The 288,358-nt window shown below is 38.1% G+C and overlaps 2 protein-coding genes across 10 annotated transcripts in view; both read left to right on the forward strand.

The window, feature by feature from the left end:
- The first annotated feature begins 28,213 nt into the window (after nt 1–28,213).
- On the forward strand, nt 28,214–158,527 carry DMXL1 (Dmx like 1). Of its 6 annotated transcripts, none has more exons than XM_059916926.1 (45): nt 28,214–28,776; nt 41,866–41,991; nt 44,852–44,923; nt 47,748–47,826; nt 52,315–52,447; nt 57,299–57,365; nt 58,652–58,830; nt 62,925–63,114; nt 64,409–64,577; nt 67,751–67,963; nt 69,833–70,086; nt 70,198–70,882; nt 70,973–71,094; nt 73,577–73,666; nt 73,748–73,850; nt 73,991–74,110; nt 74,401–74,622; nt 76,778–78,463; nt 79,684–79,791; nt 81,779–81,948; nt 82,464–82,561; nt 83,541–83,706; nt 84,517–84,778; nt 85,881–86,974; nt 87,432–87,623; nt 90,083–90,159; nt 92,348–92,475; nt 92,994–93,242; nt 93,581–93,694; nt 98,345–98,523; nt 102,979–103,109; nt 108,024–108,109; nt 109,524–109,725; nt 110,967–111,084; nt 114,297–114,359; nt 129,707–129,793; nt 132,372–132,493; nt 132,857–132,998; nt 137,388–137,448; nt 141,283–141,410; nt 145,297–145,389; nt 147,796–147,887; nt 153,124–153,176; nt 154,425–154,642; nt 156,334–158,527. In XM_059916926.1, the coding sequence occupies exons 1-45, from the start codon at nt 28,690–28,692 to the stop codon at nt 156,556–156,558; spliced, it is 9,255 nt and encodes a 3,084-aa protein (XP_059772909.1). In that variant the 5' UTR covers nt 28,214–28,689; the 3' UTR covers nt 156,559–158,527. The 6 variants fall into 6 exon arrangements, with proteins under 6 accessions (XP_059772909.1, XP_059772914.1, XP_059772910.1 ...); XM_059916931.1 differs by having other exon boundaries at nt 28,214–28,380; XM_059916927.1 differs by lacking the exon at nt 114,297–114,359.
- A 9,209-nt stretch (nt 158,528–167,736) lies between these two features.
- The window catches only part of TNFAIP8 (TNF alpha induced protein 8), a 123,254-nt gene continuing 2,632 nt past the window's right edge, over nt 167,737–288,358 (forward strand). Inside the window, exon 1 of one of the 4 annotated variants that reach the window (XM_059919428.1) lies at nt 167,737–167,859. In XM_059919428.1, coding sequence (XP_059775411.1) covers nt 167,859 — 1 coding nt within the window. In that variant the 5' untranslated portion in view covers nt 167,737–167,858. Of the gene's footprint in view, nt 167,860–252,685; nt 252,919–253,848; nt 253,869–265,904; nt 265,979–288,358 lie in introns of those variants that run through there. The other 3 variants (XM_059919427.1, XM_059919430.1, XM_059919429.1) reach the window with 3 other exon arrangements.

The following is a 288,358-nucleotide window of genomic DNA, read 5'->3' on the forward strand; positions in this document are numbered from 1 at the left end:
TTTTAGGAACTCAGGTCTGCTCAGTAGTCCTGGCTCTCATGAGCCCCGACAAGCTGTGTGGCAAGTTGAGGAGTTGCTACTGTGACATTAAAAGAAGGGGGAAAATGAGACTTCCCTGGTGGTACAGTGGTTAAGACTCCACGCTCCCAATGCAGTGGGTCCAGGTTTGATCCCTCATTAGGGAACTAGATCCCACATGCATGCCGCAACTAAGAGTTCACATGCCACGACTAAGGAGCCCGCCAGCTGCAACTAAGACCCGGCGTAACCAAATAAATAAATAAATATTTTAAAAAAATTTTTTTAATTTAAAAAAAAATAAAAGAAAGGGGAAAAAATATGGAGCAATTTTTGGTTTCTTCTTAGCCACTGAGGTGGGTAAATCAGGGTTCATAGGAAAGTACAAACAGAGATGAGAGACCATAGCTTAGCAAGTGAGTATAGAAAGATGTGCCAATAGCACAAGTAAATTCTGAATAAAAAATATATAATACTTTATAATCTTTATTTGCCTTCTGATTAAAACAGATCTTTAGTTAATCTTGGTTTGAAATGTGCAAGATAAACTGGAATTCTGGACAGAGAGGTATGAGATAAAACTGAATATCCACGTAGTTTTCAAGATCATTGTTATAAAAGATAACATGAGAAACATTTTTAAAAAGTGGTGAAGGCATGACACCTGCCTTGAAACAAATGAATAGAAACTATATGTGTCATTTTCAGGTTGAAGATTTTAAGAGTGAGTGTATAATTTATCATGCTCTCTTTTCTCTTATTCAGCAACCGGTGATGTCTAGATGGTGGAGGTTATGTTAAGCTGTGTATCTGAAAGAGGAAAATATGGAACAGAGCTGTAATTAAATTATAATAACCACATGTCACACAAACAATAAGTGAACCTGGGGTTGTTTATTACAGCAATATATCCTAACCTGTTCTAACTAAATTTTGAATGTTTAAAAGAAAAGGTCTATTTCCTTTAAACCACTTCAAATTATTTCTAACTGATGTATGTATGATGTGGTTAAAAAAAGGTAGACATATTCCTCCATTCACTATCTGAAAATACTGAAAATCAGAAAAGAAACCCGGGTAGGATACAATATGTTTGCTTTAATCTTCAGCCTTCTATTCCATCACTATAGGTAAATTGAACAAATTATTTTACTCTGTCCCTTTCTTTGTAAAAGAAAAGATGTCTACCAAAAAAAAAAAAAAAAGTAAAGGTGATTCTGGAGAGAGGAGGAAAATATCTTTCATACCTCCTTCCCTATTAACCATGAGACAAAGGAAATATCCCCAAAGGATATGGGGCCTACACAGGAGAATTGATGGAGAGAGAGTACCATTCTAATAGGCCCTCAGGAATCAAATAGGATTGTCACCTCAAATCCACTATATTTAACTGCTCCATAGGGTAGAAAATTGACTGGGATGAATTTTTGACTCAGAGAGAATCAGACCTAAAAGGACTCTTAGAAAAAGAAACTTTAATCCTCTTTGTTGTATAAATATTTTCTTTAAAAGATCATTTGCCTAAAGTCACAGAACTAAGACTGAACCCCAGCACTTGTAATTCTCAGACCAATGCACTTTGTCGGACATCTTATTGCCTCTCCATTTCAGAAAATCAAAATCCATGTGCGTTAATTCTACTTGCCTGAAGCTTTTTACTTCCAAATTAGAAATCAATTTCTTTTGCCTGAGGAAAAACAATCTCTTACTTCTTTTAGGAGCATTAAATGTGGCTGGTTGATGCTTTCATGTGACATTTGATTTAGTTATAATAAAAGTATAAAGAGAAATACTAATTATTACTATAATTAAAATTGCCAAAAATTCCACAAGAAAGATGAAGTATTTTAAAATCTTCAGCATCTATATAACATGTTTTACTTTTTAGATGTTTATGGTGTTTATATAACACATACAACTTATCTGGTCAGGCAAATGCAGGCTATCATACAGTTTTTCTAGTCATTCTAAAATATAACCTACTTTTTAAAAATTACTTTTGGGGGAATTCCCTAAAATAATATCCATGATATCATAAGCTTGAGGTGATATTTATATTTTTATATATTCAAATATTTAAAAAATATTAATCTGTGTACCACCTAAAATCACCTCATTGTGGGAAACACTGGTATAGTTCATGGAAAGAGCACTGAATTTGGAACAAAAAAAAACAGGGCTTCAAAATTCAGTTCTGATTTTTTTTCTGTTAAATTTCTTTACCACTCTGAGCCTCTCTCCTAATATGTAAAATGAAAGAAGATACCCATTCTGCTTTCCTTCTTGGGTTATTGTGAAGTTTAAATTGCGTAATGGCCGTAACACTTTGAACTGTGAAAAACATGTAGAAGATAAGAAGAATTTTATATAGGAAAATATATAATAAATATAAAACAGTAATACATAGGACAATAATAAAGTCAACTAGTTTTATGCTTACTGTATTTAAATAGTTACTTTTTAATCTGCAAGACTATACCTTTCTTTATGAAAGCAAAAATTGGGGTATAATATAGGGTTGCTATCTAACCCATCAACAAAAAAACTGAGGGGGGGCTTCCCTGGTGGTGCAGTGGTTAAGAATCTGCCTGCCAATGCAGGGGACACGGGTTCGAGCCCTGGTCTGGGAAGATCCCACATGCCGCGGAGCAACTAGGCCCGTGAGCCACAATTACTGAGCCTGCGCGTCTGGAGCCTGTGCTCCGCAACAAGAGAGGCCGCGATAGTGAGAGGGCCGCGCACCGCGATGAAGAGTGGCTCCCGCTTGCCGCAACTAGAGAAAGCCCTCGCACAGAAACGAAGACCCAACACAGCCATAAATAAATAAAATTTAAAAAAAAACAAAAAACAAAAAAAAACTAAGGGGGTGGGAAATCCTTGCCTTTTTCAGGAACAGAACCATTCTGTTCATTAGTTTGGTTTTAGCCACTGCAATCCCATAGGCTCTGAGGGCCATCTGCAAGGAACAGCCCAGAAGAAGGCAGAGCAGTGTGTGACTCTTAACAATGCACATATATTGACATGAGTGATCACTGCAGAGCCAATATAAGCCATGTTTTTTTTAATCCGTCAGTAAAACTTAAAGAGTGGATTCTTACACTCTCTTGCTATGAGGAGTCAGCAGAAGAACTGCTCTCAGGCTTCATTCAGGGTCACCTAGAGACACAGCAGCCTCTAGGAGTCACTGATATCTGAACATTGAACATCAAAGGGACCTTTGCAGGCCACATTCAGCCTTCTGAAGTCATGTTAGGTATCCTTGAGAAAATAGAACATATCTAGGCTAGCATGTGTCATAAGGCTTCATATTTATCTCTGGCGTGCCTTAGCCTGACTACTAAGGTTCAAACAAATGTGTCAGCACTATGCTATATACTTTTGCTTGTGTTAATACTTTTAATATCTATTAATCTTGCCATTTGTGAGAACTCTAATGTTAACTAATGTTATCTAACATGCCTTATAGCCTAACAAATGTTCGGATTTACCCACATGGTTAAAAACAAATTATTCAGCTTCCTTAGGTAAAATTCCAATTATCTGTGATGGTTGGACATACGACTGTTTTATATATGACATTTAAACTGTTAATTTTTAAAAAAAATTAGAATATAATAAACAGTATTAAACTTATACTTAATACATTTAAATCTTTTTATCTTAATCATCACTATAAATTCTATTATAATTGTAATGCTGTATTATGGCTATAAAATTATAGAAAACAAAATTGAATTCATATTAATCTCATGATTATTTCTTGCAATCTTAAATGCAGAAAAAATAGTTATTTGGATTCTCTGACAGTTTGGCTGAGAGATAAATAAGAATTTATTATAATTGTCAATTCTCCTAATTAGCAAGAAATTAGAATATAATTTTTTTAAGTTGTCAGCTATGCCCAGATAGGACCAGATCATCTCGTACTGCCAGAAAGTAAGGAAATGCTGAAACAAACAAACAAAAAACAATGGTGTAGTGTATCAAAGCAGCAACGGAGCCAACTGAAAGAACTCCCAATGGCAAAAAGCTGGAACAATTTGAGCCACAAAATAAAGTAGCGTGGGATTATAAACCAACATATAAAGTAAAAATCCATGAGTACGTACTAATATAAAAAATGATTGAATAAATAAATAAATGGGGGAGAAGAGGCTAATCTCCCATGCAAAAGAATTAAGAAATAATTTATGTAGATACTCTACCCTGAAGGATAGAGACCATAACTCCTGACTTACAGAGTTAAGGAAACTCCGTAAGTGTTGTCTGTGAATAGTGTTTTCCTTCCATAGAGTACAGTATGGGAAGGTGGGAAAAAGAATGAGAAACACTACATCAGCCAGTCAACATCAACAGTGATAAATCAAGTAGACATATGTAGCCTTAACATGATGTGATGAAAATGGCACTTCACCTCTGTGGTATTCTCCCAAAAACGCATAGTCGCAGTCTAATAATGAAGTAAAAATCAGACAAATCCCCATAGAGGAACATCTTACAAACTACTTGACTAGTAGTCCTCAAAACTTTCAAAGTCATCGAAAATTAGGAAATGTCTGAGAAAGTGTCACAGCCAAGAGGAGCCTAAGGACATAATGACTAAATGTAATGTGGTATCTTAATGGGATCTGAGACACAAGCAGGGCATTGGGTAAAACTAAGAAATCTGAGTAAACCACGGACTGTAGTTAATAATAATGTATCAATATCAGTTCATTAATTTTAGCAAGTATACCATAATAATGTAAAATGTTGAAAATAGGGGAAACTAGGTACGAGATATATGGTAACCCTCTAAACTATCTTCTCAATTTTTCTGTAAATCTAAAACTGTTCTAAAAAATGAAGCCTATTGTAAAAAGAAAAGTTTTCAGTTATTCTAATAAAAGCATATCATTTATATATTACATCGTACTTTCTGTTTAATGGTAAGAGTATTAGGAGAATGACATTTTTTAATCTTAAAAAAATTATGCTGCAGATAGGTTTAATTTTACTTAACCAAAGTGTAATAAGCAACTGATTTAATTAATTTAATTTATGGTAGGCTCTGAATATTGTGTGGATTTTTTAACTTAATTAGGAAAACTTTTACATTAAATCCAGTACTGAATGTTTGTTTCTTTCAATTTATTTATTTAACCTAATGACAGAAGCATGGAGAAGCTATAAAACTTCTAATGAGATATTTCATTTGGAGGGGAGGTGGGTTTTTTTTTTCCCCTACATAAATAAGTTATCCCAAAATTGATCTCCAACAAAACTAAAACCTCTGTTTCAAGTTTTATAAAACTATATTTAAAAATAAGACTCTCTAACATTGTAATTTGCCACCACATTTTATATGTGCATTCAAGTATTTCACAGCACCTTATGGTACATTTATAGTGACATTTCCTAAATGAGAGAAGCAGATGAGTCAAATGACTTATACCAGACTTCATGAGTCAGAGGTGGAACTGTTCCATTGAGTCATTAACTGTCAGTCCTAAAGTAATTTTCAGGATAATTATTTAAACATCAACCATCTGAAATCAAAGTAAGAAAATAAAATAAAAGCCATTTTCCTACTAGTTTTCAACAGTATGTTGTATGAGAACAAATTTGGGGGATTCAAATATCTAAAGATACCACTAAACTGAAATACAAAGACAGTGTTCCCACTTTTAAAAAAAATTTATACTAATATCTGTTGCATTTATGCTAACGTTAGGGACAAATAGCCTAAGCCACTTGGAGCTTAAATCCTACTCTAAGACCCTTTTTTTCTATTATTGTGCCTATATAGGAAGTACCTTAGACAAGTCAATAGCTGTCTATTAATTCTGTCATTACTCTCTCAGTATCCTAGCTTCTGAGAGAACCACCTTATAAGTAATGTAACAAACAATGTTGTATCAGAAAACATAATTCTGAAATTTTTGAATGCCGTGAACCAAGAGTATCTGACCGCAGAGTTTTCACTGCTCCTTCCTTTAGTGATGAAGATTCTTATGAGCATATATACCAGAAATAAAACATCAATGTTTTGTATACAATTCTGAATTCTTATTAAAATTAGTTCTCACTTAGACCTCAAAATATTCTGGGCCCAAGTAAGCTTCTTTTCAACCTACTGTGTGCAAGCCTGTGCATGTAAGAAACTGTATTTCAGGTAAAATCCATTTAAAGCCGTACGGTTTTTTAAATGAGTATTAAGCAGAAAAATACTCAACCTGAAGCACACTGGGAAAAACTATATTAACACAGATGATCCAGTAATTCTGGAACTGCTTGACATTGTCACAGGAGTCTCTAACCTTGTTGGTGGAAGCCTTGAGGGCAACGAGAATTGTTGACTCTAATCAAATTCCTGGTTGCCTAGTTACAGTACTCGATGATGAAAAAATAAAAACACTATTCCTATCAGTTAGTACATGTTCTGTTAGTATAAATTTACGGTGACATAACTAATAAAACGCTGGGACCTTACCCAAAGTGTGTATATAGTTTTGTATAATATAAGGCCTTGTTGAATCCTAGGGAAGTAGGAATAACACCAAGAAATACCCCAAAGCCCCCATTAGAAAGTCATCTTATCATGAACTCATAGGATGTATGCTGAGGAGAATACTTTGTCTTATGTCTTCATTATAACACTCTTCCCAGGGCCCCAAATTGAGGACTCCTTTATGGGTGGGACCACGCACCTTCCCTCACCATCACCTCATAAATAATTTCCTCTAGTGGAGTCCAACACAGACTTGTGTTATCAAGGAAAGTCCAATTTCACTAAATATCTGTTTAACTCAAGTTTCTGTTTAATGAACCAATTCCCATATCCAAGCAAATGACCCATTAATAGTAAGGCAGGGGATATAGTTCAATAAATTGCAATGAATGGAAAGCTCCATATAGAAATGTTGTTCCCAAACATGGGTATATCCAACCTGACTATTTTAGAATTAATTCTTTATGCTGTAACTGTTTTTACATGTTGGAACTTTGATGTTCTACAGAAGAGAGGAGAAGGACAGGGAAGAGAGGCAAACATGGAGAGACCCACTGGGGCAGCTCTAAAAAACTGCAAAACTCAAATGCTGACAGGATAGAGGAGGTAGGCTAAGGACAAATTTACTGCTAAAAACACTCAGAAAGAGGTAGAAATAAAACAGGGGCACTTCGGTATTGGATTTGAAGCCTAACTTGACATTCTCCCACATGATGAGATTCAATAACAACAACAACAAAGAATTCTCTAATATAAAAGTTATCCGCGTAACTGACAGACAAACCCAAGAAAAGACACTAGTTTACTATTTGTTTTAAAGATCCATCTAGACTCTGTTAACACTTGGTTTTCTTTAAAACATTCTTTAAATTAACCCCAGCAATTGTGACATTCTACCAAGTTCAGCAAGTGGCAGTTCAATTAAACTGAATGTTTTCATTTTGTGAATCAATTTATAGCAAATGGCCAGCAGGGAGAAACGACTGCTTGATGTTTAGAGGCTGAGCTGAACAGGTGCTTAGGTTAAATGAGATGTGTCAAAAATCAGTATGAGAATATGTCTGGAAGAGTACCCAAAACACAGTGGTTACCTCCAGGAACTGGGTGGCTGGGAGACGAGGGCAGGAGAGAAACATCTCACTATATACCCTTCTGTATCTTTTAAATTTTAAATCATGTGACTGTACTATCTATTCAAAGAAGGAAATACAGTATTTTAAAAGTCAAATTAATGTGTTTCCCTTAAAATATTAAGAAGACCAATGACAACATAATCTTTTAGGAAAACTGTATTCTTGAAACAGTAAAATATACAGCAAATGCCATTCTATCCCTCAGGTTAATGAGCTGTGTTATCTTGCAATCATAAAGAATGCACTCAGTCAAGTGTCTTCTGGTGTCAAAGAGCAGTACTCCTAAAAGCCATTTAAACAATTGTATGTGTCGTGTTACATTATTTAATATACCTTTAGGGCAAAAAATAAATGTGATTCCAAACTAATACTATTAGCTCCTACAGATAAAAGAGAAAGAGTATAGAGGGAAAGCAATGTTAGGTTTCTTTTTCTTTTTTCATCTCAGAAGCTTTTACTGATCCCAGGCTGACAGAAACATAAATCAAACTTTGAAGAAGGAGGATGGACAAGACCATAAATGATAGACCTGTGAATTATTCAGTGTAGATTATTTTAAATCCTATAATAAAAATATTTCTAATTAACTATATTATTACTGCTGATGGGTATTAAAATTACTGAATCCATTCATGACAATAAAGAAAAGCTCTTGGAATTACTTCTCTTTAAGGCTAGAATCATCAAGAAATTGGAGAGAGACAGAAAAGAGTAGCCAACAGGACGTTATACAGAAGATGGGAGAGCATAATGACAATAGTGTTTTCCTAGACCCACTTCTCTGACTCTAGCTCTATACTTGTACCCCTTCCTTCCTTCCCTCTCTCTTTCCCCCCTTCCCTCATTTCCTCCTTCCTCCCAACAAGACATTATCCCAGGCAACAGGAATTCTAAGAGGTATCTCTTCGATTTGTACACAAACAATCAAAAAAAATCACATATAGCCAATAAATGACAAATGCTGTAAACAGAGCTATGAACATACAGGAAGGCGCAGATTCTGGTGTATTCTGACCTGGCCACATTCTAGCGCCATGAGTCCCAGTGTTGCCACAACAACATTTTTGCAAATGAAGATAAAGTTTGGATTAAGAGCTGTGATAAGGGAAAGCGAATTTAATAAACCTACTGAAAGTATATGAATAGGTACACTCAGTTCTGCTTCCTCTTGGCAATTATAGGCAAATATATTTTTGCTGAAAGTTTTTGTTAATTTATTATTACAATTTTTTTAAAAGTGTTTATTTAAATGATCAATGGCAGTGCTTTGAATATTTGAGAGCAACTCATAATGTAAAACTACTATTTTGCATTGGAATGCATTTGAGGAAGAGTGGAGGTAAAGGTTTACCGTTCTTGTGACGTTCTGCTTGAGCTAATGTTAACATTAATTTTAGTCTGTTAGGACAGTAATGAGCTTTAAGCAGAGTAAACTAGATGAGGGAAAATGGTAACTAAAATTTTGCCAGAGTTAGTCCACAGAGAAGGTAATCCAAACTTCAATATACATGCAAGGCATTTAAATCCAAGGAAATACTGTCTGATTCTTTTCCTATTACTCTTTAAAAATGTTTCTCCAAACTCTTCATACATGCTTTTCAGCTAATGCCAACTGGCTATGGCTTCTTTTAGCTGCTTCTAACAGATTCAGTTCAAGACTAGATTAGATACTGCAAGGCTTAGTGATGGCATAAACAATCCCCCTCAGCTAAACTGACCTGAAATAGTAAGGTAAAAAAAGCAAAAAAGCAAAAAAAAAAAAAAAGCAAAAAAGACTGAGATGCGAGGTTCATAGAGGAAAGGAAAACATTCAGTGTACTCAGAGGGCATTCATTTAACAGTATTTATATACATGTCTACCCTGGCCCAGACATAGGATTGTTCTCAAATTGTTTCTATATGTCTAAATCTACAGTGAGAAGCCCCACTTCTGAACACATTTAAATTTGTGATAATCATGGTTAAAACTAGGAATATCAGAAGGGGCTTATATGCATTGTTATTTTACTTAAAACAGCAATAACCACCACGAACATTTATTATAAATCACATATTAAGTATTTACTGTTTGTCAAAACTATGCTGATCACTGCACTTTCATTTTCTCATCTAAACCTCACAACAACTCTGAAGAAGGTACTATTTTTAACCATTTTACAGATGGGAAAATCAAGGTAACTGACACCCAGTAAGTGTCATGACTGACTTAAAAGCCCACACACATCCTCTGTGCTATATTCACTTGGAATTTTAGCAATGAGGAGAAAAGAACTGGTGTTATTTATGTCACTACGAAGTGATTCACATCGGTATCTTGATGGCAACTGCTCATATAAATGATTTCAATTTAAGCCAACTTCATCCTCTAATTTTACCTTTAGGTGAACAACATTCCAGTTAGGCATACAGTTTTGGCTGTAAAACTAATTTGCCGATGTTAATAGAGCCTTTAGTATGGTCCAGGTGCTGGTCTGAGGTGGGTGTTATTTTTGTCAACCCTACTAAAGCCCTAAGGGGTTTAGTTTATACTGCTAGTGAGCATGAGAGCTGGGATTCAAACACAGGCAGTGTGACTCAAAGGCTCTATGTCACTGCTCTATACAGCCCTTCAATTAAAACAGGCTAATGAGCCAATAATGATCATGAATCTTGTGCCTTGAGATGTGAGGGTCAGAGCAGAGTGCCTTAGGGGGCCCAGGAGTTCCATCATTTTACAGCATAACATTTCCTCCTTTGGAGCTAAATATTATGTCAGAATTAGGCATCATAGAGGAGAGGAATGGCCATAGCTATTCAAGTGGCCTAGGGGCCCACAGTATCAGCTCCCACTTAGTGCCACCCACTTCCTAAAAGAGTAGCTGGTAAGGTTCACTGAGGGCTTGTTATTTACAGTTTGGGAATAAACATGAAAATCTTCAGAAAAGATAAATTTCTGATTGCCTGTCATTTACAGAATATCTGCTCCTCCTGTCTTACTGAGTCCATAACCTTAGGTAGGTTCAATGCTCTATGCTTGCTCATCTTTGAAATGTCTTATTAATGCCTGAGTGGAAGGCACACTACTAATACCAAATATTAATTATACTTATCTTCAGGATTATAAACATAACTACAGATTTTAATGAGGTGGCATAAATTATTAACATTTATTTAGTGCTTCAACTTTTCCCAATCTTATTTAGAAGGCACAATTTGCAACGTCCTTTCCATGTCTTAGTTGCAGAAACAAAGTAACACTTTGGCAAAGTGACTTGCTTAAAGTTATGCAGCATACTGATAGTGGATATTCCTAGCCTGGATAGCTCTTTGACCAAAAGTTCTTATGCCACTGGTGATATAATAACAGTAGCAAAAATGTAACGAGCACTTAACATGTACCAGATGCTGTGCTGAGCACTCTAAGCACATAATCCAATTCTCACAACAACCCCATGAGGAGGTTATTATTATTCCTATTTTACAGATGAGAAAATGGAGTCTCAGAGAGGTCAAATCATTTACCCAAGATTGCACGCTCATTAAGTGGCAAAGAATCAGGATCCAAACTCTAGTCTCTCTGACTCCTAAGACTTCCCTCTAAACCCTGCAGAATAAGAGTACATGTGTAAAATATTCCCCTTACCTAAAATTTTTTAAAAAGTGAGAGGATGGGAGGAAGGGTTGCACATCTGTGCCATGAACAAGGAAGTATGGTTATTAGCTTAACCCTCGAAACCTAAGGTTCAAAAAAAAGAAAAGAAAACAAAGATATGACATGTTCCTGTGTCTATCATTAGGTTTTACTCTGCTTATGTTCTAAATAAAAACCTACTGGGTTAAGGGCATTGAACTGTGGTTCAGCTGATTTAACTGTAATACTTCTCTCCATGTACAATGTCTACTAACAATGTTACATAGCAATAATAATTAGGAAACCATTAAGTGACAGCATGTAATGTTGGTTTTAGGTTGTAAAAGGATACTACAAAAATAGGAAATGATACTTGTGGGTACACGTATACAGATATATGCACATACACAGACACCCAAGTGTATATTTGTTATTCAGGTATAAGAATATTGGCCAAGTCTAAAAGTTGCTTTGTGCACTTGAATATCAGAATATGACTGCTTTTCAAATTGAATAACATCTGGTTAAAAGTAGGTATATTTGCACAAATTTATGCTTATCCGGAATGAGGTTTCAAAAATCTGCAGCAACTAGATTGTGGTAGGAGAAAGTATATCAATAGAATTGAACATGTGGCATAATTCTTTTCTTAAAGCTAAGTTTTAGGGCAGTTAAAAATATAAGTAAGACTATTTATCAGGATCAAGATATATCTATAATAGTAAAAACAGAAACTTTCAGGTAAAACACCCAATTTATTAATCAAGAATTATGCTTTTACCAAATTACTTCCTTTCCTTTAAATTGCTTTATTCGAGGCAGGGATCAGGGTACCCACATTTCCCATGATAAACGCATCTCTTATTTAGGTCAGCCAATTTTTCTAGCCACCCAAAATGCAAGTCCTTGTGTAACAGGGAAGAGCCAAATCTGACTACATGTTGGATCTGTTTCTCTTACTTTAACCTTCGCTTCCTGTTACTTTTGATCACTACAAGGATACTGTCTATACACCATGGCCTGCCTCAGGGAACCCTGCTCCTCTGCCTGAATGTTAAACCAGAGTGCCTTTGTTCAGGGAAACATCCTGACCCTGTCCACCTGTGGATGGCTGCAAGAAAGAAGAAATTAACACATCCCCTCACCCAGGCTGGCCATTCCAGGGAATATTTGCAAATCTTATGGCCTTTTTACTTTACTTCCTCATCTCCTGCCCTTCTCTGTTCTATAAAAGAAACTGGCATCCAAACCCCGATAAGATGGTTTTTCGGAGCCACTAGTCTACCACCTTCTTGGTCTGCCAGCTTTCCGAATAAAGTCGTACTACTTGCCTCAACACCTCACCTCCAATTTACTGGCCTGTCATGCCGCAAGCAGAGCAAGCTTGGACTCGGTAACAGAAGGAATGTAGCAGGATTTAAAGTATGTATTATAACAATGATCAGAAATATGTAACAGAAGATGTAATAGGATTTCACAGGAGGTAAGTTTATTTACGAAGAACTGTGGTGTGTTTTCAGTAAGAATCAAAGATTTTACAGTATGGAGGAACATCAGATTTAAAGGGGGTCCCCCTAACAAAGTGTCGATGTTTCTACTAGATTAGTTGCTGTGACTACTGTCGTTAGACAAAGCACAGTGGGAAGCTGATTATAAATCACAAAAGGCCCGTTCATGTTTAGGTTTCAAAAGAAGAGGTTTCCTTACCAAAGACTTAGTTCATAAAGCTGCTTTTAACAGACGCTATTCAAAGACGTCATTATTTCAGAAGAGTTGGGAATCCACTTTCTGAAAAAGTCAGTACCATCTAGGATTCTTCATAAGTGTCTTTGTTACTGGCCTGGCAAAGTTTTGAACAGCTATAGTCTGTCAGAAAGAAAGAGTTTATCTCCTCCGCATATATTATGTCCTAGCTAACGAACTTTGATAAAATTATAAATTCTTTTTTGGGAAACTTATGGCCTTTCTGAGCTAGAACAGTAAGTAGACAGAATCATTCTTAGGACTTAGATCATCTTTAGAACACAACAAAAGGTCATCCACATTTTGGTTACATGTAGAATCACTGAGAAATTTATAGTCTGTGAGGTCGTGGTTGTGGAATTGTGAAAAGCAAGAGTGTACCTCTGAAATTCTAAGCATTAACTGTCCAGGATAATTACTGATTTTCCCAGGAAAAGGTAAACAAGCATTAACTATTTGACCTAGAGGAAAAGGTCAAATGGTGGCATTTCCTGGGAGAATCATCAACTCATCAAGAGAAGGTATCGAACAACAGTTTACATCCCAAGACTTGCCCCAAAAGCCTCACCTTGCTGTGTCCACTCATTCTAAACTATAACATCCATGTAATTCATATAACGATCCATATGCAATTCTAATCAACACTCCTCTCCGCCTAAAGTTAAAAGACCTGCCTTGAACCAAACTTCAAAATCTCAATAAATATCCCAACTTTGTCCTTCTCTCTCTCAGACACCATTAAGACACTTTTGTGGTAGTGTTCTCTCTTACTGCAGTAAACAATAAACTCAGCTTTGTCTTATCCACAGGCTGTTTAGCTGATGTGGGGGAATGAGCATTTGACCGTCCCTGGAGATTAGGGATTATGTCTTATTTATTTTTGTTTTTTACAATACCTAATGAAACTTAAGATACCCAGTAAACACTTTAAAATGTTGCAAATCAATAATTGCTGAATAAATGAATGATTGCAATATTTTTGAATTCTTGAATGTTAGGCAAGTTGGCAAGGCTCTTTCTGAGAGGAGGTAGTTCTCATGAGTGGTGGTACCACCTCTCTAGGGAGACTTTGGGTTAGGATTGCCAGATTAAGCATTTAAAAATACAGGGAGGGCTTCCCTGGTGGCACAGTGGTTAAGGATCCGCCTGCCAATGCAAGGGACACGGGTTTGAGTCCTGGTCCGGGAAGATCCCACATGCTGCGGAGCAACTAAGCCCGTGCGCCACAGCTACAGAGCCTGCACTCTAGAGCCTGCGAGCCACAACTACTGAGCCCACGAGCCACAACTACTGAAGGCCACGCGCCTAGAGCCCATGCTCCACAGCAAAGAGAAGCCATGTCAATGAGAAGCCCGAGCACTGCAATGAAGAGTAGCCCCCGCTCACGGCAACTACAGAAAGCCCGCAAGCAGCAACGAAGACCCAACACAGCCAAAAATAAAGTAAATAAAATAAATAAATTTTTAAAAATAAATAAATAAATAAAAATTAAAAAAATACAGAGAGCTGGAGCACAGAGGATATTTTTATGGCAATGAAACTACTCTGTAAGATGTACGTACTACTCAATACATGTCATCATACATTTGTCCAAACCCATAAAATCTACAACACCAAGAGTGAATGGTAATGTAAACTATGGTCTTGAGGTGATAATGATGTGTCAATGGAGGTGCATCAATTGTAGGAAACGTAACTTTCTAGTAGGAGACGTTGATAATGGGGGAGGCTATGTATGTGTGGGGGACAAGTGTATATGGGAAATCTCTGTACTTTCCTCTTAATTTTGCTGTGTACCTAAAATTGCTCTACAAGAAAAAAATCTATTAAAAAAATACAGGAAGCCCAGTTAAATTTCAATTTCAGACAAACAATAAAGTATTTTTAGTATAAGTGTATCCCATATAATATTTGGAACATACTTACATAAAAATTATTCTGAAATGATATGAAATCCAAATGTTATCTGACAATCCTATTTAGGATATGTACAGGGTGTATTTGGTTGACACGTTTTGAGATGGGGGGCAGTGGGGTGTGTGAGCCCTGTTGGCAGAGGCCAGGAACACCTAATGTCCTGAAATTATGGGACAGTTCCATGCAACAAAAAACTGTCCCACCAAAAATGCCAATAGCACCATTTGTGAAAACTGGCAGACTTGCTGGGTAGGAACAAAACTTTTCCTCTCCCCTCTTCTGTATACTAATTGGGGGCCTGCAAATTAAAGTGACAAAAGACAAAAGACAGATTAACAGGAGAAAAACAGTTTATTTGTATGCATAAGGGAACTAACAAAGGAAGTAGCTAGCTCATTAAGTCTTTGAAGTTAGAGGTTTATATACCTGACTCAGTAAGAGAAAAGGAGAGAGGAGAAAAGACTTCTTTGGGAAGAATTATAAGTTTATTTAAGACAGACAAATGGGTTTTAGGAGAACAAAGGAGAGATAAAAGTTTGTGATAATGCTTGTCGAAGCTGGTACCAGTGGTCTTTCCTCTTCAAGGTTATAAATCTCACCAGAGAGGGGATTTATGATAGATTTACTCTTGGCTTCCTTCCTGGGAGTAAAAGCTGCCAGAAGAGGGAATTTATGGCAACTTCATTACCCAAAAGTTTCTGCTTTTAATAAAGGAAGCTCCAAGGCAGCTTCTTTCTTCATCTGCTGAATCTCAAATGTCTTTAGCTTAAAATAATCTTTTTACCAACCCTGGGGTTCTGAGTGGATCCCCACAGACTCTTTTGTTTGGGCCGTGCTGCGAGGCATGCGGGATCTCAGTTCCCTGACCAGGGATGGAACCTGCCCCCTGCAGTAGAAGCTTGGAGTCCCAACCACTGGACGGCTAGGGAAGTCCCTTCCATAGGTTCTTATTTGTGAATTTTCTTTCTTCTTTAATATTTTTTGTGTACAATCTTTGGAAAGAATATTCTTAATTATAAGCAGAATTTGGTAATAATTTTTCCTATTTATCTTTAGAGGAAGTCAGCTGTGATACACTGGAAAAGACAGAAATTGAAGCTTATGACTTGAATGTGTCTAAATAACTTCTTTTCTATACTATAGACTCTCATAATAGTGCATAGGGTACTCTTTTTAATCAGTCCTGTATTTCCTTTTTTAAAAGTAAAAATCCAAGGGTCAATGTACTCAAAGTTAGAATTATGAACAATTTCTTCATTCATTAATAACATTGAAAAACCAGTGTGGTTCTTTTTCTCAGTTTATATAATAAAAAGGTACTGTCAACTGAAAAATATTGCACAACCTAAAAGGAGTTTTTGCCAAAAAAAAAAAAAAAAGGTAGTTGGAACACGAAGAGATTACTGCTAATTAAAGAAAATCAGACATCTCAAATTAATGAATTTAGCACTTTTCTATATATGGGAAGATGCAAGAGTCTGGGCTTACTGAAATTGTTCCTTTGATATGCACCTTAACTATTTAGGGCCAGTATCCTGCTTTTCTCTATCCTGAATCCCCTCAGGGTGCACAGTCGGGGACAGCTGCAGTGGCTGATGGCTGGATGGCCTCAACATCTTTGTTTACTGATAGGGCAGGCCCTCAGCCACAGTACAATGAATATTCTTTGAGTTGGGAAGTTGCTACTTAGTAGTACTCCTTCACAACATATGACATGGTCACAGTCTGAATGAAAAACAGTTGTTTTGTTTTTCTAAGTTTTTGAGTTTTGCAGGGATCCAAGGTCTGAAAAATTAGGTTACACTTTCCCAAATATCAGCACTTTTTTAGTGTTTTACTTAAAACCTCATTGAGAAGTATAGAGATACTTAATGTGACCCAATTCAAAACCAAATGAAAAGAAAAACAAATACCATAATGAGGAGTAGTTGTTAGAAACACTTTCAGCTAACTTATTTGGGATAGAAACATCCATGCCTTTCGTTCCCCTAGGTATATATCTGGGGGTCATACAGGAGAATTCCAGGAAAAGTTAGCTGCTACTACAAGAAATCTGTAGTTCTCCCAAACTGACTGGAATCCAAAACACAAATCTACCTTAAACAGTTTTTATTTTCTGATTGTATTATACTTTTTCCCAGTGAATAATGTAGCAGACCGTTTGGTAGCCTACCTAAAAGCCATTTCCAGTCCCTTCCTTTCTTGTACTTCTTTATCTAAGGCTAAAAAGCCAGTTATTCATTCACTTCTCCAGCCTCCCTTGAAGCTAGGTGTTTGCAATGTGACCCAATTTTGGCCATGGAAATACAATAGGAAGTTTGCTTGTTAACTTCCCAGAAAGATTTTCCTCACTGGTAAAAGAAAAGTAGAAAGTGAGGACAATGCCTCTTCCTTCCCCATTCTTCCTGCTTTGTTTTCTGATGAGGAAAAATCTGGAGCTGCTATAGTCAACGTGTGCCCATCAGGAGAAATCCCACATTTTGTTGCTGCACCATCCTGGAACTATTTTTATTGTATGACACACTTATATGTCTTTATTATTTAAGCCACCACTGGCGGCCTAGTCTGTTATGTACAGCCTAAAACAGACTATATAAATATTATTTATGTATTAGAATATTTACTATATCTGTCATGTTTACATTTGTTGATTAGGAAACATATGGTTATGTTCCATTTGTCCCTCCCCTGGAATGACTGCCAGAAAGTTGAAAAGGTTCTGTGGAAACCTTTGGAGCAATCTAATATTTCAGTGAGAAAGGAAGAGGGGAACATATAGACAATTGCAATCGCTCTATATAGAAACATCATTAAAGGGATCCGTAACTAGGAACTGCCATGTTAATATGAATATGACTTTTAAAATTCAATACTTTTCTAATCCTATCCCATCTCTTACATGCACTCCTTTTTTAAATAGCTTTATTGAGACACAATTCACATATTATAAAATTCATACTCCCTCTTTGGAAAGGATTAGCATCCCACTTTGCAGAAAAGATGAAGACTATCAAGTTGAACATTTCTTGCCCCACCTCTATCCTCTCTAACCAAGGTCTCTATTTCTACACTTACCATTGACAAATCCAACCCCTCCACCCTGGATTTCTTATATCCTTGGTTTTTAACTCCATCAAGAATGTTTAATGTCTTTATATTTACATAAGGAGGTAGCTCTTAGATGGGCCTTTCCAAAGGAGCCATAAGCAATAGGGTGTGACCCAAATGGGGTTAGCTAAGCAGTGTGGTCAGACAGCAAGAGGCCTGGGCAGGGCAAGATTGCTGACTAGACTGAGGCAGCAGAGCTTGGCAAGTTTAGGAGACTCAACAAGCTTTAAGGCTTCTTCAAAAGGTAGCAATCAAGGCCTCTCCCATCTGCCTGACTATATTAGAGGAGCTGACCCCTGATTACTACTATTGGGTAGTCACTAAGCTTTAGTTTTTGGTTCTTCATTCCTTGCTTTCTTCACCCTCTCTCCTTAGAAACCACCTTTCTTCCTGAGGGTCAACTCCTGATACTTTTAATGGCTCTTTCTTGGTTTTATATTACTAGTTCGGTAATCATTCTTGAGCTCCAATCCCATTTCTCCAACTATCTTCCACCATGAATGTCCCATGATTACTTCAAACACTTAAGTTAGTCTTAGTCTTGCCTACCCAAAATGGCTTGTCCTGCTATAGTCTCCTTATTTTTCACACATTAGTAAAACGCCAATCATCTAATGCTGTCAATGAGCAGCCTGTCTCCATTCCTACTCTTCTATGAGAAACTTTCAAAATCTTATCTCCCTTCTTTTCCAAGATAAAAACTTTCTAGGAAGAATATTAAGCAAACAACTGTACCATGTTAGACACCATACGTCATTATCAACGAGAGAAATTTAGAAACAGGTAAAAAATAACATCCTATATATTTTTAAATTTCATTTTTGAAAATCACAAACTTGAGGATTTTTTTTTCAGAAATAAATACTGTTAAAGTGACCTTTTCATGTATAGCAAAAGGGCATTTCTTTTATCTACCTCTGGCTCTTAAGATTCAGAAAGAAAAAAGTCCTATTTACTAAAAATCCATTATTGGTTCAGATAGATGTGCTTTAATTGAAGCACTGTTTACAACCTGGAACTCTCTCTGTGGATGCTTTTGATCCAGAAACTATAATCAAAAGCCTCTGCACTGAGCATATGGCAATGTACTTCTAGAACACAGGAAAATTGTGGCCATCTGAATTCCTGGCAATTTCAGCTATAGAAAATAGTTTTTTTAAGAAAGCTGCTTACTGAATTTCCCTCTTAAAAAGCTTCTCTTTTTCTTTCCTCTGTTGTATGGAAAGGAAAAATCAGCAGGTAAAGTCAGAATAAGTAATTTATTCATTTTTCAACTTTGTTTTCTTTTACTTGCTCAGAGCTCTATTATACGTTTTCTGTGGAATTAATTTTCTACCTGGTGTCTATACTTTTATTTTTTAAAATCCTACAGGCAGGAATTGAACCAAGTTATGTTGAATTATGTAAAAAGCACCTTTCAGGAATGGTATTCTTGCCTTTCTCCCATATCTAATGCTGTTCCCTCTGCTACTTCACACGCTAATATTTCCCAAAGATTCAGGAAAATTGGAACTCTCGTGCTGGTTGGACTATAAGTTACCATGTATTAGCCTTGTGATCCAAAGTGACAGAAACAGGATTAAAACTCAAACTAATTTAAGGGGGTGGGGGAAGCAGGTAGGGAAGATTTTGGTCTTACATAATTGGGTAAGATGGGCACTACACAGGACTGGACCAAGGGTTCAAGTGAGATTGTCATGACATCCTCTTACTCCCAATCAAAAATGAACTTTACTTTTCTCTCTTTGTTCTTTCCTAAAACACTCAGACATCACTCTATGTTCAGAGATGGTGGTCCTTTCTTTCAAAAATGTAACCGTTCCCTGATAGCTACAGCAGAAAAATCCCAGAGAAGGGTTCTGATTGACCCAGGGGTCCATCCCTGAGTCAGTCACTGTGGCCAGGGAACCTAAAATGAGCAGTATAGCCTAGAGGTTAATAGCATGTACTCTGATGGAATTTTGTAGATTTATGTAATCTCCTTTTAATGTACTCTCTGATACTTGCCAGGCTCATTATCCCATTTTCATGGGAAGTCCCACTGCCATTTCCCCAGTTCAGTGTAGGGCCCTGGAGCCTAAGCGCTGACCAGTGAGAGGCAGCCCAGGTTATGGTTGTTCATTGCTCTTTTCATGCATCCCTATATAACAGCTATTTCCACTTCCCTAGGTAGAAGAGGAAAAAAATAAGGATATACTCTCAGTCCACTTCTCTCTAAATTTGGGATTATTTGTGAGAATTCTAATGATTTGATTTTAACTTTCAAGGATTGCTTCTGGTAAATACGAGTAGAGCCACACTAAGCTTCAGCAAAATCTTCCACTTGTATATTGGCTGTAACTTTTTCTGGTTTATCTCTGTTCCTTTCCTAAGGTAGCTGTTACTAAAAAAATTTTGCCGGTAAAAAAAAAAAAAAAAAAAATTATATATTGGGACTTCCCTGGTGGCGCAGTGGTTAGGAATCCTCCTGCCAATGCAGGGGACACAGGTTCGAGCCCTGATCCAGGAAGATCCCACATGCCCCGGAGCAACTAAGCCCGTGTGCCACAACTACTGAGCCTGCACTGTAGAGCCTGCGAGCCACAACTACTGAAGCCCGTGCTCCTAGAGCCCATGCTCTGCAACTGGAGAAGCCATCGCAATGAGAAACCCATGCACTGCAACGAACAGTAGCCCCTGCTTGCCGCAACTAGAGAAAGCCCATGTGCAGCAATGAAGACCCAACGCAGCCAAAAATAAATAAATAAATAAAAAATAATATATATTTATATATACTTTTATTTATATATACTTATTTATATATATAATTTATATATATATAAATAAATATATATGTATAATTTATAGAGAGAGTGTTAATTACATATTGGTGGACAGAGTGTGTGACTCAACTTCACTCCCCCATCTTCATGCAGAATTAGCCTCAGCTTATATTGCACAATTAAAGGAGCCACTCAAGTGACTCTCACCTAGACATAGATTGCTTCAAGGGTACTTGCTATGTTGTCCTAGGCAGAAAAGAGGCTGGCAGTTTCTTTTATTGGAAAAGTTTGTGTCCTGCCTCATCAGTTATTCTATAATACATACATGAGTGAGGGCAAGCATAGCTCTGATAAGCTTTTTTTGTAATCTAATTGGGTAAAAAACCTTTTTCCCCCTGCACACATCTTCTGTTTTCTTTGCTTTCAGAATATATGTCTTTTGTAATTATTCCTTCCCATGTTTGAGAAACATTCCCCAAGTTTCTGTTCATTGATTTACCTCCCTATCTCGTCTTACTGTTTCAGCTAGGAGGAAGTGGTAGACTCTGATCATTTACCGAATCATAATCCCCCTTCTTTTTTTTTTTTAAGACAGTTTTTTTTAGAGAAGTTTTAGGTTCACAACAAAATTAAGAGGAAGAAGCAGACATTTCCCAAATACCCCTGGCCTCACACATGCATAGCCTCCTCATTATCAACATCCCTAACCAGAGCGGTACATTTGTTACAACTGATGAACCTACACTGACACCGCATAATCACCAAAATTCATGGTTTGGACAAATGTAGAATGACATGTACCCATTTTGACAGTACAGAGTATTTTCAACACACTTTTAAAAAGCCTCCGTGCTCCATCTAGTCATCCCTTACCGCCAATCCCTGGCAATGACTCATCTCTTTACTGTCTCCATAGTTTTGTTTCTTTCAGAACGTCATATGGTTGGAAATCATACAGTATGCAGCCTTTTCAGGTTGACTTCTTTCACTTAATAATATGCATTTAAGGTTCCTCCATGACTCATCATGGTTTAACAGCTCATTTCTTTTCAGCACTGAATGATATTCCATAGTCTTGATGTACCACAGTTTATTTACCTGCTAACCTACTGAAAGACAGTTTACTTCTAAGTTTCAGCAAGTGTAAACAAAGCTGTTATAAACATCTGTGTGCAGGTTTTTGTGTGGAAATAGTTTTTAACTCCTTTGGGTAAATTCTGAGGGGCATGATTGCTGGATCGTATGGTAAGAGTACATTTAGTTTTGTAAGAAACTGCCAAACTATCTTCCAATGTGACCGTACAATTTTGTGTTCTCAGCAGCAATGCATGAGAGTTCCTGTTGCTCCACATCCTCTACAGCATTTGCTGTTGCCAGTGTTCCAGATTTTGGCCATTTTAATAGATATGTAGTAGTATCTCATTATTGTTTTATTCTGCATTCCCTCATGACATATGATGTGAAGCATTTTTCATATGCTTATTTGACATCTATATATCTTCTTTGGTGAGGTGTCTCTTAAGGTCTTTGGCCCATTTTTCAATCAGGCTGTTCGTTTTCTTATTGTTGAGTTTTTTTTTTTAAAGGATATTCTTTTTTTTTTTAATTTTTAATTTTTAATTTATTTATTTATGGCTGTGTTGGGTCTTCGTTTCTGTGCGAGGGCTTTCTCTAATTGCGGCAAGTGGGGGCCACTCTTCATTGCGGTGCGCGGGCCTCTCACTATCACGGCCTCTCTCGTTGTGGAGCACAGGTTCCAGACGCGCAGGCTCAGTAATTGTAGCTCATGGGCCTAGTTGCTCCGCGGCATGTGGGATCTTCCCAGACCAGGGCTCGAACCCGCGTCCCCTGCGTTGGCAGGCAGATTCTCAACCACTGCGCCACCAGGGAAGCCCTTATTGTTGAGTTTTAAGAGTTCTTTGTGTATTTGTGATAACAATTGTTTATTAGAAGTATCTTTTGCAAATATTTTTTTCCCAGTCTGTGATTTGTCTTCTCATTCTTCTGACATTGTCTTTCACAGACCAGAAGTTTTTTTATTTTACTGAAATTCAGCTTATCCATTGTTTCTTTCATGGATCATGCCTTTGGTATTGTATCTAAGAAGTCGTCATCAATCCAAAGGTCATCTAAGTTTCTCCTATGTTATCTGCTAGGAGTTTTATAGTTTTGTGTTTTAATTTTGGGTCTGTGATCCATTTTGAGTTAGATTTTGTGGAGGGTGTAAGGTCTGTGTCTAGACTAATTTTTTTGCACATAGTTGTCCAGTTTTTCCAGCACCATCTTTGCTCCATTGCATTGCCTTTGCTCCTTTGTCAAAGATCAGTTGACTATAGATCAGGGTCTATTTCTGCATTCTCTGTTCTGTTCCAGTGATCTATTTGTCTATTCTTTCCCCAAAACCACACTGTCTTGATTACTGTAGCTGTACAGTAAGTCTTGAAATCAGATAGCATCAGTCCTTCAGCTTTGTTTTTCTCCTTCAATACTGTTTTGGCTATTCTGGGTATTTTGCCTCCCATAAAAATTTAGAGTCAATTTGTCAATATCCACAGAATAACTTGCTGGGATTTTGATTAGAATAATCCCTCCACTTCATTACTGTCCCAGAGCCCAATGCTCTCAAGTTGCTCCCGGCTAAACAAAACTGCCTGCTGCTGTCTTCCACATGGCCTGTCCTTTGCCTTTCAAAATTACATCTCTTGACTTCTGCTTCCCCCTTAATGAAAACTCCAGTAGGTGTTAGAAGACCCACAATCTGATGTATGTGACTTATTGGTAGTTCCAAAACATTCCAAGAAGTATTTGCCTTTAACCAAGTGAATACCTATAACTGTCTGTGTATCAGGGAGTTTTCTGGTTGGAGATGTTTATTTTACCATTTAATAAAAGCTGCCCTTTATAGTCTGGGCGTGGGTCAAGGTAAGGAGGTGAGCTTTCCTTCCATCTTGAGGGAGGAGGAGAAAACTGTTTTGGGAAGATGGTTCTTTTTACCAGCTGATCACTGAAGACTCAACTTAAAGAAGTCCTGTATCTTCTCATCTTGCCAGCTAGGGAGTAAATAGTAGGTCCTGACTGAATTCACTTTGGGATTCAGGGGGGCTTTGGAGAACACGTAAAGGGCCTTTGCAGCCCAAGAGATCTGAGTTCAAATCTTTGGGTGGCAATATGACCTTGGGCAAGTTATTTCATTTCTTTGAGTTTAGGTTTCTTCATTTGTAAAACAGAGATATTACCCTTAGAGGGTTGTTGAGATTTAAATGAGATAAATAAAATACCTATTACAGTGCAGAGCAGGTGTTTAATAAACACTAGCTTTTATAAATAATTGCCCTTTAATTGTTTATGGGTGGAAAACCCTCCAGTTGAGCAAGTGAGGGTGAGCCAATAGTATTTAATGGCAATCTTCAAATATTAGAGGCATTGGAATTAATTTTTTTATAGTAACAGTACTATAAATAATGGCTAGGGTCCTATATCATTGTTCAAATATCTATTTAACCTATAATACTCCTGATGGATTTTTCTATAGTAAGGTTGCTGTTGGCAATACAGGCAGGTTTCTGGGGCAATCAATATCTTAGATGCACAGAGACCCTCATTATTTTTGTGAGATAAGGAGTTCAGAATGCTTACGTGAAATTCCAGCAACATAGTCCCCCTGATTCAGCCTTTGTTATAGGATTAGGAACTCTTTTCTTCTGACCTCCCTCATCTATTGGGTGTTGGCTGTGGGGATGGAAGCCCCTCTTGGTGGGTCCCTTGGCACAAGCCCTAGGAGGAAAGGGATTTATATTAATGAGTTTATGATGGCAGGGAGGAGGGTAATGACAGGGATGTCAGTATATAAGCTAGTGAGAAAGAGGCATGATTACTTCTCCATCTGAGCTGACTTCCTATATGCTCCTCCTCCCCCCCCCCAAAAAAAAATCTCAGAGTTTAGCCTGTTTGCTTTTCTTTACAGTGTAACCACCCCTCAAGTCTGATAAAAGTCCCCTTTCCCTTTAAGACCAGCACGAAGAGAGCGTATCTCTTTGTCCTGCCAGTCCCCAAACCCACAGTACTTTGGTTTTCTAAGAGATTTTGCTGCTAGCAATAAGGCAAAATAAGGCAAAATTTTATTTAGAAAAAGACTTCCTTTTTCAGAGCCATCCTTCCTCTTTTATTTCTTAGAAATAAAGCTGAAGAATAAAACTAAAGAAACTACAGGGAAAAAAAGAATGAAAGAAACTAAAGGGAAAAACCACAAAGGCACGTAGCCTTTGAGCATTCAAAGGACAGAATGACAAAATTCCATTACAGTTCAAGGAGTAGTTAGATTCAAGAATTCCCCTGGACGTTTTGTGTTAGGAGGTGGACTTGTGGCCTTTGGGCAGAGGGGACAGGGAAGGGAGGATGAAAGGCGTAATTTACCTCCATCTCTTCCATTTCCTTATCTTACTAATTTTGCTACAAGGTCAGAGTTATGCTCAAGTTGCATAAGAAGTCAGGACTGGATTTAGGATTGAATAGAACCTTATTAAGGGGAGGTGAGTGACATTACAGGGTGATCTATGAAGAACAGCAGTTTGAAAGTAAAGGGATTGTCTATGGCCACTTCTCCAAGGTAGTTCTTCAGGGACTCTTTTTATATATATGTAAGTCAGGTCCTGTCTATATTCAGGGTTCAACTATTAGTGAGGATCTACTCTGTGCTATGATAAGTATTGGGGAATCAGGGATACGATAGATGTATTTAAAGATGCTTGTGTAATCATCAACATGAAATGTTTCACTAATTAAGCTGAGTGGTCATGCAGTACAACAACCAGTCTGCACAGCAAAAGCTATTTCATAGATCATAGAGCAGTAGAGGATCCTTCCTATACATTAGGGGTCGGCAAACTTTTTCTCTAATGGGCCAAACAGTAAATATTTTGCTTTGCAGGATATATAGTCTCTGTTGAAACTACTCAACTCTGCAGTTGTAGTCTCAAAGCAGCCATAGACAATATCTAAATGCCTATGCATTGCTGTGTTCCAATAAATTTTACTAATGGACATGGGAATTTCATATAATTTTCATGTATCATGAGATATTTTTCTTCTATTGATTTTTTTCAACCATTTAAAAATGTAAAAAACATTCTCAGCTCAAGGACTATATAAAACCAGACAGCAGGCCGTAGTTGTAGTGGAATAAATAGATATAGTAGAAGGATTTAGTTGTTTCATTGAAACAGTTCATCTGCTAAACATCAAAGATAGGTTGTTGAATGGGCATTTTTTTCTGAATAAGAGTAAAAGGAATGTCCTCACTTCTCATTAGTTGTTGTATTGTAGTCCCATAGTTTTGGATACAGACTGGGAATGGCCTCAGAACATTTGTGGCATCTCAAACATCACTGGAAAATTTGATTTGGACTGAGGTTTGACACTATATGGAAAACTTTAGAAAGAATATGTCAAAAGGTTAGATTTAATTTAATAATAATAATAATGAGTAGCTAACACCTATTGAATTCTGACTATGTGCTAAACACTGTGCTCATTTAATCTTCATAATTGTATGACTAAAGTCTATTACTATCCCCACTTTATAGATAAGGAAAGTAAAGCACAAAGAGATTAAGCAACTTGTCTAAATGATTGATTAGGCCAGGAGTCAAACTCTGTTTATTTCAAGGATGAAGGAATTTAATAAAAACTAACAGATGTTTATCAGGAATAAAAATGCCAAGCAAAATGTTGTTGATAATCAGGTTAAACTTGTTAATTTTACAGATGAGGAAAACAAAGTTTACGAGACATTTTCCATGGTCACACAGCAAATGACAGATCAGGAGTAGATCTCAGATTTTCCAACTACTAGGTCCCTTAGTTTCTTTTATTCTGCTATACAGTATGCCCTTCAAAACCAAAAGATAGGCAGAATAGAATGAGTAAACATGTTAAACTTTGGGCTATATACAGAATTTATGTGGAATATAGAAAAATCTTGATTTAAGATCTAAAATATAAAATTAACTTAAAGTCATTTAAAATAAAATCTGAATTAATAATTAAAACACAAATTAAACTGTAAGTATGTTAGACCTCAATAAAAGTTTTTTTTTTTTAAAGACAAATTTTAAATCCCTCATTTTTATGAGACTAGGATAAATAATGGAATTCATTTACATCTTTCAAATTAAAAAAAGGGAGATGGCTCTTAAATTTATTTTTTAAAAAGCTTTTATTATAGTTGATTTACAATGTTGCATTAGTTTCTGCTGTACAGCAAGATGTATCTGTTATACATATACATATATCCACTAATTTTTAGATTCTTTTCTTAAACTTATTTTTTAAGTAACTTTTTTTAATTGCTAAACGAAGTATATGTACACTGCAAAAAACTTAGGGAAAGCAAAAGGAAATAAAATTACCAGTACTCCTCCTATCCAAGTAATAGTGTGAACTTTTTGGGGGGTTGTTTGTTTTGTTTTCTGTTTTTTGTTTTTTACCACAAGGGTATAAAATCAGAATCAGTTCAGCAATTTTTTTTAAAAACTACTTTTTTTTTTTTTGGTGGGGAGTTCCTATTTACATTCACTCTTAACATTTTCTGAACACCTAGGTTGGAAAGGGCACTGCTGCTAGACACTTGGGATACAGGACAGTTTGTCCCTAAGAGGGTACCTGGGAGGAGACATAAACAGATGTTTATCAATAATAGTACAAAACTTGTGTTAAAATACAATGAGAGTTGAATCTCACAGTTGAGACTGTGACACTAAACATTCTGGAATTCTTAGGTTTTTCCAAAACAGCTCAACGCAGGGCTGGTGCAGTACTGTTATCAGCACTACTTCAAAACGAATGTTAAGTTAAACATTGGTGAAAACCCTTCATTTTAGTACTTGTCAACTGTTTAAACCTTTCAAAATTTTCCTTTTTAGCGAACTGGAAACGCGCGTCCAGCCGGGGTAACCATTGCGCGGGGACAGAGACACTGCAGGGTTCACATTCACTTGGAGTATTCGCGGGCCGCCTAGGGGAGCGGTGCTTGTTGGGACTTGTAGTCTCTACCAGGACCGAAGACACCGCAACTGCATTTATAATGCACTTCTCCCTTTTAAGCTTTCTGGCCCAACAGTCAGATTAAGCCCTAACCTAAAGCATAATTTGACAACCCTTACCTCTTCCAAGGCTCTTTATGTTTTTACTAGGTTCCTTACGTTCAACATTCAAACACACACCGTCCCTCACAAGCCTCAAAGAGATTGGTCTGTCCTCAGCAGTGGGCGGAGCCTTAGGTGGACTGGATCTCTGGATTGGCCAACATCTCACTCGAAGAGGCGTTTTCCACTTGCCGTTCTGTACACTGTGGTAAAAAAGTAAATCGTTTACCGCAGTGTTCCTTTTCGCCGCGAGAATCTCGCGATATTTCCGCCAAAGGGACCTAGCGACGCGTAGAGAGCCGCCGAGGCCAGTGGGGGTGGCAGGCACCGGAGCGGGGAAGAGCCAGGTCAGGGGTGGGGAGGACGAGCGAGTGCTGCTTGCGCCACTTGGGTTCGGTCCGGGCCAGCCACCCAGAACCCAGAGGAAGTGTTGTGGACGGCGTGTCCCTCCTGGCCGGTGAGTCGGCCCGGGGTCGCGGCCGCTGGGTCGACCCCGAGTTTCACCTGGGCCCGCGCGGGTTGTGACAGGTGCGCGGACGAGCGCGGCGCTCCGCCCGCTCGCCGGTCCGCCCCCTCCGGGCCTCGCCCGCGTGGGCTCGGGATGAGCTGCGGGCCGCAGCTGAGCGGCTCCCGCTCCTGGCGCCTGTCGCTGCCGCCGTCTCCTCTCAAGAGTGGCCGCCGCCCGTGAGGGAAAGAGGGAGGGAAGCGGCCGCTGACCCCGGGCATGAGCCGGACGCGACATCCGTTGCTGGATTAAGGCGCCGACATGAACCTGCACCAGGTGCTGACTGGGGCTGTGAACCCCGGCGACCACTGCTTCTCCGTGGGCAGCGTCGGCGACCAGCGCTTCACGGTGAGTGAGTGAGGCTCCCGCGTCGCCCGTGGCGAGTCGGCGCCCCTGAGTCAGCCGGGCTCGGCCCAGAGTGACGGGCAGAGGCCAAGAAAGCCTCGTCGCCCTCGCGGGGCGTCCGCTACGGAGGTCCCAGCTCCTTAGGGCCGGCGGACCTGGCCTTTGAGAACGAAGGAGGCAATAATGCTTCGGTCATTGAGTTACTTAAGGTACAGAGGCTAAACTCGAAAGTTAGAATGTTTTGTAGGATTTTTAAAGTTTTTAATCTGACGTCCTCGGGATGGGGAGGTTTACTAAAGTCGTTTATCCGAGAATCGTTGGTGTGTAATGTGTGTGGGGGCTTTTTATTGCCCCACTCCATAGGCTCTAATTGTCAAGTTGAGGAATAGTTGGGATTGGTTTCATTTCTTCCTCTAAGTTTAGGTTAAGTGTCTTTGTAGTTAAAAAGAGTGGGTGTCTTAAAAACAGGTAGCTGTCAACAACTAGCCCTGGGTAAAAATATAGTGAAAACAGTGCTTTTCACTTATTTTTTTTTAAATTCACTGGGAATAACTTTGGAAAGAAAAAACTATTTTTCGTAAATGGTTCACTCCTGCCATCCTTTTAATTCCATATGTAACAGTTTAGTAGTCCTGGGAGGCTTATATTTATTTTAGATTGTTCACATTAATTACTAAAAGTTGCATTACTGTTTCTTAGGAAAACTCCTCTTTGGTGTGTAGTGGTAATTCCAGGTTAAAGTTTAAATGGAAGTGTCTTGTTTTTCATTTGTTTTCCCCAGATAGTGAAAGGAGGAGGGCCCCAAACTTCTGCTCCTTACCAGTATATTGACATTTTCTGCCTTAACCATAGCGGGTTTTTTTTAAAGAATTAAGTATAGTTTTTATAATAATTTCAAGCTATAAGTCAGTATTGCACATGATAGCCTATATCTGAATATATGTATAGTGCTCATGATTTTTGCTACAACTTGAATGGCTCTTAGTTGTGATTAAAACGTAATTTTGCATAAAAAAGTGAAACAAAATAAACACCTTAATAGATGCCCCAGGTTTTCTTCTCATCCGATTTTGACTTTTTTTGTCGTCTTTATCAGTCGGAATAAATAATAGGAAAAAAAAGTAGTTATTATTTAACATGGTGTAGGCATTTAATACCTGAATTGTGCTTTTAGATCTCTGCCAACCAAGTACTTTGCTTTCAGATAGAGTCTGTACCTCCCCTGTAGAGTGACTCATACACACCTTAACTTGCACTTGACACTAGCAGTTTTAGAGATTCTAATTCTAAAAGTTGACCTCGCCTCAGTGCTCAAGAGGAGAGTGAACTCTGAGGGTCTCAGTGGGCAACCATAGTCTCCCCGCAGTTGAACGTTGCTCACTGCTCTTGCTGTTTAGAAAATAAAGATCATCCTAAGAAGATTTTGCTAGTGGGAGATTATAGGATGGTAACATTACATTCTCTGCCATTGCCTAAAATTATATGAGTGCTTCCTCCAATGTAAATCCTAACAACTTTTTCTGAGAAGGCATTCAGAATCTATGTAAGCTGTGGTGTGAACTTCAAAGCATATACAATATGTTGGCCTATTTATACACCTAGATGACCCTTCTAAGTGTATATAAAATCTTGGTGAATGCTTCTGTTATTTTAAAGGAGAGACGAGTTAATGTGCCAAAGATAAGACTATCCTACGCCATCATGTAGCTTGTTGCACAGTTCTACTGAATTTTAGTCTGTTTCCATAGACCAGGCTTTAATCATCTCCCACCAAGCCTACTGCAGATTTCTTCCAGATCTCAGGAATAAGTCCAGTAAATAAGGTAAAAATAAACATTTTGTTGTTATTTAGTATAAAGAGATCCCAGGTCTCTATAATTTTGTTGGTAGTTTATTAACAATCATCTTTTTTCCTTTGCAGCTAATCCATCCCTGACTCTCTAACATTAAATTGATAGTTCCATTATAAGCCAAGTTTCTTGCCCTCAGTCTACTGGACACTATATACATCTTAAATTTATTTCTCTTGAAATTACTATCTTTGTTAAAATGTAAAATCTGTTGTTTACTCCTTGAATTTTGTTTTTAACCTCTTTTGATTTTGGCTTCTTTTTCTTTTCATAGAAAGAGAACAAACATTAATGGTAGATGGTATGTGCAGACTAAAAAACTCTCTCCAAATTCCAGTTTTACTTGAGCTAGGGACGTGAAATCTTCCTCTTGCAGGCCCACTTGAAGAATTACTATGTTTCTCCTGTTACATTATGCCTTCTCTAAAGACAGACTTTACATTAGTAATTCATCTCTTTGCATGTTTGCAGATAATTTATTTGTTCTTGTTTTGAAAGATTACAAGAGATGAGATCCTGTTTTCTGAATACAGTCTGACAGGTTTTAAATTGAAATGAAATTGAGTGCCATTTCTCATGGATTCTTGATTTTAAAATATGAAATTAATATAGTTAGTATATGTAAGTATTAGATACTTTTTTACTACTTAAACTGGCATCAAACAATTTTGACTTTTCTCTTAATAAGAAAGCTTCTAGTAGGCAGTGACCTTTTCTCTTATACTTTCAAAGCACTTTATTTGCACTTTCATTATATTAGTGACCTGTCTTGCCTTGTGTATGTCTTCCAGAGTTTCATTGTGAGTGCCTGGAACAATGATTGAAGTACTGGTGTCACCTAATAGTAGAGTCATTACCTGAATTTGATTTCCAACCTAGTCCTTATAGTTAGTTATGTATCCATGGGCAAGTTCTTTTACATTCTTTGAATTTCTTTTTTTCTTATCTGTAAAGTGGGGCTAAAGAAGAACTTATTCATAGGGTTGTTACATGAAAAAGTGCTAAGTTCATTGCTTAGTACCTATAAAACCCTTAAAAATGTCAGTTATTATAAAGGCTAAACTCATTATAATGCATAGCACATAAAAAGTGCTTGATAAATACTGGTTGAATTGATGACTAATTGATAAAGAAGGCTTATTGCTATATAATTAAAAATTGTGTTTTTTAAAAAATATTTTTAATAATTTAGATTTGAGTCCAAATAAAATACTTCAATTAAAGTTTAAAAAATTTTTTCCAAAGTCATTTATTACACATTTTGCCATAAATATCAGGTGAGTAATCAGGAGAGATTTCAGATATCCGAAGCAAAAATTCTTTAATTTTTCTTTATTTACATGAATTTTTCTCTCACTCCTTTTCCCTTGTTAATTTCATACTGTCTTTAGAGTGAAAGTATATGAGCAACCTGGTTCTGATCTGTTGACAACTTTTGTTTTTAGAATAAAAATTTTATTTGTAAAAGACAATAAGTTAAAAACAGGCATAGTTAGTTAGAATCTGGATTTTCTAATATTTCGGTGCATGCTAGTGACATGTGCTTTAATATACAATAGATTATCCATACTTAGTGTTGAAATTATGTTTTTACTGAAATGGAAAGGGAGATAATTTCCAAGAGACAGATTGTGTTAATATTTAGGACTTGCTGTCTCTAGTTTGGAATTTAAATGCCTTTGCTATACGAGGGATAACAAACATGTAATAACTCCAGACTCCCTTTTGTATTAGACAACTCTGTGTTCCCAGCCAAGGGGACCCAGATTAGAAGTCAAAAGACTGACTGCAGCTATCTGGGTGTTGGTAGAGAAATGGAGGCTGAATTAGCATTCTCCTTCTTTCTGTAATTGTAAGCATCCTTTAGTTTAACTTTTTGTTTTGTTCACTGTAGGGAAACCTTTATAGGAGGTTCTTGTTTTGGAGAAGCACGTTAATGTTTGTGGATGGAGAGATACAGGAGGGGAAAGTTTGATACTGTTTGTATCTGGAGAAAGAGAATGATTTTTGTGGTGCTCATATGCAATTACGAGTACAAATTGGACTTCTTTTTAAATATTTAGCCTATTTTAAAATTTTATGTTTTAAATACTATTAAGGTACCTTTAAAATTATTGAAGTAATATGAATTCTTAACGTTGTGTTTAAAAAAATGAGAATAATGTTAATTACAACATGCCAAACGTAACTCATTTAACCAGGAAGTATACCAGGAAGAAATTCTTTGGGATATTTACCTGGTGTGGTTGGTTAAAACAAAACAGTGAAAACAGGAAATCTAAGTGTTGTACAGAAATCACAGGATTTCCAAATTAGAATGCTGACTGTTGCAGCCTTGAGTAATTTTTGAATATTCGAGAAGGTTGTCTGCCAAATTTAAAGTTAAAAATCATGTTTCAATTGTATGCTTGAAAGCACACATATGAACTCAGTTCTTTCTTTGCACCTTGTTTAGTCTCAAAGTTAGTAAACCCAATATTACATATGCTTAATAAAAGGATTTTCATTTCTCAATTTAATTTTCATTGCTTAGTAATAGGTTATTCTGGTTACAGATCTTTTGACAGAAGTAGCTAGTGTACCAATTACAATATATACATATTAATTTTGAAGCTTAGGTAGCGTGGCAATTTATTTGATAAACCAGTGCTGTTCTTATTGTTTTGATAATAATAGGGTACCTTGAAATGAATTTTTCAGAACAATTTATTTTGGAAAAAATCTATAAAACTAGTTTTAGATTTTGGTTTAGAATGTTATGTATAGTATTACATCTTAGGTTTTTATTTAAAACCAGGTAGATGGGTTATTTTTATTTAAGAATTTAGTAAAGATAGATTATTTAAAAATCACACACAGCCCATTTTGTTTATTTTTTCTTCTTTATTTTGTTTATGTGTGAATTACATTGATTGACTTTAAAATTGAAGTACAGTTGATTGATAATACTGTGTTGGTTTCAGGTGTCCAGCAAAGTGATTTGGAGATATGTGTGTGTATATATATATACACACACACATATATGATTATTTTCTATTATAGGTTATTACAAGAATATTGTTCCCTGTATTATACAGTAAATCTTGTTGCTTATCTGTTTTATGTATAGTAGTTTGTATCTGTTAATTCCATACTCCTAATTTATTACTTGCCCCCCTCCCTTTTCCCTTTGGTAACCATAAGCTTGTTTTCTATGTCTGTGAGTCTGTTTCTGTTTTATATATGGATTTATTTGTATTATTTTTTAGATTATACATATAAGTAATATCATACAATATTTGTCTTTCTCTCTGTGACTTCACTTAGTATGATATTCTCTAGGTCCATTTATGTCACTGCAAATGGCAATATTTCATTCTTTTTTATGTCTCAGTAATATTCCATTGTATATATGTACCACATCTTCTTTATCCATTCATCTGTTGATGGACATTTAGGTTGCTTCCATGTCTTGGCTGTTGCAAATAGTGCTGCTATGAACTTTGGGTGCAGAGCCCATTTTGAATTAAAGTTTGTTTTCCTGGTTTGGTTTGGTGTACTTCCATGCTTATTAACTCATCATGTTGTATAAACTCTAGGGATTGAATTAATTTTAATAATCTATTAAAAATATCCATAAGAAGATATGTCTATTTCAAGTGATTTTTGCATGATATCCAGTTTGGATTTTCTGTACAGATTCATCTCTCTATTTTTTCCCCCCAAGCTTTATTGACATACAGTTTACATGAACATTGTGTAAGTTTAAGGTGTGCAATGTGATGATGTGATACACATATATAGTGTGAAATCTTTACCACAATAAGGTTAGTTAACATATCCTTTAACTCACATAATTACCATTTTGTTGTTACGATGAGAACATTAAAGCTTTATTCTAATAGCAGCTTGCAACTGTACAATACAATATTGTTAACTATAGTCACCATGGCATACATTAGATCCCTGGAACTTATTCATCTTATAACTGAAAGTTTGTATCCTTTGACCAACATCTTCCATTTCCCCCATCCATAGCCCCTGGCAACCACCATTCTATTCTGTTAGTACAATGTTTCTATTAGTACAGTGTTTTTAGATTCCACATATAACTGGAATACATATGTACATTATTTGTCTTTCTTTGTCTGACTTAGCGTAATGCCCACAAGGTTGTCACAAGTGGCAGAATTTTCTTCTTTTTTATGATTGAATAATATTCTTTTGTGTTTGTGTGTGTGTGTGTAAAACATATTTTCTTTATCCATTCATTCACTGATGGACACTTAGGTTGTTTCCATATCTTGGCTATTGTGAACAATGCTGAAATGAATATGGGAGTACAGATATCTCTTACAGTGATTTCATCATCTTTGGATATAATCCTAGAAGTTGGATTGGTGGAATATATGGTAGTTCTGCTTTTAATTTTTTCAGGACTCTTCCATACTGTTTTTTACAGTGGCTGTGCCAATCTGCATTCACACCAAGAGTGCACAAAGATTCCCTTTCTTCACATCTTCACCAACACTTATCTTTTATCTTTTTGTTGATAGCATCCTAATGGGTATGAAGTGATATCTCATCCAGTTTTGATTGGCATTTCCCTGATGATGAGTAGTGATGTTGAACATCTTTTCATGTACCTGTTGGCCATTTGTACATCTTCTTTGGAAAAATTTCTGTGTCTTCTGCCCATTTTTAATTGGATTGTTCATTTCTGGTATTGAGTTATATGAGTTCCTTATATATTTTAGATATTAACTTTTTATCAGATAAGGTTTGCAAAATTTTCTCCCATTTTTAGGTTGCCTTTTCATTTTGTTGGTGGTTTCTTTTGCTGTGCAGAAGCTTTTCAGTTTAATGTAGTCTTACTTATTTATTACTGCTTTTGTTGCTTGTGCTTTTGGTGTGCAAAAAATCATCACTAATTGTCAAGGGCCTTTTTCCCTATGTTTTCTTAGGAGTTTTGTGGTTTCAGGTTTTAGATTTAAGTTTTTAATCCATTTTTGAGTTGATTTCTGTGTGTGATGTAAGGCAAGGGTCCAATTTTATTCTTTTGTATGTGGATGTACAGTTTTCCCAGCATCAATTTATTGAAGAAACTATCTTTTCTCTGTTGTATATTCTTGGCACCTTTGTCAAAGATTAGTTGACCATATACGTGTAGGTTATGTCTGGGCTCATGATTCTGTTCCTTTGACCTATGTGTCTGTTTTTATGCCAATACCATACTGTTTTGATTTTTATAGCTTTGCAACATAGTTTGAAATAAGGAAATGTGATGGTTCCAGCTTAGTTTTTCCTTAAGATTGCTTTGGCTATTTGGGGTCTTCTGTGGTTCCATGTGAATTTTAGGATTTTTTTTTTCCCTATGTGAAAAATGCCGCTGGAACTTTGATAGAGATTACATTGACTCTATAGATGGTTTTGTGTAGTATGGACATTTCAACAATATTAATTCTTCCAGTCCAAGAACAGAAGATGTCTTTTCGTTTTTTTGTGTTGTCAGTTTCTTTAATCAATGTCTTATAGTTTTCTGTGTATAAGACTTTTCACCTTGGTTACATTTATTCTTAAGTATTTTATTCTTTTGATGCTGTTGTAAATTGGATTTTCTTAATTTCTTTTTTGAATAGTTTATTGTTAGCATATAGAAATGCAGTTGAGTTTTGTATGTTGATTTTGTATTCTGCAATTTTGCTGAGTTCATTTATTAGTTCTAACAGTTTTTTGGTGGAGTCTTTAGGGTTTCTATATGTTATATCTTGTCTTCTGCAAACAGACAATTTTACATCTTCCTTTTTGATTTGAATGCCTTTTATTTCTTTTTCTTGCCTAGTTGCTCTGGCTAGGACTTCCAATATTATGTTGAATAGAATCGGTGGGAGTGTGTGCATCCTTGTCTTTTTCCTGATCTTAGAGGAAAGCTTTTAGCTTTTTATCATTGAGTATATTAGCTATAAGCTTGTCATATATGGCCTTTATGGAACCATCCTTGCATCCCAGGGGTAAATACCACTTGATTATGGTGTAAGATCTTTTTAATGTGCTCTTGAAATCAGTTTGCTAGTATTTTGTTGAAGATTTTTGCATCTATATTCATCAGGGAAATTGGCCTGTAATTTTCTTTTCTTATAGTGCCTTGTGTAGCTTTGGTATCATGGTAATGTTGGCCTTGTTAAATGGCCTCTTCAGTTTTTTGGAAGGGTTTGAGAAGGATTGGTGTTAATTATTCTTTAAATGTTGGGTAGAATTCACTGGTAAAGCCAACTGGTCCTGGGCTTTTATTTGTTGGGAAGTTTTGATTACCTTATCAATTAGTGTATTATATTTTCTCAGTTTTCTAAAAGTAAATATTGATAGTGATAACCCACACAAACTAAAGCTCTTCGGGAGGGGGAAGCTAGGGTGGTTATCCTCAGTATTTTCTTAAGTGTACAAAGGATTACTGAAACCAGAGAGTTTGAGAACCATTGCTTTATAGTATTCCATTGTATGATTATACTGCAGTTTTTTTTTAAACTTTTTATTTTACATTGGAGAACAGTTGATTAGCAATGTTGTGTTAGTTTCAGGTGTACAACGAAGTGATCAGTTATAAGTATCTATTCTTTTTCAAATTGTTTTCCCAATTAGGTTGTTACAGAATATTGAGCAGTTCCCTGTGCTATACAGTAGGTCCTTGATGGCTATCCATTTAAAATACATATACTACAGTTTATTTATGCATTCTATTATATGTTTGAGTTGGTTCTACTTTGGAGCTTTTATGAATAACTATGAATGTTCTTGTACATGTCTCTTAGTGTACATATAGACACATTTCTGTTGGGTATAAACTTAGAGGTAGAATTGCTGGATCATTGAGTGTGCCTGTGTTTAGCTTTCCAAAGTAGTGGTACCATTTTATTTTACATTCGTATCAGCAGTTATGGGAATTCTGGTTGCTTTACATCCAAAGAAGTCATTTTTAATTATAGGAAGAAATTAGGGGACAATTATTAAATTCACATCATGTTTATTTATAAGGCATTGTATGGCAGCATAGCAGAAGGAGTAAGAGCATGTTCTTTCCCATTAGTTATAACTTGCTTTCAGTCTCATTTGTGTCTCATACTAGCTCTGAGACTTGAGCCAATTACTCAATCTAAGTTGACTTTCCTTATCAGTAAAATCGATTGATTATAGTAAATATCTCACAGGATATGTTGTGAGGATTAAATGAGATACCAGTGAAAAGCACTTAGCGTTTGGCCCTGTCAAAAACAACAAATAGGCTCAGATGACTACAGTGAATGAAAGATAGAGGAAAGCACAAAAAAGTGCCCCCCTCCCCGCCCCCATCTCTTTTTCTGGCTGTTTATCTGTATCCTTTATCACACTGGTAAACATAAGTGTTTCCCTGAGTTCTTCGCACTGTTGTGGCAAATAAATCCAAGGGGGAAGAGGTCATGGGAACCTTTGACTGGGACAGAAGTTGTGGGTAATCTGAGGACCTACTACTTGTGATTAGCATCTGAAGTGGAGGGCAGTCTCAGTTAAGGCTGAGCCTTTAACTTGTGGGATCTGATGCTATCTCCAGGTAGACAGGACTGAGTTAAATTGTAGGATACTCAGTTGGTGTCACAGAATTGCTTGCTTGGTGTGGTTAAAACCCCCACACATCTGTTGTCAGAAGTGTTGTGAATGTGGTAATAATGTGAGAGCAAAGGAGAACCACGGGAGGAAGACTAGTTTTTTCCTTCTCACTCTCCAAGGCTGCAAATATATAGTCAAATTCTGTGTTCATAAGTTACTTAGTTCCTGCCTGCCTTCTTTTTTTCAGTGTAGATATAGTATTTGTTTGAAATGTAGTTAGTTCCTTTGTTTCACCTCCCCTCCCATTCTGATTGATTTACATCAGTTTTTTGAATATGTATGATGTTAACGTGTTTCAAAAGTCATAACTAGTGTCCACTGGTAGATGAATGGATAAAGGTGTGTGTGTGTGTGTGTGTATACATGTATACACATACAGTAGAATATTACTCAGCCATAAAAAAAAGAATGAAATCTTGCCATTTCTGACAATATGTGTGGACCTGGAGGGTATTATGCTAAGTGAAGTAAGTCAGACAAAGACAAATACCGTATGATTTCACTTATATGTGGAATCTAAAAAACAAAACAAATGAACAAACAGCAGAACAGTAACAGACTCAAAGATACAGAGGACAAACGTGGTTGCCAGAGGGGAGGGAAGGGGGAGGTGGGAGGGATGAGTGAAATAGGTAAGGGAGATTAAGAAATAGAAACTTCCAGTTACAAAATAAATGAGTCATGGGCATTAAATGTACAGCATGGGGAATATAGTCAATAATACTGTAATACCTTTGTATGGTGACACATGCTAACTAGACTTAATGATGATCACTTTATAATGTATGGAAATGTAGAATCACGGTGTTGTGCACCTGGAACTAACAGAGTGCTGTAGGTCAATTATACTTCAATTTAAAAAGAAGTCGTAAGTATATAAAAAGTTATACTCAGAAGTGTTATTCTTTGCTTGCACTCCATCTTCTCCCCCTTTGTAAGTATCCAACTTCATTTTTCCCTAGTTTTATTCTCTCTTTGTTCCTTTTTGTAGCGAGCCAGGTACATGTGTTTTATTTTCCTTGTTCCTTACACACAAAAAATTGCCATATATGCTCTTTTCTCCTTTTTTTTTTTTTTCACTTTATAATCTCCCCTAGAAATCACTCCAAGTCAGTTCATAGATTTCTTCCTCATTCTTTTTATAGCTGTTTAATACTCCCATCGTGGCTGTGTACCACAGTTTATTCAGCCAGTATTCTGTGCACAGCAGGAGTTTTAAGGAGATGTTTACACATTCTTGAAAATGATTAAGAAATGGAACAAAACACAAATATAGTTTCAGTCTTTAATGCATTTTATATTTAATTAATTATACAGTCAAATAAACTATAAAAATTGAAGTTCTGTAGTCAAGAAAACCAGGAGGTTTTTTTATTATAAGCCCCAAGGATAGTAGTCAACTGATGAAGTGTGAACTGCAGTTGGTTATATTCTTTTTTTTTTTCCCATTTACCAGTTTATTGCCATCCATTAGTTATAACTCTGAAAGAAGAAAGTGAGGACTGAATGAGAGAGATATTCCAGATGAAGATCAATAATTTTTATTCAATTTAAAGTTTACCAAAACTAGGGATAGATAGCTTTGCACCTTCTAGTACCGTCACTAAGGAAAAATTAACTGACAGGCAGTGATAGTATGATAGCAGCAGCAAAAGAACAAGGGTAATCCAGAACTGGATAAGTCTTTGAATGATCAAGGTTTATTTGTATTATAAGTTGGCATCTTTCTATAGGGCTAGATGTTTATTTCTGAGGTAACTTTGCATTTATCAAGTTTATAAATGTTTAATACTTGTTGAATTAAACAGTAATTTTGTGAGGTACTTCAGGATTCATGTAGACGTAATTCAGGAAAACTTAGAGTCCTGATTGACAAAAATAGGTGCAACACAATATCTGTAAGTAGATAGATAATTGCAGGTAAACAAAAAGAAGGCAAAGTTATGAACACATTTTAAAATATATATATATATATTCTAGTTAATGGAAACTGAGAAAATTTTGTTTAGTGAGGAGGAAATCTAAATTGTAAATTCCAAATTTAATACAGTATTTTGGTAAACAGTGACAATCAGTATTTTATCAAAATTTAATATTCAGGAGAAAATCAGTTTCTAAAATATTAAGGTATTTTAGAGTATTGTTAATGAAATTTTTCATAAATTAGTTTTTGGAATTTATTCTGGCTGTTAGTCTTGTGACAAGCTTTATGATCCTATTGTGGATATTTACACCTAGGTGAGCAGACCATCATGAGGTTTTTTGTTTGTTTACTGAGCCAGTTTTTTCCACTGTGTGGCACTAGTAGAAATAGACTTGATTTCCCCTAATTCCTTTTAGGAAAATTCCAGACAAGCATGCTTAACTAGGGAAGTTCCTGTTCTGCCATCAAAATAGCACTAGATCAAAAATCAAGAGATCAGAGTTCTCAAGCTCACGCTGCCACTAAGAAGTTGTCGGCCAATTTAGGCCTCATTTTCTTGTTGGTAATGTGAGCAGATTTATTTGTATGTTCTTTCAAGTCCCTTTTCTAATATTTTTTGGTAGCTTGTACAGAACCATTTTGGCTTTGGTAGGAATTACGGTCATGAAGTATATATTAAGTATAATATTTTTTACATTAAGTAAGGTGTATGTATATGTGCAAAAGTGATGAGAAAGTAAAGAATTACTAAAATTTTAAGAACTTAGGTTGGAAAACAGTTTGTGATAGATATTTTATTTTCAGAATTATGCTGCATGTAAATTCTAGGATGACAGCCACGTACTCTTAAATGGAAGAAACTCCTGTGATCTAAGAGCAGAGAACAAGATAAACTTGAACCCTACCTTTTCGTCTTGGACCTTAACTTATAGTAATGGAAATGGATAACAAGCGAGATATTTACAAATCGTGGTATTTGCTATGAAGAAGAAAAAGAGTAGTGTGATGGAAAGTAATTAGGGGAGGGGGGGAAGAATATTGATCAATATGAGTATATTCAGGAACTGAGACATGAATGTTGAAAAGAAGCTTGTTAGACAAAGACCAGGCAGATAGAAGGAAGGTAAACCACCTTGAGGTGGAAAAAGATTGTTATGCCCAAGAAACAGAAAGAAGGGCAATGTAAGGGCAGGAGCCAATTGAGGGGATGAAAGAGTAGCTTGAGATGGATTTGGGGAATTAGGACAATCATTTAGGGCATTGACATTGGTAAGAAGTTGAGATTTTATTCCAAGTGCAATGAGGAAACTTTTGAAGGGAAAATTACTTGGTGTAATAAACATTTTTAAAAGATCACTCTTGTCTGTGTGTGGAAAGGAATTAGAGGGAAGCAAGAATGGAAGCAGTCAGAGTATAAACAGTAATGCAGGAGAGAGATTATGGTAGTTTAGATAAGGGCAGTAGCATTCAGTGGAGATGGAAAAAGTGAAAGGAATTGGTATATATTTTGCAGAAAGGACTGACTGATGGGACTATATATGGGAGGTAAGGGGAATATTCTCAAATAATAAAGATTTTTTAAAATATTTAAAATTAGTCTGTTAAAACATAATATTTAACGCCAGTGTTCTACATGATATTTTCTTGACAATTTTATCATTTTTATTTTACTTTGTTCTTTTTTTTGTTTGTTTTTAGGCTTATGCATCTGGATGTGACATTGTTATACTGGGAAGTGATTTTGAAAGACTGCAAATAATCCCAGGAGCTAAACATGGAAATATTCAAGTAGGATGTGTAGATTGTTCAATGCAACAAGGCAAGGTTTGTAATCTTGTGATATGAGATTTGTTTTGAATATGGTTTTTGTCAGTATAGTCTCTGAAGTATCTATTTCCTGTTGAATTAGAGCCTTGCTGTGTTTCCAAGACAATGTAGCTACAGATTTCTTTGGCTCTCAAAGATGCACTCTAGAGAACAAAATTCCTGACTCAGATGTATATTAGAGATTGTCAGGAATTCTGTTCTCGTATAATCTTGAAATATATCATAGTTTTCTCCATGAATTGACAAACAAATGTAATATTTATTACCTGTAGAATAGGTGTAAAGCTTACTTATTTAAAAATTGATTGGATTGAGGGAAAGGAATGACAATAAACTTCAGTCTATTTAGAAATAAACCCTGAAAAGAAATTATTGTTAGAGTCCTTTTTTGTCTGTAAACAGGTAGTTATCTCCTTTTAACTTCTAGATAAACTTTGTACAAAAATGAACATAAATTGTATAATTTTTTAAATAATTTATTCCAAGTCTATAAGAAAAATGAAAAATTTAATTTGAATTTCTGTTTACACATGGAAAGTATAAAGTTACCTTGAAAGTAAAAAAGCAACAAAAACAAAAGAAACAGTGCGTATGATTTAACATCAGGTTAAATACAGTTCTATATAGTACCAGAGTTGGGAGAGTTATAACTTACAGGCAGTATAGTATATAGCTTAATATAGCACCATATAGGCATAGATGACCAGGCCTAGGTACAGTTGTAGCTAGACTAGGCTGAACTTTGCAAATTTAATTTTTTTGCTAGATACTTAATTAATGTATATTGTTTGACACTATGATTCTACCAGAACATTTTGTGTGAGAAATCAAAATGGACCCAACCTTATTTTTTTAAATGTAATCATTCCTAATAAGCCTGCCATTCTGAAAAGTTACTTCTTGGGACCTAGTTTAAAGGTACTCATAACAAAGGAGTTTCAACTCTTGTAGTCTTTGCCTACTTTTTGGACTACTGTTCTTTTTGTTATTCCTATGTTCCTTCCTTTCAGTAGAGTTACAGGTATCTCATCTGTCTTTCTTTTGTTCATGCGTTTCATTCTCACTGTACTACAAAAGTGATTTTTATTATGGAATGCTAAAAATCCTTGAGACTTCTTTCCCTTTCTCTTCATGTTTGTTTGATCTCCTAGCTCTGTAGTTCTGTAATCTTTTGATTGTATATAAAAACTTACTTATACCATTTAGATTCACATAGAGCTTGTTAATGTTGGAAATCTAATTTTAGTAATTTTCAATATGAGTTATCTTTTAATAAGCTATATTACATGAAATCCAGGTTAGAATGAAGAGGTCATTTGGTTTTATAATTATTCTAATAAAGGGTAAATTTCCTTTGTTTCACAGGTATCAGTATACTCAAATGATTCCTTAAGGTATCAAGACAAAAATTTGTAGATTTTGGTACTTGGGATTTCTGTTTACCTTTTAGAAGGAAATGCTTCTTGATACCATAGGCATCAATATTTTATCATTACTGTTTTTTTATTTATAGTACTACCAGATTAATTTTCCTAAGAAAATTCATCTGCATTTGACTTGTTATTCATTTGCTTAAAACCATTCTTAGTTTCCCATGAACTTAGAAAAGTTCAAATTGTTCACCTTGGTTTGAGACCTTATTTAACCTACTGACACCTGCCTTTTTGGCCTCATGTCCATTATTTCTCTCTTCTACCTGGGCTGGTGGTCAGTCACCTCCCAACATACTTTACCTCTTTTAATATTTACACTTGTGGGGACTTCCCTGGTGGTCCAGTGGTTAAGACTCCACATGCCCAATGCAAGGGCCCCAGGTGCGATCCCTGGTCAGGGAACTAGATCCTGCATGTGGCAACGAAGATTTCATGTGCCGCAAGTACGACCCGGAGCAGCCAAATAAATAATATTAAAAAAAAAATTTACACTTGTGTTCATACTGTGCCCTATTTCTAAAATTGAACACTCACTGCAGTTTGAAATCCTATCCACATTTAAAGGCGCAAACTAAATACTCCCAGGTGAACTCAGAGCAGATGATTTCTACCTTCTAAGATCTCCTCAGAACACTTTAAAATATCCATTGAAAGTGTTTTTTTTCCATATGTATGTTACATCCTCATTTCTTACTCTGTCTTCACTAGATTATATGTTCTTATTTTTATCCCTGATCATTCATTCTATCTATATATCTATCTGATTTCTGATGTTTTAATATTCATTTGTGACTCACTCACGCTATAGTAGTAGCTACCTTATAAAACAGAGCCAGCAAGGGTTATGCTTCATTGATTTAAGAGTAAATATTTGAAAGGTACTCAAATAGAATATTGAAAAAATATACTCCTTAGAAAGTTTACAAAGGAATAGATCTAAGTTTTACTTCTAAAAAGTTAAATATACACTGACAGAATTCTGAACTTTGAAGACAGATAACCTAAAAACTTGATTTTTAAGTCATGTCAAATTCCATACTTGACAAGGAATACATCAATACATTTTCTTCTGTGAGGAAGGGAATTAACATTTACTATGCATCTTATATAGGTAATTCTTTACCAGATACTTTACAAATGTTATTTCAACCCTCAAAATAATCCTATTAGGAAGATAGTATTATACATATTATAAATATAGATAGAGAAACTAAGGTTCAGAGAGATTAAATTGCTGGTACACAGTGACAGTACTGGGATTCTGATCCAGATATGGTAGTCCCCAAAACTGACATTCTCAAGTATTGGTGAAAGAAATTTTGTGTTGGGTATTTTTTAAGTTATACTATTCATTTCTTTTGTTCTTTTGATTCATAAGTAAGTTAACATATCCGTAAGTTTTCTTTCTTTTTTCTTTTTAAAAGATTGCAGCATCCTATGGAAATGTTATGTCTGTTTTTGAACCAGTTAACCTACCGAAGCAAAAGAAAAATTTGGTTAGTAATTCATCTTTTTCTTTTAGAAATGAAAATGTGTTGTGTATTAAAAGATACCATTTTTAAGAGTACAAAATTAGAGTGATCATCACATAAATCAGTATAAATTATACACTGTAATTAAAGACAACATGTTAAATGCCACTTCCTTATTAAAGATGTATGTTTCATTGAAGTAGAATTAAACTAAATTGTGCTAATGAATTATCTTGAAATGCTTTTCTTTTTTTCCATCTATCATTTTTTTCTTTTATTAAATATTTGAAGAGTCAACAACTTGAAACCTGTCAGTTACTTTATTGCTAGTGGCAAACATCATTGTCCAGTCATATGTGGCACTTGTTCTTTGTTTCTGTGATCTACTTTTGTGTAGTTTTTCTGCTTTATATATTTTGTTCTTAAAGTGACATGTTTTAATTGCAAAGTCTTAACCTACCCCCTGAACTTACTTTCTTGCACTTATTGTATCATGTAATAATTGTTAGCGGGTCAGTGAATGTTTTTTTTAATAAAGAAACTATATTCAGAAATAGTTCCTGAAAGTTGGTTAAAACTTTACAATTTATAAATATTGAGGTTATGTAGTAGATTTCTTGGGTGTTTAGATGCTCTTAAAGATAACAGACAGCAGGCTATTTTATCCATCTCTACTGAAGGGTAAACTAGTGATTTGAACCATGTGGAAGAAGATCAGCATGGTGTGGTCTAAAGAGCATTGTAGTAGGAGTCATAGGACTGGTTTATTTCTCTGCTGTTCTGTAGCTATTGAAACTAAGCAGGTCAACCTTAAGAGGCTCTTTGCTCAATTCCGAAATTGGTTAATGTTTGTTTATTTTTGATGTCAAAGACTGTGGAAATGTGTTAAATGTAAAGAATTAAACAGTGTGTCAACAATAGATTTACCTTATAGATCTTTTAATAGCTTTCATTTCATTTTCACTTAGCTCATTAGTATCTTACAAATTCTCTCTGACTTAGTTGGGCAGCTGTTATTTCTTTTTTATAAATAAGGCAGCAGAGACCCAAAAATAAGTGACTTGAAGCAATGAAACAGCTATTGAGCCACAGAACTAAGAGTGAAACTAGTTGTCTTGATTCCTGGGTGTGAGCATTCTTTTTCCCTACCTTGTGTTAATGAAAAATATTTTCTCTGGGTTAATTGATATCCATTTAAAAATTTCATGGAAGGAGAGTCCACAGTTCTCTCCTCATTTCTATTTGTGTTTATATATTACCTAATGAATCCAATGTTAGAGGCTCTCACATCCTTATGAGTTAGTAACTGATAGCACTAAAAACAAATTTTAAAGGTGGTTGCTCCATCCAAAACACTGTATTTCAAATAATACTCAATAAGTATTTGTTGAATGAAATAGCTGACTTAAAAAAAAAAATCAGTTTGTTATGTTAAAATGCCTTTATTGATAAGGGTAGAATTGAGAATTTCAGGTTTTGCCCATTTTCTCTTGTACTAATTATAATTGTTTAATATAATAGTGTAAAAAATTCAATAAGAAGAGGCTTGTTTATTGGTAGGCAGCACTGACTTTGCAGAGAGGGTGAATAAAAAGCCTGATGAATAAAGGGAAAACTGGATCAAATGGAAAAATCATAAACTTGGAAGATGCACAAAATCTTGAATTCCAGGATATAGTCTCAGAGAATCCTTAGAGCCTCATAAAAAATATTATATTCTTTTATTTGTACATTCTGGAATATTCTTTTAAGATGGTGGTTCTTCACAAGAGGTGCACTTCAGAACCACTGGTTGATACGTGTGTCCAGATCCTGCCCTGGGGAATTCTAAATGTGTAGATGTGGGATTGTGCCTGTGTACTTGTACATCTAGATCTAGGGGGAGTTCTGATGTGTGCTGTGATTGAGAGCCATTCCTGCAGGATAGTGTTTCATAAAAAGCATATTCTGCAGGCCACCTGTATCAAAATCACCTGGAGATGTTGGTTTAAAGTACAGATTTCCTGTGCCCAGTTCTGGACCTTTTGAATCTGAACCTTTGGGCATGGGTCTTGAGCATTTGAATTTTTAATAAACATCTCAGGCTGTTTTCATACTGAAGTATGGGAACGACTACATTAAGATAGTGTTTATGGATCTCCATCTGTTAGAGGTTAGAGAAGTCAACTTAGTAGGCCACAACCTGAATTTAAAAGAAAATGAAATATAATAGAAAATGTTAAGAGTGCATCACATATAGTAAGGGTGAACTTAGATTGCATGTATGTGTGTATGTGTGTGTGTGTTCTGGGTTATAGTGCAACATGTATTTCTTACTGGTTTGCAGGTTTAAAAAGTTTGAAAAATACTGCTTTAAGGAATGAAAAGCCCTTAAATTATGTAATGTAAGGGAAGTGTTAACATCTCTTATTCTGAATTTTCACACATAACCATACGCCCTCAGGTGAAGATGAAACTTTATAGAGGAGGAATCCTCAAATAGCAGACACAGACACATTTAAAATTAAACCTTTGTAACTATAATAATAATAAAGTAATAATTATAACTTTAAAAGTCTGAGGTTAATATATATGTTGTCCTAGTTGGCAGATACTTATTGGTTGTTTAAATATACTAAAGACAGACTTTTGGACTTCTAGGAATGGATGTTCTCTCACTGATCTCCTCCATCACATATTCCTTATTTTTCTTGACTGACTGAACATTTTATTCTCTTTAAGTATGACTACATGGTCAATTATACCTAAAAAAATGAGTACATGTATTATTAAAAATAGTGTTAGTATATACATTTGACGGAAAAGATGCCAATAATTATTGACTAAATGACTTTTTTTTTAATTTTAGGAATTATATAGTCAGTGGCAGAAAAGTGGCCAATTTTTTCTGGACTCAATAGCACACAATATAACTTGGGATCCTGCAGGTAAGAATATAAGAAGAATTAACTGAAATGAAATAACACTTGTCTAGGCTATTGCTTTTTTTTCTTACTTTCATGTATTTCAGTTCTGCTTTGTGTGAAATGATGGGGAACACAAAAGTAAGTAAAACAGGTTGTGCTATTTTAGAGCTTATACTGAAATGAGGAAAATATGCACCATAATAGTGTCCAGCTATTGTAGGAATACCTGTTGTTTTGGGAAGGAGACACTAATTCTCTGTGGGGAATCAAAGTTTCATTGAAGAGGAGCCTTTTGCCATGAGAGTAGATAGATTTTGACAGTGAAGGTGGGGATAGGTTGAGGAAGGAAAAAAAAAGTGAATTCTAAGAAGAGATAATGTGTATATGTATCAGTTATCTATTTCTGCATTAAAAAATCATCCTAAAGTCATTTTTACCAATTTACCACAGTGAGCAAAGGAACAAAGAAAGAAAGCGTAAGATATATTCTAGTAATGGTTAGTACTTCCTTGAGGCTGGAGTGAGTCTGGTGATGAGATAAGAATACAGCATATATGGAAAGCCTTTACAGTCATGTAAAGAATTAAAGAATTTTAATTTAATTCTTTTTAATTGTATAAAATGTATAGGTTTTTGAAAATGGCTAGTGACAAGCTAAGATTTCTGGTTTTGCCAGATTTTTCTGGTAGCAGTAACTTAGAATGATCAGAGACAAGAGGAACAGGAAGATAAATACTGTATTATCTATAATTACCTTTGGAAAGTATGCATTCACAGTAGTGAATGAGAAATAAGAACTTATTTCAGTGCCTTTATCATAGTAGGTGCTCAATTAATATGGAGTGACTAATGAAAGGAATACATGGATATGAAATGCATTTAGGTAGTCGAATTGACATTACTTGACAACTGGATTTCAGATTACTTTGAGAGTATCTTTGATCACAAGAAGAGTGATATGTAGGAGTTAGAGATAGTGGAACATAAGTTTTATTTAGATGTATGGAATTTGAGGTGCTTCCATATCCTATAGCAGTATTCATTAGATCGTTAGAAATTTGAATCTAAATTTATGAAAGAAGTTATCTTTGGAACATAGAACTAGAAGTCATCAGTTAAGATAGATAAGTTAAATTTTAATATAGTAGATAAAATGGCTGAGAAAAAATGTTAATTTAGAATACGAAGTTCAGAACCTTGGGAAATTATTTTAGAAGGTAAAAGAGATTATTTTAGATTAAATAAAAATCACATAATGTTTTAAGATGTTTTCTCTCATGAGATTGATGCTTACTAGCTGGTAACCTACATGTATATTTTATGCACACAGTGAAAAGAGTGAAAATTTGACCTGGGTTCAAATTTGGCATTTAGTACAGCACTTTGTATATAACTCTACTCTGGATAGGGTCACTCATGTCCACTTTATGCCTGTTTCCTCATAAGATTATTAGCAGTGTCACCTTTACTTTCACACGTGTTCCTATTTGCATGATAAATTATATGGTTACTCTGTGATAGCACTACAATTTATTGTAATTATTTGTTTACCTTTTTTTTTATTAGGCAAGGGCTTAGATTCTATTTTATTCAGTATTTATCTTTAGGGGTCTATCATATATTAAGCTCTCAATAAATGTTTACGTACATGACTACAAGTTTTGTGATCATGAGCAGATTACTTAACATATCAAGAATGGTTAACTCACTTTAAATTAAGGTAATATCTATTTCACAAGATAGTTTTTTAATGATCAGATATGGTAGTATATATGAAAGTACTTGGCACTTTCTGTAAAAAGGTATTTATATGGGTACTTACCTATAAAAATATTGTTAGCAAGTGAACTGGCTACTTGAAGTCTCATGAATAGCTGTAATAAAAACATTATTTGAATTGAGTGATATTTCTTTAGTAATGACATAGTCGTTGCCTGGAATTTTTGTACCTGCGGTCTGTAAGTAGTAATTCTTCGGAAGGTAGTATTGATATTGTTATTGATATTGACAGTATTTTAGTTCTTCTAAAATCATCATTACAGAGTAGTATTAGAAGATAACTACTTATTTTCTTAACATATCTAGTAGTGACTTGCCAATATTTCATGACCATTATCTTTTAAATCATGATTTATTTAAAATTCACATTTCTTTTTATAATCAAAAAGTTTAAAATTTAAGTGGTTTGGTTGAGAAATGGGTTATTACTGTAATATATATTGGGGAGCTATTATTACTTTTGTAAATGAACTTTGTAATTATTTATATAAACAGATTTAGAATATATTAAGTGAAATACTAGTATTTTGGTTTTGATGAATATTTACTTATTAGTATATGCCAGGTATTGGGATATAAAGAATATTTTTCAGACGGTGCTAGTAAACTGACTATAGTGCCTTTGTGTTGTCTCCAAACCCACTATTGCATCTTGCTTAAATCATAAGACTTACTATTTTAGACTTAATGCTTTTGTTTCCTACTTTGGTATCTATACTTCTGCCTTTCTGTTCAAATCAATGTATTATGCCATACCTTACCTACTTTTGTTTCATTCCATAACTGGGATGAATTATTTTATATTCTATATTAATTTCTTAATCCTTCATGGGTTACCTTAGTTTCACCTTTAGTTTATGTTAAAGAAAAGAAAACTTGTCAAAACTGAACTCATAGATACAGAGAACATATTGGTGGTTGTCAGAGTCAGTGGGGTGGAGTAGGGTGGGATGGGATTGGGGAGAGTAGATGAAATAGGTGAAGGTACAAAGTTTCAGTTATGAAATAAATAAATCCTGGGATGTAATGTATGACATGGTGACTATGGTTAATAATTCTGTATTGTGTATTTAAAAGTTGCTAAGAGAGAGTAGATCTTAAAGTTCTCATCACAAGAAAACAGATTGTAACCATGTGTGGTGATGAATGTTAAGGAGACTTATTGTGGTGGTCATTTCACACTGTATACAAATACTGAATCATTATGTTGTCACCTGAAACTAATACAATGATACATGTCAGTTACATCTCAGTAAAAAAAAGGAAAACGTATGTATGTTGCTAAGCTAAACAGTGGAATGATAACCATATTTAAATGGAATGTCTCGTTAGTATCAGTACTTTCTGGGCTGTTTTTATCCGTCTATAAGACTTTCCACCTAGTTGCTACTATTTATTGAGCTTCTGCTAAGTGCCTAGCCTGTGCTAGATATGTAATACATATATTATAGCTAATTCTTACAACAGCTCTACACAAATTTCTAATTTTATAGGTGAGAAAATTGAGGCTTAGAGGTTGCCCAACTCGATCAAATTCACATAGCTAATTGAGTAACTTATTTGGGATTTAGACACAAGGATTTCTGATCTAGAGTCAGCGTTTTCCCACAGACTCACTTTTTAAATAAAGTGATCTTTCCAGAGAGATAGAATGCCTTATTTATTGTCAGCTTTTTGGCCAAAATTGTACTGCCTTTATTTTCTTTGATAGCACAATCTTCTACTCAGTTCCCCAAGTCATAAAGTGGGAATCTGTCCTTGAAACCTCTTGTATCTCTCTGTTTTTTACTTGGTGTCATGCCATGAAAATTCTGTTCTTTTTTTTTAAATGGCTTTTAAATCCATGCTTATTACTTTAATATTTGTTTCAGATCCTCATGATTTCCCATCTGTATTTATTATAGTCATTTAATCAGATTTCCCAGCGTCTTACGTTTTTCCTCATCTTGCCTATCTCTAGTTATAAAGAATCGTAATTTACCCTTCTTCGTTTACTGGAGTTTTTGAAAGTATGGTGAAAATTATGGGTTATCTCTCTAGAAAAATGCACAAAGTATACCTATAACTTTTGCATATATGTCATTGGAAGGAGGTTTATGGGCATCTTCACATCCATCTGTTGACAGCCCCTCCCAGTGAGACCCCTTGTTCTAAAATACAGATCCACTTATGTAAACTACACCTCCCCCAAATAAAACCTTTAACTTCCAACTACCTATAACAAACTCTGAACTCTTTATGAACCTCAAAAATGCTTCACAATATGATCCCTTTTTTCCAAACTTATTTCTTTTTCTAGGTCTACTACGTACCTTATCCCTTAACCATAATGAGATTATGAGGCATTCTCTGGAATATATTTGAACTTGCATGTTTTCATGCTTCTGTTCATAATATTTCTCTACTGGAATGTGAACCCATCATGAAAAAGGACAGTCTTTCATTTCTTATTGTATTGCCAGTGCCTAGCACAGTGCCTGTTACAAAGAAGATGCTCATTAAATGTTTGTTGGATGAGAGATGATAAGATCTGTTCCCTTTTTTGTCTAAGCTTCTTCAACAAAGTTAAAATATAGCCTTACTCCCCCATACCCTAAATCTCTTTTTGTTATTTGACTTTTTTTAAAAGTTGTATTATCTTTATAGTATTATATGAAACTCTTGAGCATGTACTTAACTCACTAATTAAATACCTAAATAATAATTGGTGAATGATATATATATTTTTAGGCAATCGTCTTTTAACTGGTTCTAGCTGTTTGCAACTGTGGTCCAATGCTAACTTGGAGAAATCAGCTGAAGATGAAAATCCAGATAAAACAGATCTTAACTTTGGGAATTGGAGATGCATTTGGCATTGCAAGTAAGCAATTAATTAGGGGATTAAACCAATAAACCTGTTCCATGTGGTCTTATATTATAAATGCATTTTAGTTGGTGTAAAACCATACTAATATAAAAAGTATTGATTTTGACATGCCTTTTCTTATATACAGAGGATTCACCATTTCCCATGTTCTGCAGACCCTTTTTTACTTTTTTTAAATTGTTGAATAAAACAACTAGGAAGAAACATAGAAATTGTGTTAGGCCTATATGAAGATAGTTAAATAAGAACTTGCTAAATTATACAAAAGGAGACAGAAACACCTGTCATGCTTTTGAATGGAAGTTTTCCTATTGTGAAGAAGTATATTTTTCCCAAACTAATCTGTATGTTGGACATCATCCTTATCAAAATCTCATTGGAATGTCTACTTTTGAGCATAGTTCAAAATTTTATTTAAAAGGACAAATATGGGAAAATCAGGAAAATCCTGAAAGAAGAAAATAATGAAGATATACAGTATAGTAAAATGAATTCTAAAGCTACAACTGGTCAAGCAGTTTGTTGTTGATACAAGAACAGATAGATTAGGGTCCAGGGTTAGACCCAATTATGGAGATTCAGTATATAAGGTGGCATTTTCATCCGTGGGGCAACTTGCCTAGCTCTGTGGAGGAGAAAACGAAGTTAGAATCTCTTTCATACTTGGCACCAAAATAAATTTCAAAGGAAGAAGAAGCAATATCTATACAATGAAAAAATTTTAAAAGAAAATATCGGTGAATTGTCATAGTTTAATACTACCATGTCCAGTATGATAGCAACTAGCCGCATTTCACTTGAGCCCTTGAAATATGGCTAGACTTAATTGACGTGTCCTAAAAGTATAAAATGAACACTAGATTTCAGAAACTTTGCACAAAGAAAAAAATTAAAAACTTATTAAATTTAATTGATTACACATTAAAATGATAATATTTTTGATATATTGGATTAAATGAAATATACTTAATTTCACCTGTTTCTTTTTACTTTTTTAAATGTCGCTACTAGGAAATTAAAAATTACATATTGGCCTAACATTTATCATTTGTGTTCTATCACTGTTGGATAAGAAGTGCTGTTTTAGAGTTATGGAAAAAATTTCTAAGTATGACACCAAAACTAGAAACTGAAAGGAAAGATAAGGAAAAAATTAATAGTTTTGTATATCAATAAAAAATTTCTGTAAAGCAAAAAGACCATAAGGAAAATAACCAAAAACTTGATGGGAAATATGTGCAATTTTGGGTTAGTGCCTCTTTTAAAAGGAGGTCTTAAAAATTAACTAGAAAATAACAGATATCTCAAAAGTAAACAAAAATGGACAATGAAGAGAAAAATTTTTTTGAGAAAATTTTTAACCAGTAGTACATGTGAGTAATGAGCATATTAAGAGTTGATTGACCGCACTCAAAATCAAGAAATGTGAAATATCCATAAAGAAGAGAATGAATAATACCTATTGCGAGTGAGTGAGTGGAGTAAAGGTATTCTTATATACTGTTAATAAGGGCATACAATTGGTATCATCTTTCTAGAGATCAGTTTGGAAGTATGAATCAACAGGCTTAATTTTTCTTATGCCCTTTAGATAGCAAGTCCAAGTTTCTTTCATTCATTCAACAAATATTTGTTGAGTGCTTATCATGTTCCAGACAGTGGTAAAAGTGCTTAGAATATAGCCGTGAACACGTAGGGGGAGATAGACAATGCACCAGTAGATCAGTATGACAGGGTGTTAGGAATGGCATTCTTCCTGAGTCAGTTTTACATATTTTTTAAAAATTTATTTTATTTTTTTAAATTTTGGCTGTGTTGGGTCTTCGTTGCTGCTTGCAGGCTTTCTCTAGTTATGGTGAGCGGGGGCTACTCTTCGTTGCGGTGCATGGGCTTCTCATTGCGGTGGCTTCTCTTGTTGCAGAGCACGGGCTCTAGGAGCGCGGGCTTCAGTAGTTGTGGCTCGCAGGCTCTAGAGCGCAGGCTCAGGAGTTGTGGTGCACAGGCTTAGTTGCTCCGCAGCATGTGGGATCCTCCCAGACCAGGGCTCGAACCTGTGTCCCCTGCACTGGCAGGCGGATTCTTAACCACTGCACCACCAAGGAAGTCCCCTGAGTCAGTTTCATATGAAGCAGTAATAGGGTATAAATCAGATACCAAAGTCAGAGTAAGGCAGACCTCCTATATATATAGAATATACAAAGGAGATTTCAAAGGAGCTGGTTCTGTGTTTTTTTGCACCCCCTCAGCCAGATCATGGGTTTTAAAAAGGGTTTACATGTAGAGAGGAAATAGGATTTTGCAAAGATAGTTCTTTAGAAAGAGCTAATGGGGGAGAGAAGAACAAAGAAGTGCTATAGTGCCTTCACTGCAGATCTAGTAAGGGGCTTCCTTGGGTTGAACTGAGAATTTGAAATGTATTTCTTGCATTTGGTAGAAAGGAAGGATCTTAAGTTAAATCATAATCAGAGTTATACAGTGGTAACTTGGACTAGACATACTAATTGTTTATTTGAGGTGGTTTGTTATTTAAGTAAGCAATAAAGCCTTGGACTAGAGACCATGCGAGTTTTATTTTAGGATCAACTGAAGATTACACTAACTGGAATACATTTCAAAGTTGGGTTTGATCATACATTTGTGGTGCATTTAGAACACTGCTTATACCTGTTAGATGAGGACCAGTAGGTACGATAGAGAATAATTAAGTAGGGTGGGGAGAAGAAGAGGAGAGGTGACGTTTGAGTATAGACCTGAAGGAAGTGAGTGAGTAAGCTATGTGTGTGTATATTCTGGTGAAGAACGTTGTAGGAGGAGGGAACTAGTGCAAGGCTCTGAGGTAAAAGTGTATGTTACCTTGTGGCTGGAGTAAAGTGAACAAAGTGAGGAGTAAAAGGGGAAATGATCAGAGTCAGGAGTCAGCTTATAGGTTATTGTGAGGCTTTTGCCTTTTATTTTGAGTGAGTTGGGAAGCCCTTGGGGGTTTTAAGCAGAGGGTGTGTTGAGATCTGTTGGGTTGGCCAAAAAGTTCATTCGGTTAGTGAATACGTTCAATAAAGTTCTTCGTGAAAATGAAAAATGTTTTTTATTTTTACTTAAAACCAAACGAACTTTTTGGCCAACCCAGTAATTCCCTTTTAAAAGAACTGCTTTAGCTACTGTTTTAAAAAAAAGACTGTAGGGGCAACAAGGTCACAGTCACGGAGACCAGACTTTTAATTATTTGTTTTAAAGATGTCCTTAGGATTAACCAGATGCATAAAAATGTGTGTGCAAAAATGTTCATTGTACTACTTAATGTTCATGACATATTTTAAAATAAATATTACAAAGCAAATTGTAAATATGGCATCAGTTTCCATCTCCTTCCCCACACCCTTCCACAGAAAGTAGATGGAGGTGGAGAGTGGAAGAGGTCTGGAAGTCAGTGTATTAAAATGTTAATAGTGATTTTGCATGGGAATGAGGGTTGTGGTATTGGTGAAGCTATGAATGATTTTATTTTCTTCCTTTCACCCATTTGTATCAATATTTTGTTATGTATTTGTAACATTTAAAATCAGGGGAGGGACTTCCCTGGTGGTCCAGTGGTTAAGACTCTGCGCTCCCTATGCAGGGCACCTGGGTTCGATCCCTGGTCAGGGAACTAGATCCCGCATGCCGCTATTAGGAGCCTGCATGCCGCAACTAAAAGATTCCGAGTGCCACAACTAAAGATCCAACACACAGCAACGAAGATCCTGCGTGTCGCAAGTAAGACCCGGCGCAGCCAAACAAACAAATAAGCAAACAAACAAACAAATAAATATTTTTTAGAAATCAGGGGGAAAAAGTTATTTTTATTTGGAATGAAATGTGACAGAATATCTCTTTGGCCTGCTTTTTTTTTTTTTTTAAACTTTGGGTTTATTTATTTATTTATGGCTGTGTTGGGTCTTCGTTTCTGTGCGAGGGCTTTCTCTAGTTGCGGCAAGTGGGGGCCACTCTTCATCGCGGTGCGCGGGCCTCTCATTATCGCGGCCTCTCTTGTTGCAGAGCACAGGCTCCAGACGCGCAGGTTCAGTAATTGTGGCTCCGCGGCATGTGGGATCTTCCCAGACCGGGGCTCAAACCCGTGTCCCCTGCATTGGCAGGCAGATTCTCAACCACTGCGCCACCAGGGAAGTCCTGGCCTGCTTTACAAATAAATTTAGGACGAATCTATCTAAGCATGAACTTGGGTAAAGAAAAGGAAAGCAGTGATAGTGACTTGAGATCAGTATATACAGGTAGCCAGAAGGGAAGGTGATGAAGGGAAATGAGCCGAAGCTCCTTGGAGAAGAAAAGACAACTATGTACCAAGTATGTTGGTGAACTTGGAAGGCCGAATCCATGATAGTTGGAAGTCTCCTATTAACCCATACATAATCTTTAATTATGCAAATGCTGCCTTAAGGCAGAATTCGTTTTAAAATACTGATTTACTCTCCTTGTAAATGTATGTTGGAATATAAGTATCTATGGCTCTGGAAATTAGATTTCCAGATTAAAAAATGAAACCTTTCTTTCTCACATCCTAAGGGAATGAGACCTAAGGCTCTTTTGTCTTAAGGTTTGAAGACTGACAAGTCATTCCCTACATGATTCTTATGCATGGATATTTTTACATAAAAAATAATTTTTATATTTAATGTTAAGTTCTATTTTTTAATTTATTTTATATTTATGAGATATACTTAAAAGTGAGTGTGAAACTTGTATTATCACAAAATTTTCTATTTGAAGCAAATTGCTGAATATAGTTTAGAGAAGTAATGTTGCATTCTCTAATTTTCCTTGAAAATTATTTCTTGTCTGTTTAATTTACAGAACTGCTTCCCAAGTTCATTTAATGAAGTTTTCACCAGATGGAGAATTTTTTGCCACTGCTGGGAAGGTAATTTGTGAAAATACTATTGTCAAGTTCTGTTTATGGTGTATTTTGAAATGTCAAAAAAAAATTAGCTGGCTTCATTAAGTTGAAAACATTTTCTGTTAAAAATGTTAAATAGCAAAAATTGGCTAAATACTGTGTTAAAGGCAGTATGGTATAATTGAAACAACATAGATCAAAGGTAGATGTGGGTATAAATTTGCCATTTACCAACTGTTTGATCTTGGGCAAGTAGTTACTCTCTTTGAGCCTTGGTTTTCTCATGTATAAACTGAGGATGATAGTACCTACCTCATAGGTTGTTGATCATCAGATTAGTTTAGACAGTGTATGTAAAGTGACTGGCACAGAGTCATGGATGAAGTATACTGTCAATAATCAACTATAACTACTATTTATTTATGTTATCTTTAGCTGACAGCTATATTAGGCTGTATTTACAGTAAAAGAATTTACAGACTTTCTAGAAGGACATTTGTAACTTCTCTTTGTTATTACCTGTTTATTTCAGAATAATGTATTCCCTTGAAATTATTTTATTTTTAATCATTGGTTCACAGAGCACTTTACATACAACTAATAGTCTGAAGTTATTGTTCCCATGGCTCAAAACCTGCAGACTAAGAATATGAGATATACCTTAAATCCTCAGTGAGGTTTTTTAGGGTAAAAGTAGAGCTGTTTAATCTAATTGACTTTACAGTCAGCTTTGGGAATGCAATTAATAGCTAAAGAACAGAACCTGGTACATGCTAGTCTTTCTTGTTCTTGCTTTCCTTCTCAAATTAGGAGATGCAATTTTGATTGTGCTTAGAATATTTTACATAGTAGTAGTTGCTAACTAGTTATCATCAACATTTTCTTTGAACATTCACATGGTAATTTATAAAAACTGTGTTTGTTTTCAAAAATCAGCAGTCTTTTGAAGTCTGCTAATGGTAACGCTTTCTTATTTGGTATTTGGCTAAGTGGGCACGTGAACCCTTAACTTCATCTTTAGGTCTTTCCTAAATGACTTTATTTTCCATACCAAACGGTAACTAGCATTGTCCTTGAACCAACCCTTGCAAAATACACACATTCACACACATTAATTCTTAAAGAACAGTTAAGGAATGCTAGTAGAAAAGTATCAGAATCAGAGATTTTCTTCCTAATTTCTCCATGCCCAACTCCTCTTCACATCCCTAAGTTCCTTTAATTAGGGAGAAAAATCTTACTTTTGGTATTTGACTTAACCTTTAATTTAATTCTGATCTGGATGTTTTTTGTTTTTTTTTTCCCCTTAGGATGACTGTCTTCTAAAGGTATGGTATAATGTAGAAAACTGGCGGACATCTGTTACCTCTCCAGATAAAAGTTCAGAAAAACAATCCCAAGGAGAAATTGACTTTTCTTTTATATATCTGGCCCATCCTCGAGCTGTAAATGGATTTTCCTGGCGTAAAACAAGCAAATATATGCCTAGGTCAGTGGATTAGTCATTTTTCCCATGTATTAAGAGAACGTCATCTTTGTGACTTTGACTGCTTTTCTCACTTTGAGAATCATTGCTTTAGGATTTTTGCCTATGAAGATTCAAGTAATACTAGATAGTTCTTGGACTGCAGACCTCTGGCCACCGGTCAACTATGGTTGACACTTAAGAGGAGAGCCATATGAAAGGATAATTTACCTCTAGATCAGATATCTTTAAGTGACAGAGTTGTGCATCTTTTTCTTCTCTATGTTATGTATCCAATTCTTTCATCTCTTAATCATTCTCCAAATTGCCATTTGTATCAACTTTTTCACATTTCACTCCCTTATCTCTTCCCTTCTGTATCTCCTCTGGTTTCCCTTTTTTTTTTTTTTAATTAAAAAAAAAAAAAAGGCTTTACTGAGAACATATACCATAAGGCCTCAAATATTTCTTTAACTGCACCCAGCATCTTTGAGGAGAAGTGCATGGGTTAATACATTATGATGCCCTAAACTAGGTATTAGTTTAACCTACACATGCATGCACAAACACACCTGTTAGTACTTCTTTTCTTTCCTGTAGTCCTTGCAAGACTTGATAATCCTGTTGAATTTTTGCCTATATTTAGTACGTTACAGAGCTATTGTATTACTTAAGTATAGGTAGAAATCCTTTTTGTTCCACATGGCCATTTTCAATTTGGCCACACTATGGATCAGTACAGTTTTTCCCTTATTTTTTTGTCATCTGAGATGTCTTAAGCTGATCCATGGTAGCATAGCTAGATCTTTTGTTGCCTTTAGTTTTGCTCTTCTGAGCCAGCAGAGTATACCTAGATTTTTAAAAAATTATTTTAGACATTTTTTAGAGCAGTTTAAGGTTCACAGCAAAGCTGAAGGGAAGGTACAGAGATTTCTCACATAATCCTGTCCCCCACATATGCACAGCCTCCCCCATTATCAACATCCTCCACCAGAGTGGTACATTTGTTACAGTTGACGCTTATTTCAACACATTATTTCCACTTAAAGTTCATAGTTTACTTTGTGGTTCACTCTTGGTATTGTGCATTCTGTGGGTTTGGATAAGTGTATAATGGCATATATCCATCATTGTTATACCTAGACTATTTTGAGCTATTTTGGAGTGCAGTAGTTACCATTCTTCCTACCTCAGTCCTACAGTCTAACAAAGCATAGGAGTAGGACACTGTAGGTACAGTGATGGTTCTTTTGTTAGAAGTATGTGTCACAGTTTTTGGGCTAAGGGAGAGTGGTGTGGGCAATCTGTATTGTTAGCAAAAGCTTCTTCACTCCAGCTTCACTTTGAGAACTGTTGCTCTAGTACCTCTGAGACCATTGCCCACACGTATAAAAACGTGTTTAGAATAGAATGAGCTATGACAAATGTAAAGTAAAAATAGTTGTCATCACAAACTGTTAACCTTTTAGAACTATCAGAAGATTACATTATTTCGGAGGCTGATTTCTTCTTCTATTCCAGGTATTTTCATATGCAGCCAGTTAGACCACCAGAATACTGAAAAAGAGGCTTGTGAAATATTGTATCTTTTGAGAGAGGACACTCACATCTGCTCCTGACCTAGTTCACTCAGTGTTGGCAAAAGTGATCATGGTGGACGCAGAGGCAGTACCTTAAACTGGGGCATTATGAATGCCCAATGACAGCAAAAAGGCATATTAGGTGTTTTTTTTGCCCTGCTTAGTTTATCTCTTATCAACTAAATTCTACAGCATAGGGAACTGATACAGAACTAGACTTTTCTGTTAGTTATGGCATCTTTTCAAGGTTTCCAGAATTTCACTTTTGGATCCATTTCATTAAAGAACCAGCTAATCTCCCTTAGTTCTTTTAGTTTTCATTTTTGTTTCACCAGCTGCCTGCAGATATATAGTGGGAAGGCTGACCCTTTCTCATGAGGATGAAAGAGATCCCATCAAAGACCATTATCCTTTCTGATATGGAATCTTAAAATTAAGATGCTTAACCAAATGGTAATACTTTATACAAAGGGCCTGCTGGCTTGAGAGAGAAGAATGGGGAAGTGTTTGTAATGAGCATGTACTTCTTTACAAGTTAAAAATTGATGCATGTAGGACAGGTTGGGAGGTCTGGTTATATCCCCCCAAAACCTCCAAAAGTTGGTTCTACATAACTAGTTTCAAAAGCATCTTAGCCTGTTGTTGCATCAAGATAGGGCAGCTAAATAAAAAAAAAAAAAAAAATAGGACAGCTGTTGCAGATACTTACCATCACATGGTTGCCCCATATAAGGTCATTCATTTATATATATATATATATATATATTGTTTTTGGTTGGTGGGGAGAGTGCTATACCTGAATATGATATGCTTATTGGAGAGAGAATAAGATACCTTGATGAAGAAGTGAGGAAGGGGGAGGTATTGCCTGAGCAGTGCCTCAAATACATCAGGATATTTCTTCTATGCCATGCTTATATTACCTGCCAGCTGTTTGTAAGGCGTGGCATTATTTGTAAGGCGTGGTATCCTGAAGAGAGTCGAGAGTCATCTGGGGTCGAAGCCCTGTCCATGCTTCTGAGTTGTGCAGCTTTTTAGCTTGCTTTGTTGGTCTTGCCTAAGTTCTGTACCTCTCCTGATTGCTGTCTGTTCAGCCCTTTAGTCTCCTATCTTCTGCTCTTTCTTTATAAGCCTTCCCATTCTGCCATTTACTGATTGGCACTATGAACCTTGAACTTCCATATTGCCTTTTTGTATTTTCTTTTGTTTCTTTTTATTTTTAATCTCATTGCTACTGCTTGTGTGTATGTAAATGTACTAGAGAGAAACTAAGAGAGGGAAGGAGGGGAGGAAAAGGTCAGAGGGAGATAGAGGAAAAAAGAGGGAGAAAAATGAAGGAGGAAGAGGAGGGAGAGGCATAAGGATGGGGAAAGGAAGGAGAAACAGAGGGTTTGGAAAGGTAAGAAGAAAGAGGGGCCCTAGGAGGGGGGTAGTGGTGAGAGGTAGGAGAGGTGGAAAGGGAGGGTGGGTTGGAGAGGCTGAGAAGCAGAGAATTATAGGAGAAAGCAGAAGGAGAGAAGCCCAGAGAGTAGATGGAAAGGGGAGAAAAGTAGGGGAGTATACCTAGAGGGGGAGGGGAAGGGAGGGAGGTGTTACAACAGAGGAGGGAACCTGAAGGAGAGAGCTACCAAGACAAAGCAAGCTGTTCTCCCTTTTCCTCCCCTTTGCTATTCTTCTTAAATCAAGTAGATACGTTTGTTTTAAAAAGTGACTACTACGGAATATTTTAATTTTTTTCTTTAACTTACTGGGTTACTTGATAGAAACCTTCTACTGATTGTTCTCTTTTAATCAGATATGTTTGAATAAGTGTCTATTATAGGATATTGCAACTTTCTTTTTTTTTTAATTTGCTGGGTTATCCAGTAGAAAGGTAGTCTTTGTTAATAGGGTTTCAGCCTTTGAGCTCTTGATGCTTATGGGATTTATTAACATATATGTAATTGTTTTGTTATTATTTTGTGGGGTGGCAAGACAGTAAATTCACTGAAAGTCAAAAATGACTAATGAAGGAGGTGACTAAAAAATCATGAATTTTTCTATTGCACTTGACTGCTTTTGTCATATGTTAGGCAAGGAAAGAGTAAGTGTACTGGTTACTTTAGCTTATTAGTGACAAGTGCATATACCTTTACAGGAAGTAAAAAGGAAGCATTGTGAAATAATTCAAATAAACATCCACTGAATAAATCAGAAAATTTTAATAGAAGAAGTCAGGTTGTTTCCTTGTTTATTAACTGAGCGAGTATGGTATGATTTCAGTTTTTGTTCTTTAGATGTAAGAAGAATCTTAGATTACTGAAATAGGAACTACTGAGTTCCAGGCAGAAAAGAATAGGTTAGCAAGCATTTGCTGTGATGAAATCAAATACCCAACTCAGTTGTAATGGCTTTGACTAAATACATTACATAAATGTATATTGACATTTTCTTCATTGATACCTTAGTTGTGTGCGTTTAAATAATTATAGAAACATTGTAGAATGTAATACTGTGGGAAATTTATATTTTTGCCTCTAAAATCTTTTTATTCCTTAGGGCTTCTGTATGTAATGTACTGTTGACTTGCTGCAAAGATAACATATGTCGTCTTTGGGTAGAGACATTTTTACCAAATGATTGTTTGCTCTATGGAGGTGACTGCAACCATTGGACTGAACCAATTAATTTAACAAATAACTTCAAGAGAAATGCTTCCAGTAAAGAACGAGTTCAAAATGCTTTAGATGTGAGTGTTTTTGTTAGATGAACTACAAGTTTTAAAATCTTTCGTACATGGCCTTTTTTGTAACATTCATCTTAATTAATATTCAAAGTCATGGATAGTTATGAAAAAACATATATGTCTTAGGAAAACAGTTCTGAGAAAATTTTTGGGTTTTTTTGGGTTCAACAAGTATTCTTAAGGATTTTGTCTAGCATAAAACTGCCTATAATTACAAAGTTAACCTTAGGTTAACTGATGATAACAAAAGGATGATTATACTTGACTTAGCTAAAATAATGTAAATTAAGATCTGAGAATGCCAAGATTTGACTGTAAAAATAATTTATTATTTTTCTTTCTTTAGAGCTTGGGGTGTTCATCCTGTCATAACTACAGGAATGATTAGAGTAGTTTATCAGATTCTGTTCTACATTTGTTATCTTCCAAATCTCCAAGAACTTGAATTATTTACCTTACTAATTACTATAGAATGGAAAGTAAAAGTCAGTTTTTGGTGTTGGGGCTAATTCAACATAGACTAGTTACAGATTCTTCTTATTATTTTCTTAATATTGAAAACAAGAAAGTGACCTAAAAATGATTTATCTTTGAATGTTTTGTATGAATATGGAACCACTGTTTCTCAAATTTAGATAGTATTCTAGTGACACAGAATATAATTAAGTATATATTGTGTAGAGACTCAACCAGTGATAGAATGGTTATGTGTAATAATAGTTGAAAGAAGTCCTTGACTAGGAATCTGAAGACCTTTGTTCCACTTTTAGGTGACCTTGTGTTCTCTATAAACTATTTTATCATATGAAAGATGAGAATAACAATATTTGCATTGTCTGCTTTATGGGTCAAATGAGATGATCTCTGTGAAAGTGCTTTGTAAACTATGAAATATCATCCTAATGTATGATGGTAGTTTTATTCAGTGCTTTGTGGTCATAGCAAGTAAACTGAGGATACAAAGAGAACAGTATACATAGGGACATCATTTTCCACAGATACATTGTAAACTTTTTTTAAGTTTAGGAAATTAATTCTTAGAAAATATTAAATAAAAATATAAAGTATTGTGTGATGGTTAAAAGAAGAGTCAAGCAGTTTAAGTTCCAGGCTTATTCCAGGTTTCAAGTTTGCTGTACAAAAATACTGCAAGATATTTGTACATATAAACTCATCTGAAATAGGATATATGTACTATCTAACAATCATTATGTAACCTATACATATATGCTTATGACAATATAGGCATTAGTTTTACTTTGTTTTGCATTGTTTGACTTTGTTTTTATTCTCACAGGTAAATCTGAAACATTTTCGTAGAGGTCGGAGGAGATCACTTGCACTTGTAGCACATACTGGATACCTGCCACATCAGCAAGATCCTCATCACGTTCACAGGAACACTCCACTGCATGCCAATGCACTTTGCCACTTTCATATTGCAGCCAGCATCAACCCAGCCACGGGTAATAAAGCACTGTTCAGAAAATGTTTTTCAAATTGAGTAGATTGATTTTTATAACCAATAAGTTATACTTTTACTTTTTTAGTAAGTAAAAAATTGTAGGTGACTTTCTTAGCTAACTTTTCATTATAGCCAGCTCACTGATTATAGAAAAAGAAGTTTTTGTTTACTTGTTTGCTTCTTAAGTCTGTGATTTGGTCTGTAATTTTAGATCTTGATAAGTCATTGAGATTCTGTATTAGTTTATTCAAAAGTTGAGATTTGAGGTTAACACCTCAGAGTAGTAGTTTATAATTATTGTATAGTTGTTCAAATGAAACCAGTGTGTTTCGTACTTGATCTTTGGAGCCATTTCAGAAATAGGGCAGAAATATGCAGAAGTTATAACTGGAAGAATTAAGAAACTTATCTCTGTAGTCAATAGGTACTATGAAACAGATTGAAAGATCTAGAATACCTGGGTTTATCTATGAATTTGAAGACTGAAGTGTTCGTCATTTAGTAAATATTTTCTGTGAGTTTAAAAACCAAGTGGCCACAGTTGGGGCATTTAAAGTGGAACCTTAGAATATTACTGGAAAAAAAGTTAAAAATAATATTTGCACGTGATAAATGCCATCTGTACAGGAAGTGTAAAGTAAAATCCTCCTTTTACCTCTATTCCACCCTAGTCTTCCTCCCCAGAAGATAACCACTGTTGATGAGTTTTTATGTATTTTGAGATACTCTTAAACATAAATTAAGCATAACTTATTTCCATATAACACACTGGATTTGCAGTATTGCATTCTTCAAGAAACATAGCAATAAATACAGTCCATTAGTTACTTGAATCAAAGTGAGAAGTACTTTGATAAGTTAAAAAGTGCTGAGATACCTGTGGTAGGGATAAAGAGTATTTGCTGATTTTTAAAATTTTATATGGTTAACAACAGTCCCAGCTCTAGAAGAATCCAAAATCCATGAGTCATGAAAATGTAAATGGGAGAATATTGAATTATTTTTATTAAGAAATTGTATTATTACCTTATCAAAAAACATACATTGTCAGCGCTTATAGTATCCAGAGGCAACTCTAGGTCAGTGGAATAATTTTGAAAGTCTTTGCTGAGTAAAGGACAATATTTTGAGAATAAAGAAAGCTTGAATTCTCACTTTAATGGAAAAGGCTGAGGTATTATGAAAAAAAGAAACCCTAAGTTCCTGTGTAACATCTCCCTGACTACCTTCCAATAAGGAAAACTCTAAAACCTTTCTTTAGATTGTAGGTCCCTAAGAAAAATTCATACATGTAGGGAAAATCAAAGCAAAATAATAATATTAGGAGCTATATTAGATCTTGTGAGAGAACTCCTTTCCCTAAATTAGGTCTGTTAGAATGACTTTCCTGCAAGGCTCAACTCAGATATATATGGCTTCACTTATTTGTCCATCAATGGAAAATGATACAGGAGAGGAGTTCATAATAGCATGTTTTCTTAGTTCTAGTTCTTATACGCTTTCCATGAAGATTTCTCATAAAAAATGACTTTATCAGATTCTTTGAGTGAGGTCAGGAGGCAAAGGAAATGTGAGTATCTTTTCAGCCAGAATGCTTCTGCTAAAAGTCAGCATAAGCCCCTAGTTTTGTGTACTTAACAGCTAGGCCTGTTATCTGCTTTAGGCATTGCTTATCTCTTCTGAGTTGATTGTAAGTTGAAAATCAGAAAATCCTACCCATTTAGTTTTCTTGGGGACACTCTTTCAAACCCTAACACTATTGTGTATCTACCTAGGAACAGTGAGATTGGCAGTTCAGCCCCTCAAGGGTTTTATTGAGTGTTTAGTCTGTGCCAGTATAGGAACTGGAGATAGTGGTAGGAACTGGAGATACAGTAGTGATCAAAACAGTGTGGTCCTTGCTCTTATGAAGCATATAACTAAGTAGGCGATAGATAAATATTAATCAAATAATTATACTAATGAATATAGAGTAAAACAGAGCTCTTGGATTAGATAATATCCATCAACTCTTAGAACCCAACGCCAATAAGAAGGGACAGAAAAACAATTCTTTTTTTTTAACATCTTTATTGGGGTATAATTGCTTTACAATGGTGTGTTAGTTTCTGCTTTATAACAAAGTGAATCAGCTATACATATACATATGTCCCCATATCTCCTCCCTCTTGCATCTCCCTCCCTCCCACCAGGAAAAAGATTCTTCTATCCTTTCTTTTACCATTCATCCCCTATAATACTGTTCCTATTGGTGTCCAGCAATAGACGGTGTTTGAACAAATACTTAAAATTGTTTATATTTCCTTTTAAAAAAAAATCAGTAGATTTGCTCTGGAGAAAATTATCTACCTTCCCTGAATCCATTCCAGCCTATAATGTTCAGCAGACACCAGCATGATCTAGATTTGGATTTTATTTAATAATGAAAGACAAATTTTTCTTTACCTCTATTAAGTTAGGATTGTCATTTTTCACAATTTACTCTGAATTTGTACTTCAGTATACTTAGCAATGATTTCAAAAGTAATACCAAGGAACAATTTTTTTTAGCTGAGTTGGCTTGTCTTGAATGCTTTTCTTGAATATAAGGGAACCTCAGTTTCATACTATCTAACTTCAATCTTGATGCTAATAAATATGTATCTATCTTAGATAGGTAGGTCATGAAAAAAGTTAATATGAGAGTCTGTTAAGTAAAAGAAAGTAGTTGCTGTTGAGATAAACATATCACTGGTTCCTTTGACAACCTAATGATGGCATTTTTAATGGTAGATCAGGTTAAAATATATTTCTAACCAAAGTTTCTATACAAATTAAGAAGACTACCCTATTAACATGTCTGCAAATTATAGACATATTTCTTAATGAGAATATTTTTTTAAATTATAGAAAAAATGTATATATGTATATATAAATAAGTTACAGTATATAATGTAGAATGTATAATTTTATTTCCTTTACAATAAGTGTATTAAATTTACCATTTAAGTCTGTTTTCATTAATAATAATTGTGTGAGCCATTATATTGTGAGTCTTATTTATAGGTTAAATACAATGTATGGCAGAGGTTTAAAGATAAATGTAACAGTAAATAATAAAAATAAGAGACATGGATGTTTTGTATGCTAGCATGATAGAAGTTTTAATATTTTTTTTGTTGTTGTTCTTTATAGACATTCCACTTCTTCCTTCTATTACGTCTCTGAGTCTAAGTGAAAATGAAGAGAAGAGTGGACCTTTTGTGGTACACTGGCTAAACAATAAAGAATTGCATTTTTCTTTGTCCATGGAAGTCTTTTTACAACAACTTAGAAAAAGTTTTGAACAACCATCTTCTGAGATGAGTGTAGAAGACTCTAATCAGGCAGATGTAAAATCTGATGAAGGTAAAGCTTTAAGAAGGATAAAAATTATAAAGTTTTGTTTAAAATAGCAAAGATTTTTATATTAGGGTAACACCAGCTACTGTTAGAAATAACCTTCAAATTGCAGTGGCTTAATACAAATTTGGACTAGCTCATTTAATAATCCAATGTAGATGTTCCTGTTCCAGGTGGCTTCTTTCCTGATGATGATATAGGGACTTGGACTTCTCCATACTTATGCTTCTGTCAGCCACTAGGGTCTTGCTACTTAGAGGACTATCTGCAGACTAGCAGCATTGTCATTATTAGGAATGTACAATCTCAGGCTCCACCTGGAGCTACAAGAATCTGTAATTTAATGAAATTCCCGGATGAGTTGTATGTATATTAAAGTTTGAGGAGCAGTACACTAGGGCCTTAAGGTTTGCATTCAGCCTCAGTCAAGTAGAGAGAGAGAAATCAAAAATGTTTTTGTTGTTTGTTTTAATTACAAGATTGCACGTTCTCCTTTAAAAAAAAATTAAAATTAAACAATACAGGCATGTATAAAGTTTCCATATTGTTAAGTTTGATGAGTGTCCTTCCAGATTTATTCTTTTCTATGCTCACACATATATATGCATAAAGGTAGTTTTTTTAAAAAGTTGTACTATGGGAGTTCATTTTTCAATGAAAATAGTGTGCTGCAGCTTGCTTTTTAAATTCAGTAACGGGCACTTTTCTTTCTCATTATTTTTAACAGCTCCTGAGTCAAGAGACTCAAGAGAAAACTTAAGCATTTTTTCTGATGATAGCCATTTAAATTGATTTAAATTGTTTTTCACTATATACTGATAATGGTACAGTAACACATCTCTTCATCTTTGTGTGAATTTTTCTGTAAGGTAGATTCCTGGATGCGGAATTAGCATAGTGTAAAGCATTTTTAAATTTCAATAACTTCTGTCAGATTACCCTCTAGTAATGTTTTACCAGTATATGTTCCCTCTAAGTATATTCAGATATCCTTTTTTCACATCCTTGCCAACACTGGATCTTTTTATTATTTTTTGGCCGTTGATATGAACAAAATGGTGTCTTGTTTTACTTTGAATTTTCTTGAGTTAAATTGAGCAGAATTATGTTAACCCTTCTGTGGTTTGCCTCTTCGTGCCTTTTGCCTAATTTTCTGTTGAGTTATTTTTCTTTTTCTTAATGATTTTATGTCTTGACTAATTTTTAAAATCTGGTAAACAAGCTAACATTTTTTGAGAGTCTCTTAAGAAAGGCTTTGTATTCCTAACCAGGAATAGGGGCTGGGATGTAGAGGTCAGAATATACATACTTATTTGTATTAATAGGTTGGCATGTGTTGAAGAAAATCTTAGGCACTATAAAATGTATTTCTTTAAAATAGTTTCTTTAAGGTTTCATATCAGTTATAAATGCTTACACCTAGAGGATGGCTAGTGTGGTTGACTTAGGTTTTATGAATCTGACATTATGAAGAAAATACAAATTACATTCCAATAATATATTTTAAAAATTCAGCCTAATTTCAACTCCCTCATGTTAACGTGAGCAAAACTAGGGTCCAGAGAAGTACTGTGTCTTACTTCTAAGTAGTTAATTGTGGTACATCTGGGTTTAGAAACCAGTTTACCTATTTTCCAGTCTAGTATTAGTCCTTCTACTAATAATCCGCTGAATCAGCCTTATAGGCCTTCTGAGTACTGAGTTAACTCCGTGGCCTTATATTCCTGGAGCAAAGTTATTTTTTAAAGGGAACCCCATTTCTTGTTTATATGAAAACTTACGTTTTTCATTTTGAATGCATTTGTAAAGATATTTCTTAATTTTTAGTAGTAGCTTGATTGTATTTACTTGGTTCATGAACCCTTTTGCTTATAGAGATCGATGACGGTGTTGATGATCTGAAAATAAATCTTGAAAAGAAGGAATTGGGCAGTGATAAATTGGTACCAAATTCAAGTTTTGTACCATTACCATCAGCTGCCGTTGATCATCAGATTGAAGTACTTCTGTCTGAATGGAGTAAAAATGCAGACATGCTATTCAGTATTCATCCCATAGATGGCTCTTTGCTGGTTTGGCATGTGGATTGGCTGGATGAATACCAGCCTGGTATGTTTCGTCAAGTACAGGTATTATTTTTATGGTCTCTGGAGAGCTACTTCTTGTTAAATGTGGGTACTGTTTTGTAAAACCTCTTTATATAATTTCATGAATTCTAATGCTCACTTTCTTACTTCTAGGTGTCCTTTGTTTCCAGAATTCCTGTAGCTTTCCCCACAGGTGATGCAAACTCTCTCTGTAAAAGCATAGTGATGTATGCCTGTACCAAGAATGTTGACTTGGCTATTCAGCAAGGGAAACAAAAAACTTCCAGCCTGACACGTTCCACGTCAATGCTTATATCTTCTGGTCACAGTAAATCAACTAATAGTTTAAAATTAAGCATTTTTACCCCTAATGTTATGATGATTTCAAAGCATGCTGACGGCTCCCTGAATCAATGGCTTGTCAGTTTTGCCGAGGAATCTGCCTTTTCTACAGTTCTCAGTATTTCCCACAAATCCAGATATTGTGGTCATCGCTTTCATCTTAATGATTTAGCTTGTCACTCAGTATTACCATTATTGCTGACAACGTCACACCATAATGCATTAAGGACACCAGATGTTGATAACCAAAAGGAACCTTATGGTGCTGTGAATATTGAAGAATGTTCTTTGGCACAACAGAATAAAAGCACTATTGACATGGCCTTTCAGGATCCCAATGCAGTGTACAGTGAGCTTATTCTTTGGAGAGTTGATCCAGTCGGGCCATTGTCTTTTTCTGGAGGTGTTTCTGAGCTTGCCCGGATTAATTCTCTTCATGTTTCTGCATTTTCCAATGTGGCATGGCTGCCCACTCTTATACCCAGTTATTGTCTAGGTAAGGATTCTGATTTTTATTTAAGAACTTGAGATTTTCTGATATTATTGCTTAAGAGTTAAATTTCAAATGTTTTTAAAATATATCTAGGTGCATACTGCAACTCTCCTAGTGCATGCTTTGTAGCAAGTGATGGACAATATCTGAGATTATATGAAGCAGTTATTGATGCCAAGAAACTTCTATATGAGCTTTCCAATCCTGAAATTTCTGTAAGTAAATGGCTTTTGAAGCTAAGAATATAATGTGTTTTTAGATACTTAATTTATACTTATTGGGCATGTTCTAGAATTATGACATATAATTTGTAATAAAATGTGTATATTTTTTAGTAATTTTTTTCACATTTGCATTGTACTCTTACAGTGATTCTAACCTCCTTTAAAAAGAAACCATATCTTTCATTCATTCCAAAAGTAGAGTCTAGTGTCCTACAATATGTGTTTTTGTTGTACTTCTTTGCTCAGAGATAAATGGGGACTACTGACAGTATAATGTGGAATTATGTTGGTTCATCTGCAGGTTTTTTTCTAGGCAAGGGAAGTTGAAATAACAGGAGTGGATTTTTAGTCTTAACCAAGAGGAAAGAGCTTTCAGCTTGGTTGCACTACAGGCAGGAGTTTTTTCAACACCATTGCAAAGTTTTTGTCTTATGACAGAGAGCACTTGTTCCTGTGCCCAACTAATAGCAACCCACCATCTGCATTGTCTCAGCACCTCCAACAAGCCAGTATTTCCATTCTCTTGGTTTTTGTGTTTTTAAATATGCCCTGAGGTAACTTTCAGCCATACTGAGCTTCCTGTTTAGGAGAGTCAAACTGTCCTCTCAACCATCAATTAATGTCTTTGTTAATGCTCTGGTTACAGAATTGCATAGGTGTCAGTGGTCTGCTCCAATCTTGTTTTTTCCCTGTTATTTTTATGGCATGGTTTTACAGAACACAAAGTTTTTCAAAACATATATAGTGTTATAGTAGAAACGTATATTTCTTGAGGGCCTTCTGTTTTTCAGGAATTGTTTTAAGTGCTGGAAATTTAGGTGTGAGCAAAACAGACAAAAATCTAAGCTTACATTCTAGTGAAAGAATATAGAAAAAAGGTTAAAATATATTAATAAATACTTTGGAGAGAAACAATGTTGCAAAAGTAGTAGGGAGTGCCAAGTAAAGTGCTGATCAGGGAAAACCTCACAGAAGTGGTACCATTTGAGTAAAGACCTGAAGGAGATAAAGGAGCTACCTATATGGATATGTAGAGGGAAGAGTATTTCAGGAAGAGCCAGTGTAAAGGTCCTGAGGCCAGAGCATGTTTGGTATGTAAGGAGCATCAAGGAGGCCATTGTGGCTGGTGCAGAATAAGTGAGGTGGAGGGTAGTCAAAAATAAAGTCAGAAAGTGAGCCTGGCCAGATTGTATTGAGAGTAACTTTGACTTTTACTCTGAATGACATAAAAACGAGTGAAGAGAATGACAGTGATATGATCTGGCTTAGGCTTTAAAAGGATCACTCTGGTTGTTATATAGATTAGACATGGGAAGCAGAAGTGTTATCAGAGAGACCAATTCAGGAAGCTATTACAGTAGTCTAGGACAGAATTAAAGGGGTTTAGAATGGTAGCAGATGGTGGTGATAAAGATGATAAGAATTGGTCAAATCTGGATGTGTTTTGAACATTGAATAGTAAGGATTGGACTGGATATGGGGTTTGTGTGAGAAAAAGAGGATGACTCCCAAGGTTTGCCTTGAGATGAGAAGTATAAATAGCAGTTTTTGGGGGGTTTTTTGGCCACGCTGCCCGCCATGTGGGATCTTAGTTCCCTGACCAGGGATTGAACCTGCGCCCCCTGCATTGGAAGTGTGGAGTCTTAACCAGTGGACTGCCAGGGAAGTCCCTAAACAGCAGATTTTGAGGAACAGGGAGATTCAAGAGCCGGGCTTTAGACATGTTAATTTTGAAATGCCTGTTTGATATCCAAGAGATCTAGTAAGCTAGTCTCTGGAGTTTTGAGGGAGGCCTGGTCTGAAGATAGAAAATAAGTAGTTGTCAGAATATAAAGTTGTGGAGCTGAGTGAGATCACTGAGGGAGAGACTATAGCTGGAAAGTAGAAACGTTAGGAGGATTGAACCCTGGGGCATTCTGTTGCTAAAAGTGAGGTGAGTGTGGTGTATAATGGAAGCCAAACTGAAGAAAATTATTTCCAGGAGGAAGGAGTAATCAACAGAATCAAATGCTGCTGATAGATCAAGTATGATGAACATTGAATTTAACAATGTGAGCTTGACTAGAGCGGTCAGGAGATAAGTGGCTCAAGAAATCAGCATATGTAAATAGTATGTTAACTTGTTTCTTTAGCTTTCTTTGTCAAAATTAATGCTTAAAAAACATTAATTCTTAGAACATTTCCATGAGATTGAAGTCAGTCTTTCACACTTATAAATATAAAATACTTTTTTTCCCCTTAACAATTACCAAGCATTGCTTTTGGTTTTCTCTGCACCAGCTGAGCTGTAACTCTATTCATTCCTGTGTAATTGCCTTGTAAAATCGTAAAATGTTTATAATGAAAGGGACTTGTGAATTTATTTAGTCTCACCTGAACTTATTATTTGTCTGTTATGCCTGAAATATTATGTCATTTGTTATTATTTTTTTTAATTGTTTAATAAAGGAGATATCCATTTTTTCAAAAACAGAAATATGTTGGTGAGGTGTTTAACATCGTAAGTCAACAGTCAACAGCCAGGCCAGGATGTATTATTGCGTTAGATCCCATTACCAAACTTGTAAGTATTATTTTTCTGGCCACTTAGCATTAGGTAAATAATAATGTATGTCAACTTACATTAGTATTTATTTGCATTCAGCAAGGCAGAAAAACCCAGCTGCTTCATGTTTTCCAAGAAGACTTCATTTTGAATAACCTTGAGAAGAAAAGACTAGGAAAAGACAGAATATTATCTGATGCAGGTAAAGAAGAACTTTTCATGAAATGAGAAATAAAATGTAGAGTATGTTAGGCAAAGATAAATTGATATAATGTTTATATAATATATAAAGTTATCTCAGCTTTCCATGTTAGTAGTGAAATATACCATTTATACCAACAGGCAGCTCACCTAATGGATTTTCGGAAAAATTCTACCTAATTGTAATAGAGTGCACCCAAGACAACCGTTCATTGTTACACATGTGGAATTTGCATTTGAAGTCCATTCCTGTCTCATTGGGTGAGTTTTTTTTTTTTTTTAAACTTTAAGTAGGCTTAGGTTAACAAATTATATATGGTTAGATAGTTCAGTGGATATTTTTAAAAGCTGTTTTTACTGAGAAAGGATAATTATAGTTTATTCTGTTAATTAAGAAGAAAACAATTCTCTGATTTTCTTGCCGTAAAGCATCATATTAATATGTTAACTTTTTTGTCTTTTATAAGGCAGTTTTGGATTATAAAATGTAGCAATTGTAATGTTTATAGGGTTTCTCTCCCAGCTTTTGGTTCTTTTTTTATGTTTTATAGATGAAAAAGTAGATAGAAAAATATCTGAAGCAGTTTGGCAGCCAGAAGAACATTATTCTTCTTCTCCAGAGAAGATCTTATCCCCTTTTTCACAGAAGTATCAGGCTTGCAGAGCAAATCTCCAGAGTACCAGCAAGTTGACTCTGTCTTCAGAAATGGTTTATAGCCAAGAGTTGCATTTGCCAGAAGGAGTTGAGATAATAAGTGTTAAGCCATCAGCAGGTGTGTAAATTTTGTAAAAAGAGACTAATCAAACTTCATAATGCATGAGTATTTACTGTGTATTTAAAAATAGGTGCAACTCCCACTTTTTAAATCTACACAGAAACAGAAATGGAAAGAATATCTTTAAGTACCCTAAATTAAAATTTTAAATTTCTCATTACATTTTCAGATGACTCTGGCATTTGTCAGCCAGTTGTGGTCTTAAATATTGATTTCCAAAACAAATTTTTATTATCCTTTTGTGAAGACAAAGCGAAAGTTTCCAGGGCAGAGATCACAATGGGGTTGCACCTTATTTGCCAACTTTGATAACGCTGGTATTGGCTGCCTGGAGCTCTGTGCTGTGAAGGATTCCAAGTGTGTAGTTCCTGATATATGTATTTGTCATCTTTATCCTTAGGGCAGTGGTTCTCAAAATGTGGTCCCCAGACCAAAAGCATCAGCATTGTTTGGGAAGTTGTTAGAAATAATAATTCTTGGGCCACACCCTAGACTTACTAAATCACCAGCTGTGGGGTGGGACCCAGCAGTCTTGTTTTGACAAGCCTTCCAGGTGATTCCAGTGTACACAAAAGATCAAGGTATCAAGGGTATCATGAAAACGAAGACAAAAATCCATCTTTTTATCACCTAGTTCTTTCATTTTCATAGTCACAGTGTGGGTTTTTGGTCTTCTTTACTTGTCTACCACTTTTGACTAATTACTTTGAATGCTTTTCAGTTTGCCACATTATCAGGTACTTAATCTTTTCTAATTGGTGAAGTTAGCAGGAGTATTTACAGTGTCCTGATAACTTTTACATTCTGGGTTTTTTTTTGTATATTTTAATAAAAGAGGCATCAATGCAAGGAAAGTTAAAGTTTGAAATAGAATGACTTTTGTATTGACACAGTTTTAAGAGCTGTTATCCTTAGCCAGAACAGTATAATCTTCACTACTGAATTCTATTAAAAAAAAACTATATGGCAGATCTAAGAGAAACTGAAGATGTTTCTAAAAATAATCCTTGGCGCAAGTTGAGTTTGGAAGAAAAAAGAAGTCCTAGGGCAAAAGAAGAAATCTGTTTTGTTTGGCAGAAACAGTAGCATGTCATAAAAGCTTTTTTTCCTAGTCTTGAGAATTTTTTTTTTAACCGAGACTTTTGGGAAGGGTAAGCTCTTTATTCTCTGTTCAGTTCAGAGAAACTAATGGACAATGTTAATTGTGTCTTTATGCAGTACTGCCAAGTCCTTGAGGACTTAAGGAAAAACTTATGTTGAAATATGCTTTTAAAATATAATAAATGTTCTGTATAACATTTCTGTATTACGATTAGCAGTTTATGTTTAATAGTCTAGGATAGGGATTGGCAAACTATGGGTCACCTACCTTTTTGTAAGTAAGTTTGATTGGAACGTAGCCACACCTATTTGTTTACTTTTGTGTATGGCTGCTTTTGTTCTACAATGGCCGAGTTGAGTAGCTGCAACAGGGACTCTGTGGCTAGAAAAGCCTAGTTGTTACCTTTGGCCCTTTAAGAAAAAGTTTGTCAACCCCTGATTTAGGAAATTAAAGAGTATGTAATTACATTAAGCCCAAGCAAACGTATGTCCCACTTAGGAATCTTCTCAGCGTCATTTATATGAAATACACTTCAATCGTGGAGGAGGACCCTTTTAGTACTTAGGTAAGCGTGAGCCATTCAAAAAATTGTATTAAAAAATATTATAGAGAAGTAGCCAGTGAATATTGACAAATTTTTTTAAATGTATTGATATCTTTAAAATAAGATTTATAACAATATATAATGCTAGCAAAGAGTTGCGAAAGGAATGCTGGGTTGAAAACCAGGACTAGAATTTAGGTTTTCTAATTCTGCCTTAGTCTAGCTATTTGATTTAAGCATAAGATACTTACACATTTAGTCAAGAGTCCTTACTTATAAATTATTACGGAGTTCTCTTTCAGCTCTAGGTTTTGGTAATAATGTCCTTTTTATGTACCTTTTTGACGTCATTAAAAGCGTCTTACTGATCTTGCTGATCCTTAAGCTAAATATTGACTGTCATGTTGTTAACACTAGTTCATGCAAAAGACTAAAACCTTTAGTACAAGAAAACAGATTTATTTAACCAAATTTGACGTTTTGTTAATGGATTATTTTTGTTTTAGGACATCTGAGTTCTTCTTCCATATATCCCATATGCAGTGCTCCTTATTTATTGGCAACTTCATGCTCAGATGAGAAAGTAAGATTCTGGAGATGTAGAGTAACAGATGGAGAATCTGCCACTTCAAAGAATGGAGAAATGGATCTTATATACATTTGGGAAGAATGGCCGTTACTTATTGAAGATGGACTGCAGAGCAATAGTAGTATAACTGTACCTGGTAGGCCTATAGAAGTCAGCTGTGCACACACAAATCGTTTAGCAGTAGCATATAAGCAGCCTACGTCTAATAGTAGATGTTCTCAGGACTTTATGATGCATGTAAGTATTTTTGAATGTGAGTCTACAGGAGGTTCATGCTGGGTCCTTGAACAGACAGTTCATTTAGATGAGTTAAATACAGTGTTGGATTCTGGCATTAGTATTGATAGCAATTTAGTGGCCTATAATAAACAAGAGGTATATTTATCCAGTAAAGAGAGTGTCACATCAAACACAAAGCCTTTAGTTCACTTAGATTGGATGTCTAGAGAAGATGGTTCTCATATTCTGACTGTAGGAATTGGATCAAAACTTTTTATGTATGGACCCCTGGCTGGCAAGGTACAAGAACAGACGGGTAAGGAAAGCCTGGCATTTCCTCTCTGGGAAAGTACTAAAGTTGTGCCTCTTTCTAAATTTGTACTGTTACGAAGTGTGGACTTGGTTTCTTCTGTAGAAGGCGCTCCACCTTTTCCTGTTTCTTTATCATGGGTCCGTGATGGCATCCTGGTGGTAGGAATGGATTGTGAAATGCATGTATATTCCCAATGGCAGCCATCTTCTAAACAAGAACCTGTTACAACAGATTCATACAGTGGGAGCACTCCATCTATAATAAGTTTAATAAAACAGAGTAACTCATCAAGTTCTGGATTACATCCTCCAAAGAAAACCCTGACTCGATCCATGACCAGTCTTGCACAGAAAATCTGTGGAAAGAAAACTGCGCTTGATCCTTCTGTGGATATGGAAGATTCAGGTCTTTTTGAAGCAGCTCATGTTCTTTCCCCAACTTTACCTCAGTACCATCCTTTGCAGCTTTTGGAACTTATGGATCTTGGCAAAGTTCGGAGAGCAAAGGCCATCTTGTCACATCTTGTCAAGTGCATTGCTGGGGAAGTTGTGGCTCTGAATGAAGCTGAATCTAATCATGAGCGCCGCTTTAGGTCTCTCACCATCAGTGCTAGTGGAAGTACTACTCGAGACCCCCAGGCATTCAACAAGAGTGAAAATACAGATTACACAGAAATCGATTCTGTCCCTCCACTTCCTTTATATGCCTTACTTGCAGCAGATGATGATAGCTATTACTCATCCTTGGAGAAATCTAGTAATCAGAGTACCTTAAATAACTCAAACCAGTTGTCAAAAGAAAGTTATGATGAGCTTTTTCAGATGTCAGCTTTAATGACTGATAGTCATGTGTTAAAGACAGATGAAGAAAATACAAAGCCCAGGGTTATTGACCTTTCACAATACAGTCCAACTTACTTTGGTCCTGAGCATGCTCAGGTTCTTTCTGGCCACTTACTTCATTCTAGTTTACCAGGACTCAGCCGGATGGAGCAGATGTCTTTGATGGCTTTAGCAGATACAATTGCAACTACCAGCACTGATATTGGAGAAAGCAGAGACAGAAGCCAAGGTAAAATTAAATTGGGTATAGGATTAGAAGAAAAATTGATGATAATATTTTTACTTATTTTTTTCACAGAAAATCTTAAATAATTTTTGTAAAAATGACAGCCATGAAGGTTTTTAAAATCATCATTGTTGCCTTCACAATAGTTTTAACTTGAATATATATTATTTATCCCATAAATCATAGTACTCTGAGAAAGTACACAAAGATTCATTATGCCAAGTCATTTTTACCTGTCTACTTAATAATGTTAAGAATCCAACTAATTGCTTTTGAGTTTAGCAAAAGTTAACATTCTTAATAAATAATTACTTTAGAAACCCCAAAATAAAAGGTGCTTTCTTCTTTATTTATTTATTTTTCACATTGTAATAATTCACTATTAATTTGGGTTTTTTAATATTGAGGTTTTAAAAAAAATTAACCTTAAGGTATACTCCTTCCTAGAATAGCAGCAAGCAAGCCTAATAAAATTAGGTCTTTTCCTCACCCAATGAGCATTTTTTGTTTTTAATCTCCTGAGTTATGAATAAATTTGTAGAATTCCCATCAGATTTCAAATAAGATCTGATTAACAGTCTAGCGTTGTGCACCAGATATAAGTCAGTAGGATGCACCCCTTGAAAGGAAAATGTGGGGTAAATTTAAGAAAAAAGAATAACAATAATAAAAATTAAAACTTTAAGAAAAAATAAGTTGGTCATGAATTGCAACATGAAATATTATTAGTAGATATTATTTTTTGATGTGACTGTATTACAAGTGTTTATTCATTTAAAGTAAAAATCAAGCCTCCTTACCATACAGCCATTTCTTCCAGTGTTAGCAGTTATTGGAATGGGTATGTGACTTGAATCAATATGGAAAATATTACAGAGAAGGTTAAACTATTTTAAAATTGAGTCACATTTAAATTAAAATATTCATGTCAGAGGAGATTATATTATTAAAAATATGTCAGCCTGAGTCAATTCATTCTCTTCTTTATTATTTTTTCAATTATTTAACTATACAACTTTTTTCTGTAATGTATAATTGTATAGGAAAAAGAAATATTAGATAATATTTAGACTGATAACTTTTGTCAGTTTCACAATGTTTTGTCCCTGTATTTGGTGCTGTGACATACCCTGCTTGCCGGAATTATTAGCATTTACTTGTGTTTTGCTAATGAAATGCGTTTTTACAAGTAAAAATACCTTTTTTTTTTTTCTTTTTTATAGGTGGAGAAACTCTTGATGAATGTGGCTTAAAATTTCTTTTGGCTGTTCGACTTCATACTTTTCTTACAACTTCTCTTCCAGCTTATCGAGCTCAACTCCTTCACCAAGGTGATTTTGGCAGTAATCTAGTAAAAGGAAGTAAGACGAGTAGAAGAGAGGCTTAAGAACATTTAAGTTTGTTTTTGCCCAGATACGATAATGCCTAATGCCAACAAGTTTGACACATTCTGAATTTCCTTAATTTATGTTAAAAATGTTTGCTTTCATCTCATCTTCTTTGCTTAAAAATACTGGAATTCTTTTGGTAGATGGAAAGAGCTAATGAAGAAATGGAAATGAGGCAATTGGATATTATGTGTAATGTTTTCAAATTCATTATACATTAAAGACCAATTAGTATTGTTTCATTCTCTTTAATTTCCTTAAATTTTCTTTTTTCTCCTTTTTAATTGACTTCTATCTAAATTCATTTTTCCCCAAAATTTGAATACAATTTTTGTTATAGAAATAATACATACTCAATTTTAGTTGTTTTACAAAACAGAGTACAGAACATAGAAAATAAAAATCCACCCACCCCCAAAACTGCTGTTAACATTAATGTGTATTTCAGATAATAGTTTAATAACATTTCAGATACTTTTATATTGTTAGTCAGGACTCCCAAAGTAATAGAAATACTTTACTTAAATTTAAGATAATTTAAGCAATATAAGATATTTATTGACTCAGTGCCCCCCAAGTTTAAGAGATAGAGCTGGCTTCCAGGATTATTGGATCTAAAGGTTTAAACAGTGTTGTTGGGACTCTACAGGTCAACCTCTGCTCATTAGTCTCCGTCTCTTGTTGCCTTTCTTTCTCTTTCTGCTTCCTCCTTCCTTTCATTTTGCATTTAGCTTTGGAAAAGAGAAGCTAAAATTCTAAGTCAGATTATGTATTTATGTATTTATTTATTTATTTATGAAAAATTATTAAACTCGGTTGAAAGATAATAGGAATCTAAAAATAATTTAGAATAACAGTCCATTCACAGCATAGATGTTTGTTTGTTTGTTTCTTAATTACAGTTTCTTTATTTCTAAAGACTTGGGTATAGTAGGCATTTCAGATTCCTTGGCACTGTATACTAGGTTAAAAATTTGAGTTCATGTATTCGTATAAGTCAAAGCCACATCTTATAATTAATCATATACTTAATTCAGTAATACTAAACAAAATGTAATGTGAAGAGGCAAAATAAAAGCTGAACGATAAACACCACATGTGTGGGCCAGTAGGTTGAGAGACTTGCTGATGTAAATGATGCTTTATAAATATAAAAATATCTTGTTAATATAGTTATTATGGGGTAATAAAAGTTATTATGTGCTAGGTACTATCCCAAATGCTTTAACTATATTATTTCTTTTAATCCTCACAACAATGTAATGAGGTAGGTGTCATGATTATTCACATTTTGTAAATAAGAAAATTGAGGAATCAAGAGGTTAAGTAACATGCCCAAAGTTATATAGTTAGTTAGGGTGGAGCTAGAATTTAATTTATGCATTCTGATTCCAGAGTTTTTGCAGTCCTAAGTTCTGTTCACCAGCTGTACTGTCTCCTTGATGCTTTTTTGATTCCATGGAATTAAATCCACACAACAAATGTTGACCAAAGGATGTCAGACATACTAGAGAATAGAAAGACTCAGCACAGTGGCATTTGCCCATAAGCATTTTTCCTTATCTTTTTAAAAAAATATATTTTAATTATAGAAAATATATGCTCATTGTAGAAAATATTGATGTGATTGAGTTACTTGGAGAAGCAAGAAAAAAACCCCATATTCCCTCCAACCCCAAACAATTATAACTCTGTGAGTCTTATATAAACTTTTAGGCATTTATATTGCAAATACGGGACACACATTTCTGATAATCATTATATAATCATATTTATATTTCCAACAATTATAACCCCAAACAATTATAACTCTGTGAGTCTTATACAAACTTTTAGGCGTTTATATTGCAAATATGGAACACACATTTCTGATCATCATTAATAATCATATTTATATTTCTTATAAACATTATTTTTGATATTTCTTCAGGCCTGTCTACTAGTCATTTTGCCTGGGCCTTTCATTCAGTAGCAGAAGAAGAACTGCTGAACATGTTGCCAGCAATGCAGAAAGATGATCCCACATGGTCTGAACTTAGAGCTATGGGTGTGGGGTGGTGGGTCCGGAATACCCGCATCTTACGCAAATGCATAGAAAAGGTGAGTGTTTTATTTTGGTGTAAAAATGAATTAATATATATTGCATGTTTATTTACATGATAGTCCATATTTCCTCTCCTGTTACTCTTTTTTTTTTTTAGCAGTAAAATGCTTTTAAGTAGTCTTTATATTTCAAAATAGCATAATTTTTAAAAATTTATATTCTAATTCTTAAATTGCTAGTTGATATATTAGCATTTTTTATTGATATATAGAAAATAATATATATACACATTTAGGAAAATAAAACAGTACAGAAGAGCTTGTAATGAAAAGTGTAGTCCTGTTTCCATCTCTTTGTAATCTTGGAGGCCACCACCATGATTACTTTTGTAATTATAAAATAAATTAATAAATTAATAAATTTACATATACATGCATGCGTTCATACACATATTTTTTAGTTTATTGAACATTTAAGTAGAGAATGTATGACAGTCTCGTATATGAAGGAAAGTATTTGTTTACTTAAAAACTGTTACCGTGAAATTTTGACCAATATTTTCTAATTATAGGTAGCCAAAGCAGCCTTTTATAAAAAGAATGATCCTTTAGATGCTGCCATTTTTTACCTTGCAATGAAAAAAAAAGCTGTGATTTGGGGATTATATAGGTAGGTGAAAAAACTGCTTCAAAATGAAAAACTTTCCATAGAGTATGAAGTAAAGATTTGTTGTTCTTGTTAGTATGATTCATGTGGATTCTTAGTTATTTTTGTATTTAAGAGATTTCATGTGAAAGAAGCCCAGGTTACAGAGCAGAAGAATCTTGATGAGGCACATTAGCTTTTTTTAGGTTTATCAGTCCAGAAAAACATTTTTTTTGCCTATTTTAATAACTTCTCATGATGCTCTTGTAGAACAAAGAACTAAACCAGAAACTTTATCTGGAGTGGGGAAGAAGATGAATTGGTGGTGCTTTGAAAATACATCTACCCTCTGCCCTATCAAGGAGCTCTTGGACCAGGCTATCCTTCCAAACCACCCTCTTTCTAGGGGCCCTGACCCCATTCTTGAGCTAGGGTCATTTAGAATTTTTCTCTTTCACTTGTTCTCAGCTAGACTTGGTGAACGTGATCACCATAAATAGTTCACTGTTCATTTGGGGTTCAGTTCTAGGTATATCCATATGTTCAGCAACCTTTGGGGGAAAATCATGGTATCAAACAGTTCTAAGAGACTAGATCTTTTAGGATTATTTTGCTTCAGGACAGATTCCTTGGATTTTTATCATCAAATTCATCTTCAGGTGGGCAGTGGGGGTAAAGGCAGTTGATTAAGTATAAATGGTAAAATAGCACAGAAGTTAATATAAATTATATATTTTGTATAGATTTAAAAATAATTTCTCACAGTGCTGTTAATGTAGTTTCTTTGTAGTTTGAATGTTTTCAATAATCTCTGAAATTTATATGGAAAAGTAAATGTTTACCATAAATGTTATTTTTGCTCAGAAAAGCAGCAGATGTATAGTAATTTATGAACTGGTACATGCTTCTTTTGAGTCTTAACTTTTAAGTGGCTAACTTTATAACAATTGGTTTTGATGTAGAAACATTATGTTCCGAAATTTTCAAACTTTTTTCTTTATAGATCCCAAAAAGATTCCAAGATGACACAGTTTTTTGGACACAATTTTGAGGATGAGAGATGGCGTAAAGCAGCTTTAAAGAATGCTTTTTCTTTGTTAGGAAAACAAAGATTTGAACATTCGGCAGCATTTTTTCTTTTAGCTGGTTGCCTCAGAGATGCAATTGAGGTAATGAATGAATTTTTTAAAAAATAGCGTTGTCATCCTTTTAAACTCTTTATGGTTTCAACTTTGTCTTTTAATTTCAACTCAAGTATAGTGGAACTAACACAAGGCTTAATGCCTAAAGTAACTGGTAATATTTAATGGTGACTTTAAAATTTTGTCATTTAGCTTGAATGATATTTATACAGAATTAAAATTAACCAGGTTGTGTTGGTTGGTAGAGATAGGTAGTTGATCTGACTCTTAAGAATATTTATGAACAGGTTAAAAGAATAAAATATTTGTCCTATCACTTTAAACATATTCGGACGTATATTTGGCTGTGTGTTAGTTGACAAACCTTAGCAAATTTTTAACTAATTATTTCTAAGTAAACCTTACAAAAAGTTATAAATATTTAAAATGTAACATTTCTGTCTCAAATTGCCCTTTTGCTCAGAGTTTCAGTCAAGTGATTCAAAACATCTTTTTGATTTGGAAACATTATAGTCTGCTGAGGTGGATGGGAAGGGTAAAAGCTCAAGAATAAAACAAAGTATGTCATTTGAATTGATGCTATTAGGAATTATTCAGTATTTTTTCATGAGGCTAATTCTTTTTGCAAATATGTATTTAGTACTACCAGGTAAATTAACATAAATGTTGTCAAGTAGATTTGCTGAAGCAAGCAGCATATGTTTTGTTTATTATCCTTGTTCACTGATTTCAGATATTAATAAAACTTTGTGTTCATCTAGTTATTAGTGAGTCAATTGATTTTACCTTAAAATGAAAGATACCCTTATTTATAAACAATATTTCTTGTTTTTGAAGGTATGTCTTGAGAAACTGAATGACATTCAGTTGGCTCTTGTAATAGCAAGACTCTATGAATCTGAATTTGATACATCTGCAACATACAAATCTATTTTACGTAAGAAAGTTTTGGGAATTGATTCTCCTGTCAATGAACTCAATTTGTTGAATATAAATATGCATTATGATCCTTTTCTTCGGAGTATGGCATATTGGATTTTAGAAGATTATAGTAGTGCTCTGGAAACATTAATAAAGCAACCTATCAGAGAGGATGATGGTAAGCTCTACTTCAAAGATGTTAATGATTAAGAGTTTTATTAGTGTTTGTCAGGTTCAGAGCACACTGTTGGGTGCTAAGGATAATGCAGAGCAGATTGAAGACATACATGGTCTAAGACTTTATGGTTTAGTTGGGGAGACAGAGTTATGTATACAGTTTTTTATTTTTTATTTTTTTCCCCCCCAGGAAGCTAAATCCTTTGAAAACCAAGGACTTCGGATTTTCTTATTGAACATAGATGTTATCAACATTTGAATATAAATGTTTTGAAGAAAATAGTGATAAACAGGGAAAGAGAAGTGGCTGGATTTCAACTATAATTTTAAGGTTGACTAGATAGGACTGAATTGGATATGGACTATGAAGGGAATGAGAGTCAAGTTTAACTCCTGGGTTTTTAGTTTGAACAATAGATAAGTGATAGGGGGAAGGCTAGGAGCAGATTTGGAGAGTGTTGCTTTAGATAGAAAAGACTTCTCAGATAAGGTGACCTTTGAGACCTAATTGAAATGTGTGAGTAATCAGTCAGTGCAGATATCTGGTTTTTAGGCCAAGGGCACAGTAAATAAAAAGGCCTTGAGGCAAGAATATGTACATGTAAATGGAAATGTAGTGTAGGCCTTTGGATATAGTATTCTAGATTTACAGGGTGAAGTTGGGACTAGAAATAGAGATGTGCACGTTATCACATATAGATGGTATTTAAAGCCATGGGACTGTAGGAGTTCACTCAGAGTGTAGATAGAAAGGAGGTCAAGTACTGAACTCTAGGACACTCAGCATTTAAAAGTAGAGAAGATGAGGAAGATCTAGCAAAGCAGGCTGACTGAGAAGGAGTGGCCAGGAAAGTAGGAGAAAAAGAACTAAGAGTGTGTAACTGGATGTTTTAAAATGTCTTAGATTGTTACCTGAAGAGATGTGAAATCAGCATAATCTTTGTTTTCCTACTATGTTAGAACGCTTTCATTACAAATGTGTTCTTGTCTATTCACTGCTATGTATTAGTTTGGTCTCTTACATTTTTCTCACAAGACCAGGTAGATAAAGGTGCCATGGTAGAGAAAATGGCTCTTGGCTCATAAAATGAATTTACTTTCAGATCAAGTCATGATGTCAGCATGCAATCCTGCCGTTTTTAATTTCTACAATTATCTAAGAACACATCCTCTTTTGCTGAGACGTCATTTTGGATCATCTGATGCGTTTTCCACACACATGAGTTTAACAGGAAAAAGTGGACTGGCAGGAACAATTAATTTAAGTGAAAGAAGATTATTTTTTACTACTGCCAGTGCTCATTTAAAAGCTGGCTGCCCTATGTTGGCTTTGGAAGTATTATCAAAGATGCCAAAAGTCATCAAAAAAACAAAACCTTTTTGTAGAACATCTAGTTTTCTGGATACTAGTAAAGTCTGTTCTCCTTCTTCTCCATTCAAATTGGATGCAAGGGAAGATAAGTCTTCTGCTATTGATTGGTCACAGTCACTGATGAATGGTTTTGGATCTTCTTCAGAGGGTTCCTCAGAGAAGCAGTCAAACTCCACTCTTTCTTTTGACTGGAGCCAACCAAGTATTGTGTTTCAGGATGACTCTTTAGAATTAAAATGGGACAGTGATAACGATGTAGAAAATGAGGATCTCCCTGTTTCAATGAAAGAACTAAAACCTTTACAGAGAAAAATAGGGAAAAAAATAGATGAAACGAGTTCTAAGTACACAGACTCTCTCAGCACACTAGATGAAAATGACATTTTAAATCCATCAGAAGATATCATTGCAGTTCAGTTAAAATTTAGAGCATGTTTAAAGATTCTCACAGTAGAACTTCGTACTTTATCTACGGGATATGAAATAGATGGTGGAAAATTGCGATACCAGCTGTACCACTGGCTTGAAAAAGAGGTGATAGCCCTTCAGAGAACTTGTGACTATTGTTCAGATCCTGAAGAATTACAGTCTGCATTTGGCGAAAATGGAGATGCATTTGGATTAAATGAAGATGCTGAAGATTTGCTTCATCAAACAAAAGTGAAACAACTGAGAGAAAATTTTCAGGAAAAAAGACAGTGGCTTTTGAAATACCAGTCACTCTTGAGGATGTTTCTTAGTTACTGCATACTGCATGGATCCCATGGTGGGGGTCTTGCATCTGTGAGAATGGAATTGATTTTGCTTTTACAAGAATCTCAGCAGGTATGTAACTTACATGATAACCAGTCAAAATACTACTTGTATGAAAAAGTTTTTGAGATTGCTTTTTTAGTTTTAAAATGTTAAAATTGTTGATTTTCTTAATTATGGTTGCTTTAAGGAATTCTGCTTTTTGTGTGGTGCTTCATATTGTGGATTTCTAGAGTTGTGAATGCATTGTGGTTTAAGGACAGTTTGATATCAGACCCTGTGATCTGCTTAATTCATATTAAACATTCTTATACGAATTCCTTGTGAGATGATGATACGAGCGTATTGTCCCATCATTTTTCATTATAATTGGTGGAAGGTTGATCTCCTCAGGTCCCTTCTAACTCTGTAAAAGTTTATTATGCTTTTAATTTTTAATTGTTCTGAAGTTTCTCAAAGAGACCCTGAATTACTTAATGGATTATAACTATAAATAGCTGATTAACCTTTTTTCCCTTTGTTTTTTAAGGAAACAGCAGAACCAATATTTCCTAGCCCTCTTTCAGAACAAACCTCAGTACCTCTCCTCTTTGCTTGTACAGCCAGTGCCAAAACAGTAGTTGCCAATCCGTTATTGCACCTTAGTAATCTAACACATGATATTCTGCATGCCATAATAAACTTTGATTCACCACCCCATCCTGATATCCAAAACAATAAAGTAAGTATGCTTGGTTTCAGACATTTAATTTACCTATATACTATGACAAAACTAAAAGATAAGTGTTAAGGCTTTTTATAAACAATTTTAAACATCATCCTATGCATAGTGATTGTTACACTGCCAAATTTATATTGGTTTTGATCAAAGAAAACTTTTGGTTATAGGCCAAGTTCATCTTACTTGTATTACTTATACCCAATAGGGTACTTCAATTTTTAAGTTTTACTTCGTCTTATTTAACTGCATCATTTTGGTAAGCGTAATAGTGTGTATGCACATTTATGAGTAAATCTTTAGAAGTACACTTAGCCAAAAAGCTGGGGTTTTTTTAGAGACAGAAACTTAATATTATGTAAAAGTACTAGTATCTCTTTTTTTTCCCCTCATAGTCTGCATTTGATTCTCTCCCACCTCACAGGCTGTGATATCATGCCATCCATTTTCTTTTTGTCTAGTGATAGCCTCTCCTACAGTTTTACCTTCCTGGATAACCTTAACCCTTATAAATTAATTTTGTCACTTTATTTCCTATACTGCTCAGTAGAATAAATGCCCACATTGCATATTATACAATTAGGATTTTAATTTTCTTTAGATTGTGCTGATTTTAACCAAACTTTATTCCATATTTAACTTTAATAATAAGCAAATAATAAGCATAACCCTGGTGTATCAGCTTTTGCTGCTTAAGAGCCACCCTGAAACATTAATAGCTTAAAATAGCCATTATTTATTTTGCTCATGATTCTGTGGGCCAACTGGACTGATAGCTGGATACCTTCATTTGTCTTTGGTCAGCAGGCAGGTTGACTGGATTCTGGATGACTTAGGATGGCCTTATTTACATTTCTGGTGGTTGGCAGACTGTTGGCAAGGCTACAGGAAACTTTGGGATGACCAAAGACTTTGGGATGTGTCTCATCCTCCAGTAGGCAAGCCTAGAGTATTAGCCTGGGTTCTCTAAAGAAATAGAGCCAGTAGGGTGTGTGCGTGTGTTTTTATAGAAAGAGCCTTGTTGTAAGCAGTTGGCTCACTTAATTATGGAGGCCGAGAAGTCTCAGGATCTTCAGTTGGCAAGTTGGAGACCCAGGAAAACAGATTGTGTAGGTCCAGTCTAAGTACAAATGCCTGAGAACCAGGATAGGTAATAGTGTAAGTTCCAGTCCAAATGCCAGCAGGCCTGAGACCCAAGAAGAGCCAGTGTTTCAGTTCTAGTCCCAAGGTGGGAAAAGACCAGTGTCCCAGCTCAGTGCAGCCAGGCAGAAGTTCCCTCATACTCAGCTTTTTTGTTCTATTCAGTTCTTTGATTGATTGGATAAGGCCCACTCATAATCTGGAGGGCAGTCGCCTTTACTCAGTCTACCAATTCAAATATTAACCTCATCCAAAATTACCCTAACAGACACATCCAGAATAACGTTTGACCAAACGTCTGGGCACCCCTTGGACAGTCAAATGGACACATAAAATTAACTGTTTCACCTGGATTATTTCATGTAGTGGTTCCAGGGGTTTAAAGAGCAAAAGTAGAATTTGCAAGGCCTTTAGAGAACTCGGTTCAGAAATAACACATCACTTCTGCCGTGTCCTCTTGCACAAAACAAGTCTCAGCCCAAATTCAGTAAGTGGCGAAATAGACTCCACCTTTTGATTGGAGAAGCTAGAAAATATTATCATTTTTGCCGTCTGTTGTATGTGGTCTTCGCTGTCTTCATTTATATGATGCTGTCCTTGATTTTAATTCATATCACATGTCTATTGATAATTGAAAGAAAAATAGCAATTAGATTTTAATATGCACAAGAGAGTCTCATACCTCATAATTAGATCAAGAACCTGGTCTTTTAATAGTCTAGCCTCCTTTTTTACCTAGATTAAGCTGCTCCCTCATCCTCACATCTACTTCTGTTACTTCTCTTGTCATGCCATGTTTAGAGCCCTGTCTTCCTCAGTACACGTATTTGCCTTTCAGTTGCTGTCTTTCATACCTTCTTTCTCTAAAATTTCACTGTAGTAACTCGACTGTGTGATAGCATATTCTTCAGTGATCTGTTCATAGGTGAACTGTCATTTACCAGGCTGGACTTCATATTTTGGTTGAGGAAGGAGCAGTTTGATTCTTGGAGGGCTTGCTTTTAATGCATGGCTCATTGCACTACTGAATAGCTAACATCTGTTCTCGTTTGCCCTTAAAACAGAAATTAGGTAGTAGGTGTCTGTTTTATAATTTCTGCCAAAGTCCTCAGGTTTTGCATGTTTGTTTGTGTGCGTATTTTTAATTTGTTTGTCACAAGACCTCTCAGACAGAAATGAGTATTAGGGAGAAAAAGGAAATAGTTTATAAGGGCAAAATAGTTTTTTTTTTTCATCTTTTTTAAAATGCTGATTATATTAGGTCTTGAAAAAAAGCTACATTTTTCAAAGTTATAAGATAACTCTGTTTTTTTTTTTTCCAGGTGTATGTAATGCATACTTTAGCAGCTTCACTTTCTGCTTGTATTTATCAGTGCCTTTGTGGTAGTCATAACTACAGGTAAATATCTTGTGAAATTTAAGCATGTTTGCAGTAACTGATGAGGTTTGAGAATTTGTATGCTTTTGCTCTAGAAATACTGTGTACTGCAGTCCACCTTAAATAATGCAAAAGCATATGGCTGAAGTGTTGAGTCCTTTTTTTTTCATCTTTGAAATTTTAGCATATGTCTTTATGGCAAATGCATCTCAAGTAAACTCTTCACGATATAACTTATTTAGCAGCCTTTTATTGATCACTGTCTAATGCTAGACATTGTGATATATGCTGGAATAAGGTCTCCTTCCTTAAGGTCAATCTAGTTAGAGACAAACATATGAAATGATAGATGATATGTAACATGACATCATACTTAAATGATATGTCCTATAAGATGATAGGTAGTAAAATCTCAGGGAGCACAGAGGAAGGAGTGACTGACTTGGAACTGAGAAAAATTTTACAGAGTAGTTGATGTTTATGATTTTTCTCTTTATGTCCTAAGGGTTCACTATAATTTATCTAGGCTTTCAAAACATGTTGTTTGACACTGTGGAGGTCTGTATCTTTCTTTAGTTCTTTGAAATTCCCTTACTCTATTTCTTCAAATATTTTATCTTCTCTCTTATCTTTCCTTATATGAGACAGATATTGGAACTTGTGGGTCCCTCTTATTTTTCTTTTAGCTTTGCTCTCAAATGATCCCTTTCGTTATTTCTTTATTTATTTTTTGCTTCATTTCAGGAGAAATCCTAGCTTCATTTTCCAGACACTAATTCATTCTTCAGCAATATCCTATCTTTTATTTAGCCTATTTGAGTTTGTTTTAGAAATTCTATTTTTCAATTTTAATATCTCTTTTATTTATTTTAATAGCCACTTCTTAAAAAATAACTTACTGTCTTTTTTTTTTAGTTTTATTTTTTTTTAACATCTCTGGGTATAAACCACTTTCCTTAATGTTCTGGTAAGTCTTTGCTTCCTCAGGTGTAGGTATGTCGCTGAGTTTGTTTTCTCTTACATGATGTCAACCTTCCTTTGTGTTGATTTTTGATTATCTGTTTATCTTATGTGTTTGAATTCTCCCAGGGGTCACCTCAGCTTACTACTCTGGTTATGTATTCCCATAGTAGCTTCAACTTGATTTCTTTGACCTCGGTCCTCCAAAAGTTCACTTTCTTATTATTGAGTATGGCTTTGTTTTCATCAACATATTTTTATCTTTCTTATCATTTCCATAGGCTTACTTTAGCAGGGGAGATTTTTGGTTTTTGTTACTCTGCCATCTTGAAAATGGAAAGTAAAGCAAGAGAAGCTATTTCCATATGTATCAAACTGTTATGACTAAGACAACTTGCCAGTTAGAACACATCTAAACCAATAAGTGTGCCATTTTTAAATATTATATTCATTTACTTAACATATGATACAGGAACTACTGACAGGCTTTAACAAATTTTTCATACCATTTTTCTATCATATTTATTTCGTAGTTTGTGTCAAGCTGTAATTTATTTTGTCCATTGATCAGTTTATTTAGTTTTGGCTTAAAGTGCCATTTAATTAGAGAAGCTTACCCTGAATTCCCAAACTGTGTGAAATAACTCCTCCCTTTTGCTTTCATATCACTATATGCATAGGTTTTGTCTTTAAAAACAGTATGATAAAATTATTTGTGTCTGATTCCCCCACCAGACTATAAATTGCATGAGGACGGAAACCATGTGTTTCATTAAACACCTGTTATCTGGTGCATATACCTGATATAACCTACCCTAGTGTAGGGTAGACTAGCCATTAAATATCAAATTCAACCTAAACTGCCTTTTTCAACTCAGTAACCTTGTTTTAAATTTTGATATATAAGCTTGCTACTTGTGGTCAGTAATGATTTAGTTTTTTCATTTGTACATATTTTATGTCTTACAGTAAATATATTTAAAAGCTATCATATCTGTTTTAATTGAGAAAATTTAAAGGACACTTTATTTTATTGTAATACTAGACTGTAAAGCACAGTACTTAGGGGTAAAGCAGTATAACTAATACACAAAATTTTGTATTTAAGGTACCCTAGATGATAGATCTAAAACCTGGAAATATTACATGTGAAATTCATTTTAGATCATTGTATGTTATTATTATTGTTTTATTATATCATTGTTATTGTAGGTCATTATAGATTGTTATTTAAATTTTTTTCTCTTAGTTCATTTCAAACAAATCAGTTTACTGGAATGGTGTATCAGACAGTACTGCTTCCCCATCGACATTCCTTGAAAACAGGAAGCTTAGATGAAGCCATAACTCCCAATACATCACCAGCTCAGTGGCCAGGTATAAATAATTTATATATGTGTGAGTGTTTTTCTTAGCCTTATTGAATTTAATCAGATGAGGAAAAAGTAGGTTTGGCTTTGTTTTGCTGTATGATAATCATTGTTGTTAACTATTATTAGAATTGATACCAGTTTATTATTCACCACTTATTACAAATTATCCAGTTATGTAACGTTAGTTTTTCCTTTATCATCATACTAAAATAACTCAAATATTTTGTTATATCACTTTTTATAATTTTGCTTTTGTCATAATAGAAAACCATTTGTTATGGCAATGAAATTTTATCTATCAGATTTGAATCAGATTACAGATTTCCAGTGTTTGTCTAAATTGAACAAATAGCTCAACATTTATGCATTAACTGCAATAACCTCTACTAGTCTATGAATCTATGGCAGAAAATATTTTAATCCTGATGCTGTAACTTCTTTCAAAAATTAGGAAATATTGATTATTTATTAAGTTTATTGTCAATGGTAGCTAATGGTAGCTATGTTTGTTGTTTCTCCTAGGAATAACTTCTCTAATTCGGATTTTGAATTCTTCTGGGGAGGAAGCCCAGTCAGGGCTTACAGTCTTGCTCTGTGAGATTCTCACAGCAGTGTATCTTAGTCTCTTCATCCATGGCTTGGCAACACATTCTAGTAACGAACTATTTCGGATTGTGGCCCACCCTCTAAATGAAAAAATGTGGTCTGCTGTATTTGGTGGAGGTGCACATGTTCCCAGCAAAGAACAGACACGCTCAAAAGCTTTACCTGGTTAGTTTTTAATCTGTTTTATTTTATTTTTTAAGGCTACAGCTTTATTTATTCATCTGAATGATAACTTTGTTAAACATAATTACATTTTAATTCATTCACAGAAAGTTCTGTTACAGACCATTTTCTTAAAGCATGAACAAATAGTTTTATGGTAAATATGCAGTATAAAGTTTCTGGTGTAATTATCAAACTTTAAGATACTCATGCACCAGTGATTAGAACTATCTAATGTAATTTAAAATCTTTTACTATTGAAATTTTCATTTGTTTTAAAATATACTGTAACATTGGTTTTTGTTCTATCCCAAATCAGATCTCTCTTCTTTCTTTGGCAGGAAGGTACTTTGCTATGCCTAGCCCCCACCAGGTAGTGGTATTCTCCATGGAATGTGTGGGCTTTTCCAAAGCTCTTTCAACCATCAGTTCTCATAGCCCTCCCAGTCTTGCAGGCAAGATATTAGCTTTAGAAATAGGCTTTTACAGTTCAGCTTGCTTTGTGTTGTTTTGGAGGGGTTGGGGTACAGTGGGCCAGTTTTATTTTGTTTGGCACTTAGCAAACTGAAAATTTTCCATTAATCAAGTCATATTTTTGATTTAAAACAATGATTAGCATTTTAGAAAACCATCCCTGCTTTTTTATTATGCTTTAAGTTCTTCATTTTGATGTTTTCTATTCCTTAGACTTTAACATATGTTTAAATGTGTAGAAATAAAGAAACGTCAGTGCTAATCATGATAAATCAGACTATGGCTTGAAATGACTGGAAAAACATTTCAAATAAGGCTGCTTTATGTTCTGCATATTATGATTCCAGCCATTAGGGTTTTGGATTTCTAAGTGTTCATAATACCATGTAAAGTAAGTATTTTAAACAATTGTATTACCTTTTCTTAACTTTCTAATGTTGTAACTGTAGGTACTGTATTTATTTAAAGATTGAAACAAGCTTTTTGACCTGAAAAGAATCTTCATGATGCTTTCTGCCTTTAAGTTTTCTTTTTTTTATTAGCCCATATGTGATAATCTTGGCTTTTAAATTTTTAACAATATTTTCATTTTTGTAACATCTCCTTTCTAATTTTTAAAGAGTAATTTCCTGTGCTTTATTTTTTATATGGATAAAAATAGAAAAAAACTAACTTATGAAACTCATGTTGGACTATATACTTAACATCAGATATTTGAATTCATTTAAAAAAAAATTTCAAAGTCTGAGAGGGAGTACGATTTATAGGTCTACTGAGATTGAAGACTGTGATCTTGTTATTGCAACATGTTATAAAGGGATAAATTCTTGAAATAGAATGTCCACATACTTGTAAAAAATTAAAAATACATTTTTACTAACCAGTCAGCAAGCCTCAACTTCAACAATTCCTGGAGCATTTCTGACCACAGATACAAAAACAACCTTACTCGAAGTCCAGGTTGTTCTTTGTTTAACCACTGAGATATAGCTGTTTGTAGTTACAAATATCATATAGTCAACTCTATCTCACCACTTACTGAATCCGAAATAATCAAAGTAAAAAAAATTATCTGCATCTGTATGTTTAACCTCTTGCGTTTGGGACATGGTAGCCAAATAATACAGGATACTTAAAAAATGAGGTTTACGTAGTGATGGGGCTGGATATAGCCACATACAGATTATGTGATGCTCATCTGTCTATAAGAACCCAGAAACTATTCTGAATGCAATCGATCATGGATGTAACTGAAGGAGCATGTACAGAAAACATAAATGATACGATTCATCAGTTTGCTAACCAGAAAAAAGAGTGCGCTCATTTAATGATGAAGCCAAAGGTCTGCTATTTCTACAGCTGATTTAGTTTGTGAAGGAACAAGTAGAAAAAGAAAAAAATAGAAAAACTGAATAAAGGGAAGAAGTGAAGATAGTAGATAGTAAAGGCAGTAATAGTAATTAGAAGTAGCAGTCCTGTGAGGCAGCTAAACTGACAGTTGGAGAGACAAAATCTGAGAACAGAAAATCAACCAAGACAAAGGGACAAGCAGGGGTGGCTTTCAGTATAAGGCAGAGGTCTGAAATCTCAGTTTTTGAAGGCATTATTATGTTGTTCTGAAAGCACACCAACTAAAGCAGCATAGCAGCTTGATAAATTTTAGGTTGTAAGTAAGCAGCCCTGTATGTTTGAATTACTGTTGAATGTAATCATGATGTCCTAAGAGTGTAATTAAATTAGATAATATTCAGTATACATTGTTGACCAAGGTAATAAAATGATGTGTTTTAGAAAAGTTGATCTGAATTCAGCCAAAATTGATATATATATATATTGATATATTTTTAGTTTCTAGTATTTAAATATGGCCAAATGAAAACTGACAGGTCTAGAATATTTCATTTTCCTGACAACCTATTCATCTATCCAGTGTCAATGTATTGTATATTGAAGATGAAATACATGCTTAGAACCCTTAAAAATCTGTCTTTTAAAAAGTGTTTTCATAAACTTAGTACTATGAGAAGATTTTAAAAGTTACCATTTGTTTTCCTTGTTCTCGTATAAATTCTGATCTTAATTTTCTTTTCAATAATGGTCTTACGAACTAAATTATTTTTCTTTCTACATGTCTATTATATACTTAATGTACTTTTAGTGACATAAAATTTAAATATGACTTAAGCTTTATAATATAAGAAAATGGTAGATGATTTTTATTAGACTTTAACTCAGCAGGTCAGAATTCTTAACAAAAATGTTAAGGTACATAAATCAGTAATTTATTTTTTAATCAAATTTACTTTGTGATTTCTACATATGTTAATGAGGGATTTCTTTTTTCTAATTAATTAAAACTATAGTGTGGGTGAATGTTCATGGAGTTCTGAATTATTTTATTATGGTTAATTTTTAAAGTAGACGATCAGCTAAGCAATAGCAGTTTTTGAAAAATTACTTTTTTTTCTGCTAACAGTGAGAAATCCATACTTTTGCTTTTTAATGCATATTGTAAAGCAAAACAAAATCTTTTAAGAATTTTTGTTGTGTTTCATAATAATGTTTGCAGGTATAAGAATTGTCGTTATTCCTATGCATACCTTAGTTTTTCTTTACCCACTTTCTAACTTCTTCATGCCCCTTATAATTCATAAGCTCTATCTATATCCAAGTTCCTTTTCATTTCTCCCTAATGCTGATTTTTTTCTTTTATTACTAGTAAAGTAGCCATTTACTACCTTAATAATGGAACAGTAGAATCAGTTTGTATCCAAGGAGTGACACAGTTCTTGGTATTTTATTATTAGCTTTTTTCAGAAACAAATGGTTAAGCACCCAGCAGCTACACAGTTTCTATTGGTGCCCCTAAGCTTCATGACCACTCGAACCCAACGTGATATAAGCATAAAGTTGTCTTAGGTTTTGCTGCAATTTGAGGGAAAAGAAGAGGGAGCATCTACCCTAATGATAAGCTTCAAATCATTTCTTGTTTGCTAGGAGGTATCACTAAGGTCTTTTAATTTGTAGCATTTCAGGTAATATAATATTCGGTACTGTGAACCTGTTTGCCGTTTTTCCCCTGTTGTCCTTGTGCATCAGAAATGTTTTGATAAGAAGTTTTATACTTCTGGAATTGAGTCTGTAATTTTAAATGTTTCCCCTCAGTGTGGTTAATTTCTTGTTTTTATGTCAATTGTCTGGGTTTACACACTGTACTTGCAAATGTTTTTCTCTCTTAAAAAATTTTTTTTATGTTTTGCTTTAAAAACTCTGCTTTTTTATGACGTAGCAAGCTTGGTAAAATCTGTGAATTTAGCATTGTAAGTTTAATTTTTCCCTAAACATCTGTGTTCACATCACATGCCTTCTAATAATCTAAAAACAAAACAAGCAGAATAGTAATATTTGTCAAGTGATAAATTTATTTTAAAACATAGCATTAATTTTTTTGACAGATTAAAAAAATACCCTTATATTCTAAATTTTTTACTCAATGAGAATTTGGTAAAACCACTGTTTAAGTTTTAGAATGTATATAAATGTATGCAACAGATATATTAGAAACATGATTGTTGATTATCAATTGCTTATAAGATCAGAGAGAAAAAATTACACATTGAATATGATGGTTCTTTTTAAAGTCATTTGAATGATTACATACCACTTTTTAGCAATCCCTTAGTATACTAATTTTATTCATCTTTATTTCATTTTTTCTGAAATAACTAAATTATTCTGTTAGACCCAGCTTGGCTGTAGCTTGATATAATGCATGAGCATGCTGATTATGCAAGCTAAGTAGCTTCAAGCAATAAAACAAAATTGTATTAAAACGCAAATATTTGTATTCCTTTGGAAGGTAAGTGACTTCTTGCTGGAACCGTTAAAGAAGAATATTGGTGTGCCTTAATATGGGGTTGTTTACCTATCTATTAGACCATGAGTATGTCCAGGAGATCCTTGATTTTCTATTGGTGATTTGCATCTAGTGACTTAGTATTGATTAAAGATTTGTATAACTTGTTTTTCCTTGCTAATGCCCTTAATATTCTAAGGTAAAATGCTAAGAGAATATTGACTGTTAAATGTTTAGAAGTTAAAACAATAAAGATTGCATTTTCTCTCTCTTCTTTGTTGTTCCATTGACTAGAAAATTCTATCTCCAAGCCATTTCTAAAAGTCTGAATCAGTTTAGTAGGTAGTTTTCGTGTTTGAATTTTTTAATATTTTCAGTGAAAAATTAGTAGTAGTTTTTTAGTAGATAAAAGGCCAGTGATTACTGAAGAATCTCATAACTGAGTTGTTGCCTTTAATTACCACTGACATTCCATGATATTCTTCCCTCCCCCCCACCCCATGATATTCTTAAAAAACAAAATAGAAAGATGTAGATAATTTAGATAAGTCAACACTCAGAGAGTAAGGGACAAGATGAGATAAAAACAAAGATCGCTATACAAGATGATTTTTGTCTCACTTCCTCCACTATTTTCTTACCTTACTATCATAATAATCTCAGTTTTGTGTATGTACTTATTTGTAGTTAACCTTAGGTCTTATGTAAAAATAGGTGAAATCAGAACAATGAAAATTGTACTTATTTTAGTAATACTTTATTTTGTTCTTGTTAGTTTCTTCACTAGTGGAAGAAGGAGAGAAACAGAACAAACGTTTTAGGCCATCAAAAATGTCTTGCAGAGAATCTGCCTCAGTGACCTCTTCCTCACCACCAGTAAGCCAGGAGTCACTGATAGTTAAAGAGAAGTTCATTCCACCTGAGCTCAGTATCTGGGACTATTTCATTGCCAAGGTAATACAGGTGTTATCTAGATGATTTTTTGTGTAGTTAAACAGAAATGAAACTTTAAAGTAAGTGTAATTGTTGGTGTTTCCAAATATTTTTCCACACTGGTTTAGAAAATTTTCATTTTATCAGGGTACATTATCGCAAAATATACCCTAAAATATTTTGGACATATTTCAACCAGGTTTTAAGGCAGTTCTTTTATAAATTATGATTTTTGCATTTTAAACAAAGCAACGTTCTTAGTAAGATGAAAAGATAAATTGGTTAGCACCTTAATACTTGATAGTAATTAAGGAATCAGGACTGCCAGAAGTCAAAGTGCCATCCATAGTCTAATTCCTTTTCTATACTCCAGGCAGTCCTGCATTGTCCTGATATACACAGATTTCAGTTTTTAGTTAAATACCATCAGTCCCTCAACAACACTGTTCAACTTTAACGTTATCACAATTTATTAAATATGAGCAATCGCGTGAAGTACAAACTTTCCTGCTAGCTATTCAGTCCACAGATCACTATGTAAATAACAGATGCACCTCATGATCAGTGACCAATCGCAACAGTTCTTTCAAAGTCTGTCAGTGATTGGTCATTTAGTACCTGTTATTCAGTATTCAGTTCATACACAGACAGAAAAGCATGTGGTTGTCTTGCCTCCTTATCTCCCATAATAAACACAAGTGACATTTTACACAACTGGCTAATCAGAAGAGGGAATTGCCTAACACAGATAAAAGTGCAACTGAAAAATGAGAAGTGGTAGTACTGGAAGTGAAATTCAAATCAAATATAAGTAAAGTTATAGAAGTTATAGAAGAAATAGCTAACTTTGGGAATACTGACATTGCTGTCATTTGATAGACTTTAGATGTACAGCCAGAGGCAATTAGTAAAGGCCAGCTTATCAACATAAATGAGGAAAGTGTGACAAAAGGATGAAGATATCCCAGAGTAGGGAATTGACAAAAAACTTCACATTAAAAGAACTCTGGGTAATATTTCACAACATTGAAAGTGCAAAGAGTAAAAAGTTGGGCGCTGATACAAACTTAGAAAGGAGTATGACAATTTGCTAACGATTAGAAAAGAAGCTGGCTTTGATTCCTGAGTTAGAAGAAGGCCAGCACTGTTCAAAGTACTCTTGATAAATTTCTTACAAAGAAATAAAACACTTTAATTCTCATTCTCACTGTTCTAATTTTTTAATTACAGTATACTAAATAAGTATTGTTTTTACTATTTTTTTTCATTTTCCTATACATTTATAGCTGACTGTAAGAGTTTTTAATGTTCTGAAAATTTTTAAATGGTCACAGAACGTTTGTAATTTTTGCATGCTTCAGGGTAAAGAAGGGCATTTATATTGCCTTGTTTCACATTGCCTTTTGCAGTCATTGATTCATTCAACAGATGTTTATTATGTACTCTATTTATATTGGAATATCTTTATTTCATCTTCATTTTTAAAGCATACTTTTACTTTTGCTGGGTATATGATTCTTGATTAGCAAGGCCTTCTTTAGTTTTCTTGTTCCTGGATCTGGTTAAATTTCTGGCTGGTCTGCCCTTGCTCCAGTCTGTATCTGAGCCTCAGGCTAGTTGAGATGTTTAGCCTTCCCTAATTGTTTGCCGCCGAGAACTCTTGTTTTTGACAATGCTGCTGGGCATGGAATTCGTTTTCTTTTTTTTTTTCAATTGAAGTATAGTTGATTTACAATGTTGTGTTAATTTCTACTGTACAGCAAAGTGATTCAATTATTCATTTATATACATTCTTTTTCATATTTTTCATATGGTTTATCATATGATATTGAATATAGATTGAGGACCTTGTTGTTTATCCATTCTCTGTATAATAGTTTGCATCCCGTAATCCCAAACTCCCAATCCCTACCCCAGCTCCCTCTTGGCAACCACAAGTCTGTTCTCTACGTCTGTGAGTCTGTTTCTGTTTCGTAGATAAGTTCATTTATGTCATATTTTAGATTCCACATTTAAGTGATATCATATGGTATTTATCTTTCTGTTTCTGACTTACTTCACTTCTTAAAATCTCTAGGTCCATCCATGTTGCTGCAAATGTCATTATGTCATTCTTTTTATGGCTGAGTAGTATTCCATTATATATATATGTGCCACATCTTCTTTATCCATTCATCTGTCGATGGATATTTAGGTTGTTTCCATGTCTTGGCTGTTGTAAATGGTGCTACAGTGAACATTGGGGTGCATGTATCTTTTCGAATTATAGTTTTCTCTGGATTTATGGGCGTGGAATTCTTATTAAAGTCAGCCCCCTCTGGCCAGGCAGCAGAGTTCTCTGTCCTCACAGGCTGCTGGCCCTGATAGAACAAATGGGCCACAGAGGGCAGGGGTTGGGTTAGGAGTACCCCCTAGCCAAAATGCCAGATGCTCACTTTTCACCAGAGATTCAGTAGTTTTTCTTGAATAAATACTTCTCTATGTGTTGTATGTATTTGATTAGTTTCCAGTATCTTTAAATGGTTGTTTTTGACAGGCTTTTCCAGTTTTATTACTGCTTTTTGGGAAGAGGACTTACCAAACTCCTCGCTCAGCTATTCCAGAATTTTTACCCTCCCTGCTATGTTTCTTTATTGGACTTCTTTGGACCCAAGATTTTATAAGTTTTCTTTTCAAATTTCCCACATCTCTTATTTCATCCTCACTCTTAACTGATGACATCATCTTATAAGTCATTAAAAAAAAATAGAACCAGACAAAAGTCTTTCATCGTTCTGTCATGAAGCCCTCATCTTGTTCCCTCTTGTTATTATTAAGGAGGCATCATTCTGTCATGAAGCCCTCATCTTGTTCTCTCTTGTTATTATTAAGGAAGCATCCTTCCTATCAAAGATTCAGTGCTATTCTGAATCCTATCCTTGCTTTTCTTCTCTACTCTTCTCTCTTCACTATTGGCTCTTCCCATCAGAACAGAAATGTGCTCTACTGTCTCCCATTCCAAATCCTGCTTTGATCCCAAAACTTTTTCAAACTATTATCCCATTTCTCTGTTTCCCATCCTCCTTCAACTTTTCAAAACTGTAAACACATTATCTTTCTATTGCCATAGGTCCCGTTCATATTTACCCATTGTATGACTTGTGACACAACTACCCCACTGAACCTGCTGTTCTTGAGATTCAGGTGGTATCCATGTTATCAAATATAGGAAACTTATTTGTCATCATCTTATTTGGCTTCTTAGCAGTATTCAACCCATGTGACTATTTCCTCCCATTTGAATTACTTTTCTCTCTTGTTCTATTGATACCAGTCTCTTCTAGATTATTTCCTAACCTTACTATTTATTCCTTCATAGTCTTCTTTCTTCTTCCTTTTCTACCTGACCTGTGAATCTTGATCTTCTTCAAGATTTAGGTTTCTGATATTTATTTTCTTTAGTACTTCCCATGTCACAACCAAAGTCCTCCCATTTTAGTAAATGGCATCTTCATCCTTACAGTTGCTCAAGCCAGAAACCCAGAAATCGTCTTTTCCTTCTCTTTCCCTTGCTCTCCAAATTGATCAGTAAATCTGTGCTTTCCCCCAAATATACCATGAATGTGTTATTTCTCTCCATCTCCATCACACACCTGTATCCAGACTGCCAACTCTTGCCTTAGTTACTGATGTCTCCATTTCTTCTCTTGCTATTTGACTTTTCTCTCATAAGGCTGTGGTCATAGTAATATTCCAAAGGATAAATCTCAATACCTATCCTCTACTTAAAACTCATCAGTGGCATTCCATTACACTCTTTACTGTGTTGTACAAAAACCCTACCTAATCTGTCATCTGCTGTTCTCTTCAACTTTTCTCCCAACACTATCCTCTTGCTTTAGTAGGCTTCAGCCAAACTTTTTTTTTTCCATACCAAACTCTTTTACCTTATTAAAGCCTTTTTACATACTATATCTACTACCTAAAATGCTTTTCTTCCCTCTTGTTAAATGGCTTATTCCTTCTTGTCCTTTAGGTCTCACTTAAATGACACTTTTCAAAGAGGCCTTTCGTGATCAGCTTATCTCAACTGTTGTTAATATTCTTGATCCCAATGCTATTTTCTTCTTTATAACACAGCTAAATACAATTTATATTTAGTTTTCTATTATTTGCCTGTCTTTTTCCCCCACTAAAATATAAGTGCTGTGAGGACAGTGACTATATATATGTCTTAAAATTTCTTACATTGGGTATACTTTTCACACAGAGTGGATACTTAATAAATTTTTGTTGATTGGATGAATAAATAAGGGAATTGTGTAAAGTGATGTTGAAGGCATAGAATGTCAAAAGAAGCAGTAGCCAAGTACTGGTTACTTTACTTTCTTATAACAAAGTACCCAAAAATGGGATAAATTGCTAATATTAGACTATATAATTGAATGTGTTAAATCAGATAGTTGGATGATAAATTCTGTAACTCTTTTATTTTAGCCTTTTCTACCTGCTTCTCAAAGTAGAGCAGAATATGATTCAGAGGAGAGTCTGGAAAGTGATGACGAAGATGAAGATGTTTTAGCTTCAGATTTCCATCTCCAAGAGCATTCTAATTCAAATTCATATAGGTATGGAATATTTAATTTTAAGCTTCTTTAAAAAATTTGTTATGTAATTTTGAAAATAATACATGAAATTAATAGCTTGGTGAATTATATTATAACCCAGATCTCTTTAGCTGAAATTGTTAAATTCCCTTCCTTAACAGTAATTCCACAGTTAATTTTTGATTACCCTTGAATGGACAATCTGTACTTTTTTTCAGTTCTCATAAATCTTGCTATCATATCATTCCTTGCCCTTTGCTCCCTACAATAAACACCATAAATGGACAATCTATATACTTCTTTTCAATTCTCATAAATCTTGCTATCAGATCATTCCTTGCCCTTTGCTCCCTACAATAAACAAACCACATTGTTTTAGCCTAAAAGATCTAATGTCTTTTCAGTACACTAGTACTCAAAGATGTCAGTGATTTCTGTCTTAAAAATGGCATATGTGGAACACATATAAAAATCATAAATGTTCAAATACCCTCAAAGCTCCAGTGCTACATTATTATCCTTACATGCATAAGTGATAGTATGATATGTTGTTTATATCTGAAAGGTGTATATATTTTATTATGACATGGTATGTTAATTGTGTGATAGAAAAATACAAAATTTCCAAAAGAAGTAAGTATGTTAGGGAAAATGAAGTACTCCTTTATCGAAAAGAAAAGTTTTTATGAGATTTTTTAAAAATTAATTTTTATTGGAGTATAGTTGATTTACAATGTTATGTTAGTTTCTGCTGTACAGCAAAGGGAATCAGTTATACATATATCCACTCTTTTAGATTCTTTTCCCATATAGGTCATTACAGAGTATTGAGTAGAGTTCCCTGTGCTATACAGTAGGTTCTTATTAGTTATCTGTTTTATATATAATAGTGTGTATATGTCAATCTCAGTCTCCCAATTTATCCCTCCCCCGCTTTATCCTTTTTCATCTTGGTAACCATAAGTTTGTTTTCTACATCTGTGACTTTATTTCTGTTTTGTAAATAAGTTCATTTGTACTATTGTTTTAGATTCCACATATAAGCGATGCCATATGATATTTGTCTTTCTCTGTCTGACTTACTTCACTCAGTATGACAATCTCTAGGTCCATCTGTGTCACTGCAAATGGCATTATTTCATTCTTTTTTGTGGCTGAGTAATATTCCATTGTATATATGTACCACATCTTCTTTATCCATTCCTCTGTCAGTGGACATTTAGGTTGCTTCCATGTCCTGGCTATTGTAAATAGTGCTGCAATGAACGTTGGGGTGCATGTATCTTTTCAAATGATAGTTTTCTCCAGATATATGCCCAGGAGTGGGATTGCTGGATCATGGTATAGTAGCTCTGTTTTTAGTTTTTTAAAGAACCTTCATACTGTTCGCCATAGTGACTGTACCAGTTTACCAATTTACATTCCCACCAACAGTGTACGAGGGTTCCCTTTTCTCCCCACCCTCTCCAGCATTTATTGTTTGTAGATTTTTTGATGATGGCTCTTCTGACCAGTGTCAAGTGATTCCTCATTGTAGTTTTGATTTGCATTTCTCTAATTAGCAATGTTGAGCATCTTTTCATGTGCTTTTTTGCCATCCGTATGTCTTCTTTGGAGAAACGTCAATTTAGATTTTCCACCCATTTTTTGATTGGGTTGTTTGTTTTTTTGATATTGAGCTGAATGAGCTGTTTGTATATTTTAGAGATTAATCCCTTGTTGGTCACTTAGTTTGCAAGTATTTTCTCCCATTCTGAGGGTTTTCTTTTTGTTTTGTTTATGGTTTCCTTTGCTGTGCAAAAGCTTTTAAGTTTAATGAGGTCCCATTTGTTTATTTTTGGTTTTATTTTCACTACTCTTGGAAATGAGTCAAAAAAGATCTTGCTGCAATTTATATCAGAGAGTGTTCTGCCTATGTTTTCCTCTAAGAGTTTTATAGTATCCTGTCTTACATTTAGGTCTTTAATCCATTTTGAGTTTATTTTTGTGTATGGTGTTTGAGAATGTTCTAATTTCATTCTTTTACATATAGCTGTCCAGTTTTCTCAGCACCATTTATTGAAGAGACTGTCTTTTCTCCATTGTATATTCTTGCCTCCTTACTCATAGATTAGGTGACCATAGATGGATGGGTTTATCTCTGGGCTTTCTATCCTGTTCCATTGATCTGTATGTCTGTCTTTGTGCCAGTACCATACTGTTTTGATTACGGTAGCTTTGTAATATAGTCTGAAGTCAGGGAGCGTGATTCCTCCAGCTCCATCTTTCTCTCTCAGGATTGCTTTGGCTATTCGAGGTCTTTTGTGTTTCCATACAAATGGTAAAATTTTTGTTCTAATTCTGTGAAAAATGCTATTGGTAATTTGATAGGGATTGCACTGATTCTGTAGATTACTTTGGGTAGTATAGTCATTTTGACAATATTGATTCTTCCAATCCAAAAACATGGTATATCTCTCCATCTGTTTGTGTCATCTTTGATTTCTTTCATCAGTATCTTATAGTTTCCTGAGTACAGGTCTTTTGCCTCCTTAGGTAGGTTTATTCCTAGGTATTCTATTCTTTTGATGAGATGGTAAATGGGATTGTTTCCTTAATTTCTCTTTCTGATCTTTCATTGTTAGTGTATAGGAATGCAAGAGATTTCTGCGTATTAATTTTGTATCCTGCAACTTTACCAAATTCATTGACAAGCTCTAGTAGTTTTCTGTTAGCATCTTTAGGATTTTCTGTGTGTAGTATCATGTCATCTGCAAATAGTGACAGTTTTACTTCTTCTTTTCCAATTTGGATTCCTTTTATTTCTTTTTCTTCTCTGATTGCTGTAGCTAGGACTTCCAAAACTATGTTGAATAAAAGTGGCAAGAGTGGACATCCTTGTCTTATTCCTGATCTTAGAGTAAATGCTTTTAGCATTTCACCGTTGAGTATGATGTTAGCTGTAGGTTTGTCATATATGGCCTTTATTATGTTGAGGTATGTTCTCTCTATGTCCACTTTTTGGAGAGTTTTTATCATAAATGGGTGTTGAATTTTGTCAGAAGCTTTTTCTGCATCTATTGAGATGATCATATGGTTTTTATTTTTTAGTTTGTTAACGTGGTGTATCACAATGATTGATTTGCGTATATTGAAGTATCCTTGCATTTGTGTATATTGAAGTATCCTTGCGTATACTGAAGTATCTTGCATCCCTGGGATAAATCCCACTTGATCATGGTGTATGATCCTTTTAATGTGTTGTTGGATTTGATTTGCTAGTATTTTGTTGAGGATTTTTGTGTCTTATGTTCATCAGTGATATTGGCCTGTAATTTTCCTTTTTTGTGATATCTTTGTCTGGTGTTGGTATCAGTATGAGATTTTTATTTGCTGGTGTCCTGTGTTAACCTGATTTTGTTTTTTTGAATATATGGAATATTTAGATGGCTCCAAAGTCAATCTGTGTAACTCAACAACAAAATAACCCAAATAACCCAATTTAAAAATGGGCAAATAAGTTGAACAGACATTTTTCAAAATAAGCACATGAAAAGGTTCTCACTGTCACAGATTACTGAGGAAATGCAAATAAAAACCACAATGAGAGATCCCCTCACACCCATTAGATTGGCTATTATCAAAAAAACAGAAAATCACAATGTTGGCAAGGGTGTGGAGAGATTGAAACCCTTGTACACTGTTGGTAGGAATGTGAACTGGTGCAACCACTGTGGAAAACAGTATGACAGTTCCTCAAAAATTAAAAGTAGAATTACCATGTGACCCAGCAGTTTCCCTTCTGGATATACACAAGAAATTGAAAGCAGGTGTTGAACTGGTAGTAGTACACTCATGCTCATAATAGCATTTTTCTTAATAGCCAAGGGATAATTGCAACTCAGGTGTCTGTCAGCAAATTGAATGCAATAAAGAATGTGGTAGATACATAGAGTAGAATATTATTCAGCCTTTAAAAGAATGGAAATTCTGACACATGCTACAATATGGATGAATCTTGAGGGCATTTTGCTAGGTAAAATAAACCAGGCAGAAAAAGACAAATGCTTGTATAATTCCACTTATGTAAGATACCTAGAATAGTCAAATTCATAGAGACAGAAAGTAGAATGCTGGTTGCCAGGGCCTAGGAGACGGACAAAATGGGGAGTTATTGTTTAATGGTTATAGAGTTTCAGTTTTTCAAGATGAAAAGAATTCTGGAAATGGATGGTGGTGGTGGCTGTACAATATGAATATACTTAATGTTACTGAACTGTACACTTAAAAGTAGTTAAGATGTCATATGTATTTTACCACAATTTAGAGTAGTAAAAAATCAGTACTCTAAGAAATAAATTTTTTCCTTGAAAAAAAAAAGCCAAAGTATCTTTTTTTAATTAAAAAAAGGAAATCTGTATAAAACTATAAAATCTGAAGTCTCATATCTCTTCCACTTGAGTCCTCCTCTACAACCTCTACAGATACTTATTTTTATTAGTTTCTGGTTTATCCTTCTGTTTTCAAAAATAAGGGGGTGTGTGTGTGTCTCTGTGTGTGTGTGTAAAATCTTATTTCCGCTGCTTTCTTACACAGAAGGTAGCAGGTAGCATACTATATATAATGTTTATAACTTGCTTTTTATTTATTAATACATGCTGGGGTTCACTCCATATTAACATTTAGCCTTCCTTTTGGCTACCCTAAAATATTCCATGATTCAGAGCTAGTTATTCAACCATTACAATTACTCTGATGGGTAATTTGGTTGTTTCTACTCTTTTGCTGTTGTAGATAATGCTGACATGAGTGACTGCGCACGCATGTATTGTTTTGTTTTTGTGGAAGTATATCTTCAGGGTAGATTCCTGGTAGTGAATTGTTGGGATAAAGAATGTGTAGTCTTCTCAATCCCTAAGTAAATTTTTAACAGATCTACTGTTGCTTTATTTTTAGTTGGTCATTGATGCGTTTGGCAATGGTGCAGTTGGTGCTCAGCAATTTGAAGACTTTCTATCCCTTTGCAGGTCATGATCTTGCAGGTAATAAATAGCTTAACATGAACTTATATTGCCATTGCTTTTGATTGACTTATTTTTTATTTTTTTCAAGTAGTGGAGAAAACGTTTAGTAACTTCCTGTGGGTCTATCATATTGTTAGGTGCTTTTAGGAGGACAGGGTCCACGAAAGCAGGGAATCTGAAGCTGATGTGATTGACTGTATTGAGACTGTGTTTATAGCTCTAGCCAAGGTGTTGGAGATTTAATAGTTGTAGACACGTAGGAAACTAAACAAAAGCAAAAATTTAGTAATTATTAACTGTGAGGGAGAAAAAGTTTGTACAGAAAAGAAAGGGGCATGATAGTATACCAAGTAGTTCAACTGTGATCTCTATTTACATATATATAAAACAAAGTAGACACTAAATTATCAATCTAACCAAAAATTACTAGGGACTGTATTGGAATGATGGAGAGAGGGGAAGTTTATTCTCATATTTCATAGTAGTAAATCAGTAGATCATTTCTAAAATAGAAAAAAATCAATAAGCATATTATTTAGATTTTTGAAGGTAAACAGCAGGAATAGCTAAAAGTTGAAAGGGGGATCAGGATTCAGGAGTATGGAAGTGTAGAACTGGCAAGTGCTGAGTTTTGTAATAAGTATTATTTCACTTTTTTTTACCTTGTATATTATTTTAATTTTCAAAAGAAGTCTAGCTATGTGCTGTACATAAATTGGGCTGATACAAAGGCTTAAAGCAATTAATTTTCCTCCCAAACATATTTTTATAATATTCAGGTACATTTTTTGTGGGAAATTAAAGTCAAAAGCAGTGATTGCTATAGCAGTTATTTATTTATTTATTTTATTTATTTATTTTTGGCTGTGTTGGGTCCTTGCTGCTGCGCATGGCTTTCTCTAGTTGCAGTGAGCGGGGGCTACTCTTCGTTGCAGTGAGCGGGCCTCTCACTGCGGTGGCTTCTCCTGATGCAGAGCACGGGCTTCAGGTGCACAGGCCTCAGCAGTTGTGGCTCGCAGGCTCTAGAGCGCGGGCTCAGTAGTTGTGGCGCACGGGCTTAGTTGCTCCACAGCATGTGGGATCTTCCCGGACCAAGGCTCGAACCCACGTTCCCTGCATTGGTAGGCGGATTCTTAACCACTATGGCAGTTATTTCAATCACAAGTCACAAATGTTATTCCAAGTTCTAGTAGTAAAGGTATGATGTAATTTTGACCTAGATTGCCCTTTTTTTCTGTTGTCCTAGGCCACTAATTATGTCGAAATGCTCTACAGATTTATGACATTCTTTTCAATCCTCTGGATTTCTGTGCCCACCTCTCTTTCACATCTCCTCTGCCAAGATGTGTGTTTATATATCTTATTCTCTACATTGAATATAGCATTTTACTGCAGAAGATAAATGTGGGTCAATTTTATTTTCTCTTTATAGAGCTTCCAGTTAGTTCACCACTTTGTCATGCCGTTCTAAAAACTCTTCAATGTTGGGAACAAGTTCTTCTCCGACGACTTGAAATCCATGGGGGGCCACCTCAAAACTATATCGCAAGTCATACCTCTGAAGAGAGTGTGTCTGCAGGTCCTGCAATTCTCCGCCACAAAGCTTTGCTGGAACCTACAAACACTCCTTTCAAGTAGGGTTTCATATGAATACTGTTCTAATATGAGTTTTATTAAATCAGAATGTCATCAGGTGGTGTTTAAAGAAAAAATATTTTAGTACTTCAATATTTAATTTGCTGTTCTAGGCTCATTCATATCTGTGTCTTTGTGTGATGCATATTGTAGTCCGGATGTTAGCAAACATTTCTTGCAAAGGTTCATATAGTAAATAGCCTTTACTGACCCTACAATCCTTTTTGCAGCTATTCAACTCTGCCACTGTAGCGTGAAAGCAACCATAGACAGTAAATGAATGGGCATGGCTATGATCCAATAAACTTTTTTTTTTTTAATATTTATTTTATATTGGAGTGTAGTTGATTAACAGTGATGTGTTAGTTACAGGTGTACAGCAAAGTGATTCAGTTATACCCATGTAAGTATCCATTCTTTTTTGAATTCTTTTCCCATTTAGGCTATTACAGAATATTGAGACAAGTTCCCTGTGCTATACAGTAGGTCCTTGTTGCTTATCTATTCTAAATATAGTAATGTCAATAAACTTTATTTTTGAATATGAAAGGTAGGCTGGATTTGAGCCATGGGCCAGTGTTTTCTGACACCTACGTTGGAGCAGAGCTATTTGGAATAGCTAGTTAGCAAACTGTTTTACTGTACATGAGGAGATAAAGCATTTGCACCAAGAGGTAAATCAATTCAGTGCTTGCTTCGTTAAGAAAGTCTTACTACAAAAAATGTTAACTGAACTAAACAGTGTACTTAGTGGCTTAGTGACATAGTTGATTCACATTCTTTCATGGGAGTTCATGATCCAGTATGTGTTCACAAACAACACTTTGAGTAGTTTTGCTTCTAGATCTTTTGTAGGAAGCATACCTCTTTTGTTAGATCTTATGTTCTTAGGTTAAAGGTCAGCAAACTGCAGCCCATGGGGCCAAATCCACTCTCCTTCTGCATTGTAAATAAAGTTTTGTGGATTACAGCCACACCCTTTCATTTTAGTATTACCTGTGGTTGCTTTCCCACTTCAGTGGTGAAGTTAAGTAGTTGGGGGAGAGACCATGTGGCCCACAAAGCCTGAAATATTTACTATCTCTTCCTTTAAGAAAAAGTTTGCTGATTGCTACCCTAGATGATGTGGTCTGATTCTAGTTAATTTATTATTATAAACATTCATATAGCACCAAGGAAATATAGTCAGATTAACCAGAAATCTCTGAAGTGTATGATGAAATATATTGTCTCCCTGTAGATCTAAACACCATCTGTCACTGTCTGTGAAGAGACTTTGGCAGTACTTGGTGAAGCAGGAAGAAATTCAAGAAACGTTTATCAGAAATATATTCACAAAGAAAAGGTGTCTAAATGAGGTCTGTATAAATTAAAACTTGTTTGCTATTTTATTATTAAAGTCTTTTGTATTTTTAACTATAAAGAATAAGTTGCATTTTACAGACTTTTAAAAAACTCATTGTTTATGTCATAAACATGGATTATGTAGTTAATACATAGAAGAAGAGAGGGTCAGTATTTTCCTAACCAATTTAATTTAAAGTAACTAATTCAGATGTATTTGGGACTTTTTTTCCCAAAAAAGATACTGTTTGACTTAAGATTTTGTGTCTTGTTTCCTGGTTTTGAGTTGTCATGATTACCATTTTAAGAGGCAAAGTGGAAATTTCCCATCATTTTCATGTGATAAAGTTTATCTTAGAAGTTTCATTGAAAGTAGTTTTGTATACTGCAAACATTTCAAATATGTACATTTTCCTTTTTTTGTATTGATTATACTTCTTAGTAAAATTTTGCAGACTCAAATTAATTTATAATTATACTGTAATTGGTTGATTATACCTTGATGTTATTATCATAAAGATTATTTTTCTCATTTAGTTCAGTGCTACTAGTAAGTCCAGTTTGATGATATGGGGAACCTGTACTGGAATATAAATTAACATATTGCCTCTTTCTTTGAAATAGTTTTGCTATTAAAAAGTTTTGGATAAATTAAACAGTGGACTTAGTGATGCAGTTAATTCCTTATCTTCTCATGGATCAGTAACAAAGAGTTCAAGACTGGCAGCTGGTTTGTGGATCACACTTTGAGAAGCACTGAACTAATCTAAAAACAAGCTTTGCAGTTGTTGAAGTGGGAGGAGAAAAGGAAGATATTTCAGTTGGAAAAATAAGGAAATAGAATGGCTTCTTAATAGACAAGTTAGCAAAAAGCAAGATGGCATCTAACCTTATTGAAAAAGGAAAATTACGTATATCTCATTGTCTCTGTTTAAGAACTAATTTGTAAGAGGCAACTGCATGTGTTGTTATTTACTATTTGCCTGATTGTGTAAATATATTTGAATAGCCAAGTCAGGAAACAAAATATATAGTGTTCTTGCTAATAACTTAGAAGACTTTTGACATGTGTACCTTAGTATAACATTGAAATCTAGGCAAACAATAGATACAATTAGATATAATACAAATTAATGTATTTCTTTTTAACCTTATGTCAGATATATCTTAAATATTTAGTATATGAATTCCCTTTAAAACAGTTTAAGAAATTTTTTGGATAAATAAAATTAAAAATAAATGTGCTAGATAAGAGTGTCAGAGTAACTATAATATGTTTACTGCTGAGGTAATGTTTCTTATTTAAAATATACCTTTGCCTAAAATAATTTATTACAAGTTAAAGCATCCTGATAATGGTATATGAAGCACTGCTGCATTCTGTATAAATAGCATGTTTACTCTGCTTGTTATTACTTCTTTGATTTCTTTGATGCACCTTGTAATATGAACGTACAGATATGGCATAGTAATTTCAGGTACCAAATCATTTTTTAAAAACCATTGCCGTATTTGATTAATATAGTTATGAAGATAAAAACATTTCTCCACTGCTGATATATTTAGTGCATTTGGGAAATGAAATCATTCTCAAAGCAAACAAAACAGAAAACTAGTTTACCACTAGATTGTCTAGTTGAATCAGGAAATAGTCATTAAGGAAATAGAGGAGCATAACCAAGCCAGAATGCATATGGAAGGATAATGGATAAATGAGTACAACTATACCTGTTAAATTCCTCTGCTGTTTTATTCTTAGTTTTCTTAGGAGTTTCATGATATCTTAAGAAAATTTTAGTTATTTTTGTATTGTAATTATTTTAATCAAAAGCATGAATATGAATGTTGCACTGAAAGGTTTATAGCTATCATTAAGCTAAATATTTTCTCCGATTTTAGTTTTTTTTAATCTCCAAAATGAATATGATATACCTTACAATACTTTGATTAGCAGATTTAGCTTATTTAAAACCTGGCGTGATTAATGGTAGTTATTAGAAATTTATTGTTACTACTTTGTTGTTTTATTCTTGATGGTGATAGTGACATTTTGATAAAGGAAATATGAAAAGAAAAATTTTATATAGTAAAACATAGATTAGATGGAATTAAATAAAATATTAACTTTATAGAGTTGGTACAAAGATATATAATCTTTACTGGAAAGTTGACTAGCCTTTTTGTGGTATTAAGAAAATTACCCTCCATCTCTCTGTTTTATAAAATGATGATTATACTTAAATAGTTGAGCCCAAGTCACTGTGACTTTTCAGATGGTTAGGAAATATTAATAGATGCGTGACAGGCCTTGTATTTTCAGTGGGAGACGTTGGAGAGTATTTTGAGAGTGCTGCTGTTTTCTTTATTCCTTTACATGTTTGGAAATGAAATTTTCTTCATCTGACATTAAAATCCTTGTGTATCCTCAGTTCTTTTCTTTTCGTATATAATGTAGTTTGCTGGCACATGCATTTTTAAAATAGAAGTTCTTTCCTGTTTGTGCTTATTTGGAAGTAAAGTATAGATAGCTGCAAATAGACTATATCTGAATCATAACCAACAAAAAAAAATGCTTGACAGCTGTCATTTTTATCCCCAATTCCTTTTTCTGTTTTTTTTCATTTTCTGAGAACTAAAGATCTTGAACCATTTCTTTCTTTAACAAGTGCTAATATCCGCTTTTAAAAATGATATGTGTCTCCAAGCATTTTATTGACTGTTTCTGGCTAAATCAAGAGAAGGAGAGAATTAGAAACCTACGAATCAAAAATTTTCTAATCAGGAAGTCTTCCTTGAGAAATGAGGTATCATAATGGAGACAAGACGTAATAGTGTATAAGAGAACAATTTGACTTTAATTTTCAGTTCATAGTACTCTGGCACTAGTAGCTCTGAAATTTGTAGTATAAAGTACTTTGGGCTCAATCTTGCTTTAATGTCAATGTTTCAAATGAGTTCAGTGGGTAAAAATTTCTTAAGAAATAGAATAAAATTTATAGTGATAGTTAAGGAGTTCCGAGGGATTAAGTTTTCCCTAACCCCCAATCATGCATCCCCACACATGCTTCTTTTAAAATATATGAAATTTAAAAAATAATAACTCAGTCCAGTGTTGTTTTTTAGTAAATTTAGTTAAAAATAAAATTTAAAAAAATATCCCCAGTATTTTGCATGTTACATCTCTCATCCTTACTCTTTGTCATGTGGTTATTCTTTCTTGATGAAGTCATTAGAGGACAGCTGTGAAACCATCAAAAATTCTATGATGGAGGAGCCAAACATCAATAAGGTACAAAATATCATTCAACTGAAATTAGAAATTGCATTCTTTAACAAGAAAAACAAAGTGTTTGCATTTTAGTTTTGGACTGGACTTTGTTTCCAATGCAATTAAATTACTATTCCCTCACATTATTCTTCTTTTAACAAGTTAAATGTTGCAGTCATAAAAATTGTTTCTGTTTTGTTATTAAGACAATGCAGTTTTAAAGGGAGTTGAATGTATCCTGTTTTGGCTGCAGATTTTTCTGAGTAAATAAAACTAAGGTTCTTAATAAAATGTAATTACAGTAGGTATTATAGGAGTATAGTAGTATTGTTCTGTTTCTGCAAGTATCACTTTTGAAGTTAAAATTCTCTCCTATGATGTAAATTACTTGAAATATATCAAGTACTATTATGTAGCCTTTGTTTTACTGGTACCAGTAGCATATAGCACATTGCCTTATGCTTAGTAAGTACTCAGAGGACTTGAGAATAAGAGCAGAAAGGATGAGAATTTGTACAATCATAAAATAACTCCCAGATGTTCTGTGATCAAACATTCAAATACAACTTATAGTAGGTTGGTATTTAATTTATATGTTTCATATTCTTATTTTAAGACAATCTCAACAGAGTAATTTTTAGGGGAATGATTTCTCAAAATATTTTTTTTAAGGCTACTAATTCCCACTTCTTTTTCTTTCCCAAAGGATTCTATGCAATTAATTTAAAAAGACTGATTTGATATAAAGTGTATATTGTAACTAAAACTTTGGCAAAGTAAATATATGCTGTCCATACTTTGGAAATTTCTAATGGCCTTCAGAAGTTTTGAGGGAATGTAATTCAGACTTTTAATCAGTTAATGATATTCTTTGCCTGGGTAATCATTAATTATTATAGTCTATACATTATCATGAATTCTTATCCTAAGACTTTTCTTTTGACAGATTTTATAAAATGTTAATAATCAGAATGTTGTATTTCTGTAGTCATCACACTACATCAAAAGGCAGTCATTCTGTTTGGTTAACATCATAACCATTTTTGGCCAGAATTTTCCAAGCCATCTGCTACAGTTTTATTTTAAACAGGTTTGTTAGGTATACCTGACTTAAAGTAACTGCACATATTTATTAAAGTGTAGAGTTTGGTCAACTTTGACATATGTATACATTGGTGAAGCCATCATCACAATCAAGATAATGAATATATCCATCAACCTCAAAACTTTAATTCCTTCCTTGCTTCTCCCTTCCTACCTTTGCCCTCTTTCTCTCAGGCAACTACCAATTTGCTTCCTGACATTACTGATTAGTTTGCATTTTCTTGAATTTTATGTAAATAGAATCATACAATATGTCTTTTTTTCCCTGTGTCCTTTCTCTTAGCATAATTATTTTGAGATTCTTCCATATTGTATATTTCAGTAGTTCATTCCTTTTTATCACTGAAGTATATTCATTGTATGGCTATACCACAGTTTGTCCATTTACCTGTTGATGAACACTTGAGCTGTTACCATTTTGGGGCTATTTCAAATAAGACTACTTAGCATATTCAGGCACAGGTTTCTTTGTATGCTTTCATTTCTCTTGTGTAGATGCCTAGGAATGGAACGACTGAATCATAGTGTAGGTGTATGGTTAACTTTTTAAGGAACTGCTTAAGTATTTTCCATTGTACCATTTTACATTCTCAGCGACAGTATATGAAATCAGTTGCTTAACATTCTCACCAACACTTAGTATGGTCAGCCCTTTTATTTTAGCCATTCTAGTAGATGTGTAGTGGTAGTTTGTTATGGATTTAATTTGCATTAAGCATCTTAATCATGTGCTTATTTGCCATTTGTGTAACTTTTTGGTTGAAGTGTCTTTTCAGATGTTGTGTCTATTTTTTATAGGGTTGTATGTTTTCTTAGTTGAGTTTCAACAGTTCCTTATGTATTTTAAATACAAATCAGATATGTGATTTTAAAATATTTCCTCTTAGATGATTTCTTGTCTTTTCATTCTCTTTACAAGTTCTTTTAAACTGCAGAAGTTCTTAATTGATACATTGGACCTCATCAAAATTTGTTCTGTGTATGGATTTTCTTTCTATAAGAATTTTGCCTAACCTAACGTCACAAAGATTTTCTCCTGCTTTGTTGATGTTTTATAGTCATAGTTAGGCCTATGACCCAGTTTCAGTTAATTTTTTAATACGGTGTGAAGTATGTATTATACTTTTTTTTTTAAATCTGTGTATCAGTTGTCCCACCACTTTGATTATCCTTTCCTCCACTGCATTGCCTTTCTCTCTTTTAAAAAGTCAATTGACATATATCTGGAAGTTTATTTCTGGACTCTAATTTGGACCATTGATCTATTTGTTTATCTTTATGCTAATACCCTACTATCTTACTGCACTGACTAGAACTTCCAGTCTAGTATTGAATAGAAATGGTGAAAACAGACATTTTTATCTTGTTCCTGATCTTGGGGGGAAAGCATGCAGTCTTTTGTCATCAAGTATGATGTTATCTGTAAGGTTTTTGTAGATGCCCTTCATAAGATTGAAGAAGTTTCTTTCTTTTTTCAGGTTGTTGGGAGTTTTTAATCAGGCACGGATGTTGGAATTTGTCAAATGCTTTTTTTTTTTTTCTCCTGTTGAGATGATCATATGGTTTTTCTGCTTTTAGTCTGTTAATATGGCTAAATAGATTGATGGCTTTGTTTGATGTTAAATCAACTTTGCATTCCCAGGGAAAGAACCATATGGTCATGATGTGTTATATTTTTTATATATTATTAGATTTGATCTGTTAAAATTTTTGTTAAGAATTTTTGTACCTATGTTTACAAAAGATACTGGTTTTTAGTTTCTTTTAATGTTTTTGGGTTTTTTGTTTTATCTTTGTTTTTTTTCATGTGTGTGTGTGTGTTTTGTTTTGTTTTTTTTTAAACAAATGCTGGCCTTACAGAGTGAGTTGGAAAATGTTCTCTCCTTTTTAATTGTTTGGAAGAATTTGTGTAGAATCAGTATTATTTCTTCTTTAAGTGTTTGGTAGAATTCACCAGAGAAGTTATCTGGGCCTGGAGTTTTTAAATCTACAACTTCAGTTTCTTGAACAGATATAGGGCAGTTCAGGTTTTCTGTTTCTTGAGTGAGCTTTTGGTAGTCCATACCTTTCAAGAAATTAGTCTGCTTCATTTCCATTGTCATATTTATCGGTGTAAAGTTATGCATAATATTCCCTTATCCTTTTAATATACAGTAGAATCTATGGTGATATTACCTCTCATTTCTCTGCTATAATCTTGAAAACAAAATTATTTCTTAATATTTATATTCCCTAATACTTTGGGTATTGGTGTCATTTTATATTCATCTGATTGCTTCCCATTTCCTTCTAGTATGCCTTTGATAGTCTTTAGATCTCATCTTCATGTTTGTTTTATTATATCATTAGAGTAGTGCTGAAGTACTCCAGGCATACAGCTTTATATTGTAGAAAGTCTTAGTAACTGAAAACAACTAATGAGACCTGGAGTACAGCTTTTCTATAGACCTGTTCTGTGACACTGAGCTCATTCCACCCTTGAAGTCTTATTTACTAATAATGTAAAATGAGAGTTGATAGTTTTAAACATGCTGCTGCTTTAACTGAAATAGTAGTAGAATCCTGGAGTTAGTCTGTTAGTACTTTTCCCTTCTTCACTCCTAAGGGAAGCTTTGTGGAACCCAGACACTATTCAGATCAGTTTGCACATAAAATTTCTTTTTTTAAAAATTGTGGTAAAATATATGTATAAAATTTATCAGTTTAATCATTTTAAGTATACAGTGACATTAAGTACATTCACATGGTTGTGCAACCATCACTACCATCCGTCCCCAGAACTTTTTCATCTCCCTAAACTGAAACTCTTTACCCATTAAACAGTAGTTCTCCATTTCTGCCACTCCTCCCCCCAGCCCCAGCCAATTACCATTTTACTTTCTGTCTATGAATTTTACTACCCTAGGTACCTATATAAGTGGAATCGTACAATATTTGTACTTTTCTGACTGGCTTATTTCATTCAGTGTAACACCTTCAAGGTTCATCCATTTCATAGCATGTTTCAGAATTTCCTTTCTTTTCAAGGTTAAATAATATTCCATTATGTATATATAGCATTTCGTTTATCCATTCAGCTATTAATGGGCATTTGGGTTGTATCAATCTTTTGACTATTGTGGGTAGTACTGCTGTGAACATTGGTATACAAATATCTGTTCCAGGCTCTGCTTTCAGTTCTTTGTGTATTTACCTTGAAGTGGAATTGCTGGCTCATATGGTAATTATTTGTTTACTTTTTTTTTTTTAATTTTTGAATTTTATTTTATTTATTTTTTTATACAGCAGGTTCTTATTAGTCATCAATTTTATACACATCAGTGTATACATGTCAACCCCAATCGCCCTGTTTACTTTTTTTATCTGCTTAATCTCATAAAAACTCATTTAGCATTCATATTTGGATTCTTTTCCCTTATTTATCCAGCCCAATCACATTTTATAAGCATGACTTGAAACCTTATATTAAGAAGACCTTTAAGACCATATTCATTGTGATTTTTTTTTTAACATCTTTATTGGAGTATAATTGCTCTACAATGGTGTGTTAGTTTCTGCTCTACAACAAAGTGAATCAGCTATACACACACACATCTCCCCACAACTCCCCCCTCCTGCGTCTCCCTCCCTCCCACCCTGCCCATCCCACGCCCCCAGGTGGCCACAAAGCACTGAGCTTATCTCCCTGTGCTATGTGGCTGCTTCCCACTAGCTATCTGTTTTACATTTGGTACTGTATAGATGTCCATGCCACTCTCTCACTTTGTGCCAGCTTACCCTTCCCCCTCCCCGTATCCTCCAGTCCATTCTTTAGTAGGTCTCCGTCTTTATTCCCATCTTGCCCCTAGGTCCTCCATGACCATTTTCTGTTTGTTTTAGATTCCATATATATGTGTTAGCATACGGTATTTGTTTTTCTCATTCTGACTTCACTCTGTATGACAGACTCGAGGACCATCCACCTCACTACAAATAACTCAATTTCGTTTCCTTTTATGGCTGAGTAATATTCCGTTGTATATATGTGCCACATCTTCTTTATCCATTCATCTGTTGATGGACACTTAGGTTGCTTCCATGTCCTGGCTATTGTAAATAGAGCTACAATGAACATAGTGGTACAAGAATCTTTTTGAATTATGGTTTTCTCAGGGTATATGCCCAGTAGTGGGATTGCTGGGTCGTATGGTAGTTCTATTTTTAGTTTTTTAAGGAACCTCCATACTGTTCTCCATGGTGGCTGTATCACTTTACATTCCCAACAAAGTGCAAGAGGGTTCCCTTTTCTCCACACCCTCTCCAGCATTTATTGTTTGTAGATTTTTTAATGATGGCCATTCTGACTGGTGTGAGATGATATCTCATTGTAGTTTTGATTTGCATTTCTCTAATGATTAGTGATATTGAGCATCCTTTCATGTGTTTGTTGGCAATCTGTATATCTTCTTTGGAGAAATGTCTATTTAGTTCTTCTGCCCATTTTTGGATTGGGTTGTTTGTTTTTTTAATATTGAGCTGCATGAGCTGCTTGTAAATTTTGGAGATTAATCCTTTGTCAGTTGCTTCATTTGCAAATATTTTCTCCCATTCTGAGGGTTGTCTTTTCATCTTGTTTATGGTTTCCTTTGCTGTGCAAAAGCTTTTAAGCTTCATTAGGTCCCATTTGTTTATTTTTGTTTTTATTTTCATTTCTCTAGGAGGTGGGTCAAAAAGGATCTTGCTGTGATTTATGTCATAGAGTGTTCTGCCTGTCTTTTCCTCTAAGAGTTTGATAGTGTCTGGCCTTACATTTAGGTCTTTAATCCATTTGGAATTGATTTTTGTGTATGGTGTTAGGGAGTGTTCTAATTTTATTCTTTTACATGTAGCTGTCCAGTTTTCCCAGCACCACTTATTGAAGAGGCTGTCTTTTCCCCACTGTATATTCTTGCCTCCTTTATCAAATATAAGGTGACCATATGTGTGTGGGTTTATCTCTGGGCTTTCTATCCTGTTCCATTGATCTATATTTCTGTTTTAGTGCCAGTACCATACTGTCTTGATTACTGTAGCTTTGTAGTATAGTCAGAAGTCCGGGAACCTGATTCCTCCAGCTCCGTTTTTCTTTCTCAAGATTGCTTTGGCTATTCGGGGTCTTTTCTGTTTCCATACAAATTGTGAAATTTTTTGTTCTAGTTCTGTGAAAAATGCCATTGGCAGTTTGATAGGGATTGCATTGAATCTTTAGATTGCTTTGGGTAGTATAGTCATTTTCACAATGTTGATTCTTCCTATCTGAGAACATGGTATAATCTCTCCACCTGTTTGTATCATCTTTAATTTATTTCATCAGTGTCTTATAATTTTCTGCATACAGGTCTTTTGTCTCCTTACGTAGGTTTATTCCTAGATATTTTATTCTTTTTGTTGCCATGGTAAATGGGAGTGTTTTCTTAATTTCACATTCAGATTTTTCATCATTAGTGTATAGGAATGCAAGAGATTTCTGTGCATTAGTTTTGTATCCTGCTACTTTAGCAAATTCATTGATTAGCTCTAGTAGTTTTCTGGTAGCATCTTTAGGATTCTCTATGTATAGTATCATGTCATCTGCAAACAGTAACAGCTTTACCTCTTCTTTTCCGATTTGGATCCCTTTTATTTCTTTTTCTTTTCTGATTGCTGTGGCTAAAACTTCCAAAACTCTGTTGAATAATAGTGGTGAGAGTGGTCAACCTTGTCTTGTTCCTGATCTTAGTGGAAATGGTTTCAGTTTTTCACCATTGAGGATGATGTTGGCTGTGGGTTTGTCATATATGGCCTTTATTATGTTGAGGTAAGTTCCCTCTATGCCTACTTTCTGGAGGGCTTTTATCATAAATGGGTGTTGAATTTTGTCGAAAGCTTTCTCTGCATCTATTGAGACGATCATATGGTTTTTCTCCTTCAGTTTGTTAATATTGTGTATTACATTGATTGATTTGCGTATATTGAAGAATCCTTGCATTCCTGGGATAAACCCCACTTGATCATGGTGTATGATCCTTTTAATGTGCTGTTGATTCTGTTTGCTAGTATTTTGTTGAGGATTTTTGCATCTATGTTCATCAGTGATATTGGCCTGTAGTTTTCTTTCTTTGTGACATTTTTGTCTGGTTTTGGTATCAGGGTGATGGTGGCCTCGTAGAATGAGTTTGGCAGTGTTTCTCCCTCTGCTATATTTTGGAAGAGTTTGAGAAAGATAGGTGTTAGCTCTTCTCTAAATGTTTGATAGAATTCGCCTGTGAAGCCGTGTGTTCCTGGGCTTTTGTTTGTTGGAAGATTTTTAATCACAGTTTCAGTTTCAGTGCTTGTGATTGGTCTGTTCATATTTTCTGTTTCTTCCTGGTTCAGTCTCGGAAGGTTGAGCATTTCTAAGAATTTGTCCATTTCTTCCAAGTTGTACATTTTCTTGGCATATAGTTGCTTGTAGTAATCTCTTATGATCCTTTGTATTTCTGCAGTGTCAGTTGTTACTTCTCCTTTTTCATTTCTAATTCTATTGATTTGCGTCTTCTCCCTTTTTTTCTTGATGAGTCTGGCTAATGGTTTATCAATTTTGTTTATCTTCTCAAAGAACCAGCTTTTAGTTTTATTGATCTTTGCTATCGTTTCCTTCATTTCTTTTTCATTTATTTCTGATCTGATCTTTATGATTTCTTTCATTCTGCTAACTTTGGGGTTTTTTTGTTCTTCTTTCTCTAATTCCTTTAGGTGTAAGGTTAGGTTGTTTATTTGAGATGTTTCTTGTTTCTTAAGGTAGGATTGTATTGCTATAAACTTCCCTCTTAGAACTGCTTTTGCTGTATCCCATAGGTTTTGGGTCGTCATGTTTTCGTTGTCCTTTGTTTCTAGGTATTTTTTCATTTCCTCTTTGATTTCTTTAGTGATCTCTTGGTTATTAAGTAGCGTATTGTTTAACCTCCATGTGTTCGTATTTTTTACAGATTTTTTCCTGTAATTGATATGTAGTCTCATAGCGTTGTGGTCGGAAAAGATACTTGATACAATTTCACTTTTCTTAAATTTACCAAGGCTTGATTTGTGACCCAAGATATGATCTATCCTGGAGAATGTTCCATGAGCACTTGAGAAGAAAGTGTATTCTGTTGTTTTTGGATAGAATGTCCTATAAATATCAATTAAGTCCATCTTGTTTAATGTAGCATTTAAAGCTTGTGTTTCCTTATTTATTTTCATTTTGGATGATCTGTCCATTGGTGAAAGTGGGTGTTAAAGTCACCTACTATGATTGTGTTACTGTCGATTTCCCCTTTTATGGCTGTTAGTATTTGCCTTATGTATTGAGGTGCTCCTATGTTGGGTGCATAAATATTTACAATTGTTACATCTTCTTGGATTGATCCCTTGATCATTATGTAGTGTCCTTCTTTGTCTCGTCATAAGTCTTTGTTTTAAAGTCTCTTTTGTCTGATATGAGAATTGCTACTCCAGCTTTCTTTTGATTTCCATTTTCATGGAATATATTTTTCTGTCCCCTCACTTTATCTGTATGTGTCCCTAGGTCTGAAGTGGGTCTCTTGTAGACAGCATATATACGGGTCTTGTTGTTGTATCCATTCAGCCAGTCTATGTCTTTTGGTTGGAGTGTTTACTCCATTTACATTTAAGGTAATTATCAATATGTATGTTCCTATTACCGTTTTCTTAATTGTTTTGGGTTTGTTGTTGTAGGTCTTTTCCTTCTCTTGTGTTTCCTGCCTAGAGAAGTTACTTTAACATTTGTTGTAGAGCTGGTTTGGTAGGGCTGAATTCTCTCAGCTTTTGCTTGTCTGTAAAGGTTTTAATTTCTCCGTCAAATCTGAATGAGATGCTTGCTGGGTAGAGTAATCTCGGTTGTAGGTTTTTCCCCTTCATCACTTTAAATATGTCCTGCCACTCCCTTCTGGCTTGCAGAGTTTCTGCTGAAAGATCAGCTGTTAACCTTATGGGGATTCCCTTGTGTGTTATTTGTTGTTTTTCCCTTGCTGCTTTTAATATTTTTCCTTTGTATTTAATTTTTGATAGTTTGATTAATATGTGTCTTGGTGTGTTTCTCCTTGGATTTATCCTGTATGGGACTCTCTGTGCTTCCAGGACTTGATTAACTATTTCCTTTCCCATATTAGGGAAGTTTTCAATTATAATCTCTTCAAATATTTTCTCAGTCCATTTCTTTTTCTCTTCTTCTTCTGGGACCCCTGTAATTCGAATGTTGGTGCATTTAATGTCCCAGAGGTCTCTGAGACTGTCCTCAATTCTTTTCATTGTTTTTTCTTTATTCTGCTCTGCAGTAGTTATTTCCACTATTTTATCTTCCAGGTCACTTATCCGTTCTTCTGCCTCAGTTATTCTGCTATTGATTCCTTCTAGAGAATTTTTAATTTCATTTATTGTGTTGTTCATCACTGTTTGTTTGCTCTTTAGTTCTTCTAGGTCCTTGTTAAACGTTTCTTGTATTTCCTCCATCTACTTCCAAGATTTTGGATCATCTTTACTATCATTATTCTGAATTATTTTTCAGGTAGACTGCCTATTTCCCCTTCAGTTGTTAGGTCTGGTGGGTTTTTACCTTCCTCCTTCATCTGCTGTGTGTTTCTCTGTCTTCTCATTTTGCTTAGCTTACTGTGTTTGGGGTCTCCTTTTCGCAGGCTGCAGGTTCGTTGCTGTTGTTTTTGGTGTCTGCCCCCAGTGGCTAAGGTTGGTTCAGTGGGTGGTGTAGGCTTCCTGGTGGAGGGGAGTAATGCCTGTGTTCTGGTGGATGAGGCTGAATCTTGTCTTTCTGGTGGGCAGGTCCACGTCTGGTGGTGTGTTTTGGGGTGTCTGTGGCCTCATTATGATTATAGGCAGCCTCTCTGGTAATGGGTTGTGTTGTGTTCCTGTCTTGCTAGTTGTTTGGCATAGGGTGTCCAGCACTGTAGCTTACTGGTTGTTGAGAGGAGCTGGGTCTTAGCGTTGAGATGGAGATCTCTGAGAGATTTTTGCCGTTTGATAATACGTGGAGCTGGGAGGTCTCTTGCGGACCAGTGTCCTGAACTCGGCTCTCCCACCTCAGAGGCACAGCCCTGACGCCTGGCTGGAGCGCCTGGAGCCTGTCATCCACACGGCTCAGAATAAAAGTGAGAAAAAAAAGAAAAAAAGAAAGAATAAAATAAAGTTTTTAAAATACAAAATAATTATTAAAAAAATTTTTTAAAGGAATTAAGAAAAAGAAAGAAGAGAGCTATGAAACCAAAAAAACAAATCCACTAGTGATAACAAGCACTAAGAACTATACTAAAAAAAAAAAAAAAAGTACAGACTGAACCCTAGGACAAATGGTAAAAGCAAAGCTATACAGACAAAATCACACACAGAAGCATACGCATACACTCTCACAAAAAGAGAAAAAGGGGAAAATATATATATATTGTTGCTCCCGAAGTCCATCTCCTCAATTTGGGATGATTCGTTGTCTATTCAAGTGTTCCACAGATGCAGGGTACATCAAGTTGATTGTGGAGATTTAATGCACTGCTCCTGAGGCTGCTGGGAGAGATTTCCCTTTCTCTTCTTTGTTCGCACAGCTCCTGGGGTTCAGCTTTGGATTTGATCCCGCCTCTGCGTGTAGGTCGCCTGAGGGCATCTGTTCTTGGCTCAGACAGGACGGGGTTAAATGAGCAGCTGGTTCGGGGGCTCTGGCTCACTCAGGCCAGGGGGAGGGAGGGGTACGGAGTGCGGGGTGAGCCTGTGGCAGCTGAGCCTGGCGTGACGTTGCACCAGCCTGAGGCGCACCGTGTGTTCTCCCAGGGAAGTTGTCCCTTATCACGGGGCCCTGGTAGTGGTGGGCTGCACAGGCTCCCGGGAGCGGAGGTGTGGAGAGTGACCTGTGCTTGCACACAGGCTTCTTGGTGGCTGCAGCAGCAGCCTTAGCATCTGATGCCTGTCTCTGTGGTTCGCGCTGATAGCCGTGGCTCAGGCCGTCTCTGGAGCTCCTTTAAGCGGCGCTCTGAATCCCCTCTCCTCGCACACCAGGAAACAAAGAGGCAAGAAAAAGTCTCTTGCCTCTTCGGCAGCTCCAGACTTTTTCCCGGACTGCCTTCCGGCTAGCTGTGGCGCACTAGCCCTTTCAGGCTGTGTTCACGCAACCAACCCCAGTCCTCTCCCTGGGATCTGACCTCCGAAGCCCGAAGCCCGAGCCTGAGCTCCCAGCCCCCGCCCGCCCCAGCAGGTGAGCAGACAAACCTCTCGGGCTGGTGAGTGCTGGTTGGCACCGATCCTCTGTGCAGGGATCTCTCTGCTTTGTCCTCCGCACCCCCGTTGCTGCGCTCTCCTCCGTGGCTCTGAAGCTTCCCCCGTCCGCCACCTGCAGTCTCCACCCGCGAAGGGCCTTCCTAGTGTGTGGAAACCTTTCCTCCTTCACAGCTCCCTCCCACTGGTGCAGGTCCCATCCCTATTCTTTTGTCTCTGTTTTTTCTTTTTTCTTTTGCCCTACCCAGGTATGTGGGGAGTTTCTTGCCTTTTTGGAGGTCTGAGGTCTTCTGCCAGCGTTCAGTAGGTGTTCTGTAGAAGTTGTTCTACATGCAGATGTATTTCTGATGTATTTGTGGGGAGAAAGGTGATCTCCATGTCTTACTCCTCCGCCATCTTGAAGCTCCTCTCCCCATTGTGATTTTTTTTACTCTGATTTTATGTCATATGACTTTCAGTGTTTGTAGCACATGTGAGTTATGTATTTTTATTTGCCTGTTTCATGTCCCCAGTTCCTTTCTTTCCCAGCTTAGATTCCATGATCCATCATTATGATCAGTCCCTTGCAAACCTCAGCATTTTTGCCCTGTTCTCTCTACACTGTACTTGCCTTGAAAATTCCCAAACCTGTTTAAACCTAGCTCTCTGTCTACTCTGTGTCTGCACCCAAATAGCTGAACATGGATGAAGAAAAAGCACAAATCATGGGGGCTTGCCTTATTAAAATTTATAGCCACAATCCCAAATTAAACTATTCCACCATCATAATTGTTTCTTCATTCTCTTTTCCATTCTCCCCACTTTTTCCCTCTTACCTCAAACTTCCAGTATTTCTTTACTACTTTCTATGGATGACCTTGTTTTGCTATCAAAATAAGTACAGTCAGCAGAGATTTTAGCCCACCATATTGTCCCACCACCAAATCTAACTTCTGCTGTATGTACAGATGTTTTGTTCTGCCTTCTCTCACAGTAGATGTCACTGTCACTCTTTTATCCAAAGCCAAATCTTCCACCTGTGCACTGATCCTGTCTGCTCTTACCTCCCAAGGACTTTGCTTCAGTATTTATTCATCTCACCTCCATGATAAATTTTTACCTCTCAAATTATTCTCAACATAAGCAAATATATTTTATTGTCTTACTTTAAAATGAAAACCAAAAAATCTACCTTTGAGAATCTATTGCCTGTTTTCTCTAAGCCTTTACCTGGGAAAATTCAATTACAGAGTTGCCTGTAAAGTCATTCAAGAAGACTTAAAGAGTAGTATTGCAAATACCATGTAGGAACTACCCAGCTTCAGAAATAAAACATTATCAACTCAGTGGAATGCCCCTGTGAACCTTCCCCAGTGGGCTTCCTACCCTGTTCACCAGATGTCACATGTTTCTCTAACCTAGTTAAGTATTATCTCCAGCCCTCTCCACTGAGATTGTCCTATAGTGTATGTCTACACTAGTTTCAGTAGTCAATTCTCTGTCTTTTTAAATTCAACTTTTCAGTATTCTTTGGTAGTGTTGATCCCAGCTACTTTTTTGAAACTCTTTATTTCACTTGGTTCCCATAACATCATCTTTGATTATTAAGTTCATAGTTGGAGAATGTTTCTTGTTCTTTCAGTTTATTCAGTGTCAGTATTTATCTTTCCCATTGCTGTTTCACACTCCTGAAATGACCAGTCTTTTTTTTTCCTATCTTTGGAATGTTGGGTGCTCCAGGACTTAGTTCTCTAGCCTTTTCTCTTTCTATCTTTACTTTCTCTTTGGGTTATCTGATGGCTTAAATATCATCTATTGGCTGATAATTTTTAATTCTCTCCAGCCCTGCTCACTTCATGAAGTCCAGACTTGCATATATAATCTAGTAGTTACCTCCCCCTCAATGTCAAAACAGAATTTTCTGTCTTCCCCTAATCCCAACCTAAACCTATTCTTTCCTTCACTTTTGTCTCAGTATCATTTTTTGAGAATGGTCTGAAAACTGGGAGTCACCCTTGCTTCCTCTCTTTTTCTCACTACTGCAGTCTCAACCCATTGGCAAAATTTATCCTAATGCTAACCACTTAATCAGTGCCACCATTCCTACTCCCCTAATCAAATACACCACTGCCTCTTACTTCAGCTACTGTAGTTGCCTCTTAACTAGTTTCCTGGCAACCAGTCTCACGCCCTTTATGTTTTGCCCCACAGCATCTAGAGTTATCAAAACCCTCCAGTGGTTTTCTAACCTTAAAATAAAATCTGAATTCTTTATTATGGCTTTTAAGGCCTTGTGCAAACTAAACTCTGCCTACTTCTCCAAATTCATCTCCTACAACTTATGATTGTTCTCAAAATTAAATATGCATAAACTCTTGATGCCAAACACCATTCCTCCTACCCCACCCCACCCCACCCCTTTTAATTGATTCTCATGCAGGTCTTCTTGGGACCGCACTATTAAGAAACAATGTTTTAGTAAATCTAGATAATGAAAGGACAGGAATGTATTCCCACACTGAAGAAGCTTTTTTGAAGTTCATGCTTTCCTCTCCGTGAGTGTAAAGTTCGAAGAAGTGCTGCCGGTGAAACTGAAATTTTCCACCCACCCATTCATTACCAGCAAATAGCATATCCCTCTACTCCGTGGAAATATCATTTGTCTTTATTTCCAATTTCTTCAAAACCCAGTAGTAGACACTTAGTGTACTTTAGATACCAGGCAGGTAGGTGGTTAAGTTGGGATTTTGGTCATGAAATTACAGAATTTGACTTAGACATTCTTACTGGATGATGGGCCTCAACCAGAACTAAAACTTTATTTAGAAAAGAAGTTAACCCTCAAATCAACCAAAATGCTGGTACGAGCAGTGAAATTCTTTCGTGTTTGTTATCCAGTTGCATTTAAGATTAGAGTATATTTGACATCTTTACATCCAGTGACTATAAGTTTTGATTGCATATGGTTATTTTGGTTTGATTATATTATGTCCCTTTCAACTTTGCAAATGAACTGTCATCTTAGTTGCCATTTTTAAAAATACTGCTCACCCTACTCAGTTCTGTGGTCAAACAGTGGATGGGGATTGGTGATATTTTATCTAAATTTTCCAGGAAGTTAATTTGTTTTCTGATTTCAAATTAATAACTTCTGCACTGCACAATGAGTTGTGAAACATATTATAATAATTCATTTTAAAGGTTGATGGTTAGGGAGGATAAAATAAAATGAAACAAAATAGTACATTAAGTAACATCTCCAACTCTTAACAATTGCCTCTTCATTTTACCTCTGTTTATTTTAGTAAATGTTGATTTTATACAGTACTCTCTTCTGAGTTGAAAGGTGTATATGCCTTCTGTGGGGTAAGCAAAACGTCAAATATATTTCCCTTGTCTAAAGTATATTGAATTATGGTTTATTCAGCTATTAAAATGATTACTGACTTGGGCAAATTACTATGCCTTTCCGGATTTCAGGTTTCTTTTATAAATTAAAAGTTATTTTAGACAAAGAGTCAGTAAAATGTATTCAGCTGGCTGTGTCCTACTTGTTTTTCTGTAGGCCATGAGCTAAGAATGGTTTTTATATTTTTGAAAGGTTGTTTTAAAAAAGAATATGCAACATAATTCTTTACTGGTCTGCAAAACCTAAGATATTTACCTTCTGACCTTTTAATATTAAAATATTTAAAATATTATCAAAGGATTATAATACTAAGAAACATGGTAAACTTATCTTAACGTTAATAATTAGAATGTCTTAAAGTTAACTTATTGCAGCTTAAGAACATAAGCAGTTAATGAAGTTGTATATCAATTATCTTTTTATATGTGAAAAAGCAAATTTGAAAAGATGTAAATTCCTCTTGCCAAATTTTGTTTTAGAAATAAGTAACATGTAAAATAGTACCTTTGGATTTGAAATATCTGAAAAGTTTCTTAATTTATGCAAGTATTAAATGAAAGACACATATATTATGTTTTTTCATTTACTAAAATCACTGTATTTTTGTATTTTCTTTCCCTCCATTTAGATAGAAGCAGATTCGGGATATCCTGGAGGTAAAGCAAGAATTATTCATAAGGAATCAGATATCATTACTGCCTTTGCTGTTAATAAAGTAAGTACATAGACATTTTTCTTTTCTTTGATTAAGTATTCATAGTTGGAGAATGTCTCCTGTTCTGTCAGTTTATTCAGTAGCAGTGTTTCCTTTTCCCAGAGCTACTTTCTACTTAAATTGCAATGTGAGTAAATTTTTTATTTTATAAAATGATTATATTGTTTGATAACTTAATTTATTTGATCTTGGATGTATAGCAGATAAAATGTTTTATTACTACACAGAGGTCTCAAGTATTTATATATGCAGTTGCCTTTAGAATTTATTTATTTTATTTTATTTTTTATTTTTATTTTTTGGCATGCGGGATCTTAGTTCCCCGACCAGGGATCGAACCCATGCCCCTTGCAGTGGAAGCACAGAATATTAACCACTGGACCGTCAGGGAAGTCCCCTGCCTTTAGAATTTATACAACACATGCAGCTAATCCAAAGAAAATGTTTCCTGTTTTCTTTATATGAATATGTTGAATGTGGTTCTTCGTATAGATCAAAATTAAGCTTATATGTGACTCACAGAAATTCTCCCTCTTTGACTTTCAGCTATAATAGCTGCCCAACTAGAGTTTTCTTTGTATTCCTTAGCTTTCTTACTCAATATCCTCCTTAGAGGTGTCTATAAGCTACTTACAGAAGAGGTAGCCTTAGGTACAGTGGTCCAAGGTTGAAATTTATCTTAGTCATTTTCCCCTCTTATCTTCCCTAATTGCCTTACTGCAAAATGTATAGGGACTTCTAGTTGATTCTTCATCTTCCTATGCTATGTCTGTCTTTTTTTTTGCCCGCACCATGCGGCTTGTGGGATCTTAGTTCCCTGACGAGGGATTGAACCCACACCCTCAGCAGTGAAAGCGCAGAGTCTTACCCACTGGACCACTGGGGAATTCCCTATATCTGTCTTTTCTTTGATTTCACCTAGATAGATCCTTTGTCATTCTGTCCTCATCTTTCCCTGTGTCCTTCATCTCATATTCCTCAAAGACTCTCCCTAACAGTGACTAGTTCTGTTCATAGCAGGCAAGTTTGGGATTAGCCCCTTAGCCAGGCAGTTCTCATGATGTAGTATCTATATAATATGATATATACATACTATACAATACAAATATAAAATTATTATCTACACTCAACAAGTAACTTCCTTCCCCTGAAGAAAATAAGATTTTAATATTTTGTGCTATAAAACAAACTAGCTTTTTTCTCTTACTTGGATGTATTATATAAGTAACTAGTAATGAACAGTCATCCGCATATACAAAGTTTCCTGTTGACTCTGTAAGAGTGTACTTATTTAATTTTTATTTCTCCAGATATACTGTTTTTACATCTTTGCTAAATTTGTAGCTAAGAAATATCCTTTGCTTTAAATTGCAGTAATTTAAAATGCTGATGAGATTGAACTTTTCCCTGTTTGTTTAGTTGTGAATTATCTGTGTCAGGAACTGTGAAGGATCTGAGATTTTCCCCTGCATTCAATCGAACAAGTTAGCTTTCACAGTTTAATGGATACTGTTAGAAGACGCAAGACCAGAGACAAAGGACAATTTATTACTAATAGCAAAAACTAGAATGTTAGCATTTTTGCTCTGGTTCCCTGAGGTACAGTTCCCACAAAGTGACAGCAAGAAGGCCAATGATACCCAAATCTTTTCTAATGTACATTAAGCATATCTGCCTTTTGATCTGGAAGGAGAGACTATAGCTATATAGACATTCTGGCAATAATACTGTGAAACAAAGGCAGTCATTGACTAACTCACAAGACATGCAAAAGTGGAGAGTCCCATGGAGAATTACCTTCCAACAGTCTAGTTAATATCCTTTTCCCACATATCTCTGGGGTCTCAGTTTTTTCTTATTAGTTTGTATGTAGCATTTTACATAATGGAAATACTAATCCTGTTTTCTTTTTGCTGTCAATATCTTTCCATTTTCTGTTTTAGAGATACATGTTTTAGATTTGTAGATGTTTAAAATTTTCTATCATTTAATCTGACCAAGTTTTCATTTATGATTTTTTCTGACATACTTCCCTCGCTCTTCTTCACCTCTTCTTTGTGACCTTTTCCCAAATTCTGTTTGTCTTGCCTAAGATTGAAAGGCTTTAGGTGAAAGTGATACCATCTTATTTGGATAATTCACCATTATTTCTTTAGTTTGGAGTTCCTTATCTCCCTTACCTTTCTTTACCTCCCAGGGCTCCTATATTGTTCAACATCTCACTCCACATTTATGAACTGTGCAAACCTTAGGGAGATTGTACCATTCTAGTAGACTAGAGAGACAGTGCTGGGAGAAGAAATGAAGTGGCACATGCATTTCCATTTATAGCTGGCTTTCTGTTGGATGCTCTGGAATTCTTAGAATATAAACATATCTCCAAGCTCAAGCTGATGATTATTTCACTCAAAGTTATTTATTAAAATTAATTTAAAATATTTATTTGTGAAAATACTATTTATTCTGTACCTTAAAGTTATCATTTCTAGAGGCTGTTTTGTAGTCTCCATTTTCAAAAGTAGCGCATATACACGTTATGCTTTTTTATTTAAAAAGTACTGTATGATTTATTTTTCAGGCGAATAGAAACTGCATAGCAATTGCTTCAAGCCATGACGTTCAAGAACTAGATGTTTCTGGAATTCTGGCTACACAGATCTATACTTGGGTAGATGATGATATAGAAATGGAAACCAAAGGGTACCCTTATACTTTGTTTTTAATTTGGTGACATTGCGGTATGAATAATGACATCCACAGAACTATACCTTTTAATGATTTTTTAAAGGAATAGTCCTAGATTGTAAGCAAAGTGGAAATTGATATGCTAAAGAGTAAAGAAGGGGTAGCTGGAGCTTTAAAGAAGGGAATCGAGGGTTAGAAGAGAATAGGTGAAGGGATCTGAAATTGTTCACGTACGAAATTATTGTGAGTTGAGAGTTAAGAGCTGAAAAAGATTAATTTTAAAGGGAAATACAAAGTCATATGTTGGAGCTTTCAGGTATAACAGAAGAAATAAAGAACTGATGGGTTGCTTTCATTCTGGCTGATATTCCTTTGTAGGTCAGAAGATTTCTTGGTTATACATGCTCGTGATGATTTAACAGCTGTGCAGGGTACAACCCCATACACACATAGCAATCCTGGTACTCCAATTAACATGCCATGGCTTGGTAGTACACAGACTGGCAGAGGAGCATCAGTGGTATGTAAAGTTAAAAATATTTGTGTATAAATATCCTGTTTTTCTCTCTAACTTAATAGATAAAAGATGATATAAATATTTTTTTTAAATTTTTTTGTTGAGTTGTTGCTGTACAATATTATATGTTACAGCTGTACAATATAATGAGTCACAGTTTTTAAAGATTATGCTCCATTTATAGTTATTGTAAAATATTGGCTATATTCCCCGTGTTGTACAATATATCCTTGTAGCTTATTTTACACATAATAGTTTGTACGTCTCAATTCCCTATCCCTATAATGCCCCTCCCTCCTCCCCTCTCCCCACTGGTAACTACTAGTTTGTTCTCTATATCTGTGAGTCTGCTTCTTTTTTGTTATATTCACTAGTTTGTTGTATTTTTTAGATTCCACATATCATACAGTATTTGTCTTTCTCTGACTTATTTCACTTAGCATAATGCCCTCCAAGTCCATCCATGTTGTTGCAAATGGCAAGATTTCATTCTTTATCACAGCTGAGTAGTATTCCAGTGTGTGTGTGTGTGTGTGTGTGTGTGTGTGTGTGTGTGTGTGTGTGTCACATCTTCTGTTTCCATTCGTCTGTTAATGGACACTTAGGCTGCTTTCATATCTTGGCAATTGTAAACAACACTACTATGAACATTGGGGTGCATGTATCTTTTTGAATTAGTGTTTTTGTTCTTGTTTTTGACATATACCCAGGAGTGGAACTGCTGAGTCATATGGTAGTTCTATTTTTAACTTTTTGAGAAACCTCCATACTGTTTTCCACAATGGCTGTACCAATTTATTTACCACCAACAGTGTACAAGGGTTCCCTTTTCTCCACATCCTCGCCAACATTTGTTATTTGTGTTCTTTTTGATGGTAGCCATTCTGACAGGTGTGAGGTGATATCTCGTGGTTTTGATTTACATTTCCCTGATGATTAGCAGTGTTGAGCATCTTTTCATGTATCTATAGGCCATCTGCATTTCCTCCTTGGAAAAAGAAACCACTCATTCTTCTTAATTACTCATGGAAAGATTACAAAAAGTGGTCAGTTTCTAGGCCAAAAAGCAAGTCTCAATACATTTCACAGCACTGGTATGATACAGCCCCCATTCTCTGCTCCTTTAGACAGGAGGGTTCTCACCAAATATATTTTTTTTTAATTCCTAATTTTTTTAATAAGTCATACGTGTTGGAAATTATAAATTTTGATTTGAAGAATAATATGTTTTCATTTGAAAAGGATAAAAATTATTTTAAATAAATAATTGAAAATACAAAGAGCTGTATTTTAAGTAATAATATTTGGAACTTACTGGTCCAAATTAGGCCTCAGCAAACTACGGCCTATGGGTCAAATCCTGCCTACTGCCTGTTGTGTCGACAACACGCTAAGAATGGTGTTTGTATTTTTCAGCCGTTGAAAAAAAATCAAAAGAAGAATGGTATTCTGTGACACATGAAAATTATATGAAATTCAGATTTTATTGTCTATAAATAAAGTTTTATTGGAACATAGCCACACTCATTTTTTTGAATATTTTGTTTATGGATGCTTTCACACTATAGTGGTAGGATTGAGTATCTGAGCAGACTATATGCCCATAGGGTCCAAAACATTTATTATCTAATTCTTTACGAAAAAGGTTTGCCAACCCCTAGTCTAGATAATATTTTTAAATGGTTATCAACTAACAACTGTTAGTTGATGCTGAGACAAATAAATTTTTCTTTTTTTGAACAAATAAAAACGATATACATTTTTTTTAATTTAAGCAAAATATAATATGCAGATGAACTAAAACAGAATTTTTCTGTAGTAATGGAGGATCTTCTTGAGCCCTGATTACCTAAGATGTGATCCATGTTTATACCCACATGAGATTCCTTTGTTGACACTTAGGGTATAGGAATTGATACACAGAACCAAAGAAACCCAGCACCAGCAATTCTTTCCATGGCTTTCTAGGTGGTAGGTGGTTTTTGTAAGGCTAATTATTTAAATAAAGGCTCAGTCATCTTTAATAATACCTGATAATATTTTATACTTAATGCAGTTCCTTTATCACTCATATAACCTTATTATTGTTTGAGATATCTGTTGTAGCTGTTGTAATTACTCCTACTTACCATTCTTTAGATGAAGCTTGAGATCCAGAAAGGTCAAGGAATTTAACTCAGGTCACTATCTCAAATTTGTGGGAGAGTTTGTGTTAAAGCCCTCCATTCCCCTTCACTCATTGATTTCAGGTAGGAGTGTTTTAAGTATTAAGAATTTGAAAAGCAATCTAGTGATTATTCAAAAGAAAAGACTTGGTCATTAATAGTTAAATTTTTTCCAATAGACAGATACCTTAAAATTCATTTGTAAAACCTACTGATATTATTATCTTTTGAAGAACTTGAAGAGAATATACAAAATATACAAAAAGAAATAATAATCACTTTTTCCAACTCCATTTTCAGAGAATAGGTTACAATTCTTCCTGTAACAGCTTTCTTTCTGGTCTCTCTGCTTCTATACTGCTCCCTCTGTTTTGTACACAGCAGGCAGAGTTGCTCTTTTCTAAAACATCATTCAGGTTATCACTCCCATGCTTAAAACTTTAAGATTTCCCAGTACAGCTTTAAAACAAGTCCTTAACATGGCCTCTAAGGCCCTATGTGATTTAAACTCTGCCAGCGTCTGCAGCAGCATCTCCCTTGTTTCCACACCTGATTCTCTCTGCTCTAGTCACAGTGGCCTTCTTTCTGTCACTTGAGCACATCAAGCTCAGAGCCTTTACCTTGTTTTCTGCTTGAAATACTCTTCTTCTGTTTACCATTCAGATCTCAACTCAGATTCCCAGAGATTTCCCTTGCTTCCTTAGCAAAGGTATCTGCTCCTCCCTACGCTACTGCCAGCCACACTGTTATCTCATTTGATCGTCATATTATCCCATTTTATCGTCTCATCATCAGTTTGGAAATTATTCATTATTGGGTTGTCTTTTTTTATACCCTCTGCAATGCAAGCTCTTTGAGAGATTATGTTATGCCTGCCTTATATATTGATGATCTTTAAGTAGAATGGTGCTTAACATTTAGTAGGTGCTCAGAAAATATTTGTTTATTCTCCAGAGTATTATAATATGGAAATTTACCTTTGTTATTCCTCTTAGGACTGGATTTTCTTCCTATTTAAATGTTAAAAGGACATCTTTTTTAGTTGGGGTCATTGTGGTTTGTAAACATAAGTATTGGGATTATCCCATTCCATCCTCAGGGAAAAGACACCAATATAATAAGGTGGTTCCTTTTTATATGGATCTTCTAAAATAATTAATGATTTCTTTCCCTTATAATATTCTACATATGCTTTCAGAATCTTATTTAACTTTCTTTTATTTTTTTACTCATGATTTTCCTTTGATACTCTTACCAGAAAAAAAAATGATAATTAAAAGAAAGAACAGGAATCTTTAGACTTTTTCTAAATTAAGAGGGGCAAGGGATTTAAACATGAAGTTTACTAAACAGAAGTAACATTCAGAAGGTTATTTTTTGTGTGTAGAGGATTTGATCAAATATTTTCTTAATCCTATTATTTTATTAAATTATGAATGCTAATGAAAAGGAATACTAGTTATGACCAATTTCTGCTGTTTTGGAGTATAACTGCAGCCATATATATCTTTCAGTGTTTCTATCCCTCACTGGTTCTGCTGGCCTAGTTCCTTCCCTCCCTACCAAATCCCCACTTTACTTACAGCTTTAGGCTAATTGAACAATTTAAAATCCAGAAGAACAATAACAACAAAATGTACATGAGACTGGTGCTACAAACTTAGGATAACCTATAACTATAGTTACAGTTATAAGTAGGAAATAGTCTATAAATTAAAATTATGCCTTTAATTTCACGTATTTAGTTTACTCTTATTTGACAGGCTATGTAAATCATTCAAAGCATAATTTTAAAATGGGTAAATAAATAGTTCCAAACTATCAGTTAAAAATTTATACAGTTTTCTGTTTACCTCTTTTTTTTTTTTTTTTTTTTTTCACATGCTTCTGCCTGTCTTTTTAACCTTATACTATTCAGGATTGTTCCAATAAATTTAATGGGATAAGAAAAGAATTGGCAAGAAAGGAGGTAAGACTAAATTCTTGAGGTGAATTTGTTCTTAGATACTAGGTAATGATGCAGAAAATGTATGTACACTTAAATGTTAGAGAGCTGAGCTATTAAATTTCATTTCTGTTACCATGTTTAATATTTTTAGCACCCATTACGATAGTTATGGAATCATGTAAAAATGAATAAATGTTATTTGAATTTCCTGTCACAATTTAAATTTTTAATACTACTTTTTATTGTAACTGTAAAAGAATGATTTTTCTTTGTTAACAGATGATTAAGAAAGCCATTAATAATGTCAGAAGAATGACTTCTCATCCAACTCTTCCTTACTGTAAGTTGATAATAATTAGCCATTATTTTAAGGAATTTAAAGGAAACTTTTAGTTTCAATTGAAAGATAGTCAACACTTACTTCATTTATTTTTTTGTAGGGAATGTTTGCTAGCAAGTAAAATCATTTCAAAATTGGGTAAAAATAGAAAAAGTGATTTTCCTGAATTAATAGAGAAGGCTAACTTAACATGTAAATTTTTAGCATTTTGACTGAATATTTCTGTTATCACATTTTATTTTCGAACATTTCTGGACTCTGCACAATGTTAAATTGTAGTTGATAATTATTGTTTTAATAATTGGATCACTGCCTTTTTTTATTACATAGAACAGAACCATATCTGGGTCACTTGTAGCCTCCTCATAATCAGTTTGTATTTTATTAATATTTTGTCAGTTTGTCTTTTATCAGGTACACTAATAGTAAGTATAGGAAATGGTTATTACTACATTCTTACGTTCTAAGGCAAGGATATATTTATTTTTAGTTAATCTTCCTAGGAATCTCAAAAGTTTTTATTCCTTTAACAAAGATTTAATGGGGAATTTATTGGAAGTATTGAAGCAGAGAAAAAATAATAGAGACAACTTTAAAATTAACTGGTGGGTTGGAATCGGTATTCATATTGGCATGTGTGTATTCCAAGTTTTTTTAAATATAATTTTTAAGTAGTGCCCTTCATCAAATTGTCCTACTACACAGTAACAAAAATAGTGAAAATAGTGCATGTTAATTAAAAGGTACTCATGTCCCTCCAATTTAATAACCTATAAAAAAATTGTACCACCTTTTTTATGAGAGATGTTTTGATAAAATAGGAGTGGCAAAACCAGTGTTCTTTTCTACCTAATTATAATAAGTGCTGTAAGCATCTATTATCAAAGTTGTATACCAATGTCTAATAAAAGGGTTGAAGAGAACCATATATTTAAGATGAAGAGGGTAACTTCTGTTACTTATGCTAGAGGTATAATATAATATTGAAAATTAGCTCTATACAATAGGGTTTAGAAGTTTCCTGAAATATTGAAGGGATTTCATTATTTCTCAGTCCCAAAGCATGTATCATGACAGGTGACTAGTTTATAAATAGGCTCTACCTCAAGCCCATAAATTTAAAGAAAATAATCCCTAGCTTCAAAGGCAATTAATGGACTTATTTTCAGAGTTATTAGGTAATATCATGTAACTTCTGTCTTGCGGTAAGTACTTTCTCCGTTCAGAGAAGAACTACTGTAACTGGCAGATAAGAGACTTGAAAAATTAAATGCTAATTAAATTAATCACTGAAATTTTTTTACAGTATATTTTTTCATGTCATGAACAAGTCTCACAGATAGTAATTTAGTTCAACAATAGGCTCCTTTCATGTACTGGAAATGTTTTGAAACAAGTTTTTTAAAAATTTTACACTGAAGTACAGATACCTCAAAATAGTTCCTTCCTTCCTTTGGAGTAGATTTTTTTTAAATCTTAGTCATTGTAAACCAAAACTTCTACTCCAGGGAAATTTTTTAGAAGTTAATCTAATAGGTTGAACTGAAATAGAAATGTAAGTCTTAAAAGGAAAGCCCCATTTCAAAAACAAAAAATGAATATATTAAGATTTTTAAGGTTGCATTTAACTCTTTCCTTACATGTATATGATGTAACAGACTTTACTTACTAATAAGGAATATTTGCTTAGACAACCTGGTTATAGGAACGTTTGTGTTTTTTTTGTTTTTTAAAGAATTAATTTTTGGCTGCATTGGTTCTTCATTGCTGCACACGGGCTTTCTCTAGTTGTGGCGAGCGGGGGCTACTCTTCGTCGCGGTGCGTGGGCTTCTCATTGCAGTGGCTTCTCTTGTTGCAGAGCACGGGCTCTAGGCACGCGGGCTTCAGTAGTTGTGGTGCACGGGCTCAGTAGTTGTGGCACGCGGGCTCTAGAGTGCAGGCTCAGTAGTTGTGGCGCACGGGCTTAGTTGCTCTGCGGCATGTGGGATCTTCCCAGACCAGGGATCGAACCCGTGTCCCCTGCATTGGCAGGCAGATTCTTATCCACTGTGCCACCAGCGAAGTCATGGAACCTTTGTTTTTTTAAGTTTTAGTTTATAAGGCTTTAAGAGAGTTTCATTTTACCTGTGAGCTACTAATAATTAGGGATTTTTTTCAAATAAATTAAATAAAACCATAAATAATAGAAAAACTTGAGTGGTTTTTCAATGCATCTAGTCCAATTTATTTTTTTGATTAAGCTAGGCAAGACTATAGAGGAGAGGGGGGATAGAATTAACATCCCTAGTCTCAAGAAATTCTACCCACCCTTCCATCCCAGCCCAGTGTTAAAGCATGTCAAAACAGTTGAAGCTCCTTTATTTTAATTACTTGGAAATGAATGAGGGAAAGTTGACTAATGTATGACCAGCAATGTGCTAGATACTTTACTTTTACATACATTAATATAATTTCTCACTACCTCTGTACCACATTAATACTGATAACTATTCTTAATGTAAATTTAGCCCTATATGTTAGGCATATTTCTGAATGATTTATATGAATTATCTCATTTACTTCTCAGAACTGTCCAGTGACTTATATATCATTAATGATATATATCACTATTATAGTGACTTATATACCTTTTACTAGAAGGAAATAGGCTCAGGGAGATTAAGTAAGTTTCCTAGTAACACACAATTAGTAAATGGTAAAGTAAAGAATTTAATAATTATTTAGTTTGTTCATATTCCTTAATGAAACAGATAACATATATTTGAGATACCAGATCAGTCACGATAACTATTAGAAATGATTTTTTTAGCACGACTTTCAAGACCTTCTACAATCTTTTTTTCAGAGAAAAATACATAAATTTAAACATCAGTAGTATGACTGATAAGAATTGGCTGTTAAAAATCCCAAGATTTTATACTGCTGAACTGAATGAATAAGCATTTTCAGAACTCTAATGGAAAACTGATGAATTCATAAAAGTGCTAACAAAAGATCAAGATGAAAAAAAAAATTAATTACATGGGACTGAGTGAACTGATGAGGATGATTATAATTTTTGTGACTTTCTGTTTGAATTTAAAAAATAAAAAATCCCACAAGGACTCAGAGGCAAAAAATATACATATCAATTTTCAGTGCAAAGTAAAGGAGCTGTTACAGTGGAGGATTACTGGACTGAATGTCAATATTATGGCATAGTATGAGCGTGTTTCATGTTTGGTAATTGCAGTCATTGTTGCTTTTGTTGTGGTCATGCATTTACAATGCTTGGTGTCAGTTTATTTATCTCTTGTAAAAATAAAATACAGTGTGTGTGTGTGTGAAAAAAAGAAAATCCCAAGTTTTTTTTTTTTTTTAAGTACAGTTGACTTATTAAAGTATTGTGTTCATCTCAGGTGTACAACATAGTGATTCAATATTTTTATAATTACAAAATGATCACCATGATAAGTCTAGTTACCGTCTGTCACCATACAAAGTTAAGTAATTCCAAGAATTTGATTCTTTATCATAAACGTTATCTACTAAAGGCTATTAAAACGTAACTGAGATAATTTCAAAAGGAAATAAAGTTTATAGAGGTCTGATTTAATTGCTTCTGTTGTTTTGTGTGAGGATATGTTCTGTCAGATGAAAGAACACCATGTAATTATCTGTTTTTAAGATTGAGAGTATTCAAGTGAAATTTCATACAAAGGTAAATTCATGTGAATTGACTATGATTCATTTCTTAGATATTTCTTCCATAAAGATTTTCACATTGGATTAAAAAATAAATTTGCCAAAGATTCCTGAAATAAATTTGCACTTTTTTCCCTCTTATAATGCAGATCTGACAGGAGCTCAAGATGGAAGTGTGAGAATGTTCGAATGGGGCCATTCTCAACAAATAACCTGTTTCCGATCTGGTGGCAATTCAAGAGTTACAAGAATGAGATTTAACTATCAAGGAAATAAGGTAGTATATAGAAATGTAAATAGGGAAAATGGTTTGATTTCGTTAAAGGTTTATGAATATTACTCACTTGGATTTCTGAAAAGAACAGCTCAATGAGCTAATGGTGAAGTATTAATCCATCTATATGAATTCTTTTTAAAGAAGTTCCTCTCAAAACTTAAATTCACTTGGTTCTTCCTGGAAAGACATTATATACATGTCCATTAAAATTCTCTTATATGATGCTTAAGGACCAAATGATTATAGGACCATCTTATGTTACACATTTTTTATTAAATACATCTGCTTACTTTACCCTCTGGGACCTACTCAAAGTATGGTCAAGTACCAAGTAGTAAGTAACATCTGGAAGTTGATTAGAAATGCAGATTATTGACTGTAGTCCAGACCTATCAAATCACCATCTGCATTTTAGCCAGATACTCTTGTGATTTGTACACAACATTAAAGTTTTGAGAAGCACTGCTCTAGAACAGGGTGTTGACAAACTACAGCCTAGCCACCTGTTTTGTAAATAAAGTTATATTGGAACACAGCTAACCCATTCATTATTTGTTTTCTATGATTATTTTCCCAGTACTGCAACAGAGTTCAGGAGAACAAAGACTATAGCTGGCAAGCCTTAAATATTTACTATATGGGCCTTTTAATAAAAGTTTGCCAACCCGGCTCTTACCGGCTTCACTTCCCGTAATCCTCCTTTCCTCAAACTGCCTCTCTCTGCTTCTCTTATCTTACTAGCACTTTAAACAACTACTGAAGGGGAAATCAGCCTGCTCTTTGTCTTCAGGGCCATGCTTCACTAAAAACATTCACACAGGCCCTAGCTGATGGTTCATCTTGCCTTTCGTTTTCCCTCAACCTCCAAACCTTCCACCCTCCTTACGTGTTACTTGTGTCATGGTGTGCTGCAACCTTTTTGCCTACCACATTTATCAGATGGCTCTTATCATTTCACAGAAGTCAATGATAATTTTTCATGTAGTTATGAAACAAAATTGAGAGCATATAATTTCTTAATACCAATTAGCAACATTCTTTGCTCCTTAATGGGAAATTAAGGGGATTTAATCTAAAAGCCTTTAGAATTCTACTGTACTTTCAGCTGTGTAACCTATCAATACCACTTATGTGCTCATATTTTTCCACTTTGGTAGTCAATGTTACATTGTTCCTAACTAATCTCTGTACTTTGACCCTATCTCTCTAATGCATTCTTCATGTTGTCAACAAAGTTATATAACAAATAGCATAGGGAATTCCCTGGCGGTTCAGTGGTTAGGACTCACGTGCTTTCACTGCCGAGTGCGTGGGTTTGATCCCTGGTCGGGGAACTAAGATTCCACAAGCTGTGTGGTGCAGCCATAAAAGAAAAAAGAACAAATAGCATAATTATATAACTACACTATAGGTGAGATCATATTGTCCTTTTCAAGAACCTGTAGCCTCCTCATTGTATCCAAAAGCCCATATTCTTTAGTGTGGCATTCAAGTCCTTCTACACTCGGAGTTATTTTATAGATTTTACACTCACTACAACCTTCTATGTAGGCTATTTTAAGGCACAACAAACTTCCTTATTGTCTGCCCAAGTCTCTTTGACAGGCAGTCAGCTTACTGTTGATTCACCTCAGCCATGATGGTGCCCAAGAGCACAACAACTAAGCGTGCTATCTCCCTTAGTAGGGAAGCCTACTGGAGTAAATGGAACAGATAACTCATACTACAGTATATCACAGTAATGCTGATCATTTTGTCAAAAGCCATTGGACATTGCAGAAAAACCAAGAGGCTAAAAGGGAGCATTTAGCAGAAAAAAATGACCTGTGAGGAATAATTCCTTGGATTTAGGAAGATCCTACATTGTAAAACAAGAACGGGATTCTATGAACCAAAGGCAGTAGAACAGTAAAGAATTTTTGGAAATTAAAAACATGATTCCCCAAAATTAGGAGAGTAGAGGAACTACTGATTACAAGGGCTGAATAGCAGAATGGAAGTATTTGAAAATCAAGTTTGTGATTGCTTAGTACAAATTTGGAATTTATCCCATGGTGAAAATAACCCAAGAAATAAACTGAGACTAGACCCAGGAGAATTTATAAAAGACATTTAAAAGATATATCAGAAGAAGAAAAAAGGTGATGGAAGAGAAACATTATATTAAAAGGAATAATAAAATAAAAATTTCCCCAAAGCAAAACATGGAATTTTAGAAAAAGAAGCACCTACCAAGTACTAGGCAGAAGTATTGAGAAACAGCACATGCCTAGACACAGCCTGATTATTTGATTTTTGTTTTTTTTAACTGAAGGATAAAGAGAGCTTCTAGGAAGGAGTAGGGGTAAAAATGATTGCTTACAACCTCTCCACCCCCCTATCTAAAATTAATGGCATCGGCCTCCTCAAAAATAGAGGTTACAAATAGACAGTAGAACAGTATTCACAGAATTCTGATGGATAAGGAATGGGGTCGATGTCTATCCAAACTGTCATTTAAATTTGGTGGCAAAATAAACACATTTTTAAGTATGCAGAGAATTAGCACACTCCATATACCCTTTCTGAAGAACGTACCTAAACCTACTCCAGAAAACATAGGATAAACCACAGAAAGGATAAACGTCGGAAAAATATCTGTAACAAAAATAGTAAACAATGGATTAATATTCCTACTATTAGTCCTGTCAGTCAGTTTTGTAAGAAGACAATGAAAAAGAAGACAAAGAATGTGAACAATTTACCAAAAAACAAACAAAACCCTATGCATGGCCAATAACCCTCACTAATAACTTAAGAAATGCACATTAAAATGAGACTTTATTTCTGTTAATCGGCAAATATTATAATTTTGTAGTATGCAGTGTTGGCTAATGTGTAAGAAAAATGGGTGTGTAAATTGATGTTACCACTTAGGATTTAATTTTGGCTTCACCTACCAATTTTAAATGATGCCCTTTGACAGAGCTTTTTCTTTTCTAGATGTCTATCCTATATAAATACTCAGAGGTGTATATGCAAGAATGTTCAAAGCAGCACTTTTTATTATAGGAAAAATTGGAAATTCTATAGGGAAAAGCTTTAAAAAGTTACAATGCAACTATATAGTGTAATACTACACAGCACAAGAATGAGGTAGATTTATACATACCAATGTGAAAAAATGGCTATAATAAGTAAAAAATGTAATTGTAGAACTGTATATTATCATCATAATTTTAAAAAAACCTTGTATCCTTGTATGTATGAATGTTTGAATATTCATAGAAAAAATCTGAAAGGGAACACTATCAAATTGTTAATAGTTGTTATATCTGTAGATGGGAGAGGGCAGGAGTCTGAATTAGACATTTGTTTTATTTTAAGATCTGTATCATATACTCCCTTACTGGATTATTTTGTCATCTTTCCAGTCAAAATGCTCTGAGTTTCCATAGTGTAATTCCTTTACTGTGATAAACTTTGTTTCATTTTCTGCTGTTGTTTACATGTTTTCCTTGTTGTATATCTCTGGAAGTCCTTACTTTGTCTTTTTTAAGATGAACAGTTTTTTATCTTGTATATGCTAAAACTTTGTCATATGGCTTAATGTGTAAATCCAGTATCCTATTTTTGGAGTACTTACAGAGAATATACAGACTATGCTGTCGGTTAGTATAATAAATTGAGTGTCTGATGTTAGTTTCCTTTATAGCCACCCTGGAATTTTTTAAAGTAATAGCTAAATGTTTTTCTGGACTAGATCCATGCATAGGTGAAGTGAAAAGTCAAGCAACTTATCAGTCAAATGTTTAAGAGTTAAAATATGAGATTCACAGTGAGGGTAAGGGTAAATATGTGCTTTTTTATTTGTATTAAATACTTTTAAATATTTTTTTTCTCTAAGTTTGGAATAGTTGATGCTGATGGATATTTAAGTTTGTATCAAACAAACTGGAAATGTTGCCCAGTTACTGGAAGTATGCCTAAGCCATACCTGGTAAGCCAAGAATTCCTACCTTTAAAATTTTTTGAATTTTTATTTTCAAGAGACCAAGAATATATACTTGCAAGAAATATCAAAGCCAAAATATAAAATCTGTCTAGTCCTGTGTATTCAATCACTTTACTCTAAGTTTCTGTCTTTGTATTATGTTGAAAATTACACTGTGAGGTATAAAAAATCCTTAGTCTCTGGTAACTTGGAAAAATAAACCTTTATGAAAGTACCTGGTTCTGATGGCAAGGGGAGATCAGATTTGTGGTTACTCAGAGGCGGGGGTGGAGAGGGGAAATTGGATGGAGGCAGTCAGAAGGTACAAACTTCCAGCTAAAAGGTAAGTAAGTACTGGGTATGTAATGTACAACATGATTAACATAATCAACACGGCTACATGTTATATATGAAAGTTAAGAGAGTAAATTCTAAGCATTTTCGGAACAAGGAAAAATATTTTTTCTTTTTCTTTCATTTTATATCTATGCAAGGTGATGGATGTTACTAAACTTACTGTAGTAATCATTTCATGATGTAGGTAAGCCAGAACATTATGCTGTACTCCTTAAACTTATGCAGTGCTGCATGTCAATCATTTCTCAAAACTGAAAGGAAGAAAAAAAAAAGAAAACATAGAAAAGTAAAAAAATCTCACCAGAAAATGTAAATAAATAATAAAGCTAATGGATTAGTCACTTGATAAAGACCAAAGTAGTAAAATTAATTAAAAATGCAATGATTAGTCAAGGGATAAATAAAATAAAAAGATGTAAAAAAAAAAGAAAGAAAGAAAGAAAGAAACCTGTATAGAACCAACATGGTACCTCTGGAGACCCATGCAACCCATGGGTTACTCAAGCCCTTTTCTAGCCTCACTAAATGGCAGTGTCTGTGATACCTAAAAAGAATGATCAACAGACCAGTGCATCTGGTTGTTTTTCTGCAGTTATTATCCCTTATGAACAAAGTAGAAAGGGTATCCTATAGCTGGTGCTATTTTCTTGCCCATCTCTTTAAAAAAAAAAAAAAAAAGATACATCTCTATTCAGGACCACACAGGTTTAGTGAACCTTCCGCAGCTTCATAGAACACTGAATTTATATTTGATGGATTCTTTAGTGAAGCCCTTTATAGGACTAAGCAATATCTATCAAGAAAAAAATTAAGAATATGGGTTAAAATTCCAGTAATTCACCCAAGGTTAAATGCTAGAATAAAGTACTGGTCTAAGTGAAAGCAAGTAAGGAGTGTTGGTGAGGGTACCTTGAAAAAATATTTATTTTTCCTCCTATTTTCATTCAGGCAGCAGATTAAATGTACAGGTGGGCCTTGAACAACACAGGGGTTAGGGACACTGGACACCTCACCCCGCCCCCAAGTTGAAAATCTGCATATAACTTTGCAGTCAGCCCTCCATATCCATGGTCCTGCATCCACAGATTCAACTAACCTTGGATCGTGTAGTACTGTAGTAGGTATTTATTGAAAAAAAACTGTGTATCAGTGGACCCATGCAGTTCAAACCTGTGTTGTTCAAGGGTCAACTGTACAAGTTTATGTTTCTTAGGGGACTGCCTTTTTTTTAAAACTTCTAAAAAGACAAATTGGATTAATAACGAACATTATTTGCTTTGGGGGATTAAAGTAGATTTTGTTTTAAAGACATATCGTCTAGCCCAGCTGCAGTGGTGGTTGGGGGCAATGGGGAAGTGACTCAAAGGAAAACTTTTTCATATGATGATTTTGACATATTTTAAAATTTTATTTTTTATTGAAGAGAAACATCTGAACAGACATAACTTGGAAGCCTTTATAACTGACTAAACCTCTCATAGTAGTTTGTTATTGTTTGATGGAATATTGAGAAACATTGTAAATTTTCTAATTTGTTGACTATTAGTAATATTTTTTATTCACATATTTGAAAAAGTATTTGAAAGCTTAAATATTTCTGAAAATAAATAATTCAGTCTGAGATCATCTAAAATTCTAGTTTTTGTTTTCGAAGACAAAAATTTTCACAAGTATTCTAAGAAAAATGTTTGAAGTTAACCTTCTTTTGTTTCCCTTTGAACTTTTGGTTGAACAAAAGCAGAGGTCATAAAAGGTCATAACGTATGCATCTTATTTAAATGGTTCCGGGAAAGTTGTGTTTGTGTATGTGTGTGTGTGTGTGAAAGAGAAGAGGCAAAACAAATGTGCCAAAATGGTAAACATTGGTGAATCGGGGTAAAGGGTATAGGAGAGTTCTCTGTATTACTCTTGCAACTTTTCTAAAATCTGTGGGGGAAAGAACACAAGGATTTAAGTAAGCCACAAATTACATGATCACTTTTTGATTAATACATCTACGTGCTTATAAAATTGTTTGTGACAGCAATAAACGTGTGTTGTTTATAACCATTCCAGACTTGGCAGTGTCATAACAAAACAGCCAATGATTTTGTCTTCGTTAGTTCCTCCTCTCTGATAGCTACAGCTGGTCTTTCAACTGACAATAGGTAAGAGATTATAACTGAAATTGAAGTCTGTGTATGTATAGCTAAGCTTTATTTTTAATTGCTTGATGTCCTTATATCTCAATAATGTTTTCATAATTACACCTTTAAATATTTTTATTTAAAGAGACTTGTTTCTTAGAGCTTTTTTAGTGTTTTAATTGTAAAGCTAAGGAAATTCTGGTGACATTAAAGACAAAATCCATTCCTTCTGGATTTTTAGTATTCTAATGTTAAGACTTTAGTGTAGGATAAAAGAATTTGATTGTTGGTAGAGTTTTTCCTCCATATTATTTGCTATGTATTAAGAAAGCTTGAGGCCAAAAAAAAAATAAAAAGAGTATTATTTATTGGCCATGCTATTTAGTTAAACCCTCACCACAGCTTTATTATATCGCATTATCAATGTTTCACAGTAAGAACACAAGAAGCTGAGAAAGACATGTTAGTTGTATAATAACTAGTAAGTGACAGCCCGTCCCCATCTCCCCAAATAGGTTAAATATGCAAAAAAAAAAAGTCTCCTCCCTCCATGTCCAGGCACAGTTTTTACTTCCCTCCTACAGCTGAGTTCTGAGATTAAGGCCTTCCGAGGTTGCTGAGCTTTTGTGTTCATCTTGAGGCCTCACTTTACACTCAAAGTGGGAATTTTAGGAATATGGAGTTTTCAGCCCATTTTTCATAGAAATTCTTATACGTATTTGTGCCTCCTTTGTAATTCACAGAATGGAGTAGAAGCTGCTCCCTTTTGTAGTAGGAATAAGTTTTGTTTGTACTCAAGAAAATTCGGTGTGTCCTGCTATTTATGTATGCGAGTTGAACTGTTAGATTAGAAAATCAGTGAATACAAAAAGTAGTTTCCGTATTCAGACTTCGTATAGTATTCCTTGTAATTACATGTTAATCTAAAGTTACTTAGTTTGGGAAGCTATTAGTTTTTTAAATTTTTGTCTAAAAATTAATCATACATAAATATATTGGTTACTTGTATTTGATGCTTTATAAGTTTAAGAACTTTCTGTGTGAGCAAGGTTCAAGTGAGCTATAATGAGACATACTGCTTTTTTTAATTGAAGTATACTTGATTTACAACATTATATCAGTTACAGGTATACAGCATGGTGATTCAGTATTTTTGCAGATTATACTTCATTATAGGTTATTACAAGATAGTTGTTATAATTCCCTATGCTATACAGTATATCCTTGTTGCTTATCTATTTTATATATAGTAGTTTGTTTCTATTAATTCCATATTCCTAATATGTCACTCACCTGTCTTCCCCTCTTTGGTAACCACAAGTTTTCTATATCTGTGAGTCTGTTTCTGTTTTGTATATACAGTCATTTGTGTTTGTTTTTAGATTTCACATGTAAGTTATGTCATATAGTATTTGTCTTTTTCTGTCTTATTTATTTCACTTAGCATAATATTCTCTAGGTCCATCTACATTGCTGCAAATGGCAGTATTTCATTCTTTTTTATGGCTGAGTAATATTTTACTGTGTGTGTGTGTGTGTGTGTGTCACATCTTCTTAATCCAGTCATCTGTTGATGGGCACCTGGGTTGCTTCCATGTCTTGGCTATTGTAAATAGTGCTGCTGTGAACATTTGGATGCATGTATCTTTTCAAATTAGTATTTTCATTTTTTCCAGATATGTACCCAGGAGTAGAATTGCTGGATCATATGGTAGTTCTATTTTTAGTTTTTTGAGGAACCTCCATACTGTTTTCCACAGTGGTTGCACCAATTTACATTTCCACCAACAGTGTACAAAGGTTCCATTTTCTCTACACCGTCTCTAGCATTTATTGTTTGTAGATTTTTTGATGATGGCCATTCTGACTAGTGTGAGGTGATAACTCATTTTTGTTTTGATTTGCATTTCTCTAATAATGAGTGATGTTGAGAATCTTTTCATGTGCCTATTGGGCATCTGTATGTCTTCCTTGGGAAATTGTCTATTCAGATCTTCTGCCCATTTTTTTATTGAGTTTTTTTTTTATATTGAGTTGTATGAACTGTATATATATTTAAGGTTTTAACCCCTTGTCAGTCACATCATTTGCAAATATTTTCTCCCATTCAGTAGGTTGTCTTTTCGTTTTGTTGATGATTTCCTTTGTTGTGCAAAAGCTTTAATTAGGTCCCATTTGTTTATTTCTGCTTTTATTTCTTTTGCCTTAGGAGACTGATCTAAGAAAATACTGCTGCAATTTATGTCATAGAGTGTATTACCTATGTTCTCTTCTAGGAGGTTTATGATTTTCCATTCTTACATTTAGGTCTTTAAACCATTTTGAGTTTATTTTTGTATATGGTGAACAGGAATGTTCTAATAATCTCATTATTTTATACGTGGCTGTCCAGTTTTTCCACCACCACTTGTTGAAGAGACTGTCTTTTCTCCATTGTATATTCTTGCCATCTTTGTCATAGATTAATTGACCATAAATGCTTGGGTTTATTCCTGGGGTCTCTGTTCTGTTCCATTCATCTATGTGTCTGTTCTTGTGGCAGTACCACACTGTTTTGATTACTGTAGCTATGTAGTATAGTCTGAAGTCAGGGAGTGTGATTCTTCCAGCTCTATTCTTCTTTCTCAACATTGCTTTGGCAATTCAGGGTCTTTTGTGATTCCATGTGAATTTTAGGATTATTTTTTTCTAGTTCTGTGAAAAATGCCATGGGTATTTTGATGGTGATTGCATTAAATCTGTAGATTGCTTTGAGTAGTGTGGCCAATTTAACAATATTAATCTTCCAATCCGAGAGCACAAGATATCTTTCCATTTCTTTGTATTATCTTCGGTTTCCTTCATCAGTGTTTTATATTTCAGAGTATAGGTCTTTCACCTCCTTGGTTAAGTTTATCCCTAGGTATTTATTCTTGTTGATGTGATCTTAAACAGGTTGTGTTTTACTTTCTTTTTCTCATATTTCATTATTAGTGTATAAAAATGCAAGATTTTTTAAAAATTAATCTTGTATCCTGCAACCTTGCTGAATTCATTTATTCTAAATTTGGGGGCTGAAGACTTTAGGGTTTTCTATCTAAAGTATCATGTCATCTGCAAATAGTGACAGTTTTACTTCTTCCCTTCCAATTTTTTTTTTTTTTAATTTAAAAAAAAAATTTATTTACTTTGGCTTCACCGGGTTTTAGTTGCGGCATGTGGACTTCTTAGTTGTGTCATGCAGACTTCTTAGTTGTGACATGCGGGATCTTTAGTTGCGGCACGTGGACTTATTAGTTGCGGCATGCAGACACTTAGTTGCGGCATGTGGACTCTTAGTTGCGGCATGCGGACTCTTAGTTGTGGCATGCATGCGATATCTAGTTCCCTGAGCAGAGATCAAACCCAGGCCCCCTGCGCTGGGAACATGGAGTCTTACCCACTGGACCAACAGGGAAGTCCCCTTCTCTTCCAATTTAGATACCTTTTATTTCTTTTTCTTGTCTGTTTGCTGTGGCTAGGACTTCCAGTACCATGTTAAATAAAGTGGAGAGAGTGGACATCCTTGTCTTGTTTCTGAATTTAGTGGGCAGGCTTTCAGCTTTTCACTGTTGAATATGATGTTGGCTGTGGATTTAAATGGCCTTTATTATGTTGAGGAATGTTCTCTCTGTACACACTTTGATGAAAGTTTTTATCATGAATGGACATCTCAGTAGACAGTTTTTCTGCATCTTTTGAGATGATCATGTGATTTTTATCTTTCCTTTTGTTAATGTAATGTATTACATTTATTGATTTGCAAATGTTGAGCTATCCTTGTGACCCTGGAATAAATCCAACTTGATCATGGTGTATGATGCTTTTCATGTATTGTTGGATTTGGTTTGCTGATATATTTTGTTGAGGATTTTTGTATCTGTAGTTATCAAAGATATTGGCCTGTAATATTCTTTTTTTGTAGTGTCTTTGGTTTTGGTATCAGGGTAATGGTGGCCTTGTAGAATGAATTTAGGAGTGTTTCCTCCTCTTCAGTTTTTTGGAATGGTTTAAGAAGGATAAGTGTTTGTTCTTCATATGTTTGGTAGAATTCCCCTGTCTGGTCCTGGACTTTTGTTTCCCGGCAGTTGGGTTTTGTTTTGTTTTTTTTCCCTTACAGATTCATTTCGCTTCTAGTGATCAGTCTGTTCAAATTGGCAGGCTGTATGTTTCTAGAAACTTGTCCATTTCTTCTAGGTTGTCCAATTTGTTGGCATATAACTGTTAATAGTATTATAATTCTTTGTATCTCTTTGGTGTCGGTTGTTATTTCTCCTCTTTCATTTCTTATTTTGTTTATTTGGGTCGTCTCTCTTCTTCTTGATGTGCTGGATAAAGGTTTGTCAGTTTTGTTTTCTTTTCAAAAAATCAGCTCTTGCTTTCATTGATTGTTTTTGTTGTTTTTTTTAATCTCTATTTTGTTTATTTCCTCTCTGATCTTAATTATTTTCTTCCTTCTGCTGACTTTTGGCTTTGTTTGTTCTTTTTCTAATTCTTTTAGGTGGTAAGTGGTAGGTTGTGTTGTTTATTTGACTTCTCAAATATTGTATTGCTATGAACTTCTCTCTTAGAATTGCTTTTGCTGCATCCCATAGATTTGGGGATGTTGTTTTTCCATTTACATTTGTCTCAAGGTTCTTTTTGCTTTCCTCTTTGATTTTGTCATTGACCCATTGTTTTTTTAGTAGCATGTTGTTTAGTCTCCATGTGTTTGGGTTTTTTCTTTCCATTTTTCCTTCTGGAGTTAATTTTTAGCTTCTTACTATTGTGGTCAGAAAAACATGCTTGATACAATTTCTATCCTCTTAAATTTGTTGAGGCTTGTTTTGTGACCTAGTATGTAATATATTCTGGAGAACATTCCATGTGTGCTTGAAAAGAATGTGCATTCTGCTGTTTTGGGGTGTAATATTCTGTACATATCATTTAAGTTCAGCTGGTCTATTGTGTCACTTAACACCACTATTACTTTCTCTCTGGATGATCTTTTCATTGATGTTAGGGGGGTGTTAAAATCCCCTACTATTACTGTATTATTGTCTATTTCTCTCTTTGTGTCTATTAGTATTTGCTTTGTATATTTAGGTGCTCCTGTATTGGGTGCGTATATGTTAACAAGTGTAATATGCTTTCTGTATTGATACCTTTATCATTATATAATATGAGACATACTTATTTTTATTCTGTTTTTAACTTCTTATGTCATTCAATAAGTAATCTTTTTTTTTTTTTTTTCCAGAAACGTATGTTTGTGGGACACTCTTGTAGCACCTGCCAATAGTTTAGTCCATGGTAAGTTTTGAAAGCATTTTATGAATCACAAATTCATAAAGTAAAAGTGATTTTTTTTTTTTTAATGGGAATTATTTATTTATTTATGGCTGTGTTGGGTCTTCGTTTCTGTGGGAGGGCTTTCTCTAGTTGCGGCAAGTGGGGGCCACTCTTCATCGCGGTGCGCGGGCCTCTCACTATCACGGCCTCTCTTGTTGCGGAGCACTCCAGATGCGCAGGCTCAGTAATTGTGGCTCACGGGCCTAGTTGCTCCGCGGCATGTGGGATCTTCCCAGACCAGGGCTCGAACCTGTGTCCCCTGCATTGGCAGGCAGATTCTCAACCACTGTGCCACCAGGGAAGCCCTATTTAGATTCTTACAAGAATAATAACAACATTGTATTGAGTACTTAGTATATGCCAGGTACTGTACATGCTTTAAATATATTAATTAGTTTCATCCTCACACATACCTATTAGGCAGGTGGTATTATCTCCTCTTTTACAAGTGATGAAACTGAGACTTAGGTTAAACAATTCACCTATGGTATACATTTAAATCCAGACAGAATCCAGCATCTTGGGAATACACCTATAATGACTTTTAATTTAAGGAAATTAAAAAGGATTTACTACTTCTGTCAACTATGTCATTTCTGGGTTAGTTTCAGTTGATGGATTTTCTTGTCCTTATGGGTGCTTTCTGCTTCATTGCATGCCTGGTAATTTTTTATTAGATGCCAAGCATTGTGAATTTTTCCTTGTTAGGTGCTGATTATTTTTGTATTGTGTAAATATTTTTGAGCTCTGCTCTGGGACTAAGTTACTTGGAAACAGTTAGATTTGGGGGGGGGTGGCTGTGTTAAAAGCCGTATTTGGTACAGGGCTAATTTTGCCCCCATATTGAGGCAGTACCCTTCTCAGTACTCTATACAATGCCTTGTGAATTATGAGGGTTTTTTCCCAGTATGGCTGGTGGAAATAGGAACCCAGATCAACTTGGGTTCCCCTTTCTTATGCCACGGCCAGAAAATACTCTATAGGCAATAAGCTGGGGCAGTTATGTGGGTCACCCAGTTTGCTTCCCATTTTGCAAAGATCATTCTTCATTGCTTAGTGACCAGTGTCTCAAACCATTGTTCCCTGTATATCATTTGAATATTTTAATTGTTTTAGGCAGGATGGCAAATCTAACCTGTCATTCTACCTTGGCCAAAAGCCAGACGTCTGTTTCTTATACTATTAAATAGTTTTTACTTTTTTTTCCAGCTTTTACTTGTCATGATAGTGGAGCCACTGTTTTAGCATATGCTCCAAAACATCAGCTACTAATATCAGGTGGCAGAAAAGGCTATACATGTGCTTTTGACCTTTGGCAACGACAGCAGAGGCAGCTTTTCCAGAGCCATGATTCTCCTGTTAAAGCCATTGCTGTTGATCCAACTGAAGAGTACTTTGTTACAGGATCCGCTGAAGGCAACATAAAGGTAAATACAGTAATGCCACAATATCTATTACATTATGAAAAGAAATCTTTAGAAACCTTAGATCTTTAATCATATTGATGATACCAGTCTCTTTAAATAATAGAAATATTAATTCCTTTGTAGTCAACAAGGTTAATTGCTATTTAATAAATCTTTTAATGAATGAAATAAAATAATATTTAACTTGAAAAATGCCTGTTTTTCAGTTGTTTTCAAATATGCTTAACTAATGCATGCGAAAGAACTGGATTTTCCATGGATATGAACATATTTCAGACGTTAGAATTAGTCTTGACCCCATGTTCAGAGTTACTGAATTCAGTTTCAGGGGCTGTGAGATATACTGACATTTTCCCTTATCCCAAATTTCTCCCCATTTTGTCATTCATAGTATCAGCATCCAACAACTCAGTGCCTGATTCAAGAATTCTGATGTACCTGGATAAGCTCTGCCTGTAACAGTCCTTCTCAAACTCCACTGTGTTTCAAACTTAGAAGTTTGAATGTTAAGCAGCTTGTTAAAAATGTTAAGCACCTTGTTAAAAATGCATCCCACTCCAGAAATACTGTTGCTAGGTCCTATCCCAAAAATACCCATTTGGTAAGTCCAAGGCTCAGGAATGTGCATTTTTGGAACACAGAAATAGTGGTTTTGATGGAAGGTTCTCTGGCTACACTCAGAAGGATCTGCAGGGATAAGACTAGTCCCTAAGTTACTCTAATGGTCAGCAACCCACTGGAGGAGTCTAGTTTCTTAGAATCCATTAATTTAAGTGCTAGTGAGTACTTAGTACAAGTAAGTTGGACTGCTTTGTTAGAACTTCCATATTGTTTTCATAATTCTCAGCCAGAAAAAATTCACTAGAATTGAAGAATTTCAAACAGGTTTTTCTTAAATATATACACCAGCTGCCATACAGAATTCTTTTTTTTTTTTCCAGTTTGAAGCTAGTTTCTTATTTGAACTGCCCTCAGTTTAGAATAAGTCATATGATGTTTTAGATTAGTTCTTTAGATTAGTTTGTACTTTCATTCTGAGGTTTATTATTTAATTAAGTTATAAGATTTCATAGTATACCAGGTAGTATTCAGGACTTACAATTTAACAATCATGTCTAGAGTAATATGAATTAATGAATTTCTTAGGGAAAACAAAGAAATATTTTTTAAAATGTGATGTGAAAACATCAGAAAGTTGTAATAATTTATCTTGCAGCTGGAATATAGTTTTGGCCTCTAGGTGTTCGGTACTTTTCTCTTTCCAGTGGTTCTGATCCCTTGGTGGGTACTGTATACTATGGAGAAAGAATTACCCCACTCTACAACTACACAACAGAAACTTTGCTGAGAGATAGGAAATCTTGATTGTAGTTCCTATAACATTACAAGTTTCTGTTGCATTGTACACCTAACCTCCTTGTACCTAAGTTTTCTCGTCTCCAACGAAGGGTATAAAATACCTCCTCTCTTACTGGATTGATTTTTGAAGAATGTGATAATATCAAAGAGCTTTGGAAAATTGCAACACCATATACAGAATCAAAATGTTATGACTGTAAGCCTACACAGATTTTTCTCCATTTTTGTTTTAGAAATTCCTTATTTGTACAGGAAGACAGACGTAAGTCTTTCGTTTGGATTTTTAAGGTAATCGTCAACCCCAATTTTTATTTTGTTGTTATACATTTCAGATTTGGAGTCTCTCTACCTTTAGTCTTCTCCACACTTTTATCAATGAACATGCTCGGCAATCCATTTTCAGAAATATTGGAACCGGAGTGATGCAAATTGAGACAGGGCCTGCAAATCACATTTTTTCATGTGGAGCTGATGGAACAATGAAAATGAGAATACTGCCGGACCAGTTTAGCCCATTAAATGAAGTGCTGAAAAACGATGTGAAATTTATGCTGTAACATTTTAACAGTAAGATGTATCATTTATTACCTATTCCATGAAGTGGCCAACACATATGATGTACAGTGATCACTCTCTATGCCACAAATAAGCTAACGCTTTCTTGTTTTCATATTTATTTTATGGCGCTTTGCCCTTGATGCACTGATGCCTTAAAAATTAATAAGGTCATTCAAAATTAGACTACATTGCCTAAAGTAGAATGTATAAGTAATGCTGTAATAATACATATTTATAGTATAGTGAGTATATCATAGTGTTAAAGGAGTTTTGTTTTCTTGTTGTTGATAAATTCTTCTGCAGATATCTCTGCATGAATTTGTTTTACAGTAAAAATACCCTTTATGTAAAGGCAGTTGCACATCAGTCATCACTTAATTCACCACGGTCTCACTGCATTTTTCAAACTTACACATCTCACACTCCTCTCTTAATTAATGATAGATTGATATTTGGGTAAGAATCAAAAAATAATGAACATCTCCATTAGCACTGTCTTTCGGACTTTAGTGACAGGTGAGCCAAATGCCTTGTTATGTAAAGTTTTCATCAGTTTCCCCTCTGGAGCCCAAGTTGTGTGTGTGTGGTCGTGTATATATATGTAATGTATCTTACACATCTTATTTGAACTTTGTATGTGTGTGTGTGTATATATATATATGTGTATATATATGTGTGTGTGTGTATATATATATATATATACATACATGAAAACTATAAGTCTTTTCATTTGTTTTTGTGCCATAACAACTACTGCCACCAGAATAACAACTTTTTCTGCAACTGTTTTTTTCACCTTTTTTTTTTTTTTACTTTTTGAATTCCCATCCTAATTTTCAAATAAATTTCAGGAAAACTTCCAAATTATTATTTTAAAGATTACATTGAGTCAGATAAGAATTAGCAGGCAATAATGATTCTGTGTTGGCATATATGAGATACTTAAGCTTATAAATTTGTCAAAGGATTTTTAGGCACCATACATTTTACTTAAATTTTATTTTATTTCTTATTTTTTAGGTGCTTTTAGTCTCAAAGTTCTGAAAACCTTATAGCAGTGTTTTTAGAAACAAATGTGAAAACAGTCAAATAGATAGTATTTACAAATGTAAAATACCTGCCAGATCTACCATTAAAAGATAATAAACTAAGCCTTATATTTTATTATTTTTTGCCAAAATATATTATTTTATTATAAAATATGACCAAAATATTAAAAATGCACAATGCTTTTAACTTAAATGTGCTAACCCTATTTCTGTCTGTTTTGTGCTATACCTTTTCTGATTCAGAATTATAGAAAACTTGATAATACTTGATTTTAACCAAGAAGACTGGAGGCAGATGGGACTAAGTGTTTAAGGGACAATTATATACTATTTAGCTTAAATATATTTTGTTAATAGGAATATTAATAGAACATTTTTATGTAACAAAATATGGGAAGCTATTATCGTGGAAACTAAAGAGTCAAATGAAGCAAAGAAATGAAGGGCTGGTAAAATGAATTTTGTAATATCCTCAGGATACTTTTAAAAGTATATTGTTAACAGATTTTGTAAATTGTATTCATAATTTTAAATGTGTTGAGCAAGTTGCAGTGAAGACACTGTTATTATGTAGAGAGTTTATGTGCACATAATAACCTGTACCTATAAATTGTGCAATAATGATATGTGACTATTTTGCCATGGAGAAATCTGTGACAACATTGCAAACAATACTATTGTTTGATGTAGTTAATATTAAGTTATTCCTCAGTAATTTCTTCATGAATCAAGATTCAAAAGGCTTTAAACACTTTCAGTGAGATAGAAAATGTATTGTTATGCTTACTAGGAAAAAGACATTGTGGATGAAGAATTAAGCATTTTAACTGAGGGTTTATATGAATAATAAATTATGTAAGCCCATATGTATTTACATCCAGAGTCATAATATTTTAAATAAACAATCATGCAGTAACTATTTTTAGCATGCTATTGTTTTAAGTAGTATTTATGCCACTTTAGTTGACTTGAGTGTATGTGACATTTTAAACTGGAGAACTTCTGTATTTGTATTTGGTTAATGTAGGAAGAATTGCATAATTTTCCCAGATACCCTGTTCTTCCTTTTCTGTAGTCTTTAACTTAATGAATAAGCATTATTCAAAAAAGGTGAGAATAAAAGTAGTTGGAATGTATGTTTAACTGTAAAATGATATACATATATGTAAAATTTCATCCACACTAATGAAGTGGATACATCAATGAAGTGGATACAAATTTTTTAAATTGTGTGCTTTCTGAGAATGAGGCTTTGTAATGATGGAAGAATTCACAACATTGTGAGTCTCATTTTCTAAAATGTAGGATTTTTCTTATGTAGAATCATGGGACAGTCAATTCCATCCTCCTTTCTTGCTCTCTCTGTCTTGCCCCAATTCATTTCTTCTCTTTAAAAAATTTTTAAAAAACCGTTGCGGAATTTCTCATAATAGTCTCAACAACTGGAACAAAATACAGAAATATACCTACTTAAAGAAAATCCTTGTATAACCTTAGAGTGGTGATGATCTTTTCATAACAGTGTTGGAAACCCAGAGAGACATATTTACTAAACAAAGAGTTTAAATGTCATATTGCAAGAGACCACAGTCAAAAGAACAGGTAGACGAGAAGAAATATGTGTATAGGAATAGGAAAAATGTTAACGTCCCTAATACAAAGAGAATTTTAAAATGGTAAGTAATGGAGAAATCACACAATTCACAGAACAGGACATGGAAAAGTCAGCAAGCACAAAGTATGTTCATCCTCACTAATAGTTAAAGGAATGCTTTAAGAAAAAAAAAATGTGTTACCACTGTTCATCCATCAAATTAATATAAAGTCAAAACACAGTGACATCAGTTTGGTGAAGATGCAAGGAAGTGGGTGGGCACAGTGAAACATTGCTGGCAGAACTAAACTGCTACAAAGTTACCTAGATACATATTAAAATTGAAAAACATACTTTCACTGAGCAATCTTGAGAGATTATCCTTTAAGATAAAAACACCTATGCATAAAAATATATGTATACGGGTGTTTATTGAGACATCTGGTGGAGCAAAAAAACTGGAAATCTAAATGTTAATTAGTGGGTAAATTGTGGCATAAATTTTGGTACATCCATACAATGGAATATTCTCTCAATGGTAAAAGAATGTTAGATTTGTATCTGTTCATCTGAGAAGAGGTTGGTGAGATAAATTTTCGAAGTAAAAGGTGTAATATCCCATATTGTTTCAGGTTTTTTCAATCTATAGTTTTAGTACATATGTAGGAACATAGAAATATGTGTGGAAGAATACATACAAAGCAAAACTTTAACATGGGAGAAGGGAAGAAGGAGGTAATACTTTTCTAAACTCCTTTAAACCCCACTTGGTAACATGATACCAGAAATGGTTGTGTATGTGTTGGTGAAGAAAAACCGTATTTTCATACCAAAACGGACTTAACGACTTTGGCAACTGCTCTGTTAAGTGAAGTGGTCTTGTGTCAGGAATATTCCTCTTTGAATTGTTGAGATATTTTTGATGCTTGATATTACTTAAGTAGAAAGGTTAAGATGTTACCCTTCAGGGTACTTAGAAAAAGTTGAACATAGATTAGTTAAATGTACCTGTCAGCCTTAGAAATGTGTATGGCTTTTGCTACAGTTATTTTCAAAGCTAAATCTGTTTTGAGTTTTTTATGACTTTTCTTCTCCTTCTGCTTACTTGGTTGTCTCCTGTATGTCTGTGGCCTGTAAGGGAGCTAACACAGAGTTGCAGTGTGACATTATTTCACAAGTCTCCTTGAAACAAGAAAAATGTCTTAATGTTCTCCCACTGCAAATACAGATAGGTGATAGAAACAATTTGGTGGTACAACCCATTTCTTTCCACAGTGAAAATGCCTTACTCCTGTATGCCCTTTGTAACAGAATCTAAGCAGTACAGTGTTGTCAGCCCAGGATATGTGTTTTAAAAGTTTTTAAATCTATTCCTCCCACATGCAAAACACTCACTCCCCCAAAAAACTCCAATGTTTTCATCCTATTACTGCATCAGGGTTAGGCTTTTGAACCCCAGGGTCCTGATGTCTAAATCAGGTTCAGGTGTATATGTGGCTCCTTAAATGAGGTTCCTTAAGTATAGTACTCAGTTTAAAGATCCATGAACTAATGAGGCAAGTTATGTGCCTCCCACATGTGAAACGTAACAGTGGTGAGACAGAGAGGGGATAGCTATCTCCCGTTCTAAAAGAGGAAAAGTAAGTCACATGGTAGGTCCTGGTGCAGAGGGATTCTGGAGTTTAGCTGGGTACATGTCATCAGTTCCATGAGTACTCCTGTTCCCTGCAAGTAATTCTCTACAGCTCTTGGCTCCACCTTCTGGGCTGCTTTTTTCTACCCTTAAGTTGTTCTTTTTCCATAAAAATGGCCCAGCATTTTTTTTTTTTTAATTTTTTTTTTTAATTTATTTATTTTATTTATTTATTTTTGGCTGTGTTGAGTCTTCGTTGCTGTGCACGGGCTTTCTCTAGTTGTGGCGAGCAGGGGCCACCCTTCATTGCGGTGCGCGGGCTTTTCATTGCGGTGGCTTGTCTTGTTGAGGAGCACGGGCTCCAGGCGTGCAGGCTTCAGTAGTTGTGGCTTGCGGGCTCTAGAGCGCAAGCTCAGTAGTTGTGGTGCACGGGCTTAGTTGCTCCGTGGCATGTGGGATCTTCCCGGACCAGGGCTCAAACCCGTGTCCCCCGCATTGGCAGGCGGACTCCCAACCACTGCACCACCAGGGAAGCCCGGCCCAGCATTTTTAACGGTAGTTTTCTCAGACTGTTTTCCTGGATAGAGAAGTTTGAGCGTGCAAAGACCTCTTTACATTTGTACTGTCCTGTCCCCTATGGTTCAATCTAGTAAAATTGCTTTTTAAAACGCTGTGGGTTTCTAAAAAAAAAAAAGTTGTGGGTTTCTTGTATATTAAATTATAAGCCACTCATTAGACAAAAGCCACACCCGTATTTTATTTCTCTACCTTGGGCCCCCTGTGAGGTGGTATGGTGCTGTGGTATACCACCTTAAGATTCTTAGAAATCTTAGTGTCTCACAAAAACGGTATACATGGTGCACCCAAAAATCTTTCTGAGATCTTAACAAAAGGACTTAACAGCCATAACCTTGGCTGTGTCTTTATTCTGAGACCATTTGCAATCCACCACAATATTGAATAAATTTTTAAAAAATCCGTGTGGCCATTTTTATGTAGAGGGAGACAGATGAACAGACCCATGTACACACACACAGAGGGGAAGCACAGGTACGTGGAAATAACTAGCACACCAACTCTTTACTCTGAAGGTTGATAATGAGAGGGAAAGAAGTGAGGCTATTGAAAGAGGACAGTGTGGAAGTCAGAACCCACTAGGGGAGGGTGCTGTGCTTCGAGTATTCCAGGACTAAGGTGGGAGCCTTTTTTGTTTAAAATCAAGTAATGCCTTGCCAACGTGGGCTAGCATTTCATGGGTGTAAGTATAGAAGAGAACTCTATTGATAGAGCCAGGAATTTAGACCCATATGTGTAGAAAAAGCCTTTCAGAGTAGAATTATGCAGCTAAGGACAAAACAAAAATAGACTTTGTAGTATTGGGGATAGGCTCAAGTAAGATTTGAGATGGTCAAAAAGGAGAAAACAGTTCAGGTGAGGAAGAACCCACATAGATGAAGAATCCAGTGGTGCACTCACAGAAAAATAAGGGTTCTGGGTAGGGGCATCACTATAATTTCTATAGAGGAATGGCTTAAGGGGTGAAAACCTGGAAATATGCAGAGAACTTGGTTTCATGTAGAGGGTGGCTGATCGAACTGGCTAAGACTGTAGATGAAGTTACCTTTAATGCAGGCAACAGTTCTAGCAAACTTTCTTAGGAAGAGGTGTATTTTAGTAACATCATAGGTAAGTAATTCTGAATAAAAAAGTGAAAAATGCTCTATGATGAAGGTATAATCACTAGTGGTGTATAATAGTTAGGAGTAGGGGTTGAGGTATATGGAAGTAATAGGAAAAGATTACTGACCCCCAAATCTTGATTTTTGTTCTATCCCCGAGTTTCTAGTTTGCATGACATTGAACAATTCTCCTACCCTAACCAGTATGCACCTTGACTTCTGTTAGGAAAAATGTACTCTTTACCATACCCATATTGTTACTCTAAGAACAAGATTACATGTTATGATAAAGCTCTGAAAAGAAATGGGACTGGGAAGAGAGTTGAAGCAGTAGACAATCAGATAGTGACCTTAGAGGATGGTGAAGTTATAGCCATGTTTTGAATCAGGCATGTTCATTGATATAGTCCCATGAAAATGTAGTTAAAGCACAAAGGCCAAGTAGATATTTCTGTGGGCTGTGTTTAAGGTGCACATCCTTGCTTCAGTGATTTTAGTGCCAGAAAATGTTAGACCGTATCTTTCTTCTCTCTCCATGATGCCTGGAGTGCCCTTCTGCCTGGCAAGCTTGAGTTCATCCTTTTCGACTTGGTTGGATGGAACCTCCTTTGTGAAATCCTCTCCATTCCCCCAAGGAATGTGAGTCACTTCCATTCTCCTCCCAGAGTATTTATGCATAGATTTTTATTGTACATTTCACAGTGCCATGTAGTTATTTCCTTACACTCAAAAAGAGGAGGCTGACACTGAGTAAGCAGAGAAGAGGCTTGAAGCAAAAGAAGAGTACAAGAGGAAGCTGGGTCAGAAGATTTTTTTGACTTTAAGCTGTCTGATGTTAGTTCCTATACCTTCGACTGGGCAGAAGTAAAAATAGAAGGTAGGCACAGAGGTATTTTTGGCATGCAGCTCTCGTTACAACTCTCTCCACTTCATGTGATTTATAGGGTTTGGGAGTTTTTTTGGGGGTGGGGTTTGGTCTGAAAAGATTCAATTAATCCAGAGACAGCTGCAATTATTTTAAAATATAATTAGCCATTGAATAATGGATTAGTTATTAAGAGCTTCCTAGATTCTATATGTTTTTTACAACTCTGAACTGGAAGTACGCAAGTGCTAGTTTGAAAATGAAATGATCCAAGTATCTTTTGGCCCAAGTAAGATAGGAAAGGTAATTATCTTATTAATTTCTAAATATTATCACTGTGTAGTAAGGTGGAATCCAATATCTGTATTAGAGAGAAGAAAGACTGGTGGTTCTTTGATGACAGTGATGCAAGTTGCCTGGGATTGTAGAGGCCCCTTACCAGGCCTCCTAAAGTAAGCGCTGAGGCAATGCCCACTCTGAGTCGTTTCAGCTATCAGCTCCCGTAGTCACTCAGGTCTAGATGGCCCTAGTAAAGAGGGTTGCGGTGAGAGAAGATGGTAGGATTCATGGAGATTTTTAAATTTTATCATTTTAACATTTTAGCATTTTAAAATATTTTGTGGGGGAAGCATAGAAATTGAGAGGTCCAAGATAGAAAAGAAGGGATATTCAACAGAATGTGGCCCCTGTAGATAGAAGGGAGGGCTCCTTGGGGACCCAGAGAACTGGTGGATGGGTTTGCTCTGATCCACAGGGATGAGAGAAAGGAAGTCAACGTGACTGTTGATGTAGATGGCATTTTTGGTAGCTGGGGTAGGAAGTAGAGGAAATTCTCTATTGATGATCTATATATTTCCTTTGGGGCTTCCCTGGTGGCGCAGTGGTTAAGAATCCACCTGCCAATGCAGGGGACATGGGTTCGAGCGCTGGTCCGGGGAGATCCCACATGCCATGGAGCAACTAAGCCCGTGTGCTACAACTACTGAAGCCCGTGCACCTAGAGCCCGTGGCTCTGCAACAAGAGAAGCCACCGCAATGAGAAGCCCACGCACCACAACGAAGAGTCGTCCCCGCTCACCGCAACTAGAGAAAGCCTGCGCACAGCAACGAAGACCCAACACAGCCATAAATAAATTAATTAATAAATTTTTTTAAAAAGTTCACTCTATATTTTCTTTGAAACAGGAGGTGAGATTATATATCAAGAGCAGGAGGAGTTAGGGGTGCAAAAGATGTCCTGAGGAAAGGGATAAAGATGGAACACACTTCTCCTTTCCATCCATGATGCCGGAGAAAATCCTCATGAATCTGCAGAGCATCAGGTTTTACATTTTTTGGTTCTTCTTAAGCAGAGCTTATGAATAATGTAGATGGCTAAAAATATTTGCCAGGTAGTAGAAGGAAAGGACAATGTAGTAAAGCAATAGGAGGCACTAGCAGTGAGTGACTGAGGTATTGGCTCTTGGGGTTAGGCTGTGTAGGAAAGGAAGCCAACTGGGAGAAATGCAAGTCTGCATGAGGTAAAAAAAAAGAGTGTGAGGACCAAGGATGAGAGGCTGCAGTAGGAGTGTAGAATGATGGAGATAAAGATGAAAGAATCTTTATCTATAAAGGTAGAATTATCTCTGGGGATTGCTGCTCCAGGGTGCAGCTTGAGACAAGGGAGACTGAAATGAAGCAATGGTGAAAGTTACTGGGTTTGAGGTTACAAGACACCATGACATCCTGGCTGACTCCCCCAGCAATCACACAGATGGGGCTCCTATCTCACACAGTAGAAGAAGCCAAGTTTCATTAAGGCTTTGTGCTTTGTCCAAAGTATCCAGCTTACACAGAGCAGATCCATTATTAGAACTCTCAGTTCGTGGTGACAAATATCACTGCCCATGGGCTTTCAGGGATTGTTTCTAATGATTTTGAGGAGTAGGGGAGGCCTGGGAGTGTACACACCTTTTTAATCCTAAAAGGACCTGCCTTTATCACTCCCTGCACTGGGTGGCACCACCAAAGACTGAGCCTGGCAATCCAGAAACCCTATAAATCGACCTAGATTACTCTCTTTCCCTTAACCCTCACATCCCATTAGTCTCCATGGCCTGTGTTAAGTCTTGAATCCATCTTCTTTCCATCCACTTAGTTCAAGCATTCAGCGTCTGTAATTATTTCCTATTACTGCCACAACAAATTTACAGCAATTGAGGGGTTTAAAACAACATACATTTATTATTTTACAGTTCTACAGGTCAGAAGTCCAGTATGGGTCTCACCAGGATAAACTCGAAAGTGTCAGTAGAGCTGAGTTCCTTTCTGGAGGCTCCAAGGGAGGATCCATTTCCTTATGGTGGTAGAACTGAGATTCCCATTTTGTTGTTGTTGTTGACTGAGGTCCATTCCCAGCTTCTAGAGACCACCCACCCTCCTTGGCTCCTGACCCAGGTCAAGCCCTTCTCATGCTTTGAATCTCTTTGACTCATTCTTCCACTTTAGGGGAAGCATATGATTAGATTAGATCCACCCAAATAATCCAGGATAATCTCCCCATCTCATTGTCTTTAACCTTAATCACACCTGCCAAGTCCCTTTTGCCATGTAAGGTAACATATTCACAGGTTCTGGGGATTCTGGTGTGGACATCTTTCCTGGAGTTCTTATTCTGCCTACCACTGTATCCCAACCTGACTTATTTCAATAACTCCATAAGCCAAATTTCCTGGCTCTGGTATTCTCTATGCTGTTTTCAGATTAACCTTTCTAGAACATTTGACATGTCTCCCATGCGTAAAATCCTTCTGACTTTCTCTGAACCAAGGGTCAAATTAATGTTCTTCAGCTCCTATTGGAAGAAAGCGCTTAGATTTGGTCCTTTTCTATTGTTTTAGCTTCATTCCAATCTCCACTTCTTCCCTAACCCTTCCGAATGCTTGAAAAATGTTTACTGTGCCCTTTCTCCACCTATAGGTGCTGTGAAGCTCCCATTTCTTCTTCCAAATTGAGCTTAGACATCACCTCCTTCAGAAAAATCTTCCTGACACTCCCCTCCCCATAGCTATAACCACAGGACAGTGTCTTAAACATCTCTGAATGTTTAAGAGATGTTTACGTCTTCTGTATACATCTTCTGTGTATTCCTATTTTGGGCATTAAACCCAAATGTGTTGTGATTTTAGTCTATTTCACCTATCAAGTGTTTACTTTCCTGTGTCCCAACCATGCTCTGCCACTTCCTAAATGTGTAACTTTGGGTAGGGTATTTTACTTAACTATGCCTCCCTTTCCCTTTGTAAAACTTAAGGTAGCTACAGGATCTACATTTATAAGTTGTTGTGAGGATTACAAGTGACCTGCATATATTAAGTTTTGCTAGTATTATTCATATTCCCAGCCCTCTGCACAGAACTACCATACAGTAGGTGCTTAATGGAGGACGGATTCATCACACTCCTACGAAGGTCCAGCACCTTTGCCCTTGAGAATGGCTACCCCGAGTCAGGGCTCTTCACCAGAAGGAAGACCCAGATTCGGTCCCATTCCAATGAATAGCCAGCCTTCGGCTCCGTGGGCAGGGGCAGTCATTGAAGTCCACGGGGGGTGCCTCAGACCAGACTGGCTTCCCGGGAGCCAATGAGCCTTTTAACTTTGAGAGGGAGCCCTGCACCCCCCGCGAATGGAAACTAGGAATCGCTAGAGCGTCAGGTATCGCCAGGTAGACTTGAGGCCAGTAGAGGCTGAAACACACAAACACACACAAAGTTAAGAGCAGGCGGGATTTAGGGGCTTATATGGAAAATGATGATGATGATGAAAACGGCAATAGATAACAGATAAAATTCACGCGTACTTGTTAGGTGCCAGGCATGAGCTCACTTAACCGACTCAACTCACTACGAGGTTGGTATCTCATTTTCACAGGTGAAGAAACTGAGAGACCCGAAAGGTAACGTCTTCCTTGCATATCTCCCAAGACTGTCCTGGCTCCTCGCGCCCAAAAATCTTGCCTTGCAGCTCCCAGGTCGCTGTCCAGCTCTCCTCCGCGTTCTCCGGAGCCCTGGCCACTCCTGAGCCCCAACGCCAGGCCCAGTCTGTCCAGTCACGGCCGCCGGGGTTCTCCTCCCCTCCCCGCCTTGGCCCGCTAGATCCTCCTCCTAGCCCCGCCGCTCCTCCTCTACCTTGTCTCCCCGGCTGCTCCGCTCCTCCTCCTCCGCACGCTCCGCCCCCGACCTCCCGGCTCCTCCTCCTTGACCGGCTCCGCCCCCAGCCCCCTAACTCCACCTTCAGCCCCGCCCCCCGGCTCCTCCTCCTATCCCCGCCCCTCGTTTCTTTTGCCTTGCCCCTGGCTCCTTTTCTCCCGCCGTCTCTGGCCCGCGCTCTGCTCCTGAGTCAGCGGGAGCCCGCGAGCGTTCAAGCGCCTCGGCAGCTCCGCGCCGTCAGATCGCCCAGCTCGCCTCTTGGCGTCCCGGCGCCACCGGGCCCCCTCTTCCGAGTAAGTGCCTCCTCCCGGGAGCGCCGGTCCCGCACACACCCTCGCAGGGCTTCCCCGGCTGCTGGGCTGAGGGCTGCTCCTGGGGGCGCGCTTTCAGCTCACCGAGAGTCTCTGGAGTGGGTGGGAGTGGGTGTGAGTGCGTGTGAGCGAGTGTGTGTGTATGCGTGTGTGTGCAGACGCGCACAGCTCCGAAAACTCCCCAGAGTTTTACCCAGTTCCTGCAGCGCAGAGACAACCTGAAACCTCCAGCTCGGGGCCCTTACCGACTTGGGCTGACCCCTTAACTTCCACCTCCTGCCCTGAGCCCCATCCCTATTCCTTGCTTCCTTCTGCAGACGCGGCCCCCACTACGTGTCACGCCCTCCTGGTAACAACTCCTGCTGTCGAAAGGACTGGCCCGGTTATCAGGATGCCCCAGATTGCAGACCGAGATGCTAGCCTGAGATTGTAATCCAACCCTGCATTGTAAAATGGGCAGGGACTAGAGTTTTGCCTTGAGATCGTTCGGTGGAGACTTCCTTTGAGGAAGAAAGTTTGTGTGTGTGTTTGTGTGTGTGTGTGTCCGTCCGTGTCTTTGCCCTCTTGACTCTCAGCCTTCAAAACCTGATGCAAGAACACTTGATGAGCGCCCTCGGACCCAGGGCGGCTGATAGGCACGTTCAAGACCACGCTGACCAACCGGGCTTGGGCGCCTAAAAGATGTTTATTGATTCAGTGACACCCTATTGCTAAAGCCAACTGATAAAACACAGCCCTAGGTAGGAAGAAGCCCTAGGTACCCTGAGAGAATCATGGGAGGAGGGAGACAGTAGTTGAGTGCTCAGTGTTGAAACAAAGAAATCCTGGAGTTACTTAAGACTGATAATTCCATCCTTCCATAAATTATTTTTATTGGGGGTCAATACTGTCTCAATGTAGGGTGTATTTCTGCCCTAAAAAACAGATTTAATTGATAGCAGTACAGTACTTTAATCCATCAATAAAATGATTCCCTGGTTGCTGAGGTCCCATCCAATTATAATAGTCTCTGAATTCTTCTGTATCTCAGTTTATTCTTGCTATGTTCTTGCTGTGAAAGTAGAGATACCCATAAAATTTCCCCACCTTCTTAATAAGAATTCATTTAGGAGATGCTGGTAGGGAAATGACCTGTTGAGTAGAAACTATTCATTGAGGCATAAGGAAAACAAAACTATGTGGTTAAAGGAAATAACCAGAACAGAGCAGGCTTTAAGTTGCCATTGTGAATGTTAGAGCTGATATGAAAGTTAGAGCTGATAAATCACTTTAAGTGCCGCTTATCACAGCAGATATTTTTATCCTGGTTTGAATCCTGTGTTACACAAAAGTGTTTCCACAGTGTTTTAACTAAGGAAACATTATGCTTTGAAATGTAAACATATGACTCCATCTGTCTTTAAGTAAAGAAATAATTATCACACTTAATTAAACACCTGGAAACAATTATTGCCACAGATCTAATTAGATCTGTCATGGGGAGTTAAGCAAGTTATTGTTAATATTCTATCTAGCTGGTAACACAATTGGCTTTTTCGTAGAGTTTTGGGGCGGGGGATGCCAGTTCCCCTTCATATACATTACTTGTCTCTGCCACTTCTTGCTCAGCTTTTGAGTTTTTAACCTGTAATTTGAGTAAATAAAGTTTAGGGAAGTGGACTACCATCTACCTCCCTGTAAAATATGAATACCTTAGATATTGAATGTTTGGTATTAAGGTCTTTGCATTAACAGATATAGGTCTTCTAAGCCATTATATCCATCTAGAGTATCTGCTAATTTAAGAATCGTTAATAAGTTATTGAATATAAGAAAGTTCCCCCCAAAATGTAGTGATCCTGCACAGATGCTCCTTTAAAATTTTTTCTTTAAGAGAGACTTGAATCTGTAGTGCCTTTTGTTCTAATGTGTTTAAATTCAATGAGAAAAGGGGTGACATGAGCTGGAAAATCTGCTTATCTTTGTTGCCTCTTAATTTTCTGTTTCTGACTATATTGCTGCATATAGTCTTCATCTGTGTCGTGAGTGTTGCAGACAGGCTGTTCTGGGAGTCCAACAGAACGACAGAAACTGAGGGTGAACATGCACAATGCAAGTGCCAGGAGCAGACTATTTTATGAGGACTGTTCTCTGCAATTTTTTATTCTGTTGAAATTGGAGGAAAGGGTGTGTGGAGAGAAATGATTGCATCCAAACAGTACTCATTAGGAAATGCTGTTTGGGGGAGGAGGGGATTTCTAGGTGGTTTATGACTTGGGGAACTTCAGGTAGCTGATCCTTGAAGCTGAGGCTGCCACAGTGCCGGGCACTCGCGAGACCTCATAGTTAATGGATTCAATGAATCCTTGTCTGCTTGAATCAGCCCCTTGGAATGAACACATTTCCTTCTTGGAGATTTCTTTCGTCCTCAATCAGAATTGAGCTTTGCTTCCACACCATGCAGAAGAGTCCATTCTCCACCCCCTCCATTCTTGCCTGGTACAAATTGAGGGGTTGACCATGGGATGACCTCCAGGAGGCAGGGGAGGGTGGGTGATAACAAATAAAGGCCACCTGTTTTCTCACGGAGGGAGAAGGGAGCGTTAGTGCAACCCCAGTACCATGGGCACTGACTCGGGCACTGGGGACATGCACAGGGGCCAACCTGTACAAAAATGGGACAGTTTTCCTCAGTTTGGCATTCACAGAGATAATCAGCTCTGCTGCAGAGTTTAAGAGAAGGCACCGTGTGGTGCCAGATAAACTTTTGTCACCTCAACTCTCCTCCACGCTGCCCACATCCTGCATTTAATACCAAATGCACAGAGTAAGCATTCAACAAACACCGAAAAGGAGCTTTTAACACCCCAACCTTCATGTTTCCCTGTGAGAAGCAGTTTACTTCCTGCTCCCCCATCTCTGGTTTTGATGACTTTGGCCCTGGGGTCTGAGCCAACTGCAGTTTCTAGACTTTTGTACATCAGTGGGGCTTCCCAACAGCTAAAAACAGATGGTTCATTGAGGGTTAAAAAAAAAAAAAACAGTGAACCTTGTTGCAATATGTAAACGAGGTCAAGTAGTAACCAGTGAACATCAGTTCGCATTCTACATTTTGGCCTTAAGAAAAGGAAGTGAGCTACAAGTAGGAGGTAGATAATTCTAGAATGTGAGAGGCACCATTTGGCCCATGAGTCTTAGACTACAACAGTGGCCGTTATACAAGTTTGGAGGCGCATCCCCTCTGTCCAGCTTGCAGGGGCACCATTCATTCACGCAGCGGGCATTTATTGAGCTCCTACCGTGTACGTGGCACTGTGCAACCCTCTCATGTTTGCACCGAGGCCTGGGATCCAAGAGGACTGGTGACTTGCACAAAAATGTTTGCTGGTAAGAACGAATCCCTGAAGATAAATTGATAATGGCAAAGATGGGTTCAGAATTGTTCTGAGTTTCACAAAGGAAAGTAATGGCAATTCCTTAGAGCCGTAGATGAACCATTTTCAAAATATTTTTTATTTCTCAATAATAAGAAGTTGAAATAAGCGTCTTTCATCTGATGTCTGTTTCAAATCACCAGTCGTATAATTGCAATAAACCTGATTCCATAAGATTTGGTTTTCTTGGCCTTGCATGTCAAGCATGGAAGTTACCTGAGAAATTTGTTTTAAAATGTCGCATGCTCCAAAATAATCAGATAACATCCACCCATCCTTTTAGGGATAGGTTGCTTTTTCTTCTCTAGAAGCAAGTGTTTATGGTTCAGAACCAAGGTAGCAAAGATTCAGAGCCAGCTGCAAAGCTGGATGGGCGTCAGCAAGTTTGTTTTCCCAGGATTGTGGAGGTTTTTTTGGCCGCCCACGCGGCTTGTGGGATCCTAGTTCCCCAGCCAGGGATGGAACCCGGGCCCTCGGCTGTGAAAGCATGCAGTCCTAACCACTGGACTGCCAGGGAATTCCCGGATTGTGCTTTTTTATATAGAACAAGAGGGGTGATTGACCAACATGTTGATATTTCACTCAAGGTGACCAGGGGCTAGGCATGCAGCCACCTCCCCCGCCAAAAAGAAACAAAAAATGGGTGGGAGGTCACAGGAATGGGCCTCCCCTGGAACAACCCAAGCTGACTTATAAGCACATTGGGGTTTGTTTCTTTAGTAACAGAGAATGGAATTAAGTCCAAAATTCCACTTGTTGTCATTTCCTTAAACATTGGGAATGAAGATGACTTTTAGTTTAGTCAAAAAGTGGTTGGGTCACATGACACTGTTGGAATCAGCTGTTCATATCTCAGCCTCCACTAGCTGTGTGACTTGGGATAAGCTACTTCAGCTCTCTGAGCCTATTGCTTTACCTAAAAAGTGGGGTAGTATTTCTATCATAGGATTGTTGTGTGGATTAAGGCAGGATATTCCTTTCCTGGTGTCCAATGTGCAGAAGCAAGTGGTCTACTTTGTTGGATTGGCCAAATTGCTCTCATTTCAAGACGATGGTGTTTGTACTGGGCCAGAGTGGAGCAGAGAGGGAGAGTGGTGACTATTACCACATGTGCTTTTAGCATGAACTTTCCTTTTTTTGCCTCTGACGATGCCAGAGAAGCCCAGAGAAGGGGGTGCATGTAGCACAATTTCAGTTATTCCCAGCTGCAGGGTCATGTGATTATATAGGGTAATCTTGCTGCTGCCGCCGCTGCTGCAGCTGCTAAAGAGAAATGAGGCAGAGCAGGGCATCTGGGTTTTATGTGTCTGAGCTGAAGAGCCATGGCATCCAGTAACCCTCCCTATGCATGAGAGAAGCTTTTAAAAGGCCTGTTACAGTTCATTTGTGAGCAGTGTGTTGGCCTTTAGCCTATGGAGGCCCTTATTTAAAACAGATAATGGATATGAAACCAGGTTTTGCAAGCCAGGCAGGAAGCTATGTCTCAGCTGCCCATGGTGTTGCAGAGGGACTCGGGCCGGCATGTCCTCAAGAGAAGTTGTGAGAGTTCCGAGGGGCAGAGGGCAGGGACACTATCTTCAAGGTTGTCCACTGGGGCAAGCTCTTCTGGGAACAGAGCACTCTACAGGGCGCACAGGACACTCACGAATATTTGAAAGGAGCCAAAAAGGAAGAACCAGCCCACCTGGCCAATACCCTCTCTAAGCCTGGCTCTTATTCCTTCAAGCCAAATTCATTTAGTTCAAGCCTTCTCCACTCCCGGCTGTTATTTTATTTATTTCAAAAAATGAGTTCCTTATAACATGACTGTCAACCAAAGTGAGGGAGACAGGGGTTGTGGTGTGTCCTGGTGGGGTCCTTGCTGTCCTCATCCTTTCCCGTCTCGGCCTCTTGAGTTGTGCTCAGGCTCTCACATACATGTAGATGCAACGTGTTCTACAGAACATGTTGGAGTAGGGAGTTCTACGGGAATGCCACCGTCTTCTGAGAAAAACTGCAGGTACAATGTTGGCCAGAGGTTGCAAAGTTCAAAACAATCTTTGATGACTCAGACCTTTAAGAAAGAAGTCCAATACCTGATTCCACCCCTCTGTGATTGGGAAACAACTCCCTTTTTCTCCCTTTCTTCTCTCTTTAAAAAGATGAGGTAGTTTTCTGGGAAGTGGCTGGTGTTTGATTCAATACTATCTCCGCCCTGGAAGGGCAGAGCAGTCTAGACTTAATGATGGAATTCTTTCTGCCTTGGTGCAGAGATAGGCCCCCGGTGACTCAGAGTGTACCTGGGAGAGGTGATGAGCTCAGCCCTCCCTCCCCAAGCATCTGGTGATGGCCTCTGTGTTGCACATACTTAGCCATTTTGCTCCTTTGCTTTTATGGCCTGGAACACCTGAAGGTTCTTGAAAGAACGGCCGCTCTTTTTGCCAAGGAGAGAGACTCTGTGTCGATAAGGAGCCTCCCGGGTCCCTGCCCTGGGTTCCTGCCCTGTGGTTTGAGAATGCAATTATCTGGGGAGCCACAGAGGTGATCTCCCAAATGAAATTTTGAACTTGTCCAATGTGCTATATTTTAGAGCTCATCTGGGGCCATAGTTCCACCTACTGTGGCATCACCAAGGCCGGGCCAGGGAATCTGCATTTCTAACAATTCTCTCCCCGCCCCTGGTGACTGATGCACAGCGAACTGAAAACCCCTAGCCTGGGAGACCAGTTGTAAAGTCTTGTTCTGTAAAGATTATTCAGGCAGCAAGTATCTGTAGGTGTTTCCCCACCTCCTTTTTTTTCTGGCAGTGGAAAAGTGCAAATCTCTTGAAAGTACAGAGGTGACTTTAAAGCTTAAAGAAGATTAACATGAACATGCACAAAATGAACACCTGTGTACCCGTCCTAGGAAATAACAAAGTGGTTTTTCAAGTAGATCCTCACTGGGTTAAAAAACGTTGACCAACAACCAGGTCAAGAACAAAAAATAACAACCAAAACCAGTAGTGGCATCCCACAAATAGATCCAGGAATTGAAAGCCACGAAGCAGAGACACCAGGGAGTCTGCTCAGTGTTCATTTGTTCACAATCTAGATTTCAAATCACTGGCAATGCTGACCTCATCCTTTAGTGTGCTGCTGACTTGAGGACACCTCACATCGCTTTGTAGATCACTGACATGGGATGGGCGCCCTTTTTCTAGGAGTGGCATCTGTTGCGAGGAGCCCCAGGCCCAAGACTCTTGAGTTGCCAAGTAGCCTGTTTTCCCTTCCCTGGGCCTACTCCCCTGTCCTGAGGTCCTGGCACCTCCAGGAAGCTATCCTGTTCTGAGAGTGCCCCTCTCATGTTGAACTGGTGGGTGATAGGAAAATGGAGAATAGACTGCTTTCTTTGAAGCTGTCTTGCTGTTAACTTCCTCCTCCTCCCCCCTCCTCCTCCTCCCCTTTCTTCTCTTCCCCCTCCCCCTCCCTCTTCTCCCCCTCCTCCCCCTTTCTCCTCTACTTCCTCTTCCTTCTCTTCTTCCTCCTCCTTCTTTTGCTTTTTTTTGCATTTTGAGTTGTGTAAGTACTTGAGACTTTCTTCCCTACTTCTGAATTCTGGTCAGTTTTCAATTTCTCATTCTAATAGGGACCTTGAAAATTATTGAATAATAATGGTCTGCTACTGATGATACACAGTCCTAATTTTAGTAGAACCACTATTTTTTCCCTCTAGGTGTAAATATTTGACCAGGGACCCACAAGTATAAAAATGGACTGATTTGAGTCTTGCCTCAGCCTTCCTCTCTACCCAGCGATCCTCCAGGTTTGCTGCTCCCAAATCCAGCACATGAGGGGCCTTCTAGCCTCACAATTCGGAAAAAGGGGCAGGTGGAGGAGGTTAGGAAGTGACTTGCAGAGACAAACCACAGGGCAGAGAATGAATCACCACAGTCTTCCTGGTGCATACCTGGTCTCTGAGTTCCCTACAAGCATGTCCACCCCAAATTTTACCCTTCAGTCAGTCTTTTCTAAGTTCTGTTTCCTTTTATGGTTGCCCTAGTATTTGTATATTCATGATAACAGATAGTATACCAGATCACTGTAACAGTTTGCTAGGGCTGCCATAACAACATACTACAGACTGGGTGGCTTAAACAATAGAAATTTATTTCTCACAGTTCTGGAGGCTGGAAGGCCAAGATCAAGGTGTTGACAGGTGTGGTTTCTCCTGAGGCTTCTCTCCTAGGTTTGCACACAGTCACCTTCTCATTGTTTCCTCACATGGTCTTTTCTCTGTGTGCATGCATCTGTGGTATCTCTCTCTCTTTCTTTTTGTGAGGACAGCAGTCAGATTAGGGCCCCACCCTTTTGACCTCATTTAACCTTAATTACCTTTTAAAAGGCCCTATCTCTAGTCACACTGGGGATTAGGGCTTCAGCATATGAATTTGAGGGGGAGGGGGCAGAATTCTATCTATAACAATCTCTTTTGTAAACGGTATTACGGGGAATTCCCTGGCAGTCCAGTAGTTAGGACTGGGCACTTTCACTGTGTTGGCCTGATTCAGGAACTAAGATTCCAAAAGCCTCACTGTAGTTGAATCACCTTTTTAAAGACCCTATCTCCAAATACAGTCCCATTTTGAGTTACTGGAGGTGAGGACTTCAACATATGAATTCTCTTGGGAGGGGGGGGGGGACACAGTTCAGCCCATAACAGTTAGGATGCTTTAGGCTGCAGGTAAGAGAATGCCCAGCTACCAGTGGTTTGAACAGTAAAGACATTAAATTATCTTACATGAAGGGTAGTCTGGGGTTGATCCAATCCAGAGTTGAATCAGTGCCTCAAACAATATTATCAGGGACCAAGTTCTTTCCATCCTTCTCTTCTCCCATCCTTAATATGTTACCTTTTTTTTTTCTGCAGACTTGCCACCTCATAGACAGAAAATAGTTTCTTCTGCGATCGGTATCACAGGCTTCTCCAAACTCATTCAAAGACAGGAGGAGCTTGTGGATCTGGGGAGAGGGGTGGGTAGAGAGGGCAGCAATAAATCTGTTCTCTTGTAATGTCCATCTCTTTTCTTTTTTTTTTTTTTAACATCTTTATTGGAGTATAATTGCTTTAAAATGGTGTGTTAGTTTCTGCTGTATAACAAAGTGAATCAGCTATACATATACATATATCCCCATATCCCCTCCCCCTTGCATCTCCCTCCCATCCTCCCTATCCCACCCCTCTAGGTGGTCACAAAGCACTGAGCTGATCTCCCTGTGCTATGCGGCTGCTTCCCACTAGCTATCTATTTTACATTTGGTAGTGTATATATTTTCATGCCACTCTCTCACTTTGTCCCACCTTACCCTTCCCCCTCCCTGTCCATCTCTTTTCATCAGAGGATAAATCTTTCCTGAAGTCTCCTCAGGCCTCACTGATCAGAACTGAGTCACAGCTGCAAGGGAAGCTGTGAAAGTAAGTAGTGGACATTAAGGGAAAACTTCTACTTTGGGAGGTTGGCTGTACCAATGGGAACAAGGGAGAGAGGCATGATTATTGGGCAGATAAATAATATCTGCACCAGCCCCAGGCTCGCATGCTCTAGAAGCTGTCTAGCCGAGCCATCACTATTACTGATAATAATAATCCCAGGTTTTATTGGAATTAAAATTATCTACCCATGATGAGTAGTTGGGAGAAAAACAAAGCAAAGATGTGGAAGGTGTTAATCACATATATGAACTTAATTACTACTAGTAGTGACTTTTTAATGTTGTGGGTTTATAAAAATAGCAGTATTTACTTTGGAGACAGCATGCTGCCTTGAAACCCAGAAGATGTTCATCAAATAGAGTTCTTTATGTTTATGGAAATGTTTACACCCCCAATAACAGTTATCATGACAAACACTTTTTGAGTACTTACGATGGGCCGGGCACTGTGCTAAATGCTTTATACACATTATTAAATTCATCTTCCTAACAGATCTGTGAGAAAGGTATTGTTGTTAATCTGCATTTGCAGATGAGGAACTGAGGCTTGGGGAGGTTAAATAACCTGCCATAGCTGCCTGGCTGAGCTGGGAGTCACACCCTGGCAGCTCAGCTTCATCCCATACCTGTGCTCTGAACTGCTACAGGATATTACCCCTCAACAAAACTGCTAAAAACTCCCTCATTTTCTGTAAGCTCTGAAAAGCTGTTATCTTTCCAACCAGTCAGAGTCTACGTCATAGTTTATGTCTCATTTTATTGTTCACATTGTTAGATTGAGATATAATTGACATTCTGGTGTTTTTAGTAGTAGAAAGAAGAACCTTGAGAGCGTGCCCAGCTGACACTGACTCACCTGGTGACCTTCAACAAGCCACCGCAGTCTCCTTTGCGAGGTTCAGATTAAGACTGAGTCTGCGGGGCCACATCCAGGCACTTAGGGTCTGTTGTTCACAGACCGTTGCCCTCTGCAGATGGTACTAAAAGTCCTGTGTTTATTTCAGATGTGATTCACAAATGTATCTCAAAGTAAGGATGTGGAAGTTCAAGGTCAATGGAGCTGCACTTCCCAAATTGAGAAGATAACACTTATTTCCTTTTTCATATTGGCAAGAAGTTGGACAATTTTAATAACCCAGAGGAACGTGTCTTTCATTATTGGCTTGTACAGAAGAGTGCCAACCTGAGTGATGGCAAATGTGTCCTCAGGTTATGGAATCTTTGTGTGAGGCAAATTTAGTAAAAGCTGGGAAAACTTCCTGATGGTCATTGTGCAGAGACCGCGCCCTGCAGAATGCTTGGGCAGCTGGGAATTGGCCTTAGTAGAAGCAGGGCTAGGTGTGCTTCTCATCTGGTGACTCTAATGCCAGGGATGCAGTGTTCCAAAATGCAGTGCAGACGTCGGGAGCCTGTGTTTCTTCTCTTGGTCCTGAATTCGTGTTGCTAAAGTTGTAATAACATCTTGCGTGCGGTAGTCCCCTTAGACTTTAGGATGCTTAATGTTTGGGGAAAATTGTTTTGTTCATTTGTTTTTTAATCGACTATTGCTAATAACTTGAGTCTGGAGCTGAGTGTGGGAGTAAGGGGTATAAGTCTCTTGTCTAAATCTGGGAACTCAAAGCTGCCCTAGGTTGGTATGCTGAATGCTACAACTCTGAGTCAAGTGATGAATCTTATGTCTGTGAGAAATCAACACCCAACAGCTCTTTGCAATTCCAGTTAGGCATCCTAGAGGTCATTTTGAATTAAGAGCACCTTTGAGATATTTTGGAGTACATGATTTGCTATAAGCTTTAAAAAATGATTTGAAGTGTTATAAGGCAAATTTTCATTAAAACAGTATAGATGAAATCATTTACTGTCACTGTGAGCAGTTCATTGAAACAGAAGTCCTTCATAAGATACTGGCTCCCAGCTGATTGGCTGCTTGGCCCCTTCCCCATCTCTATTGCCTTGCTGGGTTTTCCATCAGTTGGCTCTTATTGTGCTGACTTGCCTAGATTCTTTTTTTTTTTTAACTTAGTGACATTTTTTAAATTTAATAATTGAAAATCCATTCAATGTTTCTGGTCAGAAAAGTCCACATGGTAAAGACTGCAATTAAAATTGTGGTTCCATGCAATTCAGATGAAGACTCCAATTGGATTTTTAATTTGAAAGCTAGCAGATACTATTTTAAAGCACATCTGGAAACACATATTCTTTTTTTTTTTTAACATCTTTATTGGAGTATAATTGCTTTACAATGGTGTGTTAGTTTCTGCTTCATAACAAAGTGAATCAGTTATACATATACATATGTTCCCATATCTCTTCCCTCTTGCATCTCCCTCCCTCCCACCCTCCCTATCCCACCCCTCTAGGTGGTCACAAAGCACCGAGCTGATCTCCCTGTGCTATGTGGCTGCTTCCCACTAGCTAGCTATTTTACATTTGGTAGTGTATATATGTCCATGCCACTCTCTCACTTTGTCACAGCTTACCCTTCCCCCTCCCCATATCCTCAAGTCCATTCTCTAGTAGGTCTGTGTCTTTATTCCCGATTCTTTTTTTTATAACTTAAAAAAAAAAAAAGAAAATGTTACTTTATTTTTTTTCTTAATTGAAGTATAGTTGATTTATAATATTATGTTAGTTTCAGATGTACAACATAGTGATTCAATATTTTTATAGATTATATTTCATTTAAAGTTATTATAAAATATTAGCTATATTCCCTGTGCTGTATGATATATCCTTGTAGCTTATTTATTTTGTACATAGTAGTTTGTACCTCTTAACTCCCTGCCTTCGTCTTGCCCCTTCCCCCTTCCCTCTCCCCAGGGGTAACCACTAGTTAGTTCTCTATATCTGTGAGTCTGTTTATGTTTTGATATATTCATTTGTGTTATTAGATTCCACATGTAAGTGATAACATACAATATTTGTCTTTCTCTGTCTGACTTATTTCACTAAGCATAATACCCTCCAGTTCATCCATGTTGTTGCAAATGGTAAAATTTCTTTTTTTATGGCTAATATACCACTTGTTTATCAATTGGTCTGTCGATGAGCACTTAGGTTGCTTCCATGTCTTGGCTACTGTAAATGATGCTGCTATTAACATTGGGGTGCTTGTATCTTTTTGAATTAATGTTTTCAATTTCTTTAGATATATACCCAGGAGCGGAATTGCTGCATCATATGGTAGTTATGTTTTTAGTTTTTTGAGGAACCTCCATAACTGTTTTCCATAGTGGCTGCACCAACTTACATTCCCATAACAGTGCACGAGGGTTTCCTTTTCGCTACATCCTTGCCAACATTTGGTATTTGTGGTCTCTTTGATGATGGCCATTCTGACAGGTGTGAGGTGATATCTCATTGTGGTTTTGATTCACATTTCTCTGATGATTAGCGATATCGAGCTTCTTTTCATGTGCCTATTGGCCATCTGTATGTCTCCTTCGGATAAATGTCTGTTCAGGTCTTCTGCCCATTTTTCTATTGGGTTGTTTGGTTTTTTGATATTGAGTTATATGAACAGTTTGCATATTTGGATATTAACCCTTTATAGGTCACATCATTTGCAAATATTTTCTCCCATTCAGTAGGTTGTCTTTTCGTTTTGCAGATGGTTTCCTTTGCTGTGTAAAAGCTTTTAAGTTTAATTAGACCCCATTTGTTTATTTTTTTGCTTTTGTTTCATTTGCCTTAGGAGACAGATCCAAAAAAATATTGCTTTGATTTATGTCAAAGAGTGCCTATGTTTTCTTCTAGGAGTTTTATGGTTTCCACTCTTACATCCTTTACTATTTTGAGTTTATTTTTTTATATGATGTGAGAAAATGTTAGATTTTCTTAACACTTTTCTTTAAACTTTTTTATTGTAAAATAAAACACAAATAACAACAAAAAAACACACTTATAACAAATGCACACCTTAGTGAATTATTATAAGGCAAACACTCATATAACCATCACTCAGGTCAAGAAATAGAACTTTGCCAGCTACCCCAAAAGTGCCTTCACATACACTCCCTAATCACATTACCCTTCCTTCCTCCAAAAGTAAATGCCATCCTGACCTTTATAGTAATCACCTCCTTGCATCCCTTTATGGTTTTATCACCCAGGTGAGCAGCCTGATACACTGTAGTTTAGTCTTACCCATTTTTTAAAAAACTTGTATCTTTTAAGTCTCTTTTAATCTACAGATTTCCTTAACATCGTCCCTCATTTTAATTATTTAAAAGAATAATTTTTTTGTGGGGGGGCTGTTTGATCTGTAGAGTTTCCACAGTCTTATTAACAAGAAAGATGCACACCCCCCCAGGTACATTTCAAGTTATTCCTTTGCCCTCTATTTCCTGCATCTGGGTCCAGAGGATTGATAAGACTCAGGTTTGATCCCTTTGGCCAGATTACAGGTGCTGTTGTATCCTTTTATTGGAAGGCACACAACGTCTGTTTTCTCTACTCTTTTTTTTGCCTTTAGAAGCTGTTGATCCTCAATGTCTAGACCTATTAATTCATTGGAGATTGCAGAATAGTGATATTCTAATTCTACCATTTTGCTTTACTTTATTAGCTGGAATAATTTTATAAAGGTAGACTTCCCTTCAATCTGTTATTTGATTACATAGTGGTACAGGTCACATAGAAAAAACAAGGTAAATGCTCAGTTCTTTCCTTTGATTTACCCAGTTTTCAAGAATTGGTTTCCTGTCATTCTCAGAAGGTGACCAATGGTTTTTTTAAATTGGTATGATCATGGAATTAAATATACTTATTAAGACTCAGATTGTCCCATCTTTGACCAGTGGGAGCTTCTTCATGTTGGCTCCTAGGTCCTTCTGACATGACCTTAGCTTCTGTGTTATCTGGTGTGTTAAGGTGATCCAGGCCTGTCTTGTACATTTTCTGCCTAGACCTGGATTCAAACATTTCTTCAAGAATCCCTGGTTTCTTTTAATGAGAATGGTGTTTCAGGACCATAACCCAGGCACTAGAGATGTGCATTCACTGCAAGTGGTCATTGTTTCTAGGCTGTTTCATTGGTCAGAGCTGAGGAAATACACATTCACACACACACACATACACTCACTCACTCACACACACTCACACACACACACATTTACATACAAACATATGTACACATATAAAGATAAAATACTTTGTGAGTTCATATTGATATTTCCAGTCAAATTCGAGACTACGGAGTTTTGTTTAACTTCTTCTATGTTACGTTTATATTTCCTTTCTTTCATACTTAGAATCTTTGCTTTTTAGTCCCAAGGGAGATAGAATATCTTTTAATTACCCATTGATTACCCTGTATTACACATACACCAGTCTCTAAGTAATCAGCTATGATTAATGAAAACAATAAAAATAATTTATTTGGCATATGCCCTACTCATTCTTCCCCAATTTTTTTTATGGTTGTACTATATCTGCATTGTCAGATCGTATAGCCATTATATACTAAAATATCTCCCATTCAATGCACATTTAGTCTTATTTCAACAGGTAACTATATATGTCATGCTTATCATCAGTCCTCATATCATTGTCTCTACAAATTCTGATTGAAGCTGTTTCTCTAGTGGATTCCTTAGGTAGGGCTTATGGGAATAGTATTCCCTAATTCCTTTCTTCCCCCTTATTTATTTATTTATTTTTGGCTGCATTGGGTCTTCGTTGCTGCGCGCGGGCTTTCTCTAGTTGTGGCGAGCGGGGGCTACTCTTCGTTGCGGTGCATGGGCTTCTCATTGCGGTGGCTTGTCTTGTTGGGGGCTCTAGGCACGTGGGCTTCAGCAGTTGTGGCCCAAGGGCTTCAGTAGTTGTGGCACACGGCCTTAGTTGCTCCACGGCATGTGGGATCTTCCCGGACCAGCGCTCGAACCCATGTCCCCTGCATTGGCAGGCAGATTCTTAACCACGGCGCCACCAGGAAAGCCCTCCCCCTAATTTCTTGATAAAACTTTGTGACCTTTATACTAAAGGTCAGTTTTGCTGGATAGAACATACTTGGCTCACATTTTCTTTCCTTGAGGATCTTAAATATGTTACTTCATTTTCTTCAAAGTATTGTTGTCAAAAGTCTGATAATGATGATAATCTAATTTTCTTAGCCTCTATAGTTTGCTTTTGAGAGCATCCACTATACATCTTTTTCCTTCAAGCTACTGTCTATCTAGCATTTCTGCACAGTGAGTAGTGAGCTTGTATGTTACCAAATCCAAGTTTATGACTCGGTCAACCCTGGTGCCAAATAATTTCTCTCTCCTGTTAACCTAGAATGAGCCACTTGCTCTTAGTAACTGTAGTTTTTTATCTTTGTAACCTCAGCTGTACCTTGTAAGGTGTACAGAGTTAGCACTAAATATATACTTGTTTATGACATAAGTGAAGTGGAAGGATGTGGGTTTTTTCTCTTTCCTTTAGCCTGTTAGGAACTGCCCCGCCCCTTTGACTCTTTTCCTCCAATCACGCGCGGCCTTGCCTCAGACACAGCTGTGCTCACAGAGGCAGGCTCTTCCCTGAGCAGGTGTGTGGGCGCTGCACCCGTGGGACTTTGTCCCCTTGTTCACTGTGTCAAGTTGTTAGACCATGTTCTCATGGTACTGCTTTTTCAAGACGAGCACACTAGGAAGCCCTGTCTCAGAGTGTTGGCTCCACACCAGATGCCAGCGTGGTCCCCACACCTGCTTGCCCTCTGCGTGGTCGGTACTTTGACTTCTCCTTGTGGGTGTTACGGCCCCGGCCCCTGGCATATGGGGCCCAGACCCCCTCCTCTCTGAGGATGCTGGGGCTGCTGCCTGCCCTTTTCTTTCTTGGCTGACCTTTTTCCCCTTCACTTCTTGGTCACCAAAACCCATGGCAGGACATCATATTGGGAACCCTCACCCAGACGTGATCCCTGATACACTTTCTTCAACATACACACTGTTTAGGTTTCTAAATGTAAATTCCAGTTGATTGGCATGCATGCCACTTTGGCCAAAGCCTCTTCTGCTTGCTGCTTTATGACCTGGATCAGTCACTCATTTTGTTTATCCGTTGCATTTGTGACCTTTGACCTCTGGTATCTCACACTTCTCGGAGCACTATCATATGGGCATGACCTTGCCCGATTTTAGGCCTGGCCTGCACTATAATCCAGTGATGTCCCTGCCCTGGCTCTCTCCTTGTTAGGTCTTGGCCTGTGGCCGTGCATTTTTTTTTTTTTTTTTTTCCTTTCTTCTTGAGTACCTCAGGGCCAAGAACATTGTGATAGATGGCTTTTAAAAACATTCGCCTGCAAGAGCAATGATGAGAGTAGTCCAGAAGTAATGGAATAGTGGCTCTTTCCAGATGGGTGTGAATGCTGAGGTGACCTCTTATTTCAGGTATAGAGAAGAAGTGAAGCCCCATAGCCTTGACCACACCAGGGAAATCTTTTTTTTTTTTTAATTAATTAATTAATTTATTTATTTTTGGCTGTGTTGGGTCTTCGTTTCTATGCGAGGGCTTTCTCTAGTTGCGGCGAGCGGGGGCCACTCTTCATCGCAGTGCGCGGGCCTCTCACCATCGCGGCCTCTCTTGTTGCGGAGCACAGGCTCCAGATGCGCAGGCTCAGTAGTTGTGGCATACGGGCTTAGTTGCTCTGTGGCATGTGGGATCTTCCCGGACCAGGGCTCGAGCCCGTGTCCCCTGCATTGGCAGGCAGATTCTCAACCACTGTGACACCACGGAAGCCCCAGGGAAATCTTGCTGGTAACGGAGAGTCAGTGACATGGAAAAGCCACCCATGACATGAGAAATTTCTCTGGTTGCCCCACTTTTCTGTTCTTGGTCAAGTCCCTGAGGTGAGAAACTTACAGCCAGGCTTTCCACTCCTGTGGCTGGGCCCATGGGGGCAGCTCACCAGCCTGACCCACCCTAGTGAAGTTTTTTCCCAGACCTAGTGTTTTGTTTTGGTTTGATTTGGGGTTTTTTGGAGGTATAATTGACATATACCATTATATTAGTTTCAGGTGTACAACATAATGATTTGGTATTTGTATGCACTGCAAAATGATGACCACAATAAGTCTCTAGTTACCATTGGTCACCTTGCAGAGTTACAAATTTTCTTTTTCTTGTGGTGGAAACTTTGAAGGTCTACTCTCTTGGCAACTTTCAAATATATACTACAGTATTATTGACCATAGTCACCATGCTGTACACTACATCCCCATGACTTATTTATTTTACAACTGGAAGTTTGTACCTCTTGACCCCCTGCCCCCTTTATCCATTTTCCCCACCCCCTCAACCCTCCTCCCCTCTGGCAACCAGCATTCTGTTCTCTGTGTCTGAGTTTAGTTTAGTTTAGTTTTGTTTGTTCATTTGTTTCGTTTTTTAGATTCCACATAAAGGGAAATCATATAGTATTTGTCTTTCTCTGTCTGACTTATTTCACTGAGCATAATGCCCTTAAGGTCCATCTGTGTTGTCACAAATGGCAAGATTTCATTCATTTTATGGCTGAGTAATGGTCCATTATATATATATATATATATATATATATATATATATATATATATATATATATACACACACATACATATACATACATGTATGTCACATCTTCTTTATCCATTCATCCATTGATATCTTGGCTATTGTAAATAATGCTGCAGTGAACATAGGGGTGCATATCTTTTTGAATTAGTGTTTTCATTTTCTCCAGATATATAGCCAGGAGTGGAATTGCTGGGTCATATGGTAGTTCTGTATTTAATTATTCGAGGAACTGCCTTGTTGTTTTCCACAGTGGCTGCAGAAACCCAGATCTAGTGTTTCAAGTCTCAGTTGAGACAGTCCTGGGAATGACTCGTTTGCTCCTAGGAATCTCCATAAGCAAATATGAACTTGTATAAAAATGTAACCACTGTCTAGTCTGCTTTTGTTAATTCAGCAGAAATCATATTGAAGACTTTTTCTACTCCCAGCTGCCTGTGTTTTTGCCTTTTGCCTCTCGTTGGCTCCTGGTGAGCCAGCTGTGGTGGTAGAGGCTCAGTATTCACTGAGCACTTACTATGTGCCAGGCATTATACTAAGCTCAATAAATGTTGAGCCTCTACCAAATCCTACATTCTATCATTATTATTCCCATCTTAAAGATGAGGAAACTGAGACCGTAAGAGTTTAAGTCCTTACCCAAGGCCAAAAGCAAAACTGATATTCATATCCTTTGGTTCTTAACCACATTGCTGTACTTCCTCATGAAGAAACATAGGCTCAACAAGGACCTACTGTATAGCACAGGGAACTCTATTATTCGATATCTTGTAATAGCCTATAATGGAAAAGAATCTGAAAAAGAATAGATATATATGTATGTATAGCTGAATCACTTTGCTGTACACCTGAAACATTGTAAATTACCTATACTTCAATAAAAAGATAAATATTATATGTTAAAAAAAAAAAAAACCCACAGGCTTTACCGAGGAAGCTTGTGGGTCTTGCCCAAGGTCAGTAACCTTGCTGGGCTCTGGAGGTTGGAGGGTGGAGCTGACAACCCTATAATGTTTAGATCTTGAACAGACTTTTCTCAGAGCTATTCAAGATCCCTGATTTAGACTGTGCAGCCTGAATGGGAGGGGGAGTGGGGAGTAATAGGAATAGGGCTCCAGAGTCTCACAGCCTGGAATAGTCCCAGGTCTGAAAATCTATTGTCAGGACTGGAGACAACTTGAGAGCTGCATGTCTTGCTGATAACAGTCAGCAGTGTTAGCAGCACTTGCTTGTTAACGCCTCCACAAGGGGCAGGAGAAGGCAGGTGAAGCTTAAATATGTCAATATTGACACTTGTTAGACATTCTAGTCGTGAATTTGGTGGAGGAAGGAGTTAAAGTGATCTAAAATAAGGTTTTTAAGAATTTCTTCCTATCCGTGCTATCTGTACATATGTTCTCAGAATTTTGTTTTTTAAGCATTATTATTTCTACCCAGGGAACTATTATAGACCCATTTTGCTTACATGATATTTTTGAAATAGCTGAGCAGAAGATGCAGATGTTATTTGGTACCACGTAATGGAAAAAGCTCTGGATAGGTGAGTGGCTGCTTTGCGGCAACTGGCTGGGTGATTTTGCTGAGGCAGTCACCCCTCTGGGTCTTAATTGCCACATCTAAGGAATGTAAGGTGTAGACTACATAATCTCTAATCCCTTCCAGCTCTAAAATTCTGCGATTCTGATTGTTGATTGTTATCATCTGCACTTTTCATTGCCATTTTAAGCATGGACACCAAGCCACTGGTAAAGCAAGAGGGATAGAGCCCTGGATTCGTCTGGAAGGAGGAATGCCACCCTGCCCCAGTGTGGAATGAGGAATTCTATACCAGGGGCTCAGGGTGGGGAGCTAGAGCTCTGACCCTGAGTCTTTCCAGGAGGCTTTAGGACTACAAAGTGAGATACTCCTGTGAGTAAATTTATTTTTAGGTTATCTTTGTGTTCCCCTTCATAAGACAAGTGACTGCTAACTATAGTAACATCCGAGGAAATTTGCTAAATGATGTCTTACACCAGAGATCCCACCTGTGACTATCCAGGAAGCGGATACGTGTGACCACAAGTGAATTCAGTCTGAGACAAAAAGAGTTCATTGCAGTGTTGTTTTTAGGAATAAACAAAATGAAAACTTTAAACAACTTAAATATGCATCAACAGCTTACATACGTTACGGTACTTCCGTGAGATGAAACATTATGCAGCTTTAGAATAAGGTTGGTCTCTGTGCACTGATATGGAAAGATCTCCAGGACAGATTAAATCACAGAGCAAAATAATGATCTCATTATGTTTTTAAAAAAGGTATATTATATGTTTATGAGTGCATAAGTGGAACTTTGGATTTGAAGAAGGGAAAGGAAGTTAACTTTTCATTTTATACCTTCTATCATTCTTCTTAAATTAAATATCTATCTTAAATTTCATAATAAAGATACATTTGGTAAAGGAGAGAATTTAGATTTCAGTTGAGTTTTTGAGGAGGCAGTCTAATACTTCCTTGGAAAAATCCATATAAACAAAGCATACTGAGCAAAGCAAGGTGTTGTCTATAAACACTAGTCTCCTGGCTTTAGGTAACCCCCCCACCTCCTCTTCTTAACACACAGTCTCAGATTACGCGTCCTCTAACCCCAAATTGTCAATGGCACCCAATGTGTATCAGAAACAAGTCTGGAAGAGCAATATGGCGGAGCGGCAGCGCATGGGCCTGCTGACTTTTCATCCATGCATTCGGCAGTATTTGTCGAGGACCTGCTGGGCACCGGGCATAATGCTAGCTCTGGGATATGTAGGTGATGGGCGTGCTTTTTGGAAACTGTACGTGACTTCTTGGAGCCACAGTCTTCTTACTTGTAAAACAAGTTGTTGGGACTAAATAGAACAGCAAATGCAAGACTCCTTGCCCAGGCCCCAAAGAACAATATTTGCTCACTTGCCTCACCCTTCTCTCCATCTTCAAGGCTAGGTCTCATCCCCACTGCTTTTCTGCATGTTTCCTTTGGTTCCCGTTCCTAAATTGTGCATTGTCTAGAACACACCCCACTCTTCCCTGCTTTTGTCTTTGCTGGTTATATCCCCCTTTCCTGCATGCCCATTGCTTCTCTTTCCTGGACAAACTTAAACTTTCCTTCGGGATCCATTTCAAATGTTGCCTCCTCCATGCAACTTTTCCTGGTTCTGTTCTTTACCAGGAAAAAAAGTCCAAAAGTAATCTCTTCCTCTTAAGAATGTGAATAGCTCATTCTGGTCTTCCTATCTTTATGTTGATTATATTATAAGTTATGACATTGCACCTTAATTTGCAGCTGTCTTCGCCCTACTAGATATCTTTCCTGAGAGCAGTAACTAAGTTTTGTTCATCACTAGAAGTTATCTCTGTCCCCATGTTCTCAGGAAACATGAATGACTTCATTTTTATGATTACCCAAATATCATTTTTACATTCATTTAAAAGATTATTTTAGTTTCATTTTCTTGAGATCCACTACTAACAGCAGGTTAGACAGAGTTTCTTTCCCCCTGCAGGGATTAAACTTGGAAATTGTGGAGTTGCTATCCCTGAAGAATGTTCAGAGAGAGACAGACATGCATCTTTCTAGGGTGGTCCAGGCAGTTACCACCCTTTACATGAGTAACTGGCTCTTAAGATCTTGTCTGATGAGGTGAGATCTTATCCTGATAATTTAAAAAAGCCAACAAGCTATACCCACTATTAAGACAACTCCAAGCAGAAGTAAAGGAAATGAGAAAGAAAAAATAATAGTAAGATTTTAGATGTGTGTGAGCCAAAAACTTGTTTCATTTTTCCTATTTCTTTCCATCCTTATCCATAGTTAAATATTATAGCTGTGACCATAGCATAGACACAGTTTAATATTCTTCTTTTCTCTTAACATATTTCCTACACAATTTCCGATGTTTTTATGGACATTTTGACTCTGTTTTCTCAGTGAAATGATTGGAATTTAGTTGATGCCTTTCTTGAGCAAGAAATGGAGATTATAAAGCAAAGATGTAGCCTGAGGGAATGTCAGCATTGTGTATTTTTAAAAGACATGATCTTATTCTGATATTGCTGAGATATACTGGAGCAAAAATATTAACAAACGATTTGATTGAAGTTTGCAGCACAATAAATGAGATTAAGATCGTGAGCCACTTTAAAATGTTTTCTTAAATGAAATACACATCTTTAAGAGATTAGACAGAGTTTTGCCCAAGCAATGGCTCTTTATTTACAAAGGTGTTGGGAACAGCTGGAAGACAGCCTTTCCTTATCAGTAGGTTTGTGTAACTAGCCTCAAGTTGTTTGCTGATGAAGTTCGGGTCTTGCTCAGTAATAGAATGGAATAATTTTACATGGAAGAATCAGACCCTAGCCTCCTTTTTCAGAAGAAACTAATTTGACTGGTGCCTATAAGCAATGAGGTGTGTTTAACATGTGGAAATCATTAGGCTAAATACCAGAATCTCTTTGAGGTCTGTGGATATAGTCTCTAAAGAGAGAGAGAGGCATTTAAAATTAAACTGCACAGAATTCTAACAAGCACTGTATACTCATTCTTGGAACTAATCTTCTCTCTCTGGCCCTAGGCTAAATTGACTAGATTTGTACTCCCTTTGTTGATTTAAAGCCACATTCACTCCTTCTTTTTAAAATGAGAACCAACTGTCTTCTAATGTGATTTTGTAGCTTTCCTATCTGGAGGTTCTTAATTATTTTGCTATTTCTATCATCTGTCAGAATCATTCATACAGATGTCAATTCAAGGTAAGTTTACTTTCTGGGCCAGCTCGCCTGTTAGGAACTAGTATATTTTATAATTAGAGACGGTCCCTGATTTACGATGGCTCGACTTACAATTTTTTGACTACAATGGTGGGAAAGCCTTGTGTATTCTGTAGAAACTGTAGTTTGAATTTTGAATTGTGATCTTTTTCTGGGTTAGTGATAGATGGTGCGTACTCTCTTGTGATGCTGGGCAGTGAGCCTCAGCCACGTGATCACGAGGGTAAACTACCCATACACTTACAACCATGCTGTATCCACACGACCATTCTGTTTTTCACTTTAAGTACAGTATTCCATAAATTACATGAGATATTCAACACTTAATTATATGAAATCCTTTATGTTAGATGATTTTGCCCAGCTATAGGCTAATGTAAGAGTTCTGAGCACATTTAAGGCAGGCTAGGCTAACCTATGATATTCCATACATTGGTGTATTAAATGCATTTTCAACTTATGTTATTTTCAACTTATGATGGGTTTATCAGGACCCCCATCGTAAATTAAGGAAAATCTGTATCCTTGCTTTACTCTAGTTATTGTGTATAACCGCCTATAATTTAGCATAGGAATGATGATTGGATTTCTTTGTGTTTTCTAGATGGGTGACTACATCCTTGTGTGATTATCTATGGTTTGGTCTATAAAAGGACCCAAAAAAATTGGTCCTGATTTTTTTTTTTTTTTCTGCTTTCATTTATGGCTTTAAGAGAGGTATTCGGTCTTACTAGTCACCCAGACCAGCTCCAGTGAGTCCCAAGAAGACCTACGAGGACTCTGTTAGACCCTAACTTAGTCTGAATTCCAAAGAGGACCTGCACTGGGCTGGAGCCTCTCTAAAATATTAGAGGATTCATGAGAAGTCTTCTCAATGAGAAACCTATGAAATATCTTCGGTTCTGGGGATTCTACCAGATTTAGGCTGTTTAGACACGGCTGACCAACAGCAAACCCTTTAAGTGGTTACTATTTATTGTTGCCAGTCTCCTCCCCCCCATCCCATGCCTGACTCCTGCCCTGCCCCACCGCCTATGTATCGCCTGTGACACTGTGAAGCTGCTCTTGCCCTGGGATAATGTCAGGGTGGGAGGCAAGACCTGAGGTAGAGATGACGCAAGGTTTCTCTGTATTCCTGGCAGTGTTTCCTAAAAGCCAGGACTGGGATCAGAATCCAGACTACCAGCTGTTACAACTTTCACACTACCAAGTCCATAAAGTTAAAAAAAAAAATTACAGAATCATCCAAACTGATATGAAGTCAGCCCAAGGCACAACTTCATCAATGGTTTCATTTGGTTTTTCTGTTCTTTTATCATTTAGTCAACTAATGATTACTAAGTGTCCTACTAAAGCATGGAGAGAATTGAAAAATGACAAAGAAGGTCCCTCCCCTCTGAGAAATGTTAATCTAGTTCTAGGGAAAAGGGTAGCATGCAAATAATTGGAATGCTGACTGCTACCGAGAGGTGTATTAGTTATCTATTGCTGTGTAACAAATTGCTCTAAAACTTAGCAGCTAAAAATAACAATAAGCACCTATTATAACACACAATTTCAGTGTGTCAGGAATTTGGGAGCAGCTTAGCTGGGTGATTCTGACTTGGATTCTCTCATGAGGTTAGAGTCAAGAAGTTGCAAACATCTGAAGGTTTTTCTGAGGCTTCTTCTGGATTTTTTTCTGAGGATCCTATTCCAAGATGATTCACTTACATAGCTGGCAAGTGGGTGCTGGGTCTGAGCAGGAGTCCTCAGATCTTCACTATGTAGCTCTCTCCATAGGTCTACAGGAGTGTCCTCATGACATGGGGTGGATGGCTTTCCCCAGAGTGAATGATACGAGAGAGCACAAAGTGGAAGCCTCACATGTCTTTTATGATCAAGCCTTGGAAGTAACACACCATCACTTCCACAGTATTCTATTGGTTACACAGGTCATTGTGTTCAGTGTGGGAGGAGACTGTACCAGGGAGTGAATATGAGGAAGTGAGAATCACTGGGGGGTCAAGAGGAGACTGGCTATCTTAAGAGGCAAAGATCTTGTGCAGTAATGAAAAAACAGTGTTGGGAGTGCCCCCGGGAAGGAGATAGAATGTAAAACTGATGGGTTTTCAGTAGCTGAGGTGGTGGGAAAGGGTGTTGAAGGACAGGGCATCAGGAGATAAGAGGGGATTGAACAGCATTAGGTATCGGTGTGCTCAAGGAACATTTGGCTGGAGCAAAACCTGGCAAGGCGAAAGACGCAGGGCCTGTGAGGTCTTGAAGGCCAAGCTGGGGAGTTTGGACTTTCTTTGATTCTTAGTGATGAGCCCATTGAAGGTTTTTGAGCAGGCGAGTGACATAATCATTGACATTGTTCAGCTTTAATCTATGTATGAGCTTTAGGGTTTTGGTGCCCTTACTTCCTTTTTTTTCCTTGGTATTATCCAAGTTGACAACTCTGTAATTTCTAAAATTCTGTAACACTTCTAACCATGCCGCCTAATCACATACTTCCTTGCACTGTTTAACTTTTCATGTTTTTGTCTTATCGCAAGTAGATTACAAGGGTCATAAGGGCCATATCTTTATCCATTTCTATTTCCCCTGCTGTGCCTAGCGCACTGGGTACCCAATAAATATTTGCTAACTGATTGGATAATAGCAACCAATTACTATATTTAAGTATAGACACCACTTCCTTCCTGTGGTGCATAATTTGGAGCTAAACATTTTTCAAAAGAGAGAGCAATTGTAGTAGATTTGATTTATATAGGTTAAAAAAAAAAGTGTGTAGAATCAGTACTGTGTCCTTGGTATTTGCCAACATATTTATAGGAAACTTGGGATAATAATTTTATTTTTAAAATCCCCATGGATTATTTTCAGCCTCAAACAGAGTTCTAATTTTGCCTAAATTAGGCAAATGGAGTAATAACCAGCCACAGAGTGAAGTCAGGGCTGCTTGCCTCTTTGAATAGTGAAGAGCAGCCTTTTTTCATGCACATGTAAAGACACTGATGAAATACAACTCTTGTTTAGAATTTGGGGCAGGGTTTTATCTCCTTCCCCTTAGCTTGAATGAAATTTTCATCATCCCTGTAATTTCATTTACCAAGTATTTCACCACAGTCTCATGATTGTTGGAGACTCCTGGTTTCAAGCTAGCAAAGACAATTTTGCTTTCTTCTCTTGCAACTCCCTCCAAACAACTAAAAAAGGCAAAAGATTAGGAATATTCTCTACACGCTATATTCTCATAAACTTAGGAGATGTCTATAACCCTAAACGACACAGGACTTGAAGAAGGAAAGCAGATGAACTGATGACAAATGAGTTTGCAGAGAGAAATGGTCAAGAATAAAATACCTGCAGGAGGGTGAGGGGAGAGGACCAGAAGCAACTGATGTGCTCACGGAATCCCAGGAGGGCTCAGAAATGAGTTCCCAGATTCCCCAGAGGTTAGCAGTGGGCCTTAAGATGGGAGGGAGGATGTGAGAGTCGACAAGAGGGGAAAGGGAGTCCTACATTGACTAAGGAGAGAAATTCTTCAATAGCAGCTCTGGAACAGAGAGAACAGCCAGTCTGGAATGGAGCAGAGTGAAGAGGGTCTCCAGGAGAGATGTTTCTGGGGAGGGGGGGGGGGGGGACAATGAAACTGACTAAAAAAGAAGAAAAAAGAAAAAATGGGAAGTTCTGGGTCTAAATCCTGTCTCTGTCACCAGTGAACTGTGAATCTAAGCAAATCAGTTAATGCCTCTGGACTTCAGTTTCCTCTTTTGTTAAATAAAAGGTTGCAACATGTGATGTTTAAGGTCCATTCAAACTCTGATATTTTGCGATGCTATTGGGTAGAAGGCAATAAAACCCCAGCAATTCCACTTCTAGGTATCTGCAAAGAGAAATAAAGACATATGTTCACACAAATACTTCTATGAAAATATTCGTAGAAGCATTCTACATAAGAGCCAAAAACTGGAAACAGCCTAAATATCCATCAGTTGGTGAATGGATAACAAAATGTGATATATTTATACAATGGAAAAGTATTTAGCAGTAAAAAAGAAGGTACTATATCTGCTACAACATGGATGAACCTTAAAAATATTATGCTAAGTGCAAGAAACCAGTTGCAAAAGACTACATATTATATGATTGCCTTTATATGCAATGTCCAGAAAAGGCAAATGTGTAAAGACAGAAAGTACATTAGTGGTTATCTGAAGCTGAAGTGAGAATGGGGATTAAGGGCAAACAGGCCCTTGTGGGATGATGAAATGGTCTAAAACTGGCTTGTGGTGATGGTTGTAGAACTTTCTAAATTTATCCAAAACCATTGCATTGTACCTGGGTTATAAATTATACCCCAATAAAGCTATAAAAAAGAAAAGGTAACCAACAAGGGGTAAGGGATGGAAAGATGTAAGGGAAACAAGATTGGCAATTTGTTGATTATTGTTGAAGGTGGGTGATTGAGAGTAAGGGCTCATTATACTCTTCTTTCTACTTTTGTGTATGTTTGAAATTTTATGTAATGAAAAAGTTTAAAAATATAAGGATAAAGAGAAAAAGGCAGTCACAAGCCTATTATTGTGTGGATGTCAGATAACACTTGCAAAATGTATTTTACATGTTATAGTGGGGAACGTTCTAGACATTCTTGGGATATAATTTAACCCCCATTGACAGCAAATCCACAGTATATCAGGTCACTTTTTTTTCTTTTTTAACTTTAAAAGAAAATTGAGATATTGTTGTACAATATTATATAAGTTACAGGTGTACAACATAGTGAGTCACAATTTTTAAAGGTTATAGTTCATTTATAGTTATTATAAAATATTGGGGCTATATTCCTATCAAGTCACTTTTATTATTTATTTTTTAAAAATAAATTTGTTTATTTATTTTTGGCTGTGTTGGATCTTCGTTGCTGTGTGCGGGCTTCTCATTGTCGTGGCTTCTCTTGTTGCGGAGCACGGGCTCTAGGCACACAGGCTTCAGTAGTTGTGGCATGTGGGCTCAGTACTTGTGGCTTGCGGGCTCTAGAGCTCAGGCTCAGTAGTTGTGGCCCACGGGCTTAGTGGTTCCGCGGCATGTGGGATCTTCCCAGGCCAGGGCTCGAAACCGTGTCCCCTGCATTGGCTGGCGGATTCTTAACCACTGCGCCACCAGGGAAGCCCCAAGTCACTTTTAATGTGTTAGCCCTTCCCTATACCTCAGCAGGCACTTGAGAAAATCATGGTGATCACATCGTCAGAAAAAAGGTTCAATTTTGATCAGCATATTCCATTTAAGTAAGTGTCACATATTTTAGAGAGGATAAAGTTAAAATAAGCTTGACGGCTTTACAGGGAACCCTCAATCTTAGAAAAGTAGACCATCTAAAACCATGTCATTTGTAATAGTTGTCAGTAGCTGGATTTTTTTTAATACTTGAAACTTAGAAGCAGTATCCCATTGTAGATGCTTTTTATTGTCAAAAGTAGGTAAAGGGGCTTCCCTGGTGGCGCAGTGGTTGAGAATCTGCCTGCCAATGCAGGGGACACAGGTTCGAGCCCTGGTCTGGGAGGATCCCACATGCCGCGGAGCGACTAGGCCCATGAGCCACAATTGCTGAGCCTGCGCGTCTGGAGCCTGTGCTCCGCAACAAGAGAGGCCGCGATAGTGAGAGGCCCGCGCACTGAGATGAAGAGTGGCCCCCACTTGCTGCAACTAGAGAAAGCCCTCACACAGAAACAAAGACCCAACACAGCAATAAATAAATAAATTAAAATAAAAAAAGTGGGTAAAAGAATGAGTATTTTCCATGCTTACTGTATACTTGTACAGAGATCTATTTTTAAACCTCATATCAACATTCTGAAAAAGATCATTTTTTTGTTCCTATTTTATGATGAGAAAAGTTAAGGCCAGAGAGGCTGGATAAAGTACCTGTGATCAAGCAGCTGGTAAATGTTAGTGCTGGGACTGCCTGTGACTTGACAGGCTGTGCTCTTATCAATTTTACTCTCCTGGTTGTATTGGAACATATTCTCTGTCAGAGGCCTTTCTTCCACAAACCTCAGGCTAACTGATGCGATGTACTGCCTTTGTGGAATGCACTTGAGGTAGATGAGAAAGAGGAAGAGGCATTCTTCTGGGGTGAGGTACCATAGGTGTGGATGCTAATTACGGCGGTGACCATCTTTGAGGCAGGTTTTAGGCTGCCCGCACGCTAAAAATGTTACAAATGGGTCTGAAGCTTTGATTTGAAAGTGATGGAGACAATTGTCTGGAAGTCAGATCGCTAATTCTAAGCATGATTATTATGTCTTCTCACCTGTCTCTTGGCTTCCAGTCCGTTCTTGCACTTGTCACCCAGTTGTGTTACTTCCATGTGTAAAAACCATCAATTAATCAACCACATTGCCTACAGATTCAAGTCTGAACTCCTTAGTGTTCAGAGCTCCTCATGTCTTGCTTCACCCTGTCTTTCTATCCTCCCTCCCACCGTTCCCCATTGGGCACCTTATTCCCGGGCCATCTGGAATACTCCACAGTTTGTATCCTTCTGTGAATTGTTTTGTTCCTACTGATTATCTTTCCCTGGTCTCCCTTCTCTACTGGGCCAGCTCCTAATCAGCCTCCAAAGCCCCAGTGAAACATCATCTCCTACGGCAAGCCTTCTCTGATCCTCCCTCAGCAGCCCTAGGCACTTCCTTCTCTGGATCTTCATGTTACTCTCTACATAACTCAATTATATGTGATTTTTGTCTGTTATTTATGTGCCCCAGCTCCTTCAGGCTGGAGACCTGGTAGCCCCATCTTTGTGTCTTATCACCCACTTCTATGTCTGACATTTACTAGGCCCTCAGGGAATGTTGGTGGAACTAATTTTTTCATAGAACTCTGATTTACAATTTTTAAAGACTTTTAACAAATTGTCTTTATGTGGAAAAGAAATGGGAACTGGCCTGGAAGTATCAAGACAGAAAGGCAGGGTTGGTTAATCATTCACTAGATATTTTGAATCATAGGACCACATGTGGTGACCTATTTGGGGTCAGACTGGCCAGTGGATTGAACTTCACCTTCAAACCAAGTCAAGTATGTTCAGGTCATTTGGTTCTAAGCTACAGTTTCCTGTAACTGCTTACTGGTATTTTATGGACAGGAAGATCCCTGTGCTTTCCTGGTGATAACCTCAAAAGGCTTATATTCCAAGGGAGATAATCCAGAAATATGGGCATCTGTTTATGAGAGAGAATAATTTCTAGAACCTTGAATAGTTATTTTTTTTCCTCTGCTTCTAGTATGTTTCCTGCTAGTCACTGGGTAAGTGTTAAAAATAAAAATTCACCTTTCTTTGGGAAGGATGGGCTGAAAGTGACTTCTGTTTCTCTTGAGAATTGGTTCTGCAGAACTGTCAAATTATTCACCCATATTGAGCAGGGGGGCATCTGGTTTTCCACCGTGTCCCCCCTCCTCTTTAATGGATGTTTTATGAGCTCATATGGAGGGTGTTTCCCATCTGACCATCATCTTTTCATCAGGGTTAGCTGGCTCAGTGCATTAATTTCCATTCTTAATTAACACTTGAAGCATATGAGCTAAGATGGTTCTCCTACAAAAACAAACGAAAACCCCAAACTGCAAAGCAAAGCAAGTTTCCTGTCATGTGCCGAGGAGAAAAGGAGAAAACTGAAAATAACCCTGGACTTTCTCCCTGTCCTCATTTTGCATCACCATTGAAGGAGAGATACTTCCTAACTTGGATTTTCCACTTCTCGTTAGATATTTGATATCATAAATTGTTATACTTTGAGCCATTAAAACTATAATTTCCGCCTTCATTCATTTGATTTTATTATGTTTTAGAACTTTGTTTGGGAAGACCCACCTGTCATGCCTGCCGTATCCTACTCTGCTTCTCTTCTCTGAGAAAGACTCTTCCTATGCCCTAGAGCCCTATAGAGCAGAAACCACAAAAATCGGAGAAACTGGGGAACTGGGGCCTGGTTTCCGGGTGGATTCCTTCAGGGGAACAGCTCTGCAGCCAGAATAAGCATTCCAATTTGGTTAGAGATAACTACTTGGTTTTCCATTACTCACACCAGCGAGGTCATAAAGAATATGCTTACTGTAATGAGCATTGTGTTTTGCTTAAAGTATTTGTTGCTTGGTGGAAAATGCTCAGAGTTCGGAAGCCAGAGGATTTGGTCCCAGTTAATGTTTTGCTACTGACAACATGCTACGCAGAAAACACTTCGCCTCCTTCCTCTTCCCTCTGCTGTCTCCTGCCGTGTACAGCGTGGGGAAGGCTGTGTGCTCCGGGATGGGCTCAGGTAGCTGGACCTGAGCCTCTGGAGGGTCAGCACCACTACACATCTTGACTTGAATCTCAGGGCCCTCAAAGATAGGAGACAGGGCTTTCTCTCCCGCCATCCTCTGGGTACAAGTGGGTGAAGTAAACCCAAGGAGATATATAGTGGCATAGAAACCAGAAGTGTTGAATGCTTGCTTCAGACAAATAAAACTGAAAGGAAAAACAAGTTGAATTCAGCAGACGTTCCACGCAGGAACAAGAATAACCATGGGCAGAACAGGAAGCGATGGGAGGAAAGGGCGAGCCTCTCCCTAGCACTGGCACATGCATTCATGAGATGGTCACCCTTCCTGTAAGTTCTCGCCTGTCGCATTGTGTAAGTGAACCCAATAGCAAGAAGTAAATATAAAACAATAGTTAGTTTCTATCACCTTGTGCAATGGTTTCCCACCATTGTTCGGGGGTGAAATATTTCACCTAAGTAAATTTACCAGGTAAGTGGTTTCCAACTGTCAACATTTCAACCAGTTTGAATGGAAATATTCTCAACATTTCTGCCCTCTGTCTTCTGAGTATAAATGGAGAGGCTGCCCTCCATGGGTCTTCCCGCTGAGGGCTCTTTTCTAGGACAAGAATCCCATCCTGTCCCGCCCAAGCTTCAAATTCTCAAAATTGCTCCCCTCTGCTTTCAGGATCAGTTCCAGTCCAACTTTCCAGCCTCACTTCCCCTTTTCCAGAGGCATTCTGTACTTCAGCCCTTCTGAACTATTTCTTACAGTTAGTTGACTCTAAACTTTCACACATATTTTTCCTCCTGCACTGATTGCCTACCTGCCACATTGCTCTGGACTCCTGATTTGAGATGCTCCAAGTGTGCCCTCCTTCTCTAAACCCCCGATACCCCCATATACATTAGATGCTCCCCTTCTGGATTCCCTCAGCGCCTTGACTCTACTATAGTTGTGGGTCTACTGGCCTACCTCCCCCACACCAATAATTAGAATAGCATTTATTGAGCAGTTACTAAATACTAGGCACTTTTCGAAGGCTTTAATTTGTATTAACTCATTTAATCCTCATAGCGACATTTTGCTATAGATGCTATTATTTTCTCTACTTTAAGGATGACTAAACTGAGTCACAGGACATTGTACAACTCACCCAAGGTCTTGCTGCTACTGTTGATAGAAGTAGGATTTGATCCCAGACACGCTGGCTCCACAGCCTGAATCACTACACCCTCTGCCTGTCTGAAGGGGCTGGATCCCTCGTTAGGGAACACAGTGGGCACGCTGTGTTTAAGGGAATGAATGAATGAGTGAATGCAATGGTGCACTGTAAGCTTACAGAGGCCAGCTGGTCTGAAACAAGGGATATACCAGCGTGGCATTTAAACGTCTTCTGTATAACTTGACTTCTTCCTCATTGTTGGTTGTCAGTTTTTGATGTGCTCCGTACGAATCTTACCTTGACTAGTAAGAAAAATCCTTATTGTCTTCTTGTTTAAACACAGATGGAGTTGCCTAGGGAAAAGAGCTTGTGGGGAGGGGGTAGAATGGTGACTGCTGCAGGAGATAGTGATGGCCTTTTGGGAACTGTGGCTCTCCATGACCCACAGGGAAACCTGAACCCTTTCCCTGCTTTGATGATTCATGGTGCAACCAAAGTCCTCAAAGCCTGCACTTTGGAATCCTTATCTGAATATAATGCATAGTCATCACCATTACGGGCTTATTGGCGATGTTGTGAAATCAAAGGCCGTTATTACATGAACTCACTTCTCTCAGATGAAAGTAACGTAACTATCCCTGTTTTCTTTTCAGGGAATAATTTCCTTTCAATAAACTGATAGTATCCTTTTAGAAATTACTTTAAGTGATCTTCTATATAAATCTTGTAGCACAGGTTCTGTTTTGGATGCATCAGGAAGCAAGTCAATACATCTCTGTTTAATACCAACTGATTTAAGTGATATATTTCCCTAAATTCTAACCCTGTGTTTGAAGCTGCACTGCACCAGAACAGAAAAGTCCTGAAGGAATGGTGAGGTGAAAATTACTGTTGAAAGAGGACATATAATTAAATCATTTATAAGTAAGTCAATGTAATATGCCTTCTATCACGATATAAAGAGGAAAAAAATGCCACATTGCTTAGAGAGAGGAAGGAGGTAAACTTAAATCTTTCAACTCCAAACTGAAACAACAGAGGAAGAGACATTTGAAGTGTAAGTTTTGGTGCTGTGATCACTTGGGCACAGGCTCACCCTATGAGCAGAACTTAAGTAAGCTGATTTGCAAAAGAAAATGGAAGGTCTGAGAAAATATTGGGTATTTAAAACATCCTGTTAGTCATTTTAGGAATTGCTCCCCTCAGAAATGAACTTATTTTTCAAGGGGCCATTTTCTCATTTTAATAAATGGGGGAGGGGTATACTTTCTCATCAAGGAGAAGATGAAATTTCCAAGTGTTTGCTTCAGTTTATAACAACAGTTAGAATATAAAGGTCTTAATCCCAGAAGATCTAGGTCCTCCCTCTTTGAATGGCAGTATCAATTCTAATTTTTAGTTTTAGTTTTTTGCTTTTATTTGGTTTTTTTTCCATTTTCTTTTCTTTTTTTTTCAATTCTAGTTTTGAAAATCATTTAGAACAAAATTTGTTAAACTCTGTTACCTCTAATCTATTTTTTTTATGTATTATAAAAGTTACCCACCTTATGTGACAGATGCAAATATTCAAATCATGGTAACTCAGGCCTCTGTTGGACTGCTACTGGAAATTTTTTTGCCTTAGACCTGGGTAGGCCAGAGGATTACCATCCCCGCCTCCTCCGCCCCCTCACTAGTAATTCCAAGGATGGAGGACCACAAGGTGAGAAGCACTGCCCTAAAGTTTCACCTTCTGAGGGTTCTCCAGGGCCTGAGCTTACCTGTGCTCAGGACCTGGCCCTTGTCCTTCTGGCTGCCATCCTCTGCTGGTGTGGTGAACCTTGGCCAGACTCCATCTCCGCCCCCGCCCCCCTTCTCCCTCAGAGAAGAACGCTTGCTTGCTTTGCTTCTCCCTCTTCCCAGAGGGCAAGACTTATTCTGAATTCCCAATCCTCTCCACCCCCAGCATGAAAACCAAGCTATAGCTTTTGGCAAGACTTGCCTCAATGATCAGAAAGGTGCTGCGAGGTGCTCAGGATTCCTTAGTGAACTTCCCCCTTCTTGGTCCTTGCTTTTCATTTTTTGTAAAATAAAAAATCTAATGGGGGTGGTTTTCCCAAAAGGGATAGCCTGCTCCAATGGCTGTCCAAGCCACTGCCTTTTAGGAACCTAAGAGGTTCCTAAACTACTTACATGTGGTTTGTTTTGTTTTTATTTGGAAGTGATATGTGTTCAAGGAAACACCTCAAACCTTAAGAAAGAATATAGGAAAAGTAAAATAAAACAAATAAGCATCTTTTTCTTCTCCTCTGTTACGATTAGAAGTAATTTTCCAGAAAATTTTTATGCATGTATATTCAAGCATGTATATTATATATGTACACAAATAGGATCATACCACTGTATTTCATAGACTCTAAGATGCCATTGCTTGGACACTAATTTCCCAGATGTTAAGATATGAAGAAATGTGCTTTTTACAGTGAGGAAGATATGGAATGTTACTTTTAAAACTTAGACCTTTCTTTTTTCACACATATTCAGTATCTCAAGCATCAGTCCGTATTAGCAGAGAGATCTACTTCATTCTTTTTACTTCATGGTATTCCGCATTGCAAATCTATGTTCAAATACATATGCCATATTCCAAATCCATGACTGTGTCATGATTTGTTTAAGAATTCTCTTATTGTTGAACATTCATGGTTTTATAGGAATATAGATTCTTTATTTTTTTTAAATTGAATGAAACATTCTTTAAATTCTATAGCACTTTATAGTTTTCAAAAGTTTCACACACATGATTTCATATAATCCCATAATAACCCTTTTCCCCTGCTACCTTTATATTGCCCCTCCCCGCTTCCCTCTCCCCACTGGTAACCACTACTTTGTTCTCTGTATCTGTGGGTCTGCTTATTTTTTGTTTTGTTCACTAGTTTGTTGTATTTTTTTTTTAGTTTCCACATATAAATGGTATCATACAGTGGAATATAGGTTTTTATATTCCAAGTAATGCTACAGTAAACATCCTTGTTTATATGTCACTGTATTCAAGCAGTTATATTTATGTTTCTAAGAAGTAGAATTGTTGGGTCAAAAGGTATGCACATTCATTGTACTTTTTTTTAGTGCAACTTTTATAAAATTCGTTTACTGGCTTTTGTGTTTTCAGTGTCAGGATGGAGCCAAACACACAGATGCATAGCTTCTGCTAGGGGTCCCTTGTTGAGAAAATTTCCAGAAAGGTGGATAGACACATCTAGTTAAGCATCCATGTTTATCCATTCATACCATAGTCTTTCATTCTAAGTTGGCTATTTTTCATTTTTTTTAACGATTCTAATTGGAGATGCATTGTAATGTTGTAGTCCTTCCCCTAAAACTCCTGCTATTAAATTGTGTATCTTACAATCAATTCAATCAAAATACGATGTATTTTAGTAAGTGTGTGTGTATATGTATGTAGATGCCCTTCAAGACTTATTTGGAAATCATTCTTATTCTAATTTAATGATGAAAATATAGTTGTTATTTTCGCATTGAAGCAGCCTTGAAACAAGCCAGAGTTTTACAGCCACACTGTTTTTATCATCAGCTACTACGCTCCTTTAGAGTCTGCACGTGTAATTTAAAAACACACAGTCATTTACTGAAGAGCCCCTTTTCAAGGAGAAATCAAGTCACAAACAGCATCTTGAGAAATACTAATGCCAGTTCACTTAGAATTACAGAGTTTAGAAGCTGATTCCAACCTCCTTAACTTACAGAGCAGGACCGTAACTCATGACTCAACATGTGGTGTTTTGTGCATCATGCCCAACCGATAATTGATAGTAAAAGAATATTATTAAGTGAATATTGCAGAGCTCTAAGGCACCCTTGAGTCATGAAATGACAGCGTTAGTGCAAACGACAGCCTTCCCTCCTGTCCTGCTGACGTTCTCACAAACTTCTACCTGCAAACTCTTTTAGGGTAACCTGCGTCATTTCCCAGGGGCTTGGCGTTGGCAAGTCTAGCCCCTCACACCTGTTTCTCGCTTTCTGTTTAATTCATACAAATCTCCTGTATTTTTCTCTCCACCACCTTTAATTTTTAGTTTCTCAGCTGGTGTGCAGTACATCACGGAGGCTGCCCTCTCCTGCCTCTTGGCACCAGAAGGCTTCCATTGCATCAGGGGTGGCCTTGCGAGTAGGTCTTAAACAGTTGGCACTTAATAAATGTTCTTGGCTGTCTTAGCTTTTTTGGTTTCTCTTAAGACTGTTCCAATAGTGCCCTGGCAGGCTTTCTGAGCCAGTGTGCCCCTCTGTGCCCCATAGAAGCTGACTTATTTTCTTTCCAGCTATCTATCATTTACCTAGTTGAAAAACAAAAGCAGTTGTGCATGTGTATAATAAAATGGTTAAAACTGCTTCTTGTTAGCTGTCAACCGGTATTGAAGGAGACAGTTATTTACATTTTCAGTTGCTTTTTGTGAAATGCAAAGATCAAAGACCTCTGCTGCAGTTTCCTCCTCAACTAAAACCACAGCTTCCTTCCTCTGGATTAAAAGCCTCTGTAACATGCATAAGTATTCGGTTTTTCTCACCCTGAGTGGCAAATAATAGTTTTATCGGACCGAGATGACATGTGGCCACTTCATCTGTGGGTGCCCCTGTATCTCTGAACGGAAGCCCTTGCAACACACCTAGAGGTCTATTTAGAAGCATATTTTGTTTTTCTTTTTTACAGGAAAAAAAGACTTTGTGGGCGTGCTCCTCACTAGTTTTCAACTTTTTTTGGTTATGGACCCTTCTGAGCATCTGATGAAAGTTTGAGGAGGGGTGAGGCTTGGTGACCCAGGATAGCCATGGTTCATTCCAGCACATTCTTTGAAAGTGATACCCTTTCAAGAGTTGTTTAAATAATATGTTAACAAGATGGCTCCTCAGACTAGTGAAAAGATAACAGTAGAGGAATTAGGATAAGAGCAAGGGTGGGCAGTTCTACACCTGATTGAAGCATCAGTGCTCAGACTGTGGGAGGGGCAAAGGAGACCAAGTGGGGTCATTTGGTGACACCCTCCCAACAAAAGACAACAGCACCCCAGTCTCAGGACATTCTGATGCCCCCAGAGCCCACTCGGGGGACTGCTAGGGATCTGCAGGCCTCAGGTTGGAAAGTTCTGCTCTCGGGCTTGATGGGAGTTACGTGTGGACCCAAGAAACCTAGGGTGGGCCATTACCTGAATTTCAGCTCTAATGCTTCACAGGTGTGAGGCCTTGCCAGTCAAGTTACTTCACTTCTTTTAAGTCATTGTTTTCCCACTGAAAGTGGAAAGAAAGAAAACCAGGCACACAGGATGGTGGCAGGCCTAACTGGGATGACATGAATAAAACACCTGGCATGGTCAGCAAATGGCTCTTCTTTTCCCTTTCTTTGTCCATCTTTGGCTTCTTTTGTGGGGAGACATTTTCTTCCCCAAGGAGATGGATTTCACAGAGTAACAGAAATCACTAGCTGCACTGGGGCTAATTGTATCTCAGAACTCAGATGCCTTTGTAGAGGTTGGGAAATAGATGTCACTCCTCAACGCTCCTCTCCCCCAAGATGTCCCCAGGGGCACTGGAGCTGGCTCTGCCTCTGGTGGGCACTGCATGAAGACTGGAAAGGCAGTGGGCCCATCCTGGGAGGGCCCCGAGGGGAGGGAGACTGGTGCTCACTCGTGGAAATGGAACCTCTCCCTAGGACACTAACCCCAGCAGAAGACACTCCACTGGGGAAGGCAAGGCAGGGCAGCGCCCCCTAGAGGATTCCAGCTCTAAGCTTGGAGAACACAGAGAACCAAACCTGGCTGGGCTAAAGCCTAGTCTTAGAGCTGATGAAAATGCTCTGAGAGCAGGGGTTCACCCTTCCTTTCTTTCTCCTTTTCCTTCCCCTTCTCTTTTCTCCAAGGTCCAAAAACACTACTCCAAAGGCTTAAATATAAACAGCTTTGGTTGGTGTTGGTTTTAAAGGAAACAAAAGGAGTAAATGGCAACATGAATTTTGAAAGGTAAAATGAGTATGAGCCTAATGCACAAACCCTTTTATATCAATAGAAGGGGAAAATAAGGTGATTAGTAAAAGTGGAGTAAAATTAGTAAGAAGTGCTGATGCAGGGACCTTGTGGGTGTTGATTCAGGAAGGAGGAACAAAGCTCAGGTTTGTGGAGTTTGGGTATTAAGCAGAATACAAGTATGTACAGACCTGTGGTCCTTTTGAGGTTCGGCAGAATGTTACATCTGTTGCTTCTCCAGGGTGATTGCAAAGTACAGAACTGGCTTCCTCCTTGCAAAGTATTTCTTCATCCAGTTTCCATCATATCCTTGAAGGACCTCTCCTTCCTCTTTGAATTCTCCTTCTTCTGCATCCTTTGTATTTCTTTCTTTTTTTTTTCCCCCTGGGCTCTTTTTGTTGTGCTGTTACAAAATAGATGTAGCATCATAATATGGACTATTGAAAATAGCACTAGTTGATAACCCTGTAATTATAACTCAGAATCAGTGTAAATGGAATTCTTATCTAGAACATTTTCAATGGGAACCCAGGCATGTTTATCAAGGGCGAAATGTTGGCTCATGCAGAGCTGTACTAGATCTTTGTGCTTTGGGATGCTACTTCCCACTTTTCTGATAGGCAGAGTTTGATAAGGCCCAGGGTTGGGGGGAAGGTGGACAAACAGGGGCATTCTCAATCTCAAACACTATTGATAAGATTGCAAATTGGTGACTTTGGGGAGCAGTCTGGCAATATGTATCAAAATTTGAAACACATATACCTTTTGACCCTGCCATTGCACTTCCAGGAATTCATCCTCAGGTAATAATTGGACACATGCACGAATGCGTTATGCTCAAATGTATTCTTAGGATATCCACTGCAATATTACATGTAACAGAAAAGGATTGGAAACAGCCTAAATGATCATCAAGTTTAACCAAACCTAGATTAACTAAACTTAAATTAGTTATGACACTGCCCCATGGTGGACTAGTGTTGAGCCATGACAGGAAGAAAAAGACCTATATAGTCACTTTGAAAGTTGCTCATAATATATTATTGAATTCCAAACTAATGTGTATAATATGATATTTTTTAGGTAAGAGCGAAGGCATTGAGACAAGGAGTAGGCATGCTTGTTTGACATTTAAAATTTTGGAAGAGGGAGGTCGGGGAAACCAGTGAAGGTGGTCAAAGGATACAAACTTCCAGTTATAAGATGAATAAATTCTGGGGATGTAAAGTACAGCATGCTGACTGTAGTTAACAATACTATATAGTATATCTGAAAGTTGCTAAGAGAGTAGATTTAAGAAGTTCCCACCATAAAAAAGAAAAAATTTGTAACTGTGAGGTGATGGAAGTGTTACGTAACCTTATTGTGATAATCATCTTGCAATGATTTATACATTATACAAATTATACATACATTTATAAAATCACTATGTTGCACATCTTAACCTAATACAATGTATATATCAATTATATATCAATAAAGCTGGGGAAAAACTTTGGAAGGAAAATACCAATGTTATCAGTGATTCTAACTGGGGAAAGATTGGGAAGGATACTATAGTTTGACACAGCAGCTTGAGCTAGAGTTTGTATTTGTTGTTGTTGTTTGTTTTGTTTTGTTTTTTAAATTATTTTTTGTTTGAGCCAGGGTTTGGAAACAGAGATCTGGATTCAAATCCTGGCTCTGCTCCTTCCTACTGTCGTGACCTTGACATTTTGCTTAACCTCTCTTTCTCTGTGCAGTGGAACTCATCATGGCACTGACCTCATATTGTGAGGATTAAAATCAGACTAAAAAATATAAGGTACTTAGTTCAACACTTGGCACACAGTAACTAGTAAGTGTTCAGCATACTGTAACGTTTATAAAGAAAATGTCTTACTTTTATCATTACAGAGAAAGGAAAGCTATTTCAGTGGGAAGCGGTGGTTTGGGTTAAGAAGCTTAAGTAACATTCTCAGGAACTAAAATGTAATCGCCACAGGGGACAGATTTGTTTACAGGGAAGAGTAAGAACTTGTCAAGTTTGGGAAATAAGAATGTGAAAGAAAATCAAAGGGCAGAGGGAACCTAAAGGCAAATGGGGTAATTTAAAGTTCTGTAGACACTAAATAGGATACAAATCTTTAAAGAGAAGATAAAGTTAATTGGGACAATCTGTACTTGGAAAAAAGGCTATTCAATCAAAACCAGGACAAATACTTGTTTTGATTGTAACTATAATCTTTATCTTGGCTTCAATATTAAAAGGGGTTAAATATATTGAAAGGATATTATATAAGGTAAAAATGGTTGACAGTACTCCAGAAACTTTCCAGAACAATTGGATAAGAGTGGAGAGGTTTGTATTTGTCATTTTTGTCATAGATAGTTAGTTCAAGGTCAATAATTTATATTTGATTTCAATTTATAATAATTTTTATATATATATATATATATATAAATTTAAAATTTATATTTGATTTCAAAGCTACTTAAAAGTTCCAAAGAAAATTATTTTCTACTTATTTTAAAAGTCCACTTTTTGAAATCAGCCAGTCTCAAAGGATTCTTCCGGAAACCTTAAAGACAATTGGAAGTCTGGCTGGGAGCGCTCAGTTTATAAAAGGCACAGGGCTTGGAGCAGCTGCTGTCGGGGCCAGGGTGCGGGTGGAAAGAGAGAGAGGAGAGCGGGGAGACCACTATTGCCAAACCTGCCAGGGTGCTGAGGCTTCCTGAAGGATCCCATAGTAGGCACAGGTTTTACCATTTTGTTTTATTCTACAGGTGTCCTACAACAGGGGAGGGTACAGCATTTGCTGAAGTTTAATACACTCTAGAATATGGGAGCTGCCTTATTAACCTGTGATTGATTAATAGAATTCTCAGCACCTTTAATAACTTCATTAAAGTACAGACAATGTATGCTTCTTTTCTTTTTTTCCTCGTTTTATTGAGGTATATATGGCATCTAACATTGTGTGAGCTTAAGGTATTCAATGTAGTGATTTTATATATGTATATATTGCAAAACATTTGCCACAATAAGCTTGGTTAATGCATCTATCACTTCATATAGTTATAATTTTTTTCCTGTGGTGAGAACTTTTAAGATCTGCTCTCTCGAATATACAATAAAGTATTGTTAAATTTAGTCACCATGCTGTATATCTCCATGATTTATTCATCTTATAATTGGAGATTTATACCCTTTGAATACCTTCACCTATTCCCTCCTCCACCTCCTCCCCTCTGGCAACCACTCTCTGTTTCTGAGTTTGGGGTTTTTTGGATTCTATGCATAAGTGACATCATACAGTATTTGTCTTTCCCTGTCTGACTTATTTCATTAGCGTAATGCCCTTGAGTTCCATTCCAATTGTTGCAAATGGCAGGATTTTCTTTTTTATGGCTGAATCATTTTCTTTACCCATCATGCACTGATGGACACTTAGATTGTTTCCATGTCTTGACTATTGTAGATAATGCTGCAGTGAACATGGGGGTGCAGATATCTCTTTGAGATAATTTCATTTCTTTTGATATAACCCAGAAGTGGAATTGTTTGATCATACAGTAGTTCTGTTTTTCATCTTTTGAGGAACGTTCATACCGTTTTCTACAGTGGCTGCACCAATTTACATTCCCACCAGCAGTGCACAAGCCTTCCCTTTTCTCCATATCCTGTCAGCAGTATCTTGTCTTTCTGATGATAGCCATTCTGACAGGTGTGAGGTGATCTCTCATTGTGGTTTTGATTTGCAATTTCCTGATGATTAGTCATATTGAGTACTTTTTTCATGTACCTGTTGGCTATTTAAATATCTTCTTTGGAAAAATGTTTATTCGATTCCTTTTCCCATTTAAAAATCAGATTATTGGGACTTCCCTTGTGGTCCAATGGTTAAGACTCTGCGCTTCCACTGCAGGGGGTATGGGTTCGATCCCTGGTTGGGGAACTAAAATCCCATGTGCCATGCAGTGTGCCTCCCACTAAAAAAGTCAGATTATTGTTTTTATTAAGTTATATGAGTTCCATATATATATATATATGGATATCAACAAAACTTATCAGATATGTGGTTTGCAAATATTTTCTTCCATTCCATAGATTGCCTTTTCATTTTTGTTGATTGTTTCTATTGCTGTGCAGAAGCTTTTTAGTTTGATGTAGTCCCACTTGTTTATCTTTGCTTTCCTTGCTTGCACTTTTGGTGTCATACCCATGAGATCATTGCTACGGCCAATGTTAAGGAGCTTTTACTCTGTGTTTAGTTTTAAGTCTTACATTTAATCCATTTTGTGAGTGGTGTCAGATAGGGGTCCGGTTTCATTCTTTTGCATGTGACTATCCAGTTTCCAGCACCATTTATTGAAGAGACTGTCTTTTCCCCATTGAATATTCTTGGCTCTCTTGTCAAATATTAGTTGAGTATATATGCATGGGTTTATTCTGGGCTGTCTATTCTGTTCCATTGATCTATGTGTCTGTTTTTATGCCACTATCATACTGTTTTGATTACTACAGCTTTATAATATATTTTGAAACCAGGAGGTGTGATGCCTCCAGCTTTGTCTTCTTTCTCAGGATTGCTTTGGCAATTTGGGGTTTTTTTTGGTTGCATATGAATTTTAGGATTGTTTTTTTCCTATTTCTGTAAAAAATGCCCCTGCAATCTTTACAGGGATTGCATTGAATCTATAGGTGGCTTTGGGTAATATGGATATTTTAACAATTTTAATTCTTCCATTCTATGAGTGCAGGATATCTTGCCATTTATTTGCATCTTCTTCAGTTTCTTTCATCAGTGACTTATAGTTTTTAGTGTAGAGTTCTCTCACCTCTTTGGTTAAGTTTATTCCTAAGTATTTTATTTTTTGATGATACTATAAACGTTTTCTTAATTTCTATTTTGTATAGTTCATTGTTAGTGTTTGGAAATGCAACTGATTTTTGCGTATTGACTATGTATCCTGCAACCTTACTGAGCTTATTAGTTCTAACAGTCTTTAGGTGGAATCTTTAGGATCTTCTGTATATAAGATCATGTCATCTACAGAGACATGTATGCTTCTTTTAAATTCTGAGATTGTATATTATGAAGCAGCCCTAAGATGGGGTGGTTTTAGTTGGTACAAATAAACAGAACGTGATCCTTGTGCTTAAGAAGTTCATACTCTGGGGAGACAAAGCTAAAGCACATGAAACATTTTCATGCATCTAGCTTAGCTTGTAAACTGAGTGCTAACTTCTATGACATTGGCTGATTCATTTATTCAACAAATACTTGAGTGCTTACTTTGTGCTAGGTATTTGTGTATTAGGTTGGAGTTGAGGGCAAAATCATGTTAAATTTTCCACAGTGTAGAATAATTATTATTCTAGGATAATAATAATTACTCCACACTGTTGAATAATTTGTTCAAATGCAATTAGCCTACAATACAGTAGCGGCAATTGTAGCATAGTGGTTATGATTGGCCTGTGTTTGTTTTGTTCACCCATGAATCTCTAACAAGTGGGACAGGATCTGTCTCATAGTAACCATTTAGTAACAGATGTGGACTGAATTAATACTCATAGCAATTGTCCATGCCCTTTGGGAACTTACAAACTAGTGGTAAAGCAGTTTTTCTCAGGAGATATGTCCTATACAATTTTTTTTTCCTTTTTCTCTCTCATGAACACAAACAGGTTTCTTTGACAAATAAGTGGTGCTCTGTTCTGCAGGACTTCTCATTTTCATTCCTCAAGAGGGATGCTAGATATAGCACATAGCATTTACTAAACTCATTTGAACATTAATGCGTATGGTCCTGGCATCTTTGGGAGAGGTGGATTTGACCATAAAAGTCCCAGGAAATCTGGAGAAGGAACATGCCAGGAGTACAGGGAACTTTATCTCTTAGACTCACTGATCTATCTCTAGCACCAAAAACAGTGCTTGGCACTGCTTAATAAATTTGGGGGGAGGAAGGGGAGCACCCCAGATTCAAAGATGAGAGTGTCTCAGTAGGGTAGTTTTGCCTTAGACAATTTTTAACATCTATCTGTCTGTCTGTCTATCTATCTATCTATCTATGAATAAATGAATGCAATAAAGGATTCAAAGTGAGCTACATGGGTCTTGATTCAGACATGGAGAACAGGACTCTCAGATCCAGGTCACAGAGGTTAGTGTGAGCAGAGAGTGTTTGGGGGAGGTAGTGGAAGTTGGTCCGACTAGAGTTTTGAGGTTGTGTAGTGGGAAATAGTGAGGAGAATTCTGGATGGCAGGAGACTTCAGAGGTGTGCAGAAGAGTTGGGGGCGTCACAAAGGGGGAACTCTTGCAGAGTTTTTAGCAGAAGAGGGACAACTTGAAAGCAGAACTGAAAGAAGATTTGACATCTGTGTGCAAGATGGGTTGCAGTTATGTGAGCTGTTTTGAGCCAGAGGCACTTGCAAATCCAAGAGTGAGAAATGAGAGAATCTGAGTAAGGACAATAGAGCATTAGGGAGAGACTTGAAAGAAGAATCAGTAAAGCATGGTGAGTGTGAGGAGTCAAAGCTGAACTCCAGGATTAATTTTGGGCAAGTTCAAAGACATACACAGTGTCCTGTGGTCTTGTTGATGGAGTCTGGGATGAAACTAGATATCACACATCCTCTCTATATCTGGGAAACTTTCTCCTAACCTAGCATTTCTAACCCAAATCACTGAGAACTTGAAACATTTATAATGGGTGGTGTTCAAGTCATTGATTTGGGTTCTTTTTGGAGAACCAGGGGAGGCAGCATTTTGTGGTGGTTAAGACCATGGGCTTTGGTGCCAGAGAGAAATGGGTCCAAGTCCTGGCTTTACCTTGGATAAGTTTCTTAAACTGCATAAGCCTCAATAACCTTATCTACCAAATGGGGACAGTACTGGCATCTCCTTTACGACTGTACACATTGTTAACACTCAGTATACAAATTGCTGGTTAGTGTCCTTCCTGAACTGGGAGAAGAATCACTATAATGTTTGTATGCATATGTCTACTTGCTTTTTTCCAAATTAAAGAACAGCAGTCAATCTGTTAGCACAGCCAGTAGGTTGGCACATGGTTGACGGGAAAGCCACAACCAGAGACCAGGCACTTAGGGGAACAGTGCCTTCCGGGGCAGTGCCATGCCATTCTCTGCAAAAATTGGAACTAAGCCCAGTGCTGTTGAACATACTGAGGCCGGCAGAGGACACAGAGGTATAAGGGGAGGAGGGAAGAATTTGGGCTGTTCATGGCCTTGGAGCTTTTGCACAGGACTCAAACTTTGCTGTCAGCTCCAGGTAGGTCCCTGGTAATGTCATCTACTGCAAAGATGAGCCCCCCCAGAAAGGGCTTGATTTCAGTTCCCCTGTGGGTTCTCTGAGTGTCTTTCCAGCCCACAGATGATTTGTTTGCTTGTTTATTATTTTTAATGAACTCAGCATTTCTCCAAGGCCAGTTTACTGGTGCTCATTAAAGAGATGGCAGCTCCAAAATTTCTTCTTTGTACAGCTGGTGTTGTCATCCTGTGAGGACATAGTTCTGTTTTTCCTATCTATGAAGCTTGGTTTCTAAATCACCCCAATTGCGGAATATTTGCAGATACAGTGTTAAGATTCAAGTAAATCTTTATGCTCTAGTTCCTGTCCAATCAAAAGGAAAAAGAAGTTGGCAGATCAGCATTACAGTTAACCTTTTTCCGTTTCCTCTACCTTTTTTTGGTTTACTGTAATTATGTAGATTCCAGTACCAAGATAAGAATACTCTAATTTGGAGGAATATAATGCATTTTTGTGTTGCCTTAAATTGATTCAGGGACTTCCTTGATATCATTGATACACTCTAGGGCAGAGGTTCTCACACTTGGCTGCATATTTTAGAATCTCCTGGCTTTCAAAAATTCAGATACCCAGCACCTAGCCCAAATGAATTAAATCAAAATCTTGGGAGGTAGGGGAGGGTAGGATAGGGTGAGACTTGGAATCAGTATTTTTCAAAAGTCCTCAAGTCCTTCCAATGTGTAGCCAAGAACCAGTGCTTTAGAACAGTGGCTCTCAACCAGGAGCAATTTTGCCCCAACCTCCAGGGGACATTTAGCAATGTCTGGAGACTCTTTTGGTTGTCACAACTAGGGGAGGGATGTCCTACTGGCATCTACTGGGTAGAAATCAGAGATGCAGCTAAACAACCTGTGGTGGAGCTATTCACAGGACAGCTCCACCATAACAAATAATCCCTGGGCTCTAAATGTCAATAGTACTGAGGTTGGAAGACAATGCTCTAGAATAAACAGGCCTAAGAAATGAGATGTGCTAGAGCAATGTATATGCCCATTGTGAGGAAAGCATAGCATGTAGAAGTTTATATTTTTGGCCTCCCAGCAAGATGAGGGGAAGGAAGTGCCTTAGTAAATGCCTCTACCTCTTGAGTCTTCTATGTCTGCCATCACAGGGGTCTGATAATGTATGTGGTCCTGGCCTGTCCTTGTAGCTGGTGCATCTCCTGGTTCTGATTTTTTAGACAGACTGTCATCCTGTGGTTCCATAAGTTTATTGCATGGGAATGGCTTGCAATTTAACCTATGTAAATTAGCCAAAATAAATAATTTTTAAATAAGCTTTAAAAAAAATTATTTATTTATTTATTTATTTATTTATTTATTTATGGCTGCTTTGGGTCTTTGTTGATGAGCGTGGACTTTCTCTAGTTGCGATGAGCGGGGGCTACTCTTCGTTGCGGTGTGCAGGCTTCTCACTGCAGTAGCTTCTCTTGCTGTGGAGCAGGGGCTCTAGGCACGCGGGCTTCAGTAGTTGTGGCATTTGGGCTCAGTAGTTGTGGCTCACGGGCTCTAGAGCGCAGGCTCTGTAGCTGTGGCGCAGGGGCTTAGTTGATCCGCAGCATGTGGGATCTTCCTGGACCAGGGCTCAAACCCGTGTCCCCTGCATGGGCAGGCGGATTCTTAACCACTGTGCCACCAGGGGAGTCCCTAAATAAGCTTTTGAGTTGCTTGTTTTTATAAACAAAGTTTTCTAAAATTAGGGAGTGAACCATTTGACAGTGATTATACATGGTCTATAAGAAATATGATTTTATGTGCTGTAGAGCATTCTTTCTCTTCTTTTCCTTTGATTGGGTAAGAGGAAGCTAGGAAAGCCATTTTTAATTTAACTGCAGTATAGTTTTCTTTAATTTTGAGACATTCAGGAGTACTTTTTTTTTTTTTTTTTTAATTTTTATTTATTTATTTATTTATGGCTGTGTTGGGTCTTCGTTTCTGTGCGAGGGCTTTCTCTAGTTGTGGCAAGTGGGGGCCACTCTTCATCGCGGTGCGCAGGCCTCCCATTATCGCGGCCTCTCCTGTTGCGGAGCACAGGCTCCAGACGCGCAGGCTCAGTAATTGTGGCTCACGGGCCTAGTTGCTCCGTGGCATGTGGGATCTTCCCAGACCAGGGCTCGAACCCGTGTCCCCTGCATTGGCAGGCAGATTCTCAACCACTGCGCCACCAGGGAAGCCCAGGAGTACTTTTATAGCAGGTTCTTTAACCTACATTTATTATATTGTGTAATTAATTTAATGAACTTTATCTCCCTCTGCACACACCCAGTTTTCCAGAGTGTAACACATATAAAAGATATTTGCCATAAACAAATTGTCTTTTCCTGGGTACACTTGTCAAATTTCATTGATGTGGTGAAATTTAATATTAGATATAAACATAACCTATTAAGTATACTCAAAACTGTTTGTGTTTCCAAAAACCTATGAAAGTAGATAGCTAAAGCTCTTGAAGTTGCTCTGAATTCATTGATCCTTATGCAAGTGGTTGATTACCAATTTTTCAGAAAAAATTTGTCCTTTAAAGAGATTTCAAGAGATTTTAAGCAGTACTTTTAATGCTCTACATCAACCTTTTGCACTAGAATTAAATTCATGTATATGAATCTGGAGTTATATCTATAATAGTTTTTCAGTTTTTTCCTTTTTGGGTGGGGTGTACCCTTTGAATCCAATGTAATGCAGTTTATTCATTCAGTAAATATTTCAGGGCCTACTATGAGCATTTTGCATTAATTACAATAATAGCTTTAAAATTGTTTTACTCTAGTTTAGTGTGATTTGAGGCACTATGCCAATACTCTTGTGCTGGGTCCCTTTTACACCTAGTGGTTGGAATGTTTTAAATTAAGATTAGAAGAATAACAGCTCATGTAATATTTGGCATGAATACTCCAAACTTCTCTGTTGGGATAACGTATCCCAGTTTTCACTGAGTTTTAGCAATGACTCCATAATCCAAGGGTTACTTTAATTTTAATCTAAGCCTGTTTTTTTGTAGCTGTGCTTTTAAATTAATTTATAATTGTATTTTAAAAATTTCTCTTTGGGTATATAAACATTTAGGTTTCTCTTTTGACTTTGGAGTTTTGTTGAATGAAGTTTGCAGAAAATTAATCCAAATTTATGATGTAGAACTTACTGAAAACTTGACTGCCATGAGAACCATCACAAGGTGTGCTTAATAACAGGTGTGCTTAATAGTAAATGGTCAGTATTCTGCTGAGACCCTCAGTTTGCATATGTGGTGGTGTGTGTGTGTGTGTGTGTGTGTGTGTGTGTGTGTGTGTGTGTTGGGGGAAGGTGGGAGCTCTTCTCTGCTGGGATTGGGGGACAGGATGGAGAGGAGAAGAATTAAATTAGTGCTTAAGGATTAAATGGATCAAGCCCAAACCTAGAAGTAGAAATCGCCCAGAGACATTCTGGTTTCTTGGAAATGAGGGTTATTGTGGGTAATCTGTATATCTATGGGTGTAACTTTTACTGCAATATGCTTGTCTATACCTTCATCATACTGAAGAACAACTGGGTTGATAGGTAGCCCCTGTCTAGATATTTTCTAGAATGGGGACCTATTTTTCAGCACATGTAAAAAGAACAGATTTGGTTTGGGGCATATGGGATTAATAAGAGTGGAGAAAGAGTTAACTGTTTCCCAATGTTTGAAAGACATAGAAGAGGGATTAGACATGTTCTTTGTATCCGGAAGGTATGGAACCAGAGCCAGTGGATTGAAATACAGGAAAACACATTCTGGCTCAGCTCAAGGAGTGTCCAAAGAGATCATAAATCGTAGAGTTGTGAGGAGTAGGGTGGATGGAGTGAAGAGGTGTAGAAATTCCCTTTCAGTGGAGGTTGTCAGGAAGACCACGAATGGGAAAGGACACAGGGGATTTGGCAGTGGACTAATAGTGGACACTGGACAAGATGATCTTTATGTTCCATTCCTGTCTAGCCATTCTGTGATTTTTAGGACATATTCCCTCCCCTGAGCAATGAAAAATGAAGACACCTGGCATTTGAAGGGGAATTAGTTTCATTAGTTTAGGGTCCTTAATGGCTTTTCCTCTCCAACTTCTGCAAGTCCTCCTGCAACTATACCCCCTCTTCTATAACATCCTTTTCTTTCTCCATCTCCTTTTCTTTCTCATCAACATCAGAATACGTCTTTTTGTCACTCATCTTAAAAAGCAAATGATGCAGAGAAGAATGCACTTGTGCAAAAAATGTCAGCACATTGAGACTCAGAGAGAAAAAATAAAACAAAAACAAATGAAAAAGAAACTTCCTCAATCCAAAGTAGCCTTCCAGCTCTCACCTTACTTCTCTGCTCTTAGGTCCGGTGGAACTTTCCCAAGGAGGTATCTCTGCATGCGGTTTCCCCTTCTCACTGCCCTCCTCACCCCTCCCCTCCTCCAAAGCCGTTCCTGTCAAGGTCACCAGAGACCTCTATTTTAATGAACCCCGTGGCCACTTCTCCATCCTCATTGCCCTGAGCCTCAGCAAGATTCAGCATCGTTCATCCCTCCCTCCTCTTGAAACACTTTCTTGACTTGGCTTCCAGGGCGTCAAACCCACCTTTTCTTCTACCTCCTTAATTCCTCCTTCCGAGGGCCTCTGCCATCTCCATACACTCTGGGCAGTGTTTCTTTATCTGACTTAGGTAAAAAATTGAGAGAGAGGCCAGGTCTCACTCAAGTCTAATTAATTCAGAATCTCTGGGGAAGACTTGTGGGCATCAGTTTTTAAATTAAAAAAATTTTTTTTATTGAAATGTAGTTGATTTACAGTGCTGTGTTGGTTTCTGGTGTACAGCAAAGTGATTATAGGTTATTACAATATATTGAGTATAGCTCCCTGTGCTATACAATAGGCCCTTGTTGGTTATCTATTTTATAGATGATAGTAGTATGTATATTTTAATCCCAAACTCCTAATTTATCCCTCTCCCCTTTCCCCTTTGGTAACCATGCATTTGTTTTCTATATCTGTGTGTCTGTTTCTGCTTTGTAAATAAGTTCATTGTATCATTTTTTTTATATTCCACACATAAGCAATATCATATGATATTTGTCTTTGTCTGACTTACTTCACTTAGTATGATAATCTCTAGGTCCATCCATGTTGCTACAAATAGAATTATTTCATTCTTTCATTATTTCATTCTTTTTTATGGCTGAGTAATATTCCATTGTCTATCTGTGCCACATTTTCTTTATCCATTCATCTGTCAATGGACCCTTAAGTTGCTTTCATGTCTTGGCTGTTGTAAATAGAGCGGCTGTGAACATTGGGGTGCATGTATCTTTTCGAATTACAATTTTCTCCAGATACATGCTCAGGAATGGGATTGCTGGATCATATGGTAGCTCTCTTTTTAGTTTTTTAAAAAAACTCCGTACTGTTCTCCATAGTGGCTGTACCAATTTACATTCCCACCAACAGTGTAGGAGGGTTCCTTTTTCTCCACATTTTGTTTTGCTTGCTTGTTTTTGTTTCTGTTTCCTGGCTATACTAATGTGCAGCCAGGATTGAGAATCCAGGTGATTTCATCTAGTCCCACGGAATAAATACCAAATTCTAGCTAATGACTCCCAAGTTAACGTACGTCACACATCTTTTCCAAACTCCAGACGTGGTGATTCTGTTGTCTCTTTTAAATTTCCTCTAGGAATAGACTTCTTGATTCCACCGCCACCCTTCTCCCCTCACCCAAACCTGCTCCTCTGCTGGGTTTGCCCTTCTCTGTCAACACATTTGTATACAGAGCTCTCAGGCGAAAAGCTTTGGCGGCATCTTGATCCCTCATCATTTCACAGCTATTCCAACAGCCAGTCTTGTTTGTTTCTCTTCCAAAGCATATCCCACATCTCACCACTTCTCCTGCTACCACCGTTTCTCATCTCAATGGCCTCAGTAGCCTCCTAATGCCCCCTGTGCTCTTGCCTCCCCCTTCAGCCACTTTTCATGTAGTCAGAGTGCTGTTAGAAAACCCATCAGACCGTGTCACTCCCTTGCTGTAACCCCCCTGTGCCTTCCCATCACAATCAATAAAGTCCACCCTCCTTACCCTGAGCTAGAGGGCTCCCTTGACCTGGCCTTGGCCTAACTCTCCAACCTCATCTCTTACCACCCCTGCTTCCTTCACTCCTCTTGGACCACATTGCCTTGCTGGCTCCTCAAGCTCTTCCAAGCTTGTTCCTACCTCAGAACCTTTGCACCTACCCTTCCCTCTGCCTGGAAGGCCCTTCCTCTTAGCTTGTTCCTTGGCTCTCTCCCTCACTCTTCTCAGCTTTCTGCTCAGATACCACCCCATCCAAAATGCTCCTCTCTCCCAATCACTCTCTCCCTTTCTTCTAGTTTATTTTTTCCTTCCACAGCATTTATCTCTGCTTGACATCCTGTTTTTTTGGCTGTTTCACTAGAACTTTTGTCACTGCTCTGTCCCCAGCACTGTCAGCAGTGCCCAGACACAGTAGATGACCAGTAAATACTTTTGACTGAACAACAGAATGCCACTTGTGTAACCTTGTGTTCTGTCACTTCTGTGGCCCTTGGCCCCTCTTCCAGCCCCTGAGCAGACCACGCTGGCTTATGGCCAGGATCTCCTGCCCGGTTTATCTCAGAACCTTCTCTCTTCTGCTGCCTCCCATTTGGGCCCTGCCTGCTCACAGACGACTCCAGAAATATCAAGGGGGTGGGGAAGAAGTCAAGCAGCATCTGGCACTTAAATGGTGGGTGCATGGCCACCGTTCAGTTCCTTCTTGACAGCTCAGCACAAATCCCTACTGCTCCTGGTTTCTATATGCAGGCTTTTCCTTGACAATCCACCCTTCTGATTTCCTTCTTTTCTCTCTCTGCCCCTTCTCAGTCTCCTCTGCAGGCTCCTTTCTCTTCTTTGTCCATCCCTTAAATGGCAGTATTTCGTGGGGCTTTGTCTGGGTTCTCTGCCCTTCTTATTCCACTCTTTCCCTTCATGATCCCATCCATTCCTGGGCCTTCAGAGTCTCTACATGGTAATGACTTCCAAAGTTATATTTCAAGCCTAACCTAGCCTTGTCTGTCCAGTTGTAAAATGTTTATCAATACTTGGATATCTCACAGGCAACTCAAATTTGATGGGAAGTAAGCTGAACTTACCTTCCCTTTAAGTTTTCCCCTCAGTAGATGATTCAATTGACTATCCAGAAGCCTGGAAGGCATCTTCCTCTACATCAGTCAATTGCCAATATTATCAGTTCTCCCATTAAATAGCTGTAGAATCTGTACACTTCTTGTCACAGCCTACTGCCACCAACTAAGACCAGGTCACCACCATCATCTCTTACGTAGATTCCCTTAAGGACAGTTGACATGCCACATGCCCCCTACTCCCACCTCCATACCAGTCTGGCTCCCTGTGCTGCCCTTGGTCTTTATAAAATATCCATCTGATTGTGTCATCCCCTGCTTAAGATACCTTATTAGAGTTTTGATAAAGTCTAAAATTTTAAATAGGGCTTATAAGATCCTTAATAACCTGTTCTCAAACTGACTGTAGCTGTTAGAGTATCTTGGAAGTATCTGGCTCCTTCCCTTCCTCCTTCATACCCCATCCTACCTCCCCAGGGGGCTACCATTGAGTAAGGCCTCAATAAATATTATTGAATGAATGTGGGAAGGCAGAGGCCCTGGACTGTAATTGTGAGTGTCCTCAAATTCTGATTTAATTTGTCTTAAAATTTCTAAGGTTTCCAGAATTAAAAAAATTCGGTTTTTGTGTACAGTCCCGTGTATATGTTTCCCTCAGCTCCGTGGCTTCCAGAGTTGTTAAAAACAGAACTAAAAGTAGTATGTGGGATTCTGCTAGCAAATCATTTCCAATCTGTGCTCTTTGAGTGGCCGTTAAGTGCTGAGCTTAGGAGGCTGCCAAACAGGACATGGGAACCAAACCACATTTGTGAGCCAGTGGCCAGCAGGGACGCACACTGGCTTAATGGGCCTCTGCGGTGAACGTGTTCAACTTGGGCCTGCGTAAGCTGGCAGCAGAATACCTGAGACTTGTTGTGACTTGTCTGAATAGTTTATTACATTTTCAAACCTGTTTGGGAAGAAGGCTTACGCACAACAGAGTGTTTGGGGCTTGCAGAGTAAATCTTATTTAAAAGAAATAGACAAAAATGTAATCATGTTTAACCTGTAATAAGATAAGTGAGACTGTTGATCTCAGTTGTAATGAATCTAAAGAAGAACGGTAAAAAGCTTTTTCCTTAGAAGAGCCAGGTTGGCATTTCAGACTTCAGCCCCAGGGCTGGGAGCTCCTGGGTGAGGTTTCCAAGTCTTCATCCTCTTCTATCTTCTAACTTCTTTAAAACGAGGATCCGAGGGGCCTAACAGTCAGTGCTGAGTCAGAGGGATCAGCGATCAGCAAGAAAGGAATGACACACTTCCTGCCTGAAATTCTAGGGACATTTTTTGGGGTTGTTTTTCTGTTTTGCTCTGAAGATTCCTTAAAAAGACAGAAGATTGCCCTGGCCATCTCTTGATCAGCAGCCTTTATTATTTGTAGGAAATCTACCCTGCTATATACCTTCTTGTTACTAACAGGTTTTTGAAAACCTTTTTCCCTTATTGCAAAAGCATCACATGGTAGTGTAGTGTATTTTATCTACTATAATTTGACAAAAAAGTGAAAAATGCAAAAAAAAAAAGTTACTCCTTAATTTCAGCACTCGGAAAAAAACATTTTGTGAATATTACTCCAGGCTGTTTTGTGTATGCCTGTAGTTTTTCTCTACAAAAATTGTATAGTACTTAATATGATTTCTTTTATATATTGCTTTGTAGCCTTTGTGAAGAGTTCTCATGTTATTAATTACTCTACAAAATCATTTTTCAAGGCTGTATGACATGCCATTGTATAGATATGCCATAATTCACTTAACCAGTCCCCTGTTTGGACAGGAGAGCTGTTTTTAACCTTCACCATTGTCATAACATCACGCAACTCCCTCGCTCTTAGCGGCTGTCCATACTTGTCTCTGTTTCATTGGATGTGTTCTTGGAAGTAGTTCAAAGGACATGTGGAGTTTGAAGGTTTTGATCTTTATTGCCACTTTGCCTTCCAGACATTTGTCCTGTTTTACATGCCCACCATATAATATAAACTTCTTACCATGCCCTGTGTGGCCCTACCTATTCTGGCCTTTGCCCGACTCCCAGCTGCTTCTTCCTTGTGCTTCCAACACTACAGCCACACTGGCCCCCTTTCCACTCCTCTCCCTGGAGTGGGCCAAGCTTGTCTTGTCTCAGCCTGGGGCACCTGCTCCTCTTGCTGCTTTTCCTGCTCTTCCTCTAGCTCTTGACATACACCTCCGGCGCCACCTCTGCCAGAGTGGTCTCCATCAGAACCCCCTGTTCATTTCCATCCTCGCCCCTCTTGAAATCTGTCCTTTAGTTATTTATGTGTTTACTTGGCTGCCAGATCTTGCTCCCATTGAATGTCAGTTCATGTGTTTTATTTCCCACCATGTGCCCAGCGCCTAAGTCAGTGCCTGGCATGCAGGAAGTACCAGGTAAATGCAGGTTAATTTTGTTGAATGAATGAAGAAATCTCCCTGTTGCCTAGGGAAGTACACTGTAGTGGGATGATGAGATGTATATAGCAATGGCTCTCCCTTGGGGCAAAACGGGCTAAATGTGGTAAAGAAGCTTTGAAGTTGCAGAGGAGACAGAGGAGTAGGAGCTGGCTGCAGGCATCATGACAGGCCTTCTGTGAGCTGAACCTTGGGAGGCTGGCAGTGTTTTGTAGCTGATGATGGTGGAAAGGACCCCAGAGGCCAAGGAAAGCGGGTGAGCAGGGGCCCGGAAGTAGAACAGTGCTAAGCCTGATGGGGGCAGGACTGGGGACCACCTTAAATCTTGTGCTGACAGAGTGGACTCTGGTCCATGAGCAGCTGGGAAGCATGGCACATTCCTCATCAGAGAGTGATGTCGTAAAGTGAGGATGGGGAAGCCCTTTTTCAACTCAATTCTGGGCACAGATAGTGACGTCTTGGTGCTAGAGCTGTGCTTTGAGAAGATGTGCCATGAAGGCAAGTGAAAGGAGCAGGAAGTTGAGGCCAGCGGATGAGGCCTGAGATAGGATAGGGCATTGGGGCTGGAACGAGGGCGAGGCAGAGGGGCACTGCAAGAGTGGGGAAATGTGAGAACTTGGTGGCTGGCAGGGGGAGAGTGAGGTCCACGATGTCCCTGAGGTTTCAAGTCTGAACGGCTGATGGGAAGATGAGATACGGAGCCCAGAAGAGAAGCTCTTTGGGGGTAAGGAGGCATATGAATTTAGTTTCAACCCATCCTTTTGCTGTATTTTTTTTTACATATAAATTTATTTATTTATTTATTTATTTATTGGCTGCGTTGGGTCTTCATTGATGCGCACGGGCTTTCTCTAGTTGCGGCGAGCGGGGGCTACTCTTGGTTGTGGTGCACGGGCTTCTCGTTGCGGTGGCTTCTCTTGTTGCGGAGCATGGGCTCTAGACGCGTGGGCTTCAGTAGTTGTGGCACACGGGCTCAGTAGTTGTGGCTCGCGAGCTCTAGAGCTCAGGCTCAGTAGTTGTGGCGCTCGGGCTTAGTTGCTCCGCAGCATGTGGGATCTTCCCAGACCAGGACTCAAACCCGTGTCCCCTGCATTGGCAGGCGGATTCTTAACCCCTGTGCCATCAGGGAAGCCCTCCTTTTGCTGTATTAGTGAGCATTTTCCAGATTAAACTAGCCCATGTGCTCTCCGTTGTCCTGAAGGACTTTGGGTGACGAGAGGATAGAGGAGGGGAGACAGAAATGTACGACAGGATAGGAAACTCTGGGCTCCAGTGGCCCCTCCTCATCTGTAAGAGAGGACTGCTTAGTGGGAAGGGAAAATGGGGCTCCGACATCTCTCCAGGAGGTGAGACGTGGTTTGCTGGCAGTGTCTGCTCCTCAGTCACCACATGGAAGAAGCTTGTTTGACGTCAGCTTGTCGTTGGGTAAATTTGTTCAGCTGTTAGATGGAGGAGGATGGGGTGGAAGACAAGTGCTGATGGTGGGTGCCTGAGCAGGGGGCCTCTGAGTACAAATGGGATGAGGCCCAGAACTGGGGGACACAATCATCCTTCCCCTGCAAATGGTCAAAACTGGTGTGTGTGTTTCCTGGGGGCAAAAATCAAGGAGAAACTTTACTCAAGACATGCTGTAATTTCTAATGGCTCTCTAAATTGAAACATTTCTGAAAGTTGTTCTTGTTGTTTTTTTCAAATTTAGCTTTCCAAATAGCCACATGGGTAAAACTACAAAATGAAAAAGCTCTCTGTCCTCTAAAGGAGAATGGAGAGTAGAACTGCTTTGATGGCCTTCTCTGGAAAGTTGTCGTTTCAAGAAAATAACCTTCTGCCACCTTGAAAGCAAAGGGTTTAACAGAATCCAAATGAGAATGGTGGAAGCACAGATGGAAAGACAGCAGAACGTGGTGAATGAGAGACCATCCAAACCAAGAGAGGAATCAGTGATGACTGGCTGACAGGGTGATGATGGGATCCACAGAGGTTAAAAGAGAGAGGGAAATGATCAGGTTTGGCCATGGAAGGAGGATGAGGAATTCAGCTTGGGAAGTATCATATGGTGTGTATTAACTAGAAATTCTAGAAATTTATAGAGAAATTAACTCTACCATTGGAGAGTTTTTCTTGGCAAATTTAGAGTTTAATTAGTTTAGTATTTTATTACAAAGGATCGTGTTCAGTTTCACATGAAGGTTTGCAATGGAAGAATGCTATAAAATGTCAGGACTCTGTTTATATTCAGCTCAGCAGAAAATAAACCACATTCAAGTGCCAGCATATTTACTGCAACAGGCGCTCGGTGTTTCTGTGCTTTGTAAAGCCTGATTTAGTGTTTTCATTGGTGGTGCGAGTGTGAAGAGAGATTGGAGCCTGCATCATAGGAAGACAGACATAAGTGCTCCTTCTAGAGTCTTAAGATCTGGCTCTCGCCACCACTGCACTGCTAACCAGCCAAGCGGTTATTTATTTATTTATCCATTTGTTTGTTTACTTGCTTCTGAGTAACATTTTATAAAATTTATCCTTAAAACCTACAAACACGTACTATGTGATAGAAAAGTCTGCCTTCCCACACTTATTTTTTATGCAGCCCATCTAGGAGGAGGCTGCAAAGTGCAGTCAATGTGAGAATGGACTTGAGAAATCTCCACCCCCGCCCTGTCTCTGAGGCCAGGGCTGGCCCCCAGTAGCTCCAGTTCCCACTGTTGAACTCACTGCTCTGCCCAACCTTGAAAGGTGGGTTGCCAGGTGTTCTCTTTATTTTCCAGACAGTCCCCTATTTGTGCTTTCTGTCTGGTGAACCAAGGACACTTTCGTGATATGGTATGAAGAGATAAAAGCCAACAGATTTGGAATGAGATCCTTATGTTCCTATCTTGGTATTGCACTGAGCACGTATGTTAAATTTATGGAGCTTGGTTTCCTCGCCTGTAACCCGGGGATAATGGTGCCCACCTCCCAGGGTTTCGGTGAGGGCTGAGCGAATGTAGGGAAATCATGCACGCTGCTCGGCATCTAGTGGGATTTCCCGACCCTGGTCCAGGCATGAACTATGCGCTTCTATGCTGGCACAAGCCCTTTTGGGTGAGAGAGGGTGAGTCTGACCAGCCACTGTCTCTGTGATAACATCCAGAAAACGCTTCTGGAGCACCTTACCAGTCTCAGACACTGAGTCCCCTGGAGTAATTCCCCTTTAGCGTGCCTTCCTCCCTTGCCAATGACTCCTTCCTCCTTGAAGAAGAGCAGATGGGCAAAGGAAGCAAGTTGAATCAAGGAGGAGACCCTGCTCGGTTCTCTGGTTTTAGGGAGGCCATTGAGAGGGTTGAGGTGGCTGGGAGAAGGCCAAAAAGGAGGGTCCAGATAGGACTGATGGGGAAAGGGGAGGGTCGAATGGAAAGAAAACAACACTACTCTTGGCAGTCACTAGATCCTGCACTAGGGGCTAGGGAGCATATGGGATGCCAAAGCATAAAGATCAAGGTGTTTTGCAGACAATTCCAGTTCTGACCCAGAGACTATAGAATCTGTTGAAATAAACAAGTGAAATGCAAATTTTCATGCAGCCATGAGGATGTGGGTGGCCATAGAGGAAATGTTTTTCCTGGGGTATGTAATAAGCAGTCAGTGAAACTAGGCCAGAGAGAGAGCATGTGTTCTGGAGATCACCCTGGGCCTCATGGCTTAGGTCTCATGGCTTCTCTTCTCAGCCCTGCCCCACCTTGCAGGGCCCTGTTGAATATGCTGCTTCACCTCTTTGAAATTGCGCTTGCCACCCACCTTCCCGGGGTGTGGAGACAGTGGATTGAAGTGATTGTGCCTTGCTCTGAGATGCCTAGATAATGTGGAGAGCATGTACGCTCAGGAGCAGGATTTGGTTTTCTAAAAGCCACCGTCATGTGCTTGCTTGCAGATAGCTGGAGAAGAAATACCACGTAAGACGCACTCAGACTTCCCTAACGACGGCTTATTTAGTGTCACTGCCAAGCTCCAGAGTGCCTCTATCACCAGCAATGCCAGTTGCACTCCCGGGGGTGTTGGGGTGCTGAGCGGTACCTTGCTTCAGCTGCAGAGCTGAGCTCGCCAGAAAGAGAGAGAGCCATGCGTACTCCTGCGCACCAATCACCTTTGTAAGGCTGGATCCGGACAGAGTCTTCGGCCGCTAGGCCATCACGCAGGGTTTCTAGGGATAGAAGTTCCGGTTGCCTCCCATCTCCCTGTCTCAGGGCACAGATGATGCTTCTGCACTGGGCAACTGTCACAACTGTTGATCCTTAACTCTGTCAGGAACGTCCTAATTGCAAGTCCTAGGGAAGCATAGGAGAGCTGTGTTCGTATCTCCAAAGGCAACTGAAGCGAGTTAGATACGTTGTCACATAAGGCTATTCTGTGAGTTTTGAGTGCTCCACAATCTCCCCGATCTTTAGCCTCTGTCTATGATTCTTCTTTCTTCCCAAGTGGAGGATGAGCAGAATTTAAAATTACAACTGCTGGGACCGCTTTAAACGGCAAACTTTGAATAGCTCTGAATACGTAAGACCTCGGCATTCTGGTCTCAAGTAAGAGAGGAAGGAGGGACGTCTTAAGGACATGACCTCCTGCCTGATCTGTAGCCCATCCAGATGTGTTGCTTTCCTTTGGCCGCACTGCGTGGCTTGCAGAATCTTAGTTCCCCGGCCAGGGATCGAACCCGGGCCCCAGCAGTGAAAGTGCCAAGTCCTAACCACTGAACTGCCAGGGGATTCCCTAGATTTGTTGCTGTTTATTCTCCCGTTGTTGGAGTGCTGTCTCCAAAATCAAGAATTGGTTCTCTCGGGTACGGAGGTGCCCAACGGATACATGAGACTCTAATGCTTGCAGCCTTCTCTGCCCTTGCTTCTCCCAGGCAGGACTTCCACGACTGTGTCTGGAGCATGTGCGAGGGCTGTGCTGCCATGTTGGCAGTTGTGTTCTGTGATGCCGTGCACCTCTCCCTCCTGCCTTCCCTTCCTGCATCCTCACTGTGCTGCTCTGTTCACAGCAGTGGACAGAGTGGCTCCCGGTAGCCACCCAGCCATGCAGCTACCCCCGAGGCCACATTTTAAGGAAATGTGAGACCCTGCTTCCTCTGTTTAGATAAAGCATTTCTGCTCTTTACATTTTGTAACTTACCCTTGGAATTGCCAGTGTACCGGGGTTTGGGAGGTCTTTCTGATTTGGAGTCCTTCGCTTCCAGGAGGAGTTTTCTCTTGGCATCCTCTTTGACCCTTAGTCCCCGATGAAGTTGTCATAGCATCAAGGGGCCAGTCAGAATTTGGGGAGGTAACACAAAGGAACACAAAAGGGCGATTTCTAAGGTATAAACTTCAAACCTCTGTGAGTTAGTCACATGATAACGCTGGCTGAAGGAAATGAGAAAAGTGTAATGTGTTTGTCAGTTGGTGTTGATTTGGTATTTCTTTCAGCCTCCTCCCTGATTTAGTAGTAGGCATTTGAGTTTTTTTGTTTTTTTGTTTTTTTTTGCTGGGCAGCTTGCGGGATCTTAGTTCCCCGACCAGGGATTGAATCCAGGCCACGACAGTGAAAGTGCCCAGTCCTAACCACTGGACCGCCAGGGAATTCCCTACAGGCATTTCATTTTATTTCAGGTCAACAATAATGCTTATTGCTATTTGAGCATTTGCTGTGAATCGGGCAATATGTTATTTGCTTCACATGGTTCTCTTTACATCTTGATAGCAATTCTACGAGGCAGATGATGTTATTCTCATTTGACAGAGAACAAAATTGTTCAGAGAAGTGAAGTAACTTGCAAGTCTACAAAACCAGGAAGTGGTGTGGCAGGAATTTGAACCTGACCCAGCAGACTCCAGAGCATTTGTCCATTGCATTCCACTTGGGATCTTTTTTGCTGAGTACCTAGTAGGCTCAAGGCAGAGTGTTACTGCTGCAGAAGATAAAAAATAAAATCAACAAATTTACCACACAGTTGAAGGTAAGATAGATTTGCCACCAAAGATAATAGAAGGACAACTGTTAGAGGTACCCAGAAAGTGTTACCGAGGAGGCTCAATCGAGGTGCCGTGGTGGTTAAAGGAAGTGGCTGAGATGGTAACACCTGTTTGGGATCCTCAGAAAAAGGATTTATAGAGGGGTTGCCCTTGAAGTGGGCCTTGTGGGACTGGCCGAACCTTGCCTGGTGGGGATGGATAAGGGAAAGATTTGTGGGTGATGATGACTGTCAAATGCCCAGGTAAATAAATAAGCTTCTAAAGAGACTGTTAGAGTGTACATGTGCATATATCTCTACGTATGTACATGTGTGTATTGCGTGTGCGTGGATGCAGTCATACATACATTCTTTATGAAGACCTTATCTTCTCTTCAAAAACAAATGACTAATGATTTTAAGTAGCAATGTTGTCCAAACTCTATTCTCTAGTTTTCCTGAGAACCAGAACACCTTTAAGCAATACTCACTATTAATAGACATTCATGTTTATACTGGCCAGGTAGGAATGAGGTTTTTTTTAATTTTCTTTTTTCTAGGCATCTATGATTAGGGCTACTCCCTTTTTTTTTTTTTCCAAGTAACTGCTCCTCTTTCCTAGCATGTAGAAACGTTAGACTTCCTGTTTCTGCTTGATTTTGAAACTATCGCCCGTTCACCTATCACAGGTGATCCCTGTGTCTCTGTGTAGTTGCGGTTTACGGGTAGCAAGTGCAGGCAGCGACCAGTCCGTCCCAGTGTGAATGTGGAGACCTCTCTGGAGTCACAATTAAAGGCTGCATAACGCATCCCACTATAGGTGATGAAACCCAGGTCCCAGAATAACAAGCAAAACAACTTTTAAAGCGACTGTTGTTGACCACTGTCTTCTGTGCATTGGTTTGGTAAGCTTATGGTTGATTTTTCGAAAGGACGGTATCAATTCTGTTGAATTATTCTCGGGGAGGACTGACTGTCCCTGAAGGCGATACGGATGCCAGAGAATACACATCAACAGTGTGGCTGTGTATGTTTCTCTGGTCTGTGTGACTTTACCGAGACTCTGTGAAGCTGTCCTTCTGATTGATACGGGGGAATATGCTGAAACTAGGTGAGTTAACTGTACCCTCGGACTAACTTCGATGTAACATCTTTGTCAGAATCTGGCAGAATGTTCAGATGACTAAACACCGTGGTGTTGCTGTCTACAGGGAAATAATCTTTGGTCACGGCTTTAGAGTGGTTGTGTTCACTGTTTCGTTTTGTTTTTTTTTTTTTGCTATGACTCTGGGTGTGGAGAACTGATATTAAGCTGACAGACGTTTGAATACTGTGGGTGGAAAAAATGGCATCTGAAGTTTGCATGTAGACAGTTTCATTTGTACACAAATGAAGGATTGAAATGTTTCAGAAATGGGGCTCTGAACCGATCGAGAACTTTTTCACATAAAGTTTCTCCTTTTGACAAATTATATGTGTTTACTAACTCTCAGATGTCTCTGGATCCCAGTGGTCTGGTAGTGGCGGTAACACCTTGAGGAGAACTGCAAACACAAGGGTGTTTATTTCTGTTCTCGCATTATGTAGGGGTTTGTCAGAATATCACTGCTACCATTTCCTCTAACAGCCAATAAGGGATTTAACCCCACACGTAAGGCCTTTTGTACTTTAAAAATATACCTTAGGCTTGTTTTCAGCCTTACTTAATGCTTCTGTAAGTAAACTTAATTTTAAGATAAATTGGAAACGTCTTCAAGGATTGAAATAAAGAGAGCCTTTTAAAATAGCCCTTAAAGTTATATTGGTATTTACACACTCTTGTTCAAGTCTATACATAATATTTGTTGAGGTTTATCTAAAATTTTTCTGCTCAAAAGACTTTCTGGACCTTAAATTGAATACTAGGAAGGAACTAGAAATTGGAAGACATAGATGAGTGTTAATATATCTCGTTTCTTGGCCCATGAATTGAACCTCTGGCAGCCAATGCTATTTCGTAGAGCCGTGACTACTTCTGTTATGTGGAACGTGGTCACCTGGACATCATTTATATGAAATGTACATTTGCCTACCAGATGCCCAGAGCTGTGTGTGTGATTGTCTGTCAGCTTTCTTTATATATGTATATAGACACATTCTATCCAATATATAAAACTGGTTATGTGTCTGTGACTGTATATCATGGCATATATACAGTTGGAATCAGAGCCAGGTTTGCTTGGGCAGGTTTTGTGGGAGAAGTGAATTTTGGATAGAGTTCTACAGCGGGGGTTAGGGTAAGTAATGTACTTTGGCAGAAAGAAGCGGACATAAAACTTCCAAGGCTGGAGTGATTACATTAAATGCATTCGTGAGTAAGCATGAACCATTTAGGAGCAAACGTAAATTATTGGTTGAAAATAGCCAGGCTAAAAGTGAAGAGGAGGCAAGGAGATAAGTATATCAGAGAACAGGAGGGGTGTGTGGGAGCTTCTCTGTTCTGTGTGGCTGGTAAACGTCAGCCGTGGAGACCAGCACACCCAGACCATGTCGCCATCTAGTGGAACTGGCTGAGACGCACGGGGGGCATCACCACCTCTTCTCATTGCAGGTTAAATTAATAGTGTGGTCATCTTGGCAACAGAGAAGCTTACTTCTCTTTCCCCTGGGGATTTTAGATGCAGAGTTTGAGAAAGGAGATGGATGTAACTGTGCTCCGCCCAAAAGTATTAATTTTGACTCTAGAAAATGGAGCTGAGCACCAATATAAGGAATCTCCCATAGACAATGTTTGGAGGCCGTGGTCTTGCTGAGAGTGTAGGATGTATGTGGCCCTTCAGCAGCTCAGAGCATGGAACGTGCAGGAAGCAGCACTCGAGAGGGTCTGCAGCAGAGTGAAAGCCCACCACGTACGTCTCTGGGTTGGCTTGTTGTTTCATGTGGTTATGGAGTCCAACCTGTACAGTGGTGGCAGAGGACATGGACACCGCAGCCCACAGACCTCAGAGCTGGAAGTCATGGTAGAGAGCTGTACTCCTCCTGCCCTCCCTTCCACCCACCCGTGCATGCATCCATCCAGCAAAACTTAATGAATTCCTCTTCTGTATCAGGGACTCTTCCAGGTACCAGGGATACACCAGTGAACAAAACAGAGAGAAATCCCTGCCCTTGGAGAGTAGACATTCTACTAGGGGATATAGACAATAAAATAAATAAGTAAAATATATAGTAGGTGGGATACTATTAAGTGCTAAGGAGGAAAAAAAATGTTTTTAAGCTGAATAGGAGGATAAAGATGGGGGCGGGGTGTGTGTGTGTAGGATTTGCAATTGTGTGTCCTCACAGAGAATGTGATATTAGACTCACCTGAAATATGTGAGGGAGCCACACCTGTGAATAACCTGGGGAAGAACATTCCAGGCAGAAGGAAAGCAGATGCAAAGGTCCTGAGGTGGGAGTGGGCACGGTATTCCAGAAACAGCCCTAGTGCTGATAAGAAAGAGGACAGGGGATGAACCAGAGAGATGGTGAGGGGCCAGATAAGGTGGCACGTTGTGGACAATTATGATGAATTTGACTTTCACTAGGCATGAGATGAGAAGCTGTTTGATTTAGTCTAATAGTCTCATTTTACAGATGAAATTTAGGACAGAGAAATCAAATCAGGTGTCCATGGTTATTCAGCATGATAGTGCCAGAGCTGGGATGGGAACCTGCCTCCTAAAGGCCCACTGCCTGCCCAGGCGGGGTGCACAACCACACACAGGCCCAGACTTCCACGTGCAGTGGTTTAAGAGGAAGCCAGGTGCTGGGGGCTCCTCCAGCAGCTGTTTGGTTGTTCCCCCAGCGTGAACTACCTACCTATGGAGGCCCCACAGCAAACACAAGAAAGGATCAGACCTCTTAACTCAGAGGAGTCCTCTGCCCCAAATGCCTTCCTTTGTTTGAGTACAGAGACAAATCCTTGGATTTTCCCAGTGGTTACACGCAAGAATCTACAATCTTGTAAAGCCTCCCTACGTTCATTTCTAAGTTAATTGGATATAGTTAACATCCAATTCCTATAGTCCCAAATGTTTAATCTCAGTTCTCAGTATCACACATCTCCATAAAAGTTAGTAAGATGGCGTATTACATGTTACTTAAAATGAATTTGAAACAGAATTACCAGCTGAGGAGAGAGCGAATGGTTACCATAAAATACAGTTTGGCTTGGACAAATTTTGCCCAACATTCTTGCTTTACTGTGAGCCAATTCAAGCTTTTTTTTTTTTTTTTCCGTCTATCTCCTTTAGATCTCATGACAGATGTCCTCTGGACACAGGCCAAACCCTCTAATCTCACTTTCTGATGAAGGTCAGACTAGTGCTAAGTCTAGAGGAGAATGGCTTTGTGCTGTCGTCTGCATCACCTCCTGTCCTTTAATCACCGTGGCCTGTATCTTGTGCACAAAGCAACATGAGGTCTTTGCATAAGGCTGTCCCATCTTGTGGAGAGAACTAACTCATCCCTATCTCTTGCCCCTTCTTTCCTTTCCTTTCCCCCTAAAGCAAAGCTCCCATTATAGGTAATGTGAGATTTATATCATCATCTTATTTTGCATTTATATTTGTTTGCATAGTACTTTCTCTCCCTCTCTCTCTCTTTGGGTTTTTTTGTTTGTTTGTGTGTTTTTTGCCAAACAAGGTAATTTCATGTGTTCATTTGTGTACGTTGTCTTTAAATGAGCTCTGAAACCCCACTGCCATTAGCGTTGCATTCTTCGGAATCCTTTCGGTGGTTAAAGTCTTTGTCTCCCCCTGGAGCCAGAGGGCACGGACCCCTGTGGTCCTTTGATTCCTGGTCCTGAGGAAAGTAATGCTCCTGGTGGAGATGGCTTTGGTGAGAACCTGAGAAGGAGTGCTTGCTGGAGGAGATTCCATTATCAAAACTCAGGACAGCAAAGCAAATGCAGAAATGCAGGTATTTTTGTGGAGGTTGCTAGGAGCAGTAAGTGGGCCTTAAGAAAACTTGACAAGAACCATTTCTACATTTCTGGCTTATGAACAAGTATTTGCTGCACGTGGGTGACAGAGAATGAGAGCGCTGCGTCAAAGGTGCCTCGAAAGACAACCTAATTAAAAACTTAGCTGATTTCTCCAGTTTCCAGAAAGTTCTTCTGTTGGAATTTAGTGTTTCAGCTGTAAGGCTGCAGTGGAATTTAGTGTTCCAGCTGTAAGGCTGCAGTGGAAAGCTAAGTGTTTTAGCTGTGTGCTGTGTGTGTTTGTAACAAGCAGCGCCAAATGGACTTTGAGCACATCCGAAGGCAAAAATCTGGCCTGACCTTATTAGGCCAGTGTTTTCCATTGTTGATCTGCCCCTTCTCTGCTATTTAACAACTTCTTAGCCTTCAGGGAATGTGTCCCTGAGCTTCTCACCATACCCTTAGCTCCCGGGAGAAATTCCAAAGTAGGCCTGACCTGACCCTAGATTGGGATCTGGAGCTCTTATACACACACCTTCCCAGCTCCTTGTCCTGCCTGCCTTCCAAGTCTTGCTCTTTCACCCCTGTGAGGAAAGCAGCCACCCCGCTGGGGCAGGGATGTCCTCACACAAGGCCCATCAAGATGTCCCATCAGGGATAGTGGGGCAGGGCCATGCTGGGAGGAGGAGTGGAGGAGGATGCCCAGGGACCCAGGTCCTACCTCTCATGCATCCCTCCCTGTGTGTGCCACTAAGGTACCTCAGCATCTCCTCCCCACCGCCCCCCACCCCCCAGGTTTCTGCTCTCAGCTACCACTGCCATCAGGTAGACAGGACTTAGCCCTGCAGGAGGGGGGGGCATGCAGGCTGCACTCTGGCCTTTGTCAGGCAGCAAGCTTGAGGAAATGGGAGAGAACGGTTTGGTCAGCGGTGCATCCTCAGCCTCCGTTACCCACTGTCCTAGGGGCCGGGCACGTGGTAAGGCTGGCAGCAAGGTGAGAAGTTCTCAAGCACGTTCCTCATTTGCGGCCCGCGATGTTGTATCAGTTATGGCTCTTCTTGTGCAAGAAAGGAACCCTAGTTTGGACTGGCTCATACAAAAGTGGATTTTTTATTAGTTGCATAAGTAGAATGAGATTTGATTTAGCAGTGCAGTGATGTCAAGGACCCACTTTTTTTCCAGTCTGCCTTCTGTGGTTAAGTTTCTTCCTCAGCTGGCTTCTTTCATGCTGGTTAAATGTCTGCAGCAATTCTAACTTCATAACCACAATACAGTGTCCAGAGGAGAGAGAACTGGCTTTTGGTAATTCTATCAGAGGAGTGAGTGACCTTTGCCAGAAGTCCCCAGCACATTTCTGATGTCTCATTGACCCAGATAGGGCCATGTGCCCAATCTTAAGCCAGTTTATTGAGTAAAGAATGTGCTGTGTTGATTGGCGTAGGCTTGGGTTGCCTAAACCAGTCACTCTAGGGCGAGGGGGATGGGATTACTATGACTGTGCGGAAATGGTCAGGGCTGAACCTGAGAGCTGGGGGCTGGGGTCAGTTTCTCCCTCTAACAGCAGGCTGCTCCCCAAGGAGCGGGCAGGCGGGCGGAAGGAAGTGATGGGAAGTCGGCCACGGTGTCTCCTACACAGGCTTCCTTTCACCGTGTTTTTTTTTCTTTCCCTGTTGCTTCTTATTTGGTGTCTGGCTATGGTCTAATACAGCAAATGGAGCCCGGCATATTGGATTACCAACCCCTCTCCCCCACCCAGTGACAAATGACACAGATGCTATCAGGGAGAACAAGGATACAGAGTCCATGAACCACAACAGTACTGCAGATCAGAGAGGGAAATTCTCAAACACAGACCTGGTCTGGTAAGCGCTGAGCGATGAGAGATTAATTACAGGCAGCCCCTTCAACCTATGGTAATTATATGCCCCCATAGAACACTGGAGTCCAATATAAAATTTTTTTAAAAATCAGTGTAAGAAGTCCACACGTCCCTGTAAAGAATACCCTTACACTTTATATATATGAGCTTAATTGCCATATTTGATTATTTTATCTATTTTAATGGATATAACTGAACTCTGGATAATGTAAAGACTTTCAAGCTGCACACAAATAAACAAAACAGGGCAATTAGTCGTAAGGAGTTTCATTTAGTTGATGCCAGATGAGACCTCCAGGAGAATGGCTATCTAGGACAGGGGATGGGGCTGGAGCAACTTTCAGAGGGCTCTTGAGGGAGTGAAAGGCATGGTGATATAAAGAAAACACCGCTTCTGTGATGAGTAAATTGGGATAGAAGAGGTGCCAGTTTATCTTTGTAGATGAAATCCTTGGCTAGGGTATAGGATACAAACTCCCAAACCTTGTCCCCAGCCAGCCAGTATTCCCTGCCACATCCCCAAGGGAATACATGCACAGAGGGGCCAACCAAAGCAGAGGAACCCCTTTATTATCAGTGGGCTTTGACCCAAACCCCAGTGATGACCTCGAACCAGGCTGCCCTTGTGGGTCACAGAAATCAAGTGCAGGAACACTGGGCTAGGCTGCAGAAGGACACGGAGGCTGCCCCGAGGGGCTGGTCACAGAAAGGACACCTCCACTGTGGAGGTCTCCGAGATCTACGTTCTAGTCCCTCTTTTTTTTTTTTTTTTTTTTTAATATTTATTTATTTATCTTTGGCTGCATTGGGTCTTCGTTGCTGTGCGCGGGCTTTCTCTCATTGCAGCGAGTGGGGGCTACTCTTCGTTGCGGTGTGCGGGCTTCTCATTGCAGTGGCCTCTCGTTGTGGAGCACGGGCTCCAGGCACGTGGGCTCCAGTAGTTGTGGCGTGCGGGCTCAGTAGTTGTGGTGCACGGGCTCAGCCGCTCCGTGGCATGTGGGATCCTCCCGGACCAGGGCTCGAACCCGTGTTCCCTGCATTGGCAGGAGGATTCTTAACCACTGCGCCACCAGGGAAGCCCTCCTAGTCCCTCTTAAGATGCTTGTGTGATGAGCCTTTGGACTGGTCATATCACCTTACTGGACCTAATTTCTCATCTGTGAACAAGTTTGAGGAATGAGGAGATTGAGAGGACCTCAAAGCCTTCTTTGAGCACTAGCTTTCTGATTCTTGGATTCTATGCATAGTGTGATAGGAAATGTCATGTGGAACCAAGATGAGTTTCGGGGTGAGGACCTAAATCCTCTTTGCCAGCACTTACGGACAGACAAGTGATGGCACAGTTTCTGTATTACATGTCATAAATGTCTTAAATAGCCATCAAGTGGCTTGACTGGCTGAGCGCCGGGTGTGAATTGCTCCAAATTGAGTGCTGTTAGTTGGATCCTACAGATGCTGTGGTATAGCCACAGCTCACTGAATAGAGGGATTGTTTCCTTTGCCAAGCCAGGCTTGGATTTTGGCTGCCAGCCTTCTGTTCTGGGACATCCAGATGTCAGGGATCTTGTGGGAGCAGTGAGATCAGACGGTGACTCGTGGCAGATGCTTCTGTTCAAAAGTGGTTTCAAAGCCATGGTCACGTGGCTTATCCTGGGACAAGTGAGCCCCACTGGTGTTTTCAGTCTCCTGTTTTGTTAAGAGTCTGATTGCAAGCGGTGCTGCACACTGTTGTGGTTTATTGTTTTTTGGTGATCCTATGACTCAACAACCCACACATGCTCCGCTCTGAAACGTTAGCCCTACCTCAGTAGGAGAGGTTGTTTGTTTTTAACATCAGTCTGCATAAAACGGTGGTCCCAAACTCAAATGTCTACAAGAACCAGGCAAGAAGTATCAGTGCATAAGCAGTGCTTTATATGAACAGTTGCAAGTCTTGAGACCTGTGGCAAACTTGCAGAGAACAGTTCTCATCTAAAGGCATTGAAGTTCAGATGAAAAATAAAACTTACGTGGCCCAAGAAAACTCTGAGCTGGATTCAGTCCTAAGGCTATCAGTTTGTGATTCTTGGGCTATAAGCCAGCTAACTTCAGCTATCATTGATATGTTTGCTCAGCTTCAGAGATGCCAGATTTTATCGATGTGAGCTTTTTGTATTTTTGTTTTTATAGTAGATTTTAGCTTTTTACCTTAGGCTAGAAAACTGGCTATCACTGGGGTAAGTGGGCCACCATAATTTTTACCCACAAATTGCAAATACTTGAAAAGAAACCATGTCCTCAGTGAAAATCATTTCTTTGGTTCAGTGGCCTTTGGAGGCGGAATCAATTTAGAGAAGCAGAGTTGGAAATCTCAGTCAAAACAATTCTGAGTATTTTACATCATTAGAAAAATTTACATCACTAAAGATAAGGAACCCAAGCATTTGAAACTCACCCACCTGCCTGGCAAGACGTCTGCTGGGTTTGTTTACTCCTCTTCGCCTTTTCTTGGTGTGAGGCAGGCAGGAGGTTAGTGAGCAGGGTGGAGTTGGGGATAGGATAAACTTGCATTTACTCTTTTCCCAACCCTCTGCCCCCCTCCCCCCTCCCCACACTCTTAATTTCTGCATTCCTGCTACCACCTGGGATGCCCTGTGAAGGAACAAAGAAACCAGTGAGTTCATTTACTCTTAGATGTTAGTCATTCACAGGCCTCTCCTCCAAGGTACGCTTGTATTTTTAAAAGAACCTGATGGTAGAACAGAAAATAGGGCAAAGTTTAGCCCAAAGTACCGCCTCTCTAATGAGAGTATTTCCTGTAGTGCTAAGAGGATAATTTGGGGCTTGGGAGCCTCCCAGGCGCCTTAGAGATAACACCTTGTGTTGCCATTTCAGGTAAGACCTGCTGGGCTAGCACCAGCCACTGAGCTTGGAGAAGGGGGTTCGACTTCATTTTTAATTTTTTTTAAAATATAATTTAAACTTGTGTGAGAGTCCATGCAAATTATTGCAAATGTGTTTTTGTAAGAGATTGATGGCACCAGCTTCCCTGTGTCTGGTATTGGCCAGTGGGAGAGCTTTGTGAACTTAAATATTCCTTCAGCAAAGTCACTCAATTCAAGCTGTGCTAAAATCGTGTTCTGTTGATGGTGTTTTCTCCTCAGAGTACTCTTCCAACTTACTCTTCTCAGTGAGGTTCCGTAAGTGAATAGTCCACCAGTCCTTCTTCTACTACCTTAATACCAGTTTATTCTGCAACCCCTTGCAATTTGGCTTTTACCTCTAGTTCTGTTACTACATCGTCTTTCTCAAAGATCCCCGGTGGCCAGTTGATTTTCATATCCACTGGCTTTTTCTTTAATCTTCCTTTCAGTTATTCTTTCACCTGTGGACTGTTAAACATGCTGTTAACTCTACCTGGAACCGTTCTTCCTTCTTTTCTCTCCCATCTCCCCTTCCTTGGCTAATTCCTTGACTGTCAAGTTTTAGCTTAGGCATCACTTTTTTCAGGAAGCCTTCCTTGATGACTCCCTCCCCCAGGTCCGATTTAGGTACTGGTCCTTTGAGTCTCCATAGCACCCCGTACTTCTGTGCTATTGCACTTATCATACTGTATTCTAATTAGTGTTCTTCACCCTCACCCACTCTACTGCGGGCTTTGTGAGAGCAGATACCGCGGTTGTTTTATCTACACCATTTGCCTTATATGTGTACACAGTAGATGCTCAATAAATATTTGTAGAATGAAGAGCTACATAAATGAAGATGACATCTGAACAGTGACGTCTTCAGCTTTGTCTAGAACAGATGATGAACCCCTGACTTCTTCCATCAACCTTTGGTTCTCCCTAAGTCCCTTGGACCTCCAATTAGAAGATGTAGGGCTTTCCTGGTGGCGCAGTGGTTGAGAATCTGCCTGCCAATGCAGGGGACACGGGTTCGAGCCCTGGTCTGGGAAGATCCCACATGCCGCGGAGCAACTAGGCCCGTGAGCCACAATTACTGAGCCTGCGCATCTGGAGCCTGTGCTCCGCAACAAGAAAGGCCGCGATAGTGAAAGACACACGCACCGCGATGAAGACTGGCCCCCGCACCGCGATGAAGAGTGGCCCCCAGTTGCCGCAACTAGAGAAAGCCCTCGCACAGAAACGAAGACCCAACACAGCCAAAAATGAATAAATAAATTAATTAATTAATTAATTAATTTAAAAAAAAGAAGATGTAGAGGGGTTGTTAGATACTGTCAATAAAAAGTGATATCTGACTCTGAAGAAGAAGACAAGTGTCAGGAAATCCTGACCATTCCCATTCAGCCACTCATGACCAGGCAGAAGCCCTCTGCATTGCTTATGTTGAAGAAGTCAGGGTCACCTATGGATGAAACCAATGGAACATATGAGTTTTAAGGGTTCTGACCACCAACAGAATGGGAAACACGTTGTTCAGGAGAACAGGCAAGTTGGTGGTGATGATTTTATCATCATTATGGAGGAAGAACTTAACGTCTGTTTGGCAACTGTAGAGAAACATAGCCTAAGAGAGGAATTGATAAGTATTGTGTAGATACAAAACTGTGTAGATGGTACTATGCTTTGCGGGCCGTTTAAGAAATTTTCAAGATAATTTTAACCATTTGCAATTTCATTTTACTGATTTTAGAACCCAATGTCCCTCCTCTCACCTGTGAAAACATTACTCTCCTGTATTAAGGGTGTTACATCTGTCTGTAGATCTATGTATTAGGACAGGCTTTCTAGAGCAGTTAAAAAGAATGTGAAATGTTGATCACATGCTTCTTCTTGTCTCTTGAAATTGGGTAGGAATTGTTGACCGGGTGTAAAGACAATGAAAAAGGATAAATTTATTAGGCAAGGCTTAGTGAAAAATGTAGGTCCATATATATATATATATATATATTAGAGACTAGTGTAATTAGCAACAATAGTCTATTTTGTAGGACAAAAATGAAGTATGTTCCACAGCCTTTGTTTAGTGAAGAGGAGGTGTCCTATGCAATCTGTTGTAGAAATATTTTCATCAAAGGCTGTGAGGTCTGTAGGAGAGCAGCAGTCCCTGAAGAGCCCTGGTTGTCTGGGAAGTTGGTCTGGTAGAAGAACACATCCCCACACTGGTTGTCCTGCTCAGGCTCAGACTCAGTTGTGTGAGTGGAGCCACATTCCCCCCGCCACATCTGTGCCTCCTCTGGACTTCCCCTTTTCTATTCATGTCTGGCTCCCCCTTCCTCCAAGTCAGCCAGGCTCAGAGCCTCTGAGTCGGCTTTGCTGTCTGACCTCTCTTACTGCACTATATTCCTCTTCTTTTGGAGCATATGGCACATTTGCCTTGAATTAAAATGATCTGTGCTCTGCTTATTCAGACACATCCTAAGATATAGAAAAGTTGCATGGAATGAGGTCAGAGGGACCCGCATTCCAGTCTCACTTCACATTCAGTCCTAGCTAAGTGACCTTGGGCCAGCCACTTATTTCTCTGAGGATCCGTATCCTCTTCAGAAGCAGATGCAGCCAGTAATACCCAAGATTCCTTCCTTACAGGATTATCATGAGGATCAGTGGTGATGTATACAGAAGCACTGCAAGAGCTAGAATATACCACCTTGCTGAGATGTCGTAAGAGTAGAGATATGTTCTGTAATGTGTGTGGCATAATACCTAGCACATAGTAGGTGTTTGATAAAGTATACTTATTATTGCTGATGATATTAAGACATAGCTTAATTTAAACACATAAATTGTTTGGTACTAAACTGAGTTGCTGGTTCAGAATTTGGGGCTATGGCCAAGTGGGATACTTTTTCCTTCCTCTGGTCCAGATAACAGGATGTTTGGGACAACCAAAGTGCTGCCTTTCTACATTCACAGGTTAATTCCATCCGTCAAGAAAACAGATGGCAAAATTAATTACATATTGTGCAACAATGGATCCCAAATTGGCCTCAGAAAACAGAGCATGTTGTAAATGCAAACAGCCTCTGAGGGAAAACTTGCTCCTAAGAGACTTGCTTAATAGAATGTTTATCACCTCAGAGGACTTCATGCCCTGAGTAAAAGAGGTGTCTGGAATTTTCCTCTGGGGTTTATTAGTATATATTATTCAGGTGGCCCGGTGCCGGATGTTAGTTCTTAATTTAAAGGAAACAGCATTCCCACTCTGAGGAAGGTGGGGCTGCTGCTCTTTTAAAGTGGGCAGCTTCTGTTGGTACCTTGCTGGCCCTGGAAATTCCATCAGCTGAAATGAAATTTTGTTCAATCCATCTTATTCATGGCTCCTAGGACAACTGTGGTGGGTTTGCTAGGGGGCTGGCGAGGTTGCCTCTATAAAGATAAGCACAATCCATTAGTTGAAGCCTAGACTCCAGTGGCTTCTACTGGGGCTGTTTGCATTTGCTCAGCACTCTGTTTATGAGGATGTTAAGAGGAAGTGCCTCCATTCTGTGCATGTTGTAAAACAGAAGGTTTGCAGCTGTCAGAATTATTTTCTTCTTGGCTTTTTATCCGATAGAGTTTTGGATTGTTGCAGATTACCAGCCTCAGTTCTCCAGATGCAATGCAAATTTTCTTGTTTTCTGTCTTTGAAGATAACAGATATTTATGTACACAGTTCCTTGTAACGTACTTTTGGGGTAAGGAGAAATTAGGCTTATGCTTACATGTTGTCATAATTCAATATTATGAAATGATTGAATGATTATTTTATTAGTTATGTAGTGCCTTCACAGTATCCAGTGTGTTCTACTCTCTAGAAAGGAGAAAAAAAAAAACCCCACAAGATATAATCTTATGTTCCAAATAGCTTACAGATCTGCCTCAGAAGACAACTAACATCCAGAGTATCAGCTTTAAGTGTGTTAGAAGTTCACAGTGGAAGTTAAGTTCACTGCGGGCTTCAGTAGGCTTTATGGAGGAGTTGAGACCTGAGCTAGGCTTTGGGGTTAAAAAAAAAAAAAAAAAAAAGAGCGTAACAGCAGAAAAAATAGACCTGCAGCCTGTTCCAACCGTGTGGCTGCACAAGATGTGTCATAAGGTTTGTTTCCAGTAATTTCCAGTTAATGAAAACAAGTGTCAAAGTTTCTGAATGATTACTTACTTTTCAAATCATTCATGTGTACTTGTGTATGGGGTGGGGAGCAGTCATGATTTTGCCACTAGTAGCGTCATTTACACTCACTTGCATTGCCAGCGCTTTCTTTGGGAGAGAGAGGTCATTGTTCCAGCTGGCATGCTGGGCACCTGGCCCATAGCCTGCTTAGCTCAGCCGCTTTCGTGTGTGCAGGGACTGTGGCAGGTACGAATCATTGTATTTCTAGCCTCAGTGGGCATTTGAATTTTCAACCCATGGTCTCATTTAAGGGAAATCAGCTTGAATCTGTTAGATAATACCAGCTAGCGATGATAGTTAGACTAACAGCTGTGGGAACGGAGGGGAAAAAGGGCTATTCGGGAAACATTTTGACTGTGGGACTTAGATTAGAAATAAGGGGACACAAAGCAGCCTAAGTCAACGATAATCATAAGTTTCTAGCCATCATTTGCCTGAGTAAGAACAAATTTAATATTATGAAGAAAACCAAGATGCTGGGGGTGGGGGAGGGATCTATCTGTGCCTTCAAGTATAAGGATACTCCCTAGGTGAGTATCCTTCCAAGATGAGCCTAAGGAACCTTCCAAGCAGACTTGTCCTAAGGGCAGCTGGAAACATATAGGCTGGAGCAGAGGTTCCCAACATCTTTACTCATGGAACCCTTAGTGTCTCAGTAATTTTTTCATATCATTTCTAGGATACAAGAAGTACCTAGCAGTTTCACTTATGAAGTGCTTAGGTCCCCATAACTTAATAAGTAGTTATGTACTATTAACTTTGTAGCCATGTGAAAAAATAATACACATAAAGTGAAACGTTAAAAAATAATGTTTTTATTTCATTCTTCACCAGTTACTTACTAATGGAATGGGTGCATCTGTTGGGCCTTGCATGTTTCAGTCAGGATCCAATCAGGAGATAAAGCACATGATAATTTGAACGGGAAAGTTTAATATAAAGAAATATTCGCTAGCAAACAGTATGGCGGCTCCTAAAAACTTAAAAGTAGAATTACCATATGACCTAGCAATTCCACTTCTGGGTATATACCCCAAAGAGTTGAAAACAGGGACTTGAACATGTATTTGTATATCTATGTTTATAGCAGCATTATTCACGATAGCCAAAACGTAGAAGCAACCCAAATGTCCATTGATGGATGAAGGGAAGAAACAAAATGTGGTATATACACACAGTGGAATATCATTCAGCTTTAAAAAGGAAGGAAATTCTGACACATGCTCCAACATGGATGAACCCTGAGGACGTTAACTAAGTGAAATAAACCAGTCACAAAAAAGACAAATACTGAGTAATTCCACGTACATGAAGTACCTAGAGTAGTCAAATTCAGAGAGAGAATGTAGGATGGTGGTTGCCAGGGGCTGAGGGGAGGGAATAATGGAGAGTTAGTGTTAATGAGTATAGAGTTTCAGTTTTGCAAGATGAAAAGAGTTCTGGAGATGGATGGTGGTGAGGCTTGCACAACAATGTATGTGTACTTAATACTACTGAGCTGTACACTTAAAAACGTCTAAGATGGTACATTTTATGTGATGTGCATTTTACCACAATTGAAAACAGGAATAAGAAAGAAAAAAATTTTTTTTAAGAAATATTCATTTTGATGAGGGTTGGCTGTTAGGAAGTAAAGAGAATTCTGAAGAACAGAGGAATAAGAAACATAAAGAGCGGCCTCTTCCCCTGGGTTTGAAACAAGGCGCCAAACCCAAACTTGCCCTCTCTTCTACTGTAGACCTTGTCGGGGAGAGGATGGCTGGCCTTGGCTCCTTGGATGGCAGAGAAGTCACAGTAGCGCTGTGCTGGTAGAACTTGCTGGAAATCCATCCTCTAGGATGCCGAGGAAATGTGCATGGGGAGGTTTCTCACTGGAGGGGCTCTTCTACAAAACCACCTAAGGGGGATGCCCGCAGAAGCTGCCGGGGGATGCCCGCAGAAGCTGCCGGAGGCTGGTTGGTGCTGACCACCACGTACAGCAGGAGCCAGCTGCTGAAGAAGGTACCTGCATTGCAGGAACTGGGGGCTGGAGAAGCCATGTATGCTTGTATAAGGCAGCTTGCAGCAAGAGCACACCAGAACCAGGAAACAAAAGTTCCTCTTCCTGTAACGTCTCTCCATGGCACTCCACTGACAAAGCTTAGGGTAGAACCAGCTGGCCAAAGAAAAAATACGTAAAGTTCCATCTTTATTTTTGCAGAGGGTGAATTGGAGCTGTGAGGCAATAAATTGATCACTGGCCACCTCACAACTTCTTAAACCTTGAAATCAGATTGTATTCCACTATCCTAATTTCTTGTTTCACGTTACTTTTCACAAAATATTTGCTTTTTAGTACAGCAACTGCCAACAACCCAGCTTTGCAAAGAAATGCTCTCATCCAAAGAAATATAGCAGTCTAATGTTACACTGTGAACTGGCTTGACCTAGTAGTTCACGCAGTGTCTGAGGGATGTGGAATAATGCTATGTCTTCCTCAAAAATTTAAGATATCCTGCAACACCCCCTCGAGTTTGCTGTAGTGCTCTCAGGCACCATGGCACACAATCTGAGGATCTCAGGGCTCCAATTGTGAGTCTCTTTCACCAACTCTGACCACATCATTCTAACATATGAGAATCTAAGGTACCGATTTGGTTAAGAATACAGAAGAGTCAGGTGTAATGTAAAAATTGTATAGGGTCAATATTGTTTCTGAAAATCTTTTAGGAAGTTACCAGATTGGAGAATAACACACCATCTTCCAGTAAGTATAGGACTTATTGTAAGTGTTTCCTCCAGCATTGGAACAAGTTCCTGTTTCTTTCGGACTAGATTGGATAGTTGCCTTGTCTTTAGAGGTACTTTGACATAAAAAAAAAAAAACATGCATAGCCTTAACCACGACATTCACCATCAGTGTATGAGATGCCCCCAGTGTGAGAGGCAATTCAGAGACAAGGGTCAGAGAGGGACCAGCAAAGCCCCAGCTCCATCTCATGCTTACTCTTCAGCATAAAATCATTTCATGGTGGCTGATGCCCCATTTAGGTTATTATTTTTCTCTCTCTTTCTGTCTGTTTTGGGCTGATGGTACCTAATTGAATTTGAGAAAGTTGAATGGCATGCGATGGGACTTTGCTGAATTCAGTAGTAAAAATTCTCTTGAAATAGTTTTCAGATTTAAAAAGTTAGTGATTTGTAGCTTTCTTCTGTTTCTACGAGGAAATGAATGGACTTAATCAGACCTTTTTTAGGTAGGTAGGCAGGCATACTGTTCATGTCACCACTTTCCCAGAAAATACATTCATTTTGGTGATGTTTACAGTTTCGTGAATCATAACTGGTACCTATTTCTATAGCTCTTCTTTAAGGCGAAGCTGAATAACTTAAGCTTTGTAATCTGACCTATTCAAAAGGAAAAACTTCTGATCCATGCCTTTCAGTGCTACCTGCAAAACAGCCTCCCTTTTCCTCCTGAAACCCTGTTTGGATAAGTTCTGCTTTGGTTCACATTTTCATCACCTGCTGAGTTTGTCTGCTGAGTTTCAGCCTTGGCTGCTTTCACCTGGCAAGCCTGTCTAGCCCTGTAGCTTCACACCCCAGCGTTTTCTGTCTCTTAAACGGTGACGAGTTGGCACGAATATTAACTTAACAGAGAATCTACCCATGTCAGAAACTCAATGTTAAAATCCAAATATGACAACTTGGAATGGATTAGACTTTCAAACAGCTCTCAGACCAGGAGTCTATGGTCCAAATTCCACATATGAGCACTACTTCTGTTTTCTTGTGGATTTCAAAAGTTTGTTCAGAAATCCCGATAAAGATCTTAACTGCTCAGATGTGATCAAGTAGGGACACTACCCAGCCTGTCTTGGCATCCTTTTCTACCCCCTTAGAGTGAACACACGGAAGAGAAAGAGATTGTCACTGCTGCCGCCTCAAGCAAAGCTGCTTGCTTCTGAATTCTTCATGATAATCAATAGCAGATGTGTGGCCAGCCCTGGAAAGTTGCATAACTGTCTCACATTGCATTCGACTGCAATCACTAGCCAATACGAGGGGGTCTCCAGTAGGCTGTTGAAAAAGAAAATTCAGTTAAAAAAATCTTTGTTTATCTCATCATAAAAGTATTTCCTTGCTGTAAGCAGTAAAGGTAGTGGTTAGAGTGGAAGTAGTTTGAATATTACTGCCCTTAAACTTGAACTTCACTTCATTATAAGGAGGAACTTTCTAATGATTAGAGAGGAAGTGGGACCCTGTTAAAGGAGTGAGGCTCTGTTAATAGAAGTAATCAAGGAGATTCTGGATGAATGCTTGCTGCCTGTGACGTGTCTAGGATATTGCTTCACAGCCAGGTAGAGGATTAGAGTAAATGACCTCTAAGGTCAATTCCAAGCCTGAGTTTCTGTGACTATGATCATTGATCACTTTTTCCTCCTGCTCCTTTTCTGAAGATAAGCCAGGAATGCATAGGTCAGGTGTGGCACTGCCTTCTGGGCCCAGTCTCAGCCCTGCCTCTTTTCTTCCTGGTGAATCCCTTCTGTAGCCCCTCTCAGGTTATCCCACGTTGACCCCATTAACCTGCGCACAGTGAGGTTCGGCCCTTTTATTTTCACTTTCCATCGCTGGACCACACACATTAAATTGCCACACCTATCTGGACCTTCTGTAGGGCCAGCATTTAGGGCTTCCAAATAGATGCTCCACAACCTAAAATAATCTGGCCTTTTTCATGAAAGTATTTGGAAAAGTGATGAGGGGGACTTCATAATTTTCAGTGCTTCGTCACATTCTTGACTCATATTTTTATAGTTGCTACCTTGTGAAATAAGTGGCATTATCCCCATTTTACAGATGTGCAAACAGAAGCTCAGAGAGGTTAAATGGCTTGCTCATTTTTAGAAGAAAAGTGATAGAAGAATGAATAGAAAAATAAAATCCTAATGTAAATGAGGCAGTGCTTACTGAGTTTGTGGTAATCAGGCCCAGTTCTCCCACATTGAGTCTGGTGTTCTCTTCTCTGCTCCTGGCAACCTCACATCCAAGGAGGTTTAGTCAGAGTCCTGACCGAACTTTTAATTTAAAAAAGAAAAAAAAAGATCTGTAGTTTCATGTAGCTGAATAAATAGACGCTATTAAACTTATGGTTTATTTAAAGCATTGAATATCAGGAATGGAATAGCTTTGATTTGAAGCTGTGATCTAAGCATTTGATCAGAGTGATTTGAGCATTCCATCCTAGAATCATGACCAGCTCAAACTTTTTGAGAATCTTCCAGTATAGCAATCTTTGAATTATTCTTCTGCAAAATAAAGGACTTGAATTTTACATGAGTAGTTTAATAGAGTGAGAAAGTCTGGATATAGGAACCAGGAGGCCTGGTTTTCATTTACTGCAGTCTCAGAAACATTATTACTTACTTTTGTGACCTTGAGCAAATTGTATAACCTCCCTTTCTTTAATTACATATCTGTAAAATGAGTATAGTGACCCAAGGGAACTGAGAAGTCTGAATAAAACATATATAAATGCAAGGCATCATAGCTAAGTATTACAAAAGAAAGACCCAAAGACATAAATTCTTCAGATAGTATTTTCAGACCTGATTTTGAGTGTGTGTGTGTGTGTGTGTGTGTGTGTGTGTTTCATCATCTGCTAAAAGTTTTTAGCAAGGAAGATTTCTTAGGAGAGAAATAAAAGCAAACACTGATAGTCTAGGAAACAAGTGTCTCCCAGATGTGTTGTCGTCTCCCTGTGTGCACTCACCCCAGATGTCAGCACTTCTTCCCATTCCCTCAGAATTAACCACTCACACCCAGAGCATTAGTGAGTCTGGAGGATACACTGAAAATGCCATAGGGAAGAATGAGGAGAGGGTTTACCCAGAGCAAACTTCAGACTCCCAGGCAGGGCCCTGGGAGGCAGCTTTCCCCATCCTCCGTCTCCACACTTATCCTCAGCCTTCTTCGTTGATTCACAGCAGTTCTGTCCCTGCCCCCCAGTCTCCCCCACCTCCTCCCGGTACCAGCAGTGCATAAGCAGGAGGCCACTTGAGGCTCAGGGCTTGGCCTCCTGAGAAGGTGTGTAAGGAACCTCCACTGTCATTTGAATGGCCCTTTCTCCACTTTTGGTAAATAAAACTTTCTTAAGGGAGAAGAGTGAGATCACCTGGGCCAGGCAGGGGCTCTGGCGAGACACCCATTTAGCCCCACCCCTCTTTTGGAAGGTTAAATGCAAGAGAATGTGTGAGGAGGAGGAGAAGGATGCAAAGCCTGCAGCCCTAACCAGGTGAGACCAAGAACATAGATCCTTCTGTGAGGAGAGGGCTTGAAAGCCAACTTTATATATAGATCATGGAAGCCTTTAAAGACTCTCAAGGGTGTAGACATAAATAACAGAAGAAAAGGCGAGGAAAGCCTCAAATAGAAGAAAGCCACTTTTTATACCAAGTAAACAACTCCTTTTTTTCCCCCTGACCTAAAATGTTGTTTATACAGATTCAGTCTCTTGTCAGCAGGGTAGAAATAAAAATATTGATGAAATGACCATTTCTGTGGCATGGTATTCTTATGACCTAGAAGCTGTTAAGTCTATAACAAATTGACAGAGATGCTTAGTCGTTTTCACTGCAGAGAACTTACAACATTCTTGAATGGGAGCAGAGTATGTGGTACCTCCTGAATGAACTGTACCTTCTCTTCCCAATTCTGCTGGCTTCTCTTCTGTGTAAGTCTGAACACTTGCTGCCCTCCCCTGTTCTTAGCAGACATCTGGGCCACTGTAAGCAAGAGGTCCAAAGCCCAGGCATTTTCCCAACAGCTTTACTGAGGTATAATTTAAGAGGACATGTTTCTGCTGTTCTATATAAAGTTCAGTTGAGAGGTGGTGTTAATAAACCTTCCTTAGAACCAAGATCACTTGGAAGGTTGAACTCTTTAAGTCTCTGGTCAAAATTACCAAAATTATGCCAGTAAGCTCCATGTGAGCAGAGCCCTTTTACATGTGACACATGTAAATATTCGATAATGACTGACTGAATGAAAAAAAACCAAACAAACAAAAAACCAGAATCTTAGCCAGCACTGTAACTCTCCCATCTTGATACAGAAGGTGGGAGAGCCACTGTTGGGCATGGGTAGAAGTTCAACATAGTATTTAAAAGCAGTTTGGTATTAAATGAGAAGTGCTGCTAACTTAGTTGCTATTTTGTATCAGGTGGTCTGTAAGAGATTGTTGTTGTGACTTCAGAGCGTATTCCAAGCCACACTAAGAGGTGGTGGAGTGTTTCCTAAACGTACAGAAGTGAACAGGTTGCACTTACAGGAGATAACAAATCATTGTGATGTACTGGAGCATATTTACTAGGGCTAAAAAGTAACTAATCTCCTTTTGAAAACAGAGCAAAATCAAGACGAAGTGACTGATCTAGTATCTGTCTGTTAGCGTAGACAACCAGGGAAACCCCAGAGAATCAGCTGCCCTTTGTCACCATTCTTTTTTTTCTTTTTTTTCTTATTCATTGAATATTTATTGAATAGATACTATTTTTAGGCTAGTATATAGAGAGTGTTGTGGAAAAAATAAACATAGAAACCCTTGGGTAGTTTTTTTGATGATTTCATAGAACACATACAAAATATATACACCATTTTAGCTGACATCCTCGTGTTATATATTATACAGTTGTAGTTCAGAGGAGTGAAATAAGAAGTTGGAAAGAGCTAATTAGAGGCAGACACTGAACTAATACCTTATTTTACTAACACAGTCAGCTGGTTTCTTCTTTTAGGTGGTTAAGGAGATTTAGATAAATTTACAGTTGACCACAAAACAAAGAAATAAATGCTTACAAACAGTGAAACACACTTCTGTAGAACTTCTGAGAAGGACATGGACATTTTCATATGGAGAGGTCCTAGAATATCTGGAATTTTGGATCCTAAAGAAGATGGAGAGAGGCTGTGATACAATCTTTTAAAATATACTGAGCATGCCTTGCACTTGAGCTAGATCAGGACATTGTTCCCCAAGGTGACTTCTGGACTGCATTTAAATACAAAAGTTTTTTGCCAGGTTTCCTGAGGATCCCAGCGAAAGTTCAAAGATCAGCCTAGCTGCTAAAACGGCTCTAAATTGAATTAGGAGGCTGACACAGCAGCGCTTGAACTGCTCATTCAGCAGTTGCTCTCCTCTGCTAAACTGAGTGGAGCCGAAGGCCTTTTTGTGAACCCAGTGTAAAACAAGTTGGACATTAGGATGTGTACTTTAACACACCTTATGTGGTTTGTACATAATTGGACTTGCAGGAGGACATTTCATAAATCATTCTTATGGGGGCACTTTCTGAAGGAAGAAGGTAAAAGTGAGTCCTTCCTGTGGCTGATGGGGCCTGGACTTTGGGTTGTGTGAATCTGCGTAATCATCACCTTGAAAAGGTGTTGCATCTTACTCCAATTATAGATGAATGGGAGCTATCTTTATGTAGTTCACAGCCCTGGTGAGATCCTGCAGGGCTCCTGGCAGACATCTGTGGAAGTCTGGGCTGCCATGGGGGAGGGCAAGGACAGATGGCGCCTGTGGGGTGAGGTGGGGAGGCTTCCAGAATGATTCCTTGGATGAGACAGGAAAGGTCGCTTCTGACCGGTAAGGGAGCTTTTCTTTGGGTTCAGAATGACCTTCATGTCTCCTCCGTAAGTCTGAAGTTACAGAGTGAAGGTATGCATCCTAGCGGCTCAGGATGTGTGGCAGGGGAGACCTCGTAGTTAACTGCGATTTTTGGAAGGGTGCAGCCTGTTACCCTTTTGGTGGTGAGGTCAGTTTCCGGGAAGCTCCACAATACTGATATTTTCCAGATGTTTCTCCTCTTTTCTCCTTTCTGACTGGCTATGTCTTCCTCTCATCATCCTGCCCTTTTAGTAGAATTGAGATAAAATTCTTCTTGGTGTCTTAAGCATGTTAGAATCACTCAGCAGTAGGAACTGATTTAATATCTAGGCCTTATATTAATATTTATAATAGCCTTCACTGCTTGTGAATAGCATAAACGCTTCTTTTCTGTTCAAACCCAATACTGAAATAAAACCCAAGAATATCTTTTACAAAAATTTACTTTTAATGGTGGCGGTAGTTTGTAATAATCTGTGGAGGATTTTATGGTTTTCATATCACTTTTTGCTTATATTACCTTCTTCAATACCAAACATAAATTTGTGAAGTAAATAAAATTTATTAATCCTCATTTTCCAGATGAGAAAGGGGAGGCCCAGAGAAGTAATTTGCTCAAGGTCATACAAATAATAAATGGCAGAACTAAATCTTAATTCAGATTCTTTATATCTGTTGTATATTCTTTTCATTAAATTTACTATAGGGCCTCTCTTCTTGTTTTTTGCCCATATTAAAAAAAAAAGGGAAATGAAGAAAAAGAAAGCAGCTGGAAAATAAATTGGATCTTTCAGGTATGTTATTTGAGGACCTGTTGCCTTAGATTGGTAATAAAACTAATGCTCTGCAAAATACCTCAATAAGACAGGTATGTCGGTGGCAGCTCTGGTCTCCCATTCTCCGAAGGAAAAATTAAGGTTTCACAAAGCTAAGACGTCTTCCTCTCAGCCGGTTGTGGGAGCTTGTGGACCCGACCAGGGGGCAGAATTGAGATCTGTTCACCAGGCTCTCCAGCCTCTTTATTCTATCAGCATTTCAAAGGCCTGACTACCTCCCCACCCACGCCTCCTCTTTCGGCTTTTTGGAAGGAATTTATCCATGGTAGTTGCAATTAGCGCGGGGAGGGAATCGCCCCCTCCGTCTGGGGGATGGCCCTTGCGTAACTGCAGAGGAGTTAATGCTCCCGGGTTGCGGTTTGAGTAGGAGTGCTCGCCCGGGTTATACGGAATGAGAAAGCCTCCTTGTCTGCTTTTCCTGCACAAAGGTAAGGGGTGGAGGCTACACCCCACTTTCTGATAAAGGCCCCCCTCTTGGGCTTGTGAAGCAGGTACCTTCCAGGCACATGGACCAATATCCACGTTACTTTCCTACAAAAATAACGTATAAAACCGAGCAGCTTTAAAATCCTTCATTTTGGGCGTATAAAACCCCAAGACACAGAAAGTTAAATGGGCGTCGAAAAATGTAAGCTAAAGATGGAGAAGCATTCTTTGGACTGCGTGTGCATTTATGCCTTATGTAAAACAGCAGCGCGCGCCGAGATGGGTCTTTTTTCTTCCCTGCACATTGGTTTACCAGGCATGGCTCGTCCGGGGTCCTGGCGGCCGGCACCCCTCTGCCCGGCCCCTCCACAAAGTCAGCCCCACCTGCGTGCGCCCGGCCACCAGCCGCCAGGTCGCCGGCGACGGGCTGGGGCGCGCGCCCCGGGGGCGGACTCCCGCCGCCCAGCTGAGACGCGATTCGTCACTCTTGCAGAACTTTCCCCCTGAAAATCCCTGCACCAAAACCAGCTCTCCCGCCCCGCGGAGGTTTTGATTTTAGTGGCTTTCCTTCCTTTTATTTTCCGTCGTGTGCGGGTTTGGGCTGCCAAGCAAATTTGCAGCTCGTCCATGTCAGTGGCAGTCGCTTCTGCCGCCGCTTACCCTGACACCATGCACTCCGAAGCAGAAGAATCGAAGGAAGGTACGAGTTTGATTTTGCTGGGGGGCCCCGCCAGATTCTGCGGAGGAATGTGGAAGTAGGGCGGAGTAGGGGAGCAGATGGGAATTTAAAAGTGAGCGATGGGTACTTTGTCCGCTCTCCCTGCGCCTTCGCCGCTCAGTTAGAGCCGAATGTGCCGAATCCTGGACCCTTCTCACCCCGCGGCCGTTCAAAGGGGAGGGGAGGAAGAGTCGGACCTAGCTCAGCCAGCCCACTAGAAGCTGCTTTCTAGATTTCTCTGGAAACGAAACAGCCCCAGTATTGACTCTAAGAACGCAAAATGTACTTGGAAGAGCGCTGCCTGCCTGCATCGGGACAGCCGAAAGCCGGATCCCCTGGAAGAGCCTTAAGAGTCAAGGGTCTCCTGAAAAAGGGTTTCAGAAATTGGAAACGTTGTGTGTTTCCGGCTAAAAGGGGAAGCTGCGTGGGGGAGAGAAGTGAAAGATCTTTATTTGGGGAATAGGTTGGTTTTTTGTTTTTTGTTTTTATTTTCTTGTTGGCTGTTCAGCAGTGAATTTATTTTGTTGGAGGCTTTAAGGGGGCTGAGAGATGAGGGAGGCCTTGTGCAGCTTGAAACTGAGGAGAGTTTGTCTGTTTCCAACTTTGCCAAAGCAAAGGGTTTCATTTACTCCTAACAGAGAGCGGGTGACAGGGCTGGAAAAGCTCCAACCAAAACACAATTATACGCTGCTGTTAGTTCGGGGAGTTTATTTGTGTGTGAGTGTTTGTATGCTTTGTTTCCTGAAACTTTATGTATACAAAAGTCCTCTTGTAAGTTGAGGTAGGAGTAGGGATAGTTGGGGGACTGTTCAAGATTGTGAAATTTCTTTTCTTTTTCAAGCAGCCTCTTGGGAATCTGGTAAATTTCAAGTCAATCACAGCAGCTCTGGGAGCGTGAGGAACAGAAAGGAGCCCCATCATTTCCCCATTTGGTAGATATCAGTCAGGGAGAGCCTTTGAAACTTGTCCTCTTCTTTTACTGAGTCCCATCCCCAAAGTAAAGTCCTGTGTTTCAAGATGTAGTCTCTGTGGGCTGACGTTTACTTTATTATGCTGTGTGAAGGAAGCAGTCAATAAGAACAGGCTTGTTTAATAGAAATATGGGGCTGGTGTGAATGAAAAATGACAGCCAGGAGTATTGTTTTTGAGCTTGATGTGGAGTTTGGGGGATTAATGTTTCCTTGCTGCCGAGGAGTCTGTCCTGACGGAGCTTTGTGCTGATGGAGGCTTTTCTGTTCTGTCTTTTAGACAGCAATTTACGTAAGTCACAAGTAGTCGGAGGCAAATAGGAAACGGGCTGAGCGAATCCGGTGGTGAACTTTTATATGAATTACGAGTAGCACTTACATTGGTATTTTTCTCCCAGGCATGTTTTTTTCTTTTGAAAAAAAGGGAGTGGGGAGAAAGTGGAAAAACAGTATCCCAAAGCCTATGATACATTCTTCTAGCAGCAACCACATTCTTCTCTCCTTCCCAGCTCACCCATTGCAAGCCTGAAAACTGGAGTGTGAAGAGGTCTTTTAATGTGCACCCCACCTTGTTCCTCACCTTATCCCTCCACTTGCCATCATTTACATTTTACAGATCTGTAGCAAATTATCCTGCCTCTGCTTTTTACAGAAAGCTCAGAATGTTTCTTTTAAAATAATATGAGGCGCTAGAGTTTTAAATTGATGGCAGTTAGGGTAGGATATGGAATAACTCTTGAGGGAGATTGAATAAATACTTCATTAACAAATGGAATCATGGTAGCTTCTGCCAGGAAATAAAGGATGAGTGTCTGTGTATATGTGTGTTGTGTGTGTGTGTGTGTGTGTGTGTGTGTGTGTGTGTCCCTGGCAGTTCTGGCAAGACTGGTTGTTGGCTGTGATCTAGAACCCTCCATTTAGCTACCACCACTCAGAAAGGAGCAATGCTGTTTAAATAGCTCCAGTTATCTTTATTCTCTATCCTTACTAATCCTCTCCCCTCTCCTTAGCTTTTTTTTTCTACTTGTGGACTTAATGTGTCCCATTTAGTATGAGATCACCACAAGCTCTTCACAATGTCTGCATTACAAGAAAACTGCCGTTGGATGCTTCATGCCTGATTTGCTGTAATGAGAGATACTTTTAAGTCATTATTCTGAACCACAGTTTGAGACTAGTATACTTTGTTTGGGGTTGAATCTGAAAAAAATATCAAGTCGGATTCAGAAATCCTTGGAGGCCAACATATTTGTGTATGTGAGTGAATGTAGAAGCAAATGACTGGGGATATTGTTAAGCCATCATAGCTTAGGACGTACTTGACTCTGTGCCAGGAGTGCTGAACCGCCATGCTCGGTCAATAGCCACCTCCTAAAGAATTGATTTAATTTTGCCTGCTTACAAATGAATAGGTGATTGTGCTTGAGTATTAAACAGAGAAAAAAACCCCAGACCTCACTTTAGTAAAAGCTGAACGAGTTCAAGATATCCAGGCATAATATGAATAGGAAAGCAAGAGAAAGGAAGGAAGAAGCCTACTTTATTAAATTGGGGAAGGCCATTGAAAGAAGGATATCAAGTTTCCAGTGGATGGGGGCTTCCTGAGGAGATGGGTTGATGGCCATATTTTTGGCATTTAATTGATTCCTGTTGAGTAAATTACTTAATTATAAAGTAGGGAAAATGAATGGCAGTTAAGATCTCAGAAGATCTTTCTAGTGCTAAGCGTCAAGGAGTCTGGGGCTCCTCTGTCCTGGTTATTGAAGCTTTGGTACCAGGAAGCAAGGAAGCCATTAGTAAGGAGGGGTTGCTTTGGGAGGGTTGAGCTGTGAGTGGGCTCAGCGCCTCTTCTCTTGCCCATAATAGCACGTCCTGCCACCACCTCACCCAGTTCTCTCATGCCTCACCAGGCCTGCTGTTTCACAAAGAAAACAGTAGCCATTAGACAACTCTCTCAACTTCCTGCTTCCAAACTGACAGACTCACCTTCACCCACACCCACCCTCCCGGTGTCTGTGGAACAGGCGTGGTTCCTGCTGCGGAGGCCACTCCTTCCACCATGGGCTCCTAACTGCATCAGTTGGCCCCATGTCTTTCCTGGCTCCTTCCCTTCTGTGTATAGATGGGCTCAAGCTCCCTACTTGGGGTGTTGGCACTTGATGGTCTATCTGCCCGAAATCCTTCTCCCCACCTGACCCTCTTTTCCTGGTCAGGTCTTTGGAGAGGCTCTTTCTGAACCTCCAACTTAAATTAAGATCCCCTTACTGCCGTCTCTCAGGACACCTAATCTTTTCCTCACTGGTACTCACCACGTTGTTTAGCATCTTTCTGTAGACCACAAGCTCTTGAGGGCAAGACCGTGTCTGTTTTATTCCCCCCCACTATGTCTCCAAGACCTATACAGTGAGAGGTGATCATTCAGTATTTATAAAATGAATGAATGATCTTCATTTTTTAAAGGTAATCCTCAGTACTTTGTTAATTTTAGGCACTTATTTCTCCTTTAAAATGAACCTTTTTTTTTTTTTTAACCTTTTGCATGGTTCCTACTTTCTCACTCTTTGTCATCCCTCATCCACTGAAGTCTGTCTTTTTCTCCACTACTCCACTGAAATTGCCCAAATCACCAGTGATTTCCGAGGTGCTAAAATCACCAGTGACCCAGCATTCATATTTTCGTCCTGATCTTGACCTTTTTTTGCAGCATTGGACACTAGAAGACCAGTGTCCCTGCAGTCCTAAACTCCTTCCTTAGTTCCTATGCCTCTACACTCTCCTGATTTCCCTTCCTTTTTCTAGCTGTTTCTTTCTAATCTCCTAGACCTCCAGCCTGGGCTTTTATAAGAGCCATCTGTACAGCCAGCTGCCTGGTGAACACCATGCTTTTTTTTTTTAATTGAAGTATAGTTGGTTTACAATGTTGTGTTAGTTTCTGGTGTACAGCAAAGTGATTCAGTATACATATATATTTCATATTCTTTTCCATTATAGTTTATTATAAGATATTGAATATAGCTCCCTGTGCTATACAATAGGACCTTGTTGGTTATCTATTTTATATATAGTAGTTTATCCCGAGCTCCTAATTTATCCCTCCCACTCACTTTCCCCTTTGGTAACAATAGGTTTGTTTTTTATGCCTGTGAGTCCAGGTAAATACCATGCTTTAGTGAATGTTAAATAGGTATCTCACATTCAACAGGTCTACACTGAGCCCATCATTTCCTACTCTTCACAAATCTGATCCTCCTTTTGTATCATCACTGAATATCACTGCACTCTTTTTGGCTTCCAAACTACAAATCTGCAAGTTGTCCTTGACCCTACGCTCTCCTTTATCTTCAGCTTCCACCTGGTACTGCATCCTCCTCATTATCTGTTGAACGCATCTCCTTCTCTTCATCTTCCTGGCCCCTGCCTTGGTCCAAGCCCTGAGCGTTTTTACCCTCATGATTACAATAACTACTTCTCTCATCAGGGTTCTTGGTTGAAAGAAATGGAAGTTGATCCCTGCTATTATGAGCTGAAGAAAGTATTGAAAGTATATCGGATAGTTCACAGATCCACAGAAAGAATTAGCCTCTGAAAAATGCGTCAGGAAATGCAGCCAAGAATCTCCTGATTAGGACCTCACCGTGGCCTTGGCCTCCTGTATATTTTTCAGTTCTGTCACTGATGGGACTCCAGATGTGATTGAATATTTGGTCATCCTCGACATTTAAAAATCTCAGAAATAAGCCAGCTGATTTGTCAGTGCTAGATTGTGTCCTTGCCCCTTGCTGCCTGTGGGAGAGGGGACTTCTGGTTCCAGCTTTGGGAGTGAGAGGTAGGGGTGTGACTCCTCCAACCACTTGCAAAATGAGCGTTTCTTCAGAAATAGAAAGGGACTTCTGACATGGATCACCAAAACAGCAACAGACATCTACCACACCACTAGACTGGTTCATCCAGCCCTGGTGTTGCCCTGTTTATTTACTTCCTTGTTCCCTCAACAAATGTCGTTTCTTTTTGGGGGATCACTCTCTTGCCCCTCCTCAAGTGGGTAATGTCTCACTTACCCAGTGGACCCAGTTTGGAGTAGATGATCTTTCACGGCATTCCCATAATACCCTGTATTTCCCTCAGTAGTACCATGTTTTCATGTATTATGGCTATTAATTTTCTTTTCCTTTGCCTCCACTTCGTTATAAGTTTTTTCGGAAAGCAAGATGTGTGCATGTTTTGTTTTGTTTTTGCTTGACCTAGGGCCTCTCTTATAGTAGGGCCTAATAAAGCATTGTCAAATTAATCAATTTAAAATGAGATTACATGATATGATGAAACTTTTCAGAGCACTGCTGAGAAGTTGTCTAGCCTCACTTTTACAGGAATAGTGCCTTCCAAAACTAGAGGACAAATCTATTTAGTGTTTCTTAAATTCTCCACTAAAGTACTTTTAATGGCAGAGGCAAAACAAGCATGTGTCTTTGATCACTGGGGTTGGGACCTAAGGTGGCTTATGAACATCTCAAATTGCCTTGAAGACTGAAGAAACCGTTTTGAAACTAAAATGTATTGAGTGCTTCCATGTGCCAGGCACAGTGCTAAGCATCTGTTTATGTATATTATCTCATTTAACACTTGTCTACTAACCCTTTGTTTTAGTTCCACATAACAATTAAGAAAACTAAGGGGGCTTCCTTGGTGGCGCAGTGGTTGAGAAGCTGCCTGCCAATGCAGGGGACACGGGTTCGAGCCCTGGTCTGGGAAGATCCCACATGCCGCGGAGTGACTAGGCCCGTGAGCCACAATTACTGAGCCTGCGCGTCTGGAGCCTGTGCTCCGCAACAAGAGAGGTCGCGATAGTGAGCAGCCCGCGCACCGCGATGAAGAGTGGCCCCCGCTCGCCGCAACTAGAGAAAGCCCTCGCACAGAAACGGAGACCCAACACAGCCAAAAATAAATAAATAAATTTATTAAAAAAAAAAAAAAGAAAACTAAGGTTCAAAGAGGTTAAAAACCATGCCTGAAACCACAAAACTAGAAAAGGTAGAATCAAGATTTGAATGGAAGCCTACTATCCATAGACCCTGGGCTTTCAACCGTGATGTGGTACTTCCAGGAATGTCCAAAAGCTGCCCTCCCCCATCCTCAAGTAATCTTGGCACTCAGGAGGATGCTCTCTGTGGTCCTGTGTCCACTTGTACCCCATCTTTGAGAAGACAGAAGTGGAGAGACCAGATGTCTTAGAGGAGAAAGAGAAGAGCCCAGGCTTGAGTACATCCTTCTACCCCTGATGCAGGAGATCTAGGAACCCAGCAGGACTGGGTGGGAGGTACCTGGAGCCTACCAGAGCAAGAGGGACCAGAGTACCTGTGGGACAAGAGAGGGACCTCACTTTCTGAGCCAGTGGCCAGCTTGAGAACGGAGAGCTTGGATTCCCCAGGTCACTGATGTGAAGCAAGGTTCAATTACATGTGTGTTAAGTTATTACAACTGGGTGACTTTGTAGCATCCACTGAGTTTCAAGTTTCTTTAAAATCTGCAAGGACTATATACACATGTGAGTGATTCTCAGCACAGTTGTGTTCTACTCACTTAATTCGTCATGCCTCCTGATAATATGTTAATTTGTTGGGCATATGCACAGGCATTTGCACTCTCAATTGTAGCCCTCCTCAGCTTTAGTATCATTTAACAGGTGCCTAACCTATTCCTCAGTGCTTCTGCAGTGGTTTCTCTGAGCTCCAGGTTGCTTTGAGTCCATCTCGCTAGAGACTGCCAGAGCTGGGGTCCCAATTCCTAGTGGGTTTTCAGGAATGGATCAATCAGAGCGCCAGTCAAGTGACTGAGATCAGTCAAGTGCCAGGACAAGGTATGCCTGAGCTTTGCACCCCCCCCCCCCACCCCAGCCCATGTGCCTTGCAGAACCTTGCTGGGATCTCATGGTCAGCATTACCCCACCTCCCAGGAATTTTAAATCTTCAAGGAGACAAAAAGTAGAGACTTCCACTACAAAGAAGGGGACCAATACCTGTCAAAGTATTGATCATAGAGAAGTTCAATTGTTCCATGGTGGTGACTTATTAATATCCTGTCCTCTTCTATAATCAGAAAGCTCAGTGGTATCGTATAAGCTGCCCGCACCAGGTGGTGTCCTCCCTGTTTTAGATAACCATGTTCATTGCTAAGCATTACCATACTGGTGTTCTCCCCTTTCCCCTCCCTTCCCTAGCCCTTGCTTTGCACAGGGAATGATGAGTTCAGAGGTGAAGCAGTAGTTTGGCTCTGATGAAATGCACGGCACTTGGTGCAGCTGACCTTGATGTCATTTATAATGTAACAGGTGCAGCCTATGCTCTGAAACACTGGACTTTGATGTGATTGTTTCCTTTTATATAGTCATTAGCCTTGGAGCGCAATGTGCTGACAAGGACTGAAAATGGAAAATCCATTTAGAGATCTGTGCCAGACCGTCTCCTCTGCAGTGGAGATCACTGATAACCTGGTATTGCCTGACACCCCCAGCTCTGTAAGCCGAATTATACCGGGGCCTTTTTCTTCCTCGCTTCTGAAATTTTCATCAGACTGAATTTGCATCACACCTTTCTTGTCCTCACATTAGGATGCCTTGGAACAACCAGGATAACATGGATGATTAAATTCCCTGCTCCTGGGACTTCCCTGGAGGTCCAGTGGTTAAGGCTCCATGCTTCCACTTCAGGGGGTGTGGGTATGATCCCTGGTCCGGGAACTAAGATCCCGCATGCTGCTCGGCGCAGCCAAAAAAGAACAAAAACAAAAACAAAAAACAAATTCCCTGCTCCTGGTTGTTGATAATCCAGGAAGTAACCAAACAATGGGTGGATAAAAGAGAATGCAGTAGGGTGAAAGTCTCGGGACCCACTGATTTCATTTCAGCATAATGCAGTGGCTAGATTTGCCACAAACCGTTTGTCTACATTTCCATCCACATGAGAAAGATGCTAATAACTTGAGAAACATTGAGATGAACATGGTCGTATACTTCATTCAGTAGATTGTGCCTAAACAGATAGTATAACCTGAATTTTTAAAAAAATCAAATCAGTATATATATCTGAAATATTTAAGGAAGATCTACAGTGAGAAGCCTTTTATAATTAAAATGATTCCCCCTACAAATACAAGTAGAATCACCATGAATTTTTTTTTTTTTTTTTTTCCGACCGCACTGCACAGCTTGTGGGATTTTAGTTCCCTGACCAGGGATTGAATCCAGGCCGTCAGCAGTGAGAGCGTGGAGCCCTAACCACTGGACCGCCAGGGACTTCCCCAAAGCACCACGATTTAGAGTTAAAAGCAACTTTGCAGGTCCTTTCGTCTAACCTTTTCATTTAGAAATGAGGAACTGAGGCCCAGAGAGGTAATGTTTAGGCCCTTTCTACCCACCTTGTGCCTGTTTGGCAAACAAGAAATTTTGCAAGCCTAGGTTTTAGCATCCCGGATTTTTGCATGCAATCTCCTGGAAGCAGGACAATCTGATCTGTTTGTGTGGGTGTCATTCATTACCTTTTGGGGGAATTTATTTCACCTTCTCTTATGTGTACCTCAGGAAAGTAAAAGATGAGGAGGCATTGTGAAATAAAATTTAGCTCTGCAACAGATCCTTTTAGATCCCTGGTTTTGAAGGTGATAGGCTGAGTGAGAGGCAATTTAACAGTGAACTCACTTGTTTTCATTCCTTTGAGAACATCACTCAGGAAAATTAGCTCAGTAGTTGGTTGGGCAGGGGTGCTCTTCCTTGGGCAGAAGGTGTGCATGTATGTGGGTGGGAAGGGAGTGGGCATTAGACACTGGACGTGCCGTTGCAGGAGCAGATGGGCGGCCCGCAGCCAAAGCACTGTGGGCCCGGGGCATGCTGGGAGTCACAACACGTTCTTTTTTGAGAAGCAGCCCACTGATCCCCCCCGCCGCTGATCGAGATACCTGAAAGAGCAACTGCTTAGATCTTTTTTCTTCCAGTTGTGTTAAGATCTAATTGACATGCAGCACTGTGTAAGTTTAAGGTGTACAGCATAATGATTTGACTTAGGTACATCATGAAATGATGATCACAATAAGTTTAGTGCATATCTGTCATCTCATATAGATACAGATTTAAAGAAATAGGAAAAAAAATTTTTTTCCTTGTGATGAGAGCTCTTAGGATTTACTCTCTTAAAAACTTTTGTATATAAGATATAGCAATGTCAATTATATTTATCATGTGTCTTAAATCTTGTTCTAAACCTTGAAGGAGAGTTAGGCGTAGACCTGTAGTGTGTCCTGAGTGACTGACCGCAGAGTGGGCAGTAAATGGCTGAGGGAGTGCTGCTCTAGGAATCTGTAAGACTGTAAATCCTGTGTTGTTAGGTTGGTACCTACGGTATTTACGGTTTTAAAGATGTATGGGGGTTTGTGTTGGTATACATAGCATCGTCTGTGGACTTACATTGGAATACAGTCTCCAGCTTCATCGTGACAAACAACATTTAATTTTATAAATAACTGGGAGTAAAATTTCTTCCAAGGAAATGCTGAAGCAAAGAGGCCGCTAAGCAGAATGCCCTAAGTGACCATGACAGCTTGAGGCCTGAAGCCTTAAGACCTCATGTCCCCAAGTCAGGGTTGACTGTCAGGAAGAAAATAAGGAATTTATGAACTTTCCTTCCAGTGTGACCTGCCATGTATCCTTGATGCCAGCTCACCTGGCCCAGGTATGTGTTTTCATGTGGCCCCCTCTGCTAGGCTGAGGGGCTGGGGACCAGAGGTGTCTCCAGAAGTACAGGCTGTTCTGCACACCATGGACAGTCCTGTTTCCCAGGTGCAGCCTCTCTCCCTCAATCACTGCTGCCTTCCCTGGGATACTCATAGCAGCCAATGTTGGCTGAGTTAGTACTTCCTCTGCGGGGCCTGGAGAAGCAGATTGTGTGTATAGAGGGCCCTGCCCTGAAAGAACTCCTGGTTCAGGCCATCACACACAGGACGTGTGCAATCATAGGACAAAATACATGATGGGGAGCTTAGGTTGGGTACAGGTCAGAAGATGAGGCAGCAGAGCCTTTGAGAATCTAGAGGAGAGGGTGTTCACCAGACATTGCCGTGGGCAGCAGTGCCTTCACAGAGGGGTTAGCTGGGACTTCAGCAGGGCCCTTTAGGGAAGAGCAGAGGGGAGTGAGGGAAGGAGGTTTACAGCAGCGAGGAGTGGAGGGTTCATGGGCAGTTGGTTGGGCTGTATTGCAGTGGTACATGGCGCCAGCCTAGAAGCCAAGCTGCCCAGAGGGACGTTATGGGTAGCAGACAAGGCACTGGGAATCAGGAGACCAGCTGTACTCCTGACTTTGCCCTTGGTTGTCTGTGCAACCTTCAGTCACTGATTAGTCTCTCAGAACTTCAGTTTCCTCATTAGAAAAATGAAGGCATTGACATTAGACTAAAGCATGCCTGAGATACCATTTAGGAGGCAAACACAATTATTGTAAAGAACTGGGGGGTTTTGAGCTGGAATAGGGTAGGTGCAAAGTAGTGTTGTAGGAATACTAAGCTGACAAGAACCCTGGGTTGGTCTGGAGGATCAGCTGAGCCCTGGTAAAGGACCCTGGGCAGAAAAGTATGTGACTCTCCACTCAGAAGAGGAGAATTGATTTCCCTTATGTGATCTCTGAGGGTAAGATTGAAGAGAGAGGTGGGGGCTGGTCTGTGGAGTTAGTCTCTGAGAATACCCACTTTTACAAGGGAAAGAGGTAGATGCATCCAGTAAAGGAAACAGAAATGGAGACACTCAAGAGGTAGGAGGAAACCAAGGAGAGAACAGGGCTTTAGAAGCCAGGAGGACAAGAGCCCCATGGAGGCAGTGGTCAGCCATGTCTAAGGAGAGGGGCTGTAGAAAATTGCTTTGCTGTCTTCTCCTTGGGCCTCAGCAAAAGCTTTGAGCCTGTGTTTGAAGAGCTCATCTGCTAAGAATACCTCTTGAGTGTTCCATCAATATTTAGTGGACACCCTAGGAAATGAGGGAAGGCATGGGGGGCCCAGGGGATGACTGCCCCAGCTGTGAGCAAGCACCCAGGCTCCTGAGGAAGGGAGACTTTGATCATCCTAGCACCTTCCAAGGCCTACTTGCCAGTAGCTTCCTTCCTGATCTCCACCGCCATCACCTCTGACCTCTCCCTGTGGCATTGCACAAAATCAGCCCTGGTGCTTAAGGGTAAAGAAGTGAATATAGGTAGGAAATTTAATCCAGCTCTTCATACTGGGAAAAAGTTTTGGCCAGTCTGAGAATTAGGGAATTTTTCTCTCTTCTCTTTCACCTTCACTTCCTCTCTGCCGCATTGTTTTTTTTCCCCCTATGACAGGAATGCATGTTTTGGAAAACCACTGGTGGTTCTGCCAGGGGTACCCTAGATTTGACATATACTCTGAAGCTCTGAGGGTTTTAGTCTTATACATGTTAAATAGGATTTGAGCCACACTAGTAAGTGAGCCATTCTGAGGAATTTTTAATCTCTCCTGAGGTGAGCACCAATGAGATAATGCTTGTTATCAGTGATTAGACAGCTTCACCCAGGAGGTGCTGGATAAATAAGGAGACTTATAATCACAAAGACAGAACCCACCCGTGGCCTACCTACAATATTTACCTGGTTAAGAAGTACTCATTTCCCATTCTGTAAAAAGCAAGCAAGGATGGGCTTGCTCCAAGGAATGTTTTTCTTCTGTAAAGTTATCTGATAACAGTAAAGTCTTAGTGCACTGACTGTTCTCCTTATTGTAAAGGACTTACAAAACCATTTTCACCTTGGAGGGTTAAAATTAGAATTAAGTCAGTTATGAAACAGCTAGAATGAAAATGCACCCCTCCCCAATACCACAAGTCTAAACGCTGGACTCAGGTTCTTCAGAGAAAGGAGATAATTAAAGAAGGAGTCTCTCCAGAGTTTCCAAGGAGGTAGAATTCAGGGGCCAGTAGCCCCTGGCTGAATTCTTCCCCAAAAGGGAAGGAGAAGAACTACTGGGAAACAAGAATAGTGAAGGAAGTCAAGGGAGTGGCCATTTGGCAGGTTTTGACATTTCAAGGGAACAATGAGGAAGAAATAGTGAGTGGGAGGGAGGAGGAGTGGCAGGCAGTGGCAGGCACAGGGTGGGACCCAGACTTGATGCGGAGCCTCCTAGGAGAGAGAGGGGAAGGGAGGTGTAAGGAAATAACTTTGAAATGGAAAAAAAAAAAAAGATAATTTATGCAACACTAGAGAGGCAAGAGACTACTGTGACTGAGGTGAGAAGTTGTGGCAGTTTGTTTATTTTGTTTGCTTGTGCAGTTAACAGGAGGTATGAAGGAGTGCTGGTCTCCAAAGTAAGATGCAGCTTGGAGCCCGTGAACATAGTGGCGTCTGGAGGACACACAAGCACTCCAGTTCTCCTCGGGCAGGATTAATGCAGGGGCCCATAAACAAGGACGTGACATTGAGGAATGCTGCTGCTTTTCCAACGGCTAAATCGGGGCTGGTCAGAAGCAAGGGCTGTGTTGTGTTGGCTTGGATTCCTAGTGACTTTCTACTGGGTTATAAAAATGATTTCCTCAAAAAGCTTGCCAATGGCAGATGATGAATTAGAAAAGCAGTAATGCCAGCCCGGCGGAGTCCTCTCAAAGCAGTCAGCTGTACCGTACCATCCTTTGGATGGAAGGCCAGTGGGACTTTTAGTGCATGGCTGTGGGAGGAGGAGAGAGCCGTTCCCCCAGTGAAGCTGCGCCTAATTTCTGCGGGGTTCACTCAGTAGCAAGTCTCACTTGCTAAGCCAGCAAGCTCACTGAAGAGTCTCAGGCGGAGGGTTTTTATGGGCAGAGCTGGTGTCCATTATTTGGCTCACACGATCATTGCTCTGACTTGATGATCAAGCGGATAACCCCGGAAGTGCAGGAGCGGTTACTTGACGTTCTTGTCGTCGCCGTCCATCCCAGCATGCTTTGGGGCTGCCCCTGTGCCAGCGCTGGGGGCGGGGGGAGGGGAGGTGTTCCCTGTGCTTCTCAGCGGTGGAACTTCAGCTGGCTTGTCTCAGCATGTGTAAGAGTTAATCAGGTAAATTATAACTGAAGCCTGAGGTAGCCCTCGGGGCTGCTAGGGAAAGGGTCATTCTTAAACAATCCTTAATTGTATTCCTCTCTTTCTCAAAGATGGGTTTTTAATGTAACATTATGGTGTTTGACCAGTGGATAAAGACCTTCCTGATCTGTATTTCAGTCCCTCATATTCTTGTTTCTTTAAAATTCTCAGGTGACCCTTCCTTTAAAATATTAGATTAAAAGTAAACACAAGAAGGAATAAATTGATTCTGTTGTTGTTGCTTAGTTCCTTGAGATCTTCTGCATCTTGGGGCATTTTTGTAAATGAAGATGTGGAATGTCAATTGGACTATTTAATCCAGAGGGGGGAGTGAGAGAACTGTTATATTTGGTAGTAATACTGGAATATCACAGGAACTACCAGAAAATAGTCTCTTAGAGTAACATTGTATGTTCCGTTCTTTCTGTTTTGTTTTCATGGCACCATCTATCCTTATTCTGTGAAATAGTCAAACCTGTTTTCATTGCATATCTTTTAAAGCTTCAGTTAGCCAGATGTTTTTTAATGTTTGAGGCTGTTTTTTATTCCATGAATGACTCAATTGACTGAATGTAAGCAGCTACTAAACTTGGCAGTTTGTCGCCATCATCGTGCCCCTGGACAGGAAGTGTTCAGTATAGATATGACTAACCAGTTTCCAGGCTTAAAAATAAAGTGGGGGATTTCTGGGCAGAATAGATCTTTGTCACTCAGTTCAACATGGCTGATAAGTGTGAAGCTCTCAGCAGCCACTTGGCTTTCTCACTTTTACCAGGCCGTCACTTCACCTGACATTTTCTGTTATACAGATTGAAACTTTATGGTGTTGGTGGGTTTTTTTTTTTTTAATGAAATAAGAGGATATTTGAATAGACGTGCGATTCAGCTCGAGTCAGTATTCTCTCCTTGTTGCCTCCTTTATTTTTAACTCCTTTTAAATCATCACCCTCCTGAGGTAGGTAATGGGGCAATAATCTTCACCTGCCTATGTAGCAGCTTAAACTGAAAGCGTCAAGGACGTGCCCAGACAACTGTATACTCAAGACTTGTCTTCTTGAATCTAAGGCCTACTTGAAGCAGCATTTTTTTCCCCCAAAGTTACTTCCAATCATTCTAGTGATTCTTCGATTTCTTTTGTCAGATAGCCCCTTAGCAACTTAGGAAGAATCTATACTATTTTGACAGATACCAAAAGGTTTTTTAGCACCTCTCTGCCTACAGTTATTGTTTCAGGACTTCAAAGATAACTTCATATTTTATTTTGTCTTGCTGTCTCCCTAAATAACATAACTTACCCTCTCTTAATACAGTTTTTTCTCTCCTTTCTTTCTTATTCTAAACAGCATTTTTTTTTCTTTTTTCTTTGTTTTGGTCTTAGGGATTTATGAAGTCTTAACACCATGTTTTGTGGAAATGCTGAATTAGAGACAACATTTATTAGATGAGAGTCTCTAACAACAACAACAAAGTGTTTCTCTTAACTCTTTGCAGGTGTTTGAGCTTCTCTTTGTTTTTCAAATAAGAAACTTGCCAGGGAATGATGATTTAAAATACAAAATGCATGCAAAATAGTTTTAGTTTGGGTTAGGGTGAGGTCAGTAATGGTTCTTTGGGACAACTCAGCTTTATCTGCCAAATTTAGAAACAAATCATAAAGTTATAAAGAATGGGATTCTAGTTACCATACTTGAGCAGAATGTGGCTGTGGCTCTGAAATGATGTTTCTTCTTGTGCTCCTCCTTACGGTCTTCTCTGTTTTCGAGATCGAGGCAGGACAGAGTAGAATAGTCCCTGCTATGCCTTGGATTAGGACTTGATAAAAATCAAGTCTTTTAAAAATATAGGACTCCTGTGCTCCAAATAACCTATATCTGTCCTGGTCAGATGTTTTCAGGGGAAAAGGGCAACTGTGTATACAAGCCAAACTTTCACTGAATAAAATGATTCCCTGATCTGAAATGTTAATCTTCTCTACCTTTGTCGTGAAGACTACTTCTCTACCTTTGTCGCCTTGTTGTGGCAAGACTCTTCTAGTTTTTATGATGTTGGGCACAGTGTAGGGAAACGGAAAATGCTTGATAACCAATGAAGTGTGAGGGTAGACATATGGTCCAGAGGGTAAAATATTTTGCAGAATTTAAACCTCTGCTATTTTCATGTGATTGATGGATCATCCAGACATTGATGATGAGTCATCATCTGGCCTTGCTGTCTGGGTTTTAGGTACAGGAGGGGACTGTGCTTCGTAGGTGGTTATACCATCCATGGTGCCAGCTGTCAGCTGAAACCAAGATGGACATTCAGAATATATTGTGCATATGAGGGGCATTTAAGAGAAGGCCTATTAGGACTTTCTTTGTGCTGGTTCCTTTGAGGCCTTCGGGGTGATAATCAGTCTCTTACCTAGTGTTTTGAATCACAGCGGTCATGCCTAGGCTCAGCACAGACCCATGGGTGGGCTTTAACCAGACCAGATCTGTCTAGGCTGCTGGAGTCTGTAACAGGCTAACTTATTACTCTGTTGAAAAGTTGATGGGAACTGGAGAGTTGTCTTTCAAATTTGGGTCAGGTGGGCTTCATTATCAGAGTGCTTCTGGCACATCTTGTGGGGCAACAGAAAAGGGAGTGTTTTAGGCAACTCTTGTGTTTGAAATGCCTCTTTTTTTTTCTGACTAGTTTTTTGTAGCTGTTGTTGCCACAGAAGCATCTCTCCGTTTCAGCTCATTGGAATTGTACGTCTGTGGAGTTCTTGCGTGCGTTCTAGCCATTGTAGCTTATCACTAGTTAAATCTAGTTTAAAATAAAAAGCAATTTTAGGAGAAAGATTAGAGAAGAAAAAGATGTTACTTGATTGAGGGACAGAGAAACAGTGGGCAGATCCAGATGTAAAACCTTTGGGGCTGGGTAAAGCCTTCTAAGAACTAAAATCTCAGCTTTCACTTATTTATACCTAGAAGAAAAGAAATGGACTTAATCAGAATTTGACAGCAAATGAAAGGCCTCAACCCTCTTTAACCATGCACATACATGCTCAGAAGTTCTATAAAATAATGGATGATAAAGGCAAACTGCTGATCAAAATGATATGAATTGTGCCTGAAAAGAAAATCTTGCCTCTAAGACCAGGAGGGCTCCCAAAGTGGCCACCGCTTTGCCTTGAGCCCAAAGACAAAGGAATAACTGTTACTAAGACCTCTACTGACCCAACACCAGCCTCCAACTAGTGTTCCAGGCATTCTTTCAGCTATCCCTCATGATGAAAAAAAAATACTGTATTAAAATATTTCAGATTCTTTTTCCTCCATCAGAATGCAGTGAGCTGTTAAGTCAGCTCAAGAAAAGATGACCCAACCTCTGACCCCTTGATACTTTATTAGGAGCCATTAAAACTTTGGAGACCTGGGAGATTATTGAGGCCTACATTTGGAACCTAGAATCTTAATCCAAGAATTCTAAAACATTCTCTTTTTTTTTTTTTTTTTTTTGGCCTGTATCTAAGGTTGCTCTATTTTGTGATAATACCAATTTAATGGAAGAAAAATACTCATAGATGCTAGACACTTGCTATTCAAGAATTAAATTTCTTTTGAGGTTAGCTAGAGTCTCTAAACATTCATTTAAACATGGTTTCTAAGTTTCAGTGGGGGCAGTATGGCATATGGTTTTATTTTATTCTGTAGTATGTAGTGGAAAAAGATTTCATTTTGATTTGTCAACAGGGAAAATATGGCAGAATTCATTTTGGATATTTCCTATAGATCGTGCCCTGCATTGGAAAGTGGGTGGAGTTCTGGCATTTGTGTATTTGTATGTTTCAGGGAAATAAAGGTACAGAGAAGCACTTGTCCATTGCCTAAATAAAGACAAACTGTACAGCTGACAGCTTAAAAATACTGTATGAGATGACATTTCATGTCCAACAGTAGCATCTGTTTCCTTCATTCTAAGATCAACAAATGGCATTAAAAATGGATGCTGAAAATGTAAGAGGAAAAGCCATTGTTTTTGGCAAGTTTTTTAACTCCCCTCACCATCCTTTTCAAAGCAGGAGTAGACTGAATGACTTGAATTGAAAATTAACAGATTAGTTCAAGGGGGAAACTGTTCGGTTAGGATAGATTTAATTTTCAGATTTAGAAACTGACTCAAATCATACATTCTAAAGACTTGATTTATCTTTTTCCTAAGCATGTAATCTTTACAATTTACATTGTCTCACCTTAGAGATAAATTCAACATTATTCTTCTAAGATATCTTCTATTTTTGCAGGAATGAAGGTATTAGAAATCATATGAAAAAGAAAATTTCAAAAAAAGTAGATTGTCTTTGTCCATAGAAACAATGCTTTAATTGGAGGTTCTGTTATTTATCAATATAAAATAACCACTAGATACGATCAGGAATATTTCCCAAGAACAAAGATATGATCATAAAACTTGCTAATTATTTGACTCAGAAAATTTTATTTCTAGCCTTATAAATGAGCATCATGTGCATCATGTGTACTGATCTTATAAGGCCTCCAATCTTTTAGAAGATTAATCTGGATACCATAAAAGTACAAATTGAGCATCATAAATTGTCTCCTAATATATATATATTGTTAATGTTAGGTTAGTAGACACTGCTTTTATTTGCCGGTGGAAATCTTTGTCCTGTGTCTCTTTACCAAGTTGAGCCAGGTAGTGTGAACCAATTCTTCCTGGGCATGTGTGACACCCGGAGTCATCACAGAAGGTGCTCAGCCCCTCTGTCCACCCCAGAAACAAAGCCTAGACACCTAACCCCCTTCCCAGCCTGCTAGGCACACTTCCTTCCCTTTAAAGCAAAACCTGACCTAAATAGGATAGCTCTCACTTAGCACACCAATAGTAATTGTGTTCAGTGCTTTATAAAATCCTCAAATTTAAGAAAGAGCAAAGGTATGCAGTTATTTATCCCTGTGTCTTTCAGCACATTGGACACTTTATCTATTAGGACATGTTTTAGTTCATTTAGAAACTGGTTTGCAATTTTTGAAAGTCACTTCAAAACTCTCCTCGCTGGGGATGTCAAGACAGGCATATGCCAGGAATCTGACCAGGTGTAAGTTAATGCCAGTAGCTTTCACCAGAGAAGATTATGTAGTATGGAAGACCTGTCTCTGTCCTTGAGGGGCTTTCAGTCCGGAGAAGATGTCAGACATGTGCACGAGGAAGTACACGCAAGGGGGATGCCACATTGGGTTAGAGAGGTTCAGGAAGGGCTATCTGTGGCTGAGACATCTGAGGCACAACTGTTGAGATGAATGCATTGGCAGGAAGCTTTGGACAGGATTTCCCAAAATGTGGTGCATGTACCGTTGGTGGCGGTACGTTAAATGATTTTAGGAGGCCCCAGGCACAGAGTTAGATCATCTTCAGTAACTTTACAAGACGATTAGTCCCTTTCAGCTCCCTTGGAATTCTTTGCATCATTCCCAGAGAATGCCTGTTTGGGGCTGTGTGACCTTTGCCACCTTATTCACACTGACTCACCCCTTTGGTGCCATGCAGGTAGACATGGGGCTCATGGCCTTTGGCAGACAGCGATATCTGGCTAGAAATGAACAGTATGGGGGGTTTCTTCCTCATTGAAATAATTTTTATGGTTTAACAAATTTTTAATGATTTTTATGATTATGGTATATTTAGGGGAGGAGTGCCAGTTTCCATTCACATTGTGTATATGGTTCCTTTTATAAATAAATTTTTTTTAAATAACAAGTAACCAGAGGGAAATAAAATACAGATAGTAAGTAGAAAACAAAGGCAAGTATTTGCAGCAACACAGATGGACTTTATGCTAAGTGAAATAAGTCAGACAGAGAAAGACAAATACTGTATGTTATCAGTTATATGTGGAATCTAAAAAATACAATAAACTGGTGAATATGACAAAAAAGAAGGAGACTCACGGATATAGAGAACAAACTAGTGGTTACTAGTGGGGCGGGGGAGTGGGAGGTACAAACTGTTGGCTTAAGGATATATTGTCCAGCATGGGGAATATAGCCCAAATTTTGTAATAACTGTATATGGAAAGCAGCCTTTTAAAACTGTGTAAATTCTTTTATAAAAAAACAAAACAAAGGCAAGTTGTGACAGTGGCGCTCAAAGGATGAGGGTTTAGAGTGTTGCTCAGGTACATACAGGATGGCTTTTTCAGTGAAGAGAGAGATTTCAGCAAATATGCTGGGGTGGAAAATGCAAGGCATTTGGAGGGAAAGGTGAGTCTAGAAGGTGGTGGAAGCCTAGAGATATGTTGACAAGTCAGAACTAGGAAGTCTTCTTGCTCAGCTTGATTGCCAGCTAGGGGAACAGAGGGCTGCGAGCCCTTTGGAATCACTGCTGGAGTCACACCCAGGTCTGGAAAGTGATTCAGAAGGATCTGAGTCCCTGAGCCTTTAAAGCAGGGGTGGCGAACTCACACGTCTTGGCTCATTTCCTGGACCCTGTGGGCGTGTGGCCAGGTGGTAAACCGGACAGGACTTGTTTCTTACCCCCTTGCACCCCCTGCCCCCAAATGTTACCAGAAGGTCAGATTTTTCTTGAGAAATGGGAAATGTGCATTTTTAGGTCAATGCTCCCAACTTTTACATGGTTGTTACTAATTAGAAAAACAAAATTAAAACACGATGAGGGCCCATTTTGGGGTTGGTGAAAGCATTCTGGAATTAGATAGTGATGATTGTTGCCCATTGTGAATATAATAAAAATCACTGAGTTTTACCCTTTTCAGATGGTTACAATGGTGATTTTTATGTGATATGAATTTTATCTCGGTTTTAAAAAGAAAAAAAAAATTATGGGGGCCCAACCAAAATGTGTTGCCAGCCCAAAGTTTGTGAGCTCTGTTTTAAATGGAGGAATTACTCTTTGCTACTTTTGATAATCCCAAACCACCTTTCCCCAGGGAAGCCAGCAACCAGCAGTTAATGGGGGTCGCATTGTAACCTTGCATTAACCTCTGGGCCTCTTTTTTCCGCCTGTGGTGTCCATGGCTTCTTCCATCTCTAAAAGTAGGACTGGTGACAGAAATGGGGAGAGGTGGGATGGTGGCCTTAATTCTGGAGCACTGAGTGAGTGGGTGGAAAGACAAAACTACAGAAAGGTGCGCGCTGCCAAAGTGTTTCAGAGAAGTGATTTATTTTGTTGTTATTTGGCAACTGGTGGTAAAATTGATTGGTTACGTTATTTGCCAAAGCTTATTTTACCCAAATATCTACCATTAGGGAAGTAATCCATCTCTAAGACAGCAAGTTAATGTACTTAGGGAAATGATTTTTAGTTCTTAAAAGAGATTGACTATAATGACCATTTTTAGTTACTTTCTTTAACCAAAAAATGAGTTTAGTATACCAAGTATGACTCAACATGAAAGAATTATGATTATTTTAACAAAACTATTTGGCTTTATTATTTTTAATTCTAAATATAATTTTAAGTTAGCCAATTTCAATAAGGAAAAAAGAGAAAACTTAAGATTTTTATATTGTAACCCTAACTTAATTTTCAACTTTTTCTTTAACAAACTAGCAAAGAAAGGTAGAGTTTATGCCTTTTAAAATTTCCAGTTTCTTATGAATTTATCCTTAAAAAATGCCTTTTTTAATCTTAGAAAAGCAACATCTCTCTGAAAAACAGAATTATCTTATCTCTGCAGAGTGTGGGTTATTCAGTAATTTTTACCAGTTTCAAGTGTTATCAGAAGATGATTTTTTTTTTTTTTTGGATGCCTATCTTAAGTTACGAGTGGACTCATTTACAATAAACTTTTTTGAAAGGATTATATTGCAATATTCGTTTCTTAGGTAAATTTGAGATATGATATTTGAGATATGCTACCTAATTAAAGTATTTGAGATATGCTACCTAATTAAAATAATTCATTTATAGTTTCTTATGTCTTATAAAAAACCAGTACTCTTTTCCCACTCCTCCCCTGGCTTCCTGTTCCCCCAGAACAACCTGGGAATTTTTTTGACCCAGCAGATACATTTTAAAGATTAATTGAGCATTTATTGTGGCAAGGAATAAATAATAAATTATAACCAATCACAAAGATTTTACTTTCAGGGAAAATGGAAGCAAATAATTATGATATAAAGCAGTTTGCAAAAAGAGTGAGAGATAGGATAGAACGTTTCTGACAGGGTTAGTCAATAAAGGCTTCAAGGAAGATATATTTGGGAAGGATCATTGAGGAATGGATAGGACTTCACCCAAGATGGCTCCCCCTTGCTTCCTTCAAATTTCTGCTCAAATGTCACCTTTCCAGAAAGGCCTTCCCTGACTAAAATAACAGGGATAAAATAGAATAGTCTCCCCCTCACCCCCACTGTCTCCTCACTCCCCCCCTCAAAAAAACCCACACACGCTCCCTTTACTTTTTTCTAGCCCCTGCCACTATTTGACCTGTTTATACACATTTGTTTATTTGTGTCTTAGGTTTCCCTCTACTAGAATCTGTGCTTCTTGAGAGCAGGCGTTTTGGTGCTCAGTAAAAAATGTGTTAAGTGAATGAATGAGTGACTGACTGGGAGAAGGCTTTTCTGCTAAAAGTCTGTTTACTGTGTAGCGCTCCAAACTGGTATGGAATATCCAAGTTCAACTTCTCCCAGGATATTTAGAAATTTGGCAAATTCACCACCTCTCTGAGACTCAGCGAACACATTCTGTAGAAATTAGGGGGGGATTTTGATGCCTGTAACTAAATAACAAGTGTTATGAAAACAAATTATTATTACTCTTAGCCTTCCTACCTTTTTCCCCAGCAGACCTTCCATAGACACTCACTGACCATACATAATTTAGGTTTAAATTATTTCTTAAATCCATGGGACTTGCACATGTCCTTCAGTTTCTGACATACAGGTACACTGCGGGGCAGAATTCGAATTCCAAAGAGCCAATAGGAGTTCCGTAGGTTGGCTCTGAAATGTAGTCCCATTTATTTCCGTAAGGAGGAATCATCCACACAAATGGCTGCCGAGCCTGGGAGCTGAATGTAACTGTGTGGTGATGTCCAGGGAGGACCTGTGGTAAACCGGGCAGGGTGTTCTCCTTCTAAAGGCGGCAGCCACAACTTAACTCAAGATCACGGTTGCCATGTGGGAATGTGGGCCCGTTTTGGTCAGGTCTTATGATTATTCAAAAAAAAAAAAAATCAAAAACACAGATTTTGAGGTTAAATTTTTCAATTTTTTAAAACATGGACCACTCACTCTAAGAAGAATACAACACTGTACAGGCCAAACAACGGGGTGTCCAGGTTACAACCTCCACAAGGCATCCTGATCTAAATAAAACAATGGAGGATACCTGAGCATTAGGAACAGAGAAAAAAGGTTAGAAAGAGGGGTAGAAACCACTTTACAGAGAACCTAAGTGCCACACTGGAGGTAGCCAGCGGTAAGCACGCTGGGTTTTCTTTTTTCAAGGTTATATCCTGGAGTTTTAGAGCTTCAGTGTATCTTGATACTTGGAATGAGATAGTTCACTTTAAGGCCCAGCAAATCGCATCTTACCATTTGCTTACCTTTAATGGGATCTGGCCTCTTAGGGCTTGACATGGCTATAAAATGCTGGACTAGCTTAACCTTTTCATACAGTTATTGCGGAAAGGTTTTGTCAAGAATGTGGGGAGGCTATGCCAGGATGCATATTTGACAGATGCCCAAGCTGAGGCCAAGAAGTCACTGCTCCTAAAATACTCAAACAGATGGCTTTGGGATATTTTCATGAAAGATTCCAGAACATTTGCTGTAGGGATTGAGTTAGCTAAATATGGTCACTTCACCAAACAAAAGTGGCTGGTCATTCTGTATGTTCTGGCAAAGGACAGGGGAGAAAAGCAGTGGGCAAAAAAAAGAAAAGAAAATGCATATTGTCCATGGAGTATAAGTAAATTTATTTGTTAAGCTCTAGATATATGAAATTGAATTGATTTCCTGACACATCTTCATGAATTGCTGGAAAAGATAGTGATAGGTTCCATGGAAGCAGATTAGAGCAGTGAGGTTTCTTTCACCCCATGGTAGCTGGAAGGCAGGTGTTACGCACTTTGAAGAACAGAGAGATGAATAGAGTGGTACCTTAGCTGTCAAGGATTATAATCAAGTAAGATAAGGTAGGAATTTAATTCTCCCACGAGGCAGAAAATACATTAGAAGAGGGAACACTTTATTCTTTTCTTTGGATTTGGGAGATTACTTCGCCGCTGGATTTGGAAAACCTTCTTGGAAGAGGTGGTGTTTAAACTGAGCCTTAAAGGATGAGCAGGACTGTTTCAGGAGTGGAGCAGGGTGGACACGTAATTTTTATTTTCTTTCTTTTTTTTTTTTCTCTTCTCTGATGTGTAAGACCCATCCTCCTTGTTTTTTGGTTCAAGGAGTTGCTTTATCTTGGGGAGCAGATAAGCTCTAAAAAGTGGGATTAGGCAGCTGGCTCAGCAACATCACAGCATTTGATAGAAAATTCATAAATAGCAAACATTCTCTTAATTTCACTTTTCTTACAGATCAGCCACGCACCATAGTTGGCTGCCGTGTACCTCGGCTCTGCCCCTCACTCAGTGCCCTTGGACTAGTCCCTTGACTGCTGAGCCTCAGTTCTCTCACCTGCTCCCTCAGGGTTAAATAATAATAAGAGGACGAAACCAGAACAAACCCTTTCATAAACACATGGAAGTGTTATAGTGCAAATATTTTGCATACTACGGAGTGCCATGCAAATGTCAGCTGTAATTTGGCCGTCTGGTTGTCTTTGTTATAGGGCCAGGAGACCAGGAAGGGTGTGTTGACCATCGATGCCAGTTTTAGGGGCTGGTTCGAAAACTAAACTGCACTCCAGTGTGTTGGCTTTTAAAGTCTGTTACTGGTTTTCGAAGCCCGGCGTGAATATAAATATTCATCAGGAGCCAGGGCCTCTGGCAGGATGGGAGAACTTAGGGAGTGGAAAAGTGTAGAAAATCATGGAGCTTGTTTAGAGGATTTTCCTCCACAATCTGGTGGAAGCTTGAATTATATCAACAGTGGAAAGGCTTCATGTCCTCAAGAAAATATGTAAATAAACCCAGCTTAATTGAAAAGTCTTCAAGAAAAACATATGGTATCCTAATCCAATGTAATAAATAAGGAAGGGTTCATTTAATTTAAAATGAAAAAGAATAGTTCACTAAAGTCAGTTTGGTATAAACACTTGTAGGATATTTTTATTTAATTTCAAACCCATATGAAGCTTAGTGATAGAGTTATTAGGCCCTGTTCAAATTTTGGTTAAAGTATCATTTATTTATTTATTTATTTTTGGCTGTGTTGGGTCTTCGTTTCTGTGCGAGGGCTTTCTCCAGTTGCGGCAAGTGGGGGCCACTCTTCATCGCAGTGCGCGGGCCTTTCACTGTTGCGGCCTCTCTTGTTGTGGGGCACAGGCTCCAGATGCGCAGGCTCAGTAGTTGTGGCTCACGGGCTTAGTTGCTCCGCAGCATGTGGGATCTTCCCAGACCAGGGCTCGAACCCACGTCCCCTGCATTGGCAGGCAGATTCTCAACCACTGCGCCACCAGGGAAGCCCTAAAGTATCATTTAAAGAGACTAACTTTTCTGTTCTCTTTGAGGCTTTAATATAATAAGCTCTATTCTGAGAACATTTTCTCTGCATTCTGTGCACAAGCTCACGTCTAGTTTTGGGTGAAAAAAAATTTGAGTGGGGAGTTACATCTGTTCACAGGCTACTTACAGCATGTCTTCATGGCCAAAGTATGTCTACTGGAAAATTGTAAAGTACAGCATTGTAGGAGTACACCTCAGAGTAGGGGTCCTCCAACTTTACTCTCTCTCAGAACCATCCATCAGGGTGCTTCTTCCAAATGCAGCTTCTAAGACTGCGGTCCTGAGGATTCTGATTCAGTGGGTCTGACAATCTGCATTTCGAAGAAAGCTCCAGGCCCTTCTGATGCACGTGGGCCTTGCCACGGAGAATGCTGCCCAAGTACCTGCTGTATCTGTCCTCTCCCTGCCAGTGCTTTCTCGCAAACTGAGTACCTTTGTAGTAAGTTTTCCTGGGCCTCGACAACAAGCTATACATAGTTTGTGTTTAAAGTTTCTCTAAAATCCATAGGACCCACATGCATCCTTGGGTTTCTAACATATAGATAGGTACGCTGCTGGGCAGAATTTTTAATCCCTAACTCGCCTGTAGGAATTCTGTAGGTCAGCTCTGGAATGCAGTCACATTTATTTCTGTAAGGCAAAATCTTCTTTTTCTTCTAAGGCAAACTCCTGGGTCAGTCTCCACTTGTGAAACCTTCTGCAAACCTAGTTTCCCTCCATCACCCCTTCGAGCAAAATTATCGTTCTCTCTCTTTGCTACCGTCACTTTTAGGATTCTGCCAAGCTGTGTGCTTATCTGCCCCGCACCCCAATGCCACATTAAACTGAGTGTCTGGAGAGAACTGGAGAGAAAGGATCGGTCGTTTATCTCTGAAACCACACCATTATAAACACTCAGAAGTTTTGTTGAATGATTCGTGTCTTCAGGTTAATGTCCTCTCTTCTTTCCTCACTCCTGTTTCACAAGTCATGATCACAAGACTCGATCATCCCATACCAGCCGATCTTCTGCAGTATCTACCTTAAGAATAAGGATGACAACATTAACGGCAACATTAATAATAGTTCACGTTAACTGACGCAATTTTTAAATATCTGGCACTATCCTAGGCACTTTATATGGATTACTCTCATTTAATCTTCATAACAACCTCAGGTATCCTCATTTGCATATGGGGATACTGAGGCACAGAGAGGTTAGGTAATTAGCCCCTGGGACACGGGCACTCAGTGGCAGAACCAGGCTTCTGACCCAGACGGTGTGCCTCTGGAGCCCACGCTCACAGTCATCACATTACCTGGCTTTGCCTGACTCTCTTTGCACGAGACAATTGTGGATCTGTTCCAGAGGGTTAGCAAGAACTCAAGTCAGTTTGTTAGCCAATAATTTTCACTGACCTTATCCTACAAATTTGTTAATGGGTCGTCTGAGAAGTTACTTTGGAAAACTTGGGTAGGTAAAGTTAAAATGTTACTTTACTGCACTAATCCTCAAGACCTCTAATATTATTAGTACATTTTTTGCAACTCAAATGGGACCTTTGTATACACTGTTTCCCAAATGTATTTAGCTCGAGGGAATCACCCCACCCACCCCCTACTTAAGACTCTTAACTTCTTGAAGAATTAGGTTTTTGTTGTTTTTAACATAATTCGGAATAAAAGCTGGCTAGTGCTCTTGTGGGGTTCCCAAGAAATTTCTCAGGTTCTAAATATTTGGGTAACCCTTACTTTTGACCCTTTCTTATTTAGTCTTGAGTGTCTTTAGTGCTTGAGTAGTTAAGTTGTCTTTAGTGACCACTTACATTTACCTGCTGGAACAATCACAGATTTGTTGTCATAGTGTAATTACTAATAGTGCCCTTTTCGAAGGGATCCCACTTGGATGATAAACTCTGCACAGTTGCTCTAATCATAACTTCACCCTCCCCCAATTAAATAAAGACCTCTGTTTCATACTTCCTACCTTCTCACCACTCACTGAAGGACTCTTATTGCTACCACATGTATGGGAACAAAGGTAATAGCCACGTGCCTCTGGCATCTCACCATTTTATGTCAGAGTCATGCAAGGAATTATAGAATTCCATAAACTGGAATTACCCAGTTTATAGTCTCTCATCACTCAAAAGTAGCATTTCTTAAGAACTGCAAGGCTTTAAGACTTCTTCACCTGGCTCAGAATCTATCTATCCATATATATGCTTATCTATGCAGAAGAGACAGCAACTCTGAAGGGATACCAAAAGTCTAAAAATAGTTGTTACCTCTGGGCAGCAGTGGTTGGCATCAGTACTGTGTAGTGGTGGCAAAGCTGAGAGAGACTTCTCACTTTAAATATTTACACTCTGGCTTTTGAGTAACGTAAGCATATTATTTTTTTAAATTATATTTTTCAATGTTTTACAACTATTCTGAGTTTTCCCTGGAAATACAGGCTATTTCAAGCCCAGCCGGGTTGATCTACCTTTTGGAATCCATGTCTTTCCTCCAAGGGAGACCTGGTCTCTTTTTTTTTTTCTTTTATTTCACTTGACTTAGTCAAATATTATTAGGTCTTCTCATACTTCAAGAGAGAGCTTTTTTTATGCTTGTGTGTTATAACATAATTCTTAAGAGAATAGCTTGGAATTGGACCTATCTGGGATCAAGCTCCTCTCTTCCACTTACTGACTGTATGGCCTTGAGAGAGTAACTTAATTTCTCTGGGCCTCCGTTACCGTGTCTGTAAATGGGGATAATGACAACCTCCCTCTTGGGATTGTTGTGAAATTTCAATAAGATAATGCATATTCTAGGCAGTTCTGGGGATAATGTAGTATAAGTTCAAAATATGGTGGCTAGCCAGGGGGTTCTCATGACTGTAAACCTCTCACTCTGAGTAGCCACGAAGTTCATTTCTATTCCTGTAACCTCTTTTCTAATATTTACACGACTGACATTCCGTGGGATCCAACCATACCACTTCTTATAAATATCATCCAACTCTCTTCCAATCCTGGTATTAGTGCACCTAGAGGCGGCAGGGATATCTTGTCAGAGTTTATGCCTTCCAGAAAGCAGTCAAGGCGTCAACATGATTCCTGGAGCAAATTAACCAAAAAAAAAAAGCAAAAAAAAAAAAAAAAAAGGGCTTCCCTGGTGGCGCCGTGGTTGAGAATCTGCCTGCCAATGCAGGGGACACGGGTTCGAGCCCTGGTCTGGGAAGATCCCACATGCCGCGGAGCGACTAAGCCCGTGAGCCACAATTGCTGAGCCTGTGCGTCTGGAGCCTGTGCTCCGCAACAAGAGAGGCCGCGATAGTGAGAGGCCCGCGCACCGCGATGAAGAGTGGCCCCCACTTGCCGCAACTAGAGAAAGCCCTCGCACAGAAACGAAGACCCAACACAGCCATAAATAAATAAAAAAATAAATAAAATGTCCCTTCTTTAAAAAAAAAAAAAAAAAAAAGCAGAGATGGAGTCTAATATGACGTTAAAGGTGTTAAAACTTAGGAAATGACATTTTCAATTTCAAAATCATCACAAAAGTAAGCCACTGGAATCAAAGACACACAGTTGAACCCAAAATCGTGACGAAAAGATTCCAGAATTCTAGCAACAAAAACAGCCCAAGGTCACACGGGGAAAAGCCTTCATAGTGTTTTCTTTAGGACATAATTCCTCTTGTCCACAGATTTGGAAAATAGAAGATATAAAGAGAAACGAGTAGAAAGAATACAGTGTGTGTAAATATTGGATTTGAATTCCTGCTTCTCTATCTCAAGTGTATTAAATAAGGAAGCAAAACTCAGTGTGCATTTGTGGTCTGTCGTCATGAGCCCAGCATGCTGCTGGGGGTTTTCTGATTTGTAACTCAGTAACTCTCACTTAAGCCATACCACCTTGAAATGATGCCCTACTTAGCAGATGAGAAAACAGATTCAAAGAAATTAAATTGCACCCAAGTCTACAACCCAGGACTCTCGACCTTGATCTTTTGTTTCCGTCCATGCTGTTCTTACTTGGCAGGAAGCCCTGCCTTTGGGTCTCTAGTTCTCTGGGAAGCTTTGGGAAGTCTGGGGGAAAAGCTATGACTTTATGGAGTAATCTTGTTGGCCACCGTGGGCTTTCACTTTGGCTTTATATGTGGCCCACTTCCTTTACATTGTTTCCTCTGTTGCACAGCTTTGGATGGATGCTGATACTGTTTGTCTTTTTGTGGGGTGCTTCATTTCTGTTCTCCCGGGGCCAGTTTTCTCTAGACAAAATACACTTGTGTTACGTACCACAGTCCTTGTGGTACTGAATCTATTGCTAACAACAGATTCAACACCTAAGAAAAAGAGAAATTCCCTGATAAAGGAAATTTTAATATATGTTAGTTTTTTTTAATGTCATCATGGAAAGGATCTATAACTCGTTATTCACTAAACTGTGTGAGGTCTTTGTTTTCACACAACCGTTTGACATTTTGCATTTCTAAGCTCCATGTTACTTCCGGAAGGAGTTGATTAATTTTCACCAAATGTCATTCAGTACCAGAGAACCTCAGAAGGCATTTGAAGTTTAATTTGACTTCTTTAAACAAACCTGTGGAGAAAGCTGTTCAGTGACGGGTATTCTGTGAGATCCTCCTCTGTGCTCCACGTCCATTTATCTTTGCAACCACTCCAAGAGGTGGGGATCATTATTCCCATCTTGTAGATGGGGAAACTGAGTCTCAGTAATATCCCTGAGCAGTATGGCAGTTCATGGAACCATCAGCTACGGGATATTGGACTTTTATAAGTACACTCTTCTTTTCCAGGACCCTGGGGAAATTAGTTGCCACAGGAAATGTGTACTAGTTCTCACTAAAGGGTTATATGTACTGCAGTTTTGTTTTGGTTTGTTTTGTTTTACCTTATATGGTTTTGATGAAAAAATTGTAATATGTGTTAAAGCGTATGTTTTTAAGAAGGTCAACTCATGACTCTCATAAAAATACAAAAGGGACATGCCGAAGATTTTACTTAACTCGTTAACTAATGAGGAACAATAAGCTCTTATAATCGTTTCAAAGGAGAATGCCAAGTGTAACACAGGCAGACAAGAAAATGAGGAAGCAATTGCACCTTCACTAGACAGAATTTATTTGTATCTCTGTGGAAAAGAGCCATTTGCACTACCAGATTTACTTACAGAGTTGTGAAATAGCTATGTGAAGAACAAGGAAAGGAATCTGCAAGGGAGTGCTTTACAATTCCCAGTACTCCATTGAAAACCATCCAGTGATTTTTTTTTTTTCTTTTTCAGCCCTTTTTAAAGTCACCACCTTCCCTGACATTTGTCTTCTTTAATATGTTGACTTTTTAAATGAGCATGTACTTTTCTGAAGGTGGTAGGAGACACAGAGTGAATGACTCAGCTTGTCCCTGTGATGAGGCATACCATTGATTTTCAACCACTTGGGGTCAGGAAAATGCATACACACCCAAATTTGCATTCGCCATCAGCTTAAGGACCTTAGATGTATTGATTTTCTCAAGACTATGTTCTTTTCTGTTAGGGTCTCCATCTGTGACCTGAGGACGATTGGGGGTTAAGGGTCCTGGCACTTGTCTTTTTCTCTCTGGATAAGATTGCCTCCAGCTTGCTGCCATGGTCATTTCTTCTGGTCCTTTCAGGGTCAGCCCCTCTCATAGTTTGAATCTCTGCTGCTTCTGCTGATATGGCCCTCTCCCCACCCGTCACTCTCTTTTTCTTTCTTTTTTTTTTTTGGTTTTTTGTTTCTTCTCTATCCTGTTGAATTTCCCACTTTGGAATTTTTGAGTGTGGAGGCTAGTGTCACACATGTATCAGCAGTGTCCCAACAATTCCTTGCTTTTCTCCTGGACCACTACCAAATCCCAATGTAGGGGGGTCAACTCTTAGCTGTTTAACTTCTTGTGACAGTGTTTACTGTTGGTTATGGCCCCTTTCTTATCCCCAAAGCTGTCTTTTTACTAAGCCCTATTTAGATTTGGAGTAATTCAAATGCAAGAGAGCTAAGGTTTTATATATTTGTTTAAAGAACTTTTACTAACAGACCAAAACAGCCAGTCATGCTCTTCAAATTGTTTTCTTTTCCATCCTTCCTACTACTGGGCTCACTGGATCAAATTTTAACTAGGCAAGAATTAACAATGACATATATGTGCATCTGTAGTCACCGTTTAAAAGTTCCAAGTATAACAAATTTGATGGGTGAAAAAATTATGTATTTGCTGGTGAGGTTGTAAAGAAAGTGACTTGAGTACTTCACTATATTAACATTTTCTTAACTAGGGTAATATTATGGGTAATTCTTGCTAATTTCAGAGAACTATAGTTTTTCATTAATTAATGTCATGAAAAGGTTTTGGGTTTTTTTCCCCCTTCTAAGCACTTTTTTCTTTTATACAGGGTCATTATAACTTTGACATCAGTGTTTATCTCCAGATTTATAATTGTTGATGCTAAAAGCAAGATTCCCTAAATATCAGTTTGGCTTACAGCAAACGTTGCTGAAATGGACTGTTTGATTAAGCCAAGAAAGGCGATGTAAAGACGTAGAGGAGGGGCAGTGAGATAAGTAGATGTCAAATAACATTCACACGTATTTCTGAAGACAGTCTTAAATGGTTTTGATGTAGTGGTAATCCTTTGTATGTTTTTGATATAAGGTATCATTTTTCATTAGTCAACAGCGTACATGTATATATATTTTTTAAGTTTGATATGTACATATGTTGTTCATATCACCGCCATTTATTTATTTATTTATTATTTATTTTTATGGCTGTATTGGTTCTTCGTTTCTGTGCGAGGGCTTTCTCTAGTTGCGGCAAGCGCGGGCCACTCTTCATCGCGGTGCGCGGGCCTCTCACTATCGCGGCCTCTCTTGTTGCGGAGCACAGGCTCCAGACGCGCAGGCTCAGTAATTGTGGCTCACGGGCCTAGTTGCTCCGCGGCATGTGGGATCTTCCCAGACCAGGGCTCGAACCCGTGTCCCCTGCATTGACCGGCAGATTCTCAACCACTGCACCACCAGGGAAGCCCCCGTACATGTATATTTTTAAACACAAGTGAATCAGTACTTCCAGCACTTTCTTCTTTGAGAACATCTCCTGTTCATCTTAGTTGCTTCCTGGGCATACCTTTGGTTACGTGTTTCTCATCATAGATCCAGACAGAGGGAGAGGTGGGCCTGTGTTTAATCTTCCACTGTAGCTCAAGTCAGAACCACTGTACCCTGCTTTTATGCTAAATATTTGTATTACTGTCCTTTGATGTTTTCTCGTACATAATAAATCTTTCCTCTTTATTTTTTTTTACATTTGCATTTTTTAAATTAAAGTATAGTTAATTTACAGTGTTGTGTTAGCTTCAAGTGTACAGTACAATGATTCAGTTTTTTATATATATATATATATATATATATGTCAGATTATTTTCCATTATAGGTTGTTATAAGACATTGAATATAGTTCCCTGTGCTATACAGTAGGTCCTTGTTGTTTATCTCTTTTATACATAGTATTGTATATATGTTAATCCCAAACTCCTAATTTATCTCCCCACCCCATCCCTTCTGGTAACCATAGGTTTATTTTCTATGTCTGTGAGTCTATTTCTGTTTTGTAAATAAATTCATTTATATCATTTTTTTTTAGATTCCACATATAAGTGATATCTTATGATATTCATCTTTCTCTGTCTGACTTCACTTAGTATGATAATCTCTAGGTCCATCCATGTTGCTGCAAATGGCAGTGTTTCATTATTTTTATGGTGGAGTAATATTCCGTTGTGTACATATATCACATCTTCTCTATCCATTCATCTATCGATGGACACTTGGATTGCTAAATCTTTCCTCTTTAAAAGAACTGATTTATGACAGTAAGAGAAACCACACTCTGAGGTACACTTCAAAGCAAGAAAACCACATATTTAACCAGGTAAAGCAAATATCTGTTTCTCTAGCTTTTAAAACAAACAAACAAACACCCACATATGTATTTAGAACTCTCATTTTGCAGGTCAGCATGTTTTCACAGAGAAGTATTTAAGTATAGTGAAGAGAGGGGGGCAGTTGACTACTGCTTCTGTCAGAAGTGCCGTGTACCAGGCACCCTTGTAGGTCCAGGGGACGACACAGTGAATAAGATTTACAACTTCTGCTCTCAAAGTGCTTAGATTCTATTAAAGGAAGGCAGACAATGAAAATGTAAGCAAATGATGAGGATTTCAGGAACAAGGAAGTGCGATGGTTAGCAAAGAATTTAAGTGAAGCATCATTTTCTAATTTTCATTTTTAAAAGCCCTGGCTACTACATGGGAAGAGATTGGAAAGGGGCTTGGACTGGGCTGTTGTCCATGGAGATGGAGGGAAGTGGATAGAATTTAGAGAATTGGAGGAAGGTAGGATGGAAAGAACTTGGTAATGGACTGGGTAAGGGAGGGGATGGTATAGTGGACGACTCCCAGGTCTCTGACTTGCACAAGGATGGAAGGGATGCTATTAATTAAGATAGTAAAGAATGGAGGAGGAGCACTTTGGGGGCAGGGGGGAATCGAGGATTCAGTTTTGGACATGGTATATTTGCAATGCCTGCAGAATAGCCAAGGAAAAGAAAAACCTTGAGCGCATTTGCAAAATGAGTCCGGAAATGAGGTCAGGGCTGAGTTATAACTGTTGGGAGTCATTGGCACGTGGGTGATATCTAAAGCCATGGAAGTGGTTGAGATCACACAGGGGTGAGGACTGTGAAGGAGAAAAACTTGGTCCAGGACTAGCTGTGAGATACAACAGACATTTAATCGATCTAGTGGAGGATGTGGAACTGACAAACAAGCCTGAGCAGGAATGGCTAAAGGCAGTTAATTTGCAAGAAAAAAATAATCATATTTCATGATCACAGACCACATAGTCCTGGCCAGCAACTCTCAGCCACAGCTCCCAGTTGGCTCTGAAAAAGCCTTCACTAATGCTAGGAGAGAAACCTACTGCATGCATGTCTTCCCTGAGGAGGGGGAGAAAGGGTTTCATCCTCATTTTCAAAGATGACTGTACTGGATATAATCCAAAGGATAAAATGAAAGTATGAAGCTGTTGCTGTATTTCTAGAGCAGGGTTTGAAGTTCCTCTGAAACAAATGTGAAAGCCTCAGAGGTCAACTTCTCTGTCCTGGTTTAGTTTGGGTTCCTAGTAAATGGAGAACGATCTTGCTTAGTTGGCAGCAGCCTTTCTCTTGGGAGAAGTTAAAGTGCTACACCATAGAGTTATTTTGTCTTTATGCTTGCAATTACATGGGGAATTTAGATTTAGTAAGAAAACTAGCTTAGAAGACATACAAACTTGCAAGTCCAGCCTTGGAAAAAGGAGCACAGGGGGATCTTTCGAACCCATCTCCCTCTGGTTTCGATTATTTCACAATGTACAGTATTGCCATTTAATAGGCATTGCAGTAAATCCCAGATGGGATGTTTGTAGACTGTGCCACACTCTAATCAATTAAAAACAATAAACTTTCAACTTTATATAAAATAAATTCCTGAAATCCTAGTTGGTTACTGTGTATCTGAGAATTTGGGGGTATCCCTTCCTATATAAATAAGGTTTATTATTTGTAGAGGTCTGTGTCTTAAGTTGAGTCATGGAAGATGGTCCCTGGTCTTAATATGGTAATATTAATATTAAATAACTACACGTGTGCCGTTCGTTTTGACATAAATTCTTTAGTGTGAAGCCATACACTCTTGCAAACCATTGAAGAGTAGGAATAGAAATGGACTGCTGCTTAAATGATGAAAGTATTAAAAAGCTTGGAAACTTTCTTTGTCAAGTTGGCTATTTCTCATGCTTTTTCACTTTCCTTTTCTTTCTCAAAATCAATTTCAGTTCTGCAGTTTCAGTTCATGTTTCACAAGTTTAAATATCAACATTTGTGAGGGCACCCCTTCTAGTTCAATCAAGATTTTCCTTCAGGGTGTATGGCCGTGTACAGTTCTGAATGACATCCTGGTCATTAAGAATCACTTGGCGGCTACCTGTACTATATACCATGAGCTACTTTGGCCCAAATTTCAAACCTGACATGGCAGTTCCACACTGAGGGAGTTACTCTCTTATGTACCTTCCCAGCCTGGATTTGGGAGCGGCTACCTTTTTGTTTTCTAATGTTGCTAACCTGTCCAAACTAGAAATAATTTCCTAATTATTTCTAATAATATCATTGATGCCCTGACTCATTCCTACATATCTGTATTTTTAAGCCTTTCATCTTTCATTACTGAATGACTGCTTTCCAACATCCAGGCGCCTAGGAGAAGAGGGAGAAAGCACAGTTGTAGTGAAGCAGCATGCACAGAGTGGGGGAGGATTTTGGAGAAAAACTAAACTTGGTTTGGGGAATGAACATTTATTGAGCATCTTCACTGACTGGCTGTAAGTTAAGAGCATCACGTAGGGTCTCATTAATATTTAATATATACAACTCTTATTGTTTGTGTCTTAAATCTCTGTCTAATTAAATCATGATAATTTAATCAGTGAGTTCAAAAGTGAACTCTAAGCATCTGCTTTTTCAAAGTATGTTGTTCATGTGGCACATTTCATTAGTTCATAGAGTAGGGTTATTTCCTCAAATCATAGAAAAATTTAAAGGGCACAATGGCCATTCATTAGAAATAGCAAGTGGCAATAAGCTCTCCAAGGAATATTTCTTTCCAACACTCAGCTTT

The sequence above is a fragment of the Balaenoptera ricei genome, chromosome 3, assembly GCF_028023285.1.
Source record: "Balaenoptera ricei isolate mBalRic1 chromosome 3, mBalRic1.hap2, whole genome shotgun sequence".
Classification (NCBI taxonomy): domain Eukaryota; kingdom Metazoa; phylum Chordata; class Mammalia; order Artiodactyla; family Balaenopteridae; genus Balaenoptera; species Balaenoptera ricei.

Bases quoted from the DNA above. Each gene is read 5' to 3' on its own strand.
- DMXL1 (XM_059916926.1), top strand. From the start codon at position 28,690: ATGAACCTGCACCAGGTGCTGACTGGGGCTGTGAACCCCGGCGACCAC. The intron at 90,160-92,347 runs GTAAATATCTTG...TTTTTCTCTTAG, and splicing joins TGTGGTAGTCATAACTACAG to TTCATTTCAAACAAATCAGT. The intron at 98,524-102,978 runs GTAATACAGGTG...CTTTTATTTTAG, and splicing joins GGGACTATTTCATTGCCAAG to CCTTTTCTACCTGCTTCTCA.